The sequence below is a fragment of the Bacillus rossius genome, chromosome 3 (assembly GCF_032445375.1).
Source record: "Bacillus rossius redtenbacheri isolate Brsri chromosome 3, Brsri_v3, whole genome shotgun sequence".
Classification (NCBI taxonomy): domain Eukaryota; kingdom Metazoa; phylum Arthropoda; class Insecta; order Phasmatodea; family Bacillidae; genus Bacillus; species Bacillus rossius.
This window is the reverse complement of record NC_086332.1, coordinates 68262135-68550492: the sequence shown is the minus strand read 5'-3', so window position 1 is coordinate 68550492 and position 288358 is coordinate 68262135. Positions and strand designations below refer to the sequence as shown.

Sequence of the window (288358 nt, the reverse complement as noted above, 5' to 3'; positions counted from 1 at the left end):
ATCAATCTCCCCTCGGCTCTGAAATATAATGTGGATAAAGATCGAATGGACTTTTGGGAGAAAATTTACAAGGAATACAACAAAACAAACTCCACTTTACTGGCAAATTGAAGACAACAAACCAGGTTAAAAAAATTATGCGTAAATAAAAAAATTGAATAGAGCATCTATTACACTCATTTACAAACAAATATCAAAATTCTGTTTACTTGTGGGGAAGAAACTTTTATGTTTGAAATTATAGAGCACTGTTTCTGCAAATAGATGTGTTTGATTAAAATTTAACTGTAGTTATATTTAGATTATTGAAATAATTAATGAAACCATGTATTTTTACACATATTATTATTTTATGTAACAATATTATTTAACGAATAAATTATTTTAATTTAGCATTCGCCTTCAATAATTTCTAGATTCTAGAACAATTCCTGTATTGTAAATTATTCACTAACCAAAAAAAAAAAAAAAAAAACACGCGATCCTTGTAGCCTATATGTTGGCAAATCCTGCTTAGTGCACACTCCGTCTATTTCCCGCGATATGTTTGAGAGAATCTTCACTCGTTCGACGGACGCACATCTCCCTTCTGGGCTCCACGATGTAATGCGACACCACGTCTTCTAACACTTCTTTACGACGCATTCTTTACGGCGAAGCACCCGCCCAACCGCCTCGCCACAGCCCCGACCTTGCGACGGCCCGCTTACTGGCGCCCGCGACGACCCTGCCGCGTTTTTACCTTAGGCCCAGTTAACAAACCACTCAAAAACACATGATCACTAGACGCAAAATGTTCAGCAACCACAGTTTAGAATACTTCTTTACAAAGTACTCAAGGTGCAATAACGTAACGCAAGTAACATTTGACTGTAGTGCGTTTTGGCTTGCGTTTCCTACGGCCGAAAACTGTTAGTGTGTAGAAGCCTACCATGTTCTTTTTGCTACTTAAATCTATTTTAATATTGTTAAAATTTCACACAGTGAAGAGAATAACACTTTAAAAAAATTTGACAGGAAACATTCTGTCTTAAATTTACAAATATCAGAGGCATGACTCATGTTCGCCTAACGGTACCTGAGTTTTGGTGCTACAGTACTGACGAACTACTTCGGCGGCCATGTCTCTCCCCAGTCGCTTCGCATCGCCACCCGAGGTAGGACGCATCTAGCACTCCGAGGATTTCACCCGAACTAAGTAATTCCGTCTGCCATTAACTAATTTCAATCACTTGCGTTTATCCTCGGAGCCTACCTCGGGTGCGCAGCTGTTTAATTTAAGAACGTTCAAATCCGCTGACGGACTTTGTCAAAAACGTGATTATCTTGTTCAACCACGAGGTAGTTGGAACCATCCATAAGTCGGTCATGCCGCAAGGCTTTTTACTTCAGTTTTCTCATTGTAATAATTGTATGAGTGATGTGTACCGAGCACCGTCCAACAAATCTCAGTTTGCATACCCCGTGTTCACCTCATTCAACTAACTAGGCCTAAATGTGTGTGTAGTGGATAACCATCGGCGTGTGGGACTCCATAAGATCCCACAAGAGCAATCAGCACAGCATGCCTGATGCTTAGAGCAGGCCAGGTCCTAGTAGTCATGTAAAGGTGCAAGGGGGAAATGCAGTGTTCATCGGAATGTTCCTCTGCTGACAGGTTGGGATGTACCTTCATTCAGTAAATGCAGCAATTCCTGTCGGGTTTGGAAGCGAATTTGATTCACAAGCCGTTAAATGCATATCCGGTCCCTCTCAGTCAGGATCTTTTTCCGACCACAATTCTGATGTGTTTCGTGGCCAAGTGTAGCACACCACTGCTTGTAGACACATCAGTCCACTACAAAATACAAACAAATCCAGAAATTTAATGCATTGCATGGCCATGGGCACGACCAAACAAAATTGCTCTTTTTTGCCACTCTGTCACATACTTACATCTACCCATGTTAACGTACACTGTCCGCTTGAAACATTAATGTCTCACTGATCGCTACTGCCTTTTGTGCACATGCGGTTGAGAAGGGGACTCGTTCGCTGCGTCATCTGTACAGGCGTAATGATCCATCTGTGCGTGTGCACTAGGGTGATTGTTTTTTAGTCCAGTGAGATTTATGCCTTTACAAAGACAAATTTAAAAAAAAAATTAAGTTCATAAATTACTATGGAGCATAAAAAAAGTTGAACCAAAATGACATTTTTTTGTTGTCTCCCTCCTGACTCCTGCAGAGGATGTGGCCATAGGCTTAGGGGATAAGATTCTCACCTGTTTCCCTGTGCCCCGAGAGAGAGAGAGAGAGATAGAGATAGAGAGAGAGAGAGAGAGAGCTGTCAGTAGGCAGCTCTCTTGTGATGGTGTCCTGCAACAGGGCAGCTCGGCTGGTCGTCTCCATAGTGTGTGGATGGGCCTCACGATGAGCTTTGCATGGGCACAGCTGGTGTGCTCGATCAGGAGGTAACAGGCAATGCTGCTGGGTACTGCTTGGCGGTGCCTCCCTCTGCTATGATTCCCCCCTCCCTTGGTTGTGGTAGTGCATAAGGCCATGCGGGGAAGAAGCAAGGAATCGGGGTTGAAAGTAGTTGATGTTGTCGACGCATGGCCGACCTAGGCTCTCAGGGGTGTAGTGCTGTCGGAGCATTACTGATCGGCCACCCCATGTTTAGTCAAGATTGTTTTTTTACCAACCAATTTAGTTCCAAACTCTCGTACACATTCGGGACTTAAGAGATATAGATGGAGTTCTCAGTGGACTGATTCCCGGCAAACATTTTTGTGGATTACTCCAAACACAAATACACCAACCCATTGCTGTTTCACCATCGGTAGAGAAGGCAGCAAAGTGCAAGGGACTAACTCAGGACATCAAACCCCTTCCCACAGGGTTGGCAGGATGCTGGCGAAGGGTCATGGCGAGTGATAAGGCCATTACAGTAAGAGAGAGCTAGAGGTATAGTCCCTACTAAAAAGAGAAGGCGTAAATATGTGGAGGGGTATTTACTGTCATTATGTGCCGCCAATTAGTACTTTCGGCACAATTTTAAATTTGAATTTTTGAAAATTTCTGTCGCCAACCATTTTATTTTCCTGCTGCAAGAACTTAAACTTGTTCCTCCTCCTGTACACTCCAGTTTATCTTTGTCAGACCTGTCTCCCCAATTTTTCCCAACATATAATTTTGCCTACCATTTAATGACCCAGCATGACGATCGTTTTATCCCTGCCATTGTGCACGTACGTCGCCTAAAATTCGCCTCAGAGCCATGACAAGAACTGCTATGACCTGCAAGCTATCAGGGCAGGCTGTTTCTAAGACTTCGCCTGACGTGAGCACTCCATGGTATGATCTCGAGTCATTTTGACCAACGTCCAGTCACGCCTCCGGGCTCAGCAGAGTCTCGTTCCCACTGTCACCGCACTTTCCACCCCCTCCCCTTTTCCAAGTTTTACTGGGAACACTGGCCAGAGCACTGACCGGCCACTAACCCCGGCCAGAGTCAGCCTGCCTCATGGTCGTGACAATAGTCTTGGAAAGTACATGCATATGCCCCCTAGTGGCAGTGTTGCAAATTCATTTCCCCTGGGTGTTTGAAAGCCCGCTAAACGCCCGCCCCCTGGCATCTCCCGCAGCAACCAGTACCCCGTAGTTCCTTCCCAGGCCACGAGAGCGCGGGCCTAGTCCCGTCCATAAGCACAATGCTTTAGCAGTCGCCTCGTGTGAGTCGACCTCTACTTGGTTCAGACACACCTCCATAGGTCGCGCTGACATCGGCCAGTACCACCAACTCCGAGATATCGAAATCAGTATTTCTCGACAAGCCCCTCGGTAATCTTCGGAACCTCTCGGTCCGGAAGCCGAAGCCTCCCCCCTTTCTTTTGACTTTGCCTTTTAATTACGAGTCGCTGCCGCCCCAACTTTACTGCGCGCCGCGACTTTGGACTGACCACTCCGTATCTCCGGCATCAGGATGTCACTCCCTTTTTTTAAGGATGTAATCAGCTAGGTAAGGGATATGATTCCCACAACTTTAGTGATTAGCATTTAGTCAGTCCGTGTAGGTCAACCTCGTAGGAGTAGTCATGTTTTGTTAATCATAATTCTTTTTTTTTTTAAATCATGGAAACGTCCGCGACAACCGTGGGTTCGCGAGCTCCACACCCGGGCTTATCCTGGAAGCCATCTCCCTGTATGGTGAGTTTTGATTCCTTTATTCCCCGACCAACATCGTGGTTAGAAGGCATTTGTTGCCTATTTTGCCAACTGTCTGTGAACCAGTCCTGAACATGTGTTTCAGACAGAGGCGCACCCAGGAATTTTTTTCGGGGGGTGTTTTAAGTTTGTTTTTTTATGAAGGAACACCGGTTTCAAAAATAAAGAGGGGGGTCCGGGGGTCCTCTCCCGGAAAAATTTGGATTTCTAGGTGAAATTTTGTGCTATTTAAGAAGTTTTGTGTATCTAATTATTGAATATACTGCTGGTAGAAAAAAGAGTTTTTAGTACGGTACCTACTAAATTTTGTTTTAGACAAGAATCAAACAAAGATACCTTTATCAAACCCAGGGTCTCGTCCGCTCAAAATCAGTATTATTTTAATACCATGAGAATCATAGCATGCATTAAAATCCACATTCCGTGCAACTTAAATCACTGACAATGGTTTGCTTTTTACTGCATTCACACACACAAATTAAGTTCACTCTACGAGTAAAAACAAAGGGTATAAAATTCACACATATAATGTCTAGGTAAAACTGCAGAAATACAGTCCAAAATTATGCAAAAATTGAGATAAACGTAGCGCACAAACAATTGTTAGTTTTTATATAACACAAACTAATTTGTAAAAAAATTTAAGTAATTCACGGTAGCAGACTACAAATGTAATACTACAATAACATTGATCAGCGATCACCAATCTTTACTACTGAAGGCCCGAAGCCAAAGGAAAGGAAAAAAAAATATATCGAAATGAAGTAGGTAACTATAATTTTTTACACTATGTGTTAAAGTTCGCACATTATACACTTTAAAGGTAATATATTATAAATCTTTTACTGTTTATAGTAATTTTGGAAGTCTCTAATTTTCAGGAATACTCTTTTTTTGTCTAAATCTAATCTAGTATGATACATAGCAAAGTAAATAATTAATACACAGCATCAGTAAAAGGATTGTGTCACTGCATTTGAAGGAATTATGAAAATAGACTTGTTCTAATGTTCCGTCTGTCCTTCCAGGAAACGAAAGCCTCACATTTAACAATGCTGCATCAGTTCTGTCAAATAGGTACAGTTGATGATACATATTGCAGACATGCTAAATGAAATGTTCGTGGTGTTCGTGGTACACTATTAAAAAACACTACTAAGAAACTATTATTCACGACAAGGCAATATGATTGGTTTGAACGATCGAGCAAGTCTCGTACGTCGAAACTCGAATGATTTCAATTATTCCATTCCAAGTATTCCGTCTGCGCTGCTATAATCTACTGTTAAAGCATGGCTCCATATATCAACTTGCCCCCCCCCCTCCCCCCCCCCCCACACAAAGGTTATCGGCTGGCGACGCTCTTGGACACGGGTGAGTTGGGGACTGGGTTCTGTACTGACAGACCATTTCCTGGAAAATGTGCGCAGGGCAACAGTTGTTTACTCATCACGAGATAATTGTGAAGACATGCACGCAATCATTGGGTCGTGCACTGTGGTAGGAATTATTCGTCTAGTAATGCGAATTAATGTTTTTGTATTGCACAGTAACGTGATATCACAAGTGCCTCTGTCCAACATGCATTTCTGCCACGGATCTACCCATCATCATGAACTGCAGGTTTACTGTGTTTCATGTAAGTTGTCCGTGTTTTGACGATTCTCTTCCGAGAAAGACGTCCGCCCTCTCCATTGCAGTGGTAGTGGTGCTTAATCCTAATACTTCCCGGCTTCTTGAAAAAAAAAAAAAAAAAAAACAGGGTCTGTGCTCTCCTGATTGTGTTAACAGGCAATTTTCTCGGAAGAGCAACATAAAAAAATGGACAATTACTTGAAATACAGTATAGTAGCTGACATACAAATGAGAAATCTATCAATTCCCTGCAAGCCGCTTACCTTCATGTTCAGCATCTTAACTAGTTCCTGGCTTTGGTCGTTTGGAGAAGTAGTTCAGTAAATTAAAACCATGCTTACGTTTAGACATTCTGATACAGCACTCACTATCAACATCAGTTCTAAAACTCGCGAAGAACACTGCCCAGTCCCCACAATCTTCGGTAATGTTACACGGTAGCCGAAAACAGACTGAGTAAGAGAAAATGAAAACGCATCGACTAACAGAGCAAGGGATAACGATTAGGGGAGGGGGTGCCGGATAGAGATTGCTAAGCGCTGCAGGGGTAAGCATAGTAGTCTGGCGACACTATAATGTATACGCTGACGTGAAAACATCTCACAAAGTTTGGTAGATTGAGCTCTACCCATAGACCATCGTACCTATTTTGCTGGGACTGGGAATGATTTTACATTTTCTATTCTAGATTTTTTCCTCACATTTTCGGAGGGGGTTTAAAACCCCAAACCACCCCCCCCCCCCCCTGGGTGCGCCACTGGTTTCAGATCTGTTCACAGACAGGGTTCCAAGGACCGGACAGGTTCCAAGGGCCGGATGACTAGGGCCTTCTAACGTCCAGTTAGCAGTTCCACTTGGTCCAGCAATCGTCACACCGCCAATCCTTCTGTTTTTATGTCTTCGGAATAGTATTGAATCACGACGTTGAATATATCAGACAACTAGAAATGTTTCTTTCGGGACTTTAACGTGTACTGGGATTGCCCCCGAATCATCCTGTTTATTGTGGCAGATTATATTTTAAGTGTATAATTAAGGGCAATTTTCTAACGAGGGCCGGCCCATTCTTGTAATAATGTAATGTCAATGTTATATCATTATATACATGTCAATCAATTTATCTAATTTTATCTTATTATAAAGTAATCAAATGTTAAATTAAAAAAAAGGTACCTATACCTGGATGAAATCATTATTTTGCCTTTTGAAACTAAAAGATCCACTAGTTACCCCAGTCATCAAGAATGAGTGAAGTGTAACAAAATAATGACATAACTTAGGTTTACCCTGTTATGACTGAGGAGTGTAACAATTAAACAAACAACACACCTAGCCCCTGGCTTGCCTATAGTGCAACTGACCTTACTCTCCAACCGTAGCAGTAGCGAGCATGCAGAAGTGGTGTCGGATGTCTGGAGCTGGTGTCTGCCCTGCACAAGGTGTCTGGGTGAAGGCAGCGAGAGCATGGGAAACTTAGTAGGACTCACTACCTTAGGAAATTTTTTTTCCTAACATAACTTAAAACTAAGTGTAATGGGTTGGGAGAGGTCTTGGTTACGAAAGACTCTAAGTGTGTCTCAGACAGAAGCTCATACCTGTGCCTAATCATGCTGGGTTTCAGCCATGCAGAAAGGGTAGCATGCATCACGTATTCATGTGCTTTAATTGGGGATTGGCCAGCCATGGCCATTAAGGAGGGATACAGGTCGAGCATAAGCAAAGAAGGGAGGGCTCTGGTGGTGGGTGGCAAACATCAGGGAGGCTCGGTCCACCCTGCCTCTTAGGGAACATGCTTGTTGTCTGCCTCAAAGACCATTTGGCGAGGGAACTAACGTTGGTGTCCACTGACTAGCTCGCAGGCACACAAGTACCCTATTTCATTCCCTTCGATAAAATAAATATGATTTTCACACTGCTGTATCTTAAAACAAACTTTCACGCTTAATATCAATAGGAAAAAAATGAAAGCATGTGCATTGAAATTTGCAACAGAATATCCAACATCAGTCAATTTAAAGCACTACTATTGGTATCCGCATTACGGCAAAGAGACTACATGTCTGTTTACAGTCTTGCACTTAGAACAACTGGGCACTTGATGTACATGCCAGGTAGAGATCCTAGGATTCTGCCAATACTTTTTTTTTTTCATTGAATTTCACATTATTCACTAATAGAGAATATTTTTTCAAATATAATTTTAACTTACAGTGAAATTTTTTTCCCCACTTCACAGGAATACAAGAAAAACTTATCAAAAGTACATTAACATGAAAATACAGTAACATGGAACCAAAATAGATACAGTTAAGTCCCACTTATCGGGATTAGATGGGACTGGACCTTGTCCAGATCACAGAATATCCTGATTAAATAGAATTGGCCTTAAAATACAAGTCAAAGTATTTGAGTAAAAATATAAAATGAAATTTTTTTTTCATACATAGAACCTTTCCAACAGCTTAATTTTAGTTTAACTACTACTGTGCAAATAGACCTATGTTTTTAACCCACAAACTAATGTAGGATTAACAAAACAGAACCACTTTGTGATTAAATATTTAAAAAAATATTGTATACAGTAAAAATATAAACACATTACATTTTTAATCCTGTTCGGATTAAACCAAGTTCATAGGAGCGGAGTCCCAGATTAGCGGGACTGTACTGTAGGTATAAAAACTAAAATTAAAGGAAACTAAAAAAAAACTGGCAATGTATTTTCTAACCCTCCAAAATTTAAGTTTAAAAATTGTTTTGTTGATCCAACTGACCATGTAAATAAAAAAAAAGTATTAATAACAATTGTAAATTATAATCACAGATTATTTGTCAGATATAAATCAATGTAAGTATAACGAAAACAAATCCAAATTTTCAAAAACCATCTTAGCTTCATACATGTATTTATTTCAGTTAAATTTTTTTATGAATGAGTCCAATTTGATGTATCTATTGGTAACGAATAAATGACAAAATCATTCAATTTGAAATGTTAATCTGAGTGTCAAATTATTCACAGGTATTAAAAATTTTTTTAAACTCAATGCAGACCCTTACAAAATTTCTTCAATAATCTATAATAATAAATGAGTTTGTCTATCTGTCTATCATTCACACAATGCGGAGACGGGGTCTGCATGCACTTCAAAGTAAGTTTTTTAACCGATTTAGTTTTTTTTTTTTTTAATTTATTTATTTTTAGCAATTTTTGACTACATTTACCAAACCATATTGAATTCTAATCATTTTCAAATAGGCAACAATCTCAATGTCATTATGCAAACCTTGATGACATGAGTAAAATTAAGTTCTTTCAGAATTTCTAACTTAATTTTATGATTTTGAGGAATTTTTTTAATATATTTTTTTAAAACCCTTCTTCGCCACTTTATTTTATATTAAAAAGCATGTGAAAATATTATAACCAGAATGTACTAAAAATTTTACAGGATATGAAAGTCACATCTGGCTTTTGCTTGAAAAAGGAATTTCCAAAAAATATTGTTACGGGGGGGATTTGATTTCAACAACCCTGCAAAATTTTGAACCGTGACAATATTAACAAGACATTATTCTACAAATATTTAAATGAAAATATTTAATTATGTCAATGCAGTGTACGTACAATAATCACGTGTGTATTTTCTCCCTGTACACTTCCAAAGCGAAGCATGGTTACATCAGCTAGTTTTACATATATAATTAATTATTAATTATAACTCCAGGTAGACAGATCCCTTAAGTGAGAGTATTGCATGTGTTTTTTAAAGTGACTATCTTCTGTCCACTTTTCATGGTCTAGCAATATGTCACCATACATGTATAATACATTAAGGTGGTTTGTTAACTTGCAGTTTCTTAGTTTGTGATTTAGTATAATATTAGCAACCCAGGTAGCCATTCATATCTAATTCATACAAAGTTTGCTCAAGGTCTGGATGCATTAGATCAATTAAAATAAAAGACCATTTGAAGATATCTAAATTTAATTTAAAAAAAAAAATGTATTCAAAAATTCATAACAATAAAAAATAACAAATATTAATTTTTAAAAGTAGACAAAAAATTGGCATCATCACTGTAACACCAATGTACGAGATCCAAAAATAGTAGGAAAATCTCTTGTTTAAATAATATTTAGCCAACTCTATCTACTCAATTGTAACAAAGCAAAACACTAGAATATTCTTTAATTTGTATCTTAAAACAGTACACTCTGTTCCAGAGGTCTTTTAAACATGATCAGTAATAATTTTCATATTAATTCATAAAAATTAATTTGAAAACTTTTATACATACAAACACAAAAATAATAAATTTATATCTAGCTTTCAAAAACAGTTACACAAAAGCACTGTAAAAAATATTTACACTCGCAATCAATATCAGTCTTGTAAAGTTCAAGATGATTCTGACGAATTTGTCCCCGAACAGGGAGCACAAGCACAGCTTGCAGATATGAACTGATGTAAGGGGATGACTAGTGTGGACACCTGTGGGCCAATCAGAGCCTGACGCTGCCAGCAGGGAGGCTGGCGTTGCATAACCGGTAGCACCTCAAGTCATTCATCAGCCGGAGGATATTTTGTGTGAATGACGGCAGGTCCTGAAAACAGCACAACAGAAATATCCATGAAGCAGGGGCAATGCCTTAGCCTTTAAGATAAACTGGCTGGTGCACCGTTTCTCACGGATGAGATAAAGGAATTATTTCTTTAATGGGTATGTTAATGTGGTACTGGTGATGTCAGTGGGTTTTGGCGGAGGAAGTTCGTACAATAGTTTCCGAGATTGTTGAAATCCGCAACTTCTAAAGCAGCAACCACCTTGCAGAGCCATAAATAATCAATTTTGCATGATAGTGAAAATGAAAAGACCAAGTTTTATTGCATAATTAATGCACTGTTATTTTAGAGGGTAAAAATTTGGGCAAAAATATTCTCTCATTAAAATTGCATGATGTTTTTGGTACCGCTGTTAGATTCAGAGGGCTTTGTAATGGTAGTAAACACAAATTTGGCAAAGATCACAGGACAAAGCACCGTACAAAAGCAATCAATTTTCAAGTTGCTGTCATGCAGTGTGGTAATAAGAATGGAAAAATACAATAATTAAAATTACAGTAAAACTTATTAAAGATGTATCCTCACAACATGATTTCTCATCCTATATGATCAAATGTTTCGGTCTGGCCATTTTCTCCTCCTTAAGATGTACATTATAATTTCCCATTTAAGATGTTGCCCATAAAATTCTTTCCATGAATAAAACAATGTATTTTAATTTCAAACTCCTTTATTCATTATGATGTTACCACTTAAATACTTATTTAACAGAAATACGGAGTTGTCCGATACCGTATTTGCTCGCATAAAGGCCCCGCCCGCGTATACCCCCCCCCCCTCCTTGTTTTGTAAACATTTTTGAGAAAAAATTTAAAAACGTGTTTTTACTGGGTTTATCTGAGGGCAGGGCAGCTTGGCATGCATCAAACAGCAAGCCATGTATTGTGAGCGGCGGGAGGTGATTTTGTAAGCGGCAGTGATACAGAGACTGGTATTATAGTTTGTCCGCTCTCAGTAGGACTGTCGTGAGGCGTGACAGACGTACACAGTTAATCGTATCTCAAACTACATAAAGATAAAGAAAGCTGGACTCGCGCGCTTGTGTTGATGTGCAGTGTTGTCGGAGAAGAAGAGGGGAAGAAGAGGGGAAGTGAAGGAGGAAGGGAAGTGGGTGGAGCAGGTACCTACGTAGTCAGCAAGCGCTGCTGGCCGACAGTGTTGCCACGCTTTACGCGCTCCGGCTGTTTCACGCTACACATTACCAGTCACATTGTTTTAGCGTGTGTGTCGTTACCGTAAACCTGAAAATGGGCGGAAAAAGGGGTAGCTACATGGTCGAGTATAAGTTAAAGGTCATTGCTTACACGACCGAACACAGTAAACGTGCTGCCGCGAGGAAATTCGACGTGGATGCAAAATGTGTCAGGTGTTGGGTTAGTGAACATGAAAAACTGGAAAAGGCCCCAAAAAATAAACGTGCCTTCCGTGGAGGAAAATGCAAGTACCCCCAAGTTGAAGATGAAGTTTATACATATATAACGGACACAAAGAAATCGGGATATGCTGTGACAACGGAAATGATACAAGTCGAGGCAAATCAAATTGCAAGACGATTGAACATTTCACACAACGAATTCCGTGCCAGCTATGGCTGGATTCGCAGATTTATGCGCAGGAAAGATCTATCAATACGTAGGCGAACTATGGTTTCACAGAAACTGCCAGAGCAGTTTGAAGAGAAAATGCTGTCCTTCCAGCGCTATGTGATATCGCTACGAAAGCAGCACCAATACATGCTTTCCCAGATCGGGAATGCTGACCAAACTCCAAATTTATTTCGACATGCCTGAGACCCCAACGATAAACCCAGTGGGCGAGAGATCAGTTTCCATTAGGACGATCGGTGCAGAGAAACAGCGCGCCACTGTCATGCTCGCGATAACGGCTGACGGCCGCAAACTCCCGCCGTACGTGATCTTTGCTAGAAAGACTATGCCGAAGGAAAAAATGCAGAATGGTATTATTGTCCATGCACAGATAAAGGGGTGGATGACTGAAGACTTGGTTGTTGACTGGTTGAACAAAGTTTGGAATTCGCGGCCAGGTGGTCTTCTACGTCAACACTCCATGCTAGTGTTGGATAGTTTCAGAGGCCACCTGACGGAGAAGGTGAAAACGAGGGTTAGAGAAGAGAGGTGCGATCCTGTCATAAAACCCGGAGGTTTAACTAAGATTTTGCAACCTCTGGACGTTGTTGTGAACCGACCCTTCGAAACCCACTTCAGAAAACAGTACAGCGAGTGGATGAGATCTGCTGAACACATGTTGACTCCGACAGGAAGAATGAAGAGGGCATCCTTGTCTACTGTGTGCGAGTGGATACTTGCGGCATGACGTGCCATTCCTGTGGAAACTGTGGCTAAAAGTTTCAAAGTGACTGGCCTATCCAACGCTCTATACGGCACGGAAGATGATGGAAGTGTGGAAGAACCGCGGGGAAAGCAGCGCAAGCGAGAACGACACCGAAGATTCTGACGCCAACAACCCTTACGATGTCGACGAGGAGGGGGAGTAGACGCAGATAATGATATGCATGTGAATAGAACATAGTGTATGTAAATATTCTCTACCTCTATGGTACCTACTGTGCCTTTAGTGAAATGTGTTTGCATGAAAGTGTTAAAAACGGTACGCTACCATAAACTTTTCAACTGGCGCACACGTAAATAACTCACGAGATAGTAAATGCCAGGTTGATTGTCGAGGAAGAGAGTAAATGTAGGGGAAACTGTGGGGAGAGCTAGTCAGCATTGTCTGAAGACAGCTTGAAAATTCTGGTACTCATATACTGAGAAAAATGGCACTTCAGTCAAAACAGTGGTATGCTGTGCATGGTTTACTTGATAACTATTGCGAGGTATTTTTATAAACCAAATTTTTTTTATGTAACATGGTCATAATATTTTTAAAACTAACCTAATGTCTAAAACTAGTTTTCGTTTTTTTTATACCCCTTATTCGCATCACGCGAAATAATTGACTGTACAAACAACGATTGCAACGGATTGCGTTACGAGACGAAAAACAATGGTGAGCGGGCCCGATAGCCACACTTACCATCACGAAAACACACGATGAACTGACTTCCTGACGGAAGTCCGACGCGCTGTCAACCTTGGCAGCGTTGCCAAATCTGGAACCATGGTGGCCAACTGTGAAGGGGTGGTGCTGCTACTTGTGCAGCGCGGGAATTCAAATGTTCGAATGTTCAGTCTCAAATTTGTTGCACACGTAACGTCAGCAAAAATACTTAAATACCTATGTACACTATACACACTCCAAACATTCCGCCCACCTTGAAATGACCCATTTCAACACTACTCAAGAGGCAATGGGCACAACTTCACTACAGGGCGTTTTAGACTCCCAGAGGTGGTACGCACTGTAGCGACCCTAGGCACACCATCAGATCCAGGATGAAGATGCAGGACGCGTCCCAACTTCCATTGCAGGGGAGGTACTCTATCTTCCTTTATCAACACCAATTGGTTTGGTGTGATAGCTATCGTTTGATCTTGCCACTTCGAACGCTGCTGCAGTGTGTGCAGATATTCGCGGTGCCACCGGTGCCAAAAGTCTTGATGCAACCGCGATACTAGTTGCCAACGCTGCAGTCTGTTAAGTTGTACCTGTTCCAATTCGGGTTCAGGATGCGACACCAGCGGCTCCATGGTCAAGAAGTGTCCTGGGGTGAGAGCACGCAGATCATTGGGATCGGAACTTAATGGACAGAGTGGCCTAGAATTCAGTATGGCCTCCACTTGGACCACGACCGTGTAGAGCTCCTCAAAGCTGAGAATCTGTTCACCAATGACCCGATTTAAATGTGACTTGAACGCCTTAACTGCAGCCTCCCACAAGCCTCCGAAATGAGGAGCGGCTGGAGGGTTGAAGTGCCACCTCACTCCAAAAGGAGCTAAACAATCCACTATGGTCTGCTGATGCGATGAGGATGACAACATGCGTTGCAGTTCTGTCAGCTGGTTGTGGGCTCCAACAAAGTTTGTCCCGCAATCGCTATAGAGGTCAGAGGATCTCCCTCTGCGGGCGATGAAACGTTTGTATGCAGCAAGGAACACCTCAGTCGACAGGTCAGACGCCAACTCCACATGAACCGCCTTAGTGGTACAACATACAAATATACACAGATAGGCCTTCAACAGAGTGACTTTGCGCACACGAGCCAGTTTTATGAAAAAGGGGCCAGCGTAATCCACGCCGGCCTTCGAAAATGGTTTCACTTGCTGAACTCTCATGGCCGGGAGACTTCCCATGAGGGGTGTAAAAGTGGGTGGCTGTGCCTTGAAACACTTCAAGCAGCGGTGAACACAGCTGGTGATTGCCTGCTTATCTGAGAGAATCCAAAATTTCTCTCTAAGAATACTTTGAAGTGCTTGTATCCCGGGATGTTGATTGACGTTGTGATAGTGTTGTATAATCCTGCTCGTCAAGGGGTTTGATTTAGGAAGCAAGGCCGGGTGTTTGTGTTGAAACGGGAGCTTCGACTGGTCAAGCCTGCCACCCACCCTAAGAAACCCATCAGAGTCGAGGAAAGGATGAAGCTTCCGTATCTGTGGTGAGGTTCGCTTATTCTTTCTCAAAGAGGCCAGGTCATCTTTGAACACCATCGACTGAACTCGAAGTATCCAGAAATTTAAGGCAGTCTCCAACTCACGAGGACACGGGGTCCCTGATTCACGAGCACTTTGTGAGTGACGACAATTAGCAACAAAACGCAGAATATAGGCAGTCACTCTCAGTAACTTCATTAGACTGCTGAAACGTTCGACCAGTGAATCAATGTCTTCAGTATACAGAATAGTTGCCAATGCCAACGACTTCTTCTCCTGTTGGACCAAATCGGAAATGTCACTACACGAAGCACTTGCAGGCCATTCATCTGCAGGTAACGTCAACCATGCAGGGCCTGTCCACCAAAGGTGGTGGTCAAGTATCTGGGCAGGTAACAATCCACGTGAGCCACAGTCAGCAGGGTTGTGTTCTGAACGCACGTGCCTCCACCAACTTGAAGGGGTCAGGTCCTGAATCTCACTAACCCTATTTGCCACAAATGTTTTTAACTCATGAGATGAAGAGTGGATCCACGCTAGGGCTACTTGTGAATCAGTCCAGGCAACAATGGAGGTGAATTCAAGTTCCATTCCATGCACATTTATCATGTGACGAAGCAACCGAGACAAGAGAAGAGCTCCACACAACTCCAACCGAGGTAGAGACTGGGCCTTGACAGGGGCTACTTTAGATTTGCCAGCGAGCAGGTGTACCGTGATTGTCCCATCAACATCAACCACACGAAGGTAGACACTTGCTGCATAACCCAATTCTGAACTGTCTGAAAATCCATGAAGTTGATAGGAACAGCCCTGTTTTCCCCTGACAAGGCGAGAGATGTTGAGTGCAGACAGAAGAGGGAGCTGGCTGTTGAACTTGTTCCAGCTGTCTAATATGTTTGGTGGTGGTTTTGCATCCCAGTCGAGATTTTGAACCCAAAGGACTTGAATGAGACATTTTGCAAACATGCTGATAGGTGTCAACCAACCGAGAGGATCGAAAATCCTTGCCACGTTCGATAAAATTGTCCTTTTTGTCGCAGGGCAGGCGCTGGCTCGGACCTTGTATGAATGTGTCGGAGGTGGGGTTCCACTGTAGTCCCAGTACCTTGATTACAGTGCAGCTGTCCTGATCCAAGGCTAACGGTTGGAGGGTTTCAATATCCTCAGCAGGAAGCCAATTCAGGAGTGTCGGATGGTTGCTCATGAATTTTCGGAGTTGAAATCCCCCTTTCGCTAAAAGCTTGATGAGCTCTTGCTGCATGGCCACTGCAGAGTCCACAGACGGCGCACCCGTAACAACATCGTCCACATAAACATCCGACAACAACACTCGAGAGGCAGTGGGAAATTGTTCTCTCTCATCTTCAGCCAGCTGCTTAAGAGTGCGGAGTGCCAAGAATGGGGCTGAAGACACTCCATAGGTCACAGTTTTCAGCCTGTAGTCCTGGACTGGAGCTGCGTCACTAGAGCGCCACACAATACGTTGATAATCCTGATGATGACGATGGACATGGATCTGGCGATACATTTGTTTTACGTCTGCCGTGAAAACTACAACATGTAAACGAAAGCTCAATAGTAGATTAAAAATATCTTGCTGCAATTTTGGCCCTGTTAACAAAGTATCATTAAGCGACACACCTGTGGAACTCTTGGCTGATGCATCAAAAACAACGCGCACCTTTGTAGTGGAGCTGTCTGGTTTCACGACAGCGTGGTGAGGTATATAGAAGGCATGGGCACAGTCCATTTCTGTCTCAGCGACTCTTTCCATGTGGCCCATCGCGAGATAATCCTCCATAAACTCGGAATACTTCTGCTTGAGGGCAGGGTCCCCTTTGAGACGTCTTTCCAGGCGAAGCAAACGATTAATGGCTTGAGGTCTAGAGGACCCTAACTCTGGCTCAGGTTGACAAAACGGTAACGCAACGCTGTACCGGCCGGTCTCATGCCTTGTGTAAGACTTCACAAACAGCTCTTCACAGTGTACATCCTCGGGAGACTGATGCTTCACAAGGGGAAATTCTTCAATCTCCCAAAACCTTCTCATGACATCAGGTAATGGGGGATGAGAGGTCACCAGCGAAACACAAAGGGATGTCATGTTGGTTGAAGTCTGTTCAATTTCCACCTTCCCCATCAGGATCCAACCTAGTACAGAGTCTAGAGCCACTGGAGACCCATCAATCTTTCCACCTTTCATTAAATACGGAACCAGGTCAGCACCAATAAGTAGGTCGACTGGACCAGGAGTGTCAAAGGCAGGATCAGCAAGGTGCAAGTGTGCCACAGATTTACGAACCCTATCAGACAACTTTGTACCTGGCACGCTACTGGTTATACGAGGAAGCACAAAAACATCCAGCGCAAACTGAGACGCTAAGATGCCAACTGGTGTGATAACAACTGAAACATAGGATTTGGCCACATTGACAGGGGTGTTGGATAAGCCCTGTATGGGTATGGTTCTGAACACACTTCTCTGAAATGAAGCTAGCATGGCTAGCAGTGTCAAGCAGTGCCCGAACAACAAATGGTGTACCAGTGCGGTCGAGGATGTTTACCTGAGCAGTTGACAACAGGACAGTCTTAGAACAGCTCGGGGCTGCGGCGGTAACGGCAACTGTCGCAGAATTAGCTTCTGTTGACAAAGCATTGAAGCCTTCTGGAGATGCACAGCTGCCTTCGGGTGGTTGCTGCTTAAAATGTAACAAAGTATGGTGGCGAGCTCCACAATGACGACATGCTGACGATGGACAACCTTTGGCTCGATGTGCAGGCGAAAGACAATTCAAGCACAGATCCTGTCTTTTCACAATGGTATACCTATCTTTAGGGTCACTTTGATTAAACTTACTGCATTTTACAAGAGCATGTGGGCCACCACACAGACCGCAGGTCTGTGAGGAGCTGACTAAACTATTCAGCGCTTGACCACGAGATTGCTTCCAGCCAGCGAATGGTGGAGAAGATTTTCTCATGGGCGGCTGCAGTCCTGACGACTTGCCACGTGACTGAGCAACAGCCTCCTGAGCGCGACAGTGCTTTTCCAAAAACTTTACGAAATCACTCACTGTAGGGAACTCATTAGTAAGCGACATTTCCCACTGTGTCTGAAGACAAGAATCTAAGCGCTTGCATAGGATAGGAAGCAGGATCAAGTCCCACTGAGTCACTGGCACATCCAGTGCCGTCAGGGCAGAAATGCTCTCAGTGATGTTTGTCAACAATTGGCGTAGCGCTTTAGGTGAGTCAGAGGTAACAGCTGGTGCGTGCAAGAGTGCATCTACGTGTATTGCCACGACAAGTCGCTTATTTTCATACCGCCCTGCGAGTAGCTTCCAGGCCACATCAAAGTTGGCATTGGACATAGTCAAGGAACTGATCATCCCTAAAGGCTCTCCACTGAGGGCAGATCTCAGATAGGCTAACTTTTCTACAGGGGAAAGCTCACTATTATTGGTGATAAGTGTACTGAACAAGTTCGAAAAGTTGGGCCATTGCTGTGGACTACCATCAAAACTTGGAAGTGATATCTTCGGCAGGGCCACCCGTGGTTTGCTCACCTGAGACTGTGGTTGGCTGGAGGGCTGTACCTTTGAGTCCTCTATGCCGGCTACAACGGCCCTGATTTGGAAGTATTTATCATCGAAAGCTTCCATGCGAGAAGCGTGCTCAGCTACGTCCACATCTGTTTCGCCGATGGCTGCTTCCACCGCGACGCAGTCAACTTCGAACTGCTCCTTTATGTTTTCCAAGTCGCGCACTGTTGCAAGAAATAAGTTTCTTTGCGAGGGGTCCTCACGCGCGCTTTGAGAAAGGTCAAATGCCCGCTTCAGGCGACTCTCTGCGATGCGCACGCGTATCAGCGCTGACCGTTTATCCGCCATAGTAAATAGTCACGTAGTACAATGACTCAACACATAACCTAAAACACCACCACGTGAGAAGTATGCCGGTAAATGTTACCTCGGTGACGCACGAGTAACTACAGCGGAGACAAACTCAACGTTCAACGAAGCACAAAAGGTTAGAGAAAATTACATACCCAAGAAATTTGCCCTACACACAAAAACGTTCACCACGCGGCACACGACACGCCGAAACAACGAAAGCGACGCCGGCACAAATAGATCCGGCCCGGAGGACCAAATATTTGCATCACGCGAAATAATTGACTGTACAAACAACGATTGCAACGGATTGCGTTACGAGACGAAAAACAATGGTGAGCGGGCCCGATAGCCACACTTACCATCACGAAAACACACGATGAACTGACTTCCTGACGGAAGTCCGACGCGCTGTCAACCTTGGCAGCGTTGCCAAATCTGGAACCATGGTGGCCAACTGTGAAGGGGTGGTGCTGCTACTTGTGCAGCGCGGGAATTCAAATGTTCGAATGTTCAGTCTCAAATTTGTTGCACACGTAACGTCAGCAAAAATACTTAAATACCTATGTACACTATACACACTCCAAACACCCCTACCTAATCGACAATAATTTAATCGTTGTATTTCTTAAACTAAGACAAAAGAAACTATACCGGTAATACGTCAAGGAATTACCTATGAAAACTGGTACACGTACCATGAAACTGGTATTTCTAACACTCCTTTGTCTGGTTGGCTGGCTAGCTGGCAGGAGGGAGGTTAGGCCACGCCTCTGCCTCTCCACCCTCCGGACTAGCTGCCTCTCTCCCTACTGCTGCGTCGTGCCTCCCCCACCCTTTCTCATTAGAACAAAGACGCAAGACTTGCCAGTCGTTCCGCCAACTGTTTCATTTAATCAAAATTTAATTGGTGTTTAAATAAGTTGTGGCGGTATTTCATTTTGCTTTTATTAAATGTTAGTTTTTCATACCTGAAAAAAAAGACAAATCTATTTTTTCTTCCAAATTCCCCTTTTTTGGAGTCAAAAATTTGAAAAAAAAAAAAAAAAGGGGGGGGGGGGGAGCCTTTACACGAGTAAATACAGTATTAAATTTTCTTTTAACGACATTTTCAAACATTGTGAACTCTATCTTGTTCTTAGTTGCAATGTAGAGAGTACAAAAATGTCCCAATGCAAGGAATGGGAAATGTTTAATGTCATGGTGACTTTGTCGCATGTAGCGGTCGCAACCGAGGCTGTAAGTCACAGGGCCAGGCCACAACCCACAACAGCAAAAATATCACATCAACGCGCTCTCCTAGAGCAGCGCCAGACATGTCGTGAGTTGCATCTCGCTAAGAGATGGCGACTTGGCACGGGTAAGTCGCCATCTATTGAGCAGCAACACAAGACTCGCCTAGCGCTGATTGCCAGCATCACACAATAACTTTCTCAGTGCAACACATACGTGGCCAGTTACTCTCTACGAAATGATATGTGACTTTAACCTAAATGTTACCGTTTACCATGAAATGACAAACTAAACAAGGAGCCACTCACTATTTTATTGCACCGAAATAGGGCAATGCCCAGTTCTTGCTTGTTCAACATTATTATGTAAATTTGCAGAATACATTTAAAACATTCCGGATACATATTTATTTTTAAAAATTTTTGAACTATCACAGAAGACATTTCGCTTACTTAGAGAAATGTATAATGGCAATGAAATATGAGTTAATTTGGTTTCTCTAAGTATACATCATTTAATTTTTTTTAAATTAATATGATCAATGTCACAAAGTAAATATTAATAATATGTACTTGGATAGCATTATAAAAACATAAGAAAACCAGACTGCCATTAAAAAAAAATTTCAATCTTAGTTCTTCCAGTTTCATGAACGAATAACAGAATTAAATAATTTTTACTAAAATCGCTCACATCCACATTCCACATAAATTACAAACAAGGTTTTATTGATGTCTCTCCATAATATGTCGTTCTTGAAGCTTCTGGATTACGATGTTGCTATATGCAATACAATCACAGCGGCTCTGCCCTTCTACTTTAATGTCACTGGTCGCTACTTGTCAAGGGACAAAATTTGTAGCTGCTCCCACCACTAACAACCATTAGTTGGCATCAAACATGTTATTTTACGTTGATGCCCGTAAAGAGTGCACACACGCAGTTGAATATCAATATCGATAGCTTGCAGATTGCATGCAACTAGTGATGGGTCAATTCCTGTTTTTTCCCGGTTCTCGGTTTGGTACCGGTTCTTAAAAATCACTTCTCGGTTCTTGGTCCTCGATTCTGACAAACAATAATATAAATATTATTCACACATTATTTATGAGGTGTTTTAAGTAATAAACTATTTATTGTTTTGGCTACAAAAAAAAAAGCACTAAAAAGCCTGTATCCAGACTTACATGTTCAACAATTTACTGTTTATAACACTGAAAATAATAATTTGTCTGTCCACAATGTTTTTTTATTGTATGCTTACAAAGAAATGCATTGGCATAATGTTTCAGTCTTTAAAGAGGCTATCAAAGCAAATTAAAAGTTTTAGTATAGTTTTCAAGCTACAGTAAACACACCAACCTATTACAAATGTAATATATATTAATAAAAAAATAAATTCGATATAATATAGAGAACACTTAATAAAACTAAAATGTACTATATTAATCTAGTAATTACCTCAAGAAATCTACATACACCCTCCTTTAAAACATAGAACTAAAAAGAAAATATTACAATAATTAAAATAAATACAATGATTGTGAACTTTCAAAGAATTAAAATAATAAATTGTCCATCTGAATTATTGCCTACATTGAATTCTTTTGTTTGCACAGTCAACAGTAAATTACTGCCACACTTCTGATGCCATTTCTTACACAATTTGCTTAATTTTGGCCAGAATAATTATACTTTACAAGTGTCAACAAGCATTTCGTATGACCAGTCAATAGTAAAATACATCTACAAATCCATACACCACTTTACTAATAAAATAATAAAAAAATTATATACGAGGTTTTTTTTTTCAACCTCTGATCGGCTGTAATAAAAAAACGGGATGGAATTGGGAAATTATTTTATTGTCAAAGGAAACGTACATCTTTACTCTATTTTTCCACATAATCACCGTGCAGATTGAGGCATTTGTCGTACCGATGCACCAGCTTTCCAATACCCTCTGCATAAAATGATGCCTCCTGCCTATTCAGCCACGTTTTAAAAGTGCTCTGCAGTTCATCATTGGTGTTGAAGCGTCGTCCTCCAAGCCACTTTTTCAACGTGGGGAAAAGGTGATAGTCACTCGGTGCCAAATCCGGACTGTAAGGAGGGTGATCAAACACTTCCCATCGAAATCTTGCAAGGAGTTGTTGTGTTACGGCGACACTATGCGGTTGGGCGTTATCATGAAGCAAGACAACACCAGATGTCAGCATTCCTCTCTGCGCGTTGCGTATCGACTGTCTTAGTCGTCGTAGTGTCGCGCAGTATGAAGCAGCATTGATTGCTGTCCCTGGCTCCATGAAATCAACCAGTAGCACACCTTGGTGATTCCAGAACACTGTAGCCATCTGTTTCTTGGTGCTGAATGTCCGTTTAAACTTTTGTTTTTTCATTATCGAAATGAATCCATGTTTCATTACCTGTCACAATTTGAGTCAAAAAGTGTTCACCATCGTCTGCGTAACGCAGCAAAAACGACAAGGCTGATGCCATTCGCCGCTCCTTGTTGATGTCAGTCAACATCTTGGGTACCCATCGGGCACAGATTTTCCTGTATCCGAGATTGTCTGTAACAATGGCGTATAGGGCTGACCTTGAAATGAGCGGAAATTGTTCAGACAGTTCTGAAATTGTGAATCGACGTCTCTCACGAACAACTGCATCAACTCTCTGAACTGTTTCATCTGTTGCTACCGACTTCCTTCCTTGGCCACCTTCATCATGAACATCAATACGGCCTTCGCGGAATTTCCGACACCACTCTCGCACAACGCCATCGCTCATAAAGTTTTCACCGTACACAACACTCATTCGGCGATGGATTTCTGCTGCAGTGTGCCCTTCTGCCTGTAAGAAACGGATGACTCCACGCAGCTCGCATTTCGCCGTACAGTTTATCGTTGCAGCCATGTTGACATTCCCATAACCAAGCTTCAACTGAGGTGTGAGTTGGCTGCTCCACATGGTTGGTGGAAGGGGGTAAACACTACGAGACGTGTCGATTCGTGTACGAGCGATTAGGGTATCGATTAATGGGCATGCCATGGAGAAATGAAACTGTAATCACACTGCAGGGCACTGTTAAAACGTGGCTGAATAGGCAGGAGGCATCATTTTATGCAGAGGGTATTGGAAAGCTGGTGCATCGGTACGAAAAATGCCTAAATCTGCACGGTGATTATGTGGAAAAATAGAGTAAAGATGTACGTTTCTTTTGACATTAAAATAATTTCCCAATTCATTCCCGTTTTTTTATTACAGCCGATCGGAGGTTGAAAAAAAATAACCCTCGTATATATTTTTATCATGTGTTCGCGAGATCTTCGTCAACGCTATTAACACTAAAAACAAAGACGTGCCACTTTCAAAGCAATCCCGTTTGCCTAAAAGAGAAAGTAACTAGCCATTCCGCTAGATGGCTGCAGATGCACTGAACTTACACTCCAAAGCACTGCACAAAAAGCATGAAATTTTAGAATGCCGAAAATTATTACGGAAAATTTATATCAATCATTCATTCTATTAAACAAATATTCTGTGGAATTTGCACTTTTAATTGTTCTTTATACACCAGTCACCCATACTTACGTGTCAACAACTCAATTAACTGCCTATTTTAAAAACAAATTGAAACAAACATGGCGTCTTCTATTCTCACATCTCTGCTGAGGCACGTTATAGAGTTGCATACATCTATGAACTACATCTATGGCACCTTCAACTGTTATGTTTTGTTTGTAAAACATACTTTGTTTACAGATGTGACGAGAATATTAAATATTTTCACGTGTAATTTATTTTATAGTTAGAGATGAATATTATTCCACAGAAGTTGTAATACTACGGTATTATCAGACTAACTGAAACTGTTTGTTATTGTTTTACGTTCGAGGTTAATACCGCTTCCCGGACTTTCGGCAGTGTTTTGTTTTGTTTCACGCATGGCGGCGCTCGCAGCTCGTGCTGCGTCGTCATGACAACTGCTGATATAAATAATCGCGCGGCGTTTGGAACAGCTTCAACGAGCCTATGCTTGTGTAGTATTGACATTTCATTGGCTTAGTTAAAAAGGACGCTAACGTGTCGCGGCCGTGATTGGCCCTTTTCAAGTAACAATTTAATTTTCGGCAAGAGAGAAGAAAAAGAGTGGAAAATGACGCCATTTAGTGCGTGTTGAAGTGTATTCCCTCGGGGAATATTTATTTGTGGCGAGGCTAATTTTGGCGTTTTTGGTCTGAAAATTACGTCAAAATACAGGGCAATCGTCAGCGACGCCCTGTGATTGAATGCAGAAGAATTGCATTCAATTCACGTGAGTGACGACGTATTTTCCGAACGACCTTAATCGTCCAGAGTTAAGGTATGGTCTGCATCATCGTTATATTGGAACGCTGACGTAAATTTTACCGTCAACGTATGCGAACTGTATTAGTATAAACTTTGGATAATCATCAAATTAATTGAATATTGACTTTCGGCAATTATCGGCAAAAATACTTAAAATTGCACAATTTACTCACACAAGTTCAGTGGTCCAAAGGTCAGGAGTTTCATGCTCGAGCAAGCCGGAGCAAACCCCAAAACTTTTTACTTTGTGAACACTTTCAGGAACTTAATTTATTTTATTTTATTTTATTCAAGAGTCAGGTTATCTACGACATCCCATAGACTGTATTTAATATTTGTTTGTTTGTTATCAGCCATGACTCGAGGTTTCTCATACTATGGTTAAAGCAATAAAAATAATTATTGATAGTGTTATTTTGTTGTTACCTATTGATTACCTCTGGCACCCTATTGTTAATTCCTGAGATAGCGTTCACGAGTAATTTAAAAAGAAAATCTTAATTTCTTCAAGTACACGTTTGTGTACAAAGTCCAAAAAAAAATAATTCATATATGAATTGGACGTGAGTTGAGCCATTTCATGCTGCAGTTAAGTTGTAGTGATGGACTATTTTCGTAAAGGGTTTTGCTATACTGCCGGTACCGGTACCGGCACCGACATTTTAGCTGTGGTTCTCGGTGCCGGTTAAAATGCTGAGAACCGTAGGAACCGAGAACCGAGAACCGGTACAGACCCATCCCTACATGCAACACACGTGCTCTGTCTCGTGCCGAAGTAAACTGCATTTGATAGCCGGCACTCTTTTGTGGTTAGTGTGTACTACGATAGTCATCATGGGTACACTACGTTCGTTCCGGCTCACGTTTGCATCACTTTTGTTGTTGTTTTAAGTTGAACAAATATGTTTTTGTTACATGAGTACCTAATAAATTAATGACTAATATACAAAAATTCCTTTTCTTATACAAAAGTCACACCCTTACTTTTCAAACTTGATTTTAGCATAAAATGTGCAACGATTATACAATAAAACACTGTATACACATTTACTTTCTATTTACTCTGTAATTTATTTTATATTATGAGATAAGTAAAGCAATTATGATTATGACTAAGGAGCCCGCTGATTGGCCAGCAGTGAACTTCCACAAAATCCAACACTATTCTGTTTCTTTCCTTACAGTGCCTTTGTAAGTTCAAACTATCACCAGTTATATCATAACAAAATCACAGCACAACTTTACATCTCATAGAGACACATTATTGAAGCAAAGACTGAACAGTTCAGTGCCTATTGCATGGAGGCGATGACGCACGTGATGTGCTGGCCGGCCTGTCACTCTACTCTGCCTCCACACTCACTCACAGTGCTTGTGCGCCTAGCCAGGTCACATGCATAGACAAAACAGAAGAGTATTTGACAGGAAGCTGCCAGCAGCAGGAAGTGGAAACCCACCGAGTCACGCTTGAAGTTTCGCTGGAGAATGGAGCGCTGGGCCTCGTCCAAGCCGCCCGCCGTCTGCAGGAAGTGCGGCACGAAGGCGCCATGGAAGGCAGCAAAGTCCACGGTGGCCATGTTGTGGATGGCGACCGCTATGTCATCCCCCAGCAGAGCATGGGATTTGTCCAGGAGCGCGTGCAGTAGGACGCTGAGAAACTGAGACAGCAGCTCCTCCTTGAATAATGGCTGAAAACAAACACAATTCTTGCAGGTACTGCTGTCGATTTCTGATGGCGAATTATTACATTTTATTCCTCTATCTTGCATTTTTCAAGAAATCAACAATCAACAGTAGAACTCCAGGTTTTATTCCATGCAATTTTAAATGGTTCAAAAATTCAACACTCCACCAACAAGTTTAGCACAATCTCTGGTTTCGTCTTGTATGTATGTGTGTTCTGATCCTGAAAGTTGGTTTGATCCTAATCAGCGTTCACATAACATGACAGTCGAATCACAGCCTCCACTAGCACCCTAACATGACATCAACTCTTGAAAAGCCCGCTACAAAGAACTGACAAGGAAATGAAAACATGGGGCAAACTGACAAGTTCTTTTCTTCCTCCATTAACAGTGCTACAACATTAATAAATAAATCCTTATCATCCTGGATTCCCCCCCCCCCCCCCCATTTTTTTCCCATATTAATCAAATTCAGAGCTTGTAATTACTCAAATTTATACCTAAGATTTTTTGGTGTTATAAAAATCAAATTTTATCATTACAAACTACTAATAGTGAATTGTGTCTTTATTAAAGCAAAGGTAATAATAAGTAATCTATCAATAACAATTACTTTGATCAATGGCTTCAAAAATTTGTTCACTTAAATGTGTACATAAAACAATAATACATATATGGATGAGAGTAAGTTAGTAAAAATAAAAAAAATAAACTGAAAATTAAAAATTCAGTATTCCTGTAATGTTCCTTAGTTCATGAGAAGTTATAAATATGAATATAAAAAGTAGAGCATAATTATTTTAGTGCAATTGCCTAACTCAAAGATTTTATGTACAGTATTTATATTTTGACAAGTTTCTTTATCACTTATTGTTATTGGGTATCATTTTTATTTTTGAAGTATCATGCATTGATACCTATATAAAATTAATCAAATATCTCAACAATAAATAGTTTTATTGGAATTACTAAACCTATATAATGTTTTAGGCAGTGGATAAATATATTTCATTGTGTTTTTTAAGTTTATTTCTGCTGCCAAAATATTTTCAAATTTAAATTTTACTCTTTGTCACTATCTTATTTTTTCAATACTATAAATATAATCAAAAATTCAATATACAATGTTAAAACTTAAAAGCCTAAAATCATTGTACTTATACATATCCTTGTAATGTTTCTCTGTAGATCTTAAGGTGGGGTCTCACATGTCACAATTTTTTCTTCTTTTTCTCATAATTATTTTTAGTTAAAGGTTATTTCTGTAAACTTAAAACTATACCTCTTTTGCATTCTTTGTTTGTCTTACATATTTTCAAGAGATATTTACTTAGTGTTGTTATACAATAATCAATAATGTAAACAGTTGATATAAATTGCATGAGTTTTTACAGAAATTATATTACACTTTTGAAGTATCCGTTGAAAATATTTGAGACAGAACAACAAATGCAAGGGAGGTATAGTTTTAATTTACAGAAATAGCCCTTAATTAACAGTAAAGACAAAAAAAAAATCAACATAGCATGTCTGTATGGTATCACTAGAGACCCGGAAAATTCTTGGGTTGCAGTAACTAAAATTCTTGGGTTACAAAAGGGAAAATTCTTGAGTAGAAATAGTATAATTCTTGAGTTCAGATAAACATTATGGTTTTGAAAAATTACGGGATATTGGAAATTTCTGTTTATTATTTATTATATATGTGATACAATTACTGACACTTATTAAAAAACCAAGTTAAAAAAATTGTAATGCAATGTATGATTAAAAAGCAACAGTTAACTTAAAACAATCGAAAAGCAATTCAGTTGTTTGCTTCATAAGCATAGGATGACAACAGTTCCAAGTTGGTTAAGCTCAAATTTGTTCTGCGGTTTATGAGTACACACAAAAATTTTGAGAAGAATCTCTCACAGTCAACATTTGAGACTGGAACCCACAAAGCTTTTAATGCACTGTCCACAAAATACTTATGTTCGCTGTGCGTTGATTTAAGTACTTCAAGCACACTCAAATCACTATTCTATTGCAGCTGCTCCTTGAGATCCATGTATGCATGTACACTTTCATTTAGTGGCACCTTCTTCAAAGATGGCACTTGTGAAGATAACCTGTCCCCTGAAACTTCTTGGGTCAGTACACTTTGCCTGTTGAACAAGTCTGCGACAGACTAAAAAAATTTATGAGCTGGATCCTCTGTGATCAGTTTGTCCAATTTCAAAGAAATATGACTTGAAGTGTTCTTCATTACATCAATTGCTTTGGCTTTGTGCACACACTTCAACTTTTTCAGTCCGTCGTTGACATTGTCACTGAAAACCCCACTGCCATTAACGTGCAATCTTCTTTTCAGATGCTGCAGCTTCGGATACAGGTCAGCTGCCAATGGTACAGAGTTGGTTTCCAGTGTCATCAATAGAGGTTTAAACACAGCACTCAGAGACTTGAAAAATTCACACTCAACATGTAGTACACTAGCTTCGTCTTCCTTCAAATTATGAAGGAATTTAGAGCCACTGTTGCTTTCATTCTCTTTTTGTGACTGCAGAAACAAGAAAAGAACTTCCCAGTTATCTGCCAACCACTCAACAGATTTTAGCCAGGAGTTCCAGCGAGTTTGCACAGGAATTGGGAAGAGAGAAATAGTTAACCCCCTTGTCTTTTAAAAATTGTTTGAAAGCACTGCGTTTCTTCCTTGCAGTCAAAAAAATATGCTTGACTGCAATCACAGTTTGGTTGAGCTGTGCAAGGTTTCCCTTTAACAATTCACCAAGTACATAGATGAATTTTGTGTGCCCAGCATTGAACACGGATTACTTCGTCTGACAAGAGGATAGAAAGGCCATCAAAACATGTCTTCATGTATCTGGCACCATCACTAACGAAAGCGACCACTTGAGAATACTCAACTTTCATATCCTGAAGGGCATCTGAAATTGCTCTAGCACATGAACGGCCATTGACCTCTTCCAAAGATGTCACTGAAGCAACATACTGTTCTTGAATATCTTTGGGTTCTACAGTGGTAAGGATCACTACAAAAATTGCCTTACCTTTATTGTCGGTCGTTTCATCTGACATTACAGCAACTGTCTTATCCTTCAAAGCATCAATTACTTTCTCCTTGCGAGAGCTTGCCAATAAAGGTAGGTACTCTCTTCTCAATGTATCACAGCCAGGGAGTTCTCCACCACGGACAACATTCTGGCGCATACAGCTCCTGAAAGCTGGGTGATCTGCTTTTTCAATCGGTATGTTAGCAGACACCATCATCTCCAGCGTTGTGGTCACAAAATCCAATTTAGCAGCCTGCAAAAATAATAAAAGTGTTGAAAATATATGGTAATTTAAATTGAAGAGTTAGAAATGTTCTAATTGACCTACATGAAAATATGATTTTCTTAAATAGGCATTCTCAAAATTAAAGCAATTAGGCCTTTTTAACAATAAAAAATATTCCAGAGGCTTATGGACATCACACTGAAGAAAGTTTGAGCTACATGGATTTAAACAATTGTGTGGCTTTAAAATAATTTCACAAAGGAAAACCTGTTAAGATCCTACTACATCACAGATACTATTTACCTATTAAATCTCTAAAATAAATTAAATAGATAATAATTTTCCCAACTGCAAAGTATGTTAAACTTACCTTGGCATCTTTAGCATCACTGACTGCTTCAAAAATAGTTTTTTGCCTTTTTCCATTGCTTGTAGCTTCAATGTGGCATCTACTTGCAAAATGCTTTTTAACAGCGTCTGATGACTACCAAGCAACCCTTTTATTACAAAACCGGCATAGCAATACATCGCCAGATTTTACTATTCCATCATTTGAAAATTGTTTAGCTCTCTCACTGAGCGATAATTTAGGTGGCATTGTTTACAAGCACAGGATGGTACATGCAAACTTCGAGATACTATCGCCGTGCCCGTGAATTTAAAGCCTAGTTGACATGGACGGTGTCTGACTGTTACAACAGGAAAAAGAAAAGGAAAATTTAGAGTGTGAAATTTCCATTCAAATCGGTGGATATTTGATTGTAGTTTAAAAACATTGACACAATACCGTTTTCTTATTTAAATAACTCTTAAACTGCCAACGCTTAGCCTGTACAGAGTGCACGCATGTCGTAGTCTACTATCGGTTTCGATAGCTCGCCGCGTGAGCGCTGATTGTCATGTTTGGTTACGTTGATGCTCGTATAGAGTGCGCGCCCGTCCCATTTATTGACATCGGTAACTCGGCGAATTCTATAGCACATTGCGCTCAGAAACGTATTTTTTGGCCGATTTCCTTCCAGTTTGAAATTTAAAAAATAAAAAATTCTTGGTTTCTCAAAACAAGGTCATTATAGACAGGTAGTCATCAAAACGGTTTTACTGTACATGTATCTGTTTCTTGCCATGTGACTGTAGCTGTTGGCTATGCCATTCCAGTGACTTTAAAATGGCGACAATTGTTGTGGAAAACAAAGAGACATTTAATGTTTTGTTACGTTCTGAGAACAGTAAGAACGTGGTGGTGGTACTACTAATTGTTAGAGCTTGTACAATTGAAATAAAATATGTGTTTTAATGACCAAAAAAAATATAGATAATTTTTAGTGTAAATTCGAAGTGTGACAACATTGTGGTGTTAGGGCCGAGTGTTCAACTAACAGCGAAAAGTAAATAAAGGTGAACAATGTGCCCGAAAATTCATTAGTACTTGTAAGATTTTGTGGGTTCTTTTAAAAAAAAATCGTGAATAGGAGAAATTGTTAAAAAATTCGCGAGTGCATCGTGAATAAAAATAGCTGAAAATGAGTACCAGCATTTTCCCAGCCACTGTGCACATATTTGTAGAATTTTGCGAATTCGCGAGTCGCGAAATTTCTGGGTATCTAGGTATCACCAAAAGATTGATTTTATTTACTTTACTTCTAAAATTCCATATACATATACTAAATTTTGTTTTAATTAGTACATAATATTTAAGTTTAAAAAAAAAATCTTTGACTTAAGATTTATTAAATGAATGCTATATTTTAATACACAAAATAAGGTAATTGGGCCATTCCATAACAAAGTGAGCCTGGAGCAAAAAATTTTAAAAATGTGAATAATTTTTATTATTCAGGGAAATGAGAAGTAAATATATGCTATATTAATTTGCCAAAACAAAAAAGTTGACAATATATTTAAATGTATGAAAGTAATTGGTTGTGTTTTAAGTGTTGAAAGTTGTCAGCTTGTGACACAATTTTTGTTGTCTAGTTTGGCAACATTGTAGATACTTCATTACTTACTTTCAGTGTTCTCAGTTTATTCATAGTGATGTTAATACGTACCTTGTTCTTCAAGCTTCATATAAAGTTTGTTTTGTAAGGTAAGCCATTTTTGTGATATTATTGAAACAAGAAAAGCATGTGCTTAGTTGTCCCACCAGTGACAAAAAACTTAAATAAGTGTATCTTGTGTAACACCCAGTTTAAGGTTAGGGTTATAATGTTGTGAAAGTAAGGATTTAGTTGAGTGAATCATGTTGCAAAAAATTTGGACAGATGAAGATACATAGTCCAATTATATAAATTTAAACATTTTGACCTGTCCCACCCGTGACAAGATCAGTGGCGCTGGTGATACATTAACTAACTGTCAGCTAAATTCATAGATTATACCTATTATTTTAAAAGAGGACAATGCCCTCCTTTTTGACATTTTTTTTCCTAATTGTAATTATGCTAATAGTACAGTAACTCATTTTGCAGTTTTAATTTCAAGTTAAATATTGTAGGTAATAATTGATCTCGTTACTTGGTTTAAATTTGTCTTTAGTCCAGCAATTTTATGAACGTGATGATATCAGTCGCCTGTCACCTGGTATTAGGGATGTCAAATCAGTTAAGGATCCGAAAACTGGTAAAAGACAGCAGCTACAAAAACGTCACATGAATATGACGGTAAGGGAAGCGTATCAGTTATTTAATAATGAAAACCTTGGTGCAGTAAAACTGTCCACATTTTATGCATTGCGTCCCCAGCATGTTATTCTGACAAGTGAAATTCCACACAATGTATGTGTGTGCAAATACCATTCAAATTTCACTTTTCTTCTTGAGGCTGTCGCTAAAAAAGTTCCAAACTTTCCCTCAAATAGTTCCACACTTCTTGAAATAATCTGTTGTGATTAAACAAATAAGAACTGCATGACTGGAAACTGTACTAAATCCATTCATAATCTAAACACTTTAATTGATGAGCAGACAGATACATCCTGCCTTAGAACCAACTGGAAACAGTGGAAATATATAGAAGGTTGCCCCAAACTCATTGAAACTAATGGGACAGTTGATGAAGCACTAAAATAACTTCAATTAAAAGTATTTAAAAAGCATGTGTATATAAAAAGAGCTCAATCACAAGCATTTAAGGATATGAGAGAAATGTTAGATGATGATGATGTTATTTTACAAGTTGATTTTGCAGAAAATTATTCTGCTATGCCCCAAGATGAAATCCAGTCTGCTCACTGGAACCACAAACAAATTACTGTCTTCTCAGCTTGTGCATGGGTAAAAGGAGCTACACGTTCTTTTGCTATTGTAAGCAATGATTTAAGCCATGACAAGTTTTTTTTTATACATGTATAAAAAAATCACAAATTTACTGGCACAAGAATTTGAAAGTTTGAAATACATAAAAATCTTTTCAGATGGCTGTTGAAAAAGATGTCTCCTATGTGAAATTTGAACAGGTTCTTTCTCTGTTGCCAACACCTGAAGTAAAAAACATAAGAAATAGTGTTTTTTATGACTTTCCTTGCCAGTTGGATGTCTATGAACAAACACGAACTTAGTTAAAAAAAAAAAACTTTTTCCAACAACATATTATTTTGGGCATTTTGTTTTTGTTACTACTATATTACTTTGATTATATTATTTTTAATTTCTCACAAGTGTAGAATTTGTAGAATTTGTTCACTGTTTAACACGCAGTTTTTAGTTGGTCTAAAATTGAATTTACTTGATTAATTCTCGTGTCCCACCCGTGACACGGAGTGGTCCCACCCGTGACAGAACAAAGTTGTATATTATTTTCAATATTGGTGTTTTAGCTCCTCCTCTCATGTGGTAATGTTTAGATCAATGCCTCCCATATCAGATTATTATGAGTTCAATTGTGTTACACTCATAAATTCACAGATTTTTTTCCGAGAAACTTGTTGTGTCTAAGGCTATGTCTTTTTTCTGTCCCACCCGTGACAAATGTTTAGGCACTAGTATTTAATTATCAGAAGAAAATTTAAAAGTAAACCATTAACCAATAAATAGCATTGTGATTGTAGTTCACACACTGCAAAAATAATATACAATAAATATTTTTTAAAGCTTATTTTAAATCCCTGAATTAATTAAATGCTGCACAAGTGTCCCACCCGTGACAATGGAATGACCCAATTGAGGTGAATTTTGCTGGATATATGTTTTGCTTACATTTCAATGCTATGCAATGTATTGACTAGTGATGGTTCAAATTCCATTTTTCTCGAATCTGAATCTCGAATCCGAATCCCAAACGGTACCTCGAATCCACCCCTCGAATCCGAATCCAGTTCTCAAGGGTTAATTATAAAATAATTTATAAGTTAAGAGAAAAAATTAATCATTATGCAGAATTATTTAACCTTTTAAATTTTTATTTAAAAAAACAAGGATTTTGACACGGTCTGGATCAAGACAATTCCGTTTTTGGTCACAACATATGTTTCCTGCAGTGCTGAACAAACGTTCAGAGAACACTGTCGCAGGTGGTGAACACAAATATTTTTTGGACAGTTTATGTAGCCTGGGTGAACACGCAGACTGAGTTTTCCAGTATTCGAGAATGTTTATTTCTGGGTTAACTGTAGGATCACGTAAGAATCTGGTCACTTCATCAATTGCTGTAGAATCCGACTTGGTGGATTTAAGGCATTCAGGCATTATCTGTGAGTACAGTGATTCATGTATCCACGGAAATCGGAAAACAAAATTCAACATCCGACGGAACAATATTTTGTAGTTACCAACTTGATATTTGTTTAAAGTCCCAAATGAAGGTAAACACTTTCCTGAAATATTTAATGGAAACTGAAAGGCGCCATCTTGTCTTCAATAGTTTTAGGCCATAAGAAATATTGTTGTGCGTCTTTTAAAATTAAGCCTCACTAAAGCATAGTGATTAATATGCCCTAAGTTAAAAGTGACGGGGTGTTTTCTCTAGTTTACCCATTAAAATTTTTTATATTAATATTAGATATTTTTTATGTTGCTCAAAATGATTGGCTAACAAATTCATTGGTTGGCCATCATGGAATTCTCAGATAATACATATTTTAATGTTGGTAGTCTACACAAACCAAACTTGGTCCTAAAAAAATTCATAAATAGAACGTGTATCAGAATATTTAAAATTGAATTGCGATTAAAATACATGTGTACAAATACAAGTGCATCCATGTTCATGAATATAAAGTAAGTTTCCCAAATCAGTACATGCTTCATAATTTTTTTTATATAATAACGAATTAAAAGTACAATACAGCAGAACCTCGTTAATCCGTGATGCGCTAATTCGGGAATCGGATAATCCGGGACGATTTAAAAGAGAAGTAAAAATTGTCAGCGCTTAAAATTAACGTCACGCGGGGCCGGCGGCCGGCAAACACTACAAGCCATCGCATGGGCCGCCAAACTCTACAACGCTGTTTGTACCGACCCTTTGTGTCGCCCCCCTTTCGTCAAATTTGTCACTCTTTAAACTTGAGGGGGATGTCCTGACTTCTGCTTCCCGTCTCCCTTTGTTTGTTTCCACCCGCCAACGCACGGCAGGCGCCTGGCGAGTGACGTGTCTGGCTGGCATTCGGCTGTACGAGGGAGAGGGGGGGGAGGGTGCAAGGTCAGCACGATATTATCTTTCTCTCTTCGGCTGTTGTAAATGACCGTGAACTAATGGCTAGGCAGTGCTGTATTTCTTTAAGCCGAGACACTAATTCGAAGACGGCGGGCCCTTACCGTGAACGGCCTTTACCCAGCTGCACGCCGGTGTCTGAGAAGCTTGACAAGACCTTCCGGGCTTTTAATCGCTAGTCCGTGAAATTTGGTAATCCGTGATTATCTCGGTCCTGACCATCACGTATTAACGTGGTTCTACTGTACCTCAATAGGATGTGTTCCAAGGAAAACGTAAACAGGCCAAGTAAATTGTAAGCATTTAAGTTTTTAAAGTACTACATTTACATCAATATTTTTTCTCGAATCCCGAATCTTTTCCCTCGAATTTTGAATCTTTCGAATACTAGAGATTCGGTGGGATTCGAGGATTCGAGGATTCGACCAGCCCATCCCTAGTATTGACTTTAGAGGTGGGACGATACCACATTTTCGATACTCGATTCTGTATTGTTTTTTCAGTTCGATACTTTCGATACTTTCGATACTCCAGGGAAAAATATTTTCCCATTAAGTAACAATTCTTACAAATAACATAAATTAGTTTTAAACTATATAAATTCCCTCTTTATTACAAAAATACAAACTGCAAACAACTTTAAAGACTTGAGTATAAAAATCAATATAAAAAATAGAAGTGAAATACAAAATGAGAAACAGTGGCCTTACAAAATGTTATGAAGTCACCAAGCCAAAATTAGAAATAAAAAAATTAGGCTATTGTAAAAAGAAAATCAGATATGTTTGCTGGTTTGTTTTATTTTACAAACAACTTTATGCAACAGAACAATTTTCAATAAAATTTTAACTTAAGAAATGTAAATTACAAAACAATCCGATCGTAAGAAAACAATAACAAACGGGTATATTCAGTTCTAAGATTAATGAATGCACAAAATAAGAGATCCGTGCCTTGGTAAAGCACGTGCACCATTTTCATAATCATTGCTAGTTTGCGCCACTAGTCTCGCTTGGGATGGTGCTGGCCATAGATGCTACTAGCGAAGTGCACAGTCTTCCTGATACTATCCATATCTATGGTGTAATAAAGTTATTTTCTTACGTTTGAAAAGGTAAACAATGAACGTTTTTCAAAATAAAAGCATTAAAACGTAGTTTATCAGGAGGAATATAACAAAAAAATTTGTGCATTTCAGGACTTTTCCGCTTCGTAAAAACGTATGAAACGGGATATTAATGATTTTATAAGTGCATGGTCCGGGAAAGTAAACCATTCTAAATATAGTACTTCCGGCGGGACCAAAATCAATCGGCGTATGACACGGGAAAATGTATAAAACGGGAACGTATCATCGAGGTTCTACTGTAGTTGTATCTTGTTCGATGGTGACTCAACACTTAATTCAATATAAATGAACAAGCATTCCAGTATCGAAAAAATGTATCGAACTTACAGTTTCGATACTCGATACTTTACGATACCGTCAAGTATCGAAGGTATCGAGGTATCGAAGTATCGAAAATCCCATCACTAATTGACTTCCATTTTGGTGTTTAGCTGTGTATTGACTCTTATTTTGGTTTGAATTGCTATTCACCATACAATATTGCCTCTAATCATATCTTACCAAGCATTATTTCTTTTTAAAATCTAATATTTGCTAACAGGCTCCAGTGTGTGACCATGGTAGGGGAGAATTGATTGATTGTTTTTGTTTTACGGGCGGCTACATTGTCATAACTACCCCGAGTCAGAAACGTTGACTTAAACAAGTGCCCAAAGCTAAGACCTATGCCATGTTGCCCCCATGAAATTTAAAAAACAGGAGCTGTATAGGCCAAGTTATAAAAACCAGGATGTGTACCTTGTGGTAGAGCCGCCACTTGGCGTTGACCTGCTCCAGGCTGCGCAGGTTGTGGGCGAACACGTTGATGTCGGGCTGCAGCAGGGACCGGCCGTATGCCTGCAGGATGGCCAGCAGCTGGTCGCGGTGCTGGGGGGAGTCCGCCCCGGGGCCCGGCTGCTCCAGCACTGAGCTGCGGTAGAAGTGCTGCCAGCGGAACACCAGCACCGCGTGCAACACCGCGAACAGCTGCAGCTTCACGTCGGGAAGCTCGCTCTCCCGCACCTGCGGGCACCACTCGTCTGTCCCCTCTGTCCCCCAGTTGCAACACTGCCCTTTACTAACCAATCAGTTAACTACTTTCTCCCTACCGGTGTACACGTAGATTGGGTTGAGTGCAAATTTTTTAGTAATAAAACCAAAAATCAGTGATGGGCCGGTCAAATCCTCGAATACCATCAAATCCTCAGTATTCCAAGGATTTTACATACGAGAAAAAATGATTCTATGAAAAATACTATAGGAAATGAAGATAATTAAAAAATTCAGTAATAATGATCTCTGAAGTTTACCAATTCCATTTTTTTCTTCATAACCATCCTCTTAACTATCCTCTTTTGTACTTTTACCATGTAATTATTAAAAAAAAATTACAACATGTATTGATTATGGAAACATGGTTTGTGAAACAAACCATTTTAAAGTGTAGAATGTTTCAACAACATAGTTAATATTTTTCATTTATTGTAATTATTTTAGTTTTGACTCTTGACACCTAGAGTCGGATCTGAAGGATATATTCAAGGTACTCTCTGGAATCCGAATTCGATATTTGGATTTGAAATAATTGGATCAGACCTAACAATACCAAACATTTTGATAACCCATTGGATAGAGATTTCTACGTTATTTGTAAAATAAGGCACGAATAAAGGAAAAAAATGTTTAAGGAAGAACTTGGTTGCTACAAACATATAGTTCTGAGATTCTCTCTGCCTTTGACATATTTCACAGACTTAAAATGGCAAGTAGGCAGACAGCAAACCACTTAGGTACTTTTTTTTTGGGGTAACAAGAAGAAAAAAGTATGTGTATTTTAAGGTATAATTATTTTTAAAATAAATCATTTGGTTTCCTAGATACATGCCAATATAAATGGACACTGTGAACATCTTGCTTAGTGTTACGGATCTTTTTCATGACAATGAGATAGGGAGAGATAGATGCATTAGAAAGGCATAAGGCATAACATGTCTCCTTCCGATTTTCTTGCAGGAATCTACAAATAAAATAAGTGAATATGAAGACGTAAGACAAAAAAGATGACATTATTAGTAGTTGAAAGTATTAAATATCAAGCTTTTTATTAAAAAAAAAACCTTTTTGCCAGAAAACAAAATGTGCAAGTTGACTGAAGGTTGGGAGCGCACCAGGGGGTATATGTGGTCGAGGCAGAGTGCGACGGTGCCCGGCACGAAGCTCTTGAAGGCGGCTCCGGGCTCAGCCATGACCAGCTGCAGGAGCTGCAGGAACTTCTCTATCACTCTGGTCCCCGCGCCACCTTCCTGCCCCAGCGACGTGCGCACCTGGTCCCTGCAAGCCACCAGCCCCTGGCTTCACAGCACCAGCCTGGCCAAGGCAACCTCCGCACCTGCCCAACTGTTTCCATTAAATCTTATTGGCTTCATACATGTTCTACGGTTTTCATTTAAATTTTGTGAATGAGTTACACATGCTGGGTCTATTAGTAATGAATAATCAAAAAGATGATTCAATTTGAAATGTCAAAGGACTAGAAGACCCCAAAAAAAATCATTTTAAATTCAGTTCGTTTTTGCCATTTTGGATTTTAATATCAAACCACAGCTTGCAAAACAGTGGCTGTATTTAAGCCCATGCGAATATTCAAATTTTCAAATACCAATCAAATAGTTTTAGATTTTACCTCGAAAACTTACACTTCGAAATAGGTAACAAATATTTGTTTGCTTGTTTGCTTGACATAGCCTCGTGAGTTTGTCGTATACCAACATTCACTGTTGAGGTTAAGCCATTTGTGCGATATAAATTCTTTACTTGATATTTTAATGGTACTTCATTATTAAAAACATGAAAAATAAATGAAATTTGAAACATGCAACAAGCATTCAAAGTATTCAAAGATTTTTTCACTACTATCTCGCTAAACATAAACGGAAAGATCGTGAGAACTATTCAAAACACTGCATATTAGTGACATGTCAAAAAAATACTATCTGGATTCGTTTTGTCACTATGTACCAGAAGAGGGAAAAAAATAAATAAACAACAGCAATTAATTATGAACTTCAACACCACAAAACACAGACACGCCTTTGTTTCAACGGCATATAAAATGATAACCACAATCAATCTAACACCATACAACACAGCAGCAGCTTAAGTGCTGAATGTATCTATGACAAAACAGATGTTAATATATAAAAAAAAACAGATTCTGAAAAATAAGTCAAATAGGAACTGAAATGAAATGTTGATTCGTTGGTTAAGTTAGGTTGACTGCATGATTAAAAACACAAAATTTTTCTGTCAAATTAAAGTTTTTTTAACAAAATTTTACCAATTATTATTAATTCTCATTCTTAATATTCATATTATAAATTCATATTCGAGAATCATTTGATATGTGTATTCAATTCAAACTAAAAAACTGATACTCACACAGTCCTAGTTATAATACATTCTTATAGCTCAACATGGCATATAGTTTAGCTGAGGACACTTGAAGTCAATGTTCATAGCCTATTTCATGTTGGCAAACCTTTTGTTTAAATAGTTACAAAAATTACAAAAAAAAAATTAATATCTAATAGGTTAATTTATATATTTTATGCTCCTTCTAAGTCTTAACAACTAGGTATAATCTCCACACCTTTTACTGTGATTTTATGGTTTTCTGATTTTTGATCGAACTCAAGTACATATAAACAATGGAGAGTATCACACATTTTATTTACAGCAATTGAAAAGTATACTTAACAAATTTAAGTTTCGCAAGATTGTATAATCTTTTTAGAAACTGATTTATTCAGCAGTTGGACATTTCAAGCTTTTGTGGACAGCCACTGCCTAAGCCTTGGCAGTCTACAAATGTCCAAAAGGCCATGGGTTGGCCACTACTGCTCTAGTGTAAAAATTATGACACTTGTCACTTGTGTGAAATAATCAACTGATTCCTCAGACTAGAGCCTGTTAGTACTAACCAAACAGTAACAATATAACAATAATAAAATGTTTTGTAAACTATTATTCACATGTCAAAATTTTGGATGAATATATCAAAACTCAATCACAAAAAATAAAAAATAAAAAAATTCGTGGAGTAGTAACACTTAAAACATGTTACAAGGAAAAAAAAATAAAAATAGGGAAATATTAATTTACTTTAACTTGTGTATACTGAACCCTAAACTCTAAACATTCCAATTAACAAGTTTCCTAAGTTTTTCATAGAAAGCATGATTTTATATTGTAAGAAATGCAATCGGAATGCGAGCAAAAAGAACGGCGTAACAAAGCTGCTTAAAAACAATCTTTTACTTTTTTCTGCACACAATCAAACTAAGTGTACAAATTTCAGGTCTTGATAAAAAAAATTGTAAATTATGTTATGTAAATCACTGTCATTTTTTATAATAAACAAAATTAAATAGACCAGCACGAAACTATCTAGTACTATTCGCAGACACTTGCCAATTTTTATGATAGAAAGCTCAAACTTTTTCAGAGACAATTTCCAGACGATTCATGTGTACAATTTCCAACTATTTATATTTAAGGTGTGATGATAAACTGAAAATAGGTATCAAAAAACAGACTGCAAGTGAGAAAAATGCTGCTGGAAATTAAACATTGACTTTCAACACAGTTACTGTTTTTTTTTAGGGTCTTTTTCATGTTACGTGACTAGTCCTTCCATTCCGTGACCGGCAGACACCCTGTGGGCCACCGTGCTGCGTGAGACAGGAGATGCGAGATGTGGTACCTGGTGAAAACAACGAGGCAGGTATGCACAGCGTGCTCGGTGAAGGACGCCCCCAGCTGCTGGGTCAGGCCGGAGAAGGCAGCCAGGAAGAAGTTGAGGATGGCCTCGCAGATTTCTGGCGAGTGCACGTACTGAGGGAACAGCTCTAGAGTTTGCTGGATGTTCCCCTGAAACAAGATGACAGCCAGCTTGCTCACCTACCTGCTCTACCCCGATTACACTTATGGTCATATTTTTACATCTACTTTAGGGACATGCTCGATGCATCAGTGAATTGTCATTGAATCTAGAATTTATGAAACCAGGAAATTTAACCTATTTATTTTGATTAAAATGTTTGTAATTATTTGTCATTGCATTTGAGCCTACAGTTATATTTCGCAAGTTATCTCTCAACAACTGCAAGTGATATGAAATTATTTAAAATTCTGATTTTGACCTTAATCATCCAGAAATTTGATTTCAACACAATATGTATGTACAGTGGAACCTCGATGCATGGATCCCGCATCTAACATTTTTCCGTATCAATTGTTTGTTTATTCTGGTCCCTTCAATAAGCCCACATAAACAACGTTAAATAATCCCGTTTGTGTCGTTTTTGAAAGTTTGTTTTTCCTGTATTGATTGCTCAAAATTTTGGAGCGCGCCCTTTGTTTTTCTTGTATCGATCGTTGAACAACTCAAGATGGCGGCTAATGTACTTCTACAATTGATAGTTGCGCTTTTACCTCATCGCTCGGGCGGTATTTTTGTCTTGTTGGCAACACTACGCACGTTTTTTTTATGTATCTCGTCATCTTTGGTCTAATTCATTTCTGTTTTGTTTTATGTATGTACCTGTAAACATTTTTTGGCACGTGGTCACGTGAAAATACAGTGCATTTGAAAGTATTCAGCAGCTACATGAAATATATTTTAACGTTTTTATTGTGACCCTGGTGATGGCCCGACCGAAAAAAGTAAGAAAACTAGACGAGAGGTTAAAGATCGTCGAAGAAGTGGAGAATAATCCTGGCGAGAAGAGAGTAGATGTTGCTAAACGTCTCGGAATTCCACCTTCTACACTAAATTCGGTCTTCAACAAATGTAAAGAAATACGTGCGCAAGTCAGCAAATACGGCCTATCAAGTAAAAAAAGAAAGACTGGTAGGGAATCTAATTTCCGTGAAGTTGAAGATGCACTGTTTAAGTGGTACCAGCAAGCAAGGGCTTCGCATATTCCCGTTGATGGAACAATAATAAAAGAGAAAGCGATGCAAATCGCACTGCGATTAGGCATAAAATTTTTCAGCGTCAAATGGATGGTCTACAAGGTTTAAGGAACGTCATGGCTTAGTCTCCAAGAAGGTCTGCGGGGAAAGTGCATCAGTAGATGAACAGGTCACTGGTCGTTGGTTTGACAATCTTCCGAAGATCCTTGAAGGTTATGAACCTCGCGATATATATAACGCTGACGAAACAGGCCTGTTCTATAACTGTTTGCCAGAGAGAACACTTGCAGTGAAAGGAGAAAATTGTTATGGGGGTAAGCATTCTAAAGACAGACTAACAGTGGTGTTGTGTACCAACAGTGACGGTTCCGATAAGTTACAGCCAGTTGTAATTGGGAAATCGAAAAATCCTAGGTGTTTAAAGAATGCAAAAATGCTTCCAGCTAAGTATAAATCAAATAAAAGTGCAGGATGACTGCAGATACATTCACTTCATTTTTGAGGGCGTTGGATTGCAAAATGGGTTCTCGTTGCAGGAATATTCTGCTCTTTATTGATAACTGTGCTGCACATCCACTAGACGTTAGTTTTTTGAGAAATGTGAAAGTTGTCTTCTACCCTCCAAATTGCACTAGTATTTGCCAGCCATTGGACATGGGTGTTATAAAATGTTTTAAACACCATTATAGGAGAATGCTAGTCCAGAAAGTTGTGTGCCTGCTGGACATGGCCACTGAAGGCAGCACTGTGGGACTCAAGTTGAATGTGCTGCAAGCTATCCACTATATTGCTGCAGCATGGAAGAAGGTGACCCCCACAACTTCACAAACTGCTTTGCCAAGTGTGGTGTTGCAGGTGGTGCTCTAGCTTCTTCAAGTGATGTTCAGGAAGAAAATGGTGAAGATTTTCATGGTGATTTCGAGAAACTGGACACACAGAATGTTGGCTATGACACATATGCAAGAATTGATGAAGAAGTTGCTACATGTGGTCCTATTCAAAGTGTAGAGGCCTTGTGTGACACAGCTCAAGCTCTCCAGGACAGCAGTAGTGAGGACTCTGACACTGAACCAACACAGACTGAGGTGGTCCCGTCATTTGCTCAAGCACATGCTGCTTTCGAAACAGTGCATTCTGCTATTCTTGCAAAGTTAGTGACACAGATCAGGACACTATTTTGCAAATGGAATCAGTGATGTTCCATTTGAAAAAAAATACCAACACCAAACAAACCTCAATAAAGGATTTTTTAAAGAAACATTAATACATACATATCATTTGCAGTGCATAACATTTTTCTGTGAATGTGCATTTTTTAGGTGGTGACTTTCTGGGCTTGGATTAGTACTATGTAATATTTTTGTGCTTTAATATATGTACATAGCTAAATACATACATTTGAGGTATGCAAAGTAAACTGTAATATATATTATGGAACTTGCAAGACGTATACATAATGTGAAATTTCAGAAATTCTTAATTTATTAAAATCTGTTTGTTGTTACTATTTTGTTTTGTTCAATTTGTGAATTGTGTTAATTGATATACATATGTATTTTGAAATTAGTGATCTGCTTAATTTAAAATAAAACTGATTTAACAAATGATTACTATTATTTAAAATTTTTATAATGATTTTATGTATAACAAGCTTGGAAACCATTGCTTATGCATACATTTACCGAGGTCTGTAAACAAATCCCACATCTATTGTTTTCCTGCATGCATTGTTTTTTATTGCTGGTCCTATGAAAAATGATGGATAGAGGTTTCACTGTACCTACTGCATATTATAATAGAAATGTCACCGACATTACAGGAAAATGAATTAAGGCTTTCCTATCTTTTGCTATGTAATTGTTTGTTGATCTTCTATGTGTTGTAACCATATATATTGCAAAATTGTATTAACAAAAATTAAAATCGAAAATTTTTGGATAGACTGTATTTTTATTACCACAACAAATCATAATCAGAACAAATATCTGGATTAACTGTTCAAAAGTGGATCTGTACATCCCCAACATACACATAAAATAAAAAAAATTAAATATTTACACATAGCTACTGTTAGGGATAGACACGTTGAGCTTACACCCAGAAATACTGCTTTATTTCCATCTGGAATAATCGTCTCCTCTGTGGTGTGCAGAGACTTCTTTGCCAAAGAGAGAGAAGTTTTTCATGGTTTGAAAGAAATCAAAAATGTGCTGTGCATGTTAAGAAAACATTATACAGTGAAAGATCATTAATCCAGCATTCTCTGGCTCAGCACATTCTGCAGTCCAGCACCAATCAAGCAGAACATTCAGATATTTTAAGGTGGATTCCGGCTTTTGTTCTTGACCGCAAAGTTGCGTTACTGTACTGCCTGCACTTTTAGTTCATCAAGCGTTCATTGTTACTGTCTATTTTCATTTCAATACAGAGTTTCCTGTTTTCTCATGAAATCATTTCTCATTTCACAATTTTTGGTCCATTAAATTATTGTTAACGTTCAATAATTTTCCGCGGTCCCAAAGGTTCCAGATAAAAAACATATCACTGTACTAGTGTTCCAATTTCACGTTATTTTTAATATAACGGCATTAAGCCCAGAACGAGGAAGATTGTTGTTCCAAATAAAACTGGAATAATTTCCAACAGTCCTGTGCACGCAAAAAATGAGTGGGCTGCTTCATTGAAGCTAAATATCATTCAGCATGCAGTTCAAGTTCTTTAAGTTTAAGATTTTTGAAATTTCCCACTAAGCAAATTACAGTAGAACCCTGTTATAACATTATTCACGAGGTAATATGGAAAAATCATTATAAGCAGGAAATATAAATTTAGCACTTGTTAGTGTTTCACTTTTTACCCATGGACTAATCAAGCTGTGTAAACAAATTTAATGTTAAAACCACTGATCGGTACACTCAATGCTTGATTTTATTTGTCTTTAAAGACACACTGCCACATTTCTATAAAACTGTCTTCACGATTCATGACAATGTTTAAGAATAGGAATGCCTATTTCCAATTCCTTCACTACTACAAAATGTGTAATTTTGGGATTCCTACCTACAAATTAAATAAATTATAATTTTAATCACCAATTGGTTTTTTTTGCCATCGTGGAATAGTTGGCAAGCTAAAATATTGTCAAATTACGTACGTACATGTGAAAACACACTAGAATGGAAAGGAATGGAAGGATTTGTTATCTTTTTTCAAGATACGGGTGCCAACAAACACATAACTGGGAGCATTATATACCTTCAATACATAGAATACACAACGTTAGCCAGCACTAACATGTAGCACCAGTGTTCTGGTACTCTTACATATTGTTTTTGTTTACAATTATATTTGAACAATCTACATCTATGGTATGACAGTGATTGTATACCAAAATGTACGTAAAGTGTAAAGTAAACCTTTTAAAGGTTTTTATGTTTTTAAAACTTTTTTTTTGTATTATTGAATTTTAGAAAGCAAACGTTATAAGCAGAAAATGCACCATTTTGGAAACTTTATATGCAGGAAATAAATACATTGTCCTTATGGGGAAAATGGCAGGACTTAAATATGACAAAAGCACACTCATTATAAAAGGGTTCTACGGTAGCTGAAAGTTACACATGATCGTAATGTATATCAGATTCCATATTTGTTATTTTATTTTATTTTAATTAAATTTTTATCATGGTAATTCTTTCTAGTACTTCAATTATTGTTTCAACTAATGAAATGAGTCTACAGCAACAAGACTTCCTGTACACGGCTGAGCATGCAAAGACTACAAATAAATAGGAAGGTCCTCAGAAATATCTGCTGGTGTATTAATTGAAGGACAGTATGACTAACTCCTGAGAAACCTGAAAGGCAGGCAAGAAGTGCAAAAATCGTGAAACCAGCACCCTCCTCTCCCCATCCCCTCCCCTTCTATCCCTACTCAGCAACCTTCACCCCTCGTCACCTTTTAGTCCAGTTTAACACTGGTGGCGTTAGAACTTTTGTCAAGTTACACTGAATAAACGAACATCTCAGCACCATACAGTGGGTGTCAGGAACAGTTACATTTCATTGATTAAGGAAGCGATGCTTACATGGATGGCGGAGTAGAGCATCTTCCTAGAGGCGGAGCAGCCCTCCTCACGAGCGATCTCCACCATGTCACCCAGTAGGTGCAGCGTGGAGGTGATGGCGGGGCCGGCCTGGGGCTCCGGGACACGCGCGAGCCGACCCAAGTCCGCCCCACTGGCCTCCAGCAGCCCTAGCAGCAGCTTGTGGCGCTGGTCCCATTCCTGGGTTGCCACCCCTGGCCACGGCAGCAGGACCATAGCACATAGTGCCCGCTGCACCAGGCGGTGCGTCTGCACAGACCATTACCCACCCTCATCACAGCCTGCTCCTGTTTCTCTGTAAGCCCCGCTAGACACTTCTCCATCGACACATTACCACACACCTTCCAGAGTCTAAGAATTTGTATCTATGCAGCATGAATGTGTAAATGCTACTTAACGTCTAGTCTTCCCACACAATTTTAAATCAATGAACTACCTTTTCTGATTTACAGACTGATAGTTTGAGTAAGCATGAGGAAACACTATTTAATAGACCTGGCAAATGGTCCAAGCTCACAGAAAAATAAGCAAGACCCACTGCAGATGCAAGAGGCAGTATGAGCTAGGAAGACCAAAACATAGTGGAACACAAAATTCACAAAAAAATGAACAAATAAGATCATTTTTAAATTTTTTTTTTGAAAAATTTCAATTTTTGAGCAAATTTTTTTTTTGGTACTTAATACAACTATTTTCACGAGTTCGCCGATGCCATTTCTGAAATTATCACATGGTACATCATTGATTTGTAACATAGGAAACAAGTTTAGATATCTCGAACATAGTGTTTTTTATATTAAAGCAAAAATCAATAGTAACAGCGCAAATGTGATACATATGTTGCTCTTTGTGTTGTGATTACAACACTAAGTTACACATCTTAGGTTATTTGATGAAAAAGTAGGATGGCATTGATAACAAGATAAGATACTACATATTTACTAATGATACCTGGTTTCATAGTACTTTCCTTTTATTACGTGATCTGACACTAAAAAATCTGTCTTTATAAAGTAGAGAAAGAACTTTGTTTCCTCAAAAACATTGGAAAAAATGTGAGAAATAATATGATATTAACTTATATTCTCTTTTTGTTTGCAATTTGAGACTGAGTATTTTTATAGTTTAGACCAAGAAATGATTGTTAATAGTATGAGAAGACATTTTACAAGCTGTTTTTAGTACGTTCAGCCTGTGTGTCTGCTTGATAAAATTTTGTTGATTTTACAACATTTAGAAACATAAACAAAGTGAATATACTGGCCTTTTTTTGCCAGATGACAGAAGTTGGCGGGCTGCTTTATTTAGTATTTACCTCATGTCTGCATGATTCAACAGTAAGTTATCTTAGCTTGGCGTTTGAATTCTAAGAAGGTTATAGATAGGATCATGTATAGATGAAGATCTTATTTTTTAAAGGACTGTTTGGTGGAATAGTTTCAGGAACTTAAACTTGCCAATTCATAACAAAAAAAATATTCCTTCAGTTTAATCCACGGGCTATAGAAAAACAATTTTACGGAGAGAAAAAAAAGGGGGCAATAATGAATATTTTACCAAATATTTGAAAACAAATAAACTTTTTACACATATTTTTCACACCGTTTTGCACTGCTGTTGCTTTATTTTAACAGCACTTTTGGTCAAGCTTATTTAAAGTTTGTTGGGGTGGTTAGTGAGAGCTAAGAGAGCTAATGACGCTCACCTGTGGCGGCAGATGCGTGAGGGAGTGAACGGAGTGGTAGAGGTCGCGCATCGCCTCCAGCTCCCAGAGGCGCGGGGGGCGCACCGTGGAGGTGAGTGTGGCCAGCAAGTGTGCGGCCGAGTGGCACAGCTTGGTCGGCTCTCCTGGGGTCGTGAGCACATCGACCACTGCGCTCACCACCACCTGGTTCACGCCCTGCCGCACCCAGTGGCACCACGACTTGAGGGCGGCCAGCACTTGGGCGTACCTGCGCTGGGCACCACGCTACCTTACCACATGTTTCGAAAACCAGGGTGAACCAGTTTTTAATAGCAAGTAAAAAACCTAACTTAACTGCAGCCATGAAGTGACTCCTACTGCAATGATGCCCTAAAAACCAAAATCCAAAAGGGCATTAATGAACCCTTAAAGAAATGAAATGATCTCAAACCCATAATAAAAGAGAAATGGTGTGCTATGTTGGAAAGAGTAGGAGAATCTTGATACAATAAAGCTCGTCATATGGAATCACGAATCAGATATACCCTGAATGAGATAACAATCATGAAGGGGACAGGTAAGTTTCCCAAACATGCAACCAAAATATTCTAAGAAAGCCTGCTAACTTGATTTGGTTCAATTGATGGTGAATGCATTCTGAAGATTATTGTTTACAATACATCACACAGTAACCTACTAAGGTAGCAAGAACAAGAACCCTTCTGCACTGTATCACCTAAGCTGGTGGGCCAGGTAGGGTTGGGTAGCTAGGCCTAGTTCAATCTGCTCCAAGACTTGCAGTGTGCATTCCTCTTGTGTCGGCTGGGCTACACAGCTAAGAGGGTGAGTATTGCTGACACATTTTGTGGGTTGCCTGGTGAAAGGCAGTGGCAGTATTCTGCTAAGGTAGTACGTAAATATTTTTCTTATGAATTTCTTCATTATGCATCTACCGGGAAACCTACAAATGTATGTTGAGATTAACTGTTAGCACTCTTACAGAATTCCGCCACAAAACTCATCAATACATAAATAATAAATACATAAACAGAATAACTGTTGAACTTACACTTCAACAAAGTCTGACTTGAGCACAGGCGAAATGGCAGTGATGTGGTGAAGCCGATGGCAAGCGGAAAACGTGACGAGCTCAATGAACATTGGAACTACTATCTGTGCATGAGAAACGGACCCATCACCTGCAAAAAGCATTCACAAACATCTGCATAAAGAAACAGACCATACAAGTTCCTTGGCTACCTCAAAGGTGACCAAACATGAATTTTCTAAAAATGATTAGTATACCAGCAATTTAAACTTCCGACTTGAAAATGCACATCATAGACTAAATAGATAATAATAATAATAATAATATTGATACAAACAAGTAAAATATAATTTTTCAGCTCAACTGATTAAATAATGAGGAAAAAAATTCATCACTATATGAAAAAAATATTTAGTTTTTTTAACTCAGTTTTTTTATGTGTATTTGCCACTACTAGTTGAATTAATGCTTAAATCAATTTACAATTCAAATACAATAACAGTGTCAAAGAAATTTAGCTGTGCTCAATGCTAAAGGACAATACACACAGAAATTTTAGTGCTGTATTGCTAAACTTACTCAAAATAAATTTATTGAAGTAATAGCAAAAATACTTATTTTATTTTAATATCAATATGATGTGAATTTTCTCACTGAGGATTATAAGATTAAAGCAAACAATACACCAACTTTGAATGAGGATGACTTGAAGTTAGCTAATCACAGACAAACGTGCAAAAGTAAATAGGGAACACCTACTGCAACACGTCATCACTCCTGTGCTCCCCCCATGCCACATCACCACACCGGCCTCGGGCCATCGGACTAGCCGACGGGCTGTTGGACTCGCAGCTCCTCGCAGCTGACTACAAGACAGCCACGTCTGCGAAGGGAGCAGGGAAAGGGATGAGTGTAAGTCGAAGCTACAATAAAGTGCAGGTTCCCTTTCTTCTTTCACACGCTTGACACTTGACTATAATGAGCCACATTCAAGTCTTTCTCATTCAATATTGGCGCACTTTACATCCTATGTTGATTAATATTTTCTGTGTGAAAATACGAAAGTAAATTTATTCTTTTCTAAGTACGGTTTTGAGTCTGGAAAACACGTCATCAGAGACAGAACTACAACACAGATCAAAGAACTTGATCATGGATTCTTATACATAGCCATTCCATCATTAGCCTGGGGTGGTTTTGGGAAATCACGGAAAAATAAATCAAGATGGCTTGGATGGGATTTGAGACTATGATTTCTGGAATCCTCTATCATTTCCTTCTTTTCATTCTAGTTTGACTAGTATATATTTTTTAACTTTTACTATTAAAATTCTTCTTTGTTTTTAATGAAAGGATAAGATATATATTTAAATACAGTTAAAGAATTTATCTGGCCTTCAGTTATCCAAAATTCCATATTACCAGACATCCCACCTCAAAAAACACATCATTGGCAACAAGAACTCCAAATTGCGAGCATGAGCATAGTCTATTTTATGTTGTTCTCAACTCTAATGCAACTAATTAGTAACCCCAATTGTTTTTCCCAGTTAAATATTTCTGTTGTTTTGTTGTAAAACATGTGTAAAGTTATAACATATTTTGATGTTTATCAGACTTTTTCTCTTATCCAACGTTTTACTGGCCAAGTAAAACTCTGTTGTACTACAAGACGCTGCCAATGAAACTAACTTACACTTACCGAAGGTTTGTGCAGAAAGCTGCCCCATGATCTGTGTGAGGGACGACAGGTCACGCAAGACGCAGTGGATACGACAGATGTCGTGCTCGGCCGAGAGACACAGCTTGCGTGGCTCCCCCTGCCCCTTGCTCGAGATCATCGTGTCCAGCGAAGTGTAAGTGTTACACATGTCCTGCCACGTTTCATACTGCCGAAACACCAAACCCATCAGTAACAGGTTACAACCAACCAGACATCCCTACTAGTGAAACTTAGCACATTACAAAGCACCTCACTTTAAAAAAATATTTTATTCTACATAGTATATTGAGAATCATAACAAACAAATGACCATATTTATCCAAAAATAATGTGACCTCTAACTTTTTGATTATGAGTTTATGAAAAAGACTTTATGGTTTGGAAATCATTATTATTCAAATTATTAAATTTATTCCATATTTACTAGAGGTTCAGGAAGCTTCAGACTAAAGTGGCATACATGACGCAGTTTATAGGTAGAGCATGTAGTTTTTCAACTAAGTGGAAGTTCAGGAGGTGGTGATAAAACAATGATCTAAAGTGGCATATGTGACATATTTAAGAGGCAGAGCCTGTAGTTTTCCAACTAAGCTGTTCCCATATAAAATTAAAGCATAGTATATAATTCATTGAAGCATAGTACATACTTCATTAAAGCACAGTATATAATACATTAAAGCACAGTAAATAATTCATTAAAGCATAGTATATAATTCCGGGCAATGCCTGAAGTTAATGTGAATGGCTTTTACAAATAGTTTTGCCTGTAAAATCATTGGGATTAATTATTTAATTCAGTTTAGGGAATAACTACAATTGTAATTATATACTGTCAATAGACCCTGTGGGAAAGGTGATTGCTCTTTCGAGGTGTCGGAGCTGTTGCCAGCTATAGTTATCCGAGACATGACCCAACAAGCCCACGAAATGGGTGCAATGGGTGCACTGCATGGCAATCCTCTGCCTCCTTGTGACACCGCTGATGGGGGGTGTTAGTGGTGGCTAAGCTGGGATGAGTATCCTCAGCCTCTGGTCATAGCCGCGTCCTTAACTAAAGAGGCCTCTGCCATGAACACCCTTGCCTCAGGCGTCATCAGATTGTCTGGCGGTGTACCAGAAACTGTGGAAGGGCTGAATCTGCAGGCAACAGCAGATGCGACTGAAAACATTCTAGTGGGTTTGACTACTGAACCCCGGGTGGAGAATCCCAACGGCCTGGTTCACTGTCATGAACCAAGGTGAATGGAATGGAGTCTTTGTGCACTGCTGGCAGTGCCAAGGACACCCAGACCCAAGTCAGCTGTAAACCCCTGGGCATCGGTATAGGTGGTTGGGGAAGAGTCCGAAATAACTTCAAGGACCTCCAGCTAGCTCTGGTGACGGCACCAGTAGTTAGCTCTAGACGTTAACCTAGTTGGTAGTAATATGAGATGATCCTTATGTGAATGGACATCCCCACTGAGGTTCCCTCTGACGGCCCAGGATCACAATGGGTAGGTCTCGCACTTGCTGGTGGTGCTCCGATCACTTGGAGCAGACCATAAGGGTTCCCTAGTCCAATGATGAGTCGACACGGTGAGCGGCGACACAGCTCCGATACTAGCCTGGACAGCCAGGAGAGGTTGGGTAGGCCTCCATTGGGTCACGGGTTCCCTGGGTGACTGAGGGGTCCCAGTGTGATGTGGGAGATCGAGGTAGGCACCAACAGTGCTGATAAGATCTAAGCGCTAAGGACACAGCCAACTGTCTGGTTAGATGAGTGAGGCGGGGGGCAGAGGATGAGTAGCCTCAGCCTCTAGTCATAGCGAGAGTCTAACACTTTTCCCGATTGCGTAAAAGGCATATCCATATCCGTGCCCATGGGGGCCCCATGGTTGCAGTGCTCGGTTAACAAAAAAAAGGGGGAGCAATCCCTAAGATAGGCTTTGAAAACCTTTTAATGTGTGATCTTGCCTGAATAAAAACAAATTTTTAATATTAAATGTAAAAATATATATGATATTAATACTATTGAAACCAATATGGCATTTTGGTTCCAATCAGTCCCACTGAAGAGCTTCATAAAAGTTCATGTTTATAAATTTTTAAGAAAATACAGGGTTGTAGCTGTGAATCAAGAATATTATTTTTCAACACATTCCATGGGCTTGTAACACTTCAGACCTCCTGGCTAAGTAAATGGTCTAACATTTACACACATATAAACACTTAATAATATTTCTTGGGTACAAAAAATACAGTAAGTTCTATGAAATTATAAGTTCAACGATATTGAATAAAATAAAGTTTCTTATAAAAATTTTATAGATTTTGAATTTATTAATTATCCCTTATCACACGGTTTCAGATTAACACAAATCATTACAAAACAAAGTTCACTGCTTCCAAAATAATTCACTTTTCAATGGTACTGAAAGTCAGACAAAGCAAAGATTATTTATTACCAAAATTATATCCCAAGGTGTATTGCCATGTATGGTACAACCAAAGGACTCCGTCCTTGGAACGACGATGTTCTGGATTTCGACCGAAGACTGTGGTCAACAAATTCTAATTACAAAGTTCTAAAAAGGTGTCAATCTTGGAGTAACTAAACCACAGCTGTGAAATTTACTTCTACAGTACATAATTGGATTTAATTTGTGAACTGCCACCTGACATGATGAGCGAACAATTGAAAAATGGCCGACTGAATCTCCACCAAGACGCAATCACATAAGTGACGCAGTGACATAATCAACAAGCAATCACACACAAGCTTCAAACATTAAGCTTTTTTTAAAAAAAAAGAAGTTACAATACATGAACAAACTTTTACATACATATATGGTAATCAGGGACTTCACCTTCTCTGTCTCTTTATAATTATTTATCATGCCTATCCTTGAGTTCACACACTGAACACTTGTTATAAACTCTCGCTGTCTCACTCTAACACTTATTAATTTACCATCAGATTGTGTTGTCATGCTTTTAAACAAAGAATAATAACAAAATAAGAAAATAAAATACATCATAACACTTAAAACTCAACCTTAACAGCAAAAGAAGGAACTTTTGTAATTAACCATGGTAAAAATATTGTTACGAGGCTGCTAGAGATAAGGACTGACCAGCTAGATGGTGCACCAGCTTGGTAGAAACGCCTCCCCTCCCTAGGTGAGGTACGGATGTGATGCCCACTCTTTCCCCCACCACAACACAGACCTTCAATTAGCAGGCCCGTTTCTGTCAAAAAAAACCCTCCCCCTTTTCCGCCATTTCGCAGAAGTCAGGTGCCTTGTGTCTGGATCATTCTGCAGGTTACTGTGGACACTTGCTTGTAGTGGCGTAACTAGGATGCCATTGTTCTCGCAGCTTAGAGTGGTAAGTCTGAGGACTTTGATGATGCGTCATTTTGGGAGGGCTGCAAGACCTTTCCATGGGGCAAACCAAAAGGTATAAAAGATGTGACCTGCGATCTGGAGGGTGAGCGATAGTGGGTGACGAACAAGAGCAACGGGCTTCGTGTGCGAAGACTGGAGCATCCGGGACAATGTTGCTGCACAGTGGATGAGTAGTGTGAAGCAGTGTGTTGGGACCAAGGTGCGTGGTAAGAGACAAACAGTAGCAAGAGCCACTGTCGAGCCCAGCTCCAGTGGGAAGAGTAAAACGTGCACTTATTAAACTGTGATTAATTTGTTTACATTCAGATTGTTATAATTTAGGAAGCAGTGTAAATATGTATTAGTTAAAAATGAACTCTAAATAATTAATTGGGCATTCCTTTTGAACCTGTATACATACAAGAAACAATATGATCATAAAAACACATTCTTACAACATGAAAACCACTACCATTCGGACAAACTGCTGTCATCTACATTATTCCCAGAATCCAAGTATCACCTCTGATCATAAAACATAATAAATATCTAACATATTTTTTTTTTATAAATTGGAAGGGAAAGAGCCTGCAATACAGTAGAACCCCGATTTAACGAAGTGCTACGGTTACCGAAAATGTTTACTCTAAATCGATGTTTCGTTAAATCCGATTTACCGATTTTCAATGACCCCCGCACTCATAATCGCGTACCTACGTTTCCATATCGTAGACAGGGTCGACGCTGATATCTTGTGCTGCCGTGCTATCTCAGACTTCGTCAACATTCCATCTTCAAAGTTTTTGATCTCGCTCGTACGGCCCCCGGTTCGTACGTACACCTCGGTCGTACATACAGATTTTTAGAAACCGTGAAAAATGAGGCATAAAAAAAAGTTTAAAAATATGTAAAGTGTAAGAAATACGTTAAAGTTTATTAAAATACAGTCGCAACCTGCAGCGTTTATAACAAAAACAAGCTACATACACATTGCGTCACAGTAAAAAATTAAAAAAAAAAAGGCCGCAAATTGATGGAAATTTACCGTCCATAGCGCGCCGTACGCGGAGAAAGGTCATTGTACTCGGTCAGCTGCTATTACGGCGCGGCGTAGCCGCCGGCTGACACTCTTTGTTCGCTGAGCTGCGCAGCACTTATAAAAAACGTATTCCAAAAACTAAACACCGCGCACAAAGCTCTTACTGAGAATAATAGAGCTGTAGCAAACCGTATGTATTCGGTACTGAGTAACGGGTAAGCCATCTAGTAACGAGTAACGAAGCGTTACACACGGCTCCATCTCGTTACTCGCATTTTTCGTATGTTTTACGCATGCGCGCGCATATTCGATGAATTTGCGTTACAAAGAACGATGTTTGTTTATTAAGTAAAGTATAATTTGGAAATTCGTCGTCAAAGTTTTTTACTGTTTATTAACCCTGCAGGACTCAGGTGCCAAGGTTTTACGCCAAGACTCAGGTGGGGTCTGAGAGACCCCAAAAACATTTTTGTATATATATTTTATGAAATGACATAATTTAAAACCGACCATTAATATTTGTTATCTGACGTTCGGTAATCACTTTTATAGCAAAATATTAAGATTTAATGTGAATACACAGAATTTAACATAAATCAATACAAAACACTATTTTTATGAATGAAAATCATATCATTTCACAATACTTTGACAAAAAATATTCAAAACGAAAAGCAAGCTGTATTAAATAAAATAAATTAATAAACATTATTGTAGACTGTCATTTCTGATATTTAAATCTCTGGATTCAGTTGCTGTCCTCTGTAGTTTCAGGTGCACAATTCCTGCAAAATGGAACAATGTGGTCAGTACAAATGTGACTTTTGCAGTGCACACACTGCACGTTTGTCTTCCTGTCTTTTGACCGTGGACACACAGTGCACCGTGAGCGTCTAGATAGTTTTGTAGGAGGCTGAGTATCCTTATCATCATGTTTTACAGGTTTTAATTTTGCCTGCAGCTCTCTTCTAAGACAACGGACTTGGTGTCTTTCGGTACTGCATTTCTTGACGAGTTCAAGTCCTAGTGTTTTCAAATAAGTTCTCCTGTTCATCTCGCTCTTTGAATTGCTCTGAAAAATGATTTGGGAATTTATTCCAGCAACATTCATTAGAGCAAAAAATACTGTCAGTGGCCACCGCCTGCTGTTGCGAGACACATCATATAGAGATGATAGTTGATCTACCATGTCTACTCCTCCCTTTGTGAGATTGTAGTCAGTTATTATTTCTGGTTTTTTTTTCTGGCCAGTGCTCTCATCAATTTTTGCATCGTGATGCATTGTAGATAATAAAATTACAACTTTTCCTTTCTTAGGAACATGAGATACTAAGGTGACATCTTTGCAGAAACCAAAAAGACTCGAACCAATGGGTTTTCCTTTCGTTTCTGAAAATTCAGGAGGTATTTCCCTCTTGTTCTTGCGTATCGTTCCTAGGAGTGTAAGTTTATGATCCTGCAGCAAACTTATTGCTAGAGGATAGCTAGTAAACCAATTGTCTGTTGTTACATTTCGTCCTGACCCGGAAATTGGGGCTACCATTCTAATAACAACATCATGAGGTGAGTTACTCAACTTGTATGGGCCTTCTGGTTGATTTCCCACATAAATTTCTAGGTTATTTGTGTAATACATCCTTGCATCTACAAGGGCATATATTTTGATGCCATATTTAGACGGTTTACTTGGAATGTATTGTCTAAAACTAGCACGTCCCCTGAATGCTTCCAGTTTTTCGTCGATTGTCACATAAGCACCAAGCGAGTAATTATTTATGCAGTTTTTTACAAACGCTTCAAAGAAGTCTCTAATAGCTGCAATCTTATCAGTTTTTGCCCTTTCTTCACGTGTACCTGCATCATCGAACCGAAGGCACTGTAGGAGAAACTTGAATCGAAAGAGTGACATCGTAAGTCTGAAAATCTGTATGCCAGTGCCATCTTCTGCCCACAAATCCCTTAGATTTTGCCTTCCAGATTTGAAAACTCCAGCTAAATAGAGTAAACCCATGACGGCTAGTAATTCTGTTATCTCAGTTTCCCTTACCCGCTGCTTATCAGAATATGAAGCACTTACTTTTCGTATACGCTCGTTAGTGTTTTCAACAATGTTCTCCAACATGTCCGATGTGAAAAACAAAAATAGTGCATCCATTACTGTCAAAGCATTTCGAGCTGATCCACGCACTCCTGGTAATTTGCTTACTATATTATGGCTCCTAGTACGGCATGTAGCTGATGATGCATTCTGTCTCCATTTTGTTATCTTATCTCGTCCTACGTAATACTTATTATTAGCATTACCTGAATCCACTTCTGAGCTCTCATCTGACGTGTCAGCGTCCTCTTCTGTTCCAGTCTCATGTTCACTTTCACTTACATTGTCTTCTTCTTGATCCTCATCTTCAGGAAATGCCGCATTATCTTGTCCTCCAGGGCTACCTGATGATCCGTCTTCTGCTTCCAATTCCTCTTCCACTTCACGCAGGAGTTTATGTAATCGCTCCTGTTCAGCTTTCCATGGGCATGTCATCTAAAGATAAAAAATATCACAATAAAATTTGACACACATAAAAAAACGTCTTACATTTTACAGAATTACATGGCTGTTGCAGGGTAAATTTGTTTATTTACTTACCTTGTTGACATGAGAAAATACCGTGAGAACTCAGGTGGGGTCTGTAGGACCCCAGGCGACTTTCGTAGGTCCTCACAGGCAAACGACTAAACGGAAACTGTCAATCGTGGTGGCAGCATTATCTACCCTCCCAATCTTGAAGGTACCTGGAGCCACAAGGCAGACGCGCGCGCAACATAGTGGTAGCTTCAGAAAACATTTAGCCTGGGGTCTGCCAGACCCCACCTGAGTCCTGCAGGGTTAAAGGTATTGTGTGTGTAGACAAAGTTTGAGATTGGAACAGAAACAACGTAAGAAAGTATTGTTTACAAATTAGAAATATGTATGTTTATGTTTTTTATTATCGCGTATTTTCACGTTTTTTTGTTATTATCTTAAAAGAGATAATATAAAAAAGCCGCATTAATGAGATTTAATTGTTTCTTGGTTAACAAAAACTGTTAATTATCAAATATTGTTAATTGTTTATATTCTATTTATTATTATTTACGCGACGTCATAATGTACGCGTACGCAATACGACTCGATTCGTTGGTGCAACATAACATAGCTTTTTAATGCGGTTTCAGAAGTAACGAGTAACGTAACGATACGATAGTAACGAGTACTAATTGTTATAGTAACGAATACATACGGGTACGCTTTTTTTCGTTACTTTTACACATCTAGAGAATAATGATAATGGCGTATTGGTGTGACGTGGTCACAAGTTGAAAAAACCTGGAGGATGGGAAAGGGAATATTTGGAAACGTGTGATTATTGGCTAGCACTGTTACTATGCGGGCGTGTTTGGAAGATAACGTGGTGAGTCAAGCCAGTCATTGGAGGGGGAGGGGGATGCGGACAAAGAAACCCTTCATGACGTCATGTGTCGCGGACAGTCTATCTATCCAGGCGCGCGCAATGGCACGCCCGCAGCTTTTAAGCAATTTGAACAATTTTTTTTTAATTTTTTCGTATTTGGACAGATGATGCAAAGGCACATATTAATATATAGTACCTCCATTCTATTACTGACACCACAGAGTGTATTTTTTAATAAGATTCCATTACTATTTACTTGAATTTTTTGGAAATCTATATTATTATTTTAATAAATTGGTGATTTTTGTTGGTTCCTGAAAACCTTTACGTTAAATCGCTGTTTTCGTTAAATCCGTGTTCGCAAAATCGGGGTTCTACTGTACTTCATATTTTCTTGAACAGCACACTTATAATTACTGAAATTACTGAGTGATAACCAAAATTATCTTCACTGAAAAAAAAAGAAGAAAAAAAGAATTAAAACAGATTTCTTTGGTATAAAAATAAATCATACCAAGCAATAAGGCCATTTGAAAATTAATTATGTATAATTTCATGACTTTAGGACTAACTAAATACTCACACTACTGAGTCATTCCGTGTGAAATCATCGAATTTTAAAATTAATAGTTCCTCGATCATTTTATTTAAAATTTTTAAAATTTTTACCCAAGAAAGTCTTATCAGTAAATAACTCAAAACTATTTTTATTAATTTTTATCTGCCACCATTTTGAATCAGGGCTCGATTATCTTCACTACTGCGTGCAAAAATAAGGCCACCTAGAGGTTTTGTTAAAAGTTAATTGTTGGCCTTGACTAAAAGATATAAGTTTCTTGTCTTTACTGATAAAAAGAGATTACAGTAGAACCCTGTTATAATGTTCCTGCATATAATGTTTTCCTGCTTATAGTGTCATATTTTTAAAGTCCCAATATTTCCCCCGTAAGGACAATGTTTATTTCCTGCATATAACGTTCATAAATAGTGTAATTTCCTGCTTATAATGTTTGCTTTCTAACATTCAATAAATGGGGAAAAAATGTTTTAAAACCAAATTATTCCAACACTTATGATAAAAAGTTTCCTTTAGGTATGTTTATGTTTACAATCACTGCCATACAATACATGAAGTTTGTAAAAATACAATTTTATGCAATATACTGAAGGTACACAACGTTCATAGTTACGTGTCAGTTGGCACCCTTAGTCAACTCTTCTCTTCCTTGCCATTCCAGTGGGTATTCAGATGCATGTACATAGTCCTACGATATTTAAGTTGCCAACCATTGAGCGAGAGCATAACTAAAAGTGTTTTCTATTGCTTACAAATAATTTTTTTTTTTCATTCATACATAGGAATCCCAAAATTAATTTTTTTCAGGTGGCGAAGGAGTAGACGTTCTCACTATTAATGTTGTCATCATGAATCGTAAGACAATTTTACAAAAAATGTGGCAGTGTATCTTTAAAGACAAACAAAATTTAACCAGGGAACAAGACGAAGTTGAAAAATTGTTGGCTTGTTTCAGAAAATTCATGTATCAAGTATACTATCTTTGGTTTTAACATTAAAGTTGTTTACATAGCTTGTTGAGCCCATTGGTACAAAGCTCGAACATTGTTAAGTGCTAAATTGAGATTTCCTGCTTATAACGTTTTCCTATGTTTTTTTTGTGCTCCCTTGAAAAACATTATAACAGGGTTCTACTGTATAGGCTTACATAAAATGTATAACAATATATTAAATACATTTGGAAAACATATGAAAAATTACCTTGAAATATGCCAAAATATTGAACATTTTCAGCAATTTTCATGACCTTTTAAGGTGACTTGGGGTTGGAACCAAAAGACCAAATTTTGTGTAATAACTACGGCTAGAGAACTTTCCAGCTGTATGGAGTTAAAGTAAAGGTTTTAAGCCCTTCCTGCTTTTTTTTAGCATCAAAATTTCAAAATTTTCAAATTTTGCTAATTTCAAGGTCAAATATCTTAAAAGGGGGACCGGACAAAAAAATTTCTGTTCATGCCAAAAAATACATCTATTAGTGATTATCAAAATGTGCAAGTTTCATTTTGTGGTTCAAACTGGTTTAAAAGTTAGAGTTATTTGAAACATGTGTTAAATTGCTATACACGTAAGTACTTATAATTCAACAGTTGTTCATGTTTTCATATTATTTTTAAAAATATCTTTGTCATTAAAATTAAATTACACTTATACATTATATGTACAAAAAGGTTTAGTAAAGAAACTCACAATAACATTCTTTACACAGTTTGATATTCACTTGTACACTTTAGATACCCACATCTGTGTAAGGAGACATGGATGTGCATGTTCTAACAAGCAAGGCTAGTTTAATCATCCGCCTGGCAAGTTGTAACATGTCTACAGACAGTGCCAACCAGTTCAGTCTTGTGTGTGTACTCAAAGAATGAAGATGTGTTTATGTTTTTTTTATCCTAAGCAGCTACGTATGTTTTATTGTTTGTTATTTGCAGTCGTGTGAAGTTCTGCAGTGAAGTAGCTTTCTTGAATGTCAACTAGGTTTTCTTACTGGTTTCTAAATACATACTTTTAAAATGAATATATAGCAACAATATTACAAGAAACATGAAGTGCTCTGTGGGAAAGGTTACAAATGAATGCTGTGAAAATCAGTCATATGGAAAGTCAGAATTAAAGACTGCATCACAATTAAATGAATCACAATGTTACCTTCTCAGAAAAAGAGTTAAAATAGATTGTTTAGCTAGTGTGTGTACTTAACACGAAAAGAAATATTTGGAGAAATACCATCATTTGTTTGGAAATTCGTGTTGTGATCCATTTTCATGCCATAAAAAAGTTATTAAAAAACAGTCGAGGGAAATAACTCTAGTGTTGTCTGAAAGATGGCCCACACTGATTCCTGGTAAATCTGTTTGTTGCTCTTGCCATAAAAACCTCTCAACACCTTCAAGTAGTGATTATGAGAACTTTGATGTTGGAAAAAGTGTTGATGAAGAACCATTCCTTTCACCTGAAATTGTCGTGGAATCTATCAATGACGCAGGCTCTGTTTTAGGAGTTTCACCTACTGAAATAATGAAACTTAGTGCTGAAAAGAAACACCTAGAAGTAAAGCGAACTGTAAGCAAATTTTCTGGTGCGATTCAGAAAAAATTAAGTGACACTTTTAACATCAGCTGTGAATTTCAAGATAAGGAAGAAGAATTAAAACTGAAGATTGTTGATACTGCCACAAAAGACTTACAACATCTTGTTGAAGATCTAAAGCGAAGAATAATGACCAGCACATCCAACAATGAGAAGATACAAGTTATAAGTGTAGTACCAAAGAGCTGGTCAATAAAAAAAACTACACAAGAGTTAGGTGTGAGTGAATACCTAGTTAGAAAAACCCACAAAATAGTTCAGGAACATGGTGTCATTCCACAGCTTATATCAAGAAATCAGGGAAAAAATTGTCCTAAGAAACTAGAGAGTTGGCTGTTGAATTTTATTTTATGAAAGTGATGAAGTTAGCAGAATGTGTCCTGGAATGAAGGATACTAAATCAGTTCGTCTTGAAAATGGAAAGAAAGAACTAAAGCAAAAACATTTAATCCTATGCAATTTAAAACAACTACAGTAGAACCCCGATTTAACGGAGTGCTATGGTTACCGAAAATGTTTACTCTAAATCGATGTTTCGTTAAATCCGATTTACCGATTTTCAATGACCCCCGCACTCATAATCGCGTCCCTACGTTTCCATATCCTAGACAGGGTCGACGCTGATATCTTGTGCTGCCATGCTATCTCAGACTTCGTCAACTTTACATCTTCAACGTCTTTTAATCTCGCTCGTACGGCCCCCGGTTCGTAAGTATACCTCGGTCGTACATACAGATTTTCAGAAACCGTGAAAAATGAGGCATAAAATAAAAAAAAAGTTTAAAAATATGTAAAGTGTAAGAAATACGTTAAAGTTTATTAAAATATAGTCGCAACCTGCAGCGTTTATAACAAATACGAGCTACATACACATTGCGTCACAGTAAAAAATAAAAAATAAGAAAATTTCCGTCAATAGCGCGCCGTACGCGGAGAAAGGTCATTGTACCCGGTCAGCTGCTATTACGGCGCGGCGTAGCCGCCGGCTGACTCTCTTTGTTCGCTGAGCTGCGCAGCACTTATAAAAAACATATTCCAAAAACTAAACACCGCGCACAAAGCTCTTACTGAGAATAATAAAGCTGTAGCAAACCGTATGTATTCGGTACCGAGTAACAGGTGCGCCATCTAGTGACGAGTAACGAAACGTTACACACGGCTGCATCTCGTTACTCGCATTTTTCGTATGTTTTACGCATGCGCGCGCATATTCGATGAATTTACATTACAAAGAACTATGTTTGTTTATTAAGTAAAGTATAATTTGGAAATTCGTCGTCAAAGTTTTTTACTGTTTATTAAAGGTATTGTGTGTAGACAAAGTTTGAGATTGGAACAGAAACAACGTAAAGTATTGTTTACAAATTAGAAATATGTTTTTATTATCGCGTATTTTCACGTTTTTTTTTGTTCTTATCTTAAAAGAGATAGTATAAAAAAGCCGCTCTAATGAGATTTAATTGTTTCTTGGTTAACAAAATCTGTTAATTATCAAATATTGTTAATTGTTTATATTATATTTATTATTATTTACGCGACGTCATACTGTACGCGTACGCAATACGACTCGATTCGTTGCTGCAACATAACATAGCATGTTATGCGGTTTCAGAAGTAACGAGTAATGTAACGTGATACGATAGTAACGAGTACTAATTGTTATAGTAACGAATATATACGGGGACGCTTTTTTTCGTTACTTTTACACCTCTAGAGAATAATGATAATGGCGTATTGGTGTGACGTGGTCACAAGTTGAAAAAACCTGGAGGATGGAAAAGGGAATATTTGGAAACGTGTGATTATTGGCTAGCACTGTTACTATGCGGGCGTGTTTGGAAGAAAACGTGGTGAGTCAAGCCAGGCATAGAAGAGGGGGAGGGGGATGCGGACAAAGAAACCCTTCATGACGTCATGTGTCGCGGACAGTCTATCTATCCAGCCGCGCGCGCAATGGCACACACCTACGCAATTCAGTTACAGCGCCCGCAGTTTTTAAGCAATTTGAACAACTTTTTTAATTTTTTCATATTTGGACAGATGATGCAAAGGCACATATTAATACAGCAAAACCCCTTATTTGCACTTTTCATGGGGACAAAGTAAAAAAGTGTAAAAAGCGGGAAAGTGTAAATAAAGGGAAAAGTATAAAAAGGAGTACAGTTTACCTTATTTAGAATTTTTTTCCTTTTGTTTAATAGCACATACTACAATGCAGGTACAAACACACTAACAACAAATTTTACTTTAGTATTTAATCAATTATTAATTTACCACATTTGACAAAAATAAAAAAAGAATGAAAGCCAAAATGTTTTTCTGATTACTTCCTAAAAAATAAATTTGAAATTTTCTTCTGCTTGCTTTTTTGGCTGTTCAAGGAGATTATTTGCCTCTCCAAATTATAAATACAGTTGCAACCGGCAGGGTTTATAACAAATACGGGCTACATACACATTGCTCACAGTAAAAAAATTTTTAAGAAAAGGCCGCAAATTGATGAATGTTTACCGTCAATAGCGCGCCAAACGCGGAGAAAGGTCATTGTACTCGGTCAGCTGCTGTAACGACGCGGCGGCGCATGCGCACTCTATGCTCCGCCCAGACTCATGACGCCATTAGCCGCCAACCAATAGATGCGAGCTTAGCGGAAAAAAATATAAGCTCCACCTCCCGTGTACCAATTTTATCCAGTTCTAATACCAGTTTATTGGTATACGCACCAGTTTTCTCGCTGCCGTGACATGTTCAAGTTTATGTTTATATTATCATGATGTCTTGGTACCAATAATTAATTATTTACGATCCCCAGAAATAAATGGTTAGTTTAAAAAATATGGCGTCAACTGTACAATACTTCCCAAATTATAAAAGACGTATAAAACAGTTACCAAGACACCGCTCATTTTATCTTGTGAAGTTTATGTCTCGTACCAGTATTTCGGCTAAGTTGTGACATAAATACAGTATCAGAACTTACAAGCAGCCATGTTTGTACATTCATGAGTTTACGTTTTTCCCTCGTGCATTTTAGATTGTCTCCTGCTATAATTACTCGTACTTTTACACGCCTAGGCTTAAATTATTACATGTTTAGAAATAAAAGCAACTTTTCATGTTATAAAATATGTATATTTTGCTATTTAAAATGTTCATTGCCTACTAGCTCCACGGTATTTTCTGGTTGTTTATGGTTGTTACGTGACGTAAATAGCGGGATTGATTCGATTTTTGAGACGTAATTCGCGGGAAAGTATTGTATTGGACTATATGGGAACCAAACGGGACCTGAAGAATATAGTGCAAATAACGGGAAAACGTAAATAACGGTAACGTAAATAAGGGGTTTCGCTGTATATAGTACCTCCATTCTATTACTGACACCACAAAGTGTAATTTTTAATAAGATTCCATTACTATTTACTTTCATTTTTTGGAAATCTATATTATTATTTTAATAAATTGGTGTTTTTTTAATGGTTCCTGAAAACCTTTACGTTAAATCGCTGTTTTCGTTAAATCCGTGTTCGCAAAATCGGGGTTCTACTGTATACAGAAAGTTTAAAGAAGAACATCCATCAGTAAAGATGGGATTTTCAACATTCTGTTCTCTACACCCCAAGTGGTGCATCCTGGCTGGAGCAAGTGGCAGTCATTCTGTTTGTGTGTGTTCAATTCACAAAAATTTCAAACTAATGACAAGAGCAGCTAAAATAGATGACTGGAAGATCCTTCTTGAAAAAATTGTGTGTGATCTGAACAGTGAAAACTATGTTTGGGGAATGTGCAAAGTGTCCCGGAATAGCATCCTTGAATTTAGATGAAACATTGAACTGTTACTGTGATGATGATGATGATGATGATGATGATGATATAACATATCAGCAGTGGATGATGAGTGACCATTGCAGTCTTGTTACTATTATTGAAACATATGCTGAATTCAAAGAAACATTAGCTAGTAAACTAATGGTGTTGAAAAAACATAATTTTATCTCACATAGTCAATCACAGTTTTTGAAAACACAGAAAGAAAATCTTAAAAGTGATGAATGTGCAGTGATTGGTGATTTCTCTGAAAACTTCATATTTATCATACAAGATGAGATCCAGAGTTATCACTGGATCAATTCTCAGGCCACACTTCATCCCTTCTGTGTGTACTACAGAGATGAGACCAGGAATTTATGTATTCGACACCTTTGTGTTATAAGTGACTGTATGAATCATAATACATCGGCTGTGTACTAATTCCAAACAAAGTTGATACCATTCATTAAGTCCTTTGTTCACAATTTGAATAAAGTTGTTTATTTCTCAGATGGAGCAGGAGGTCAGTACAAGAACAGGTTCAATTTTACTAACCTGTGCAAACATAAAGAAGACTTTGGAGTTGATGCTGAGTGGCATTTTTTTGCAAAAAGTCATGGCAAGGGACCTTGTGATGGGGTAGGTGGGACCAAAACGTCTGCAACGACCGGTAGAAGGCCACATTACAACACCAATCAGCATGTTCAATTTTTGCGTGGAAAACATTAAAGGAATCGACTTTGTCGTTGTAGAGGGTTGTGAAGTTCGAAAGGTAGAGCTGAGTTTAAAAAGTCGGTTTGATGAAGCTAAAAGAATTGTAAGTACTAGAAACCATCATTGTTATGTACCAAAGGAAATGTCAACAATACAAGTCAGCACCATTTCAGCATCATTCGTCAGAATTCAGAAACCATCAAGAATATACTATTGATGGAACTCCTGTAGTTTTTCATGTCAGTGACATATCAGTGAAGGACAATATTGTGTGTGTTTATGACAACAGATGGTACATTGGTAAAGTTTGTGAGGTTTCAAAGGAAAAAAATGATATCAAGGTGGTATTCTACAAACCAGGTGGTCCATCAACAAGCTTCAGTTTAACAAGCGATGAAGTCTGATGGGTGAAGATGAAAAATGTTTTGGATGTCCTCCGACCTACAGAGTTCACAACTATGACAGGAAGAACATTTAATATTACAGAAGAGAAAAATACTGATCTCTCACTGAAACTAGAAGCCCACTTTCACAAATAAAACTTCGGCACCACAACTGTACCAAGTGAATTTCAAACTGTGTAAGAGGGACAAAAAAAAAGCTGTATTTTTCTAAATGGTGATGAAGGGGCAAAGGGGAGGGAAGCTGTTGACTAGCTGCAATTATCCAAAGACTTATGAACGTTTTTTTTTCACAAGTCACAAGGGGTTTAAATGGACGTTAGAAACATGCGTGCGTGGGTTGTCTGAAATATACAATCCCCTAAAACAGTGCTTTACACTGAAAGTCAATTGTATTTTCACTGCTGAAAAGTTTGGCTGTTAAGTTTTGTTTGGTACCGGGATTATATTAATGGTTCTCCACACCGGTTAATTTGCTGAGAACCGGCGGAACCGAGAACTGGGACCGACCCATCACTAATTGTCATGTTAGTCATTACTTAGGGCATCTTGCATCTGCAAGAGTAGATGTGTTGGGTGGTGTCTTGTAGTGTAGCGGAGAGAAGAATTTCAAGCCCGTGGTCCAGACCGTGCTGTTAAAAATTTTTTCGGATATTGTTTTGGTAATTTTAATCTTGTGACCATAGGCGGCAGCGAAGGCCTAGAGTGGAGCCTTTTTAGTAAATTGGTGGCCATGCCAAGTAGACAATAGTCTATCTGCTATTTTTACCATGTGTTGCAAGCAACCACGGGATATAATTGATGAACAGGTTTTAATACTGTGCCTTAGTGATGAACCGACCTGTATGCACAGTGGAGTTGTTTTTCTGAGAGTTTATGTTTTTTTCTTCTTTTTCTTTATTTTGACGGCTATTGCGACTTGTGAACTTTTTGTGAAGGATGATAAAAAGCAGTTAAAATCATTAACGATTGTTTGAGAGACTTTATTTAATTCAGGGACCATAGATAACCAGATTTCATGAAACCTACATTATATTCAATGCCCATTAAATTATTCAAGTGTTTATGTACGTATGTAACAGCCAGACCAATCTGAGTAAGCCGGAGGTTTGGTTTGTTACACATTGTCATCTGTGGAAGTAGTGAATAAAAAGAGTGTTTTACTTTATTTTAAGTGAAACTTTTAATGGTTAATAATATGTAAGGTTTTCTAAAGTTGTTAGGTCAAAGTAAAAGATTATGTTAGTTGTGAATTAGATCCTGTGCCAAATGAGAATAAATTTTACATAACAGATATCATGAACAAAAAAAATCCCCCCCTCCCCACATTTTTATTTAATTTTACAACATTTACTAAGTTATATGACCCATTTTATCACTGCTTTTACAGATTTTTTTCACAGTTAACCAATGGAATAAAATTACAGTTTCCACCAACTTAACGAGTGGGGATGTACGATCATAAACCAAAATAGTAGTCTATATATAGATTAGCTTCAAAATATTGCCGCATGAGTTATTTAAGTGATGTATACTCACATCGCTTAGAAAATATTGTCATACAGTAAAACCTTTTTGTTGCGACCCCATTTTTTATTGCGACCACCTCTCTATTACAACCCGATTTCGGACAGAAAATAAGTTTATTGTGGTGAGTAGCGTGTTACTGCGTTTCTCTTGCCGAGTACTGTACTGCCGTAGGCAGCGCATGTCTAAAAATAGATACCACTTCCTGTCGACCGCTGTCAGCGCTTGACAACCCCCATTCCACGTCCCTTTGCCGGCAGGGTGCAGATAAAGGTTTTTGTGGCAACGTGTTTACGTTTAGCTTTTTGCAAGTGTCTAGTGTGGTACGCAGTTAAGGCAAAGCTACCTGCTGGATTTCTCATGATTTTGATTACTATCTGTTGACAATACACAGCGACCGACTGGATGCACGCCTGCCTCGACTTGTTTTAACTGCCGCAGCGATGTTTATTTTGACAGCTCAAGCAATTATCTTTTCCCATGGGTTGATAGAAAAAGGTTGCTTCACCCAGCATAAAAAAAAAAGACTACGCCACTTATTCCCCACGCAGGAAACGCACTGGCTGCCGTCTGTCACCCCCGCATTTATCTTTCTTCTAACATTCCATGTCTCGCCTCTCGCGCGAGCAATAACGAAGCGACCACGCATTGGGCCGTTTTATGCTTTGTTTGGTGACAGCAGCTTGATTTTATTCGGTATATTCCTTTTCATAGGACCCTTGCTATTAAAATACATTTATATTTAAGTTTGAAAGCTTGTAAATTCCTTGCCAGAGATGACTGAACTCGAACTTGGTGTGAAAAGTGACATATTTAACCCCTCCCTCACCGCTTTAGTACAACATTCATAATAGCCCAATTTTTCGGGAGAAGGGAGGGTGAAATTAGCATTTTCTCACTGAAGGGTTTTCAAAGGAAGCGAAGTTGGGGTATTATAAGGGAGGACACTAGATGGTTTGTGTGTCATTGGAAGTATTAAAGCAGACACAAAAATACGCTGTGTGTTAAAATTAACAGATTTTAATGATCTTTCATTTCATTTTTTTTCTTTTCTGATTTTCACATTTTGGTCAAAATGTCCAATTTTTTGACGGTTCCCGAGAATGTATTCGTAAAATCATTGCTTCGTTAAATCCGGTGTTCGTGACATCGGGGTTCTAGTGAATTTAACTACGGCAAGCAGAAAACGTACACGTATACTAACCAGTAAAGATAAACTGTCTTTTGACATATTTTCTTTAGAGGTGGCCTGTAGGGCGACGGACTTGTCATGAAGGTTGAAGTGGGTTTAAAGCAAAGCCGTCTAGCATTGTGAGTGACAGCATCCTGCCATTGTACGGCTGGTTTCTTAGCGAGTAGCGGTTTTGGAAGGAGGGGGGGGGGGGGGTGGGGGGGTTGAAATCAACTGAAAATTTCGGAAAACATCTATTACGACCCCCCCTCTATTACGACCCTATTCCTGGAACCGTGAGGGATCATTTCAGAGAGGTTTGACTGTATTTGTTTAAAAAAACTTGTAAATAGCAGAGAAATTTCCAATGTACAAGAACCATTGTATATAATAATTTTAAGAACCAAGTAATTTTGAAACGTACTCACCACTATCTTGTATGTGCTGGCTGGGATAAGTGAGATTATCTTGTCAATTATGTCAACACAAGTGCACAGGAACTGCTGCCATTCTGTCTGGTTCTGCACACATGAAATCGCATGATCCTAATGGCATAGACTCAGATTACTGAAATAGACATCTTTTAAAAACAGTGAAACACCTACAATTTTGCAGTTTCAAAGATACAATTATCCCTTCCCTAGCTATTGTACAATACAGTTTTATAATTACAAGTACCACAACTAAAATCCTGACTTGAAAATTAACAACAAAAAAAAAAGGTAGAAAAGAAACAATGTCTAAATAAGAATCCATATATTATGGGAAAACTTTATACAGTAGACTAGTCCTGTAAAAGGGCTATGGCAGTAAAATAGATTCTCATAAAATCAAGATAATTTAAACCAAATACATAGTAAAGTATAGTCTGTGGTAGTATAGAGGTGATTTACTATTTAAATATAATTATATTTATGGAGAAATTTCTGTAATTGAAGTTTTTTTCCCTGATATATTAAATTAAATACCTACTAATGCTGTTGATTCTTAATATCAACCCATGGGAAATACTTATGTGAAAATAAATTTTTACAAGCAACATGGTCATGGAACACACAAATTCACTCCTTTGTAATCAAATATAAAATACCACTAGGGCTGGACTGATAAATCCCTGAACCTTCAAATACCATAGAATCTCAGGAACTTGAAAGATCTGAGATTGAAGAATAAATATTTGAATAAAAATAGTAGCTATTAGAACAAATGTAGTTATTTCAAAAAAGTAAACTCTGACAACTCTGGAGTTTAATAACTAGGTCTACCTATTTTTCTTTTCCTTCGTACATACCTATCCTATTACCATGCCTCAAAATATTTTACTTTAAATAGGAAATTGTTTACATAAAATTAAAGTATATAATGTTTAAGACAATATTCAAAGGATTACTTGTTTTGTCACCATAGCTAATTTATTTTTTATTTATTGTACTTTATTTTATTTTTAACTCTTGAGACCAACATTCAGACTGAAGGTACTTTGTGGTCCAAATTTAAGATGCTTATTCAAAATAAGGTTTTCAATTTTTATTCTCACCTGGTTTATCACAAATCTTTTTTTGGAAGACCTTCATTTTCATAATGTGATCCAAGATAAATTACTTTTTCACTTAGAAACTGCAGTCACAATTTGAAATAATACACATATTTTTTCGAGGTTAATATTTTACCACTCCATTTTGTAATTAATCTCAACGTCACATTCATCTCATTTCATTATTAATGATGATAGCTCATCTTCACTGTCCATCACTTCACAGGCAGCAGACAGACTGTTGGGAGTCACACTGACCATGAGTGCTTCTCCCACGTAATATCCATGTTAACATAGTTTTATAAGTTATGACTCGTGAGACAGACAGCCCACAAGACTACAACATTGCTCGCGAAGGATTACACGTGTCAACCACTCACGTCATCGTTGACGTCCTCGTCGTCCAGCTCCTCCAGCTGGGCCTGGTTGCTGCAGAACAGACACTTGTTCAGGACCTGCCTCAGCAGACTCACCAGCACGTCCGAGTACCTGCGGCAACAACCAGCACGCTAGCATTCCTCACACTGTCAAAACTCATTTACTAAACGCAGGCCAATTCTAAACACTGTTAAGCACAGGATATCACATCCCAGGCACCGAAAGAATAACAATCAGCTATATACATTATTTACTTGTTATAAGCAGCAGTCTAACCAAATTTATGAAGATGTGGAATGTAGTGTAAAAACAAATTTTGTGATGTATCCCTACTTTACACACAAATACAGTAGAACTCCAATTATCCGAATCAATTGGGACCGTACGCAATTCGGATAATCAAAAATTCAGATACTTGGATTTTTTTTTTCGAAAAAAAAAAAGGGTAATATTATTAATTATTGTTGTATGTATTTTGTACTATGGTAAAACGGGAGAAAAAACTATTTTTTAAAGAAAAAGAGATTTTAATTAATTAGATTCAAATGAAATACATTTACGTGTTAAGCATACTATGTACATACATACATATGTACCTACTTACAAGTGCTGTACATTACATTGTATGTAAGTATGTATGTATGTATGTACATACTGTTACGATTTACTGCGGGTTCGTAAGGGATAGCCCAATTAAAGACTTTTATCACACAGTTTTATTTATTGCCACTATTTACGTTACTAGCTAATAATCTAAAAATGCCAATTAATCAATTGTACTTAAAAATGTTGCTTCCTCCAGTCACTCGTTTCTCACAATCCACGCGCCTCGCTGGGCCGCACCTCTGGCGCAACTCTCGCCGCAGCACCCCTCGTGGTCCTCCATCGCAGGACTCCATTGCCGCACTCCGCCGCCGCCGTCGCACTTCCCCTTCGCCGAGATCCCACTTGACGCCTCGCTCGAAACTTCGCTTGGAACTCCCCCGCGCCCGCGACACTATCGCCCGGAACTGAACTCTTCGCCCTGGAACCTTCGTTCAGGGACTTCGCCACTCTATCGCCCGGAAACTCCGCCGCGGGAAAACTCGCAACTTCACTGAACTCACTCACTCCCTGCCCTGGAACCTTCGTCCAAGGACTTCGCCACTCTGCCGCACCCGCGGCACTCTCGCCCCGGAAGCTCCGCCGCGGGAAGGCTCCCGCCTGAACTCTCTCTCTCTGAACTCCACTCACTCCCTGCCCTGACGTCCTCGGGCATATACATAGGCCCCGGCGCAGTTCCAGAACTCACGAGAGCGGCCGGGGCTAGTCGCGTCATTCCAAGCCGTCCCGACGGCAGAAATCTCTCGAAAACACGTGTCGGCGACTCGCGTAACTCCGCAGCTGGCAGGTTTCGGATGTCAAATTAACAGTGCCGCGCAGCGGGAGCAGAGGGCTGGAGGGAGATAAAGCGGCGACCCAGGTGCGCATGGCACATCTCATGTTACGGCGGCATGTGATGCAGCCTAGCTAGCTCTGCACCTGCGCGTGACGTGGCCTTGCTAAAGTTCGTAACAATACATACAATATGCATACGTACCGTACCGTAAAATAGACATTGCTTGTTGAACAGCTCAGTCAAAGTAAGCTGTTTGAGTGTCTTCATCTGTTTTCAGGCAGCCAAGTCGCACATCCGCTTGACAGTGAGAAGTTGCATGTGGACACACTCGGGCTGACGCTCCATCCACTGCAACGCAGTTTCAAGGCCGGCAAATGCTTCACTAGCTGATGGTACCGTGTCTGCTTCAACTTCGACGTTAAGGTCATCTTCTTCGACACTTTCAACAAGTTCATCATCATTTAGAATTTGAAACCCAGGGTCTGACGAATCACACACCATCCACTCTCCTGTATCTTCAGCACTAACGTCTTAACATCCAGGAATTTTCAAAAGAAATTTTCTGAATTCCTCAAGTGACATGTCATCCTCATCTTCTCCTGTCTCTTCCCTTCCCTTTTCTTGAGCTTCTATGCCTTTAAACTTGTTCCACGCACGTCTTAATGTGACTTGCTTAACCAAGCTCCAAGCTTCCGCCACCATGTAAGCGCAATCTTTCAAATTTATTTTTTTGTGGTTTTCACACACACCCTCTTCGTCTTCGCCCTCTAACAAAAGTTTCCTTAAAAGTTGCCTTCTGTAATGGCGTTTCATGGTTTCGATAACAGGCTGGTCCATTGGTTGCAACAAGCTTGTGACGTTTGGCGGTAAAAAAATAGCTTTAAACTGGCCATTCCCTCTTTCCAACCATTCTGTGGTGGGATGAGTTGGTGCATTATCAACATCAAAAGCACTTTACTACCTTCTTTTCCAAGAGATTTTTGGTGTTTTTTCACTTCAGGTATGAAAATTTCGTCATACCACTCGGTAAACAATGTTGCAGTCATCGAAGCCTTGGGTTGGTTTTTATAACAGAGGGGAAGCTTTTTCACATTTTTAAATGCTCTTGGGCTTTTTGACTTCCCTATCAACAGAAGGGGTATTTTATGGCTTCCTGTAGAGTTTGCACAGTTAAGCACCGTAACACGGTCTTTACTAACTTTATGTCCTGGAGCACTACACTCCCTTTTAGATGCTAAAGTGGTTTTAGGCAGAGCTTTCCAAACAAGACCTGTTTCATTGTACAAAAACTCAGGACTGTAGGAGTCTGCTACAACTTTAAATTTTTCAATAAAATCTTCTGCAGCTTTGGAGTTTGCTGATAACTTCTCGCCACTTAAATCTAATTCACGGATACTGTGCCTGGACTTGAAATTTCTTAGCCAGCCGTTACTTGCTTTAAAGGATGAACAACCAAGCTTCTCAGCTAAGATCTAAGCTTTTTCACAAAGAATTGGGCCTGAAATTGGGTTTCCCACAGAACGATGCTGCAAAAACCACTTGAAAACCGCATTTTCTAAATCTTTGTTGGTTGCTGCCTTCATTGATTTTCTTGAAGAACTTCCATCTTCGTTTTCAAGCACTGACACGAAGTTTAAAAGTGTAGGTTTACTCCTTTTAATGTCTGAAATCGTTGATTGTCCAACACCGTACATCTCAGCCAACTGTTTACCCATAACTCCTTTACCTGATTGCACTATAATTTTTAGTTTATCCGCTAATGATAACACAACACGTTTTCTTTTAGAAGCCATGGTGAACGACGAAACACATTCATAAACAAAACAACGCACCGGCACGAAAGAGTACCGTCACAGTAGCAGGTAAATGACATACTGACTGACTCATCAAAAGAACAGTGAAAGGTGGGCCAGGCCGGCCACCTGGCGACGTACGACAGCGAATAATAGAACTATGAGATGGTGACTCATCATCCCAATAAAGTTCCTACGTTCCCATCTTATCTGGAATCCTGAAAGTGATTCGGAATATCAGCGATTCGGATAGACGGAGTTCGGATACGTAATTGGAGTTCTACTGTACTTCCAAATGGAAGTGAATAACCTAGATGTTACTGGAACTGTGTAAAGTTTTGTTTTGTTTGACAGAGTTTACCATCACACTGTTTTGTACAGAGGCTCAAAGTATTGGGAACTCGAAGATCATGGTGTACTCAGACCCTTAGGTAATAACTCAAGTGTTCAAAATTTGAGTCATGCCGAAGTGCTGTGATCAAACACACGACCCTCATCACATGAACGTGGTCATGACCACAGAGGTAATTAGCACTGTGTCAATTTCTTTGTGTTTTCCAGGTTTTGAAGACAAATTTTTAATTCTGAGAGTTCTCCCAGTCCGCGGGAACTCTGCCAGACAGCTCCGAGGGGCCGCAGTGGCAGGCACAAAAAAGTAGGGACCCGTGGGGCTGTGAGAGGTGGAGCTCACCGGGACGTGATGGAGGGCTTGTCCTGGAGGTGGTGCAGGAAGGTCTCCCACACCTCGAGGCAGGACAGCAGCCGCTCCAAGCTGTCCCCGTGGAAGGTGAAGCGCAGCAGCAGTTCTGCAAACGTGGCCACCGGGAACTGGGGCTTCTCTTCCAAGCGATGCAGGTGGAGGTTCACAAACAGCTGCAGGAACTCTATCAGCTTGCTCTCGTACCTGCAAACCACCACACCGGCCTGATCGCACAGCGCCAGGAGAGGTCACTGTGAGGAACACAGCAGTGTCACTGCACACCGTGACAGAGATCGCAAGCCAACAACAGTTACACCTATCATGTTCTAGACATTTAATACAGCTTTACTTAAAAACTTAACACAATTAGAAAAAGTGGTTTTGTATTAGCATATAAGCATGATCAAATGTGACAGAAGCTCCTAGCGATAAAATAAAAAAATTATACAAGGCATTGTATAGTAATTAGGGATGGGCTAATCAAATCTTAAAATACCATCAAATCCTTAGTATTTGAAGGATTCAGTATCCAAGGAATAATTTTACAGGAAATAAATTAAATGAAAAATTCCACAACACTCATACAAAGCCTCGGAAATCTGGATCAACTTTTTCTTCATACCTATCCTGTTACCATTCCACAAGATATAGTACTTTTAACATGTAATTATATGAATAAAGTGACAATATACAGTGTAAACTCTTTATAACGTCACTCGATTTAACGACAAACTCTTTAAAACATCGTAATTGCTTGACTTTGGTTGGTTTACCTTGTTTTCTATACAATAATACACTCTATATAGCGTCACGCTCACTCTATTTAACGACAACAATACGACATTATAAATCATTAAGCAGTACTTTCTAAGTTGCCGAAGTTGATAAGAACTGCAGCTGTGTACGTTCTTTTGTTTGCTGTTTTGTTGTTGTATTATCTAGCACGTTTTTACTTCGACTGACGTACCGGAGATTCTAAGAAATTCTGTCTTTTGTTTTTGTATGATGAACTTGCATATGTTTACCTTGGTCACTAGATTTTTGTCAATTTGTTACACGTTATCATTATCGCAGTTGCTTACAGACTTTCGAACTGTGAACATGGCAAGTAAACGAAAATCTTTGTGTATTGACAAAAAAGGTTTATTAATACGCTCAATAGAGGCGGGAGAAAAGATCAGTGATGTTGGAAGACGCTTTGGATTTAGCCGCTCTACCATGTCTACAATATGGAAAAACAAAGAAAAAATAACAGACTATACCCAATAAGTGTTGTTATTTGTATGAATATTAATGTTTGTGTGTAAAATGTGTACTATATTATATTAGTAAATACATATTATTATAGAATAGTAAAATGATATCTTTTATTTCTCTCCATTTAACGACCACTCTCTATAACATCGAAAAATGCACAGTCCGTTAAGTGTCGTTATATAGAGTTTACACTGTATATTGATTCTGGAAACTTAGTTCATAACTAAAACATTTAAAGGGTTAAATGTTTCAACACTATAGTTAATATTTTTCATTTCTTGTACATTATTTTATTTTGGACCCTTGAGTCTTCTTAAATTCAAATTTTATGGGTATATGCAAAGTACTTTTTGGGATTCAAATTTCAGATTCCAATTCGAGAAAATTGGGCAATTACTGAAAGACTGGAGTAAAAAAAAATTACCAGTTGTTAATCAATTAGACTCTACCCACTCCCTCATAAGAAACAAGTATTCTGTCAACAATCTCTCTTCAATCTTTCCACTTCTAACCTATTGGCTTCAAAAATTTACAGAAATTTGTGAAAATAAAAAAAAGGAAAAGGAAAAGGAATACATAATTGCAACATTTTTCAGTGCAGTTTATTTTGTGCATACATTGGTCCTAGATTTCTATCCAGCAGATGAGTTTGTTACGTGACATAGCACAAATTTTACAAGGACGAAAAATAACTAAGCTCATGCATAGTTGCTACAAGCTTGTAATTCCAAAATTCCCTGTCTTTTCCAAGTTTTCCAGACCTGAACTGACAAATTTCTCTGACCTTTCACACACAAACCATCCTGCGATGCCACTTGATGTTGATGCTTTTTCTGCAGGAAAAGAAGGTTGTATGTGCCGTTCAAATGTGCCATTTTAATCTTAAAAGATATGGATAACAAACTAAATTAATAATTACATGATAAAACCTCTTTTCTTGAAAGAAAACACTAGCAAAGGTCTTTTACAGCAACTATGTGTTTTAACGCTGTAGAATTCACCCTATTATAAAAAATTATTGGTAATTCTGAAGGCAAGCCTCTTTTCTAAAAATAGTTCTAGGTTACATTTTTACCCCTGACACTATGTATATCCAATCATTTAAGTTGTTTACCAATAGTTTTTACCACTGTTGAGTGGTTGGGTTAGCTTTAATACATTACAATTACTGTGATATAATAATCAGTTGGCATAGGTTAGCTACATTAAAAATACTTTAATTGCATTTAAAAGTTTTGTTATGAATTACCTATTATAACTAACCTAACCTAACTGCAAAATTTTATGTCAAAATGAAAAATCAACAGTACTAAAGTAGGAACTACTTAATAGAATAACAAGTACATTACCAAATTTTCATGTAATTTCAATTACAAATAATGTAAACTATAATTATTTATTTTGGGTATACCTGAGGTTGCCCGTTTCACAAGTTGAGGTTATCTGATCTTGAAAGCTAGTTTTACAAATCAGTTACTCCATACCTACACCCCTACAGATTTGTAGTGTCTTGCCACACTTCATAGCATATAGTGTATTTTTTCTAATATGTTTTAGTTTTGAATTTCTAAATGATTCCCAATGCCATTTTGATTCCTCACCAGCATCAAAACATGTGCGGTTTGTGTCATATATTTTAATATTAACACTATAGATGGATAGGAAAGGCATTTTTACTTTGAGACGGGATTCGGTTATGAAATATTGGATTTTCGGGATCAGGATTGGGAGCAAAAGCATTGTAAATATGTCAATGGTAACTTCGTATGCAGAAAAAAAAATAGCTACTATTAAAATGTCATTCATAAACCAACTCATCCATCCTATAAACCATGATTTCAAGTTTATAATAAAAATATTGATACATAAGGACAAATAGTAAGTAACACATAATGGAAATAAAAACGAACATCCTATTCCCTATTCTGCTGCAAATTTTCATGAAGAAATACTAATTCTTCAACATGTTCACTCATTTTGTTATTAACCATATGAATATTGCACCAGCACTAGAGAAAACACGTTCACTGGCAACCTCTGTTGCTAGTTTTTATCTTAAAGTTTTAACTTAAAGATGTTATATTGCATGTCTGTGCATTCCTGTTGAATGATACTCAGTTTTAAGGACTGAAGGGCTATAGTGCACTCATTGCATCCTGTTATCAGATAATTTCTTGAAGAATTTCTAAATAGGTGCTGAAGTCACTCTTAGATCACCTTTGCAACTACTGACCGGAATGCAAAATTTCAAAACCACAAGTTTTTTATTTTATAAAATTTACCGTAAACTATTATCACATCAACTTTTAAATCACATTCTCATTTCCTGTAGTTTACTTATGATCATTCATGATGATCAACTGCAAAAACTTAAACCACTCTGATATTTCTGAAAATCTAACAGAAAATTATGGCTTAAATATCTGAAACCAAGATGGCATATTTTGGTTCCTTTGTTAAAAAAAGGACGTTTGAGTCATTTCGAACGTCACATGTTTGGCAACATTGTTCATTGCTGCTCTCGTGAATTTCATTTTCTAACATAATCTAACGATACGGTAAAGATGTTTACGTTCCTTAAAAGTAATAAATTAATTTAAAATATTTTTGATCACATTGAATACTTTATTTAGTAGATGTGTTTATGAACAAGTGTTGAAATGACGTTTCACATATAGGGCTTATGTGTGTTTTTTGTGATCTCTTTGTGCATTGTCTGGTAATACATGTACAAAGTTTCTGATTGTTATGTGACATAGATTGTGACAAAAACGTAAGCATATAATGTTTTTATAATATTTAAAAAAGTTTCCCGGAGGTTTTCACTATTTCTTTTCCCAAAGTATTATCCCGATGAGAAAATTGTTTTCCCGAAGTTCGGGAATGGTCTCTTTCCTAACTTCTATCCCAAGTTTTGGGATCTCATCCACCTCTAACACATGCCTTACCTACGCATCCAGTCTCTACTAACATAGCAGAAATCATAAATATATTTTCCTTGAAAACATTTCGGTAGTGATCACCTTACCATGACAAAAATTTTTATCGCAAATGATATACAGTAGAATCCCACTAATCCAAACTAATTGGGACTGAACCCTGTTCGGATTAGCAAAAATTCGGATTAGGCGGAATTTTGTCATATAATGCCATATATTGTCTTTTTGAGGTGTATTTAGTGTCTGATATGTCAAATATGCATGAAAGGTTAGATGAAAAACACACCTTTATTATTTAGCATACATATTTAGTAACATATAATATTTTTAATTACTCACATAGCCTAAACTGCAATTTCAAATATTCCGAGTTTAACAAATCCAACAGCCTACATTACGTGAAAACATTATGTCGAAATGAAGGGTGGTTCGTGAGTGTGTATTAGCGGAAGGGCAGTGACCTTCAACCAGAGTAAACAAAGCCCCCCATCCTCCATCCCTTCTCCTTACACCTTTCTCTCCTCTTCCATTCACAACTATGATGATCAGAGAGTCAGTGCGTCACATGCTACTGCTGTGTCACCTGCTACTGCGCACTTGCCCTGTGTTTTGTGAGCCCTTGTAGCGGTGTGTAGTGTGGTTTTTTACATTCTGTGCTTGTCCCTGCTGTTGGTCATCATGACAAGCAAGCGTAAACATAACACCTGTACATTAAAAGAAAAACTAGAAGTGCTGAAAAGACTTGACAAAGGTGAAAGTGACACTCTGTTATCGAAAGAATTCTGTGTCGGCAAAGCAACCATTTCCGTTTGGAAAAAGAACAGAGGTAAAATTTAGCACTTTTGTACTACCACAAGTAAAAAAATTATTGAAAAACGTAGCAAAACGACAGTGTCTTCATACGAAAAATTGGACGAAGCACTTTTTTTATGGTTTACCCAAGAAAGACAAAAAGGAATCCCTATCACTGGCCCTCTGATTCAAGAAAAAGCACTTCAATTGAACAAGCTCATAGATGGTGACGCATCAATTACGTCTAGTTGCGGTTTCTTAGACCGATGGAAGAAACAACATGGAATCAGGCAGCTTACAATAACTGGGGAGAAACTGTCAGCGAACAAAAAAGCAGCTATTGAATACCTTGAGGAGTTCAAAGATATCATTTATTCCTACTTGCCACAGAAAGTGTATAATGCGGATGAAACGGGACTTGACTTTAAAGCATTGCCTACCAAAAGTCTTGCATCACAAGAGGAACAATCTGCACCAGGGTTTAAAATGGATAAACAACGCCTAACTGTGTTAGCCTGCTGCAACGCTTCTGCCACAAATAAGCTTCCACTGATGGTTATCGGCAAATCGGCAAAACCACGCTGTTTTAAAAACATGAACATGAACAATCTCCCTGTATTTTACAAAAACCAAAAGAAAGCTTGGATGGATCGTGTCTTGTTCCAAAACTGGTTTGAAAAACAATTTGTACCAAAAGTAAAGGCTTTTAACAAAGAAAATAGATTGCCTCCTAGTGCTTAGACAATGCTCCGTCACATCCTGAAGAAATGCAACTTGTTTGCGGTGATATCAAAGCCATTATTCTCCCACCAAATGTCACTTCAATTTTGCAGCCAATGGACCAAGGAGTTTTGCAGGCTTTGAAACAGAATTACAGAAAAATGCTTCTTCGTAGCCTGCTTGAAGAGAATGAAGAACTGACAATCTTGCATAAACTCAAGAAAATCACCATCAAAGATATCATTTACTGGGTAGCAGAAGCTTGGGAGAAAACACAAAAGGAATCTTCACAGAAATCATGGAAAAATCTCTGGCCTGATTTAGAGTTTGTCCAAACGGTCTTCCCCCCAGCAAAAAAAAAGTTTGAACTTCTTCAACTAATGGAAAAAATTGTACCAGGTTGCGAACATGCAGATGAGTGCGTTGACAACTGTGGCCCCGAGGAATACACAGATGAAGATATTGTAACAGCTGTGCAGGGAACGTCAACTGATCTTGATGTAGATGACAGTGAGGAGGAAGGGAACGTGCCGACTGATGTTGTTTCTCATACTGCTGCAGCCAAAGCCCTTGATCTGGCTTTGCGCTACGTCGAACAACATGCCGATGCAACCCCAACAGATGTTATTTTTATGCTGCGTTGGCGAAACATTGCATCTTCAAGCCGATTTAGTGCATTGCATCAAAGGAAGATGACTAACTTTGCCTCTTAGATAATGGTTTGCTTTTTTACATTTTGTTTTGTGTCAATCCTGTACAGAACATGAATTCTAAATATAGTATGTAAGTAAATTCAAAAACGTTCAATACGTACATATGTATTTAAGTACTATGTACGTAATCCTATTATTAGAGAGGGTGAAAAATAGCATTTATTCTGGTCATTTATAGCATTTAAATATTTACTTGTAGCATTTTTATAGCATTTATTACCAATATTATAGAATTTTATAAGCGCTTCACCAACCACAGGGACATAATTTTTTCTCAGTGTAGATGCTTGGGGTATGTCCCCAGAACCAGGAATGTACTTGTTGATGTATTCCCTTACAGCTGGATCATCGATTTTTCTAAGAGGGATATTAGCCTTGAGAAACATTTTCAGTCTCTTCAATAAATTCCTATTTCTCAATTTTTGCTTTTTTTTGGTTATGCAGTGTGGTTGTTAATGTTGCCTGTCATTTCCTGTTATCTTGCTCAGAAAATTGCTCGAGTCTGTCAATGTGACCCGATGTTTTAATATGTTTTTCCGACGTATACTTTTTCTCCCAGTTTATGCGAAGGTTGCACGGCTTGCACATCAAAATATTCGTATCGATAACATAAAAATGATGGCCCTTATATTCCGATGCGCGCGAATGTACGGAAACGGACTTGGTCCGCCCCATATCATCATAAAGACGTAAAAACAATTACTGTATGGTAAAATGTGAGCACTTTATCAAAAATCCGCACAAACTACACTTTGTTGACAAACAGCGTAAAAACCAACGGTAAAAACAAAGCAAAGATTTACTGCACCGCATAGATAAGCTGCACCGTATGTGTACTGTAGCAAATGGCGCTATGGAAATACATCGAGAATCGTCAATCGATATATCGAACGACGTAGTACCGTTGCCTACGAGATTCAACGACACTACTCGTTCGCAGTAACTTCGATAATTTCATAGAGAGAATATACCGCGGCCATATTTTATTTCTCTCGTATTGTTTGTAAAGTTGTTGACAATGCCGAAAAAAGTGTTGGCAGCAATTCTTTGGCAACATGGTGGCGTGGTTTGTTTCTAGAGTAAATATTAGGGTTTGATTACATGTACGTGAAAAAGTAACATTTAAAATGTCAAATTTTCCATGAAAAATTATTGAAAATTTTTTTTTTATGTTAGTTTTGCCCGGCAAAGTGTTTACGAGACGCTTTTAGTGTCAATTCGCAGGAATAGGGGATTTTCGCATTTAATCGCAAGTAATTAACGAATCGCATTAATTCGCGGCTATATCGTTTTTACGATTTTTCACCCTCTCTACCTATTATTTCTCTTTTAAGTTAGACAGTGAAATAGATAAATTATAAGTTTCTTATGTACATATTAATAAACGTACAACATTACTTGAAAAAACAAAATGTTCTTTACTTTTCCTAGTTCTTACATGTTATAAAAATTAATATTTTTTTGTCCTAGCCCTGTTTGGATTAGGCAGATTTTCGGATTAGTGGGGTTCAGATTAGCAGGACTCTATTGTAATTAATTATTCTGCTATTTTTTAATAAATCTTTGTAACTTTATGTCTATTAATACTGAATATTTTTAATTAATTGCAAGCTGGATTATTGATGTTACAGGCTCATCAAAATAAACGGACCCGTAAATTAACGCAGTTTGAGATCAAAATACGGGTTTGCAAACGATTACTATTGATTTATCTGAAAATAATGAGCTAATGCTATTGAACTTGTATGTCAACACACGTAAATGCTTTTTTTCCTTGTTTAACTATGTATGTGTTTACAGTAAAGAGCCTGAGAATTCATGAAACAAAGGAAAATCAACCAAATTTTGTGTAATTAAACGTTTTCAAATTTTTTGAGGTGCCTAAATGTCAACGAAAGTTATATTTTCCATTTCACTTTTGTTAGAATACAAAGAAATTCCAGAAATATGTTGTGATTTCCATGACTTTTCACGGCATTCCTTGACTATTTTAATTTCCCTGACTTTTTCCAGTTTTCTAGACCTGTGGCAACACTGGCATGTTTCAACAAGCAGGGCTACGCACGTGCAGGAAGCCTCGCTGGTGGGCGGAGCCTGCAGCCAGTGATGTAGCAGCAGCATGGCCTGCTGAAGCAGGCTGAGCACGAAGTCCGCGCACGACGACGGCACGCAGTTCTTGTACAGCAGCTCATTAATGGCCGCCATCGCCAGCGTGCGCACGTTGTGGTTCTCCTCCCGCCCATAGTCCTGTGGCACGCATGCGCAGTTAGTCATGATTCCTCTTCTGCAAATTCAGCTACTGTCATAAAGGCGCCTACCTGGACCTACCAGAAGCGATAATCCGGCCAAAATTATTAATCCTTTCATGGCCATCGTACCGAAAATACCGGATTACAGACCTTTCGCTGTATGAAGAAGCAGGAAGGGGGGAGAGGAAGTTATATCCACCCCCCAGAATCCAAAAATACAGTAAAACCTTTATGTTGCGACCCCATTTATTGCGACCACCTCTCTATTACAACCCGATTTCGAGGAACCGTGAAAAAATTTCCGAAAATCGGACAGAAAATAAGTTTCTTGTGGTGAGTAGCGTGTTACTGCATTTCTCTTGCAGAGTGCTGTACTGCTGAAGACAGCGCATATCTAAAAATAGATACCACTTCCTATCGACCGCTGTCAGCACTTGACAACCCCCATTCCACGTTCCTTTGCTGGCAGGGTGCAGATAAAGTTTTCGTGGCAAACTGTTTACGTTTAGCTTTTTGCGCCCTTGCTCACCCTCTCCCCGTACCGTGCGCTGCGGCCGATCTCGGATGCTGCTTGTAGTTGTTAACAATCACGTTATCTGCTTCATTTTAACAAGAGTAAAAATTTATTAAAACTGTCAGCAAATTGATAAAAGCTTTATGTGTCCGCAAAACAGGGCACAACACAGGCCCGCCAGTTGTTTTCATTCAAAACGTGGCTAAAGAACTTGCATGGATCAGGCTGAAAACATCCGGCAATAAGTGTAGGTTATAAGGAATCTTGTTATGAATTGAGATGTTATGTTTTTCGAGTAGATATACACAGCGACCGACTGGATGCACACCTGCCTCGACTTGTTTTAACTGCCCCAGCAATGTTTATTTGACAGCTCAAGCAATTATCTTTTCCCGTGGGTTGACAGAAAAAGAGTCGCTTCACCCAGCATAAAAAAAAGGCTACGCCACTTATTCCCCACGCAGGAAACACTGGTTGCCGTATGTCTCCCCTGCATTTATCTTTCTTCTAACATTCCACGTCTCGCCTCTCGCGCGAGCAATAACGAAGCGGCCACGCATTGGGCCGTTTTATGCTTTGTTTGGTGACAGCAGCTGGATTTTATTTGGTATATTCCTTTTCATAAGACCCTTGCTAATAAAATACATTTATATTTAAGTTTGAAAGCTTGTAAATTCCTTGCCAGAGATGACTGAACTCGAACTTGGTGTGAAAAGTGACATATTTTGACATACAGTAGAACCCTGTTATAATGTTTTTCAAGGGAGCACAAGAAAAAAACATTATAATCAGGAAAACGTTATAAGCAGGAAATCTCAATTTAGCACTTAAAAATGTTCGAGCTTTGTACCAATGGACTCACCAAGCTATGTAAACAACTTTAATGTTAAAACCAAAGATAGTATACTTGATACATGAATTTTCTGAAACAAGCCAACTATTTTTCAACTTCGTCTTGTTCCCTGGTTAAATTTTTTTTGTCTTTAAAGATACACCACCACATTTTTTGTAAAATTTTCTCACGATTCATGATGACAACATTAAGAGTGAGAACGTCTACTCCTTCGCCACCTGAAAATGTTTAATTTTGGTATTCCTACGTATGAATGAAAAAATATATATTTGTAAGCAATAGAAAACACTTTTAGTTATGCCCTCGCTCAATGGTTGGCGACTTAAATATCGTAAGACTATGTACGTGCATCTGAATACCCACTGGAATGGCAAGGAAGAGAAGAGTTGACTAAGGGTGCCAACTGACACGTAACTATGAACATTGTGTACCTTCAGCAGTATATTGCATAAAATTGTATTTTAACAAACTTCATGTATTGTATGGTAGTGATTGTAAACATAAAAATACATAAAGGAAACTTTTTATCGTAACTGTTGGAATAATTTGGTTTTAAAACATTTTTTCCCCATTTATTGAATGTTAGAAAGCAAACATTATAAGCAGGAAAATACACTATTTATGAACATTATATGCAGGAAATAAATACATTGTCCTTATGGGGGAAATATTGGGACTTTAAAAATATGACATTATAAGCAGGAAAACATTATATGCAGGAACATTATAACAGGGTTCTACTGTACTTTTTTTTGGACGTGTTTGGTGGGGAGGGAGGGGTCCGAAAATATTTTCAACGATCTTACCCCTTCCTCACCGCTTTAGTACCCCATTCATAATAGCCCAATTTTATGGGAGAAGGGAGGGTGAAATGAGCATTTTATCACTGAAAGTTTTTCAAAGGAGAGCAAAGTTGGGGTGTTATAAGGGAGGACACTTCTACATGGTTTGTGTGTCTGGGAGGGATGAGCTAGCCTTGAAGAATGTTAACGAGGGGAGGGAGGGGTGAGCTTATGCGTCATGAAGCCGCTGCTGCCAGCCAGCGGGGCGAGCTTAGTGTGCGCCCACTCGCGTTGCAGAACCTACCGCTGCCATAATTTTAAAGGAAATTTCCCATTATTTTTTTTGTTATTCTTACATGAACATTATTGGAAATATTAAAGCCGACACAAAAATACGCTGTGTGTTAAAATAAACAGATTTTAATGATCTTTCGTTTAATTTTTTTTTTTTAATTTTTTTTTCTGATTTTCACATTTTGGTCAAAATGTCCAATTTTTTGACGGTTCCCGAGAATGTATTCGTAAAATCACTGCTTCGTTAAATCCGGGGTTCGTGACATCGGGGTTCTAGTGTATTTAACTACAGCAAACAGAAAACCTACATGTAAACTAACCAGTAAAAATAAACTGTCTTATGATGACATATTTTCTTTAGATGTGGCCTGTAGGGCGACGGACTTGTCATGAAGGTTGAAGTGGGTTTAAAGCAAAGCCGTCTAGCATTGTGAGTGACAGCATCCTGCCATTGTACGGCTGGTTTCTTAGCGAGTAGCGGTTTAGGAGTGGGTGGAGAAGGGGTGGGGGGGTGGGGGGGTTGAAATCAACTGAAAATTTCGGAAAACATCTATTACGACCCCCCCTCTATTACGACCCTATTCCTCGGAACCATGAGGGGTCGTTTCAGAGAGGTTTGACTGTAACTATAAAAATCTACTACGTATTCCTACCAATAAAAGGAAATAATTTGAAGTAAACAGCATGCAAATTGGTTCTTCCACTTCCCCCCTCCCCCAAACCAAAATTCTACATCACTTTTGATTGTATGATGTGCTGTTGCATGGAAAAACCGGTGACAAGGCAAAACTTCTAAAACACAAATAAAGCCCAATCTCAATATTAAGTACTATTATTGACTTTTTACTAATTTTACACTTAATTATCAAGGTACTATATTCTGATACCTATTAGCTATTACATTTAAAACTCTGAGAAGGGAATTTTCAACTAAGTCATATTTAAAAACCTACTGTTAAAAGTACTCTGGAATAAATATTCATTATAAAACTAGTGGACTGAATCAAAAACTAAGCCATAAGAGTGGATGCAGAACATCAATTTAAATCATAATGAATGATTAGAAGATAAAGTCACTTTAGGAATATGGAAGACACTCACAGACTAATTGGGAGATGACTACAGTAATTAAACAGGGCAACTGCAGTTATGAAAGCTACTTTATCTAATATATATTGACGTCCCTCGGCTTGAGGCCCCCGGTTCCCTGCTTGCGTGAATGTTCAGTTATGCCCGTACTGCTCTGCGGAGAGTGGGTCCAGGCCAACGTGGCCGGGACCGGGAACTGCGGGACCTGGAGGGAGGAGTTAGGTGGAGAGGAATATTGGTAAATTGTTCCAATAACGATTCGGTGTTGACGGTTTTCACGAGCCCCTTTTATTAACGGTTTATGACCCTGCCGCAGCCTGGCGAAATCACCGCGGAACCAGCTCCCCTCCCACGGCGACCCAGACTCACGTAACACCGTAAGGTCCGCTATGACGTCCCGGCACTGATGCTGCTTACACGTAATATTAGTCCCGTTAAGTTACACCACGAAGAAGCGCTGTGCGCGTGCGCCCTGTTACGTAACGTATGATCCGGAATTCTCTGTGATTAACGTCTCTCAGAGACTCGTAAACTCAGTAACGCGGCGAATGACTCGCAGAGGCAGCTTGACTGCCGTACTCGGCTGGTAACGTCAGTAGACGACTCGTAAACTCCGTAACGCGGCGATTGACTCACGGAGGCAGCTTGACTGCCGTACTCAGCTGGTAATGTCACTAGACGACTCGTAAACTCCGTAACGCGGCGAATGACTCGCGGAGGCAGCTTGACTGCCGTACTCGTGAACTGCAAAACGAAAAGTGGCTACGAGCTCCGGGTACGCGCCTCGCAAGCAGCGCGGAGCGGCGTACTCGACCGTCCTAGTTCGAGCCCTGAACACGACTGACTCTCCCCGCTAGCCCGCGGGCCGGCGCCCGCGGGTTGCGGGGAGGGGAAATCGGCCGGCGTGGGAGAGAGCTCCATCTCGCGGCGCGCCAGGCTGCAATTACATACTACATCCTTGCAGAAACACAGAATAATCACAGTTAACGAACACGAAACATTAATTACAACAAGTTTACAGAGTTAATAAATTATACACAATAAATATATACAAAAACACAAAATCAACTCTTGCACAATTTGCTCATTAGCCCGCTAGGGCGCACGCGGGTGCGTCCCTGGCCGTCGCACTCCACTGGGGACACAATGGAGGACGTTGACAAGGCATAACGGCCTGAAGGAGCCGAGGAGACACTTGGGTCGACGTCAAAATATCTTAAATAAAATAAAGCAAAGAATTCCGACATTCATAAAACCCAGTAGTCTCTGTCAGACTGAGTTTGTACACAAATATTTTTTAAGTTATTAAAATTTTAAGAGAATAGTAAAATAATTGGTTGATTAAGCAAAAATGTACACAAGTCCCCACAGAATTAATATTTGACTCCATAATGGGAATTAAAAATATGGAAAGCTTAGGTGGTACAAGCAAAATATTTTTAACAGTAATTTTTTACAAATTTCACAGCATAGTATGAGTGAACTATTTATTACCTACTATTTTTTACTTGTACCCGCAACAAAGGTATGAAACTGGTAGTATGTGATTGGAATAATGAACTGTGATTTTTTTATTTCAATTTCAGGCATGTTAGTACCTATGTGCCAAAACCAGCTAAATATATAAAATATGAACAATCCTCGAAAACACCACAAACTATTTTAAGGAAAACTTAATAATCACAGTTTTTGGGCTAGAAATAATACTGCTTCACCTAGTGCCTAAAAACGAAAAGCTAATTTATTGTCCTTTTTTTAAATGAATAAATGTAGAATTTTATAATACTCAATAACCAATAAGCAAGAAATCAATACAAGAATTGTGTACCATTCCCGATCATAAACCATAAAAAATAAGAGGTATTTTTCACAGGTAGGTATACGAAACTGTAACAATAAGAGGTTGCTACTTGAACTTCACAGTTTCGGCCATCTGTAGTTGAAAACAAAGGTGAGAGAGGTGAACCTGGCATGTACCGGAGAGACGGTTGCCAGCCGGAAGATGGCCGCCACGAGGGCTGGCGTGATGATGCCGCTGTTGATGGGCACCCACATGAAGAGGTGCGTGAGGGCACGCAGCGCCAGGCAGCACATGGCTTCGCTGTCTACGTCCAGCACTCCACCCACGCTGACCCCGCTCTTGGGAGCCTCCAGCATGGAGCTGAGCAGCGAGCCTAGGAACCACATACTACTCTGTAACCGTAGCCGTCTCAACACAAACAGGCTTCTCACAGTTAAAAGAAATCAACTACAGTTTTTTACTACATGTAAGCTGCGCCATTTATAAATACCAATAAGAGTCCAAATTTATTTATTTATAACATTGTAACATGCCCACCAACATGTGGAAAACCTTTGTGGTGGGAATTACAAAAAACAGACAAAAAACTACAAAATAATTACACAAAGAAGACAGTACATTCACTATATGACAAGATATAGGAATGATAAGATATAAACACATAAAAGGAATACATATGTCAAAAAGCAAATAATATGGTAATATATAAAAGAAAAATATACAAACAAAAAAACATGTCACTAGACAAACAGGTTAAACAACACAGCCCATGTTTCAATAATAGGTTATTATAGTTTTTACCTAGCAGTTAGAGACAACATTTTACTTAGGTTTGTAATGAGTTGAGAAATATTTTTTTAATGTTTTTTTTTTTTTAATTATCCAATAGAAAAAGAAAAAAAAAAAGACTGTCATACTTATTAAAGTAACTGATGATTCTACATACACTATCATGAGTATTACTGAAAAGACATAGTAAAGGATTCTGATGATTGTTGAAAGAAGGAACTTTAATGCTAGTGGTTTCAATAAAATAATAAAAACAATTCAGGTTATTATTATAGCTGTCACATACAAATATTGCATCTTATATTTCTCTTATTGCTGACAATGAACATCTCATTCAACATCTAACAGTATTTACACGCCCTGAAAACTGATGTGAGTTTTTTGAATTGTAAATACATGAGCCTGTAGCACACGCTGGGAAGTTCAAAATGTTTTCAGAACAGGCAATACATAGCTATCAGCTGCAAGTTCTTAGTCTTATAAGCCACTGTTAACTTTCTGCCATTTTGGGTAATCCATTTGTTGTTTATTTTCAGTCTGCGCTGTTCTTACACCAGCGAGTCACACAATGGTTTATTTTGCTGGGTTTAAGCTGAAGGTAACTCGATTTACTGAGCAGCATCGAAACTGGGCAGTGGGCCGTTACAATGCTGTAAGGAAAGCTTTTAGCATTCCTAAACATAGAGAATAAACCAGTTAGTGATACCAGCATACACTAATTTGTACAAGAGCTAAAGAATAATGGATATGATATACACCCGCTCCTTGAAGTAGCTCTGTTTTGACGTAACAACACCAATAAATTACGGCATGATTTGAAGTAACGTGGTTATAGATTTCAAAAAAGCACTTTATTCTTTTATGTAGATTTTATTTTCTGTACTCGCACAAAGGCTACAGCACTTGTGTAGCATTAAATAAAATGCAACAAAGTAATGTGACAAATCAACAAGCAATATTTTGCTTTTCCCTTAACAGTATTCACTTCCTTTATTACGTATTTATCTCCAACGATAGCCAGTGTGTTCAGCACTTGTGTGTACTACGCCATCTTGTATGTCAGCAGCAGCTCTGGAGAGAAATGCCAGAAGCTTTCAGGGCTATTTACCTTGTGCCTACTGGAATGCACTAGTGGCAAATCATGACAGATACACATTTAGTAAACAGTCTGGAATTACTAGAATTTAAATATATCTCCTCTATTAATAAAATTACTATTTCATAACTCAGAAATGTTGTTAGAGCATCTTAGGAATGTTATGCCCACGCCCTATTATGTAAACAATGTGGCCCATGATTTTTTTAAATTTAATTTTAGGTTGTTTGATCTCAAAATATTACTCAACGTTTATTTAAAAGTACTTCTCATGTATTTAGACATACATTAGCACTGTAAACTGATTTTAATGGGAGTGGTGTCGATTAAGATGTTTTTCAGCAAGTACACTTACCTAAATGGAAAACAAATTAGAAATTATTTTGATTAACACACACTCTTGTGGAAAAACCACATTTGATTAGCACTACTTTGATTAGTGCTCTGTTTTCTCCTTCAGCATGGAAACAAATGGTGGGTAATTCTGTAAATTATTAGTGTTTGGGTGTTTGCTAGATTATTTTAAGCTGTATGTATTATTATTAAATTTAAAATGCAAATTATTATTTTTTTAAATTTTTTTTTTTTAAATTCATAACCCTACTTTACAAAACTTATTATAAAGAAAAAGTTGACATTTATGTTATAACTTGTAACGTTGCAAGACCCCTGCCCTCCTAGCTAAATATTTTTCTTTTAAACGATTTTCATGCATGTAAACATTTCTTAAAAAGTCTTGCTAAGAATGTTTTTACCGTTTTTATGTATTTTAGGGTTGATATATTTGCACTTGCTGTGTGTTTTAAGAGGGTACTTTGTATTTTAACAGACATTTTAAATCATTACTATTTTTTATGTAATTGTTCACAAATAAGTCGTCGTAATGGTTTTTTGCCTGTTTTGGCCTACTTTTTCAGGTTTTTCTAAATAAGTTTAATTTTGTCAAGTAATTTGTATTATGATTGTGATTACTTAATGTTCTAGAACAATGGATTTGGTATGGGATGTATTAGAAAGAGGCAGATATATGAGACCTATGAATGCGAGTGAGATAGAAACGGTGATTCCCCACCGAGAGAGGGACAGAAACGATATCTCGTCACTGCGTGGGAACTGGAGGAGAACTACTCTCCCACAGTGTTGGAGAGAGAAGGAGAAAGTGAATCCCCTGTTTCTATGTGTGGAAATGGTTTTCAGTGTATATGTTCTGTGTTCTGATTGTCTTGTAATTGTTAGTGTGAATGAAGAGTGTATGTGATTGGTCGGTGAGGTCATGTGACTGCCCTTCCTGCATGGGAACCAGTGCCATGATTTCACCAGTCGTCTGTCGATCGCTGCACCAGGAGGGCGCGTTCGGTGGCTTCTCACAAAATATGTAGTAATTGAGGAGGATAAATTTAACGTCGGTAGCTAGAGCCATTCCAAAGATAGTAATTTAATCATTTGTTGTTTTTGGACATTTTTAATTAGAAATTGTGGCTACCGACGTTGGCGTTTGGCTCATGGCGAAATGTTTGAGGCCGCACTGATTTCGTGTACGTACAGTTAGATGTTACTGAAGGACTTAACCTAAGTTATTTTTCGTTAATTCTCATCGCCCGAGCTGCGAGCAATTCTCGACAGGCGGATGTACGAGTTGAATGAGTGAGAAAAATTTGGAAAGTGATTGGATTCCGTCTGTGCTGTGCAACATTCTATTTTAAAAATTAAAACAAAAACTACAATTGGCACTTAACATCTTTTTATTTTTGTATATAACGAACCGTTATAAATTAGAGCCAAGATTTTATGGTTTTATAAAAATGCAAATTTCTTCATTATAAATAAAGGGTTTAGTCTTTGTCATTAAAAATTAAAACACATGTACTAATAAGTACATTTCAAGCACAACTACATTGATAAACTGCTTTGTGAAGTGCCTACCGCTAAAGCCTAGGCTGTTGGTGGGCATGTGACTAATTAAAATAAAATAAAATAAAACAAATAAACAAATGGTAGTAAGACACATCATAGAAGTACACTAGCAGACCCGGCCAAGCGTTGCTGTGGCTGAGTGATTTAGAAAGGATTTAAAAGACAAAATTTAACACAGATTAACATAACATTTTCAATTCTATTTTATTATTAAAATACTCTGATTAGCTTTACTTATAATAAATCACAGTTCATTTTATTAATAAATACTCTGATTAGTTCTAACTATAATAAATCACAGTTAAAGTTTAATGAAGCGCCAATCGGTGTACAATATTTTTGGTCCGGGCATTGTTGAGATTAGATTTTATTGGTGGCATTTTACTGAAAATAATAATAAGTTAGTAAAAATTCAATCAAAATGAGAAAATAAAATGCAAGCACTTAATACATAGATATTTTTGTAATTTTTATAAACTTAGATCATAAAATTTGCAGGAAAGGTATAATTAATTAATACTTACAAATTTGATGAACTCTGATTCTCTATCTAATATTATTTCTTTTATTATTATATCTGTAGATTGACAGCTGAAGATAGATATAAATAATTGTAAACACGTGAGAATAAAATCAATAATAATACAAAAAAAGCGAGGTTACGTAGTACATACATTGATCAACGAAAATGTGCACAACATGGAGAAAAATAAAATTTGAATTGAAACGTAGCGCCATCTATGAGATATTTATGTCAGACAGTACAACAGTTGTCTGTAAAAAACTGATTTAAGGCACCATCTGTTTGAGACTTATGAAACTTACGATTAATAACACCAATCAACATTGATAATCAGTTTATTATTAATTATAAATTATTAAGACCATTAATCGAAATAAAAACTATCCTATCTCTCAAGTTGGAAAAAATTACACATAAATACCAAACAAACATCAGGACACTGGATTTAAATATATTAAGATAAGATTAAACAATACTACAACATAATATATTGATGAAAGTAAGATAAACAAAATTCTGCAACTAAAACATTTTATTATAAAATTGCAATTTTAAAAGCCCAAAATCTTTATAGATGTACATTTTCTTGCGATATTTCTCTATTGGCCTTTACCCATGACTGTATATAATCAGCTATAGACTGCTTTTATTTATTTTACTTTGAAAAAACTAATAGCAATTATTTTTTTTACTTTGTACATAAAATTTTATGTTTTAAATAAAAACCTAAAAGATTTATGAAATGAGTTGTATAGTTTAATAGCTATAATGAGGTAATTGAGGTGAATATAGCTACATTTTGGTGTTATTGACTTCATTTCAGTGTTTGGCGGTGTACTGACTTCCATTTTGGTGTTTGGCATTGAATTGACTTAATTTTGCTGTTATTTTGGTTGTATTTCTATTCACCATATATTGTTGCCTCTAGTTATAACACTGCAATTTTTTTTTTGTTCACAAGACAGATGAATGAATTTCAAAAGGGTGTAGAGTGGGAAATTATACCTGTGTGTACAGGAGACGAAGCATTGGGTTGCCCATGCGTAGGGGAAGGAGGTGGTGTGGCTGTCACATGGTGCCTCTGTTTCTGCAGCATACTTTCTAGCAGTCCTGCCAACATCGAGAACAACCACAGGTCAGGCAAATGGCAACACCATAATGTATAGAAGTATTTTGATATCTATAAAAATGTTTTACATTTAAATAACAGTTCAACTTAGTACATTCATAACATTGATATATTTTAGATACAATTTAGTGAGATTGAACTGTAAGGTATTACACATAAAATAATGTATTCCTAATTTTTTAAGCCAATTTTTAAGTATTATATTTTTGTAATAATAAAACATAGGAATGAACTGTGTAAACATTTACTTAAATGCATTTGACCAAATTACAACAGACAGTAAAAATACCAATAACATTTTTTTAGGCACCACCACAAGAAAATGATATGCCATGAAAACTCTTCCAAATTATCAAACAAATACCATCTATACATAGTATTAAAAAAAGTCACTATCCACATTTGTCTGTTTATTCCCTTTCTTATTCTAAACTAAACAATGAATTCAGTGAATTTTGAGGCTGTTTTCACCATCAAGTAGAGAATTTCTTGAGAAAGATTTATGTGCATAATACACTCATATTAAATTTAAATATAGTAGAGAATCTCAATGTTATGTAATCAAGTTGTAAAAACAATGCTTTTAGGGCACTCAAATTGCTTATGCTGAATAAAACATGACTGATACATTCAATTAATTATTATTAATAATGTACAACAGAATTGTAGGTCTTAAAAAGGCCTACAGAAAATTCCACGATAGCATATGTCTATCTTCTAAGGATGACTCACAAAACCTTTTATGTGTTTCAAAATTTGTTTAAAAACATGAGTTATTTGTAATTGCAAAGTTATTTTGATCGACAGCATTAATCCTTAACCAATTAAATATTTTAGTTACCTTAGGTGAGTGATTTGTCAGTTCTATTTTTTTTCCCCAGTTCTCTGTACGGTTCTGGTTCTTAAAAATTGGTTCTCAGTTCTCAGTTTTAAGTTAACCTCCACACATTTTAAAGTCACAACAAAGACACAGTATGCCCAAATAAATGGTGTGTTTGTTTAACATGATTCATCAGCATAATTTTACCTCAAACAAGCCATCTAGCCCCAAGTAGCACATTTGTTTCTCATCACTAGTTGCAAAAATATTTTTTTTTAATTAATCCCACTCATACCCTACTTACAACAAAATATTTGCAAAGAAGCTAACTTCAATACTTATTTAATACATATATTTAATAAAAATGAGTAGATATTTATATCCATGGAATAATGAAAGGATCCATGGTCTTGCAAAACCTAACCCCTCAGAATACTGGAATTATTATTGTCACTGAGTTGTTTGGCTTTAAAATCTGTGGCTGGGAAAAATTCGGTTGACTGGCATGGAAGTGCTGAGGCTGTCAGAAGGACATTTGAAGAAAAATATATATATTGGAGAAGAGAGTGGGAGTGATGAAAAAATTTCGGCCAGTCAGTGCTGGAGGAAGGAGAGAGACATTGTAAAGGTCCAGGCTTGTGGCCTTGAAGGCTTTTGGGGCGAGGACAAATGGACAGAACAAAGGAAGTTTTTGTTTTGAGACCTGAATCAGCATTGGGCCAACCAAGATATTTGTTTATCTTTTTTCTTCCTGTTTGAAGGCAGTTTCTGCCATACAAAAGCCACAGTGCTTTAAAAATGTCTTTTTGAAAATCTAACAGTTGTAATAATAAAACTGTTACTAAGTAAAAGATATAATTTTTCAAATGCTGAAAATGAAATAAATATATCATCTCTGCATTCCACTGCCGCTCCAGCCCCACTGTAAAAATCTGCCAACCAGTACTATAATTTTGGGTATAGCATACAATAAAATATGCAACACTGAATCATGCAGTGTACCATATTATCTTACATGATGAACTCTCTCTCTCTCTCTCTATATATATATATACACACACACACAAACACACACACGCACGCACCCACGCGCACGCACACGCACGCACGCACGCACACACTAACCATTTTTTTTACTGTGCAATGTAAACAAAACGGACAGTCCCCACCCCACTTATCATGTAAACGACCACGGCCACGGCGGAGGGCAATCGGAAGTACGGTAATGTGTTACAGTGAATAATACTACTAACTTATGTACTATTATGTGCCAGTATACATACGTACAGTATTAGTATATCGTTATATGAAATTGTACATTCTAATTTATGCAATTGTTCAATATCTTTGTACTAGTTATGTAAGAAAAAAATATAACAGATGCAATAAAACAAACGAACAAACTGTGTGGGGTAGATACATAATGCACTTTCACATCTCATTACTGTCAAATAATCATTACATAGACTTTAATTTTACTTACGTTTGGTGCACACACGGCAATTTTTTGTTGACTTTCCGGCCGTTTAGAATAAGAAATGAGGTACAGTCGAGTGCATTTGAGTAAAATGCTTCAGGCGAAAAAATCTCGGCCTATTAGCCCACATGTTTGTATTGAGTATGTTTAAATAAATTTGTATGGTCGTATACGTATGTCGGTATGTGCATATGAATATGTAATGTAAACAAGAATTGAGGAAAGATAGAATGTTAATTTATAGACATTTTAAAGCATTAAAAAACACGCAAAAATACTCACACATCTTAAACACGCAAAAATTCTTTAGGCCTACACAAATACAATTGGCAAATATGTAAACATAAATGCATGTACATAGGTGTAGTAGGGGTACATTCTACTGTACAGCTGTTATGTACGCTAAACAATACAGGCTACTTTGATTGAAAAAAATGTGTAATAGACTTTTGTTTTTGCGATGTACTTTCTTTTCTTCTAATAGCGCTACGAATTTTTCTTAAGGTAAGTTTGTCTGAAAATAGTGTATCATCTTCCTGCTCTAAATTAAATTAATTTAATTATATTATCAGCCCATTCCAGAGTTGCTGAGTGTGTAATACGCTTATAAGGAATCCAGAGATTAGAGAACTTGTAGCCTGGCAGAGTACAGTCCACTTCAAACCATTCAGTGATGCAATCACTAGGGGTAGTCAAATTTCGTTAATGACGAAATCGCGAAATTTTAAAAAAATCACTTGCACATGATGTGTAATACAAATAACCTTACATGGTAGTTATAATACGTTAATATACTGCATTTCGTTTTAACGAAATTTGCTGTGATGCGCGAAATCCGTAGTTTTTCACGAAATATGACGAAATCGCGATATTCGCGCGAAATTAACCTTTTTTATCGCGAAAAATCACGTTGAATCATTCTGGAACTTGCACAAAACGTTTATTATTCCAAGAGGTTTTATGTGAGACGCCATCTTTGCTTTTGTTTTTCTCTAGCACCCATAGAGTAGAGCGTGGCAATAAACATTATCACTTTAGCTACTGGTGGACAAATCACAGATGGCGTTGGTAGTTACGAGTGTCGAAATGTTCTATGATTTTGTTTTCACGAGTGCGTGTCTGTCGAGTTTAAGTTCTTTATTTCCGAGTGGATGCAATATGTCTCTCTTCCGCATCTATGATCGTTTTCCGTTGAAAGTTTTTGTGTCATTTTGGTCATATTACCGTGGTCACTGGATAAACGTATAAAATGCCGAAAGTTGTGTTTTCGAAAGAGCTGAAGGATTTTACGTAATCAGTAAAGAAAAAGGCATCATGATGTGCTAGTTCTGTAATGTGCAAGTCGACTGGAAAATAAAATACACGTGTGAAAACACTGTAAATTTCGAGCATCGCACAAGGTGAACAAAGCATCGGGTTCTGGAACTAAGCGTCAAGTTACTCTAGAACCATATATTTCACGAATGAAAATTATTACATCCAGACGTACGCCTACTCAGTCTCCGTCGTCGCACACGTTCCTACGAGACGTAGAAGGCCATAAAACGGCAAAAATGACATTATTTTGCCGACCGCAAATGAGTCTGGTGACGCAATCGTCGATAGGCCTTAACTCAATCTTTGTTCCTTTCTCTGAATCGGCCAAAAGCAGTCCAGAAAAATAGCGTCACTTCCATATTAGCCAATCAAATCATAACTTTCAAAATGTTAATTGTATTTGGGCGTCCTAGCCGAGGCGACTATTTATTTTCGTAGTTGTCACGGCAATGCACGAAAATAAATGCCGGCCAAGAGTGCCAGCATATACATGAACAAATACCGCACACGCAGTTGAGGCGGTGAAAAAGTAAACAAAAAAAAACAATACTCTGTACTGTTGAATAAGTACAGTGTTTTGGTGGGGACTAGTTTGCAGGAAACGTATAATAGCTGATTTTCAGAGATAGGTAGTCAAAATGGACTTGAGCCACTAACGTTTATGATCAATTTCCGATTTTTTTGTATGTAATCTTGAGAATTTTAATTACAAATGCAGCGTGCTAAATTTTAGATGTGAATGTACTTCAAAACATTGTTTTTGATAAATTTCGACCAAATAAAACAATTATTCCATCAAACATATACATGTGTATAAAATTATAATGACGAAATAGTTATTTTTTCTAACTAAACAATTTTTTTTTCACCGAAATTTGGCACCGAAATAACTCTTTTTATTCACCGAAATGGGCCTTTTTTATTTACCATTTTTCATTGGCCCTAGCAATCACTGTCAACATTCCAGTTTATTTAACACCTGCAATTTTTGTTTAATTGTTAAAACAACTCGTTTACATTTGGAAGTAGACATCTTGCGCGCACGACTGATGAAACTCAATATTGACTGTGACTGTACAGCCGACAAGACACCGCTGCGCCAGCCAGAAAACTCACGGGAAAGGGGTAGGAACCGGAACGAGTAAACAAAACAGGTGCAGACCAGATTGGTAGGTACTTTTTAAACAACAATTGTTTGTTCTTATTACAGTAGAACCCTGTTATAATGTTTTTCAAGGGAGCACACGAAAAAAACATTATAAGCAGGACAACGTTATAAGCAGGAAATCTCAATTTAGCACTTAACAATGTTCGAGCTTTGTACCAATGGACTCACCAAGCTATGTAAACAACTTTAATTATAAAACCAAAGATAGTATACTTGATACATGAATTTTCTGAAACAAGCCAACAATTTTTCAACTTCGTCTTGTTCCCTGGTTAAATTTTGTTTGTCTTTAAAGATACACTGCCACATTTTTTTGTCAAATTGTCTCACGATTCATGATGACAACATTAATAGTGAGAACATCTACTCCTTCGCCACCTGAAAATGGGATTCCTACGTATGAATGAAAAAAAAAAAATTATTTGTAAGCAATAGAAAACACTTTTAGTTATGATCTCGCTCAATGGTTGGCAACTTAAATATCGTAGGACTATGTACGTACATCTAAATACCCACTGGAATGGCAAGGAAGAGAAGAGTTGACTAAGGGTGCCAACTGTCACGTAACTATGAACATTGTGTACCTTCAGTACATTGCATAAAATTGTATTTTAACTAACTTCATGTATTGTATGGCAGTGATTGTAAACATAAACATACATAAAGGAAACTTTTTATTGTAAGTGTTGGAATAATTTGGTTTTAAAAATTTTTTTCCCCATTTATTGACTGTTAGAAAGCAAACATTATAAGCAGGAAATTACACTATTTATGAACGTTATGTGCAGGAAATAAATACATTGTCCTTATGGGGTAAATAAAGGTAATTATATATATGACATTATAAGCAGGAAAACATTGTATGCAGGAAAATTATAACAGGGTTCTACTGTAGTTGATAGAGAGTATCATGGGTTCTACCTAACCCTCAAATGTTAAGTGGGGCATTAGGTGGTAGATAAAAACAACATGTATGTTTTATTTGCTCCCGTTTGTATAAAAAGTTGATAAAATGTATTTGTGTGTTTCTGGGAAAGTATAACTCGGAAAGTTTTATGGTTTTGCAGAAAATTTCCAAAAATTACAGGAAAGTTTTTCCAAAAAACTAACACCTCTAGGTTACAGAAAACTCTGTGGCAATGGTGAGAGTCGGAAAGGTGGGAATGACTAGCCGGCGCTGACCTGTGAGGACGGTGAAGACCTGGGGCATGTGCGCGAGCAGCAGTCTCCGGAGCTCCTCCTTGCGGGCCACGCTGAGGTTCTCCCAGGGGAACACCAGCTCCTCCGACGCAGTCAGCAGGAACAGCAGCCCCAGTGCAGTGCTGTCCCCGCTCTGGATCAGCTGCAACCACGACCACACACCTGTCCCCATAGCACTCCCTCGGGCTGTGGCCGCCTTTCCCCCTACCACCAGCTGGTAAATAATTCCAGTTGGCATGGTGAGGGTCTTTACCGGTGATGGTCAAAACTCATCTTCTTCCATCTCAATCTCCAATTTTATTTTAAAGAGTGTCTCAAATCTACCTTTGAATTTAATTCAAAATCTCAAGAATCAGAATTGAAATAACATAGGAGGGAAAACAAAAACCTTCAGATTCCCAATGAAGGAAAAAAAATAGCACATTTACACATTTATAATCTAAATGATTTTTTTATTCGTCACAAATGTCCTTAAAGTGCTAAAAACATTCTGTAAGTACTGTACTGGTGGCAAACACCAAATTTTCTTTGATAGTTTCTGCATAGTAAAATAATATAGCTCTATTCAACTACTGCTGAATTTCTGCATTTTCTTCTACAACTCTTCTATCTCTTTTGAGTGTTTTTCCTTGAATATCTCATTATTTGAATGTAAATACCATATATTTGATAGTATATTTTTAAGTTTTAAGATTTCACAATCTATCTCAAGTTTTAAGATCTCATCGACATCAAAGGTCAGCAAAGACAGATAAAGGAATAAACTGCGGGATGGAGCAGCAACAAAATACACTTGATGGGGGAAATAGGAGTATCCTGAGAAGCCCACTGGCACATTACCAACTCGCAAACAATCCAAGTTTGAATGTGCCGGGGATAGAATAGAAGTCTAATAGCACTGGTGGGACGCGAGTTCCCCGAAATTTTGGCCAACATGGCCCCGTTTTCAACTGTGACAGATTATTTTTACAGCACTGACAAATGAAAAGTAACACGTCTATGCTGAGGGTCTAATGAATGATACTCTAGAACCATCTTAACACGTTTCCCTGCCTAATACACACAAATGATTTTGCACATTATGTAATCATACAATTAGACTATAAAACACACATTATTTTATCTTTTTAAGAAGTTTTCCTTGTCTATAGGTATCAATATTAATGTTTTTTTGTGTTTTCACAATGCTTAACATGATTTCCTCTTTATACTAAGACCACATACCTTTCATCACATTTTTTGTATATTATATTGGTATGATTTCTATTATATAACAAAATATTTCAATAAAATTACCTTCACACTGTCACTACACTGCAGCAGCTACTGCAATCACAGCTCTAGAGATACCTCATGATTATATCCGAGTATGTATCAAAATATTAGAAGTGATGCCTAGGCTGGGGCATTAATCTTCGGCAATTCAGCACACACTCTACACAACCTTCTCCACGCAACACTCATCGAGAACCCCTCATTTAAGAACCCTATCAAACAACTATATTCTTATAACAACATACACTTATTGCCTACATGGGTTTGGCACTTGCATGCCTGTAGGGACTACAATGTCCTTTGTACCTTTTTGTATGTCATGCCCATATCAAAAGTTTCCAAACTGTTGGTAGGCATGTTACAAATTTAAATAAATAAATAAGTAAGTTAAAAAAATCTGCTTATAATAATATTGCAGTGTAATAAGCTACCCTAGTTTATCTACAAATAATAAATAATTTCAATAATATTATACTTTTTAATGAAGGTTTCACATTAATTAATTAATTTGAAATAATTAAGTCCCTTCGACAGGATTTCATTATAGCCTTCCTATATTTAAAAAACTGTTTTAAGACATCTTCCAAAACTTTTTTTCCACTGTCCTCGAAAATGTATAGCAAAATTTGCAACAATTTTTTTCATTTTTATTTGATATACTGTGCACGATGGTGATGGTAACCTGCAGGATATTGGTGAAGAAGTCGGGGTAGAAGTGGGGCCAGTCGAGGCGAGCGATGTCCACCACCAGCTTGACCAGTTTGTTCCTGATGAAGGCCGGCACGGACTGCTGCTGGCTCTCCAGGGACAGCTGGTACAGGGCGGCCTTCAGCTGGGCCCGCTCCTCCCACATCAGCCCCAGCCACTGTTTCGTTATCAGGTTCTGCAGCACCAGCAACCACCACTCCACAACTCTACACAACTACACCGCTTAGTGTCATTAGTGTCGATGTAGGGTGATCAAAGGAGAATACAGCATGAAAGAAATTAATGCCCCTCTAGATATATTAGTTTTCCAGAAAATGATTTTTAGAGAAATTTTCTGTAGGACCGTAAAATTTCACAAGTTGTATTTTTATCAGAAACACACACATAAATTTTATCAAATTTTTCATACAAACAGATCTAAATTTAAAATACATTTTGTGTTTCTTTATCCCCCCCAATAGCTCACATGACATTGGAGAGCTGGTACGACCCATGCTACCCTCTACCAACTGAAAAGAACAAAAAAAAAATTTGTTTGAACAATATCTACCAGTCTGCAGAAAATAAATTATCGTATAATGTATATCAAACTATCTTCAACTTCAATTATGTAAACCTATACCCCGAGAAAACTCACTGGTTCACTGCAATATTTGTCTCTTTTTCCACTTGATAAAATCCTAGTCTGAACCCTACCGGAAATTGAATCCAGATTGCCTTCGTGGAAGGTGAGTGATCTGACAACACAACCTGGTCGTAACAATATATTTGTGTACAGTTATACAGTAGCATACCTTCTGGGAATGTGAAAACAGAATTTCCACCCCCAAAACTCATATATGGACAGTCAATAGGTTATATCTCATATGGCTTGCAAAGGCACAATAACAGGTGTAATCAAAAAATACAGTGAATGAATTTTTATAGCAAATGCTAATGCTACATCTATTTAAAGTAATAAGTCTGATAGCCTGATCCATTGAGATAGTCCGTGTCAAGCTTGAAAAAGTCGTGACTTGTCAATCTGCTTCCAGAGCTAGCAGAGTGAGGTCATGTTTACCATGTCTGTTCCACATCATTGACTTTGAAAATGCTATCATTTATTATTAATTTTAGTTGCAAAAAAGTTTACAAGAAGCTCATGAAATGTTAAAATCAGTGTATGGTGATAATGTGAGACTCAGAAGACTGTTTTCAAGTGGTATAAGCAATTTAAAAGTAGACATAGTCGGTTGAAGATGAGCAACATTCAGAATATCCTTCAATCACAAAAACCGAGGTGAATGTGCAAAAAGTGGCATAAATGGTTCGTTCAAACACACGATCTCATACAGGCCTGTGCAAAGCATTTCAACTGATAATTTGAGATGAGTGCAAAATTTGTTCCCAGACTTTTGACTGACCAACATTTGGAAAATCATGTGTCAGTTTACACAGAATTGAAGGATCGTCTTGATGCAGATCCACACTTTATGCCTAAATTATACCTTGAGATGAAAGTTGATCCTGAGACAAAAATTTAGAGTTCCCAATGGAAAATGAGCAGCTCTCCTCGCTCGTCTGTCAAAGTTGAATGTCAAATTCATGCTTATTGTTTTCTTTCAATAATGAGGGAATGTGATCAGAGTTCGTTCCAAGGGAAACAACTATCAACTCTGAACATTACAAGTGCATACTGCAACGTTTGCGAAATGATGTATGGAGAAAGCCACCAGAAAATTAGGCAATTGCTACCTCTTATCACGACAACACGCCGTGTCACACCTCACTTCTAATCCACAGGTCTTTTTGAGAACAAAATGTTCCTGTCTGTCTACATCCACCTCACTCTCCAGATTTAGCAACATTCGACTTCTGGCTCTTCACAAAAATACAAACCATTTCCGACACTGATAGGGCTATGAAGAAGCAGCTGAAAGCCCAACTGAACGAAGCCTTCCAGAAATGCTTTCAATCATGGAATTAACAGGATAAGTGCATTGCAAGCCAAGGAGAATAATTTGAAGGTGATTAGTTCAAGTTTGATATAAGCTTTTACTTTGTTTGTAATATAATTATTCACTGTATTTTATAACACCTCGTATGTATAAATGATCAAAGTTATTTTATTTTCTCCTTTTTATATACTGTTTTATTTTTCCATCATCTACAAAACTCTTGGGTCGAAGAAAAGATATCAAAATGCAACATGTGCTGGCACGTTACAAAATTTCTCCTGAGCAAACAATAAAGGCATCGTATGTTCTTAGTTCTGCCTAAGAATTTTTTTTTAGTTCCTAGATTGAAGGTATGAATTAAAACATCTTAAAAAATCCCACTTGTGTCACATGGTCACCAGCGAAGTCTGTTCACCTCGATGGTGGTGAGGCTGTACATGGACACGTGCTCACTGGAAGAGTGCGAGAGGAAGAAGAGGCAGTGCTTCCACGCGCCCTGCTGGCAGCTGAAGTTGCCCAAGACTCCCTCTATCTCCCGCTTGCGCGCGTTGCTCGTTCCCGGGGCAAAGAACTCCCCCAGCAATGCTTCCAGCCCCGCCAACGACTCCATGTCACTCGCCTGCAAAACCAACAATCCGCACACTCCTTCTGTCAAAGCTCTTGCTATGAACCCGCTGTTTTAGATATGTGGTCTCTGTTTGCAAGGTAACTAACTACACCTGCATAACCATGTTCACATGGACGTATATAAGGGAGGCACTGGTCCCACTGGAATTAACAAGCCCCTAATTGTGGAGGTAATTGCAACTGTGAAACGTAAAAATAATGCCAAAACTACTTTTTACAAAAAAAAATTTTTGAATATAATAAAGTTTTCCATTGTGCATGAAATATTTTCATTATAGATAAAATACCACACTTGACACAAGTAGCAGCAAACACAAACACACACACACATAGGTTAACATAGCGCTGTAGTGTTACAGTGATGTGGATCACCACATCATGTACAAATGCTTTACAAATCAATTAAATACAACAAACTTGGACTCCTGTCTTAAATAACCCACAAAGGTTATGAAAACTAAAAAAATTACCACTCAAAGACAAACACTAAAAATGAATTTATTCAGTACCTTATTTAATTTCTAATTATAATATTGTTGCACATTCAAACATTTTCATGAACTTCACAAGTAGTTAACCATCTTAAATTTGCCTGTGCGATGACTCGGGTTGCCGCCATGCTAGAGTCCAGGTAAACATTTTATGGTATTTTCAGGTTACAAGACGGTGAAAAATTATTGTAAATATTACCTGGCAAATACAGTGCTGTAAATTTGTTATATGCTTTAATAGCAAATTCAAGACTGTTTTCAACTAGAGATATCCCTGATCCTGTTGTCACCGCCATACTGTTTACTTGATACTGACTGCAACATGATCCTGTAGTTTTCCAAAGAACCTTAGGAATGCAGCATAGCAGACGCTATTTACTAAAACACAGGGATGTTTTATGTTAATACGTTACAGCTAGGGCCAAGACTGTTATCAGCCCTATATCATTAAAGTTAAGCATTTAATAAATCATTCAATTCAATTTGTTTCACTCTGATATTTATTAAAATATTTTCAGTTGTTAAAAATATGTTCAAATATAAGTTAACAACATTTAATGGAAATAGCTAAACAAATAAATATAGGCCTACTTAAAAACCTTTTAAGATAGTAAAGTTGGCAGCAATAGATATCTTACTAAAATTTTGGAGGTTATTTCATCAGTCCATCTGTCGAAAGTTAAGGCTTGGTAATGTTTTCACAGATGAACAAATGGAAATTTCCGAGCCATTTTATTGGCTGCAGGTCAAGTGATTGATAGTCAGACAGGTGATGGACACATGAGACGGATGATTGTGAGTCTACTTTAATATTTACAATAATTTAACACCATCCTTTAAACAGAAAATTAAGTTTTTCACATGTGGCTGGAAAATTAGTATTCTATGTTTACTGGAACTAACCGCAATACCACACCGGCGAACGTAAAATTGTTAGTTACATGTGAAGTTCTCTAAAATATCTTAATGCTATATATTATTGTAAATAAAATGAGAGAATGAATAAATCATTTTCCGGGTGTTTGCCTTTTTACACAGAAGTACTCCTAAAGTAGACTACAGTGGCATCAGCCGCAAAACTAGAAATTTGCCCCTATAACTCAGATGTCAAGCACAGGGAAAGGAATACTTCCAATATATCCCCAAAAACCACCCTAACTATTATTTTGTAACCCTTAGACCATATAATTTGTGAAATACATTTGCTAACAGATGTAAAACTTTTTATTTTTTTAGTTTTCAAGCTTGTCTTTAAAAATACAGAGACAAATGATATACAAGTTATGCAAAAATTTCTTAACATAAAACACTGAATCACCTTATAATTAAAACAGCCGTAGACAATACCTAAAATGCTTACCATTATGTCATTAAAATAAGTTATTTATATTAACTATAGGAAAACATAACCCCATTTACTATTACATCTTCAGATGGTTACCCAAATTATCTCATGCTAAACAAAATAATATACAATTTTATTTTTATGGCCTTCGGTATCAAACAAAAATATAAGGTTTCTCAATTGAATAAATAATTTAAAAACACCTACAAAACACTAAAAGGGGAAAAATTTAATCCCAAAAATTTAATATAATATAAGGTAAAATGAGACAATTTGCATTAAGAATTCAAATATCTTGCAAGTTTGAAATTTAATTTCGAACATTTTCATATAGTAGCGGAAAACGTCTACAAATACCTGGGTTTTCCACAAACAAACTAGACTTACTCAAAGACTGAAACATGTCTTCTGCGAAAACCACCCTCTGGAACAAACTACTCTACATAATCAACCCAAGGATTCAGTTCACTTGGACATGTGCCACATCACAGTTTCATTCCATGCAACTGACTTTAACACTCCATCAATAGCATTGTCGTCACCTGGCCGACTAGTCCCTGAATGATAGTATTTTGCCGGCTACTCAGTGTTCGGTAGAGAGGGGTTCGGGCCGCGTGGCCAAGGGACTTAGTCACCAGGATAGCAATTGATACACTCAAAGACAATTTCCAGGTTCTTTATATACGGAAAATCAAACCCTTTACAAGGGCTGCCGCGTTCCCGCCTGTGACCGATCCTGTAGGGCGGAGCCCGGTTCCGCGCACTGTTGCTGTATGGGAAAATACGTGATGTCCCGTTCGAGAGGAGCAAGACCCGAAAATTACCGTGCAAACGAAGGCGAAAATCCAGTCCGCAAAAGAACTCCGCGACTCGTAAACTACCGGAGAAAACACGCACGCGAGAGAAGTGACTGACTGCACGCCGCGACTGAATGACACGATGCCACACCTAAATGACCACACGACTGTGACAGAGGAATCACTTCCTCTCGGCAATGCATGAACTGCAGCGAGACACCGCGCCCGTTCTCACCGTCTCGGAGAGCTCTCGTAGACACGTCTGTCGCCTCCTGAGTCCAGCTGCCGACTGCCTCCCTCCCCACCACGCGTGAGCCCGCGGAACGCGCTGATTGGTCACAGGCGGAAGCCACGGCCTTGGCGCCCGGTGAACACGTGAGAACTTATTCTACATGACATTTCATACAATATAATAAACTATTTACAATAAAGAAAACACGACCCTTCAAATAATAATATAAACAATTTACAAATAAGAATGTTTCTTATGTATTTTACTTTAAACTTCCCCTAGCGTGCGAATCTACCCCCTGCCACAGCCGCACTGCACATCGGCGCACACGCAACACAGGGCAGGAGAAGGCGTTGGCGCGGCATAACGGGCTGTGAGAGCTGGGTCGACACCTGGGTCGACGTCAGCATAAATGCATCAAACCTTTGTTCCATTGACCTCACATGTAACCCACATGGCCTTTATCAGATACAGGAAGCATCATAAATATCAAATTTGCAATTACACCATTTTAAATTGTATGATTGTACCTCCTTGGCTGCCAATAAAATCCTGTATCCCAGCTCTGTAAGTATCAACTAAAGTTGTAGGAACAAAATATTTGACATCGCTGCTAGGCGCTGCCTGTGCTATGTTTAATGAAAATTATTTTAAAAAAATTCATTCAGCAATATAAACATCATATGCATTCAAATAATATTTATGTGAGGTTTTTCAGCTATGCTGATACAGACTGACAGCATTCAAATTTGAATTAATATTAATATTGACGTGACTTCTGCTCCAAGGGAGTGAAAGTATAGTCACTATGATCCCTGCTTCAATCCAACATTACATACAGAGAAAGGTAGACACTGACTGACAGTGCTCCACTACAACTGTTTGCTGTAACTGCTTTTTTAACATCTTGGCCATTTAAATTACTTTCATTTGATGTCAAACCTCCTATAACAGTTTCGTCCGATCTCCAACCTCCCAGTAGCAGCTCCTGCTGGTGGAAGGCACCCACCTGCAAGGCAATACGAATCAACTGCAATATCGTATGTGTACATTCAAATAGCACTCATCTATGTTTTGTGCGAACTCCCTGTTTAGTCAGTTATAAAATATTTCTGTGAACACCCAGTGATTTTTTACCTCCACAGTTGTATCTACAAGAGTAACGTCGTACCTCCTGTGGCAGTTAAGCCCGGTCCCCACCGCACAAGTACCATCCCCTCTGGTGGAACGCACCTACACAGTCAGTTCGCACGAAACATAGACGAAACTATGTAATGATGACAAAAGCATATAAGTGCCTTAGTTGTGTTCCCTACAGAGGATGGTAATATATAAATATAAATTATGATTTCAGTAGTATTAATCACAACCAAGTGTTACCATAAGAGAGAGTGCCACTTTAAGCATGTGTTTTTGCTCCTCAGGGCACTCTGACATACATTCTTTATTCTCTTTTCGGCCTAGGGCTTAAATTAATTAATATTGACAACTGAGCTATTAAACCTTGGGCTATTTGTTTTTCAACTAGGTAGGTATATTGTGTAATAATATTGTTATGCATTTCGTCTGTAAGTATTAAGTAAAACAGTTTGCCACATATCTGTTATGTTTTGGCATGAAAGACACTCACACCTAAGTACTGACTTGTCCCAGGCAGAGGGGAGGAGCGGGGGCGGTCCCCGAACAGGGGTCGCTGCCCAAGTGCAGGGGAAGGTCGGGCAGAGGGGAGGAGCGGGAGCGGTCCCCAAGCAGGGGTCGCTGCCCAAGAGCAGGGAGAGATCGGGCAGAGGGGGGGAGAGAGCGGGAGCAGTCCCCAAGATAGGGTCGCTGCCCAAGAGCAGGGGGGGAGGAGAGAATGGGAGCGGTCCCCGAGTAGGGGTCGCTGCCCAAGAGCAGGGAGAGGTAGGAAGGAGGAGCGGTCCTCCAGAGAGGTTCGCTGACTTTCCTCCCCATAGATTATGTAGGATGGGTGGCGCACTTGGGGCTTGTGCTATCATACCAGCCGAGGCCAAACTGGTGGACATGACAGTACATTTAAATCCCATTACCTACCGACAGTCTTCAGCTCATGGATTGAAGCGGGAGTGTCAATCAGTACAGAGTCTGCAACACTGATTTCAATTGAGAACGTTAATTCCGGTAATTATATTGATCGCATCTAAAAATTTCTTTTTTAACTCTCCGTGTGTCCCCGGGTCAGTTATGTGGCGCAGGGCTTTTTCCGACCATTTTCAACTTTATCTCATCGTGTGACCCATCTGTCGCGGGTTTAAACACAACATAAGATTGGCCAATAGTTTGTAATACTACAAGAAAGAAATTGTAAATTTGTACTGACGTCGTCCAACCGAAGGCTACCCTAAAGTTCGACCTGCAACCGCCAGTATCCGACCCCGCTAACGGAACGCGCCCCTAGCCTTGGCCCACCCGAGTCAGATGAGCACCGTGGAAATTAGGTATTATCAACGCCCTTAACTTAATCGGCAAGACAAACCGAGTCACGTACACAGTAAATTAAATACACATTAAAATATACGCCACTTTCAATTAACAACACCGAGCAACACAAGTGCGACGTAGGATTGCCCGGGTCACTCACGTGTAGTTTTTTAATAAAACAGATGTGAGTGCTCCCCTTACGGCCTTAAGCCTGATTTCAATAGTGTAATATGTGACTTAACTAAAACCGCCCCAAATTAGCATTTATCATTCGCCACTGGAGCAATCATCAAGCGACGAACAGTCTCCATTGTGACTCTGATAATTTAAACTTATTTTATACAAACTTGTAACATGTCATTTCTAGAGTTAATTATTAAGTTTTATTGTGTGAATTTAGAGCCACTTACATTGTGTTATTAATATAATTTTTTTTAGAATAACAGAACTTTAGAAACTCTGGAGCGAAAGGGAGCTCACCCCTCCTCTCGCGCCGGGGCCAAACGCCAGTACAGCGTGCCATCAGCCGGGGTTTCAGGTCCGATTCCCGCGGTGAGTCTAAGTAGCTCTACGTAAAAATTAGGGTGTTTTCCGGGAGGGCGCCAGGCTAGCTCTGTCGTGTAACCGTGAGTGGGTCGATCGGCCCCAGCGTGTCCCCTAGACTTGGTGGCTTGACTTGGAAAGTAGCGACGGCCGGGTTAATCCCTGCACCGAAGAAAAAAAAACGACCCGGAGTCAAGTGGGGAGTAGCATTGTAAAAGGTATTTGGTGATGACTATAGTTACCAGTCGTGAGGAATCAGAGACAAAACTTGAAGGCTCTCCACGGTACGCGCACGTCCGCACCAGGCCGCGAGCTGTTCAGAACTGCCTCGGGGGTTGGCTTGCGAAGGGGGGGGGACACTCCCTCCATGCGCCAAGGTTACGCTGCTCGTCTCATTTGGGTGGATACTTGGTGATGGGTGCGTTCCGCCAGCAGGTGCCAGTACTGCGGGCTGAGGCCGGGCTAATGGCCTTCGGTCGTTACGACATCAAGCGTGACTCGCGGACCGGGATGCACGCACATCCCACGGGGAGACATCATCCTTTGTCTTCACTGAACTATAGTCAAACCCCGAAATCTTTATTAACAACTCCCCGTGTGCGCCTGGTCCTTTTCCGGTGTAGGGCGTATCCCAGCCGCGTTAACTTAACACGCCCCGCACAGTGCATTATGCGGGCCCCTGCAATATACGGCACGAGCCGACTCCCGCCATAACAGACTTTTAATTAAATGCAGAGTGCACAGGCACTGGCTACATCTAATCGAAGACTTTACTTAATTTAATAGCGAGCCGCGGTCCACACAGGTGGGCCCGCGCATCGCCGTTCACAATTTACGGGATCGGCCGACTCCAATCAAACACTATCCTTCAACCTCGATTGGCGTGAGAATGAAAATTTAGTGACGGCGCATCAGAGCGCCCAGTGTATAATGACAGTGTACTTTATGTAGGGAAATCATGTGACTGTATTTACAAGTGTAATTTGCCAGCGTAATTAAATGTCCACTCCGCATACTCTGTGTGCGACGTGTAAACGACAGTGCAAAACCGTGTACGTTATTTCTGAACCTCACCAATCCAGTAAGGGATCAGCGTCCTATGCTGTGTAGGGCCAGTGAAACAACAGGTTTTAGGGACCCCTAACATCATGACCTTCGCCGCCGTTCCTAGTGGACCATGCAGGGGCCTTCGGACCTATCAACCCACCTCATGGCTAACCACCGCGTTAGCCTGGCTCCCTCCCGGACATGTTTCCCTGCAAGAAAACAGCTGTGTGGGGCAAAAACAGAAAATTCAATACTTCCTTCATGTGAATTACAGAAGAAAACTATACCGAAATTTTTTTTTATTTTTTTAGCCATTATCTGTCCATTTTTTCTTTCCGGCCACAACGCGGACACAGGATGGCCATTTTGCGCAGAAAAGGGGATTAGGGTCAGACAGGCCGGCCCGACGCAGCAAGGAGACAAAGGGGCTACAACAACCCCCCTCCTCCAGCGAACATTCCGGCCCAGCTCGTGACGCAGACCACCGACGTCACTACAAGCACCCCCCCTCCCCCCTCCGCTCAGCCATCGCGCCCGTTTCCGTCCTCCGCTTTGTGCGATTGTCCGGGCGCTCTCGCCCGTCGCTTTGCACGCCTATCCGCACTTCCTCTTCCGACGCGGACATTTTCGACCTCCGCTTTGTGCTGCGGTCCAGGCGCTCTCGGCCGTCGCTGCGCATGGCTATCCGCACTACCCCCCTCCAGTTCACCCGTTTCCGCCCTCCGCTTTGTACGGCTGTCCGGGCGCTCGCGGCCATCGCCTCGTTCGCCCATCCGCACCTCCGCCCGCGACGCGGTCATTCTCGGCTTCCGCTTTGTGCAGCTATCCGGGCACCTGCCCAGCCAGCGAGCGCGACCCCGCGCGCAGACTTACCCCGCGCACACAGAGCCACGAGTGTTTCAACCCACTGACACAGCGGGATACGCACCATAATCAGAGCACCATGCAAACCCTGACTACCGAAATCGTGTGCGCCCACTGCCTGTTGCCTAGGGAAGCGGATCTACTGACGGGATCGAGACCATTGTACATGACCTGCCAATGCACCGCCCGCAGTAACGACCATCACGACCACTCATGTGTAAAACCGTGGGACGAACAGCTACCGAAAGCGAAACTGCGGACAACCGGTCTAGCAATAGCTACCCGGAAAAAACGACACAAAACCCATAAAGACAGAAACAGTTACCAGCACCACCTTGGTGGACACTCGACCGATCACATGCACCGCGTGCACAAACACCGTGCAGGGGAAACTCCACGTGCGGATACCAACATCACTCGCTAACCTGAAACTCGGGATGAACAACCAACCCTATAGCTACCAGGGGAAACTCGTACTACCCGAATTCGGTGGCCTCGCACACGAGGACCCGCAGAGCTTCGTGGAGAGCTGCAAGGTGCGACTAACCCGTTCAGGGATGCCAATAGACGAGTGGTCAGGGCGAGCCAGCGAACAACTACGGGGCACAGCTCACCAATGGTGGGGCCTGTGGTGCAAGTTTGGCATGCCGTGGGGCGAGTTCTCTACCGCGCTCACCCGCCGCTTCGACACCGACCAGGCGTTAGTCCACTGCATGTCGCAATTCTACAGCGAGTGACAACGCGAGTGCGAAGCAGTTGAACACTTCATCACGCAAAAGATACAACTTTTCAAGCGCGTAGCACCACACGCACGGTCCACGACTGCATTACCCACAGTGACAGCCTTGCTACATACTGGACTCGAGCCGTTCATGCGTAGCTGTCGCACCGATTCAGTCGAAGAGTACGTACAGCAGGCCATCGCGATCGAACAAAACCTGCGGGACCTCTGGCACAGAGGCACGCCGAATACAAGTCGGGGGCGTAGCAGCCTAACACAGAACTGGGGAACTACCACAACCAACACGCCAGAGGCAACTGATGCCCAGCCACCGACACGACGGCGAGCCATCGAAAGTGCACCACCCACCTACACACCACCTAGACAGGGACGATCCAGCAAAACGACTCAACGGGACGACGTGAGACTACCATTGTGTCGGCAGGGTTGCCCCAACGGCACACGCCACTGGCACAAGGACTGCCCCCTGTCACGTCACCAACAGCCACCACTGAATAACCCGCCGGGAAACGCGAACCCGGGGGCGTGGCGCTAGGACCGCGACCTCCGGTTACCCCAAGACACACGTTCACCGCGGAAGGAGAGACACCACCCCGGCTGAACCAACTGACCCACCCCCGGGACAGCCTCCTGCGCATCCCAGTGGAGATCAACGGGAAACCCGCCGCCGCCCTAGTGGACACTGGGGCGAGCCACCACCCGGGATACTCCAACCACACCAGCCGGAGTTGCGGCTTGTGACCAACACACAGGCAGGCATGACCATGGGGCAGGCGATATTCCAGGTAAGCCTACGAAACTACACCACCACAGTGCTCGCCCTTGTTGTCAAGGATCTCCACGAGGTGATAATCTTAGGCCAACCCTGGCTATCCGAGCAGGATGCGGTAGTCGAGATGAAATCCACCAGGGTACACATCGGCACCCAGGAGCGACTAGTTGTCTATGCAATAGGGGCAATACCCGAGGGGACTAAAGATGCTGTAACACTGCACCATGTACGTCACGGTGTCCCACCTGAGTATTTGCACAGCAGTAGACCTAGCGTTGACAGAGAGGCAGGAGGTATTCACGATGTCCGACCCGCTCAGGCAAACCACAGTCACAGAGCACCACATCCCGACCACCCATAACAAACCGGTGTACGAGTCCCCTAGAGGTTACGACTTCCCCGAACAGCGCACCATCAGGGAGGAGGTCGCGGAGATGCTCCGGGACGGTGTCATCGAACCCTCGAACAGTCACTACAACATTTGTGTCGTGCTAGCGCCGAAGAAGGACAGGTCCTTACGCTTCTGCGTTTCCGGCCACTGAATGCGATCACAGTCAGCTCCTCCCCACCCCAGATCAGCGTAAAGAACGCCGTGGCTGGCTTCGGACGGGCCAGAGTTTTCAGCACCCTCGACCTCAAATCAGGTTATTGGCAGTGTAACGTGCCGCTGCGCTCAATATGAAATTTCGTCTAAAGAACAAATATAGATTGGCAGTGGAAGCGCCAGGCAGAAACAGTACTAAACACATTACCCATAGGGGCACAGCGCACGCACAACAAAATTTATGATTAATCTCCTTAAAACTTGGTAAGGTTATGTGGATCGTGATCAAGGATAAGAAAATAATAAGATCTGGTTTGGTTTACATTGGCATTTACTTAATGATTTTGTTGCTGTTATTTCTACTTTACAAACCTTATTCCACTGAAGATAACCCATGGCATTACAGCCGAAACAAAATACCAAGAAAATTGTTGACCTTATTTGCTATACTTAATACATTAAATATTGTTAAACAATAAACCAAATGGGAGGCTCCGGGGCGAGATATTATAATAAGTAACAATGGTTATATTTGACTGAATTTAAGGTCATTTGGTTTCTTAACTTTACAGGCCATTGAATATTGAGCGCGCAGGCTCTTCATAAGACAAATTATAAAAAAAATTACATTTACTCGTTAAATGAATCTAAGTGTCCTGAAACTGGTTGTTCATAATTATAAATTATTTTAGTGTTTTTTCCACTCAGGGAAAAATATGTTGAAAGCTGGAACTCTTGAGAAATTCTCCGATTGCAGGAGGCGATGAATTTCGGTGAACTAACTCATGAACTGCATGGGAGTTGAATTTGGAGCGGAATCTCTCATCCTAGTTCTTGATCCCCGCCTGCAACCAGTATTCCCATCAAATTAGGTTGGTTAACAGGCGGCTGATGTTGGGCGAAGTTAAGCCCACGAGAACCGGAAAAGAAAAGGTGTGTGTGGGGCGACGAAATAACTTACCTAAGCTGCGGTGTGGAGTAGATCAGGTCGGTCCCTGGAGATGGCCAGGTGATGCGCGACGCGGAAGATTGATGTCGCCATGAAGAATAATAAGTAAAGACAAAAAAACTATTTCAAAAAATAAACTATTTCGGGCAGCAAAAAAAAATATAAATTGAGTGCTAAGGCACATGGCCTTGTCGATAACCAACTACATGCTTTAGAGAAAGCCGTTTACGACTTTTCAGAAGCGCGTTGTCTCGGGCTGCGAAGAGAGATCCGCCCTTACTGCGTGCTGCCTGCCGAATCGTCAAAAATGGCGCCGGCTCGCCTAATTAAAGCTGTCTTTGGTCGCCTGTCCAGGGGAGGGGCTTCGGAAAACCCGAAGGGAACCCGAATGGTTCCGAAAGAAAAAAAAGGGCTCCGGCGACCTATCGACTGAGTGTGAGGTCGCCTGTTTCTCCTGGTGGGGATAGGGTGGTCAGTAGTGCGCTCTCGCTCTCAGCTGGTTCGTCCTTTCGCCGCTAGATAGCGTAAGCATGCAGATCGGAGTCTCGCAGAGACCATCGCGGCACTTGGTAGCCGCCATTTTGCAAGTGGGGGGTATTTTGGCCTTGAGGTTGGCCATTGCCGCGGCTGGCCGATGACCGCTGTGAACTAGGACAGGGTGGGGGATATGTCCGGTGAATGACCTGCCCTGGGAGACTTCGTCGGCCAGGCGTCGGGACGTGCGGCGGAGCTTGAAAAAAGGACACCAAAACGTGTTAGAGACCGCAAACTTCAGCACACCTCCGAGAAGGGGTGGAGGTGAGCATGGGAAGCTTAGGGCGGCTACTTTCGTCACGCGTAGCGCTAAACTCGTGACGAGACGCGACGGCCAGTGGATACCGTTGCTGATGATAGCCCTGTAGTCGGCTAGACCCAGCAAATTTGGTGGGAAACGGCGGTGAGAGCACTATACTGCTCAACAAGCTAACCTGCCGGTACACTCGACCGAACAAGTTTGGATGGGGGTGAAAGCAGCGGGCGAAGGAGGAAAATTGAAGTTATAAAAAAATTTAAAATTTTGTAAAACTAAGAAAATAAAAAAAATCGTGCCTAAAGTAGCACTGATTCGGCACAGCAGGTCCCCATACGGGCTGATGACCGAGCGAAAACCGCATTAACCATCCCCGATGGTCGAAAATTTTAATTTCGGGCAATGTCATTCTGGTTGAAATATGCCCCAGCTACGTTCCAGGGGATGACGACGCGAGTACTAGAGGGCTATGTCGACCACTTCGCGATGGCTTACCTCGATGACATCAATATATTCTCGGAGACCAGGGAAAACCACATCCGCCACCTGACTCTAGTCCTAGAGCGCCTGGCCACCCACCACTTGACAGTAGCGCACCACAAGTGCCACCTGGGTACGCAGGAGGTCGAATTCTTGGCCCACATAGTGAGCGCCACGGGCAACCGACCCTAAACGAGCCACCTAAAAGAGATCGCGAAAGCCAATGTCCCACAGACACGTAAACAGCTCCAGCGCTTTATCGACCTGATAAATTGGCTCCAGTGTTACGTCCCAGACTTCTCACAGACGATAGCCCCACTGACAGACTTCCTGTCACCCCAATCGCGGTACAAGTGGAACAGTCAAGCCCAATGCGCATTCATGAAGGTCAAGACCACCTTCACCCAGTGACACACACTCGCACGGGTAGATCCAGAGCGCCGCCTCTACCTACAAACTGATGAAAGTGCCCTCGGGGTGGGCGCGGTGCTGTTTCACGTAAGCCCGAACTGCGATCGTGAGGTCATAGACTACGCTAGTGCGAAACTTGGGTCGGCCGAACGCCGATACCACAGTAACGAGCAGGAGTGCCTAGCTGTGGTCTGGGCCATGAAAAAGTACAGGCCCCACCTAGAAGGGAGGAACTTCACCTTGAGGACGGACAACCGGTTCCTCACGTGGCTGCATACGATGCAGGGCAGAAAAGGTAAACTGATCTGGTGGGCATTGTTCTTGCAATCGTTCGATTTCGAGGTGGAACACATCCCCGGTGCCGACAATCAGCTGCCCGACCTGCTGTCGCGAAAGCCTGACCCAAACACAGAACTACTGGACGAGGACGACAGGGACGAGATGCTACCTCCCGACATGCCAAACACACAAGGGCACGGTGACTCAACGTGCGCCCACATCACGGCCGGTGCGAACGACGACGAGGGGGCGCCCAACATCACCGCCGACTTGTATCGACGCATGTGACAACCACAGGAGGCATCGCCCGACGCCGACCTATGCCACCGACAGATCCCCGTAGCCGATCACGGGATGTGGCACATGCAGGACGGCGTAGTGATGACGCGGACGCAGGGCTAGCACAACGACTGGCGGACCTACGTCCCCACAGAGGTGCGGACAGCGACACTGAGGTTTATCCACGATCACGACCTCGCCGGACACCCCGGAACGGACCAGACATGCCGCGAAGTAGGCTGCCACTACCATTGGCCCGGCATCACCCACGTTGTCTGGGAGTATGTGCGGGAGTGCGGAGTCTGCCAGAGACGGAAGGCACATAGACGAGACGGCGAGGAGCAACAGCGGCCTAGGGAGCCCACCACCGCCTTCCAGACGATAGCGCTGGATGTGATGGGTCCCTACCCCCGCACACCACGAGGGAAGCGCTTCCTACTCGTCGTGACTGACTTGTTCACTCGGTGGACCGAAGTGTACCCGTGCAGTAACATCAGGACCTCCACCCTCATCAGCATCCTGATGAAGGAATTCCTGCCGCGTTGGGGCTACCCCCAGTCCCTTGAGAACACGAGAACCCGGGCGACGGCATTACAACACATTGCTATGGTTATTTTTGATGTGACAACGTCTAATAAATCGATGAACGCCGGCTGCACGCATTAAAAAGTGTCCCATTACGCACATTGTCCCGTTATGCTCATTGTACGCTTGCGCCGCATTTATCTCTCTTCCACTCGATTGGAACAACCATCGATTTAACTTTTTCGAGCGAGGCACATTAAACTTTAAACACTCCCATTCATTTCCTACTTTTCTAATCATCGCCCTATCAACAGAATAACACAGATTGGAAGAAGTTATATAGCAAACATGTATATAAGTTATAGTTAAAATAATCTCTTCGTTAAAGTAATAAACATGTTTGAATTAATGATTGCAAATAAAAGTAAGTTTATCAATTAAACTGTATATTTCATTTCACTCCTTCTTTGTATCCATACAAAATAGTGATAATTCAATAAAAATAATTCAATTTTATTCAAAAAAGTATGCAATCATTTCATCAATGTTTGTTATGACGTCACGTTAAACTATCGTCCGTAAACCGACTTTACAGACAACCAATTTTTTTAGATAGTACAAAGTACTACAGAATCTCTGTTAATAAACCATGGATTGGATACATCTGCTGGTTTCAAAGTAATAATTTGTGCAAACAAATATTCATCATGGCTCGTTCTGCAGACCCCAAAGAGTTGTTTCAGCCTTAAAGATTTGCGGGATTGGCCGTCTCCAATCAAATACCCCCTAGTAGACTGCCGCTAGAACAACAGCTTAACATAATGTAAAAGGCAATATGTTCAAGTATTTCGTGTAATTTTGTAGGCGCAAGCACCTGTTTTGTAACCGTAACTGCATTTCATAATAAATATGAGCTACAAATTTCTTTGAAACCATCTGTCGGTGCTCCTCTAGTCCGCACAGCCAATATGGCGTATCGGCGCCTCGCCAGTGCATGTGCGACCCAAACACGCACCATTCCAGTGCGGGGCCAGCAAGTGTAATGGTACGAGCGCCAGCCGCCACTGACATATCGATTGTCGTGCAAGCGGTAATCGGCTAGTGTTGTTACTGTTACTTTTCTCCTCATTAATACTGTTCAAAATTAAACTAGGCAATTATTAAACAATATTTCCATTCAAATAATTATGTAATAAATAATGACCACTATCTCCTTCAGCATGATTAGTCTGAAAGCATGGCCTGTATTACACTTTTGCACACAACACATTTTCGTGGGTACGGAGATGGGAAGCTGCGCATAATATACAGCTTCGGCAATTGACCATCACCATTGAAATAGACCAGACGAGTATCCCCCCTCCTCACCCCTCCAAGAAGTGTGGCATATCAACCTTTATTCTCTGAATTATCCACTGATATAGTGTAAGTTTCGAACCCTTTGCATCTGGCCCTGCGGGCAGTCTACATGGCCGGTTAGAACTCACTAGCCATGTAACTTAAATGTGTGTGTCAACATGTGGGACGTTTTATATATATATATATATTTTTGCATTTGGTGAAGGTGTGCGTCGTGACCAAGACTTCAACGATTAGCACTCAATCATCGCGTTGTTCTCATTTTTGTCCGCGGAGGTTCATGTGTTAAGCGAAATGCAGCATCGACTCTTTTCAATTAATACGGCCCGAGGACTTTCGGGGCCCACATTTAGTTCCGCCCACATGCGGTAGTTATTAACTTACGGGGTTATACTGTCGTCGTCCGACCGAAGGCCACCCTATAGCCCGACCTGCAACCACCAGTATCTGATCCCGCTAACGGAACGCACCCCTAGCCATGGACCATCCGAGTCAGGCGAGCCTCCGATGCCAAGGTAGAACCAAGGGCCGTGTCTAATTAATTAAACACCTCGACCCCAGTTCATTAACAATCCAACATAATTTAATAGTAATTCCAATATTAATTAAAACCCCCGCCCAAGGAAAATGTGACGCAGGAGTGCCCGAGTCACTCATGTGTGAACTTACAATAATAAGTTTGTGAGTGCTTCCTTTGCGGCCTTCAGCCTTAATTATAGTGTTGTGTTAACGTAAGTATTACCTACCCGTTTTTTAAGTTTAACTAGCCACTGGAGCAATCAGCAAGCGACGAACAGTCTCTGGTGTGACTCTTAATATTTAAACTTAATTTGCGTAAATTAATTAACCATAATTATTAAAGAGCATCTGCCAATCAGATTAGTTATGAATAATTAATGTATGAATTTAGAGCTGCTCTCAGCTTATTATTAAAATAATTTCCGAATAACGGAACTTTAGCAACTTTGGCGCGAGAGAATGCTGAGACCTTCCCTCGCGCCAAGGGCAAAAGCCAGTACCTACTACCTAGCGACTCGCGGACCGGGGCGGACTTGCGTTCCACGGGGTAGCTATCACCCTTTGTCCACACTGAACAGTACTTCTGGTAATTATAGTCATACAAACCAAACCTTTTTTCTTCGTTTACGTTAACTCCCCGTGCATCCCCGGTCCTCTGCTTTTACGGTGTAGGGCCTAACCCAGCCACTTAACTTTAAACTCTCCGCACGAGACATTACGAGGGGTAGTTCACCTCACGGCACGGGCCGAATCCCGCTACCAATGAACTTTTATTCAATGTCGAGTGCACAGGCGCAGACGACAACTACTTGGGTAAATATGTAGTTGAGCGGTATTTGCGAAAAAAATGTTAAAAATCCGAAAATACCTTAATTAGACGCTCCTCAACTTCCTCTTTTCATTAAAAGCGGCGGAGGTAAGAAATTCCAAATACTTTAGGAGATATCGAATTTTTAAATTTCATCATATGTAGTTGAGTGGTATTTGCAAATAAAATGTTAAAAGTCCGAAAATACCTTTATTAGATGCTCTTCAACTTCCTCTTTTCATTAAAAGCGGCGGAGATAAGAAATTCCAAATACTTTAGGAGATATCGCCGTTCTTATTTTGCATACAAGACCTGTGTTTATCATTCGACCGTCGCCTTTTTTTTATTTTGCCGTGTGTTTGTGAATGCCTAATTAATGAAAATGGTCGATTAGGTCAGGTCAGTTACATTATAAATACTTTGAAACTAAGCGTACATTAGAAATAATATGAAATTATTTAAATGGTTCTTAATTTTTAAAGTATTAATAATGGAACTGACCTGACCTAACAAACCGGAACAAAGGATGAACAGAAACAACTCACGTAAATTTTTTTTGTTACTTATTACTTGCGCAACAATAAAAAATATGACTTTAAAATTAGAAACGTTAAAAACTCGCCTAAGTTGGAGGCGGTAATTAAACATCGTTTTAAACAATAAATGAAGTAAATAATCACGTATTGTTTAATTTGAATTCTGGCCTATCACGAACAATCACGTGACATCATTATCCAATAAAAAAAAAAATAGATGCTCGTAAACAAGAAACAATGGTGAAAGCCACATGAACGCACTGCTATAATTGTGATGAAATTTAAAAATTCGATATCTCCTAAAGTATTTAGAATTTCTTATCTCCGCCGCTTTTAATGAAAAGAGGAAGTTGAAGAGCATCTAATAAAGGTATTTTTGGATTTTTAACATTTTTTTTCGTAAATACCGCTCAACTACATATGATGAAATTTAAAAATTCGATATCTCCTAAAGTATTTGGAATGTATTACCTCCGCCGCTTTTTATTGAAAAGAGGAAGTTAAAGAGCATAGAATAAAAGTATTTTCGGATTTTTAACATTTTTTTCCACAAATACCGCCCTACTACATATTTACCGCAATTTTCGGGATTGGCCGCCTCCAATCAAATTCCTCTTTAACCTCGGCTGGCGTGAGGGCTTAACTAGTGACAGTGCGTCAGAGCCCTTATATTTGAATCAAGTGTAATTTTGTACGGTAATTCCTTGTACGCAGTGCAAGTGTAATGTAAGTGTAATTTGCGACTGTAATCGTTCACCTGATTAAACGACTACTCCGTAACCTCCGTGCGCGACAGTATAAATCTCAGTTCGTGTTTGTTATTGTATTGAGCTTCCCTACCCCAGCTAGGAATCAGTGTGTTATGCTGCACAGGGCCTGTGATGTGAGACCAGCTAAGGACCCCTCCAACCTCGAACTTCGCTGACAGTCCTAGCAGACCACGCAGGGGCAACGCACCCACAAAAACCCCAATTTGGTTAGACGCTGAGCTAACCTGGCGCCCTCCAAGAACACAATTTCAATAAGAGCTAGTTTCCCGCTGGGATACACGCCTGGCCTCGAACACGAGAACCCGGACGACGACAATACATTGTTGTTTAAATAAATTACTTGTCCTTAAATGGTTTTATTTCCATTTGTGCGAAGACATTTAATTATATACTAAGCTTACTAATTTTTACTGCTTCTCAATTTGTATTTATTATGCAATTTTAAAATGTAAATTTGGCATGCAGCAATTACAGTTTCTAAAACGTGAGTATAAAATACTATAAAACTACGTCAATGACTTATATTTATTGTACTAGTATTCCTCGCTCCTAATCACTTAGACTCTGTTTGAAGTTCAGTTAAGTACTTATACCTTTTATTTCCATATATAACATCAGTGGTCGTAATTTATGCACACATTTTTTCCTACTTAAATGACCCAGGTCCAGATCTGAAGCAGTATTTTCCATGTGGTGACGTGTCGATTGTTTTTTAGATCTTGGCGGTTTGGGGGGGAAGAGAAATTACTGCTCTTCGCGTATCTAGGCACCTCTGAAATATTCTTGTGTTACTTATGACAATTAGCCTACTACCTACATATTTTCATTCCGACACTTCTTACTGGATAGCGAAGGCGGTTCGTGGTAAAGTTCTGTGACCTTTTCAGATTTAAATTTAAATTATAGATATATTAAATATTTATTACAACATAATTATGTTTTTTTTGCCTGTCAGAACTGCAGTACAAAAATACCTACAAGGAGAACTACCAGTGATGGTTGACGTCACCTGTAGGGATAGCATGAAGGCGCTCTCCATTTCGTCAGACGCAACAGCCAATATTTACGTTTTAATAATAAATTACTACACAATAGCATATTTTGTAAATTTTAATTACTTATTTTTAAAAGAACAAATTTTGACGAATGCCAGGGACATTGAGCAACTAATGACATAGATTTCAAACATCATTCATGATAAATAAAAATGAAGGGGTCATCGAAAGCCACAAGCTGCAGGTTGGCTAAAAGCAAACCAAAAAATGCTTGAGCTCTATCCTCATGTATACATACTTACACGCATAATACATTCAAAAAACTAAACTTAGTGCAATAAGCTGCAATATTTTGTGGACATATATTCAGCTACAAACATAAATTGATTGTATAAGAAGGTCATCTTTTATATTGGCCTACAGAAAAGTTTAATCATATATCAAAAAATACCATTTTACAACAGAAAGTCGTGTAATTAGATGGTTCAATCATATATCTGTGACAAAATGTTTAAAGCAAGAAAACCTGTAAAAGTGCAAAACCTTTATCGTACAGTATATAACAAAACATTTTCTTTACGGGAAGGAATAAAACTGCATTACTGGCAAACCTCCCTAATTGTAGTGGTCAGCTGTGCACGAGAGTTCTTGTGTCATCTAATGGATTAGCATATTTAGTATAAGCATGCCAAACTAGTCGAATAAATAAATAAAAACTTGATCTTGCGTAACTTGCAGAAGAGACCAAATCTGAGAGTTTCGCCACAAATCCACCGCGGTAAAACGTACAATATGTTTATTGTATATGTGAAGTGTTCTTTATATTTTTTTACGTATGTACGCACAAAATTAATGTTTATTATAATTCTGCTGGTTTGCATACGGTTACTTACGGGTTTATAACTGAAATGTATCAAAAATAGTAACCTTTATTCTTTGACGCGCTTTGAGGGTCGAGCGGTCGAAGAAGACTTGGGAGAATTGACAGAGAAGACCGAGTGGAAATCTTACTGCTCTCCGAGGCAGGCAGTTGGTTGTCTTCCCCCATCCCTCTTTTCAGGCCCGTCGAAGAACATGACACTCCACTGGGCGATAAGGAATTCTAAGAAAAGCTCTTTCTTTCCTCCTACTCCACCACCTCCACCCTCCTCACCCTTCCATAGCTCATCCATACAGCTAGTGCTCTCTATCGAGGATTTTGGAACTATGTATGTTGTGTTCTTTTACTGCTCGCTCGGGAGAAACTCAGGATCTTAGCCTTAAAGGTTTTCCTGGTTGGTCCTCTGGTTCAGGGGTTTTGGTCCTTGGCCTCGGACCGGGCAGTCTGCATTCAGGTGCCTCCCAGGACAGAACCAGCACTTCGGACTCTCCTTTAGAGCGACAGTCTTCTCCTTCTCCCGGGCAGGCGGGACATTGGTCTTGTTGGCACTCGTGTTTCGAGTCTCCTGGTAGTTTCGTTGTACCGCCATGGCTTGGCAGCGTAGTTCCGACCAGTCTTGTAGTAGTGGATGCCTTAGGAATGGCCATAGATTGGGCCTCATTACTTCTAGGACAGTCGGGAGGAACTCCTTGGCATCCCGGTTGGGGTGCAACCGCTTGAAGAGTCTCTTCTTCTGTGTGATGAAGCTCTCCACATCTTCACCTTCCCTCTGTTTGTTACCAAACAATTGTGAAGTGAGTTCAGCTATCTGGGTCTGACTGCCGAAATTGTCTATGTAGCTGGAGGTGAAGTCTTCCCAGTCATTGTATAATCCTTCGTGGTTCTTCCACCACCAGGCCGCTTCCCCCAGTAGTAATTCCCCTATATGGTCGATCCATTCGGTGTAGGGAATTCCTTGTAATTGCAGTGCCTTTTCCCATTGTCTGATTTGTTGACTCGGATCTTCGTGGTCTTGTCCCCTAAAAGGTCTGGGGGTAACCTTTGTCTCCATTCCCTTCGGCACTCCGGGACTCTGAGGGTTCCTGCACTCTTCACACTTGAATGATAGTTCTGCCAGGTCTAGTGGGATTCCTTCCCAGCCTAGACAGGAGAGATGGTACTCCCGAAAACAGCTCTGGCATGTCGTCACGAGAATAGCAGTCTGTGGACACCCAGGGGCGAAGCATCGCTGGGGTACTACTGGTGTTGGCTTCTGATCTCGTAATTGCTCTCGACAGGAGCGGCATACGTAGATAGTCTTGGGTGTTGTCGAGCTCGGCCTCCCTTAAGCAGGTTTGATGGGGAGCGGCTCCGCAGCATACGCAGCTGATGTTGACTCTTTCTTGGGTGCTGCCGTCTGATGCGGTGACCTGTGATGATGCCATTATAGTAGTGGGTGGGCGCCACCTGTTTTCTTTTCACTCCTAGAAGTGGGTGTGGTTCCGGTTGTGATGAGAAGCTCTAGCGGTGGTTGTGGTCCTCAGCCTATCTAGACTGACACAGGCCCCACATTGGGTGCCAAATTGACGTGTCCCGGCAACAGTGTCCGGTGCTGGAGTGGCTTGAGGTGGGGGGGTGTGGTTGATGGTACTTCATTTCTTACAACAACATAAATGAGCTTTAACCAATTATCACAGTTAAGTGTGTTCCTTGTAATGAAACATGTTGATACATTCGTGAGTATTTATTCAGAGTCTTCCTATATTAATAAAATCTTAGAATCAGCGGTTTTCACTGATTAGGGAGTTGAAAGGTTGTATAGCTAATTCTGGTAAATAACTTCAGCCACTGGACTAAGTAGACCACACTTGGGCTAACGATCATACACGGAAATATTTATGATTCCAGGTTGGGGAAGGGGGATTGTTATCATTCCTATTTCACTGTTACCAATTTGCAACCACAAGTGGGCCTCTCAGAGAGGGGTACCTCCTGAGATATACGCCCATGCTGACGACCCATAATTAAAAATCAGTGGTTATACACCTAGAGCTAGTATTACGCACCCCCGCTCTTCTTGGTGACATTGTCACATCTTGAGTAAGATAGCGTACATTAGACCAACCCCACGATTTAAAACTTTTTCATTGACAGGTTAAGGAATTTGGGGCTCCGGCATATAGTTAAATTTGGCAAAATTCGAACAACATTCAAAACATCTACAATGAAGAGGGCTGTGTACACGAAACTGCCATTTTGTGCGGGAAAATAAATTTGCACCAGATTGACAGTCAAAAACCACGATAGCAAACAATGATCCCCATCACTCCATTCCAGAAAGCCAAGTAGTCAATCTCATATTTCCACCCACATCACACCAGCTTTCTCTTTTTGCACGCATCGCCAATTTCCTCACCCCCATTCTCAATGACGTACAACCCACATGCGACCATGGCTCAGAAATGTTCGGCAGATTTCGGCTTGCAGCATCGGAACAACTCTCGCGCATTCCTGACATAAAAGATTGGCAGCACATGGCCCCCACCCACCGCACATGCGACCTATGGAAATGTATCATCACACTTTTCTACTGAGGAACGTGGATATTTTTATGTGAAAATTATAATGGAGTAACATTAGTTTGTGTGCACCCATACCTAAAACCAAACAGTGCAAACTAAACAACACGAAACAATATGGGAAATAAACTGGGACGAAGTGTGAAAGAGAAGTTTGCTGCGGGATTGGTATTGCCTCTGAAATCTACTGTAACCACATCGCATAAGCCAAACAACACACTACTTATGGTGTGCACAAATTGCGCGAACATCCGCGTTGCAGACTAACTACGCATTTGAAAGCTGAACATGCTCGCCTAGCATACCACGCTGAGATCAAAACATTTGACATTACCTGTGTTTCGTGGAATGACACACGAGGATCCGGATCTGCACTTACAACAGTACGAGAAACACCTGGCTGGCTTAAGAGTACTGACAAACGAGTGGGCTGAACAGACGAGTGAACACTTGCGAGGTAATCCCCGACATTGATGGAACCTCTGGGGACGTTTCGAGGTACTATGACCAGTGTTTGTGACGACCTTGTAACAACCCAGATTACAGCCTTCCTCATGCAATACAGTAATAATCTTTTGTTATAAATTTTTTTGTCAAATTTCTGGATAGATGTAAAGTTTTTTCCTTTTAAAAGTTATTATAAACGTAATTCTCCGGGTTTGTTGTTTTTATTTTTAAAATTCATAAGTTTATTTTTTGAAGTATTTTTTGCTGGCTTCTTTGTGTGGGAAGGCATGCTGACGTGATTCTCCTTCGTTTTTCCACGACCAAGGCTTTGTTTCACACGCTAGGCGTGTGAGTCACGGTCACGGGAGTGTGAGAAAGAGACAAAATCGCTGCGTCATGGGAACAGAAGTAAGCATTTCGTGGAAGCCTCTGTTACCATGCGCCGTGATTGGCTGAAAATTACGTCAGCGAGCCCAGGACACTGCCCGCACGAAGGAAAGGAAGGCTGTAAGATCAGTCATTGTCTGAGCATCGTGCCGTGAGGTCGTGGTCGGGCGATGGCTTGCATCATTTAGCAATGTTATTTTGAAGTACAACTTTGCGGCTACGGTCCGGGCGACACCTAAGATTTTTTTTCTTCCGGACATTTTTATTAATTTGAATTTTTCTGACCATAGTCGTAGGCAAAGCCCACAGCGGTACTTATTCGGGCAATATAATGTAATTTGTAATAAGTATACGTGTTTTTCTCCTTTATGGAGGTACCGTTTAATTTTTTGTTGAGCGCTCTATCGTACGGAATATAGTGTGATTTTTACATAAATAAATAAAACAGGTAGTACATCAAACATTGTTTATAAATTTCTTCTTTCTTCGTGACCTGCAACCTGTATGTTCCACTCATCACCTAATTTGAACTAGCCGGAGGTGGTGAGTGGTAACAACCTTCATGCAAATTTCCACTTTGGATAGTCCATGGTCCAGTGTATCGTTTAGTTCTATGGAACAACATAATGGAACAGTGAGTCAGTCAAGTATTTCATAGCTCACCAGGTACAACTGTTCCGAAGCATGTCAACTGGAACAAAATTGAAAAGTGCACTGCCCATGATCACCAGTTAAGAGACGAGTTGACGCAATTCCTATGGTTGTGATAACTGGAAACCATTGAGGAGTATGTGCAGCAGGTCATGGAAAAGGAGTGAAACCAACAGAATGTGTGGCAGTGTAAACCATTAGTCATGGGCAGGAGCGGCAACAGTCCACCGACCTGCCAAACCAACACAATGAATCCTGGAACCACCTAGATGACAAGTCTCTCACACATAGAAACAACCATGCATCCGAGTAATGTGATGGGATCCAGCTAGCAAGGGTGCTTAAAAAGGGCTCACCACTGGCACAGCAACTGCCAGTGCCCACCACCGGCACAAAAACCGCCACCTCCATTAGTGCTGGGAAACGTATTACAGGAGAGACACAACTAACTGCCTCGCCCTGTGCCAACTGACCAAACTGCACGGGCTTAAGGCAAACCCTGAGACAAATAGCCTAGCCCCTCCACATCCTGGTGGAAGCGATTGGTAAACTGGTCACCATTTTGGAAGACACAGGGGCAAGCCATGTCTTTATCAACCTGACCCTCGTGACACCTAGGGTGCTCTGCCCATATCACAGCGATTACAACTCAGTGGTTAGACACCTATAGATAGCACCCCTCCACACCCCATTTTCACGTTTTAATTATGCCAGGCTCCAATAGGCCCACACAGGGATTCAAAACCCAATCGGCAGCTGATGGCACAACTGTATTTTTCGTCTTAAGCTTTGTGCGTCTCTCGTGTTATTTTGAGAGAGGCCCTAAGCCACCCTCCTTCGGTTTATCAGCCTCGTATCATTATGACACGCAGGCATCTATTAAGTCTTACAAGACCAGCTGGCTCCAGCATTTTTTTATTCAATGTTCGAGTCTCCGACGCATGCTGGAAAACCCAGGTTTCAGACTGAAGCTATTTTTAAGGTCAACTTGTGAATTGACCTCTGAATGACATAGTGTGTGTGAGACGTTTGTTGTAGCTGTACTCATCAGTACATGTGGGTGGGCAATACAATAAATTGGAAACCTATGGACACTGGATTTGTGAGTACTAACTTAACTTCAGTCACATCCTTTCCTGGTAGTATCTACAACAGGAAGCCTATGCTAGTCTATGCAGGGGTGTGTCCACGGACTCACGACACGTGGGCCAACTAGCTCTCCTGCTACTTTAGTTCTCCCATGCAGAAATGTCCTTTGGAAGCCACATTAGGCCAAACTGGTCCACTCCCACCTCGGAGTGTGATGCTGCTCTCCTGGGAGATTGTGCTGGACAAACATCATCAATGCTCCCGAGTGACATCCGCCATGTCTCCACACACACTGTGGAAACTGGTATGAAATTGGGTTGCAACAGTTATGGTTCCATATAATTTCATAGTAATACTTATTTTCTTTACATCACACATCAATGAAAATAATCATACACATTCAAAATTCTTTTAAAAAGTTTTATAATGTTAATTTAGAACATAAGATTCAAATTCTAAAAGATTAAATTATTAAAAGACCCTTTCTAGTTTTCTGCCTAAAATAAAATAATATGGTACTGTTCAGCAAAGAGTCAATAAAAAATATACTATGTATAAAGCTATTGTAAATGTATTAATAAAAACACACGTTTTTTCTGTAAAGCTTTTTTTCTTTTAAAACTTGAAATAATAACAACATTGCACAACTAAAAAAATATCACAAGAAACAACATAAAAGCTATAGTCACATAGTAGTTAACAAAAACACATTGGTCTAAATTAATATGTTATTGTCAAGAGAATAATGACAACTAGGAATTAGGAAGTATAAATATTTGACTTGTTACAAATTTTCTCTCCCTCAAGCAATCTAACAAGCTGAGTGTATACAATGTTATTTTATTATTTTTCTCGAGGTAAAAACTCAAACCCTGCACATACACCCTCTTACAATTACATGCATGTACAATACGTCCTTTATGTATTATTAATAATCACAAAATACCAGACGTATCTTCACATTTGAACTTTGGTTACAGTTGGTTACTGGATAACAAGAAACACAACCAAGAGGTTTATAAAACATTGTTTAGTGTGTAATAATAGTCAATATAATAAACTTTCATCTCAGGGTTGTGAGATTCAGAATGGATTACACACATCCAGTACTCCAAGCCATGACAAAAAAAAATTACTACTTCTGGGCCAGGAAGCCTGTATCATCATGCTACAATTACCCTGTTCTCTACACGTCAGTCATGCCTAAAACTTGGTGTTGCAGTCCTTTCAAACCTGTGAGCTACATAAATGTGTATACTTAACTCTGTATGTACACAAGCAAATGTGAATTCTAATCCACCATTTTTAGTGCACAGAGTAAATAGGAAAGAGCCTGCACAGTATAATTCAACTAAATGAAAATTACAGACAAAATGTCAATCCCAAGCACTGTCTTACATCCGTAATTTCTCGTTAAATTACCAACACCTACAACAAAATTCAACTAAACACTAACAATTACCAAGCTGGAAATAATTATCAGAATTAAAAACAGTAGGTACTAACTTTCTGGAATGATTTTGGCAAGATACTTAACAGAAAACTATAAGCATGTGGCCACAATAATTTCTCAAGAACACTGTCATGCAATTGGTTTGGAACTATTTACATGATGATGATGATGTAGAACAAAAAGTATAGCTGTACAGTTCTAGTTTTCATTGGTCAGTTTGGTTCAGATTCGGTTTTACATTAAGAAGCTCGGTTATCAGATCAGGTTTTGGCTCTTTAAAAAGATCTGGGTGTGATTTTTTATATATATATATATATATATATATATATATATATATATATATATATATATATATATATATATATATATATATATATATATATATATATATATATATATATATATATATATATATATATATATATAGAGAGAGAGAGAGAGAGAGAGAGAGAGTTAAAAACCATTCATAAATTATTCCATCGCATCCTGCAAATATTCAATAGAATTCCTCAAATAGTCATCATCACTATCAACAACTAACCTCGCCCGATACATTGCCATTTTATTTTCTGTCGCTTAGCCTCCGGTTAAGCAGCTAGCGGCCGGTTCATCCACCCGCTAGTTTAGCCGGGACTTTTAACTGGAAGGTAAACGTTAACTGGGAGTCATAAAACTGAAATAAGAGCTAGCCTGCGGTTAAATTTTAGCCGGAGGTTTAGCCTGGGGTCATAAAACCGGCCCTAAACCAAATTCATTCTGACAGTTAAACTATGCGCTATGTATGACACGGATGACGAACCAATGGCACGCGACAAAATAATTCGGGCAAGCCAATAATTAAAAAATTCATGTATTTGATTGCTAAGAGTAACATAGTACGAGCCTAATATAATATATTTAGCATGTACTTTGCAACAGCTGAATCCACATTTTGGTGTGTCATAGACACATTTTTCATTCATTAAAAATAGCATATTCACCAATAAATGACTACATTATTACATTACAAGATGTAATTGACATTGAAATAATGCATTTGTTTACCTTTTCAGCACGAGAAACGTTCATTAATATTACAGATTGCGAAGTAAGCAAGTTAGAGGTGGGTCGAAAAGTATCAACCTGATACTTTGTCACTGATACACGCCTGTATCAGGAACGGCAAACGAGTACACTTGAAAAGTATCAAGTACTTTAGTATCAGTTCAGAATTCGCCTGGAACAACACCACGGCCAATGTGCGCGTGCGCAGAACCCGATCGCAGATCGCCGCCTGAGTATTGGAGTGTTCTATGTCCACTTTTTAGGTTTTTTATGCTATGGACACAAAATTAATATTAGTATTCATTTGTACTATATCCACACACGTCTACGCACGTAAAAATGTTTGTTCTTAGTTTAAGACCAATATTATTTTGCTCTATGTCATGCTATTCATAGTAATTTGAACTTTCAAATGCTTATATCTCAGTTCCTACTTCAATGGACATAGAACACTCCAATTCTCAGGCGGCGATATGACGGTCACTTGGGTGGAGCTTGTGAAAGGGGAGGGAGCAGGAACGACGAATAAGAGATAAAGAAGGGAAATAATGTAGGAGAGGAAGCGCAGGGGAAGGCGTTGAAGGAGAGGCGCAAAGCGAAATTGTTACGAGTCGTTTGGTTATTGTCCCACACAGTGACGTCGGAACAGGGGAGGGGGGGGGGGGCAACAGGGACGAGTCGCCCCCGTGCTGTTATGCATGGGGGGGGGGGGGGCGAGAGTAGCATTTTGCCCCCCTCCTTTTCCCACAATAAATGTTTGGTCCTAGTAGTATTTTTCTTAACCAGTAGTTACAAACATTCCATTATTGATTAGAAGATCAAATTTATGATTGTCAATATACTGTAAAATGATTGCAAATTCCTAGATGGTATTTTATTTAAATTGTACTACATCTACTGTCAGAGTAGTATTTAATACATACTACGTCATAAAATTCTTGGAATAGTATATTTAATATTTTGGTTCGGAAATTCATTAAATAGCACAATTTTGCATCTAAAATTCAAAATTTTTCCGGGGGAGGGCCTCCGGGCCCCCCCGCTCTAGAACTGAGGTAAGTGTGATACATCTTTTCGCCCCCCCACTCATGAAAACGTTCCGACGTCCATGGTCCCACATCAAAGTACGCTCAGTGCGCAGTGCGTGCACAGTCTCGTTCAATAATAAAACTAATGAAATTTTAATATTAAAAAGTACATTAATACAAGATATAATATTTATATTTGTGCACCTAACAGCTATGAAAATGCAAATAAATTCTCAGTTGACACTAATAACAGACGTAATCAACAGATGGACTTTTTTTTCCGAAAACAATTAGTAACTAGTGTTTTGATACATTAAAAGATTACGATTTTATCAAAAATAAAAAAAAACAGATAGGTACATGAGTGAGCATACTATATCAATGTTTACGTTTCAAATGTTTCTTCAGATTAGTCGATGATGATTTATAACTCAGTTTTTGTTTACACAAATTACAATTAGCAAACTCATTATTTTCCGTAAAAAAATTCCACACAAATGAAGTCTTTTTCCTGCACTTATCCATTCCTTATTTCACTATAAAGATACTAACTACAAAGCATGACAGCCCGCAACAATGTACATGGTGGTAATTAATACACGGCCAGGACGAACTGCAGTGAATGTTGAACTGATTGATACTGGCTGTATCAGGCGGGCATGAGAGTATCAGAAGTAGAGAATTACCGGGCGTGATAAATAATGTATCAGAGACACTGATACCTTTTTACGCTGGTGATGACGGCACGGAGGATGTGTACCCTGTAACGAGAATGCTGATACCTTGTTGCTTCCTGGGACCGCTACTGCTCTGATACAAAAGTATCAGAGACTTGTAACTAGGTCCATTACTGTATCAGTATCAGGTTGAAACAGATACCGAAAATTGCTGTAACAACCCACCTCTAAAGCAAGTTACAGAAACATAAATGACATACCCAGAACCAAAAACGATGGTTTCAGAAGTTGGTTTCGGGTCGGTTATTTTAATGGAACCAAAACCAGTACTGAAAAATCTGGGAACCGCACAGCCTTACACAAAAGGTGACCGCTTTAAGTGAAAATGATTCCAAACTGCCGAATGAGTCATCACAGCAATTCTTAAAATGCAACAAAACAATCTAACGAGTCCACCTACCTCGAGTTATTATAGCATTTCTCGCTGACAACTGTGCACTACATAGTTTTTTTTTTGGATATGTTCTACCTTTCTAAGCATTTATTACAAATATTGGAGAATATGTCGAATTCAAATATGGTGAAATTAAAAAAATTGGTAAGTGTGAGATCCTAGTAAAAGCCTAATACATAGAGACATGCAAATTTCGCATTTACGATAAAACGAATTTTTACGCGAAATTTGTAAGTTTAACACGAATAACCTCACTTTTACATAATTTCTGATACCGCGAATTTTTTGTGCGAAATACGTCTGTTTACCACGAATAACCACACTTTCCCGCCGTTTGGTAACTTAAAAAAGGTAAATAAACAGCCGTTGTCACCACTGATAACACCATCAACGTAAAGACTACACTTGCCAATGTTTACGTTTTATTATTTATTTGATACGACGCGTTCTTGGCGAACTGCACTCGTGCACTAATACGCTCATGTTCTCTCGAAGGCACGTTTACAGAGTCAAAGATTAATGTACTGCCATTTTGTTGGATATTTTGTGCATTACAGCGCTTGTGTCGCGAAGCAAATTATAAATTACGCTCAACTGTTCATCTTGCATCTATCCACTATGGACTATGCAAACTGTTTTAATTTGTTCTCTTATAATACTGTAAACAGACTTAACAATTACGTTTTATTTTAAGAATGATAATTTTCGTTTTAAAATGTTGTATACAGTGCAACTATTTTATAAAAACTGTAGGTTGTGATAGAAAACGTCTCCATATTTCTCAGCAGAAGTTCGAAAGTGTAAAATATGCCGAAACCTCAAGCAATCACCAAACTTCGTGAGCACGAATTTCGTGATCGTGGGTTATATGCGAGGGTAAATATGTAGTTGGGCGATATGTGTTAAAAAAACTTTTTTTAAATCCGACAATACTTTAATAACGAGGCTAGAAGGCTGGAAATACCCAAATGCTAATATTTTGCATGGCGAGCTCACCAAGATGCAATGCAACTTTGAAAACATGAAGCAGTGCATTTTTTTGACAAAACAAAACCAGTTTTGGACCACATGAACACCACGAAATCAGCTGCTGTGAAAATAAGTGTAGTGCAAGTGTCTACAAAATCTCTGGTGAAGCTTACCAGCTTGATGGCTACATATCCAAGCAGACTTGACTTTGTAACTGCCTTTGATCCAAAAAAATATTTTGATTACAGACATGATCCCTATTTTGCTTGCTAAGTTGTGTAACGTTTCTACTCTGAAAGAAATGGACCGCCAGGAGCTGATCACCGGTTTTGGAGAGTTGAAACAGATAGTTGAGAAACAAATGAAGGAAAGTAGTGTGGATGTAGTGAAGGCACTTCAAGTTGTAAAACTTTCACAACCTGAATTTTCTGACAGGTGCCTGAAAGCAGTGTAGATGTTGTGTGCAAATGTTTATTTGGAACGCTTCTTGTTACAATACAATAATGTTCTCACTGACAAGAGAACTAATTTGAAATAAGAAAATTTAGCTACAATGGCTATTATTTCATTTGAAAGTTAAACGTTGTGTCAAAGTACTTTGCTTCTGAAATTATTGGGTTGATTTAATTTAGAAACTGAGTTCTTAAACTTGTGTCTTTTTAACCTATATTTGTGTAATTTTAATTTATAATGTTTCAACTGATGGTGCAATTATATTACAATGTTCTCTTCATATTTCTTACACTTGAAATCGCAAAAATTTAAAAAAAAAAAGAAATAAACCCACTTTTAGGTAAAAATAACACCGATTTTAAGGGAAAATAACACCACTTTTCATCACAAAATAAACACACCTTTTGCATGTCTCTACTAATACATGAAGCAGCAAGATCCCACTGTAGTTTAGAAGGATGAACAGGGTAGGGGGGAACAAAGTGGTTTCTGCTACCACATACTGAAATTTCTTGACTCAACACCTCAAAAACACTACAGCAGCTAGTTACCATTTACCATTTAAAGAAGTATGTATGAGTATACATATAATGGCAATAAACTCAATGATGAAAGCAAGTATTTGCTGTGCCATTGTTAAAGATATAAAATAAACAATTACCTAAATAAGAAATACCAGGAGACAGCCCACAGTTTTCCACACATCATAGAAAAATAGGTACCCAAGTTCCACTTCATAAAACATGACGGTGTACATAAAAAGTCACAAAAATCATCCGATTCTCTATTGCACTATTATGTAAGTTGCCAAATGTCAGTCTTATGGCCAATAAAGCCAGGTTGCTTTGGCCATTACAATGTATGTATAAGCAACCTTTAGCAAAGAAATGCCTGTCAAATTTAATATCACTGGACACAATAATTTTTTTTTGTTTTATCACATAAGCTTGAGTGAATTACAAGTACTTCAAATGACATCACTACCATAGATCAGTGAAATCTGGCATCCATAACAAACAAATGATTGCACGGTAAAACTGAGAACCATAAAAATTAATGAGACTAGTGTCTAGTATTTCAATTAAAATTATGACTACACTGTTAAGAAATGAACATTGTAGCCTTACCTACAACACTTGCAAATGGGCATAAAATCTGATTCACATTAAACATGACTGTTCCACTAGTTCCACCAATACCAATAGGCAAAAGCACATGAGCCATTGTGATACAGTTAGTTACACACCAAAATCTATGTTTCCAGCCAATGTAACTTAATAAAAAGGTACCTTAGATTAACTTAGTAGCTTACATGTTCATCCTGTACTGTTACCAATTTATTACTTTATTACATATTTACAATTATTGAAAATAATATATTTGAAAAATTAATTTAAAATTAAAAATAATTTTAACACAGAGAAAACCACAATTTTGCATGTCATCTGCTCAAAAGAGAAACCTGTATGAAACACATAAAATGTTTTAATGCTCTAAGAGTTTGTTGAAACTTTTCGTAGGTAGTACAAATGTACTAAGTGTTCACAACAACATGAAGAACCATTTATCCATCACTGGCACTTTACTGCGATTTGCAACATTTTAATGGTCACTTTGAAAAAATTAGAACTTTTTTCAAAGCAAAACCATAATAAAAAAAAGTTAGTACTTTAACATGGTTGTTAGCCTAAATGATAAATAAAACAATGTAAAGATCATGAGTATTCAAATAATATTTTTTTATAAATTATTTGAAGCCTCCACCTGGTGAACAATACATCATAAAATTAAAAATAACATCATGGTGTGGAAGTGCCTTCCATGCCAAATAGTACAGGCCTTACCTATAACCCCTAAAACACAATGATTGTTTATTTTACACTGCTAAAACATTTCCTCTGTGACCATTTTTGTAAGCAAACACATCTAAACAACTGTATTGGTTTATAAATCTGAACTTACCATTATTTCATTTTCTCAAAAATACATTTCCTATAAAGTAGGTAAATAAGATGAAACGAATGTGCAACATGATAAATGAAAACTTTAAATAAACTGAATGAACCACTAACTATCTTATTCTCTACATATTTAGATGCAGTAACAGCTCAAAAAAAAAATTTGGATTTGCATAACCAATTCAAAAACTTACACGGAAGGAAAATATTGTGTCCTAGTTCATTAACAGTTGTCCATACTCCTCAACAATTTCATACCCAATATTACTCACAGAACAAACCTTGATTCTACTTGAGTCACAAAAATGCAATTCTAAAAAATGTTCACCAAACTTAGCAAGACCCGAAAGTAAAGTTCATATCTAAAAGGTGAATGGTTGCAGACGAAAATAAATTTCAATCCATTCCCCATTTTCCCCCAAGGCTGCAATCGGCTGCCACACCCCGCAGCGAGGCTCACCGGCCCATCTACACAGTACGCTAGTGACGCTAACACAGAAGGTCTACGGGAAAGACAAGTGACGCGAGGAGATGCCGCAGTGATATGTGGAGCAGCGTGGGGCACGGCTCAGGAGAGACGGCTGGAGGACTTGCCTGGAGACCAGCTGAGGGCAGGTCAAGTGGAGTAGATGTGCCCCTTCTCTTCCAGCACGAACAAGCGCTTCTCCACGGCGTCTTTGTCTGCAACCAGTCAGGCTAGCTACAGACACCTTCACCATCTGCTGAGACTTGACGTTAGGTGGGTGCAATAAGGAGCCAAAAGCCTATCACAGATAAAACATTAGTTTCTGCCAGTCTTAAGCGTCAAACAGAGATGGATCACGTAATGATAAGAAAATTTCACAAAAATAATAAACAAATATCACTCTCTGGTCTGGTCAATGCTTGCATTGCAATAAGAGTTTATTTAGTCATCTCAAGATGGTTGAACGATGTCCACATCACAATAAGTGCCAACTTATTTTCCTCCAGCATAGCTGTTTATAGCTGTGGTAAAAGTTTTGTATTGCATATACAAGTCTATCCTTTAATCCTATTGGAACGATCCTGAATACATTGATCTTGTAGTACATGATGATTTTTGTTTTAATTTAGTACATCGAAAGATCCTAGATACATCAAAAATTGTGATGTAACAATAAATAATGATTGAATTATCGAATCCAATAAAAGTAAAAAAAAAAAATGCTTTGCCATAATTTGTATTGTAATATGTTTGTTACGTTCAGGATCTTTCGACATACAAAATTAAAACAGCAAGCATCATGTACCACAGGCTCAATCATACAAGATCATGCCATCAGGATCAAAGAATAAACTTGGATACGTGATACGGAACAATTAAAATAGCTGCTACGTAGCTTTCATGAGTGCACCATGGAATGTAATATATGCCATGTTGGTCATGTACCGGCTAAAGAAATGTTTAAACTGCAGAATACAATTAGACAATCTCAGCATTGTATGTATTGTCCTTACCGCAAATGTAAACAATTTGGTGTGCAACACATGAAAAAAAAAAAAAGGAAGGGTAGTGGAGGAGTCAAATGGTCATAAAATTCTATTATAGATATTGTCCAGACTTATTAAATTGTTGTTAAGATAAATATTTAAGCTAGGTATATTTTCAAAACATAATTCAGTGAAAGGTTTTCAACAACTAGCTCCCCAATTCAGCAAGTTGTCTCATTCTCCTTCTTATAATTTAAGATAAGGTACTGCCTGACACAAATTTTTTTAAATTTTTACTTCAACAATTAATCTTTTGGTAATACATGTTTGCAGGTATAGGGTGCTTACCAATATCTACGGACAGCAAACATGGATAACCGCAAAATTCTTGAAAAAATGCATAAATTCGCCAGTTTTTTAAGTTTTTAACGAATTAAACATTTATGTGGAAACATAAAGTTTGGCTCAAAATACAACTGTTTTCATGCATGATCGACAACATTTCTGAAAACGTCATGCAGTAACAGATTTGTAACACAAAAAACAAATTTCAATAATATTCAATATCGTGAACATATTTTGTTTCTACAGAGCCAATCGTTATATTCTAATTATGAACACTTCAAATGTGATACGTGTTGTGCATATAACCCAAAGATAAAAATCTTGTGTCTTCTTATCTTTGCTATTTAGTATGCCTGTGTGAATATCAATTTTTTTTTAGTTTGAATTGAATACGAATACAAATATCAAATTATTCGCTAATATGAACATAGAATTTAAATAATAATAATTAGAGTTAAAGTCCCACTTAAAATTTTTTTTCCATGTCATGTAACAACTTTTGGAAAATTAGACAAAAAATACTAAAGTAAAATGTTTGTTATGTTAAATCAAATAAAATAATTATAAGAATTTTTTTTTTTTAAATGTTTGAATTATGACATAATTTTTTTTAAATTATGCAGCTAACCTAATTTAACCTTACCAACCAACCTACCTTTCATTTCAGTTCCTATTCGCCTTTTTTCCACAACCTGCTACTCTACATATTGATCCAGAAAATTTTCGTAAACAAAACAGCGCGAAATCTACTGCAATCTATTTTACGAAAAACTTTAATCTTTTTTTAGATGCTGTATTCACAAATTAGTGATTAAATGAGCTAATATTAACATTTTTAAATCCTAGTTATTCATGAGTTTTCATTGTCAACAGCAGCCAGGTAAATTGTATTTTAGTTCAGCAATATTACAAACACAACTTTTGCTAATTTTATCTGAAATTTTAAACCATTATTTACAATTTTAAAAATATATTTTGTTATTTTCGTGTTGCAACGTCTATTTTGTCATAGATACAAGCAGCAAGTAAGCTGCTACTGTATATCACATGGTGTAAAATCAATTGTTAATATTGATTTACACATTTCATATTTATATCTGGTTTTAGTGGTTTTACATAACTTTTCGTTAAATATGTAACGAGACTAAAAAAAAAAGAGCTGTCTTTTTCAAGTTGAAAAAAGCTTTGTTTCCCGGGAAATTTCCAAACAATATGATAAATAATAAAAAATAATACAGAAATAAATTATCTTCTTGTATGTTTTCACTTACGTTTTCATATTTTTATAGTTTAGGCCAAGAAATAATTGTTACAATTTGTTTTTACAGACATCTTGCCCCGTCCCTTTGCTTATATTTAGTTGTTATTACAAGATCTAGAAATGTACCTTTCATGTAGAGTCTTCCCTGCTTATGCCAAATGATAGGAGTTTGTTTACTGTGTTATTTAGTACCTACCATGTTGACTTAATGATACAAACAATAAGTTATTTTAGTTTTTTGGTTGGTTTTATCCGTGATTTTGGTTTTTAACATTTTTTAATTTCCTGACATGTTTTCCAAACATTTTCTAAAAGAATGTTTTGATACCTAAAGTAGTTACAAATACTGTAATATCGTAAAAATGTTCAGTTGGGTTTGATTATCAATATTGAAAATATGTATTAAAAAATAGTGTGGACTGTTAGTTAGGTTTGGTTAGCTGCCTTAAAAATACAGTAAAATCATTACGAATTACCAATTTAAAATGTACCTAAGTAACTTAACTAACAAACCACCCTTACACTTTTATAGTATTTTTTAACGTAGCTAAGCTAACCTAAAGTTCACACCATTTCAAGTATTTTATTTGTAGCAACCTTACAAACCCATGGTTAATACACTCTTCAGCAATAAAAATTTAAGGAGTTTTTACGGACCCCTTAAATTTATTGCCTTCACCACTATCGAGGGGTAGAAAACAATTTTTAGTATCACCAAATCTCTTAAGGAAATAAAGTATTATAGTTAATGCACAAAAAAATTTTTTTTTTTTAGTTTTTAGTTCAATCCTTGCAGATTAAACCAAACTCCCCCCCCCCCCCCCCCCCCCCCCCAACCATTTTACACGGGAATTATCTTTTGAACACACATCCAACCCAACCCCAATCATTTAATTTTACTATAAACTTACATTTACTTCATAAGTTTAGAGTAAGACTGAAGGGAAAAAAAAATTTAGTTTTAGATAGCATACAAAAAAAAATCAATTTCTTGATTATAAAATATAATCACATGGCCTGAAATTGGCTAAATGCAATGGGCATATGCAAAGCGTTGTTTGTTGCAAAGTCAGAGAATAAAAAAAACCATTTAAATACCTGAATTTATTCATCACTTTCATACTATCAGTCTTTATTAAAGAGTTTTTAAGGATTCTTAGTGTAATTTATGGACTTTTAAAGGCCCTTATTTAATTAAAGACAAATTAAAGACATTTTAAGGACATTAAAGAGGTATATGAACCCTACAACCGTTCACAATATTTTACAGTATTTTTAATATGTGTAACCTAAGAACTCATTAATGATAAACTTATTCAAGTATCCATAAGCCCTCCTAGAGAATGATTGTGAAAAAAATCGAGGAAGTGAAAAAAAAATTATTATTTTAAATTTTTTAAGGGAGTAAAAGGAAAAATTAAAATTTTTACACTAATTTTTTTGCACAGCTTTAAAGTTTAAGTACAAATTTTTCACACTGCTTTTGCCTATTTTAACACTACTTTTGGTCAATTTTATTTACTGTTTTCTGGGATCGCTACCAATACCTGGTGAACCAATTTCAGGACTTTCTCAATAAAACCATTTCATAAAATTGTGTACAATTTTTTATATCACCAGGTAATTTATAAACCATAAGCAAAATTAAAGATAATACAAAAGAGCGTGATTTATCGCATAATCGTCGCACATTTTATACTAAAATCAAGTTTGAAAAGTAGGGGTGCGACATTTATGTGAAAAATATTTGTTTGGTTAGGTGAAGTTATTCATAAAAACAAAACCCATTCATGGAAAGTACGCTTATTTAAAAAAAGTGGAGTATACAAGAGCACGCTAAACAATTTATATTAATAATTAATTCAACAAAATCCTTTCTTCAAATTTAAATAGAAAAACAAAATCTGTAACCCAAATGCGAACCACTTGAATCTGTAACGTGTAACTATCGTCGTAGTACACACTTACTACGAAAGAGTGCGGGCTATTAAATGTAGGTAACTTGGCACTCGACAGAGAGCGCACGTTGCATGAATAGGCAAGATATCGATATTCGACTACGTGTGCGCGCTCTGTACAGGAAGCAACATAACCAAACATGAATGATGCCAAATAACGCTGGCTACATTTAAAAACGTCTTTAAAAGAAAATTTACACATCAGACAAATTCATATTTCCATTAATTAAAAAAGTGGTAATGTCAAAATAAATATTAGATTTCTACTTTAAAATACATCGTTTTATACGGAAAAGATACCTACACAAAGCGCTTGGAATCTAATAGCCGGACCAAAAACATCACGCTGCGTTTATGTGAGAGGTTTTTTTTAATCCAAATTATGACACCCTAAAATATGGGTGCGACGATTATGCGATAAAACAAGGTAGATAAAATTACAAACTACAACTATTAAACATAATACGAAATTCAAAGGAATACACCAATTTACATTTTAAAAAGTTAAAACCTTTTCAAAGATTACAATTTAAGTGGACAGTCTTTAACTATATTTAATTTGTGACTATAAAATGAAGTGAGGTGTCAAAAAAAAAAACAAAATGCAAGCGAGCCAATGGCCAGCACAGACTCTTTAATGACTTTGAAGAGTTTGGTAACACGAAGGGACTCTCCGAGGTAACTGGCAAGGTCACACATGCAGAGGAGCTGATGGGTGGGGCACTCACACTTGATGAGCAGGTCGCGGTCCTGGGGATGGTGCACGGTCTGCGCGAGGCTGTGCAGGATCAGCTGTGCCATGGAGTACCTCTGGAAGCAGTCCTTGGGCTTGTCGAACAGCTCGTCCAGGGCCGCAGTCTGGCACTGCGCACAGCCACACACATGTCCCCTCACCAACCCCTGCGCTTGCCTACACGTCCCACTGACCACCACTCTACATTAAACACACTGCTTGCTTATTCTAGGCCTCACGAAAATAAAGTATTTACTTAAGTTAACATGCAAGTATAATATTCAAAAGCAATTTTCTACAAATGTGCAAAACTCATTTATATAAGAAAGTATAAAAATTTGCCATCAAAATTATTTTAATTTGCTTGTTTTGTAATGAACGAAAGGTGGTTTTTAGCCCATCAATCTTTGAATCAATGTATAGGAAGTAGACGAGAAAAGATCCAGTCCACTTCTGAGGGCAACGCCAGCACCGTAGTCCAGTTCGTGAGAAGGAGAACTAGCATATCCAGTCCGGAGTTCGCAAGTCCAGAGTTCGAGAACACATGTTTGTGACTACGAGAATTGAGATCATCAGAAATTCTTCCCACAAGAAATTCCCAGGATGAATCGTTGAGGTCGGCCAAACACTGTCTAGTCTACCAGGATAAATAGAAATCTACTAGATTTTTGCTCCGAGGATGGTTGTCCTAAAGTGACTATTTGTACGCAGATATCCCTTTATTGTAGCATAAAGTAAACATCGTACTAATTTAAAATGTTAGTATATTTAAAGACCAACCACTAGCTTCAACTCACCAATACCAACAGAAAACATTTAGTTTGTTTCAAGTTTTCATAACACCATAAATTGTAACTAGTATCCTAATTCGGAAAAACTTGTGTGTATTTGGTAAATGCCAATTTCAATTTAATGATTAAATATCGATCTATGAGTTGCTTAGTTATTCTATCCCTAAAGCAACTAGTAGTAGGTTCCAAAAGCTCAGCTTAACCTGCAGAGTAAGCAATAATTTAACTGAGGCAAAAACCATCTGTTGTTTTGTCTTGTTAACGTATTTACCAGTGTATCGGTAGCATATTTTATGCAGATTTTTAGAGTAAAAAATATACTGAGACCCATACTCTACAAGTAAATGTAAATTGTTTAATAAAAATATCTCAGCAGTTGGGTGAAGTTCTGTAAACATTGCAGTTATTGTACGTGTGCTGTGTCTGCCGCCGGACCTGTCGCAGCGCCGGTGATGTATCTGCTGTGCTTCAAGGAGAGGAGAGGAGAATCTACAAATAAAACAGCCAGAGGGGCAGAAAGAGTGTTGTGTGCATGTGTGTGAGGCCATATGGCAGTGTTGACTGTAACCCCCCCCCCCCCCCCCCCCACACTTCTTTGTACATGTTCCGTGAACTGGTATCCACACAATTAATATGGCCATGTTGGCAGGTGTTCATGATGCAACTGTGCCCAATCTCATTATTGTTTTTTAATGAGATTTCCCATGCTTTCAACAACTGAACATACCGTGACAAAAAACTGCAGCCATTGTTGGTGCTTAAAAGAGCACATTTTATATTCCTCCAGCCACCTGGTAAACTGTGTGCTACTGGCAAAGAGTAGCTTGATGCCTCTTCTCTCTCCAAGGCAAAGGGATAAGTAAAGAAAGTAAAATTTAATGAAGGAAAAGGAAACAAAGGTACAAAAAAATAACAGTCTTCTCCTTTGCCTTGTTGGGTTGTAAATAGAGAGGAGGGGGAGGGGGGATAACTGGTGGGCCGCCTCACACCCTCCCGTAGTAAATAGACAAAGAAGAGCCAGGATAATGTTTCTTACATGCCAATGAGATGAGAAAAGGAACACTTCAATTGTATCCACGGAACTCTAGTGAAGACAGATATATGATGCTGTGACCTATATGCAGGGGCAACACTTCTGCAGGTAAATACGGTAATATCGAATGATATATATATATTTGTTAAAGAATGCCTTGAGGCACTCATGTTTGGAATGGTTTAAACAAGCGAATATTACACCACTAGAGTAATAGTCTGTAAAACCCAATCCATGCAAGGAATCTAGTTTCGTAATATATGCCAGAGTGTTTTGTATTAATGCTTTGTGACAAAATTCAAACTGTTCATCACAATAATTATAGAGTTGTACAATGTTAGTAGTTTTCGACTTTAAGAAATATAATAATTATAATAAATTTGAAAAGATCACATGAGATCTTGTTATTAATGCAATCTTATTCATGGGTTTGTATTTCTTATTCATGGGTTTCATGTATTGTTTCTTTCTTTGTGTACAATGATATTTTGTATATATCATTTAACACAGTTTATGTTTGAATCAGATATTTTAGAGTCAACACATACTTCAATTAGTTTGGTAATTCCTAACTCAAAAATACATTACAGTCTGAATTTAGATATTTTCGGAAACTTACCAAACAAAATACTTTACAACATTTTAAATTTGGACACTGATAAAAAATTTCACAGAAATTGTACGTTTGTTTACAAAGAGCAAGAATTTCCATATATATATAACCCAGACCCTTCGTTTTGTCACCACTGTACATCAGTTACATCAGTTTCAATGGAATTCTATAGCTTATTTAGCAATAAATGTACTCTTCCTCCTTGCAAACACCATTCGATGAATGTTATTTTTGATGCGCTTTTAACACTTTGCATTCCCCATCATAAATTTAACTTCAGGAAATGCGATGAAAAGGACGTGTTTGGACTTGTAAATATTGTGTGTAATTTAGTGTATAGTGTTTGAAACATTTGAATTTTGAACTTCCCGCACTGCTTGCTAGCAGACCCAAGTTTTTCAAGTTGGCTGCCTGCCAAGGTGGGTAGCCCTGCAGCTTCCGGCAACGAAGCAACAGTTGTTGTTCAACCATCATGGCGGTAAGTTGTGCTATTGTGCACGCTTGCTGCCAATCGAGTTGTTTGCAAGTACATCATCATTAATTGTGTCGTTTTATCTGGATTTTACAGTTTCGTACGTCTCTAGACAAAACATTTGGTCCTCCGGGCCGGATAGTTCCGGTTTTTTCTGGTGTTGTTTGAAACGTGTTTCGTGTGCACCTGTTAAACAATCACACTTCGTTCATGTTATTTCGTGCGCTATACTTTCGTTATTTAGATTATTTTCATGGTCAAGATATCTTCGGCAACGTGTTTTAGAAGAAATTTGCAGAGATTTATTGATCTAAGAAACTGTTATATATTCTTTGTTTCCGTGGAATATATTTCGTGTTGGGGTTATTTTGTATTATTTCTTGGCATCTGCTCATGTTTTTCGTTGCGTTAGGTGTTTTTGCTGGTTATAAATTTTGATTTGCTGTGTCTAACCTTGGTTATATTGATCTTCGTTGTGTTTAATTCTTTGTTGACGTGCCTTTTTGGTTATTTCGTCTTTTGCTTCTGTGTGTGACCATGGCAGATATAGGCTCGGCACTCGTGCGTATCCGCCTAGCAGAGGCTTGGCTCAAACGTGCCGTCGACCTGTCTCAAAGTGTTGTTGACAATGCTTCTAAGCAAGGCTTGTTTCAGGGCCACAGTTCGTGATCTACCCCAAGTCCGTGATAAGTTCGAGGCGGATTTTGTAGTTCTTGGGGCAACACAAAATTCTGACATAGATCTCTCAGAACTGACGACACGTATGGACAATTTCGAAGAGAAATATTTTGAAGTCATGGCGACGGTAAGTGCCCTGGAGGGGTGTTCGGTGGAGAGCTCAACATCGTCAAGGCCCAAGGTGAGCAATTCTAGAGTGGCTTTACCAAAAATTACGCTTCCAAGTAGGGCTGGGCCGATAACTAAATTTACCGATCATTCCGATACCGATCATTGCCGATCAGACAAATTAAGAATTACGATAGCTTGTTTGATGGCTCAAGGCAAGCAATCCAATTGGTAAACCCTGTAACAATAAAGATAGTACCTTAAGAAACTGTTATGTAGTTAATGGATGACAATAAATCCAACTTTATTCTCCAAAAATGTTTCATGCATAGGCCTGACCACGTGTTTTAGCATAAAAATACATTAATTGTACCCTTATCTCGTATTCAAGTTTAGCCCTTAATCCTGATGGCATTATACTGTAAATATTGATCCTGTGGTAAATGATGCTTGCTGTTTTAATTTAGTGTAACAAAACATTGTGCACATAACAATAAGTTTGATATAACAATAATTACCTTATGTCAATTAAAACATAATCTTTGTTAATTGTTCAACATACGATCATAATTCATTTTTACATAAAGGAATTTTTTGTATATCCAGGATCTTTCGCTGTACTAAATTAAAACAGCACGCATTATGTACCACAGGGTCGACATATGCAGGGTCATGCCAGAATAGACTCATTTAATAATATACACATACAGTTCAGTGAGGCATATACACAAAACTTAACTAACTTTTTTTTTAACAAACTGGTTTTATTGCAATTTATTTAATTTAAATATCTATCTTCCAAAATGCTGAATGGTTGGATGTCTAGACACATCATTTCTGCAATACGACTGGTTATTTTAATATGTCTAGGGTGTGACATTTCAAGCATTGATTTTTTATGGAACATGGAATTGATGGTTTCTTGCTTCGCGGTTACAGTTGGAGTGCATGTACATAGTAGACTCGGAAATTACTTCTGTTGAGCTACTTTTGCAGGGTGGAGGTAATGCGGGACATGGTGAAAATTCACTTAGCGAAATTTTATTGTAATGGAATGAACGGAGATGCCTTGATAAATTTATGGTTGTAAATCCTCTGCTGTTTGTACCACCACGCAATATACCCGCACCGCAAAACAAACACGTTGCTTTTACACTGTCTTTATGTGGCAGTTTAAAATATTTCCACACAAAACTACTTTCATGTGCCATTGTAACCAACAAACTTTTAAAGAATCACTAAAATAAACGTCATCGGACTATGACCATAGATAAACACACTACAGCATATATAAATACCAGCAGTGATCCAAACTGTGTTCCAATATTGAACTATCACTGGCATGTTATCACAGTTTTTCTGCTTGTTCCCCCACGTACTGATATGCAATGGAACACACCCTAGAGGATACGAAAGTTGGTTAACCTGCAGGCGAATGTTTTGTTTTGTATTTTCTATTTTGTGGTCAACACACAATATTCTATGGCTGTGGTTTAGTAAGTGCAATAGACTTAAGTTAAAATTAGTATTATTTCATAAAAATCGAAGTTTTTATTGTGAATTATTAAAAACTCCGTAAAATAATGGTTTGGCATGTTTTAAAAATATCCATATGCAAATTAATACTGTAAATTCGTGTTTTTGTTGATACGTGATTGTAGGCCTACCTTATTTAGTTACTAGCTTACCCGGCGAACTTCGTACCGCCTAACAGACAATGAATGTCGTGTTAACTTTTAGCTAAACCTAATTTAGGATTTTATTAACATAATAAAATGAATACTCAAAATTCAATAAAAGTACAAGTCAAGTATTTCAATGGCGTGTCAGCAAGACATTTGCTTTATTGGAGCTATGTATTTTGCTGCATAGGTTGCACTCGGGTTGATTCTCTTCAGTGAAGCACCTTGTTATATACGACATTTCTTCGTTTTGTTATCAGGCGCAAGAACAAATAAGCTGATGGTTTGCCGACAGGTGAACATGCCATGTAAAATAGACCATGAGAAAAACACGAATTTTCTAGATTCAGACCACAAACACTTCAGGATTGGCCTTGTGATTTGTTAATCGTCATGGCGAATGCAAGACGAATCGGAAATTGAAATCGTTTAAACTCAAAGGGCATATCGGTTGGAATCATCGGAATCTTCGGAATGAGAACTTCCTCACCTTTTGAATTTTTTCTTTGAGTATCATGGCGTGAATCAGATTGATCATCAGTTTTCTTCTCACTAAACACGTTCCATTGCATAGTTTTGGTTGATTTATATTTCGAAGCATAATGACTACTGAGCCAACCTTCAGTTATAAATTGTGCGGTGGTAAGTCAGGCACTTCCAAGCAGTTTAAAAATTCAGTTGGATATTTGATGGCTTTGTTTTCGTTAGTTGCACAATCAATAGATTTGAATGAATTCAGAGTACTAACGATTTGATTCTGAATTACGAAGTTTAAGTCATCCACATATTTGTTCTTAGCCACCAAAATTGCTAGCTCACTCAACCATTTGTTATTTTTGTGTTTAGCAATAATGTTCGAGAACACTTTGTTGATGAGCTCGTCTTTCGATGAGACGAAAACGCAAAAATTCGGAGGAAATAAAATCAAACCGCGTGATTCGTCGACAGGAACACGGTCATTACCGATAGTCAGCAATTTCTTGGAGAAATCTTCAGCAGATGGATGTTCAGAAATGCAACTCTCATGTTTATTGCCAGCTTAAGTTTCTTCACAAAGTGCCAGTGATTTGAGGCAAGCGTTTATTTCATCGGCAGCAGTCGATCTTGGAATGACTGGCAGTATTGGCGGAAATCACCAGACAGTAAAATCATTGCGTCTCAAAAACATCTCGAGTCATTGCGCAGATCATTCAATGATCAGTCAAGTGCTTTCCAATGCGCGTTTGTGTGCCATCGTGCATTCGTCCCAGGTGTTGTCAATCTGTTTTTTTTATGTGGTAGTGCTATAGTGTTAATGCGATTGGGTGATTCATTTTAATTAATTTTAATGATAAAAGTAAACAATAAATCACAAAATGGGTAAAAACAATTGTCCTAAACATGGCGATGACAAAAGGTTTAAAAATTATTTTTTCTCTCAGAATTTTATCAACATTTTAATAGTTAGTTATTCTGCTATTCGGGGCGGAGACGAATCCAACAAATCAGAGATCATTAAAATCGGTCAAGCCGTTCTTGAGTTATAAATGGTGTAACTAACCCAACTGTGTTTTATATATATAGATTAAATTTGTAAAATAAGATTTTCGTCAATTTATATAATTTCACAATATTTAGTAGGCTTTGTTTATATTGTGCCCAAGACAAACTGAAAGAAAAGAGTTCGCACATTGTAAAGAAAACCATTTCGCTCATGTGCGAAATCTTTTCTTTCATTTTGTCTTTAACGCGATATAAACAAAGTCTACTAAATATTGTGACATTTAATTAAATGAATAGTGAGAGTGGGTTATGATTAATGTGAACAATATACTTTTTTGATTTTCTATTTTTTAGTTTGGTTTTCTAAATAAAGCGTGTTTTTTAGTTTTTTTTAAACTATTATTTATTTTTTCCCCGGGAACAGGATAAAAAGTATCCTATGTCCGTCTCCTGGTTCTAAGCTACCTCCCTACCAATTTTCAGCCAAATTGGTTCAGCCGTTCTTGAGTTATAAATAGTGTAACTAACACGACTTTCTTTTTTATATATGTATAGATTTTGTAAGTAAATTTGAAATGTACAACTTTGCATTTTTAAGCTTAATTCAATATTTATTAATTTTGATTTAGTATGTAATGATCGGCGTTTGGTGATCGGTAAATAATTTGCAGATCGGTACCGATGCCGATGTGTTAAAATCTGCCGATTATTGTGATCGGTGATTGGCATCGGCCCAACCCTACTTCCAAGTTTTGAGGGTAGCATTAAACATTGGCCTAACTTCTCCAAGCTATTTTGCACTCTCGTTGCTAACAATAGTGACCTTTCATCTGTTGAGAAACTGGCTTATCTGAAGACTGCTCTCAGTGGTGAACCCCTCAGCATGATTCAGGCCTTGCCCATTTCTGAAGTAAACTTTGATGTGGCTTGGAAACTACTTGTTGGTAGGTACGAGAACAAGAGGCTCATTGTGCCTGTGCATGTGGAGGCTTTACTTCAAGCACCCTCTGCATCAGCTGACTCTCCCAAGGCATTGCGCCAACTGTTGAACACTGTTACAGAGAATGTGTCTGCTCTTAAGGCCTTGTCTGTCCCTGTAGACCAGTGGGATATGATGCTGCTGCCCATTCTATGCAAATGTTTGGATACTGCCTTACAAACACAATGGGAAATGACATTAACAGACGAGTTTCCCACTCTTAGTAGTTTCACTTCTTTCTTGAAAAACATTGTCGTGCTCATGAGGCTGTGATAGCTTCCCGTTCTAGGAGTTCGGGAAATCAGGTTCCCAAACAGACGGCTCAAGGGTACCAAAACAGCTGGAGGCAGTCTCAAGGTCAGTCTGTACACACATTAGTAAGTTCTCCACAGTCACAAAGTTGTCTCTTGTGTAGTGACCTTCATGTGGTTAGGTCATGCCCTATCTTCTCGCAGGGTAGCCCCAAGGAATGATATGCAATAGTAAAGGAGCATAAGTTGTGTCTGAATTGTCTTTCTCCATCACATTGATCAAATTGGTGCCCATCTAAGTCATCATGTCATCATTGTAAGGCACGTCACCATTCCATGCTGCATTTTGGGGTCAGGGATCAGATGAAGACTCCATCCCATCCAACTCAGACAAGGAATCACCATCATCTGACTCTAATCCTGCCACTGTTGCAGTAACTGCTGCTAAACCTACCTCAACAACAACAATATTGTTGTCAACTGCTCAAGTACAGATTTTTGATCGTTTTGGTGTGCCTTGTGTTGTACGTGCTTTGCTAGACACTGCCAGTCAAGCCAGCTTTATCACCGAACAGTGCCTACAAAAGCTCCGGCTGGTTCGCAGACAGGCCCATCTTCCAATACATGGTTTGTCCAGTACACCTGTGAATGTGGCTAAATCCTTCACATCAGTTGTCATCTCCCCAGTGGGCAATCCAGATAATCAATTTGCCCTGGATGTATTTGCGTTACCACGCATTACCAATAACTTGCCGAATGCCAAACTCTCATCGGATGTGCGTCGATCAGTGGCTCATCTGAAGCTTGCTGATCCTTCTTTTGACACCCCTGGTCCTGTTGACCTGCTTATTGGTGCTGACCTAGTACCTCTTCTCGTAACTGGAGGCAAGATTGAAGAGTCTTCAGTGGCTCTCCACTATGTTTTGGGATGGATTCTCATGGGAAATGTGGACGCCAAACTTCCACCATCCCACCTGGCATCGTATTGTGTCACATTGTTTACTTCTTACCCTCCATTAGATGATATTGTACCAAAGTTCTGGGAAGTTAAAGAATTCCCATGTATAGAGCACAAGTATCCTGAGGATGTTTGTTGTGAAACCATGTTTGCTGAAACTCACGTCCGTAATGAAGAAGGCTGATATAGTGTGTCCCTGCCATTTCGCCACTGGAGACCTGAGTTGGGCACCTCTAGACCCCAAGCTAGGTAGATAGGTTGATGCGCTTAGAGAGACGCTTGAATGGTGACTCAAAGCTCAAACTGATGTACTCAGAGTTCATTCTTCTTGCCAAAGGGGGCTTCAAGTTGAGGAAGTTCATGAGCAACCATTCAGCGCTCATAGACTGGCTTCCACCTGAAGATGTTGATATGCCCCAATCATTTGGAGAGTCAAGTTGTAGTCAAGGTCTTAGGACTTCAATGGAACCCAGTCTCGGACACCTTCTCCTATGTAATCCGAGGCCACTCGAGTCTTGTTACGAAGAGGAGCATCCTTTGCGCCATTGTATTGTTTTGTGGCACTTGCTCAACTTTACTTACCTTATAATTTTGTTTTGTTTTAATGGCGAACTGGTTTCCACACATTTTTTTTCATTCAATCTGGAAATTATTAATTTAATATGTCATACTTAAATATTTAAAGTTTACTACTGGACAAAGTTGGAATTGTTCACAATAATTGTAATTAAGTGTAACTTAAAAATTTTTTAACACAGCAATTTTGTTATTGTGTTAACATAACTTCAAGTTTATAATGAATAATGATTTTTCTAATTTAATTATTTTAGTAAATATGTAAAGGAATAATGTCATAATCTATAAGTTAATTCATTGTTTTGTGGTAAATATATTGTCAAGTAATAATCAATATATATTGTATTTCTAAAAGGTATTCTCTACTAGTACTATTATTTATGTTCTTCTTCGTCTTGTCGTGAGCAAGAAAGGACTTTATTTTTCAACACCTTGACGCCATGATTAAGTAGTGAGGATTCGTGTCTGAAGAAGTTTGGGAATTTAAATATGCTTTGAGCATTGTTTTACCACTCCAAGTGGTGAGTTTTTCTGATCTGTTAATGAAGAACATCTGGTAATGTTTGTTTTACCGGACATGGTCAAATACCTTTGTTATTTTGTCAATAGCGGTCAACGAGTACCGGCCATGCGGTTTACTTGAGTCAACCTAGTGCTGTGGAGTATGAGGCCTGTCCTCATCGGCCTTGAAGCCATGCAGTGACCGCATCTGCCAGGAAAGCCGTCATCTATATATATATTTTTTGGCATGATTTACTAACCTCAAAAAGCATGTGTTAATTTTTTTTTTTTTTTAACTGAATCACGTCGGACATTTCCTTCTAAATTCTGCAACGCAGCAAGCTAAATTCTTTTGGAACAACATAACCACAACGTTAAAATAAAAATGATAATAATTAGAGAAAGAGAAATTTTGAAAAATTTTAATATATGTATATGATTTTTTTTTTGTTATAAAAGGCATGTATCAAAATGTTTCTTTAAATACCTTGTGTGATAGCGGGGCCCTTGCTAAAAACATAAAAAATATAAATATATAAATAATAATTTAAAATGATTATGTAAAATATGATACTCAAGAGATATTATGTAATTGATATGGCAAAGGTGTATAGGTAAAAATATAAAAAAAAGAAACAATTAATTTATTCATGAAATAAATTATTTACATGAAATTATATTTTATTAATTAACTACCCTAATTGTGTAAGTGTGCATGACCAGTCAGCCAATGTTCTTGTCTCAACTAACCTCACATCAAAGCACTTCATTGAGCCTTGGTTCACGGGTTTTCAGTGTTGTCCTACCTTTCACTCCTAACCTAACTAGGTTATTGAGAGAGGTAGTTGGCACATCTTGTCAACGTAGCCAGAATATTTGATCCTCTAGGATGACTTACTCCACTGTTAATGTTTGCAAAGCATCTATTGCAACTGTTGTGGGTGCGGTCCATTGACTGGGATGATCACCTCCCCCCTGATCTTGTTTCTCAGTGGGATCATTTTAGCCGGGAGCTCCCTTGGTTGTCCTCCATTGCTGTCGCTCGGTTCATTAAGGGTCTAGAAGGCTCTACCTATCAAGTGCATGGGTTCTGTGATAGTTCTGAGATTGGTTATGCGGCCGTGGTGTACCTGCGCATAGTGTGCCTGGATGATCGAACCATCATTGGTCTGCTGATAAGTAAATCCAAGGTTGCACCAGTCAAAAGCCAAACCTTACCTTGTCTGGAGCTTTGTGGAGCACTACTTTTGGCTCGTGTGCTCAACCATGTGGTTGAGACTTACCAAGAAGTTTTACCCGAATCTTCCATCACAGCCTGGACAGACTGACAAGTGGTTTTAGCATGGATTAACTCAACTTCTCATCAGTTGAAGTCTTTTGTAGCTAACCAGGTAAGCGAACTCCAAGAGCTTACCCATCCCAGTTGGTGGAAACACGTACCGTCTGAGTTCAATCCTGCTGACTGTGCCTCTCGTGGTCTCTTCCCTCTTCAACTATTGGATCATCACTTGTGGTGAACTGGTCCACCGTGGTTAATAGAGTCACCCGGACAGTGGCCTTCCCAGTCACCAGATGCAGTGGATGTGGATCCCGCCGTGATGAAGAAGACTGACCTTGACCACTGTAACATCCTCTCATGATTTTGGCCAGTTGGCAATGCGATTCAGTTGACTAACCAGGCTTCTGCGTGTCATGTGCTGTTTATTGCGCTTTGCCCACAATTGTCACGTGTCACTGAAAGAGCGCAATACAGACAATATGTCTCCTGATGAGCTGAATAAAGCTTTACATTTTTGTCTCCTGGGTACAATCACATCATTTCAAAGAGGATATAAGTGCTCTGAAGAAGGGACGGTGCATTTCCCCTCAGATTCGCAAACTAGTACCCTTCCTTGATGATAGTGGCCTGATAAGGGTAGGTGGTCGTTTAGCTCACTCCAGTGTTCCTTTTGAGCAGAAGCACCCGGTCTTGTTCCAAAATCTCACCATTTGACTGATCTCATTATTAACCACTATCATGAAAAGAATCATCATCCTGGAGTTCAGACTCATAGAGGAATTCTTAGAGAACATTTCTGGATTCTTGCAGATAAGGATGCCATCTCTCGCTGCTTGCGTCACTGTGTTCCATGTTTCAAGAAAAGACCAGTAGCAAGCACACCTCTCATGGGCAATCTTCCCGCTATGAGAGTGCAACAGGTTAAAACATTTGCCAAAGTAGGAGTTGACTATGCTGGTCCTTTTATGGTTAAACTTGGTTAGGTCCGTGGGGCAAAGGTTTTGAAGGCTCACCTTTGTATTTTCGTCTGCTGCGCGACAAAGGCTGTTCATGCAGAACTATATTCAGACCTGTCCACTGATACCTTTATTGGAGCCTACAAACGTTTTCTTGCCAGGCATGGGAGAATATCTGATATCTAGAGTGATTGTGGGACCAACTTTGTCGGAACTCACAATCGTCTTAAGGAACTTCAGCAACTTCTGTCGTCAGCACCACACCAGCAGGCGGTCACTGATGCGTTGTCCCAGCTCGGTGTCATGTGGCACTTCAACCCTCCTGCTGCTCCCCATTTTGGTGGTTTGTGGGACGCCGGGGTAAAGTCATTCAAGACTCACTTAAGTAAAGTTATTGGTGAACAATTCACATTTTAAGAGCTTTACACCCTTCTAGTGCAGGTGGAAGCTAAGTTGAACTTGAGACCCCTGAGCCCTTTGAGCTCTGATCCCAATGACATCAGTGCTCTAACCCCTGCCCATTTCTTAACCCTGGAGCCACTGATCACATTACCAGAGCCTAACTTGAGGAATGTACGGCTAAACCGCCTTCAACGTTGGCAACTTGTGGAATGCCTCCAACAGGACTTTTGGCATCGTTGGCACAGGGATTACTTACACACGCTCCAGCAGCGGCAGAAATGGAATGAGCAAGGAGTTAGTCCCACTGCCAACCAACTTGTGCTCCTGAAAGAAGACAGACTCCCACCTCTACAGTGGCACTTGGGCGCATTGTGGTGCTCTATCCTGGGAAAGATGGTGTTGCCAGAGTGGCTACTATCTAGACTTCTAGTGGAACTTTGAAGCATCCTGTGGTGAAGCTCTGCCCGCTACCGTACGATTGTTGAAATGGGACATTTCAAGGCGGGCGGTAATGTTTGGACTTGTGAATATTGTGTGTAATTTAGTGTATAGTGTTTGAAACATTTGAATTTTGAACTTCCCATGCTGCTTGCTAGCAGACCCAAGTTTTTCAAGTTGGCTGCCTGCCAAGGTGGGTAGCCCTGCAGCTTCCGGCAACGAAGCAACAGTTGTTGTTCAACCATCATGGCGGTAAGTTGTGCTATCGTGCACGCTTGCTGCCAATCGAGTTGTTTGCAAGTGCATCATCATTAATTGTGTCGTTTTATCTGGATTTTACAGTCTCGTACGTCTCTAGACAAAACAGGACGGGAGGGTTTAGGCTAGGCACATTCATATTAATTTTACGCTACTAAAATGTCAGATGACACCTTTCTGAGAAAAGTCATTGGTCAATTCATGACTATATACTGACTGGCCACACCATATACATTTCTCTTTTAAAGTACTTTTCTCAAACATCTGTTTTCTTGTTATTCACCAGTGAGTTTATAACTATAATAAAAACTGAACCAAAGATGTGAGGTAGCACCAAAAAGCATTGATAACACTGGTAGCATTACATATTTTGTACATGTGTAACCAAAAAGCTTACAAACATTTAAGGTTAAGTTCTGGATGATGACGGAGAGAAGTAACAAAAGATTGTCACAGCACAAATGAATTCCAAAAATGATGTGTGCTCAAATGTGCTCTAAAATGCTACTTTTTAGAATCAAAATGGTACAAAATGTTAAATTTTGGAAGCACTCTGCTAAAATCAAAAAACCTGTTTAAACTTACCTCTAGCTATCATAGCCAGAGCATCCATGAGTAGTAAGAGGAGGTACTCACAATATGGATGGCATGGTTGTAGAGCAGCCGGTCTGCTGTGATGTTAGTGGTACTGGGATCAACCCCTGCCTTCTGCAGCAGCCCAGGGGTGTTGAGCTGCTTGCACTCGGCCAGGCACTGCCGGAACTTGCTGTTCAGCTGCGCCACCACTGTGCAGGGGTAACACAAACATTATCATCTACTAGGACTGGCATGTCTGCATGAATACACAGTAAAAGGATGAAACCTAATTTTTACACCTCGTGGTCTGCGCTATGTGTACTAGTCGCCCAAAACATTGGCTTAAGTGTAGTGTTTCCATTGTATACACAATTTTAAATGAATTTTATGGAAGTGATTCCATTTAAGGGCCCCACCTACCTGGGGACACATATGGTGTGCAGAGCTTCAGAAAAAAAATCACAAGATTTGAAAACTGCACAAAATATTAGACTGGTTTCTGTTTTAAGCAAAATCGTTGAACAATGCGCTGAAGATGAATGTGTGGTTTTGTTTCTGTATTTTGTTTTGAATTGTATTTTCAGAAGAATGAAAATGTCTAAAACACATGTTTTGAAAATAATATTTGCACCTGAAACATCCTTCCTATATATATGTGTGTTAAAGCCCTCAAGGGACTTTCATTACAATTCATCTTCTTTTCTACACAAAAAAAAAAAAAATGGTTGTACTATGCACAACGAGAAGACTGTGCGCCAGTCCACATTCTTACACTTCAGGCAAAACCGGACTAGAAGCATAAGTTAGAGTTACAATAACCATCCCAGCTCCTTAACAGATATATCCCTGACTAGGCGAGTCCCTTAAAGAATGGAGTCTATATCAGGGATTTTTCTGATTGGCGAAATTGGCAACTACTCAACAATTGTTAAAGTTCCATGGCTTAAACTGCCAAATGGCAACAAGGTCACATCCCAAATAGGGTGTGCGAGTGACCTTTTCTGTAGGGGCATATGGATTTGACAATTAGCGTAACCTATGAACACAGGCAGTAGATAAAACCAAGATTAAAGTCAATGGTAAACAAAAATTAGAAAAAGTCATGGGAAAAGAAAAAAATACAGTGCATATGCACAGAGGCTCTACATAACTACGTAGTTTATTTTAATCTGATAACTGAATCTTGTTTTTTATGCAAAAAGCCAAGTGAGTGAACCATGAATTTGGTAATCCCTGGAAGTTGCATTAATGATTGGGGGCTGTCATCTGCAATTTGGAATTTAGTTGGCTTGAAGTAAAAATTATTAAAAGCTGCAGGGCAGAGGAAATTTTATTGGGACAGTAAATGCTTGCACACTAGACTGATATAATACTTTTATTTCATAGAAAGTAGTGATGGGTTGGTCCCGGTTCTCGGTTCTCAGTTCTGCTGGTTCTCAGAAAATTAACTGGCAATGAGAACGGTAAATATAATGTTGGTACCGGTACCAGTGCCACGGAAAGCATAATAGTAAAAATACAATAGACTCCCGATAAAATGCCGCAGTATATCACCAGCGACCAACATGCACATGTCTTTTTTACTTAATTTTAAACCCTAATGTGACAAGAGAATGGTTGGTAAATCTTTGAAAACTGCAGGCGACACAGACAAAGGGCAGTCTCCCCTCCCTCCCTTCACTGCCTTGCGCTCGCAGCTAGCCCGCTCAGACGGAACGATAATGCTGGTAGGAAGTGACATAAACAGAGTTCTTTATGCTGAGATCCCAAACCTTTTTTGTCCCTCTTTTCACTAACAGACAGAGATGATCATTTCAACTAAAAATTGATTTATAAAAAAATAGCACATGCTAAATATAATTTTAATCATAAAAAAACTACGATGAATTAAAGTTGTCTAATACTAATGAACTGTAGTTATTACTTACAACGTTTGCAGTTTTACATCACTTATAACTAGAGACCCAGAAATATTGTGACTCTAAATTTGCGAAAAATCACCAAACACTACTGAACACTTGAAAATGTTGTTTAATGAAAGTTAAATATGATTTAAAATGTACTTTGACTTCGGATTAATTCGCAAACTTATTTGTGAAGAAAAAGATATCCAAGTATCTTGAAGGTTTGTACTTATTCAGGATTCAAAACAAAAACTTCCTTTGTTCCGTCTAATTCCCCTCGATTCAAAAGCCTTCAAGGCCACAAGACCGGTACTTTACATCATTGTCTCTCCCATTCCCCCTGAACTAACTGACCAAATTTTTTCATCACTCCCACCCCCTTCTCCAATAGAATGTTTTTCCCTTCATATGCCCTTCTGACACACCTGACAGCCTCAGCACTTCCACCCACAGTCAACCAAATTTTTCCCAGCCACAGATTTTCAGGCAAAATGAAATAACCCAATGACAATAATTCCAAGGGATCCTTCCATTAATTCATTGATATAAATATCTACTTGCTTTTATTATATTTATTAAATAAGTATAACAATTAGCATCCCTAAAAATATTTTGTTTTAAGTAGGGTATGAGTGCGATTAATTTTTAAAAATATATTTGCAACTAGTGACACGAGAAACAAATATGCTACAGTGACACCTCGTTTATTCGTTCCCGCATTGTAGAATTTCCCGGTTTTATTGTTCAATGTCCGTGGTCCCGAAAAAATCCCGCAAGAACAATGTTAAAAAAATCCTGTTTCCATCGTTTATGAATATTTTTTAACCCGGTTTAACAGGTTGAACTTTACAGGCTTTTTACCGATTTCACATTCAAATTCCCGAGAAATATTCCAGTTTACGCGTGTCTACACGACACGCAATACCAATATTTACATATGGCGGCCATTACTAAAAGAAAACGAATAAAGTGAGCATGACGCTGTTGCTAACAGGTTCACCAACTTCGATAAAACAACAGACGAAAGCTAACGCTCGCACGATAGTTCTTGCTTTGTGCGATAATCGACACAACAATATAACCGTGGTCGATATACTGTACATACTAGCCCAACGTAAACACGTTTCTATTTAGCGGCAGTGAAATCCTGCGAGAAACATAGACGAAATTGTTTATCCTAGCGTTTCCGTGGCCGGCCGTATATGCGCGAGATTTTCTTTGTTTACCGTAAATTAGCTTTACGCATTTAACTCTAATGAACGTGTGAAATTTGTAAAGGTTCATTGATATGTATCGGCCTACAAAAGAGGTTAAAACCATTAAAGAGCGTTTAGAAATTATAAATGCTGTTGAAAAAAATCCAGGCGAAAAACGGGTTGATTTGGCAAAGCGCTATGGTATTCCTCCATCGACTCTTAATTCTATCTTCGCTAGAAGAAATGAGATTCGGAAGCAAGCAAGTCAGTTCGGCCAGTCTTCAAAAAAAACGGAAAATGGCAAGACAGTCGAAATACAGTGAGCTTGAGAAAGTTTTGTTTTCTTGGTTCCAGCAAGTTGGGGCATCAAACATCCCAGTGGATGGCACATTTTGTTCATTTAAAAAAATTAAGGAAGTAGTGAAACCCCTTATTTACGTTACCGTTATTTACGTTTTCCCGTTATTTGCACTATATTCTTCAGGTCCCGTTTGATTCCCATTTAATCCAATACAATACTTTCACGCGAATTACGTCTCAAAAATCTAATCCATCCCGCTATTTACATCACGTAACAACGATAGTAGGCCTAAAAACATTGTGAAAAACGTAACTTTTATAGTCGGCAGTGAACATTTTAAATCGCAAAATAAACATATTTTATAACATGAAAAGTTGCTTTTATTTCTAAACATATAATAATTTAAGCCTAGGCGTGTAAAAGTCTGAGTAATTATAGCAGGAGGCAATCTAAAATGTACTCGGGAAAAACATAAACTCACGAATGTATAAACGTTGTTACTATATTTATGTCACAACTTAGCCGAAATACTGGTACGAGACATAAACCTCACTAGATAAAATGAGTGGAGTCTTGGTAACTGTTTTAAACGTATTTTATAATTTCGGAAGTATTGTACAGTTGACGCATATTTTTTAAACTAACCATTTATATCTGGGGATCGTAAATAATTAATTATTGGTATCAAGAAATCAAGGTTAACGTAAACTTGAACACGTCACGGCAGCGAGAAAACTGGTTTATATTTTTTTCCGCTAAGCTCGCATCTATTGGCTGGCTGCTGATGGAACGTCACGAGTCTGGGCGGAGCGTTGAGTGAGTTATACTGCGCATGCGCAGCTCAGACAACAGAGAGAGCCAGCCGGCGGGTACGTCGTGCCATAACAGCTGATTGAGTACGATGACCTTTCTCCGCGCACGGTGCGCTATTGACAGTAAATGTCCAATTTGCGGCCCTTTTATTTAAAATTTTTTTACTGTGGTGCAATGCGTATGTGTAATGTAGCCCGCATTTGTTATGAACGCTGCAGGATGCGACTGTATTTTAACTAACTTTAACGTATTTCTTACTATTCCCTTTATTTACACTTTCCCGCTTTTTACACTTTTTTACTTTGTCCCCATGAAAAGTGTATATACAGTAAAACACCGTTTTAACGAACTTCATTAGAGCGAACAATTCATTACTACGAACTATCCCTTTGGTCCCGTCAGACGTCCATATAACATAACGTAAAAAAATTTCACTAATACGAATTTTCTCACTCAAATTTTTGTAATATTCTATAAATATTCATATGAACGAACACTTTTCTGCCCGGCACGGTAAACGACAAACAGATAAAATCGTCGCCATTCTCCCACAAACTGCCATTTTATTTATTTTGATACGCGCCATAGATGACTGCAATGGACTAGTGTTGAAATTAATGCACAAAACTGGTGTAGCGACTAAAGCGCTGCAATGTGGTGTTCGCTGACGTTACTCTTTGTTCTATGCTCGCACGACATGTTTAACCTATGCGAAGTTCTACATCATAAAGTATTGCTACACACACATCTCTGGTCGTTTCCATGTTTATTGTTTGAGAAACGGGAAAGCCTACAACTCACATAGTTTCGGTTCCCTGCAAGAATTTCCGAAGATTTCCCAAGTTTTGCGTTTTGGTATTAACGCCACTTCAGCCGCTAAATCAGAAGTTTCCAATGAAAACAAGCATGTTGTGACTAACCTAACCCTTCGATTTTTTTAATTTCAATTTTTGAGAGAAATCCGTTGCATGAACGTGGTAGGGAACCGAAACTACGTGAGTTGTAGGCTTCCCGGCTATACTACGAGTATAACTTATTTTTACATGTGTAGGATCCATTTGTTTTTATAGTTTAAAAAACCGTACTTCTGAACATGTCTTATAGGAAACGAAAGGCGATTGATGTGAAACTTGAAATATTAAAAGCAGTAGATAAAGGAAATAAAAAGACTGATGTGGCTAAAAAGTTTGATATCTCCAAATCAACATTATCCACAATTTTCACCCAGCGATCCAGTTTGGAAGACAATAAAATGTAAAAAAATTTTTCCTAACTTTTAAATTTTATATTTTTGATTTATTACAGCATATTTGCAAACAGCTTGTCTTGATTCCAAAGGTAGGCTTACTGTTTTGGCAAACAACTTGCCTACGTAGTATTTCTGTATTGTACATATACATACTAGTATGTATGTATGTAATATGTATGTATCTTGATCCCAAAGTATAGCTGTTAAAGTAATTGATGCTTGTACCACTCATATTGGTATTAGATTTTCTACTTTGTTTTTTAAGAAGATCGAGCTATGTTAAAAACCCCAAATCAGGAATCATTGTGATTTCGGTATAAAGAACTTCATTATAACAAACTGCCATGATTTTGGTCCCTTCATGTTCTTTATAATGAAGCTCTACTGTACAATGTGCCGCTGGTGTCAGTTTACGGAAATACAGTAGAACCCCGATTATCCGCGACTCGATCATCCGATTCAAGGATTAACCGCGATTTATGTCCATCAAGTCCAATTTTTAAGTTACATATAACCAATGATTCAATATGTATGTAAATGTTAAAATACTTTGCAAAATGTATGTTGGGCAAAGTACTTTGACTCAGTCATGTTTATTTACACATAAAGTTTAAAAAATACTAGTACATACATACGTATGTACATACTATTTTTGTGTTCCATGTTACGTGAATAGATTATACACTGGTGCGCGATTCCATGACCGGACTGTACACTCCCGCGCGCAGTACGGCGCCGTGCCACAGAGATTACCCGGCTCATGGAGACAGTCCATTCCATTAGTGTACGTTGTTGAAGCGTGAAGGTGGTGATAATTTTATGTATTGTAACAGTGATCTGCATTCCGACGGATTATACCGTAGTTTTGTGCGGAAATGTTGAGCATAACATTTCATCATGTCATCAAATGAACATTAAAGAAAGCGAGTGGTACTGTCAATCGACAGCAAAACAAAAATTATAGAAAGATTTCTGAGTGGAGAAACGATTGCAAAACTTGCGACTGAGTTTGATGTCGGTAACACAACAGTGCGCGACATCATAAAAAATCGTGAAAAAAATCCTTCATTTTGCTTCACAGGCTGACACTGAAGTGTGTGTGTTACAACTAGTGCTTGGCACGCAAGATAAATTCAGTCTATCACTTGCTAACGCGGTGCAGTGATACGATGGTGTTCGTTTATTTCAAAACTCAGATAAGAGTGAACGGAGAATAGATAGGTATAACGACCCCTCACGGTTACCGAGATTAGGGTCGTTATAGAGAGGTGGTCGTTATAAGATTTCCGACCCATCTGCAACCCTCTCAAAATAGGCCGTTTTTGCACTAGGTCCACGTTCAGCAAGCTAAAAATAAAAATAAAATCTAACATTTAAAATTCATATAAATAAAGGGGGATAAAAACACCGTGAATTATACGAGACAGAGACACCGTTTCAAAACCATGAAATCAAGTCTCAATGCACTGGCATGAAAAATCTTATCTCGAAAAGAATTTTAAAGGCAGTCGTTCTGTAAAACAATATCCATACCGATGGTGTTACTGACAACAGAGCAATGAGCGAAGTGTAGCAGCGTCGCTTACGAGCGATGAAAAGAATGCGTGACCTTGGCAGCTATCAGCTGTCTTGGGCCCTCGGACTGGCCGCGCGGCTAGCCACACACCTCGGTGCAAAAACGACTCGCATGCCCACGTCTCCACACACGCAAGACTTAAAAACCACTGCTGGCCAGCACTAAGCAGCCCGCTTCTATGTCAACAACGCACACGCACACAAAGCATGTGTATATTTATATGTAATCTCCGAATGTTCACAGATGGCTGTCTGTGAGCTATTGACTTTTGAGGCAAGCATGACTCGTTTAACCGCGATTTTCGATTATCCGACTCACTCGTCCCCTTCATTAACACGGATAATCGGGGTTCTACTGTACCTAACTGATTGACTGAAAGTTTTTGCAATAGTACATACATTGTGCATTTGGTAACTTTAGAGTGTGTTCCCACATTGTAGGATTTCCTGGATTATCCATTTTTTACTCATGGTCCATTGGAAAACGGATAATCAGGGTTTACTGTACTTGGGCTACGTGGGTTAGCACACATAAATATATTTATCTAATTTATGGTTAAGTGGGGTGCTGATGAGTCATGTCAAACCAACATACCATTTACAGTAGAACCTCGATGATACGTTCCCGTTTCATACATTTTCCCGTGTCATACGCCGATTAATTTTGGTCCCGCCGAAAGTACTATATTTACAATGGTTTACTTTCCCGGAACATACACTTATAAAATCACGAATTTCCCGTTTCATACGTTTTTACAAAGCGGAAAAGTCTTAAAATTCACAATTTTTTTTATTATATTCCTCCTGAAAAAATACGTTTTAATGCTTTTATTTTGAAAAACGTTCATTGTTTACCCTTGCAAACGTAAGAAAATAACTTTATCGCACCATAGATATGGATGGTATCAGGAAGACTGTGCACCTCGCTACTAGCATCTATGGCCAGCCCCAAGCGAGACTAGTGGCGCAAACTAGCAATGATTATGAAAATGGTGCACGTGCTTTACCAAGGCATGGATATCATATTTTGTGCATTCATTAATCTTTGAACTGAATATAGCCGTTTGTTATTGTTTTCTTACGATCAGATTGTTTTGTATTGTACGTTTCTCAAGTTAACATTTTATTGAAAATTGTTCTCGTTGCATAAAGTTGTTTGTAAAATGAAACAAACAAGCAAAAATTTCTGATTTTCTTTTTACAATAGCCTAATTTTTTTAATATCTATTTTAGGCTTGGTGACCTTTCCCCCCCTCCAAGAAAGGACTGCTTTACTTGGTTATGGACTGTATTTTACATTTCTGGTGGTTTTATTATATGTATATATAATGATGAACTCATAGCTTTCATTAATATAATGCAATTATTTACACATTATGTATTTAAGTTTAATCAGATATTGTGCTGGTATGCTAGATTGAAAAAAAATGTTATTATTGCCATTCCCTTTTCATACACTTTCCCGCATCATACACCATTTTTGTGCCCTCCGTTGAAAAGTGTATGATAGGGGTTCTACTGTATTTGGGCATTCTGTATCTTTGGTGTGACTTGAAATTGTGTGGAGGTTAACCTAAAACTGAGAACCGATTTTTAAGACATGGAACCAAACCGAGATCAAAGTAGAACCAACACATCACTAATGGAAAGGCAGACTTATATTTTCCATATCCTGCTCGGCTCCTTTTATTCTTACTTTAAACAGATTTTTATCTCATAATGTAGAGATAACCAGTTCTGATGCTATAGACATGGGGTAAGGAGTGTAGCTGCCGATGCAACACACTATCATTTCCAAACTCCCACTCTAATCCATTATGGTTGTCAATCACTTCCATTCTTATTTCAAAGAGCAAACATGGGGCTCCAAGTGACAGCTGCTGCCTAGCCACCCATTAGCCTGGCTTACCAACTCTGGCAGCTATAAAACTCAACACTTAGGTATTTTTTTTTATAAAACCTTTATAATAAATTCCCTAGTTAGAAAATTTTCTGGATTATATATTTAATAATTTAGCACTTGACCTATAAGCCTTTTAAAAAAATTTCCCTATTATTTTCCCGGGAGTTCAAAGAACCTTGAGAGACTGGGAAGGGATGAATGGACTACCGGACTTGACGGAGGCGGACGGCCGCAGCTTGGCGGCCCGCAGCTGCTGCGAGGCGAGCCCCAGGGCGGAGCTGAGGAGCTGCAGGGCCCGCACCAGCAGCACCAGCTGCTCTGCGCGCCGGCCACCCTCTGACTGGCGCCCCGCGATCCCGGCCGTGCTGTCGGTGAGCGCAGCCAGGGGGGCTGCCCGGGCGTCCGCCGCATCCAGCACGCAGTCCGCCAGCGCCAGGGCAAAGTTCAGTTTCGCCAGCGTCTCGTTGTGCTCCCGCTGCGACAAGGGGCCACCAAGTTACCATACCAGTACATACTACCAAACATCCGCATTTCACAATCTCTTCAATGTATTCAATATTTTTTTAATGTTTAATGAAGTGAAACTTCTATGTGGAGAGGGCTACAATTTTCGAGCATTACAAAAATTCAGATCGCATGAGGGAAATACATAATAAGGTACATGATGGAGGAACCGGTAGAGGAGGAGAGTGCATCAGCGGTGATGCCACTCCAACGCGTGCGCTAGCAGTTGATTAGGATGGCAAGGGGAGGGGGAATAGGTACGCGGCATAGCATGCTATATTCTAGTTGATTCAGGTAAAACTTCGGAAGGGGTGTTACGGTTACAAACTACTATTTTGCTAAAATTCATAATTATTATTTCTGCAAAGTAAAATGTACTGTATTTATCAGCAGAAGGGTCGACCCTGCATATGGGTTGCACATTTAATTTTGGGCAAAAAAAAACAACATATTTTCATCACTGTGGTCGCACTACATATCTATCTTCACTACAAGTACTTGTGTTCCATGTCTCAGCGAATTGGTGCCTAAGAACTACAGCACTGGTTTTCACCCTCAGTTATTTTTTGACTATTTACTATGGGATGGTGTGAGGCGGCCTATTTTTCTCTCTCCTCTCAATTCTCCATTATACCTAACAAAAGGACAAAGGAAAAGATTGCTATTTTTAATACCCTCATTTCCCTTCAGTCCATTGTGTTTTATTTTTACATGCTTTATATTAGCTTCACCTGTATGTTTGTTTGTCTGTCCGTCTGTAACTCTTTCGACTAAGAGTGAGTGGCTCATCACTGTAAAATGTCCCACCAATTTCATTACGTTCGTTAGCCGAGCGGTCTAAGGCGCGCGACTTTTGTGACGTCAGCTTTCGGATTCAGCGATCGTGGGTTCTACTACCGGTAAATTCTAAGATTATATCCATACATCTAACTGTAAATGATTCGGAGAGACTTTACCATTTCTTTGTGAGGAGAGAAGAGGGTCCAAGCTACTCTTTGTGAGTTCCTTCTATAAAAACCAGCACTCATATTACAGACAAACTTGTGCGAGGCTGGAAGAATATAAAAGGCGCACTTATAAACAGTAACGATAGCTTCAGATTTGTCACAAAATATTTAATTGAAAGTGTGGGAAATCTCACCTAAAACAATCATGTTTGGGCACAATTGATAATAAACACCTGTCAAGATAGACAGACATTAAAACGACCAGAGGAAGGGAGAACAGTGAACACTGCCACATACCTCACCTCCTCCTCGCCTTGTCAGCTCTGTGAGCAGCGTAGCAGACACGCAGTACACCCAGTCGGAACTGGAAAGTGACGTGTCTGCTACTGCTGAGATATTTTAATTAAACAAAGTATACTTACTCGTGGAGTTATATTTATTAAAAACCAACGTATGTTAGTTATTTACGCACATGTTCAATCACACGGTGCAATATTTTTTTTTTTCATAACCCAAAGTCAAAAACCCGCGTAAGGGTAGCACTACAGTTTTTTAAACAAAAAATCAGCATAAAATGTGCGACCCATATACAGGTAAATACGGCAAATAAAAACTGATAGGTTAAGACATATATGGATTAAAACATTAAAACTTAAAAGCTATGTTACTTTCATTTTTATTGTTACAAACATAGTTCATTGTAAAAAAATAAATAAAAATACTGTTATTTGAACATTTTAGTGAGAGTGTAGATGTAATATGTAACACAGTTGATATGGTGTGAAGAATTTAAAGTAGGTTAGACCTGGCCAGATAATCTGTAACTTTTTATTTAGTATTTCTTTATCCAGAAATTATATTCTGACCACACTCATCCTTTTCATTTCCTAAAAAATACAAAAATGTGTGCACAAGTGTGATATTTAATTTTTTTTTAAACGCTATTTGTCTGAAATTAAGTTAATTATATAATCTCTGCCTCTTGTGCTGCCACTTGAATCAGACTGACGCGTAACGTAATAGACTTATGTCGTCGCACTTCATACGGCCTATGTTTTTAAAATTTAAAAAAAAAAAAAAAAAAAATTGTGGATATTTGTGAATTGATACAAAATTTGTTAATACAATCATGTCAATCATTAACCAAGAAAATTTTAAAATTATTTGTGAGTCAAAAATACCTGAATATCATTTTAACTTACACTAAAAGTCAATCCAATTGTGTTGCAATGTTCAGTATTTTTTGCAAATTCGTGGGTCATATTTTTTTTAATGTCCCTACTAATATGCAAGGAAATCTGAACTGTAAATGTGTTTGGTTGTCATAATCCAGGCCAATCTGACTTATAACAAATTAAGGATGGAATCAAGAATGTAGTTTGGTTTAGACATGACACTTTTAAGAAATGACATTTAACTCTGTGTATAAGCTAAGATAATTAGAACTTGGCAGAATAGAGAAAATTTTGGGCAAGAAAAAGAGTTCGCCTCAGGAAATGGGAGAGAATCAGGAATTTTCTGAGGTGAAAAATTTCAAAAATTTCCAAACTACTTCAAAGGAAAAATGCTGGTATTTTTTTGTGTAGCCCCAAATCTAGATTTATACAATGATATAAGCAGGTAATTTTCAAGGACCACAAAATAATTCAAAATATGTTTAACTTTATTGAATTTTATGATACCCGCAAAAGTAAAACAAAAAGCCTAATTGGTGACATATTGACAAAATAAGTTCATATTTACACTTTCAACTAAAATAATTCACTCATTATAGTTATTTCTGATGGCTACATACCTATTTTGCAACACTAAAAACGTATTTGCAACGAAATTCCAATACTAAATATGTAGGCATTTTATTTAAATTTGTTTATGTTGCTTTCAAGGCGCAAGTCGCAACGTCTATAGTGTCATACATAAATGCAGCAAGTATTCTACTACTGTGTGAACGTGGTGACAGAATGATTATTTTATAACTATTGATATATATACATTGTTTTAAGTACCATGTTCATATTTTGTGCACAGCACAATTGCCATGTTTTTGTTGATGTAATCCATGGTCAAAGCCAATATATTTTTTTTCCCCTCGATACTGGTACATGATACGAAACAAACAAATAACTCACAACATATGTCTAAAACTTTTTTTTTGATACATTCACCCCCTACAGTAGTGAAATAACTTTGATTGTTTGGTGTAATGCTGAATAAAGTGCTTGTTTACGATCGTGCCTGTGAATATTTTTTACACCACCATTAATAGTTTGAGTCTGAATTACTAAAAACTGCACGTTTCTGACTGTGCGAATGTATTGTATCAGGTTAGAGAGCAGTGATTTTTTTTTGAAAATAGTTTGTTAACAAGTTTGTCACATGGACATGTACACAACAGGAATAAAATTGAGAAAACAGGAAAAAAAAAAGGAATTTTACGCCAGATGTTTTGGGAAAGATACCGTCCCACCCAGCTCTAAAGATAACCTAAACCTAGGATCGACTGTATATTGTCATGCAGAACAGCGAGCAAAGCTCTATCCATACAAAGTGCTCAGCAACAGTAGGGATATTCCCATACATCTGGCACCACAGGAGCGGTAAACGCAAGCACTGGAGACAAGGACAAGTACAAGACAAGACCTCTTGTTATCACCTCGAGTAACGTCTCCTCCGGCAGCTCTGGAGGTAGGAACATGATCGGCTCGTCCATGGGCTGGGTGGGTGGGTCACTGAACAACCGTTGAAACCCGCAGCCCACTGCAACACACCACCATAACCTCACCATCAGGGAAGAAAGAGCTTTTTTTACTATCCCAGACAAGCAGTTAAGTAACTAATAAAACAATTTATCATTATCATACATTGATTGCATTGGGCTGGTACTTATTAACAATAAGTCAATAACCAATGCTGGTTATAATAATTTTCAACAAACTAAACCTTATCACACCTCATACTAGTCATGCAAAAAATATTTAACATTAAGACTTATATTATAACTGAAATTTATTGATAAAATAATAAAATAGACATTGTGAAAAAAAAGTATATGTGTAGTGGGAAATTAGCCGAATACTAAAGTGAAAGGTTAGTTAGGTTAAGTCAGGTGCGATCATTATACATAAAATGTTTGTTAAAATAGTAAAATTTCATAAGAAAATATTGTGTTTTTAATTATGCAGCTAACTTAACATAACATATTTTAAACAACCAACCTTTTAATCTACTTCGTATTCGCCTTATTTTACAGAACCTGCTACTCTACATATTGAGCCAGAAAATTTTTGTGAATAGAAAAATACTGTAAATTCCAATCCATTTTCACAAAAAAAAAAAAAAAGTATTATTATATATATTTTATTAATGCTGTATTCCAAATTAGTGATTAATTGAGCTCATATTTACATATTTAAAACCTAGTTATTCATGCATTTTTGTTGTTAACAGTAGCCAAGCAAACTGTATTTTAGTTCAGCAATATTATAAACACAATTTATGCTAATTGCATCTGGAATCCGAAACCATTATTTACATTTTTTTTTATTATTTTGTTTATGGGTTGCAACTTCTGTTTCATTTCAGATAAATACAGCAAGTACATTGCTACTGTGACGATCGATTTATACACCATGGCGTTCCTTTATTTTAATGGCCATCACAAAGAAATGTTTGTATTTTTTGTTGCAGTCCATGGTTGGTGACTTTTATTTATTATTTATTACTATTGGTACTGCGACGAAACAAATACAAATAATAGTTTTTTTTTTAATTTCGAAATGTTACAAATATGCAGTGTTTTGAATCGTTCACACAAATTCTCCAATACTGTTTAGCGAGACAGTAGTGAAAAAATCTTTGAATATTTGTTGCATGTTTAAAAGTTGATGTTTTTCATATTCTTTATTATGAAGTACTGTTAAAACATTAAAAAATAAATATATATTTTTTTTATTGCACAAATGACTTACTTAACTTCAACAAATATAACATACTCATGAGGTATGCTATGTAAAATATGCGTACGCAAACAAATAGTTGTTATTTTGAAGTGTTAGTATTTGAATTGAATACGAATCAAAAAATATTCAGATTCAAACATTTGGACAGGCTTAAAAAATAGCCTAGACTAAGCACGGGATAGTTGGCTGGAAACTTTTTACAATAGTACTCTAAAATACAGTGAGGCCTAGGTCGGCCAGGCACTTATTACCCAGATAATCAGTAATGCCCTATCCTTCCATCTCCAAAGGTGAGTCAGGCTGAGGGAGGTCCTACAAGCCTTGTTATCCCAGGAATGAAGCCCTGTCCACCTTCGGACACAGAATTGGGTGGCTGCACAGGTGCAAGCGGTGCCCCCACCGCCACCAAGGCCCTTGTTCACGCCTCTGAACCACCCTGCCAGAGAGAGGACCCCTTCTCCCGTCTGAAAGGAGCTCACACGAAACTCAGACTTTGTGTCCCAACTGCCGCCGACACCACCCAAAAGGTACCCGGAGATCCGGCCCGGATACCGCAACCCTGCTGGAGAGGGCTCAAGCAGCTCTGACGCCAGTGTCTCCGCTGCTACTGGAACCACTCGGGACACCTCAGCTGGCATGGCCCACCACCTCCAGAGCCGGCGCACCATGTGTACCTCTAGCTGTGGCCCAAGCACTCTCATCAGGCCAGCTGCCAGGCCCCCGACCAGAGTTGCCTCTTCTGATGCAGCTGGCCGAGCCACCCACCACCCAGCTGCTCTGTGGCAAGGCAACACCAAAGGCTGCCTACCCGCCACCCTCTCCCAGCCCATACGTACAAGGGGAGAGCTTCATTCTCTGAGACTACAGCCGCCGCAACCGCGGAGGGAGTCGAGAGGGCGACAAGCTGTTGGGGTTGCTTTGTCACCACCTTTAATTTCAGCGCCCCAGTAGGTTTGGAAAATCTGACTAAAAATTAATCAATTTAAAACCTGCAATCATGGTGGTTTAGAACGACTCGTGACAACACCCACATTGAAAGCATATCCTCACCTGAAATTGCAACACAATAGCTTATTTGTACTACACTTGTCCCTTTGTTCCCCTTGCTAGTATAGATAACCGGTTGGCACTCAAAAGCTTATCTCCGACACGACTGTGTTTATGCTTCCTTTGGCAATGAGACACAGTGAATGTGTATGTTCTTCCAAAGTATTGATTTACTTGGAAGAAGTAGTGCATTTAAAAGAATTAATCAGGGTGTCTACCAGATCTAGTAAATGAAATTCCCTGATTTTTCCAGGTTTTCCAGGTATAAAACGAAATTTTTCCAGGTTTTTTGTAACACAATTACGACATTCCACGAAAGTGAAAAAAACTGCATAGCAATACATTCACGGGTTTCAAAGTATTTCAACTCACCTTATAAATAAGTAAAAAAAATTATCTTCTTCCAGACGAGGCCAAAGTGACTCATTTGATGACAAATAAAACATGCTGCTACAAATATTTCACACACTTTTGCAAAAACATTAGTAAAAGGAAGCTCCCATCAATTTTGCAGTGTATCAACTTTTGCGTCTATTGCACTTGCTTCAGACCGAGCCAAATCCAACACTCCAGCCTTCTTCAACTGCAGTGCCTTGATCTCCTCTTCAACTCTTCTTTTTTCTGCCTTCTTCTTGTCTATAGCTTCCTTTTCTTTTTGTTTTGTTTGCAGGGCTTCCTTACGCCTACAACAAGTATTTCTTACATACTGTAACATGGACTTGGTGATATCAACATGCTTTACACCTCCAGAACGTTGAAGAAAGTCATACACTGGTCTTTGTGCAATCAGTGTTTCTTCCTGCAAGTTTTCAGTTAGCAGATTAGAATTCACTGAAAATCCTCTATCCAATTATGCATTTCCATGGGAAAGTACCAACATCATCCTCACAAACTTTAGTAGGCCTGTTTTGGCAGCTACTGCATGTGCCTTAAGAATGAGCATCCACAAGTGATCAAGGCGCCCGTCTTCTCGAGAAAAAGACTAGAACAGTGCTTCAGAATCTTGCGAGGAACATACCATTTCATGATTGCTCAATGTTATCAGCTTCTTGTCCTGATAGCCACCTGTTTTGAAGACAACATTCTAAACTGTACTTCAAACGCTGTTTCCTCACACCCAAATTTAAAGCCACAGATGGACATAAGCAGGAAATTCCCTTGGTAAGTTTGTACTAAAGGGGACTTTTGTCTTGAAATTTTTTTACCATAACCTTTGGACAAGTCCTAACATCATTTTTCAGTAACAGGACAGATGGTATGGCATACTGCATAACCCAACTTGATATTGTTAGCAGTCAATAGATTTTCCTGGTTATCTACATCCAGTTGAGATACATTGCGTTTCTCCTTAAAGCAATTCAGTACCTCTGCTTTCACAAACTTTCCTGCCAAAGCTAATAAAATGTCTACCAGTGAATCATAGAGAAAAGGTGCAATGGGTGCTTCACTTTGGAACATTGTAAGAAACAATTCCAGCTCTGATGCCAAATAGTGGAAGAATGTCAATTTTACTTCTAGAAGATTATCTTCAAGAGCACTTTTCATTACACTGAAAGAGACAGATGAAATAGAAACTTCACTAACAAATTTCTTCAGGTGGGGTAACTTTTTCATGGCATGCTCAGCAACTGCAGTATTCATCTGATTGCACAAAATTTCTTGGGAAAATCTCTGATCCAGTTATTGTAATGTAATCTGCCCTCCTTGCAGGTACGTGCTTAAACAAATAGTAACTGTGCCTCAAAAAACTATGTCCCATTGTGTAGCAGAAATTCCAGTTTTGAAAGCATCATGGACCGTATGAAGCCCACAGCTACCAATTTCTAGCAATGATTGCGAATCTTCACCAAAAGTGTCTAATACGTATTTTCAAGGCTAACAAAAATGTCCAGTTTACGTTGAGGGCATCCATAAATACTTAAAATGAAATGCACCTGTCGGTATAATCTGAACGTGGGAAGCACATGCTGCAGTACGTACGTCAGCAGGATAACAGACCAGCTTGAACCAGTTTGTATCACGTGATTTGACGCCACTTCCGAATCAGATGGTAAATAAAAGAAAATGGACGTGGGAACTGTTCGATATTTGCCATTCAAAAATAAAAATGGGAGGGGATACACTTGATGCTACGTCAATGCAAGCTGATCAATAAACAAAAAAATGTATTGCCAACTACAACCTCCCAAACAAAAATTCCCTGATTTTTAAAAAAAATCCCAGATTTTTCCCTGATTACAATATTCCCTGATTTTTCCAGGTTTTCCAGGTTTTCCAGGGTCGGTAGACACCCTGATTAATGTTTCACTAACAAATCAATCAATATTTCCATAAGAAGCCACTAAACAATCATAACAAATAATTCAATTCTGTAAGATTTTATGTTTCATCATGCTTATGAATTATATTTACATTAACCTTGCAGATCTTTTGCTATTTTGGATTATTGGCAGTATTTCAAATAAAACTATTCTGACATTTGAAAATCTGGCAAAATTGCTAGTCTAACGCAGCCATAGTCTCAAATGTGCCAGATTTAAGAGCTTTAAAAGTATTTCTGTAGACACCACTGGAGTACCTGAGATCTCTGGTAGGGTCATAGCACGAGTCCCGAATGCCAGAACCGGTGAACACTGCAGGTTGTTGTTCTCTGCAGATGCCCGCGTTGGGGAGCCGAGTATCGGCGGCAACATGGCTAGTGGCCCCGAGAGCAGTGGTGAGCTGGTGCCTAAGCACAAAGCAAGCCCTGTCTTTACTGTTGCTGGCTGAGATACCGGTTTTACCCAGTACAAAACACAATTTATATACACAAGATTTTACTGTTTGTTTTATTCTGTATGCTTGGTTTTTAAAACAAGAAATGGTGGCATTATAGTTTTATTTTTATGCATTGCATTTACATAAAAAGATAAGTATATTATTCAACTAATATCACATACAAAATGTTTAGCAGTAGGTTATTATTTTCTTAAATAGTGTCAATCTGACCGATATGCAGGCTGCATATTTAGAAAACATGTGTGTTTGAAAATCTAACATCTAAACCAGAAAAAAAGTATTTAATAAGAGATACACAATCACACCAGAGTAAAATGAATGTTTCAAAACTATTTGGCTACAATATTATGGTACAAACTTTATGCTAGAATAATGACATTATTTGAATTGTGTAAATGAAAAACATTTAGTGCACATTTTTGGGCTATATGATGTTTTAGCTAGTATTTTGTTGTTATATGGTGTATCGACACAAATTTTAGTGAAATTTATATAAAATCAATCTTATACCTAGAAATGTTATACCTAGAGATTAAAACCAGAGCCAATTACACTTAGCCAGCTCACCTGAGTGTCGTAAAGGGGAAGGGGAGGGGGTTATCTTGCCAGCGGACACGGGGGACACCTGCCAGGTGGTGACTGGGGGCGGAGTCTCGCAGGAACTGCCCGAGGCAGAACGCCTGCGCTGGCCAATGCTGGGGGGCGTTGTTCCCAGCATGAACTGCACCTGAAAACACCTTTCACTCAATCCCTCTACAGCACCAACAAACATTGTTTTTATCATAATGCAGTCCAGTACAGTAACAGCAAATTCTATTTATATACTCTAGTCCATCTCAAGACATAAGAACATAATTATGTGTAAAACAGAAAAGGTTATTTTTATGTAACTAAGGAATTGCATCAAAAATTATTCAGTTGAAAAGTCAAAATGCACACAGCTGGTGTTCACAGATATAAATTTATTTTAAATAAACATGTTTTCTTTAACAGGCTACACAAGCTGTTTAGAAATGCTAGAGTGTGCTTGTGTTGGATTTGTAAATAGTGCTTACCCTAGATTTATATTAACAAATCCAAAGTGTTGGACGCTTCAAAATTCAAATATGGCGCCATTTTGCTGCCATTAACTCAAGTGATCCTGGTGGCCACCAGGAAAGACTCAGTGGTTCATCTGGTACTGGCGTCATCGGACGTCCGGCTACCGGTTTTGACTTTCATGTTATCTGGTAACAGTTTCAGTACGAAACATTTGGTCCTCCGGGTCGTATCCATCCGCTAACCGCGATTACTGAACTATCGGGCTCAGTTCTAGTTACGTGGAGAGATTCAGTGTGTTTGTTTGCGTCGTTCGGTGTACCGAGTCTCCTTTGTCTGTCGTTGCGCCGCCATTTGAACGTGAACCGGTTATCACCTTAATGTGCTATCACCGTCTTTGTGGAAGGGAAGATAACAACTGAGTGCGTAAGGGAAGATAAGAACTGCCTTTATCACATGGATGGTGCTGGTGCTAACGAAGCCCTTTGTGTAGTGCCGCACTATTAATTCTTATCATCTTTCCACGGTAACCAGATACTGATAATGACCGGTCTGCTATAAGATTGCGTGTTTTCTAAGACTGGCGGTGAAATATGACTATGAATTATTAAGTAGACCGTTAACATAGATTTTGCCAAGTCTTTGTTCGGCATTACTACTCATATAGATACAAAATCGATTCAGAAAGTCAATTTACAGGACATGGAAAATCGATTATATAAACACCACTCGGTTTAGAATCAATTTTCAGCTGAAAATATTGATTACATTTAACTTTTACAATTTGTGCTCCCATTCTTGATTGATTTAGTGTACTTCAGTAGAATAAACACAACTATGACTGACAGTGTTTCAGCTCTGGAGCGATGTCTGGAGCGTGCCGAAAACCGATTTCAGCGTGCCGCAGATCTGGCCAAAAGGGTTACTACAGACACTTCCAAGCAATCATTATTCTTTGCAACCTGTCGAGACTTATCTCAGCTTCGTAATGGGTTTGAAGATGACCATTTGGCTTATGAATTGGCATGCAAGGAGCGAAGTTGATTTTGATGACACAATGCAAACAAGTAGGCTAAATCACTTCGACTATCTATATTATGAAGTTAATGCAATCTGGGACACAGTGCAGGATTCTAAGACCGGAACAAAGAAACACGTAATCAATGTGCAGCTGCGTCGTCACCCCGTCTGCCAGCTATTGATTTACCCCACTTTCAGGGTAATCCAACAGAATGGCTTCCAACAGAATTAGCTTCTCTAATCTGTTTGAGGCTCTGGTTGTAGACAACCGAAGTCTCACCAATGTAGAGACTATCTTACCTAAAGTCATCTTTGTCTGGTGACACGTTGGCAGTAATTCAGGCATTACCCTTGACTGATTCGAACTACAGTATTGCTTGGGAACTACTGTCTAAGAGGTACAGTAACAAGCGCTGTTTCATTGCACATTGAAGCAATTATGCAAATACCATCTGTGTCATTAGAGGCCCCAGCATCAGTGAATAAGATGATGTCTATTCTGGCAGAGTACATTGCGGCATTGAGAGTGCTGGATGTCAATGTTGAAAAATGGGACCCGCTGTTGCTACATATCATTGAAGCTAAGCTGGATAAGGTTTTGCGTAACCAGTGGGAGCTGTTTATTAATGACAAGGGAGCAGAGTTACCCAAGTCTAAGCCAGCTTCTAGATATGTGCAACATCAGTCATTCGCAGGAAACACTGTTTCCAAGTCAGTGAAGTGTGTCATATGCAGTGGACCTCACGAAATCTACCAGTGACCCAAGTTCCTTGAGTCATACCCAAAGGAAAGGTATCAGATGGTGAGGTCAGAAAACCTCTGTTTGAACTGCTTGCGAACCTCTCATCATGCAAGCGCATGCCTTTCGTCTTCCCATTGTCGGTCTTGTGACTCTCGACATCACACACTACTTCATTTTAGTGACATGCAACCACAGTCACCAGAACATGATGATGGTGTGAATGAGTTGTGTGCTTCATCTCCTGGACAATATTTGGCTGCATCTGAACTGCATAATCAAGATAGTCCATCTTTGATTTTGCTGTCCAGTGTCCACTGCACTCGTAGAAATTCCAGTCAGTTCTGGCAGGACTCGCACAGTTTGAGCACTCTTGGACTCTGCCAGCCAATCCAGCTTCATGACAGATGGTTGTGTGAAGAGGCTAGGCTTAATACGTCGAAAGGCAGCTCTGCCAGTCTACTGTGTTTCCCAGGTACCAGTGCATGTCGCTAGGGGAGTAATTGATTGTTTAGTGAAACCAGTTGGTCAGGAGGGTCCGCGATTGTCACTTACTGCCTTCATTTTACCTAAGATCACCGGCTCACTGCCTACAACACAACTGAACCCTCATTCATAGGATCATCTTTCCCATTTGCAACTAGCTGACCCTCACTATGCACAGCCTAGGGCTATTGAAGTGCTAATTGGGGCAGATCTGTTTCCCTATGTGCTGAGCGGGCGCACACTAAGTCTCAGTACCCAGGTTCCTGTAGCGATTGACACTGTCTTTGGATGGGTAGTGATGGGGAGAGTACCCACATCTGCAGTATCGCTCAGTTGTGTATCACTTCATTCTATTACACCAACACTTGACGACACAGTTCGACAGTTTTGGGAGGTGGAAGAGGTTATTGTACCCCCAAAGCCTTTCTCTGAGGATAATCGATGTGAACAGATCTTTCTTGAGACTTGCAGAAGAGATGAGAATGGTAGGTATAGTGTGGCCTTACCTTTCAAGGAGCCTTTACCTCATTTTGATGAATCACGTGTTCAAGCACTCAAGCGTTTTCACTACCTTGAACGCAAGATGAACAAAATCCCTTAGTTTAACGCATCCTATGTAGAATTTATGTCGGATTATGTTGACCAGGGTCATATGTCAATGGTTCAAGAACCCCAGTTGACTACACCATAGTTTTATATTCCTCATCACAGAGTTTTGAAACCAGAGAGTAGTACAACAAAGTTACGTGTGGTCTTAGATGCATCGGCCAAGGACAGCAAAGGAACTTCTCTGAATGATCAATTACTTACGGGACCCAAACTGCAGAGAGACATAGCTGACGTTCTTCTCTCATTTCGAGATCATGCAGTTGCATTTACTGCTGGCATACAACAGATGTACCGTCATATTCTAGTTCAAGAGGAATTCCGCGATTGTCAACTAATTCTGTGGCAACCGTCTGATGATGATCCAAATTGTGAGTACAGGCTCAACACTGTGACCTATGGCGTGTCACCCTACCTTGCTATCCACACACTCCATCAACTGGCTGCAGATGAGAAAGATAGATTCCCTCAGGCATCATCAGTCCTCCTAAAAGACACGTATGTTGATGATGTTGTAACTGGAGCACCCAATGCACCTGAGGCTATCTCATTGCAAAGAAAGTTAATTGACCTCCTCAAGGCTGGTGGTTTTCAGTTGCGAAAATTTGCCAGTAATGATTTATCTCTGCTCTCTTGGCTTTCCGAAGACTTGTGCAGGGCAGCAAGGCTCTCCCCTTGGACAACACTTGTGGACTTCTTACCGTCACAATATTGGGTCTGTAATGGCAATCTGAAGTGGATGCATTCGCTTACAATGTTCAACCTACTTCCTCGACAGCTACGAACCAGAGCATACTGTCTGACTTGGCGCGAATATTTGACCCTCTAGGTTGGCTGTCACCTGTGGTCCTGCTTGCAAAATGCCCATTCAGCACTTGTGGATTCAATGTATAGATTGGGGCCGACATCCTTGCAACGTGGCAGCGGTTCCAGCGAAAGCTTCCTATTCTGGCTAGCATCACCATTTCAAGATTTATCCCAGTGACCCAAAGAGTACTCTTACTAGAGATCCATAGATTCTCTGATAGTTCGGAGCAAGGTTATGCGGCAGTTGTTTATCTCAGAGCCACTTCACCTGATGCCTCAGTATCTGTATACATTCTGGTTGGAAGGTCAAAGGTAGCCCCAATTAAAAGAGTGTCATTGCATCGCCTGGAATTCTGTGGTGCTTTGCTGCTTGCTCGCACAATGCATAGAATCTTGCAAAATTATGGACCTCATGTGAACCTAGACCAAATATTTGCCTGGACAGACTCTACAGTTGTCATCCACTGGATCTGTGGATCACCCCATAAATGGAAATCTTTTGTTGCAAATCGTGTCGGCCAAATCCATGACCATGTCCCAGCAAAGCAATGGAATCATGTGTGTCATAGACAGCAACCCGGTTGATTGTGCCTCTAGGGGCTTGTTTCCAAGTGAGATAGCTGACCACTCCGGATGGACTGGTCCATCATGACTATATAAGACACCAGAGGAATGGCCACAACTCACCGGCTTGATGGACAGCATGGACGAAACAGTGATGGAACAACGGATCTTTACCTTGCATAGTGTCAACCCTCTGGCAGACACTACGCTGCTGGAAAGGTTCTCATCTTTAAGCAAGGTCAAACGCATTACTGCCTACTGTCTCCGCTTTGTGCAACGTTTGCGCTTCAGGAAACTTTCCCTCCGTAGTCCACCAGATGCTAATGAGCTTAAAGATGCCATGATGGTATGGGTTTGTTTAGCCCAGGCTTCAGCATTCGCATCTGATATCAAAGCTCTGCAAGCTAACCAACCATAACAGGGTCCACTCTTCAAGCTGTCTCCCCTCTTGGATCCTGCTGGCATCCTCAGGGTGGGCGGACATTTGGAACTATCAGACTTGGCTTACAACCAACGACATACAATTCTAATGCCCAAACATCACAGATTGACAGACCTTGTAATTGACCACCTACACATCCATCTGATGCACTGTGGTCCCACCATACTACAGTCTGCTGTGCAACGTGACTTCTGGATTGTAGGTGCTCGGGGCCTCATTCGTCAACGGCTGAAGAAGTGTACTTTATGCTTTCGAGTTCACCCTGTGCCTCTAAACCCACCTATGGGTAATCTTCCAGTCGATCGTGTCACACAAGCCAAGCCATTTCTCAAGACAGGAGTCGACTATGCTGGACCCTTTAAAATCACCATGTCCTGACTGCGGAAGGCCCGGATACAGGATGCCTACTTGTGCCTGATTGTATGCTTTGCCACCAAGGCAATCCACTTGGAGCTGGCCTCTGATCTGACGACAGATGCTTTCATAGCTGCCTTTCGCCATTTCTTGTATCGTCGGGGGCGATGCTCTGACCTTCACCGCGATTGCGGGACTAACTTTGTCAGTGCCAGTCGCTTGTTGACTGGACTAAGAGCCTTCATGTCAAGCAAGGATACACATGACTCCTTTTGCTCAGTCGCTGGTTGAACACCAAGTTACTTGGCATTTCAAACCCCCATCAGCACCACACTTTGGAGGCCTGTGGGAGGCAAGTGTAAAGTCTGTAAAGTCTCTCCTCATAAAGAGTGTAGGTGCTCAGGTACTCACTTATGAGGAGTTATACACTCTCATGACACAAGTGGAGGCCATTCTCAACTCACAGCCTCTGTGTGCTCTCTCAAATAATCCAAACGACATGGCTGCTCTGACACCCAGTCATTTTCTAGTCTTGGGGCCTCCTGCACTAGTGCCTGAACCAGATTTGTCCTACCGCAAGCTAAATCGTTTGTCTCGATGGCAACTCATCCAGCAGGCGCATCAGTCATTCTGGAAGCGCTGGTACCAGGATTATCAACAACAGCTGCAGCAACGACCCAAGAGCCTAACCAACCAAGACATCCTCAGTGTTGGCACCTTGGTTCTCATCAAAGATCCGAATTTATCACCACTGTGCTGGAAGATAGACCGTATTATGAAGACTTTTCCTGGCTCAGATAGTGTAGTGAGAGTGGCTGAGGTGAAGACCCAACAAGGCACCTTTCTGCGGCTTGTGGTGAAGCTGTGCCCGTTGCCCACCCAATAAATGTTTAAAATATGCATTTTGGTGGGCGGTATGTTGGATTTGTAAATAGTGCTTACCCTAGATTTATATTAACTAATCCAAAGTGTTGGACACTTCAAAATTCAAATATGGCACCATTTTGATGCCATTCCACACTGTCATACTATAGAGGTGATGCAGTAGACTGGTCAAAACATGCAATGGACATGTAGAGTAATGGCACTGATACCAATACTAGGCCTGTGTAAATATTCAATTTTTCGATTATGAATAATGAACTGACAATATTAAGTATCGAATTAAACATATAGCACTTTGCCTGGTAATCGCTGCTCCCTGGCTTTATCCATTCTAGTTGGTTTTCCCATTCTCATTTATACTTCTGCTCAAACGGAGTATAAACGCTCAATTCGTTTATAGATAATTAAATTGATTTTAATTAATGTAACAAATTATGAACACGAGTTATATTTCTGGAATACGTGTGAGTGAAGCCTAAATTTTATTTATTTTATGATTTAAATATCAGTAGGAAAAGTACTGATTGGTTATTAATGTTTTCTAGAGTTTATAAGTTTGATATTTCAAAATTAGTGCTGTCGTCTTCCTTTCTCCTACTAGGTTTTTTTTTATAAATTGCTTTGTCGTTGGTTGTCAAAATAATTTTTTTTGTTAGAATGTTTGAAGGATTCTAGGCTTTTTAAAAAAGATCTCCGAAGAGAGTAGATATTCGGGTTGAACAGTTATTTTCTCCCGAAATACTCTAAATTGATCTGGGACAACCGCGGAGTGCATTCTATAGCTGATGACGAGTTGATAGTAACTTCTGCACTTTTAGTGACGGAATTAGGCAAATTTCCGAACTTCAAGAGAATATTCAACCGCGTCGGTCGTTACGGTTGTTGGTGATTAAATACGAGAAAGACATTAAAAATCTTCGGAACGACTCCGGAAGGAAGACATCAGACGCTTCTAGCATTTGTCAGTGCCAACCTCGACACCCGGAGGACGAGTCCTTGCCGTGACTAAATCCTACTGTCGTCGGACGTGGCCATGTCTTCTTCTGCGAGCAGACCGTTTGGTGAGGTTCATCTGTTCTGATATTACCACTTTCCAGAGCCAGAGGGACATCAAGTCGCTGTGGAACGAGAAGTCGAATTCGCCGTAGCTGTAGACATTCTTTTCAGTTTGAATCCATTGCCTACCCGAATCCAGGAAGATTCCCAGCAGTCCTGAACCATCGCTCGTGTTCTCCGAAATACTAGTTTAGTCGGTAGACTGTTGACGGTGAGTAAGACAATTCTATACACGCAAAACATATGTTGAAATACAACTAGTTAGGAAAGGCTTTACTCTTACATACTAAAAGAAGGTATAACTCTCACAGTAACATTAAATTATAATTGTAATTTATAGGGTTGATTATAAATATACTGTGACTCTGGTTACTGTGTGAAGTAAACTAAATTAAATTCTCATTGTGCAAAAGATCCTTTATCATTTGTCTAAAGGCGCCCTTAACATATAAATTTATACACCGACTAAGGTTCGCTGTAAATAGTACTGGCAGTCAATGGCAGTGAGGTATTCCTTAAGAGAATCTGGATACTAATGCATCAAGTTATTGAGGAAAGTATTAGGTACCAGACGAGTAGCGTAGCTTATTCGACAGTCTTAGTAATTTCAATACTGCCAGCTAGGGTTGTGCGATTCCATGATTTTCAGTTCGATTCGATTCCGATTCGATTCTCACCACAAGAGTTGAAATTCTATTCCGATTTCGATTCTTTGGGTAACTTTATCTACATAGTCATTAGTCTGGTAGGACTAACTAAAAAAAAATTGCATTTATTTTGAACCATATGTATTTAACTTAAATGAATAAGAAATACAATTCTGGAAGATGACTGCGGCCCTTAAACTTGCCACAATTTTCATCCATTACTTATTTAATCACTTCACCACTGTTTAAAGATGTCAAATGTTACCAACGGTAAAGTCAGCTGCCTCACTGGAGTCACCGAGATAGTGCGATGCGTGCTGCGCTAAGAAGTATAATTTATTAATTAACCTACATTTGCACATATGATGTATGCAGCATGGCCTAGCCAATAGGTTTATTTAAATTAAAACTAGTGTTGTGCGAGATCTCGAACCTTGAGAAAAATTTCGAGAAATATTGCATTCTCGAACAGCGAGCGAGAAAAATAATTACTCGAAAAAAACGAGAATTTTTTTTTGGTACCGGTAACTCAATTTGGTATGGAAACTAAATTTGATACATATTGATAGTTATATTTTTATATGTTGAACATTACACACACACTGCCATTATTTTAGTTTAAATGTTTTAAAAATACCAAACGCGTCTGCCTGTTTGGACGAAAAATGATTTGGCAGAACACAAAGCAAACATGATGCAATCATTAAGAGATATTAGACTAGCCGATAGTCAACCATCCAAAACCTTTATCAATAACCGTAACTGTGAATAAAATCTGTCTTGTGAAATTCCAATTTATCCTGAAAGAAAAACTGCCGTATTTCATTTTTAAATTACGTAAGCGTAATACATAATAAAATACGTTCGAACCTAACCTACAAAATTGGTTTTGTTTACATACACATTATTACGGTAAAGTTATTAAAAGCAGTACCTTTAATTTAGTCATAATATTTTGTTCGGTAATGTTTAATAGCATACTGAAATGTTTAATAATAGCATACTGAAATTTTGATTATTACGTCAAAATACAAAATTTACTTTTTAACGAACAAAAGGAAATGGTGGTCATGCTGCCAGACCGAGTCGTCTTCACTGTTCGCTGTTCCGTTTCTTATTTCATTTCAATAAAAGACTGCGCAAGTCATGTGATTATTAAATGGACTGGAATGTAAAGGAATGGATTGAACACGCAGAACAATTCACTCCCTTGTATTACGTAAAATTACGTGAATGTGTGTGTTCAAACCCGTTGAAAAGGCAGAATAAATAGTATGTTCATCCCATTTCCTTTTCCACCTTTGTTTCACTCAGTTGTAAGACGTCACGAGTAATGAATCCCGCCAAAGCCTCCCTAGCATAAATTTCTTTGTTTTCATTACAGTACCAGAGTTTCCCGTTTACGTGAGCTACTCTGCCGGCATGAATAAATAATGTGACACCTGTAAAATGTTATTAGGAATATGAGAATAATTTCCTAATACTGCTGTATCTCTAACTGCGGCGTAACCAAGTGGAAAAAAAAGTGTTGCAGGAATATAACAGTTTAACAGAAGTAAACTTTGTTGTCAAATTAAACTTTGATTTTACGGTAAAATGGAAGATGTGGACATATCAGTGTGGCAGTATTACACAAAAAGTGGCGATAAGTCAACGGGAACCACAATTAACATGTTAGCTACTAGACTTTTACCTAAGTGAGTGAATGTTTATTTATAATTTAGTGTAGGCTTACATAACGTGTGGTGCATGTCAGTTGTGCACAGGCAACTAAATTGACATTCTATATGATAAACAACAGTTTTATCTACAGAACAATATATTTTGAAAGTGATATCTACAGTAAATCTTGATTATTTAAAAATTTCTCATTCTCGTCTCGTTTCTCGCGAGAAAAATATTTTCTTTCTCGAAAATTTCTCGAGGCCTAAATCTCATTCTCGCACAACCCTAATTAAAACCAATAAGTAACATATATTTCTTTGTTTTTTTCAACAAGATCTGTTCCCCTAAAAACGGAAAAAATACGTAAATATTATTAATTTATTAACTTCACGAAGTTAAACCACACAACAATGATCAGCTTTAATTAAGTTTTGTAAAACGCAAAAGCATAAACAGTAAACAGTACTTCGATACTGACAATGTTACGATTCAGTGATTCGATTCCTTTGTGTCTCGGCACGCGCGATCTATGATAAATGGTGGCCTGTCACGGTAGCCTACAACTCACGTAGTTTCGGTTCCCTACCACGTTCGTGCAACTTCGGATTTCTCTCAAAAATTGAAATTAAAAAAAATCGAAGGGTTGGGTTAGGTCAGGTCAGTCACAACATGCTTTTTTTCATTGGAAACTTCTGATTTAGCGGCTGAAGCGTTAAACCCAAAATGCAAAACTTCGGAAATCTTCGGAAATTCTTGCAGGGAACCGAAACTACGTGAGTTGTAGGCTTCCCGGCGTGTCAACTGGTCTATACGTCCGGCACCGCTAAAATATTTTTATGTCGTGAATGTTTTAATGTTGGTTATTCTGTTAACAGAAGACTGTCACAGAATGGCGATCTTTGTAAATGTATGGTTGAACAAGGAACTATTTTAACTGTTAACAGAAAATTGTGCGTTGATGGTTGTAAAATTCATTTTTAATATGTGTTATTTATTTTTCAAAACAAATCTACCAACAATATTTTTTTCCCGTGCAACGTGAGAAATGGTCATGAGTAATATGCCGTAAGTAGGCAGAAATAAAAATGTTTGAGCAGATTGTTAAACTATTTCATAAACAAGCAGTTTTCGTAAGGTATTTATCTTTGCAAGCCTAAACAGTTAGTGGTTCTGAACGTGTAAATTATATCATACACGATCTTTGAAAAGAATTTAATGTTCGGCCTAACCTATATTTCATAACGTTATTAAATTTGCTTGAGTGAAAGTGCGCGGCAATTTTACGAGTTACATTAATGATAATTGATGAATAAATTTATTTCTAGCAATCAGTTGAACGGTAACTGTCAATTTCTTCGATTTTTTTACTTTTGAAAAAATTGCCAGAATTTTTCGATTCCAAATTTTAGTTTCGGTTCCGGGTTCAAATAGTTGAGGAATCGAATCGAAGTTGAAATTATCGAGTACCCGCACATCCCTACTGCCAGCATATCTGTTGGCCCACCAGATTTGTCTAGCCAGAAGCTGAGGCATTTCAAAATTGGCTACAGCAGTTCGAGGCGGGTAGCGTACACAGGAGCTATATCTGGATGCCTTATGTTTTTTGTTTATTGTAACAAGGGCTGAGAGTATTTAATACTACCTAGTTGATATCACCAAGTCCTAGAAATTATATACGAAATCAACACAAAAAAAATTAGTAAGAAAATTACGAAACAAAAGCAATAATTATAGATAAAGTAATAATTGAATACTTTACCACGTGTGTATTTCAAATTACTTTCGACTACAATCAATCACAGCACCGCTCAGCAGAAATTGTATGCAATCAACCATAGTTACATACTTCACCGCTAGAGTTCTGCACCTTATTCTAAGTAAATGCCATCTTATGTCTATGTCTATAGTAGCTTTTCTTAGAAACACACATAAACAAAAGAAAAACTATGTTGTGTTTCTTTGCCATTTCCAATATTAGTTTTACGAACAACAAAGCATGTGCAGGTAAAAACGTGGTATATAGTACATCCGGATATCCATTTGAAAGCCTGAAATCAGTGAAAATTGACAAATCAGTGGTATTGGTAGACCTGCTCTAGCAGGGGTGGAAAACTAATTTTTTCTGATGTGGTAGGTAAATGCCCCTTTGAACACTCAGCAATTAGCTGGCTGCACACATTAAGGGGGTTGCATACCTGGACACACATACAGTCCGCAGAGCTTCCGAAGAAACTACACGATTTGAAAACCACTCAAGATATCAGAGTGGTGTCTGTTTACAAAAAGCATTCCAGAATACGTTGAGGGCGGATGGGCTGTTCTGATTCCATATTTTGTTTTTGAACTATAATTATATGAGAGTGAAAAGGACTAAAACACATGTTTTCAGAGTTATTTTTAGACGTGTAATGTGTGATACAGATTCTTGAAAGCACCCAAGGGCCTCCTCGCATTCACGTTTAACTTCATTTCTCTACCATCTAATGTTATGGTTACCATTCAAATGTCATAGTTGTCTCATGCACGAAGACTGCACGCCAGTTCAGAGGTCTGTGCTTAAAAGAGATAACACCCTAGGGAGTCAGGTTCATATTTCCGGTGCTACACAACTGACTCAATCGGCTCAATGGTAGGTAGTAAATTATTCTCTCATCTCCAAGCAAATACTGGCATTGTTCCTTACTACAGACTATTGGTGATTCCTTACCCAATTACCCTGCATTGTTGTTTATGCATATGACTGTGATATCAACGTTGATGCAAAGCATAATTAAAATAATATATTTCTAGTCAAATTCATTATGAAAATATTATCAACAGCACCTCTAAATGAATAATGCAAATAGACAAAACATAATTTTTAGCATGTTCTTAATATACACTGAAAAAATATAAGTTAATTTTTCTTAAGAGAAAAGTGTTGTTTTTTCTACAAAAATTTGCAATAAAAGTGTTGTTATTTTATGTGCTCTTTTTTACCCGACATATAAAGTTATAAAAAAAGCCATAACCTACATAATAACTTCACAAAAATTCAAGTTTGCAAATGTCTTAACTTACTGAATTTAATACTAAAAGTGCAGAAAAATAGATGTTTGAGTTAGGTAGTCATCAAAAGACAGCAGAGAACACTTCCAACACTGGCTTCTTTCTGGTTTTCTGGTATTTACAAGAGCTCATCTGGGGCCACTTTCTTGAGTATGGGTAGGGAATGTGATTTTTCGTTTTTGCGAATTAGATGCGAAAATATGCTAAATTATATTTTTTTCTCTATAAAATGCGAAATCTAGACTATTCCGAGATAAATGCGAAATCAAGGTAAAAAACGTAGATTCGTCTTCACTCTACACAATTTATTTACCGATTGTATTTCGTTTCAGTTCAGTATCAAAAGAAACCATCATTTTATGGCGCATTCAGCACAAGTATCTTATTGTCACGTCATTCACAACTATTGTTCGTAAATATTGAATGAAGAATGGCAATCCGTGCCTCGCGATTGTAAACAAAGCAAAGAACAACTAGCTGGAAGATTGTCCGTCATCTTGCAGAGTACAAGTTTTTAGGCCACCATATTGCAACATCTATGCTTCGCCGCGCTAACAATTGTAAGTCCCATTTTCTGACTGTGTTTCACGTGAAAGCTGCATTCTTGTGTAGTCTGTGGAAGGTGGTATGTTTACAAATACGTGCATTGCATACTCGTGAATGTGTTGCATACTGTTATTTCTCGTTGTAAAAATAGGATGAAACATCATTTCCATTCGTGATCGCATAAATGAATACAAAAGTGAACAGTTCTACGAAAGTGATACGAATATTTTAATGAGCAATTTATGTAATCGCCATCTGGAGTGGGAATAAAGATGTACTTGAAAAGCACATTAAATCTGAGGGACATCAGACTGCAAAAAAAAAAAAGATTAACAGAGAAGTTGGCTGAAGAAAAAAAGTGGGTAAAACGGCAAGCAAAGGAATTTTTTTGTAAAAATATACTTTTCTTCAGTAATGTAAAATGAGATAATTGGCTAAATTGTGTTTTTAAAAATGCTACAAAATGCTAAATTTCAAATTCAAAATGCTAAATGTCATTATTTTAAATGTTATAAATCATCATTTCTAAGTATGGGTGATTTATATGGCCACTTTCAAAACAATAAACGGCATATACAAAAACTTTATCAAGTTTTGCTGCTAAAGTACAAAAGACGTCATTCAGAAAGCAAGTTAAAAAAAAATAAAGAATGCAGCCATAGGCAGGGGTGCCAAGGAGGGTGGAAATAGGAATATGATAACTGCACCTTCATTAGCAGTCAGAGTAAAGACCTGCAACAAACTTTATTACACTCTCTCACTCTCTCTCTCCCTCTCTCAATCTCTCTCGCTCTCTCTCTCTCTCTCTCTCTCTCTCTCATTCTCTCCTACGGTAATAAAACAGCACAGAAAGCAGACAAAAAAAAAAGAGGACCGAGGGTTAACCAAATTTCTTATGCACCAATAAATTGAGACAAGGAACAAAGACTTCACTTGCATCCATGAAACTCTACTGATGAGATAGATATGGTGCAATCCATATTCGAGGGCAATCCTTACGATGAAAATGTTGGATTTTTATGACCCAAACGCAGGAGCAACCCTTATGCGGGTAAATAGGGTAAGATGTTCCCATTGATGAACGTGGATACAAGTAAGTGTCCGACGGACTGGAAGTTGGAGCAGAGAAGCGCAACAGCAGCAAGGTGGATTGTGTGAAAATTTACCAGTAAAATGAAAATGGTTGGGGATATAAACCATAAGAAGAAGCATTCTACTCAGTAAATTAATTTTCATTTTTCAACATTTTTTGTTCTATGCAATTTTTCTATACAATACAGTTTTTGAGCTATGATGTGAAATTGAACATTTTTAGAAAGTGTGGGAATCTAACTTTGGGCTTAGAATTTGATCATTATTTGGATGTTATGAGTACACGTTGTTTCAAGAAAATCTTCTGCCGTTGTCAGTTATCAAGGTTACACTGTAGATACCCACACCACTGGATGGTACGTAGTCTGACTCAGGCCTGACTCCCAGTCTTGGCCTGCTAGAAGAAACTGACGACACTCACTGAAGGTGGAGACAATGAGCTGATGTCTGGCGGGGCTGTCCTATCGCTGATCCGTTTCATGTTTATTGGCTGGGAGCGAGGTATTGCCATCTGCACACATTTACACACAAACAACATCAAAATTTGATAATTAATTATAACTGCTAAGAAAAGATGCAACTGCCAGAGAACATGCCTGGTTTAGGCTGACATATTATTATGAAAATATACTTTCAGGGCTGCCTGAACAAGGAGGAGAATGTCCACAAAGAGTATCATTTTGTGATGGGTCAAATCCCAATTTTTCTCAAATCCAAAACTCAAATTCGAATCCCAGCATACATAGAATATACTTCTCAAATCCGAATCTTGGTGTCCAGGGACAAAAATAAAATAATGCACAAGAAATGAAAAATATTAACTACGGTGTTGAAACATTCTAAGCTTTAAATGGATGTTTCACAAACTAAATTTCAGAATCAATACATATCGTAATTTGATTTATATAATAACTTGTTAAAAGTACAATATTTTGGAGAATGGTAACAGGATTGGCACGAAGAAAAAAAACTGACCTGGTAAACTTCAGAGGTTATCAGTGTTGAATTTTTTAAATTACGTACTTTATTTCCTCTAATATTTTTTTTCTTTGAATCTTTTTCCTTGAATATCTAATCCTTCTAATAATAAGGATTTTATGGTATTTGAGGATTTGATTGGCCCATCCATATTATCAACGCATGTTTAATAGCAAACCTTCATGCATCAAGTCATACAAAACAGTAATACATTATTTGAGCCACTGCATATGGCCAAAAAATTAATCTCTGAATTCATAATTCTACAACTCTACTACCTCAAGTATGTTAGTTTACGACAGCTTTTCCTAGAAATAAGTCGTGAAAAAAGTATAAAGTATGTGAACTGCACCTTACAGTAGGACAACACTGGCCATAAATACTGAGGTTCCCAAATTTCTGTTGATACAAAAATAAACTGAGAAATACTTAATTCAATATAGTGGTCTTATCCTTATCAAAACCATCACTACATAAAACCTGTTATTAGTGAAAAATACAGTTTGAGTAACTGTAGTTGTTTTTACTGAGTTTGGCTCAGCTCGAATCAGTTAAAAATTTGCAGACTCATCCATCCAATTAAAAGATTTTTCATGCAAATTTAGAAAAAACAAATAATAAACAGTGAAACAGTGAAACTTTTCAAAAAGAACTGTTTTTGTAAATCTCTGCATTAATTACTCGCACAATTAAATTTTATATCAAAGTTAGCAATAGAATAAATGAGCTTGGAAGTGTATTGGATGTTCATGTTTTTACCAGTTTAAATTTTCCATTGTAAATCAAACTTGTTATAATACAGAGAAATGCATGGAAGGGTATAAGTTAGGTGCTGTCAATCTTTTGGACACTAACAAGCGATGAGGCGACAATACCTTCCAGATGAATCATTTCCAGATAACTGACTACTGCATACTGAAAGGCCATACTATACAAGATAAACCTTACACATTAGTACTATATTACATTTTGATAAACACCCACCCCTCAAATAAACACTGTTCAGTTTTTGCGATTTTGAAGTAATGAAGACAATAAATTATGGCATTATGTGAAATAGTGTGGTCAAATATTCGAAGCAGCACTCACTTTCATACAAGGTAATTTTTATTTCTGTGCATGCACAATGGCAACGTTAGTTGTCTAACATTAAACACAGTGCGACAAATTAATAACATGAAGAATTAACAAATGATAAGCTACCTCAATAGCTATTTACTTTAGCCCAATCACCAAAGCACAGTAATTTAACCTACTCAGAAACATTTCCAACACTGAGTGTTGAGCCAATGTTTACATGACGAAGGGGTGCTAGAGTAGTACGTAGCTAAGTGTGCACTCACCCTGGTGGGAGACGGGGAGGGCACCAGCTGCTGGTACGCCTCCTTCTGCGTGGGCACGGGTATTGGCTCCGAGATGGGCAGGGAACTGGGGCGAGGGGGGCTGGCCAGCGCCACATGGGCTCTGCTCACCCTGCTGCAACACAGCACATCAGACACCATGATACCAGTCTTCCATTTGCTGCTCCCAACAGACAAATGTCTGAAACTACTCATTTCAACAGAGCCATTACGACTTAAAGCAGCTCACCAGATCAAACACCAATTATGACAGCTGCAATGAGATTTTGCTGACAATTATATCAAAATCTGGATTACTTTCAAGTCATGGAGGAACATGAACATAAACACCCTTTTAAGTCTGTAACTGAAAAGAAAACATCTACGCCACGCTCTAAAACACTTAATAAGTGCATTATATCTTTAACCCAATAAGCATTAATAAAAAATCTAGGACCAAAACTTTTCGGTACAGCTTAGTAAATATTTTTTACAACGCTGAAAAGTGTTATTGTCCAAAGTATTTATACACAACCAAACAAACTACAATAAGGACTGATATTATACAAACATAGGGTAAACTGAAACTGTATATTTACAGTGAATTAACACTATAAAAGTATTAACAGATATGGATTATCCAGGACTCAAACCACATCTTTACTCAACGGTGAACACTACATTTCCTCTTGACCAAGGCCACCTCATCCAAGTGACAAGTCGGGCTCCAACTCATTACCCACTACTCGACAGTGGGGCTCCACGGAGCCCACGACTGACACTCACTGCCTGTTGTCTGCGTGTCCGCTGTCACTGGAGTGGTCGGAGGGGATGTTGGCAGGCACTAGCACAAAGTCGTCCGTCTCCTCTGGGCTGGAGCTGCTGTCTGCCTCTCCGCGGCACGACACCGGAGACCCTGGCACATCACAATCCAGCTTGTAAGTTGCAGAACCCTGCCCTCCTAATTAAATAATTTTTCTTTTAAACTTTTTTTATGCATGTAAATATTTCTTAAAAAGTCTTTCTAATGATATTTTACCGTTTGTTATATATTTTAGGGTTGATATTTTTCACTTGCTATGTTTTTAAGAAGGTATTTATTATTTTATTAGACATTTTCTATCATTAGTAATTTTTATGTAATTTTTCACAAATGAGCCGCTGTTCTAGATTTTTACCTTTTTAGGCCTACTTTTTCAGGTTTTTCTCAATAAGTTTAATTTTGCAAAGTAATTCGTATTATAATTATTATTCTTAATTTTTATTAACGTGTTGTAATATAATTATAAATCACGGGACTGTGTCTGGGCTGGTGTGATGGTTAGAAAGAGAGGCATGAGAGGCCTGTAAGTGTAAGTGAGAAAGGAACAGTGCTTCCCCGCCAACCGAGATAAAGACAGTAATTCCCCCCCTGCATGGGAACCGGGTGATAACTGCTCTCTCACGGTGTGGGAGAGAGAACGAGAATGGAATTCCCCGATTTCGATGTGAAATTGAAAAGAGACTGATCAGGGGAAGCCCAGAGTTCTGTGTGTAAAAGGTTTTTTCATGTATTGTAACTTGTTCTCTGATTGGCTTGTATCTGTAAGAGTGAATGAAGAGTGCGTGTGATTGGTCGGTGAGGTCATGTGACGTCTACTCCCTGCGTGGAGGAGACGAGTGCATGAGATCACCAGTCGTCTGTCGATCGCTGCCACAGTAGGTCGCGTTCGGTGGCTTCTCGCCAATTTATAATGTAATTTATTAATGGATAATTTCACGTTGGTGGTCGGAGCCAGGCCGAATTTTAAATCAACCTAATTTGTTTTATTTTCTTTCGGACAATAACTTAATTAGAAATTGCGGCCACCTTCGTCGGCAGTTGGCTCGGGGCGGAATTCGTTTTCGCTGGGTGCGGTCCTCTTCCAGGCCGCACCATCTTCGTGTACTTGCAGTAAAACATTACTGAAGGACTTCATCTACGTTATTATTTTTCGGTAATTTCTCATCATGCGAGCTACCAGCAGATTTTCGACAGTCAGATATACATGTGGAACGAGTGAATGAACAATTGTAAGTGTTTGGATTCGTCGGAGCATTCTGTTTGGAAAAAAAATAAAAAAAACAACAAAAATTACAATCGGCGTTGAACTGTTTATTTTGTATATAACGAACCGTTATATTTGGCGCCCGGCCGCGAGGCTTGAATTTGGACACGACCCTGTGAGCAAGACGGACATTTTCGGCGCGAGTGAAGAGTTCCAGAGACGGCGGAAAGCTGTACATCGCGGGACAGAGCGACCCAAGGCACCATGGTAATTCAGGCCTATCTCAACGCGGGACTTCAGGACCTCATTGCCAGACATCGAGATCGTTACTTCGCGGGACATGGCGGGATGAATCGCCGAAAATAGCAAGTCGAAAATTGGAACAAAATACTTGTATGCATTGTTTTTCCTCTTTTTTGAACATTTAAATATTTGTGTTAAAATTTTTGTAATTGGTATAATTCATTATGACGATTAGTAGCCCAGTTGAGGTTATGGGGGGGTCAGACCAAATCATGCAGTTACTATTGGTAATGCAACAGGAAATGAAACGGGGATATCGGGAACTTATTAAGGGACAACAAGAGTTAATACAGAAAATTGAACAGGGTTTTACATGTCAACAGGAATTAAAACAGGACCTTACTAATAAAATTGAACAGGGACAACAGGATCTTACTCTAAAACTAGAACAGGGTCTAGCACAAAACACGCAGGAAATAAAACGGGAATTGTCACTGATGAAGGATGAAGTTATTGAACAGATAGCTACATGTACAAACAAAGTAGATGAGTGTGCAAATAATGTGGCAGAAATGCAAGTGGAAAGGGAACAAACTGGTTTAGGAACTAGTGAAATGAAAGTGATAGTGTCAAAAGAAAATATTGAATTTATTGTGCATGATGTACATGAGCATGTAAACATTGAGAATGAATGTGAAAAATTCCTAGATGAGGGAAACAGCGAATGTTTGGACAATGTGGTTGAAAAAATTAGTAAATGTAGAGTTAATGGACATGTGAACAGGTTTTTGTGTAAACAGATGAGAACAGTAGAAATTGAAATGAAAATGTTCTCAGATAAACTTAAAGATGAGTTTACTAAGGAAGTGAGCAGTGAAGTGAGTTTTGCAAACTGCGGAGAAATCATAAAGGGGAGATTTTGTCAAAATGTAAGCAGTAATGTACGAAGATGTCGGTTGTGTGTACCGAATAGGTTACAAACTAAAAATTTTGCCCTGATCCATGTGAGAAAAACTGTGCAACATGATCAGAGATTTTGGGTGTGGAAGCATGTGTACAGAACTATCGCCGAGATAGTAAACAGTTTTTTGTTCTGTTCAAAGGCAAAAGAAAGTAATAGTAAATGGACAGGGGTGATGCAACCTCTGGAAACAGTGTGTGTTGGCGTGTTTGGCCCACGGCCTAGATGGAGGGGTGTAGTCAAATCCAGTTTTGTGGTGTTTGATGTTTTTTAAATTTGTTGCCATGTTTGCCATTTTTTTTTGTAAAGTTTTTCAGAATTTTTTGGTATTTTTTTGAATTGTGTACTTTTTAATAATGTTTTGTATTTTGTAGAGTTTTTGTATTTTTTGAAGAATAATGATAATAGAAATGCACGAATAAGATTATGACAGCAAATTTTTACCAGATTCTTAGAGAGAAGGAAGATAAATACATCAAAGTTAATGTGAATATTTCCTGCTGTAATAATAATAATGGTATAAATTCTTTTTGAGTAGACAGTTATTAAATATTATGTGAAAAAATGCTTTACATTATGAGAATTTCATTGCACTTGGCTAATGTTTTTTTTAATGTTATGTCATGGGAAGATGTTAACTGAAATTTATTATGAGTTTTTTTTTTTTTGAAAATGATATACATAGTTTTGAAATGGTTAAAGACTTTAAATGAAAATACCACATATTGGTAATACTAAATGTTTGTTTTGGATTGATGACAGGGTGACAACATCCTATATTAAAGGTATGAAGTGTAATACTAAACGTTAATGAATAACAGTCGTCGAGTTTTGAAGCTACAGAAGCAGTTGTGTGTTCATGATGGCCAGAGTTTAGGTGAATTTTTGTATTGCCTTAAATAATGCAGCAAAGGTATTTTTCTTGGTGTAATGTGTTTTGTGAGGCAGCTGGGGGGCCAGGAGGTTAATTTTAAATGTGTTTCCGGCATGGAGTCCGATGTTTTTTTTTTTTTTGCAAGGGTGCATCCCTTCTCCTTGGTCGCTCCCACCCCTCATCAAGGTTAATTTTATGTGCTGTTGTTGCTGAGAAGGGAGATATTGTTTGAAACCTAAGGAAGAGCATTGGTTCATGTAATTTGTTTTTGAAGACTAGAAGCATACGTCTGTATCTTAATGAAGTATTTGTCATGCCATGACTGTAGAATTGTCAACTGGTTGTTTTGTGGAAATTTAAGTATGGTATGTAAAGCATGAAATTTGATGTGTAATGACAAGTGCAGTGTATATTTGTGTATAGCTTTGTATAATTTTTTGTTTTAAATTTTGTCAAAAGGTTAGCCGAGCTGACTAGCAGCTAAAAGGGTTGTAAATGAGTAGAGGTGTAAAAGTAACGAAAAAATGTGTACCCGTATGTATTCGTTACTATAAAAATTAGTACTCGTTACTTTCGTATCGTTACTCGTTACTTCTGATACCGCATGACATGGCACATGCTATGTTATGTAACAGCATCGAATCGAGTCGTATTTCGTACGCGTACAGTATGACGCCGCGTAAATAAAAATAAATCGAATATAAACAATTAAAAATATTTGATAATTAACAGCTTTTGTTAACCAAGAAACAATTAACTCTCATTAGAGCGGCTTTATTATAATATATCTTTTAAGATAAGAACATAAAACGTGAAAATACACGATTATAAAAAACAAAAATATTTATAATTTGTAAAAAATACTTTCTTACGTTGTTTCTGTTCGAATCTAAAACTTTGTCTACACACACAATACCTTTAATAAACAGTAAAAAACTTGGACGACGAATTTCCAAATCATACTTTTATTAATAAACAAACATCGTTCTTTGTAACGAATACGCGCGCGCATGCGTGAAACATACGAAAGATGCGAGTAACGAAATGCATTCGTGTGTAACGTTTCGTTACTCGTTACTAGATGCCGCACCCGTTACTCAGTAACGAATACATACGGTTTGCTACAGCTCTATAAATGAGCGCCCCTTACCTTTCGGCTAGCTCAGGAGTTAGGAATGATAGAAGGAGAAGAGAGTTGGAAGGACTGTATGTATTTGTTATATGTAATAGGTTAGCCGAGCTGACTAGCAGCTAAAAGGGTTGTAATTTAGCGCCCCTTACCTTTCGGTGAGCTCAGGAGCTAGGAATGATGAAGGAGGAAGTTGAAGGAAATGTGGATAATTTTTATGTCTGAGGATAATGATGTTTTTGTGTATTTTTTATACTATGGTTAGTGATACTAAAAATTGTAAGTGAATAATGTAAACAAATGAAAATGCAGTGTGGATAAAGAATTAAGTTTGGATGTATTTTGGTGTAAATATTATGAGGTTGTGTAACTTTTTAATAAGAAATTTTGAATATGATGAGTGATAAGATAGTGTGTTATAAAAAAGTTTTTGAAGTTTCAAATAACTAGTTTAATGTTTTTTGGAGTTGTATTTGTTGTGGAAAGTTTACTATGGGAATTTCTGTTTTGTAGGAAGTTGATACATCGGTTTAGAAGTTATAGTTCATGGGTTATCAATGTTGAGCAGACTAGTCCTAATTTGGAAATAAGTGTTGTCCAGTGGTTGAAGTTATGATAGAGGTATTGTGAAGAGTCTTAAAGTTTTAGAAGTTGTTTTTTTATTTTGATGGAGTTTAGGAAAATTTTGTGTCAACAGTTTTAAAGCGATAGTGTTGTCAAGTTTTTATTAGTGCAGATATGAAGAATGGAGATTTTGGTTAATTTGTGAGTTAAAGTGGTTATTTCAGGGGATTTGAGGAGTTTGTCATAAGCAGCAGAGAATAAGAGTAACAGCGGTTTTTAAGGGATTTTAAAGGAAATAATGTGTTTTGAGGTTTTTTATTGTCATTGTCGAGGTTTCTGCCGAGGTGTAAGTGTTTGAGAAGTTGAAGTTTTTGTGTTTATTCGTCGTCGTTGTTAAGGTGGTCATGGAGACGTAATTCCTGGAGCTTAAGATTTTCGTTGTCGTTGAGGTAGTTATGGAGTTTATTGCAGCTGGTGTTGAGGTTTCCACAGTTGTACAAGTAAGTTGTTCAGAGTTTTTTGTTGTTATTGAGGATTCTTCGTTGACCAGGGGGGTGTCTGCTTGAAGCTTGTAGAGAAACCAGTTTCAAAGTTATTTGTATTTTGCACTGATGAGAGGGAGATAACCATTTGTTAAGAATTGTTGACACTTTGTAGAAATAGACACGTTTTCAAATTTTTGGGTGCTTATCAAAGAATTGAGATTGCAGTTTTTAAGTAACAGTTTTTTGAATTTCTATATAAACAAGTGTTTTAATTACTGGATGCATTTATTTCTCAGGATGTTTTGTATTTATTTTGTACAGATTAGTTTTCACTTTTGTAACTTTTCAATTAAATGTAGTGTTAATTTAATTGAAAAGTTGGGGGGGGTAATGTAATGTTGCAAGACCCTGCCCTCCTAATTAAATATTTTTTCTTTTAAACTATTTTTATGCATGTAAATATTTCTTAAAAAGTCTTTCTAATGATATTTTACCATTTGTTATATATTTTAGGGTTGATATTTTTCACTTGCTATGTTTTTAAGAAGGTATTTATTATTTTACTAGACATTTTTTATCATTGGTAATTTTTATGTAATTTTTCACAAATGAGCCGCTGTTGTAGATTTTTACCTTTTTAGGCCTACTTTTTCAGGTTTTTCTCAATAAGTTTAATTTTGCAAAGTAATTTGTATTATAATTATTATTCTTAATTTTTATTAACGTGTTGTAATATAATTATAAATCACGGGACTGTGTCTGGGCTGGTGTGATGGTTAGAAAGAGAGGCATGAGAGGCCTGTAAGTGTAAGTGAGAAAGGAACAGTGCTTCCCCGCCAACCGAGATAAAGACGGTAATTCCCCCCTGCATGGGAACCGGGTGATAACTGCTCTCTCACGGTGTGGGAGAGAGAACGAGAATGGAATTCCCCGATTTCGATGTGAAATTGAAAAGAGACTGATCAGGGGAAGCCCAGAGTTCTGTGTGTAAAAGGTTTTTTCATGTATTGTAACTTGTTCTCTGATTGGCTTGTATCTGTAAGAGTGAATGAAGAGTGCGTGTGATTGGTCGGTGAGGTCATGTGACGTCTACTCCCTGCGTGGAGGAGACGAGTGCATGAGATCACCAGTCGTCTGTCGATCGCTGCCACAGTAGGTCGCGTTCGGTGGCTTCTCGCCAATTTATAATGTAATTTATTAATGGATAATTTCACGTTGGTGGTCGGAGCCAGGCCGAATTTTAAATCAACCTAATTTGTTTTATTTTCTTTCGGACAATAACTTAATTAGAAATTGCGGCCACCTTCGTCGGCAGTTGGCTCGGGGCGGAATTCGTTTTCGCTGGGTGCGGTCCTCTTCCAGGCCGCACCATCTTCGTGTACTTGCAGTAAAACATTACTGAAGGACTTCATCTACGTTATTATTTTTCGGTAATTTCTCATCATGCGAGCTACCAGCAGATTTTCGACAGTCAGATATACATATGGAACGAGTGAATGAACAATTGTAAGTGTTTGGATTCGTCGGAGCATTCTGTTTGGAAAAAAAATTAAAAAAAACAACAAAAATTACAATCGGCGTTGAACTGTTTATTTTGTATATAACGAACCGTTATAAGCTGGCGTTTGGAAACAACACAGCATGCCTGCAGTCATTTCTCAACACTGACTGTAACCTGCTACAATACTTCTTAATTACATTAACAACAATAAAGCTAATCACAGATTCATGATATCATGGAACGCAAAATACTATATAATTTTTCTTTCCATTTCTTAGTATCTAAGACAAAGAAATTTGAATTTTTTTTTTTAATTTTCATGATTACAGCCACGACAGACTTTGTAAAACAAATTTTCTCTCTAAACAGATAAAAGGTACATATGTCAGAGTGGAGAAATGTTCAGAGTTTTGTTTCATTTTGCATTCATAATTCATTTTGGAGACAACAGTCTTTGTGAGTCATTTGTGTACTGTCTCCACCTAGACTTTCGGTGGAAAATAAGGTAAAGAGAAAATATAAACTTCTCCTAAGCATCTGTGCTTTTCATAGACAAACCTTGGAGAAGCGTCACCTAATATAGCTAAGCGATGGGCAGGGTGCCAGAGTGTGGAAATAACACATCAAGAAGAGAGTTTCAGTGGACAGCTTTCTGATAGACCAGCAAACTGCTGAAGAAAAACCAAACCGGAAATTTGATGCAACCCATTTTAAGGCTTGGTCTCATAAGCCATGTTGATTTTTTTTTTTCATAATTACTTTTATTTAAGAGCTATTTCTAGAATTTTTAATTGATACCTCCGTTGCATCTGTTGTTCTACAACAAATATTTTCAAAAGATATTTACTTAGTGTAATATTATGAGTGTAAAAAGACATACAGTGGAATCTCAGTACTAAGTACTTACAGGGACCTCAAGTTTTTGTACTTAGTACTGAAAGTACTTAGTACTGAAACATACATACATATCATCTTTACAAAGAGAAAAAAAAAAAATTAAAAAATACAAAAATAGCGATATTGTAAGATACATTATTTTTTAGCCAACATCTGACTTCAGTTTAAACATTGGTGTGTATGTATAATTTAAGTTTAGTTACTTTTAAAAAATGTGTTATTTCAGTTTGTTTTTGAGCTTGAATGATGCTCTGTTGAACTAAATGTTCTATCTCATATTATGTCTTCGCAACTGCGACTTGCTTTTTTCCTTTGTCTAGTTCTCTGAGTATTTCCACTTTTTCCTTAAGCGTGAATTGCTTTCGTTTCTTTTTATCTCCATTTATCTCATTTTGCAGCACAAATACAATGCGGTGTCTAAATAACGTAACCTGAAAATAAACTCAACAATAACAATAAAATATCCCGGCACAGACGTCAAACAGTATATTAGCGTAGCATAACACTATTGTCTAAATAATTAATACTACTCTCAAAATTCCATGTTTCGATGTATCGAATGGTGTTGTGTTGCTCACGTCGCATACTACGTATGGTATAATCTATGGTAGTGCGCGCAACTGTTTGTAACTTTGTTTTCAGGGTTTAGAGGTTAGATAATACGTTGTGGTGGTATTTGTGTATGTTTGTTCTACAACATTAATCATTTAGCTGGAAATTTATTTACCAGTTTAAGTAAATTTTGGTGTAGTAATGCCACGCTACGAGTAGAATTTATACGTTATAGTGAAAATATGATACTTTAAACTGAAACCATTTTGCATGGTGAAGATACGATTTTTGGCGGGGACTTAAAAAAAATACGTTAAAGTGAAATATACTTTATAATGAGGTACGTTGTACCGGTATTCTACTGTATAAGTGATGATTATAATGAAGAATTGCATGCATAAATGCAAGGGAGGTATCAAATTAAAATTATAAGGTTTAAAATCAATAATAGATTAGCTAGTGTACATGGTACAAAAATTTTATTTAATTATTTATTCCAACCCCTTGTAATAATGGTTTGTCAGATCAAAAATTGTTTCGGACTGAAGTTTTACAGTTATTAGAAGATTTACAATTAATTGTTATATATTTTATCGGTTACCTAATAAAGGAGTTAGTATTTTTTTCCTTTCCCCTGTTTATTTCACCATTAGCAGCAATGGTTGGTTGTATCAAAAATTGTTTCAGCCAAAGTTTTAAATAATATTTGTAAGGTTTACAAACAGTTTGAATGGATCTGATAGTGTGCTTACTAAGGGAGTTATTAATTTCTTTGTCTTTCAACCTCTATTATTTTCCACCCCTAGCAGTAATGGTTGGTCGTATAAAACATTATTTCAGACGAAAATTTTAGATAGTATTTTTAAGTTTTACAATAAATAATAACGGATTTAACAGTGTACAAGGTACAAATTTTATTAATTTTTTTAAAATTCTAACCTTCTGTTTTTCAACCCCTTGCAGCAATCGTTTGTTGTCTTATCAAAAATAATTTCTGACAAGTTTTAGATAAAAATTATAATATTTACAAACAATCTGAACGGATTTTATTGTGTCCCTACTAAGGCAGCTATGAATTTTTTTGTCATCCAACCATTGTTTTGCCCACCCCTTGCAGTTATGGTTGGTTATTATTAAATATGTATTTAGACAAAAGTTTTTGATATTACTACTATGTGTTATAATACATTCAAACAGAAGTGATATTCCTCATATTATGAGAGAGATAACAATTTTTCTGTTTTTTTCAAAAAAAACCTTTCCCATTTCTACCCCTTTGGTTGGATTTTGCACATTAACAAACTCGACCGTGATTTTTCATTATTAGATTTTATGTATAAGATTGAAAATGATTGGTGGAAATTTACGGATATTATCATGTCCATAATAATGTGATAGCTAATAAAACTTTAGAGTTACTTTGGTTTTGGGGTCAATTGACCATGAAACAAAAAACTATATTAAATTTTTCAGAAAACTATACCATGGTAACGGCCACAATAAGTATATTTTCTTTGACTCTACCTAATAATGTTATAGCTGGAGTTGCAGTTCAAATTAATTAAATTATTTCTCCTTCTAATAGGTTTTGATTATAATATAAGATTCAGTACAGTTATTATTAAAATTGATATATTAATTAGAAAATTATAATTCTTTTTGCATCATTCTAGTTAGTGAATTTTTAAAACACATGACGTTTGAAAATTCCTGTATTGTCATTTTTAAAGTGGGGAAAATTGTTCTTAACCAGAACATGACAGAAGAAAATAGAAATGACATAAGGTAAAAGCACCGGTAGTGGACACCCTTAAGAAATTATTTTTTAAAAAATCTGCTAAAAAAATTCCTGAAAGCACAAAAGTGGTTAAATGTTATTAATGTATGCATTGGCCAATTATCCAATCCTTCTTTGTCATCTAGAAACGTGGATTAACAATGAACATAGCATAGTTATTAATATAATAATTTTTAAAAATAATAGTGTTCTCATACCAGTAGTGGACATGGCAAAATTATACGTTTTCCTAGTAGTGGACACAACATTTAACCAGTGGTGGACACACATTGAAATGTGCAGAAACATTTGCAAAACTAATTTTATATTTACATAAATAAAGAAATAGAGACTAATACAGTAATTTAACTTATTGGGATTAAATTTAATTATTAAATTTTTGAGCATAAAATTAACTTAACTTAATTGTATAAGACAAAACTTGAACTTAAGCAACATTCTACACAAAAATCAAAAGATAAAAATGCAAACTGTCTTCAAAGTTTAGGTAATGTTACCTGGGGTATGAGATTTACAAGACGAACAGCAAGACAATAAAAAAAACCACAAACACTGCAGCTTTTAAATTACATTTCAAACACATCTACAGGTCCACTGAAGGCGTATTTCATCCTGCCTCCATGAAGTTCAAAGTTTGGGTTTGGCAAAATGCCCACAATTTGAGTAACGTGAACATATGAAATGTCATTGTCCTTAGGTGCAAAAATTTTCTTGGATGGACCAACTGCTCTCATCCCCATTACTTGGATATTGGCACCTTCTAATGTTTGTATTATGCATACATATCTGTACTTTGTAGCCAACCGTTTTCCTCCCATAAAAGTTACAAGCACAAAGGCTCCTGGTTGTACATTTCTCTCATTTGGCTCTTGCAATATGAGTTCTTCTTCAGACACTTCACTCATAGCGTCCGACGAATCTAGCAGAACGAGATCCCGATCATCTTCGGAAGATGATGTATAGTCTTCATTGCTGATAGTTTTGCCAGTAGGCATTAGTGGCTTCTTTTCCAATTTCTTCCTATTCCTTTCTGCAATTCTCTCTTCCTTTTTCTGCTGAAGTTTAACAGATCATCCTTCGTTACAGGAAAGCCTGCTTTAGCAGCAGAAACAATCCACTCAACAAGAATGTCCTCTTCCTCTGGTGTAAGTCAGGAATCTGGACCCATTCTCCTTGCAACTGGGCTTTTCCCCGAGATTTTGCTATGTAGAGTAATTCGTGGTACTCCATGGTTCGTAGCTGCTCTCTTGATGCTCAGACCATTCTGCACATCTTTTATAGCAGCTTCCATTGCTGCATGTTCATATCGCAGGATGGACCGTTTTGACATTGTGGCCTAAAGCAAAGAAACAAGTAGAATTTTTAATATCTGCATTTTATTATTCAATACAAATTTGACATTGTTGTATAAAATAGATCTACACGCCAAGCAGTATGTGTTAGATGTATGTATACTCTGCCCTAATTATGGGAGACCTTTAGAAAAATAGATACGTAAATTTTTATGTTGTCAAAATACAATTATATAAATATTAACCAAAGGTGGACACACAAAAAAACCAGTGGTGGACATCTGTGTCATCTATTGGTAATGTTACGAATTTTAAACTGGAAGTCATAGCAATTTGTCAATGTTATATAAACATAACTTTTAAGTGAAGTTGCACATGTTTTAAATTTAAAATTAAATTCACCAGTAGTGGACATGTGTGTCCACTATATGGAAATGAGAGGTTACGCATGCCAGTAGTTGACACCCCTCATAACAGGGCCATTTTTAAAAATATTTTATCATACGAACATATATTATGTGCCACAGAATATCTATATTACTATAAACACAAGACATCTTACCTACCTAATCTAATACTTAGTAAAAACGTGTCTAACAGCACTTACCTCCTTATCACTTTTGACAACAAATGGCAAGATTTCTGGACTTCCTCTACCGCCACTCAGATTTGGCGCGATTAAAAAGTAAACATGGGGTGCTTTCCGAAAACAATCATATCGGTTGTGTCACAAAAGTCGACTTGTAATTATCAATTTTTTAGGTACGCGATATATAGACCCAACCTCTTATTTTTTTATTCAAAGTCAAAAGTGTCCATTACTGGGTGGGGTGTCCATCACCGGTGTGTTTACCTTACTGAAGTTAACAATTCTCCTGGTCATGTGAATATTTTTGATTGGTAATTTCATAGTTTATGCATTTATTACACATTATGTTAACAAGAAATGTATATTCGGTTATTTGAATAGTGAAAATTACAAACGTTAAAATGAAAACATGCAACAAATGCTTTTCTAAGGAAGCAAAAGACAGAGGTAAGGTTTAGCGGAGATGAACTCACCAGGCTCGGATGGGTTGCACTCCAAGTGGGGCGGCACGGGGCTGGCCGCCGGGGGCAGAAACAAGGTGCCAGGCGAAGACGCCAGCTCAACTACACACACACACAAAGACTTCACCATCACAACCGACCAAAAATACATCATATAGAAAGTAAAAATAGCTACTACCTTCATGACAGTTATGTATACGGTAAATGATATTTTTCAGGTAATCTGACACATGCCGCAGCACCCCTGCTCAATATTCACAGCCGCAGCCCCAACTGCCAACTCTATTAGTGCCCGGGTGCATGCAGAGTGCTGCTGCATGACCTTGGAAAACTCAGTCTCATCTGCTGAGAGAGGGAGGGAGGCAGTGCCTCTTCCGCTCTGTACACCGTCTAATCAACATGCACCACGATCAGCCCCGTGCTTGTTACCACTTCTACCGGCCAGATATGTGATAAAAGAGGGTGTAATAGCTGTGATTGCCAGTTGCTGCATGGTTGCTGAACTGCCTTATCACCTCAAAACTCAATGCCTCAACTTGTTTATCTTATACCTACCAGAATTTCCTGTACTTAAAGACTTTCAATTCACAACTACAATGCCGATTCAAACATAAATTTAAAGAAACTTCATGCTTACTAGAAGACAACAAGATCATTGCAGGCAAAATCTTTTAAGCATACATTGAGGGCGGATGGGTAGTTCTGCTTCCGTATTTTGTTTTTAAATGGTATTTTTATGAGAGTGAAAAGGGCGATCGCATGTTTTTAGACCTATTTTTAGTACAGATTCTTGAAAGCATCTAAGGGCCTTGCATTACACCTTTATTTTCATTTCTCTGCCATTTAATAATGTTATGGTTACCACTCAAACTTCATAGTTGCCCTATGCACGTCAAGAAGACTACGCATCAGTTCACAGCCTTGAGCTTAGAGGCGACACTGTATTAGAAACACCACCTCACTAACACAGATACATCCCTGACTAGGCAGGCTCCTTAAAGACCTTTCACTATAATAGTTCCAGTCTGGCACTAGAAACAAGGAAACAAATCTACATGCAGGTGTTAGCCTAATCCTGCCAAACATAATTAATTCCTTTTAAGAGGTTGAATAATAGCTTTCTTAATATTATGGGTATGACAACAAAAGAAAATATAAGCCACCAGGCAACTTCTTTAAAACATAGTTGGCATGATGACAAGGACAAGTATAGAATTTGTAGACAAAAACAAGTATAAAATTTTTTTTTGCATGAACGAGCAGGAAGAAAACATGAGTGATCACTAGAGACCCCAAAAAATGGTGAAAGAATTATGCCATTGGCGGTGTAAAAAAAACCTCATAGCTGTACATATAAATGAGGAAAGCGGTGTTTACGAATATTTTATATTGTAGATAAAAATACAATTATAAATAGCTGTTAAATTTTGTATGTGAAAAACTGCTTTACATAAACAGAAAAAGTAAAAACTTCGTTAAATAATTAATTTGATTAAACATTATTAATCTTTTTGATTACAATACTTCACATATGATACCTAGGTACTACTCATCTCAAGAAAATACATATTCTCAAATGGTACTTTGGTACAGTTTTAAAACCTGTTTTGTATGTCAGTTTTTTCTATACAGTATCAAAGTGATGTATTATTTTGCAAAAAAAAAATTGTTGTAAACTAAAGAACACAGGCTTTACAAAGACTAAACACGTCTTAACAAAGTAAAAAAATTCGAGATATTCCATTAAAAATCCTAAGTTACAATACACACTATTTCAATATCCAAATTCAATTATAGTCTATCTCACTGTACATACTAGAAATTCTCCTCTGCAGGCATGTTTGGTTGGTACACAAATGTGTAACACAACAGTTACCATAGTTCTTTCATAGGCACTAGAAAGTAGCAGACTCTGCCTTACATCGGCCCACTTTGTCTGTCATTTCATCACACAAGAATACAATCTGTTTGTCTTCTACAGCGTACCTTACTGCTTCCTTATTTGCCTGACCAATTTTTGGGACATACGTTTCTCTAAGCATGTTGGCTGATGGCAAATCCCCTGCACCTAAAATGTATACATAACTTATAAATATATAGAATTTATCAGGTTATCGCTGAAATATTAATGGGCTAATTTACTCAAAACAATTCTTAGCCAACCCTAACCTAAACTTTTCAAGATTACTGCTGGATTACAGAGTCAAACCATCAATCAGTCAAAAATATCTTGTGGTGTGCTCAACATTTCACAATGCAATCCATCCTATTTATGTGTTTGTTAATCTGAGGTACTTGCATATTTTATTTGAAGTAAAGGTAAGTTGGCCCTAAAGGTAAGTTAATCGATAATATTGTATGCCTACATATGCTTATTTACTTTTATTAGAGGGGGAAAACATTTCTAAATAAATAAGGCTAACCTTCAACATGGGTGTTAAACCATTCCCTCATAGCTGGATGATCAGCTTTTTCCAAAGGAATGTTAACTTACAGCATCAAATTAACAAAATTAAAAACAAATTCTTGTTTCTGCACTTTCAGGCTTGTTTGCTTTATTCACGCTGTCACCTATCAAGATTTGTTTAGACTAGTGATGGGTCAATTCCTGTTTTTTCCCAGTTCTCGGTTCGGTACTAGTTCTTAAAAATCGGTTCTCGGGATCTCGGTTCTGACTTAAACAATAAAATAAATATTATTCACACATTATTTATGAGGTGTTTTAAGTAATAAACTATTTATTGTTTTGGCTACAAAAAAAGCACTAAAAAGCCTGTATCCAGACTTATATCTTCAACAATTTACTGTTTCAAGTTACAGTAAACACACCAATCTATTAAAAATGTAATATGTATTAATAAAAAAATTAATTCAAAATAATATAGAGAACACTTAATAAAACTAAAATTTACTATATTAATCTACTAATTACCTCAAGAAATCTACATACACCCTCCTTTAAAACATAGGAATAAAAAGAAAATGTTACAATAATGGAAATAAATACAATGATGGTGAACTTTCAAAGAATTAAAATATTAATTTGTTCATCAAACTTATTGCCTATATTGAATTCAGTTTGTTTGCACAGTCAACAGTAAATTACTGCCACACTTCTGATGCCATTTCTTACACAATTTGCTCTATTTGGCCAGAATAATTAGAAGTGTTGTCAGTGTCAACAAGCATTTCGTTTGACCAGCCAATAGTAAAATACATCTACACATCCATACACCACTTTACTACTAATACTAATAATAATAATAATAATAATAATAATAATAATAATAATAACAACAACAACAAAAAAACTTCCCCTTTCAAAACAATCCCGTTTACCTAAAAGAGAAAGCTACTATCCATTACGTTAGATGGCTGCAGATGCAGTGAACTTACAGTCCAAAGCACTGCACAAAAAGCATTAAATTTTAGAATGCCGAAAATTATTACGGAAAATTTTAAATCAATCATTAATTCTATTAAACAAATATTCTGTGGAATTTGCACTTTTAATTGTTCTTTATACACCAGTCATCCTTACGTGTCAACGACTCAATTAACTGCCTATTTTTAAAAAAAAATTCAAACAAACATGGCGTCTTTCTGTTCTCACATCTCAGCTGAGGCACGTTATAGAGTTGCACACATCTATGAACTACATCTATGGCACCTTCAACTGTTATGTTTTGATTGTAAAACGTACTTTGTTTACAGATGTGACGAGAACATTAAATATTTTCACGTGTAATTTATTTTATAGTTAGAGACGAATATTATTCCACAGAAGTCCAAAAAAATAATTCATATGTGAATCGGACGTGAGTTGAGCCATTTCATGCTGCAGTTAAATTGTAGTGAAGGACTATTTTCGTATAGGGTTTTGCTATACTGCCGGTACCGGTACCGGCACCGACATTTTAGCTGCGGTTCTCGGTGCCGGTTAAAATGCTGAGAACCGTAGGAACCGAGAACCGAGAGTTTAGACACTGTAGAATTTGCCTGACAAAATAATTCTTTTTTTTTTGTGTGTGTCATTTGCCACCCACACGTTGCAGAACTTGCACATCTAATTTTGTCCCGCTGATTAAAAATATAAAATCCATCCGATTTCATCTCTCTTTCGCGATCAAACATTGTCGAAGTTTTCGGCATCTTAGCCATAAATTCAATTGTATCACAAAACTTAAAAAATGTGGAGACTGTATTTGTAAACACTCATAGATATGTGCACGCAAAAATGACTGCCATCTTAGCTCCATGCGATTAAAGTAGGTTAGAAAAATCGACACCAGTGCGCCTTGCTGCAGAAATGACCATTATTCAAAACACAAAAACTGTGGACAGTCAATTTTGTTATGTTGGTAGTGCGCACATATTGATTGTTGACATTTGTTACATTTTGTTTTCATTTGTGATGGCAATATTTACTGCTTGTATACAGAGTAATAAAAATACGTGGACTTCAGTAACGTGTAAAAACGAAGATAATATTATGGCACTAGTCTTTCAGATCTGCGTTTATTTCACGCCTATGTTTATGATGGTGTAAATAAATAGAACTTGCGACATAAGGACATCATTTTGTGTGTAAAAGCGTGAATTTCATGCAGAAAACTGAGAATTTCGCGACTATGTCCAAATCAAAGGAAAGTCGCAAAATTTGTTTAAAGTATCAAATTTTCGTGTTATTTCGTGAATTTCGTGCTTTGCCATTTTTCGGGGTCTCCAGTGATCACTCAAGAGACTGAATCAATTAGGCTAGTGTCCTCAATGGAAGGATGAGCCTCACCTGAAGTGGGATGGGGCGGTGGCGAGGGTGCCACCTCCTGACGACGCTGCAGGAATGGGTGGTTGAAGAAGCTGTCGAAGGGCAGGCGGTCTCGAGCGTTGCGCCTCAACAGGCCGTTCAGCAAGTCCGTCAGCTCCGGCGACGTCCCGGCTGGGATCCTGCAAATACACGGCTAGTCGTAGCATAGGTTGCCACGTACCTTCCCTCTCCCTGCTCACCCGCATAAAAACTAAATATAACTAAATGCAATTGAGGATACATCATTAACTGCAGTATATAAAAATATTGTATCATTCTTTTATTTAATTTATGGATCAAAGTGTATTTAAAACTTTATTAATGGGCATGCTGCACTAAGTTATTAACACCAAACCCTTTCAGCAAAAGTAATCACATCATGGGAAACTCTTACTGCTACTAGTTGCTCAAGTATTCAAATCATTTGGCGCTATGTAGAGGGTCCAAAAACTATTAAGTTTTAAGCTAAAGGATTTAATAAGTTAGGAATATACTAAAGTCATTTACTTTGGTAGTCTTAAAATGCTCCCAAAAAAACCTTTAGTCAAGATAATTACAATTTTTTTAAACTTTTCTTTAAAAACAAAGGAAAATGAATTTCGATGAAAAATGCAGTACTGTGTCAACTAGTCCACACTGCACAAAAATACGATGTTTTGAACAAATAAATACAGCAGAATGGTTCTAACGTAATCTGTTTTTCAATCAATATCCAACCAAATAAAAAAACAAACAATAATAATAACAATCAACATTGTTTGTGGTTTTCAGGAAAGCAAATGAAAAAGTCCAGCAAACTCCAATGCAAAATTGCTTATACTGATTTGGAAAAACCAAATTCTAAAGATTCATTTGCAGAGCAATGGCAAGATATACTGAAAGCACCTGGTTCCATTCTAAGTTCTTATTTAAAATTACCACTTAGTTATTTTTGTTTCAAATATCCCACAAAGAGCAGACGACATCACTCACTTGGGGGCAAGGTTGGAGTTCTTCTCGTAGAACTGCTTGAGGGCCTGTGGGGTCTGGGCCTGGAAGGGGGCCTTGCCGGTCAGGCACTGGAACACGATGGTGCCCAGGCTCCACAGGTCTGCCTTTGCGTCGTACTGCAGCGACATTATCACCTCGGGGGCCTGCATGAGCACCAACACAGTGCATAAGTATTGCACCTTCTGAACCAATCAGTTATGCATTTGCATCACATACTATTACAAAATTCATTGCCATAAATCGAGGACATGCCAATTATTGCAATATCCTCGCTACCACAAAACATAACCAATTTTTTTTTTTTTAATCTCTACATTCCAATGGTTTTTGTATTGCTCACCAAAGATAAACTACACGCAATATAAATACAGAGAAAACATAGGTTTGTATCTTGATGTGAACAGAGAAAATTTTTACCAACGTTCAAATCTACTGTTTACCGTGTTGTTGTTTTTAATGAAATAATTGATTAATCTGCAGAAATAATTATAAAAAGAAGTATGAAAGTCTTTGATCTAACTGAGCAAACAAGGGAGTGGTTGTACAATGGCAGTTTGAAGGAGAACGGAATGAATTTCAGTGCAAGAAAGTGTTGAGCATAGACCCATGCGAAGCTTCAATTAAGCGAATCAATCGAAGCTATTTTTAATATTCGATTTGACTTCACCATAAAATTTGCTATTTGTTTTATTTGAAGCTTAGCATTTGTTGCAAAGCTTTAAAACAATGGAAGCCTAAGATTTTCTCATGAAAAAATATTTTAATTTTTTTTTTGTGTTGTAGATGTCGATGTGCTACTTGAACAAAATTGCACACTTAAAAAAATCAAAAGCAGTCACTCCATTTGCTTTTATGAATGCTCAATATTAATATTATGCATGGTTATTTTATGATTTTTATTGAATATTTTTATATATATGCCCCAATTGATTAATCACTTAAATCAGTGTAAGCATTAATAAAGATAAAGATTATATTTTTTATTATTAAAATAAGTGTAATACAACTTTGCAGAGAACAATATTAACAATTTGATTCAACTTTGTGAATATTTTAAACATTCGATTTATATTCGCTTCGTATCAAAAAACTAGTATTTGCACGGGCCCAGTTGAGCATGCAGAAACATCAGGATAAAGAACAAGTAACTGTCTATAGCCTGATATCAGGAGGAGAGAACCTGCAGAAGTATTGTACAGTACTCCAAATACCTTGGAAGTGTTGTCAACGGTCACAGGGAAAACCAAAAGAAAATAAGTGGAAGAGAAAGACAAGATGACGTTCTGTACTAAAGGGTAAGAAACTTTATTTGAAACCAAGAAGAGCCAGATAAATTCAAATGTGTAAGACAAAGAGATACTATGTTACAACTTCAGAGAAATACTAACGGCAGGGCTGAGAATCTATGTGTAGAAAACATACATGTACGATACAGCATTGTAAGGAAGGAGTCTTCACCTAATATAGTAAATTACAGTTTTATCAACGAAGGTTTATATTTTTTATTAAAATTAAAGTAAAGAAAAAGCAACAAATATCTCTATAATTAAACAAACTTAACTTTAATTCAAAACTGTAACATTTTTACATGACTTTTGTCTATGGTTTGATGATACACCTAGTAATCAACAGGAAGTCAGTTTTCAAAGTATTGAAATTATTTTTATTGAAATATTTGTAATTAACTAATTTATAAAAGTTGTTTATGTGTGAGAAAATATTTATTTATATATAATGCAGGACCTTCACATAACAATCTCACAAATTATTAATTGACAAACCCCATGTGTGGCCTGATAGATTCCCACTAAATTCTGAGTATTAATTGCTGCAAAAAAGTAGAGCTGACTTTGTGGTAATACACAGCAGAAAATCATGTATAAAATGTAGAATATGAACACTACAAAAAAAACCTGTAAATCCCAAGTGCACCAATTTGTTTCTCACTTATTTACTCAAACTGCCTATTAAATAGACACATATGGTGGTTCATAATTGTTACAAAATATTTAGATGACTAAAATAATCATAACCATGATTTGAGAACCAATTAGAGAAATAAAATTTTTAAATTTATCAAATCATTATTATTGTAAAACCCAAGTCTCTGAAAAGGAGATTACAGAGATTTCTGAATGGAGTTGGTATTACTAACACAAAACATAAAAATGTTAATTTTTTTATAAAATTAAATTACAAAAATAATACAACCTAATACATACGTAGCATCAAAACCATGAAGTTGAAGGGGAAAATAACCTAGAAATTTCATACTTATTGTTTTACGTAAACAAACACACTTTTTCTGATCAAACATGTTACAACACACATTAAAATGCACATTAAAAAAATTATTTACGTGTAAATGCCACACAAAACTAACAAAAAATTAATGAAAAGTCAAAAATGAATTTAACTGACTAAACCAACAGAGACTGAAATTAAGTATCCAACTATCCAAAGACAATAAAAAGGATACACTACTGCAAACAACTCACCATGTACATAGGAGAGCCACAAAGCGTAGCTGCCATCACCCCATCCTGCAGAAACCTTGCGAACCCAAAATCCGCTGCCACACACAGAGAAAATAATTGCATACACAACACACCCTATTTAAACTACTTTACTTTTAAGTTTAATCTGAAACAATTTTACTTCTTAATTTATTTATTGTGTTCTGTGGATCCCACATAGAGTCAAACACTCAGAGATATAGAACATGTAAACAGTCACACAACACAATATAAAAACGTCCATTTATAACTCCATATATTAAAATATAATACAAGCAAATAATATTACATAAAAAATAACTGTAAAGTGTGTATATAATACTGATATGAATTATGTCTTACACTTTCATAAAGTAAATTTACTTTGATTTAAAAAAAAATTATGTACCACCCAGTTCAGTTTCAATTTATTTTTTTTATCACATTTAGATATTACGAAGTCAAAATAGTGGTGCAAGTGGCGAATGAACTCACCAATCTTGAGGCGTATCTCATGGGGCTGCGGGCACGCCTTGCCCCCACTGTGGCTCAGCAGGATGTTCTGTGGCTTCAGGTCACGGTGCACGATGCCCTTGGCATGCAGCGCTCTCATGGCCCCCGCTGTGCAGTGCAAGCCACGCCTCAGCTAATTGCCCAACGCATTCATTCTCTACCGCTCTTCCCCCACCCCTTTGACTTCCTTCCTCACTCCCTCACTCATTGTCAAACTGCAAAAAAATTTTATCTTATGCTTGACTTATTTTGAGACAATCACACAGCATGCAGTTCAATTTTTTACTAACCCCCCCCCCCTCCCCCCGGACACATGGGTGATAGAAGTTGCAGGAAACGGATAGGTACAGCACACTCTCCACTGGACTGAACTGGAGCGTCCATGCTCGAATCTGTACAATACAATTAGAAACTAAAAAAACTAGCCTCTGTTGCACCAGATTTCCCTTCAATCTCAGGTTTTCAGTCATCAAAAATCCACGTGTCCTTGGCTCGGTGAATGTGCCTACACTAAGTTGCTTAAAAGTAAAGGGAACAAATAAACAAAAGTAGCGGAATTCATACAATTTAACAAGTCTTGTATCAAAAACTATGTGTTCATTATGACAATTTTTTAAGTTACTTGCAAATAAGTATTTCTGCTGAAGAAGTGCAATGTTAAGCGATCTTGTATTCCATCAACACCACTCAAATAAAACATTGTGGAAATTTAACGAGAGAAAAATCTCCAAAATACAGACTACGTTTAACACAGGTAAAAAGAAATATATTTGATAGTGGGGCTAAACTTCCCTAAATATAAAGCCCAAGGCAAGGCTATGTTTTGGTAACCTATTTTACGTAATCTCTGAATAGTTTTTTTGACAAATTACTATTTTTTACTTGGTGGCATAAAAACTTTAATTTTACGAAAAATGTAGGAGAAACTACGTAAAATAATTACAAAAAAAAGTTCTTGGTGTGACTACAAAAGCAAAGCTTAAACTCTATTTCGTGGAAATTTTTGGGGATATAACCAATATTATTTCCCCCAGCCCAAGGACTTTGGTATTTTAATGGAGGAAACCCAAAAATTGTTTTAAATAATCAGACTAGCTTGGAATCAAAACCACATTGCAACCACAATCATAATTACACACAGTTAAAAAATACTCAACTTTAAGAATTAATTAAAACTAAGTGTCTGTAAATTTTGGTATACTGATACTGAAAGTTTTTTTTCCTGTCCAGAAATTGTTTTATGAAAACGAAATAAAATCCAAGCATGGCCACAAGTTATAAAGACGTTTTGCAAAAACTGTTTTCTTAAGTAATCACATTACACAGCGTGTTTATCAAAATTGTTAAGAATCCTTCAATTTATTTGGCAGATTTGTTTTATTGAAACAAAAGTTAAATGTATGCCAAAACTAAAGGAATGTGAGGAAATTACTGCTAACAAGTTACTTCATCACTGATCCCATAATGTCAATAACAAATGCAAATTTTGGATTTACAATCTTCCATAACACTCCAGCTAAACAAAATTTGCGTCCTTAAAAAAACTCTTTGCAGTACTACTTGGAATTGATCTTGACTGAACTTCAGACATCACTGTCAAACCATTTCCTAGAAATATTTATTTTATCTATATTGAGCAAATAATTCACTAGAAGACATTTGAATGCAACTGATGCTAAAATATTAAGTGGCAGTGAAATAATTTATTGTTTGAAGATGTATGAGTGGCAAAAGACTAATCCACTGCTCAGAGATAACCTAGCTTCTTCCAGTGTATCCTATATAAACATAAAGCTTTCTGAAAAATTGCTTTTGAACTAATCATAAAAAAACAATGTTTTCTTTCTTTTAACTGCAGCCTGGTGTTTCAAAAGAGGCCATGTAAATAACTCTAGTGACAAAAGCGACACCAGAAAAGTTTAAGTAAATAGAGAATAAATTACCAGTTTAAAATTTTTTTACGTCCTATGTACTTGAAAAGAATTGTAATTTTCACTTCATAAAGTCTTTTTAAAAAACTCATTACCAAAAAGTTTGGGATCGCTATATATTCAGAGCAGCACTATTTTAGGGGAAATACAGTAATTAGTTAGAGGTGAGATTTTGTCAGCAATAAAGTCATTAAATGAGAGGCCAAAAAATAAAATGGAACAGCAATGGAATGAAATTGGTGGGGGAAATGGAAGAACCCTGAGAAAACCTACCAAGTAACAGCAACATCAGCAACTTCCAAAAATCTAGACCAGAAAAAGAACCCGAATCACCGTAACGGGAGGCGAGTGAGCTGATTACTCAACCACAGTGACCCTGTCCTCATTCCCACCCCTCATTTCCTTGCGAGGCAGAGCCAAGCACTGGACAGGTGTGGGTAGAAATGCTCACCCAGCTGCACCAGGAACAGACGGATGGTGTCCTCGCTGAGCGTCCCCTTCACTGCAACACACAACACACCGCCGTCACTGCAACGCATCCACGCGGGCACACACACTGCCAACAGCACGCATGAGGAGCAGCACTTACCTCCCAGGTAGTCCGCCAGGTCACCTCCATTGCAAAACTGCAACAAACACGCACTTGTAGAGCACACATCCCTGCCTCCCTGCCCGTCACCAGAACCACTACCACACCACTGGCTGGCATTAACAAGTCAACTGCATGATGATTATTTCTCACGTATCACTTGCTTCCCACCAACATTGCTAGCATACAAACAAATCCTTTGCCATACAAATAAAAGTGATAATTATTATTCTTCTACTACTAAAACCACTTAAATTAAAAATGTATGCACTCAATGATAATTTCAGAAACACTTGGCAATGATAAGTTATATTATTTCCTGTACAGACTTAATTATTTTTAAATCTCCTTTTGGTAAATGCAACTAGGCATAGTTTTTAGCACAAGTTGAAACAGAACTCACCTCCATGACCAAGAAGACATTGTGAGATGTTTCCTGTGGGGAGGGGGGGAAAAAAAGCAAAAATTAGTTACAGAAGCAGACAAAATAATAGTCATGCAAGAGGCAGGGTACTGAAGAATTTCTTACCTTGCAGTCCAGAAGGGCCACCACATTCTCATGATGCAGTTCTGTGAGCTCCTGGACAAGAGAAATCCATGTTATATGATGCACCACTGCAGATATGTCTTAGGAAATAACCAGCCACATAAGAGACACCAGTCACAGAAAAGTAGTGATATTGACTACGGAAGTAGTGGAAGGGGCATGGCGAAAGTTACTGATATGATTTTGCATTAGTAAGAATTACATATTAAATCTTTATTTGTTTGTATACATATTTGAGGATACCTGTTACTGTACAATGTGTGCAGACAATCACTTAACAGGATGTCTGCAGATACCTTGTAAATCAATTTCAGGACCTTTTAATAGTATTGTTACGAATGTGAGCAAGGCCGGGACATGTGCAGGTGCAGAGCTGGCTGGCGGCTGCCGCAACATGAGATGCACTGCGCACGCCTGGAAGATAACAAGGATTGTCACTTTCCCCCCCTCCTTCCCACCAACTCCCCGCACGGTGCCCTGCCTTTGACACGTAAATGACACCGGACAGCTGGGAGTTACGCGAGCCGCCGACACGTGTTTCGAGAGATTTCTATCGTCATGTCGGTGCGGAATGATGCGACTGGCCTCGGCCGCTCTCGTGAGTTCTGGAATTGCACCGGGGCCTATATATATGCCCGAGGATGCCGGCCGGAGTGAGTCAGTGGAGTTCAGAGTGAAGTCGGGAGTTTTCCCGCGGCGGAGTTTCCGGGCGATAGAGTGGCGAAGTCCCTGAATGAAGGTTCCAGGGCGAAGAGTTCGGTTCCGGGCGATAGTGTCTCGGGCGCGGCGGAGTTCCAAGCGAAGTTTCGAGCGAGGCGTCAAGTGGGATCTCGGCGAAGGGGAAGTGCGACAGCGGCGGCGGAGTGCGGCAACAGAGTCCTGCGATGGAGGACCACGAGGGGTGCTGCGGCGAGTTGCGCCAGAGGTGCGGCCCAGCGAGGTGTGTGGATTGTGAGAAACGAGTGACTGGAGGAAGCAACATTTTTTTTAAGTACAATTGATTAATTGGCATTTTTAGATTATTAGCTAGTAATGTAAATAGTGGCAATAAATAAAACTGTGTGTGATAAAAATCTTTAATTGGGCTATCCTTTACATACCCGCAGTAAATCGTAACAGTATTTTCTTAGAACTATTTAAATCACAGAATAGTTTATATAAATAAAGCATATTTTAAACATATTATGAAATTTATCTGCTATTTGCAGGAACATACAGATTTTTAGGTTAGAAAGATAAAACCTTTTCAGAGATAATTTTCACATGATTTACGTGGTCAGACTCCAGCTATTTATATTTAATGTGCAACTATAAAATGAAGTGAGGCATCAAAAAACAAAATGCAAGTTAGCAAAAGGTTGATGGATAATAATGTTTAGTGACTTTTAGCACCGTTACTGTTTATTTCAGGACTTATATGTGACTTTCGTGACCAGCCATTCAGTTTTTTTTTTACTTTTCATTTTTTATGACCTGTAAATACACTGAGTTAAAGGCATGGACAAACACAAATAGACTGTTGATTTCCTCCAAGATGATTCCTTTTTACATTAAGTGAGCAGAATATATGAGTGCCTTCTGATAAACTTATTTTACAACTCTATACCCGGAAGGTATAGGATACCATGTTCATTTTTTTATGAAATATAGTTGGCACCATGTCCATGGTGTACATTCATTGCTCTATGTATTGGTATTAGAGCACTGATACCATAATGTTTGAAGTGAAATTTTTATATGTAAACATTATTTTGAAAATATTAATTTTTTTCTTAAAAAAATATGTCCATGAATAATGTGTTTCAGTATCTGAAGCTATTTTTATTACTTACAAAAAACTTGAAAAAAAATAAAAAATAAAGTCAAAAACTTACAGTTTCATGACATGGTGTCCTATACCTCTGAAGTACAGAACTATTTAAGGTCCTCTACGGCTGAGATTGCTAACGCATCTCGCTCATGTGACGAAAGTATAGGATCCAAAACCCAACACCAAGAAACGACTCAAATTTACATGGACTCAAGTGGTTTGGAGCCAACTTAAATCCCAGAGTTCCCATCACCATAAGCCTCTGTGCGTAACAGTGTGACGTAAAACCCTATCAAACAAAACAGCACTTTTGTAGCATCAATCTGACACTGGAACTGTAACCGTCTAAGTTTTCTGTATGCCACATTAAAAAATACTTGGTTCTGCTATATGAATTTTCTCCGTTCTTTTATCTGCTAGTCGACAGAGAGTTAGAGCTTAACAATCCTGTATTTGTCACTGTGGCCTCCGACTTGGAAATTTTTTTGATTACTTTTTCACAGATTGTACATCTTAAGAAAGAAGCAATTTGAGTTAAATATCTTCAGGTTATAAGAGACAGAAGAGCTGAAACTGTGAAGTGGAGCAGCCACAATGCACTGATTGGGAATGAGAACAAATTTTAGAACCCACTGGTTTCCTGTAGAGGTCTGCGAGTATTCAAAAAATATTTGATATTCAACGTTTTAAATCAAATATTTTTATTATTTTTTTTATTTTTCACTATTTATTACCAATAGATACAGCTAGTGGGGAAACTTTTCATTAGAAGAGTGTAACTTGAATAAAGCCAAGAAGGCTTATTGAGAAATTTGTATTGTTTTTGCAACATAGTACATACATGCTTTTTAAATAAAACAATACAAAATTATGATTACAAATTTTTAAAAATACTCTTTTCTATTTTTATGTATAATCAGTTTCATCAACAAAACACTTTTCAATCTTAAAATTAATATGGTTGTAAAAAAATGCATTAGGTTCACTATTTTTCATTTAACTGTATTTTTCAATAATTTTCTTGGATTCCTGTTAAATGTGAAAAAAAAAAAAAAAATGTTTTACTGTAATCACTCGTAAAATAATCAAGACAATCGTACAGATGTGAATATGATTAGGTTGGTGACACATCCAATAGATGATCGAACAGAGGACTTAAGTAGAGACTGCAAGTTTAGCCATTAAGTTCTATTTAATTTTGTAGACTTTTGTCGAATGTACACTCTTATAAAAAAGGTTTTGCAATACTTTAAAAAATACTTCAATAAAATACATGATTTCATGACACAGGGGTTTCCCCCCTCTTTTCTTTTATTACCCGGCGCTCTTAGCCTAATGGCCCTGCCGCCCCGGGGCCCCCACGGGCGTGGATGCGGATCACGCCGCATACGCAAACCGGAAAGGTGTCAGAGGTGCAGCTATGTCCAGGGGCTGAGGCTACCCATCCCAGCATAGACACCACCGCAGCCCCCCTGCCTCACTCAGCTAACCAGACAAGTGGCTGCATCCCTAAGCTCAAAAATGCAGCATTGCTGGCGCCTACCCAGTTCTCCCACATCTCACTGGCACCCCTCAATCACCCAGTGAACCCGTGGTCCGGTGGAGGCCTACCCAAACTCTGCCAGCTGTCCAGGCTAGTACCGGAGCTGTGTCGTCGCTCACCACGTCGACTCCGCATTGGGCTTGAGAACGGATAATTTGTGATTTTGAATTAATAGTAGTTTTTAATTAGCTGGAATATTTTTTTTTATCATTCACAGTACCTCACTTTGATTAATGCGGATTGTAGGGAGTTACTATGTATATGGAATGAATTGATTAATGTTAAATTTCTCGTAGACATCAAGGTCATTAAGCAGGCTCCCACTCCTCCAAATAGTTTTTTTCTACACTTGCCATTTCCATCAACATTTTTCAGTCACTATGAGTAGGAAACAAGAAGAAGCCAAGGATGAATGGAGCAGCGACAAAATGCGAGAACAGGAGATTCAAGAGAAACCCACCGGATCTTTTCCACTTGGGTCGACCCCTACTATGTACATACTTGTATTTAAAAAACAGGCCATCTGTAGAGCCTAATATGCCTGCTACCAGTATTTGGAAAGAGGAAACCAACTTCTTACATAAAAAGTAATAACTGTAATAAACTGATAAAATATAAATTATTTCCCACTAATAAAGTTGAAGCCTAAAAAGTAAATTTTACTCCACCTGCCCAAAATTGCATCCATTAAGTTTATTATAAAATTTTTAGTTCAAAGTCACAAACAGTAACTTCCTATATTCATTTATTGCGATAAACAGGCGTGATACTTCCTTGATGTCTACCTTATTAAGTCCTCATTTACATATATAAGCACTTGAGTGCATTGAAGTTTATTCTCCGTACTTATGAATTTCTTGATGTATTATTTATATCAGTGGTTTTATTGAAGAAACTTCACAAGGTATATTATTATTTTATGTACACGTACACTTTTAGATGTTTATTCATGTTTTATCTGCGGGAGGCATGATAGTGGGTAATTAGAATACTCGCCTCCAACCAATGCAATCGTCATTTGATGCCCGGCAGGACTGAACACGGATTATCGCAATGTGGGAAATGCATCGGACGGATGCTGCCGTGGTCTGTGGGTTTGCTCAAGGCACTTCCTTTTCACCCACCAATTCATTCCATCACTGGTCCAAACTCCATCTTATCTCACATATTCTTCAGGCTGGCTAGAACAACAGGTCTGTCCCTCGGGTAGGGCAGTTGGCTCATATATATATGAGTATCAGCCCCATTCCATCCATGTAGACCCTGCCTCAGGCAAGCAACTAGATTGTGATTTTCCTTTTTCATTTATATTTTATTGACGTAGTTCAACATGAATATTTGCACAAAAATTAAATTATAATTTCACAATCAGTTTAATAAATTGTGTTAATGATTATTTTCAACTATCTGTAACACAACTATTTTCGCAAAAGTCAGCATTTTAACAGACTTTGGTACTATGCCTACATAAACCTGAAAGAGGGTTTAGTATGCAATGGGTTCTTAGTGGCAGTAATTGCTGAGGCTGCACACTTATGTGAAGGGGGTAGTGGGTTCTAGACCACTTTCCGACATGACACACTTATGAGCACCGTGTCTGTATGTAGCCAAGTTTGCAATCCACTGCGATCATGGAGATATCATCTATGCCTAACTGTGACGCAAAACATCATTTTATTTTATGGCTCTGTAAGAAGGTATGTATTTTAGTCACTTGATGTGGATGGCCAACGTCTCGGTGGTAATGTCTGTTTACACCAACCTTTACTAAAATACCATCCTAACCCTTAGCTTACTTTATCGACCTAAAGGTTTACTAGTAGTACAACCACATAATATTGTGTATAATCATTTATACCACACAATTATTGGCTGGTGGGGGAAGACATTTAATTATTAGTGCGGAAGGTGCATGACTCCCCCCCTCCCCTCCGTGAAACAACCCACCGTGGTTGTGGCATCAGCCGTGGATATTAACTAAACAGATGCTGGTGATGTAATTCCTAATATTGCTTCCATGAATACTCTCTTAAAATCTTATTCCTCAATTGCATAATACTATAGCTTTGATTGGCCCATCCCTACCCATAATGCAACATGCATAAACCCATTAGGTACATTGTTACCGGCAAAACATTAAATTCTGTTCAGAGATACAATACATGCAGTAACTATTAGGGCCAAAATTTATTTAAAAAATAATAATAATCTTACCTTCAGGATTTTGATCTCTTTTCCAAGCAAATTTTGTGACTTTGCTAAATTTTTCTTTGTGATGCTTTTTATTGCTACCACGTAACTTGGGTTCTGAAAACAAAAGACAAACAGTTAAATCACACACAACAATAAAAGTGAAAAAATATGGAGAAGAAGAATTTTTCTTCTTTTTATGGAAGAGAGGACTCTTAACAAAACATTGCATCAAATATAAAACACATTTTCCTCGTAACATTCTGTCAGAGCAGTGGTTACACTGCGCGGTAAATATGCTGAAGGGCCGTGGTTCAAAATAGGTAGGTATATATATATATATATTTTTTTTGAAGTTATACTTCTTTAGGCACGTTATGAAAAAATAATAGTGAAATTTAAAGATGCGCATGCATCACTGTACACAAAATTAACAGGTTGAAGCTGCCCGCTAAACCGCTCATTAAGTCTCGAAAAAAAGCTACCAACAAAATAGAAATAGAACTTCTATTAGTCGCGCATGTTGGCACGCTCGTCGCCTCTGAACACTGTTTTCATATTTATAATATTTATCCACATGTTTCTAGTTTCTACATTCACAACACGTGTTTTAGTTTTATATAAGTGCAAATTATATATGTGCTAGTAAATTATATTCAGTAGTGATTTAAAATGAATATTATGATTAATATTACTTACTATTCGTAAATATTAGTAAAAAAAATTGTGCTTACCTATATACTTTTTCAAGTGCTCCAATATAATTGAGGTTAACTATCAGTATGTATTATTTGTTGATATAAATTAAAATATTATTATTTAAAATAATTAATACTAAATATTATTGATTATTAATGTTAAATATTTATTATTGGTTATTTAATATTTACAAAATAAAGAAATGAATTTAATAAAACATCTAATAAAAAATTTGTGATAAAATTAAAATCAAACATCAAATTAAAATATTAATTTTTAATATTTATTATTAAAGTGAATAAATAATAAATATTAAAAAAACTAATGAACAAATTTAATTAAAACATTTTGATAAAAATGAAAATTAATATTCATTTTCATTTTTATCAAAAAGTTTTCATTAAATTAAATAATTAATATTTAAAAAATGAATAAACTTAAATTAATTTTAATATTTATTATTAAATTTATTTATTTTCTTTTAAAATATTAAATAATCAAAAATAAATATTTAAAATTAAGAATATTATAATATTTAGTACATATTATGTCATAGGCCTATATATTTATTATTCTCTAAATTTTATTTATTTAATTTTTCAAATTTAAACAACTTTATTGACTGTTTGTCACTATCTTTTTCCAGCCCTTTTATTATTTTATTGTAATTAATTATTTGCATGCAATTAAAAACTATTTTTTAATGATGCCAAAGAAGTATAACTTCTTACGCACGTACAGGCACCCATATTTTTTTAATTCTTATATCTAACTTTTGAATTCTTCTGACACACAAAGAAAGGAATAAAAGTCTATCAACACAAAACAATTATGAAATAGCTATGTACTGTAAGAGTATTTCATATAATTAAATTATCAGCGTTACATTGATTACAAAACCATGCCGAGGGCAAAACAAAATTTACCCTAAATAAATTTCTTTAAATAGGTTTTTGCTCCATTATTTCTGATTTAAAAAAAAATCACAGTTGCACGTGGTTCGTGAGATTCTGCCATTTTTTCATGCCATGAGTGCACTAAAGACACACACAGAACTGACAGAGAAACCACACTCATTTTCAGGTGATGCCACTTGACAGACTGACTCAGGAGAGGTCCTACAACAGCTCCATAACGGTAAAAACTGGTGCTACATGTACATGATATACAACATTACGATTCCTGTTATTTTTGAGTCCCCCCTCGTATGTTGTCATCAGCAAATAAACTTCTAAAAAGTTAATCTAAAATGTCACCTGGACTGTTGTTTGCAGTATAGCACAGTTACCAACAGTCATAGAGAGCACTTCAGTACTACTTTCTTTATGGGCAAATATTAAATAAAATAGAACAAATTATTCCAGTTATAAGGAAATATGTCTGAGAACAGTAATAAAGGATTAAGAACAGAAACAATATTGGCATATAAAATTAAATAAGTAATGCAGATTGCAGGTAAGGGCACATTTTTCAAATTTTAATAAATAGCCTATTCATAGTAATTCTTATACATAATTTAAAACAGAATACTATTTATTCTAAAATTGTATTATTTGTGGCATAATTTTGGGGTTAAAAGAGCTCATGTAGTAAAATTATTTTGTTTGTCATATAATATTCACCAAAATATTAAATTATAGAAAATATTTAGTAAAAAAATTAATGCAAAATTTTCTTTAAATTCATTACTAATAGAATTAAGTTGAAATTTTGACTTGAATTCAAACAAACATTTTAAATCCTCGTTAAATGTCGAATTCTGCACCACATGCCCCTCCTAAATGAGTGTCGAGAGTGAAGAACTCCTAACAGTTTTTTTATTTTGTACATTTTGCAAAAATTAACCTTTAATGGAACAGAAATAAGTTTAAATTTTTGTGATGATACTTTGGTTCTAAAATTTGTCAGCAAGTAATTTGAAGAATTTAGTAGGAACTGAAAGTGTAATAAATTCATAAAATGTTTTCTATACAAACACACACTCTTGTTAGATTAATAATAATAGGTAATCTTTTATTTAAATGTTATATTAATACTGGGATGCATCATTAAATTCACTTTAAGTGGAAGTTTGGTGTAGATAGTATGCAATACTAGACATGTGTATTGACAAATACAATTAGAATCACATCTATTATAAATGTTTAACCTTGGTCTACAATGAGTTCATAGATTGTAAAAAGCATGAAAGTTTTAGTGATATTCACACTACATTCCATATTTCATAAATATTTCTAAGTACCAATCACAAACTAGCAATAATAAGAGTTATTTTTGAACAGGAAAATGGAACTTTTCACAGGTATATCTGTAAACGTATGTAGCTACTTCATGAATTAAAACACAAACTAAGTTTTATTGAGTTATTTAAAACAAACAATCTCTTGTTAGCACTGTTGGTCTAGTAATGGAAGTTGTAGTCGTAAGACTTGGATTATATCCTAATTATCAGATTAGCATTCTACGACTTAGAACAATAATACTCCTATTACTATCTTATGACTTTGCCTGTGACTTTCAATGTAGGTCAGACTTTACAATCCTGTAACATGTTAACTATATCTTCTATAAGGCAATAACTGTGCTACTATTTTGATAAACCATCTATATTCTCAAAGTATATTTTAAAAACTTTTAAATGTATAAATATAGAATCCAAACAATTAAATCGTAACTCTTTATGTTTATAAGGATTTTTCCATTGATGAAAAGGTCATTTTAAGGTGTATGTGTGAGCTTTCTAATCTGACTGGCAACAATGTCTGTCACTCTTCTTTTGTAGCAGGTCACACCCAATTTAGCCAATGCATTTTTTCGCATGTTTCCTTGCGTCACTTTCTGATATTCTTATAAGTTATCCAGCTAAAAATGTTTCTAATATCAAAGGTGTGTTGTGTTTACTGTAGGTAATGTTTTTACCATGTTTACCTACACACACACTGAGATCATCAGGTGAACAATTAACTAACATATCAGTGGCATGTTACCATGATATCACAATTTACATGAAACAATAAAAATCTGCATCATTAGCTCTGAAATCCACAGTTGTGGCAGAGTTGAGGGCATTTCAAGTATGTAATTTAGTACATAGTGCTGGAAAATAAACATCAATACCAGATCAAATTAATGTTCAGCTGTAAATAAATGTTTCATGATCAAAACAATTAAGTCACTAATACAAAAAAGAAATATTACTAAAATGAGTAAATATATAAAAAAAAAAACCGAACCTTCCTATGTCTTCCTTTAAAAACCACTGCAAATGCTCCATGCCCAATCAAATCTTTGTTACTGTACTCATAGTCACCTACAATTTCCATTTTACTTAATTATACACAACAATATATTCATAAAAATAAATAAATTTTTCATAAAAAGATGATAAACAAAGAAAAACACTGTTGATGGTGATAAATCAATGGCGATCAATAAACTAAAACAATTTATTAATTCTTCGGAGTGGTAATAACGAGAGAATTAATAGTTCCACACGGTTTCACATTGTTATGCCTTTTACAACACCACATCACTACGAAAATATCAACACATCGTCATTGTAAAATCCACCGCTGCGACAATCCAGCATCTTTAGCACAATATCTGTCCTTGCTTGCGATGTAAGGCTGACAAACAATAACAAAAGCAAAACAAAATAAACAAATCAGCTTTTTTAGACAAAAATAGTTTAATCAAATAAATGTTTGCCAATTTTCACACAAATAGTGGTTTAAATAATATGGAATGACAATTATTTTTCTTTTAAATGGAAACTAACTATAATAATTTGAGTACCAAATGAGTAGTGACAATTTTCGCAACTTTTACGTTTGGGGCACCAGTTATTGCAAACTCTGAATATTAAAGAACCAAAGGGGGGATCATAATCATTGTGTAACACCAAATGTTTAATGAACAGTGAAATTTTAATAAAGAACTACACAAATTGAATTGGAGCGAATAACATATAAAAACCGTGAGTTTTGTGATTTAGCAAGCAAATTAGCAATAATGTAGTTTTCACCAAAGATAAGTAAATGGACCAAATGGAACTTAAGCGATACTTCTTGAAGCTGGCATTCACTAAGCAATATGACGCCTGTGTAGCTGAGAAATTGTTTACTTGAACAGCTGTTTTAATCAACAAACACACGTGTTATACCTAAAAAACCAATATTTTGGACGGTTAATTAAGTTAGTATAGCTACATTAAAAAAAATTGCGATATTGTGTAAATGGTTTGTTGGGTCAGGATAGCTACATATTAAATTAGAAATTCCTAAACAACCATTAAAATTATTTGACCATATTTTTAATGTACCTATATAAACCTAATATAACCAACCATCCGAAATTTTGTAAAGTAGGTATTCATAATGTAGCTAACCTAACCTAATCGACCATTAGTTATCATGAGTTGATCAAAACAAACATACACGGACACACGGCATAAAATAAATGGCGGCGTCTGCACCAATATACAGGAATGTTAATAATTAATCATAAACATCGATTTCTCCTAACGAGTTGGAATTTCTAATCTCCACAAAATGTGTTAAATAGAAGAAATTTTGTAGTACGAAATAAAAGTATTGCCCTTTTTTTTTATTTTTTTTTTTCAAGGAAGAGGGACTAGTCGTGATAATTACCCCTTCAACATCAATAATCAGTTCCATCATTATCTACCTAACCCAGATGTAGTTTAAACAAAAAAAGGTAACTGCATGATTTCTATTCGTTTACGTATCCATAAATTCAAACTATGCCTTCAACCTTGAATCCTCCTCTCCAGCCAACAATTCAGGGTAGCCATCGCCCACACTATTATCTCGTTATTAAACAATGAATCCATCCAACAGTTATTAACATTTGATGCATAACACTGCTTTTTCAATACCGTCTGATTACATTTGGTCCTACGGAATTGCGACATTGTCTAGTGCATCTTAAATATCATATAGATAGCAACTAATAGAGCCGATAAAAATAGTATTTCACTAAAATAATCAAACACAATTTACCTGTAAAAGGTTATCTTCTTTTGCTTTTCCTTCAGTAACTGGCTCCCAGTTTTCCTAGAACTTCTGTTCACATAACCATATGCAACACACGATGCCATAATATATAAATATATCATGCTTTATAGATTGTCACACGTGTTCAAAATCACACATTCTACTTCTAAAACAACCAAACTTTTGAGAAATTACAACAGATTCACCTACAACACTTAAAATCCAAATTAACTATATATAATGACACCACCTGTCAGAGTTCCCTCTGGTCGCACAGGCCATTATGTGTCCTCAACACCTGATAAGGACGAGTGTAACAAACACACCCACACGGGCCGTGGAGAGTGAGTTAGGGCATTGCACCGAAAAATGTGACGGTAGTCACTGCCGGCTGTGTTGTGCACAGCCGGGTGTGGCAATCTGACATCGAAACATAGTGCACATTTAATTGTAATTCAGAGAAAAACTAAAACTTTTTATGTCTTTAAAATTCCTAAATAATTAATTCATGTTGATCCAGGTGCTTTTGTGTTATAACGCTGGCCGTCACCATCTTCCCGCACTCCGTAACTTTCCGCGGGAAATCGAGCCCTCTCTGGCCGGGTTGCCAGCGAGCGGAGTCAGTCGCCGTCAAGCACTCATCAGGGATGGCAGTCCCACGCATGTGGAGCCTTCACTTTCGCAACAAAACCAACATGTAGTGATGCCGTCGTCGGTGCTACCTCTGAGAGCACAGGTCATTGTGTGTCCTCAACACCTGAATTAGAGCCAGTGCTACGAACACGCCCGCGTGTGCAACATAGAGTAGGGGGGAGCAGTGCCTCGAACGGCGTGACGTAAGTAACGGCCGGCTGTGTGTACGATGCGGCCGGCCGGGTGTGGCAATGCGTAACAGTACACAGAGCATATACAATATAAATTACAAACATTAACTAAAACTTTTGATGTATCTAATATTCCTTAATATTTAATTAATTGACGTCGTACCGACCGAAGGCCATTAGTCATTGTAAATGCTATTGGTTCACAAAACTTGCCGGCATCATCTTCCCGCGCTCCCTAATTTTCCGTGGGAGATCGAGCCCTCCCTGACCCCGTTGCCAGGGAGGAAAGGTAGTAGCCTTCCAGCACTCACCAGAGCCGGCAGCTCCGCGCACGTGGAGCCTTCACTTCTCGCGCCAAAATCAGCATGTAGCTTCAATAGGTAATATTTCCGAATCCGTTTTCATCTGCTCCACGGCCGGCCATAAATCGACCGTATGACGTGTCATGCAGTTCTTCAGTAAATATGTGCGACTCGACTACGAGTCGTTTTAGTGTAATACGTATTTTTTTGTGTTTTGGGCAGGCCGCCGAGGTGCCTGCGCTTCACGCCTTAATCGCTCCGACAGTTGAATTGAACTTTGCCCACGCGGGGTGGCATTGCACCTAAAGCGAACATTGCCTCTCTAACGCATCAGTACCTGGGGCATGCCGCGGTCGCGGGTGAGTTACCACATCAGGTACCACCGCGCCCGTACCCAGCTTAACGTGGCTCCACGCCACCACGAGGACGAACTCTCTTTTATCATTTAATTCCCTTGAACAGGACCGCAGCGACAGTATCATCTCGAGCTCCGGGACATTTCCATCGTAAGCTTTATCACCGGGTTTAAATGTTAGTGATAGTTTTCGCCATCAGCCATGTGTAGTGTTTAATTTCAGTGTTTTGTCTAAGCCATTTAATAAGTGACTAGTGAACTATCCTTGTATCTCACTGTCCGGAATACCACTTCTTAACAACTTAATTCGCCACGCGCCTACATCGTCGTCACTGTCACTCTCAGGATAGCCTGCGTCCCTCAGTGTGGTAGTCCTCCGGATTCCGCCAGACATGAATCAGTACCGCCAATCGAGGGCTTTGTGTGCGGAGATGAAAAGGTAGACGATGATAGGGCCAGTTACGTGAAGATGTACTGTACAAGGTGAAGTACTGTTGACGTCGTACCGACGCTACCTTCAGCCGGTTCTCACCCGATCAGTGACCCTCCCGTTCGGAGTGCGCCCCAGCCACATCCGGAACGAGTCAAGTGAGGGATTCGCTACCTGACCTACGTAACAATTAAAACATAAGATGCTAATTACCAGGATATTTGTCAGTGCCATTAAATGAAATCCAGGATCTCATCAGTGTTAATGCTTATAAACAACAGTCTTCCATGTGACTATATTTTCAAACAGTTAATTATTAGTGATAGAAATATTAAGCCCTCAGCAAACAGTTTCCGGGTACTAATTTTTAATTAAGTACCTGGAAGGATGTATTATATAAAATTATAACTTTAAGATAAAATAAAGGTCTTGGCGCGCGGCACGGATGGGGGGGGGGGGGGGGGACGAGTCCTCCCACCCCCGCGTGGCGGCCATCTTCGGCAGTCTCCGAACACTCGCGGCCGGGGCGGACGTGTGTCCCGTGAGTAGCTTACACTTTAAGTGCACCGATAAGTCTTTATGTTCATTAAGTAAATATATGACAACCTCGCTTTACCGCTGCTCACGTGTCCCCGGAACATTTTCGGCAGAGCCGGGCCTATCCCGACCGCTTTAACAAACACCCTGCGCAACCGCGTCACGGGTTAACTCACGGTACTGGCCACCTCCAGTAACCATACCGATTCGCGAGACTGCCGCAGAGATTAGGGTAGTTGAGTAACGGAATCATGTAGTGCTATGTAGTGATATGTCGTAAACGTGTACCAGTGCTGTGTGTCAAGCGTGCATAACGGCGCATTATTACAATAATTCAGTCCAACTCGTGTGTAATTTCAGTGTCACATGTATAGGTATGCAGTCTCCTACACTGCTTAAGGCGCATACTGTATCCACTCAGTAAGCCAATCACCACCGTAAGTCGACGTACCTAGCAGGGCACGCTGGGGCAGCGAATCCACGAACCTCCTCACGGTCTAGTTCTTCCAAGCTAGCCTGGTGCCCACCGAACAACGAATCTAAAGCTACGCCCTTAGCCCGCTAGGCATTACCCGTAACTATTCCATAGGGATGGGTGGCGGCAAAGTATTGTGTGACACATCAATACAACCAGTTACGTTTACGTGTGCTTTTAATAGTTGCGGCATCCTGGGTGGCCAAAACAGCCCAAGGGGCCCTTTGTCGACGCATCCCTGCCTGCAGCCACGAGGCAAAGATCTCCGCCCTCGTGACAAAATTCTTGTTCACGTAATTTGAATATAGTAATTTTAAGACAGGCAGCGGGGACGGCGTCAGTAGTTTTCAATAGTTCATTCTTTTAATCCATTTTCATCCGATTCACGGCCGGCCCAAAACCAACCGTGCGAGCTTTCGCGCGGTCCTTTACTTATTGTTTGTGGCTCAAGTATGAGCAGTTTTTATTATAATTCGGAAGTACTTTTATTAAGGGTATCATGCCAATGTGCCCGCGTTTCACCCTGTAATACCTCTGCCAGTAGTTTGGACTTTGTCCACGCGGGGTTGCTAAATAGCTAAATTCATTCAGTGACATTTACTAATCACTCAGTTTCTGGGATGTGCCGCGGTCGCATGTGAGTTCGCTGTGCCCCGATACTGCCGCGCCCGCACCCAGCATTCGTGTCCGCTACGCCACAGCGAGGACGGACCTTTGGTAACAATGTTAATCTAACCTGAACTGTGTTTATGTAACTAATTCACTTCGCTCTGCAGAACAATTCCATATCAGATTTTAGCCTACGGTAATAATCGTAGTATTAGTTTCAGCTATCAGCCACATGTGTTATCTACCTATGCCAAGGGCGTGACATGTGTTGAGGTAGCCGCCCCGTGTAATTTCGCAACTAAATAGTCATGGACATTCACTTGCTTCGCTATCTGGCGTATTCTTAATCGCAGCCTCACGATGCGTCACGCGCCATCATCTGTCCTATCGCTAGTTTCAGGATAGCATGCAACCCCCGGTTGGTTATTTCCGTGACATTCCGCAAGCCATGAATCAGTGCCGCCATTCGAAGGCTGCGTGTGCGGAGATTAAAAGGTAGACGATGATACGGCCAGTTATGTGACTGCGCCATGTACCATGTTATATATTGTACTATGTGACGTGTGAATAAATTAAGTTATATTCACGTGTATTTCCCTTAATCGTCACGGCATCCTGGGTGGCCTAAATAGCCCGGGGAGTCCTTTGTCAACGTGTCCCTGCCTGCCACGAGGCAAAGAACCCCGCCCTTGAGTTAAAATTCTAAATTGCCACAGCTTAAATTCACTAATTCTAAAACAGGCAGCGGGGACGGCGTCAAATTGGCGCCCAATTTGGGGCTGAGACTAGCGGTAGGGAAGATGATGGCGCGTGACGCGTCGGGAGCCTGCGATTAAAGATGCGCCGGACGGTGAAACAAGTGAATGCCTATGACTAACTAATTAAAATACCTATAAATTAACCTAGATGAATAATGGAGTTACAAAAGTACGCAGGGCGGTTTCTTCCACACTTAGCACACTCTTTGAATAGGTAGATAACACACGTGGCTGATAGCTGAAGCTAAGACTAGAATTATTACCGTAGGCTAAAATCTGACATGGAATTCTTCTGCAGCGCGAAGTGAATTTGATACAGAAATACAGTTTAGGTTAGATAGACATAGTTACCAGAGTTCTGTTCTCGCTGTGTCTTAGCGGACACAAATGCTAAGCGTGGGAGCGGCTGTACCAGGGCACGGAGCTATTGAACACTACATGCTGGTTTAGGCACGAAGGTGAAGGCTCGGCATGCTGAGTGCTTGACTGTGACTGACTTCGCTCCATGTCAACCTAGCTAGGGAGGGCTCGATTTCCCGTGGAAAGTTACGGAGCACGGGAAGATGGTGACTGTCAGCGTTGTAACACAAAAGCACCTGGAATAACCTGAATTAATTATTAAGGGATTTTAAAGACATAAAAAGTTTTAGTTTTTTATCTGATTTACAATTAAATGTGCACTATGTTTCGATGTCGCATTGCCACACCCGGCCGGGCGCGTCGCAAAACACAGACGGCTGTGACTAGCGTCACGTCGTTTGTTGCACTGCCCTAACTCACTCTCCCCGGGCTGTGTGTGAGTGCTCGTTAGACTAGTCCTAATCAGGTGTTGAGGACACATAACGGCCTGTGCGACCAGAGGGAGCACTGACAGGCGGTTTCAATAAATTAACAAACTTTCAACTACTCGTAATGTAATCAAATGGCAAAATCAACGATGTTATTCACTAAGCAGTATGGCGGACCTTCCCCCTTGTCCTCACTCTTTTTACTTATACCCCTCATCAAGACAATGTGTTTATGTTCCATCAGGTCAATTTACTTTTCTCTGGTTTTCACATTTTTAACGTTATCTATGGGCTACCTTCGATGGAAACAAAGAGATATCTACTCTTCTAGTACTTTATTTACTCTATGGAGATATCAAAATTAAATTGATTTGACGTAAATATTTGGTTTTATCGCGAAGGCATAAAAGGCCCTGTCACACTGTCAAATATATTCTATCCAATAAATTGGACAACAAAATTTGAAGGGTGATTTTGGATGAAATACGTCTTCAAATATATTGTATTCAATATTATTTGACGAGCAATGTAAAATATATTTGAAGTCATTTCACACTATCAATTTTCTTTGAGTGAGCTCGTTTTACCAAACATTCTGTAGAGAACTGTAAATGACAGTATTTAGAATCACAAACAAATTTTGGGTCAAGGAACGCGGGCTTTTTTAAGTAGGTTATATTCCAATTTAGGTATATTGTGATCATACACAGTTTAAAATTTACGTTTTCCAGGTGTTTGCAATGCCTGCATTAAGAGCATCAAAGTGTTTCAAAAGCTGTAGCTGTAATTGAAATTGTAGCAAGTCTCAGTAAACTAGAAGAGAAATTTAAGAAAAGGAAACGCAGATGGTGGACGAGACAGTGGATACTTTCCCGGCAAACAAATGGTGTTTTACCCCTTTTTGTTATGAACTTCGATACGAAGATGCCGATTCATTTCCGAACTATGTAATAATGGATTCTGAAAGTTTTGATCTTCTTCTTTCAATTGTGGAATCTCGCATTGCAAAGAAGGATACTCATTTGTGCCAGTCTATACCAGCAAAGCAGAGGCTGGCAGTTACATTAAGATTTTTGGCGACAGGGGAATCATTTAAGTCCCTTATGTTCTCTACAAGTATTCCACACACCATCTCAAAATTTTTACCTCAAATTTGTAGTGCAATTTATAGTGCTCTTCAAAAACAATATTTAAAGGTATGTTTAGTAAGAATAAAACATATAATTAAATGTAAATCTGCAAGTAGGCACATCCCTTCTCATTCCCGCTTATTTTCTCACCCAACTAGCTGCTGTTGTATGGACACTTTCACTTGTATTTCATCAAAATTGTTCCTATACTTTAAAGTGAATGTGTTAATTTTTGCTGTGTTTAGAAATTGGCAATTTTGTTTTGTTTTGAATTAAGTGTATTTACTGTTACAAACCTCAACCTGAGCCTTTAAGCTAACTTCACCTCAGTCACATTATCTCTTTAAAATAATTTTTTAACGAGATATTAGACCAGGTATGCTTGTTTCGTACAGCCTGGGAAGTACGTATAGGCTTACTGACAAGGATCTGCTACACAAATTTTTACATTCACGAAAAATGGTATTACTTTCAAAACTTAAATAATAATAATTGAACACGTAGGCAGAATTTTAATATTTCTAGGCCTTTCTTGCAAATCACCAGAGCTACTTGCTTACTCAGAGATGCTGCTTTAACATAAGTCAAGTACCATCTATTGTCAGGAAATTATGAGTCTATATTCCAGAAAATTCCAGACAATACTTACAGAGTAGCAGCTATTGTGAAATAAGGAGAACAATGACTTATAAGAAAGATTGATTGGGTAAGCCAAAATAATTTTAGTTACATTAAGTCTCTGAATTGAAATATTTTAAAATTTATTTTAGGTGTTATTAATTTGGATTTGAAGGTAAAAGTTCCGAAATGCATATCCTAGTTTTGATACCTCATTCCTGATGGCACATTTTGTACGCAATGCTTGCTGTTTTAATTTAGTGTATCAACAATACCTGAACATAAGCAAAACTGGTATAGCAATCAAATAATGATCGTAAGTTGAATAGATGTTTTCTGGTTTAAGGACCATAATATTCCAAAACTACAGTAACTTCTTTTAGTCAAATATATTAACCTGCACTTCCGTACATACAGATTCAATTGGAGGAAAATATACAATAACCATTATTCCAGCAGGAAATAAAATAGTATTAATTCAATTACTGCATTTAATTCCCATTCGCCATTGCTGATATTTAAACTATTACACTTCGGAAACGGAAACAAAAGCGGCCGTTTTATTTTAGATAACTCTGATTGGCTGATCCCATCCAACATCCAACATATTTTAGAACCAGTCCTATACGTAAAATATTTGAAGGAAACTCAATCTCTCAAATAAACATGGCTGCGATAGTGACGTTTAACGTGACGTCACAACCCTCAAAGATATTGGATCCAACATATTGGAAGGTGTTGGAAGCTAAAATTTGACAGTGTGACAGGGCCTTAATATGTCAAAAGAATAGAGGTGTAAAAGTAACGAAAAAATGTGTACCCGTATGTATTCGTTACTATAACAATTAGTACTCGTTACTTTCGTATCGTTACTCGTTACTTCTGATACCGCATGACATGGCACATGCTATGTTATGTAACAGCATCGTATCGAGTCGTATTTCGTACGCGTACAGTATGACGTCGCGTAAATAAAAATAAATCGAATATAAACAATTAAAAATATTTGATAATTAACAGCTTTTGTTAACCAAGAAACAATTAACTCTCATTAGAGCGGCTTTATTATAATATATATTTTAAGATAAGAACATAAAACGTGAAAATACGCGATTATAAAAAACAAAAACATACATAGTTATAATTTGTAAAAAATACTTTCTTACGTTGTTTCTGTTCGAATCTAAAACTTGTCTACACACACAATACCTTTAATAAACAGTAAAAAACTTGGACGACGAATTTCCAAATTATACTTTTATTAATAAACAAACATCGTTCTTTGTAACGAATACGCGCGTGCATGCGTGAAACATACGAAAGATGCGAGTAACGAAATGCATTCGTGTGTAACGTTTCGTTACTCGTTACTAGATGCCGCACCCGTTACTCAGTAACGAATACATACGGTTTGCTACAGCTCTACAAAAGAATTGAAAGACGTGCCAGGAAGATAGAAATGGAAATGTAAGTAACTTATAATTTTCTATTTTCATAAAACCATAATTGATGAATTAATATATTTTTGTGCAAATCACTTTCTAAGGGTAATATGAATTTAAGATAATTATTCTGGAGAGCCACTTTTCTGAGAAAAAAATTCTATAATTTTGAGTTGTGTGAACGATAGGTTAGTTTTTCTGCATTATATATATATATAAATTTGCACGGTTGGTTAGCTACATTAAAAACATTGTTGAATAGTAACGATTTGTAAGTAATTGTTTAACATAATATCCATTATTAGAAATTTGTAATATAACTTTTATGCTAGCTAAATATTATACATATATTACATAAATTTTGTAACCATGTTGACTAGCCGTATATTCAGAGAGCCACTGCTCATCAACTGAGTCTATTGGGTGCTAAGAAAATAAAATAAAATAAAATGGGGTAAATATGTATTGTACGGATTAGCGCCAAAAAAAATCGTACAAATATGAAATAACTTTCATTACATGCTCTTTTACGTCCTCTTTTCAAAACCGACTGCGGAGATTAAAAATTCCAATTACTTTTGGAGATATCGCCGTTCTTATTTTGCAATACAAGCCCTATGTAATCATTCAACAGACGCAATTTTATTTTTTGCCGTGTGTGCGTTTATGCCTAAATAACAGAAATTTTCCATTATGTAAGGTTAGTTACATGATAAATACTTCAAAATAAACGGAAATTAAAAATAATATCAATTAATTTTACTCGTATAGTTTTAAGTATTTATAATGTAACTGACCTGACATAACAAAACGGGACAAAGGTAGATTAGGTCAGGTCAGCTACATTATAAATACTTTAAAACTAAACAACCATTAAAATTAATTTTTATTATTTTTAATGTCCGTTCAGTTTCAAAGTATTTATACTGTAGCTGACCTGACCTAACAAACCGGGAAAAAGGATGAACAGTAGGAACTCACGTAATTTTCTTTTTACGTGATGTAGTCGTTCAACTACGTCGCGAAAAAAAAAAAAAAATCATACTTGTAAACAAGCAACAATGGTGAAACGCGGGAAGCCTACGATTCACTCAACTTTCTGGACATACCCGAATACTCACGTTGGCAAACCTTCTTTCAACAGACGAGAGGCAAACGCCCAATCGTGCATCTTCGGTTTTTTTTTGTTTATTGTAAATAAATATGCAACTCATGAAAACTAATGGTCAATTAGGTTATGTTAGCTACATTATAAATACTTCAAAACATTGTGGATGGTTGATTTGGTTAGGATAGCTACATTAAAAATACTGTGAAATCATGTAAACGGTTTCCTAGCGCTGGATAGCTACATATTAAAAAGTTATTTGCTAAGCAACCATAAAATGATTTTACAGTTTTTTTAATGCAGCTATACTTACCTAATATAACCAACCATCCACAGTGTTTTAAAGTATTTTTAATTACTTCTTGCTAATTTTAAGAAAAAAAAGGCTTGCCAACGTGAGTATTCGGGTATGTCCAGAAGGATGTGTGAATCGTAGGCTTCCCGCTGAACTCCGCATCAGTGCACAGCATGAAAATTAAAAAAAATTCCATATCTCCTAAAGTATTTGGAATTTCTGATCTCCGCCGGGTTTAATGAAAAGAGGAAGTTAAAGAGCACAGAATAAAGGTATTTTCGGATTTTTAATTTTTTTTTTGAAAAAAATTGCCAAAAAATGAATATTAAAAAATTCGATATCTCCAAAAGTAATTGGAATTTTTTATCTCCGAAGGCGGTTTGAAAAGAGGACGTAAAATAGCATATAATGAAAGTTAATTTATATTTGTACGATTTTTTTTGGCGCTAATCCGTACAATACATATTTACCTAAAATGGTTGTTTAGGTTAAGTTGCTACATTTCATTTTGTTAATGCAAACCAGTTGTACAGACAGTTTCATAGTATATTTAATGTAGCTAACCTGACATATCCAACCTTTTACACTATTTAAAGTATTTTAAATCTTACTAACATAGCCAAACCAACTGTCCATAAGTTACTATTATAAAGTATTTTTGTAGCTAATGAAACATTACGATCATCCTGCATTACAGTATTTGTAATATGAAACCCTACCTAACCAGCTATTACAATGTGTAACTACTCAAAGTATCCCTACCCCCTCTTAGGGAATAATTCATAAACATATTAGGAAATAAAAAAAAAGGAATTTAGAATTTTAATTTTTAATTATCAATTTTTAATTTTTAATTTTAGAAAAGTGGCTCTCCTTTAGAATTACCTAATTTAATTTCTCTGTAACTGCAGACCTTGTACCGCTGATATTATACAAAAAATGAATAATTAAATACTTGAATTTACAATTAATTTCTTACGTTGCCATGTTTTGATGTAATTGTGCAGCTGAGACTGTTTTCAATGGGATATTGACCTGATTCTGTTGTCACTGCCCTAGTGTTTACGTGATACTAGCTCTAACATGATCCTGTGGTTCTTCGGAGATCATTAGGAATACAGCATAGCCGAGATCATTTTCTAAAAGACAGGGATATTAAATGTCAGTATGTTAAGGTAGGGGCCAAGACTGTTTTCAGCCCTAATCTATTTTTCTCCCGGATTGTGCCTAATTATGGTGAAAACAATCTTGGTCACAGTAATAAAGTAATGACATTAAACATCCCGGTTTTTTTTAGAAAACATGTCTCGGCTATGCTATATTCGTAAGTGACCTCTCGAGAACCACAGGATAATGTTGCAACTAGTATCAAATAAACAGTATTGCAGCGACAACAGGATCAGACCAATCTTTAATTTAAAACTGTCTCTGCTACTCTAATAAAGCACATCAAAAATTGACGTCACTATAGCTAGCACAGGTGAACAGTAAAACCGTTAATTCTGTGCAAACCAAACATGAAGAAAGAAATAACACATGCCTGTGTAGGAGGTGGGTACATTTTCTTGGCTGTGAGCAGAAAATTATGTAGTGTTGGTGTTGAGGAAACATGAATTTGGCGAGATATCCAACATAATGAGAAATGCATCAACCAAATTGAAGTACGTTCTGCCTCACATCACGCCAAACTCTTCTATTCTCAGGTAGTTCACCCCTGTATCAGGATCAACAAAATTCATTCTATGATTCACCTGGTGGTCAACAAAGTTAACTTACGCTCTGAAAAACAAATGAGCACACCAACAGTTGCTAATAATTATGGTTCCAGGTAAAATGAATTCTTCAATCATACGCAGGAGAGTTCTACTAAAGTCTTTGACAGGAACAAGACAAATGTTTGGTATTTCTCTCAATTCTGCTGAAAATCCACTGCCCCTGGACAACTTGACCCTTATTATGTTTACATTTAAGTACCTATTTTTGCTTCATCTATCTTTACAACTGTACTCTAACTACCCAATTTACCTTCAGACTGATCCATACTCAATTCGATCATCACCTCTTGACAGTAGGAAATCAATCTGGCGGTTGAAGGTTTACATAACATTATCTGTGAATATAACTTGTCTGGGGAAATTTCAGTTAAAAACAAATATAAATATTTGATCTTAATTATAGTCTTTATTGAAAGATTACTTTGCAAAAACCACATGCTATGTTGTTATTATCACATGAATATTTTAGTCACCTGTTGACAACGTAACCATTCACTGTCCTCAACCAAATTAATAACTGCACTTCACCTATACGATCAGCTCTTTTCAAAAATTAGTGGATAGAAACATCAAAAACATGCTGAGCAAAGAGATGATATCATAGTAAGCAAGTATAGATGTTTATGGAGTTAATGGAGCTTTTCTTAAGGAAGGGAAATGAATGCATACAATTATTTTTTTATTATTTAGCATCTATAATAAGTGTTCGAGCACATACATCAACATTCAAACCGACGCCATGATGATGCGTAACTGTCCGTTTAGTCCGAAGATCGCAGCACTGTCCCAAGGTCCAACAAGTGGTGCAAGAAGGCACCAAGTCGCACAATTAAAAAAGTACACAGCAACCCTCAACATTCCGCCCATCGAAAATAAGTATTTTCATAATCACCAGGTAAACATCTAAGCAAAAAAAACTACTCCACTCTACGGCATCCCTAACAAGAATGTGAACTAGCCAAGAACTAGTAAGGTTAGTTCATGGGCAATGGGCAAACTTTAGCCACTGGTCTCACAAATGTCCCATGAGGAGTCTTCAGTGTGACAACACGCGCTATCCCATCTTGGCCTGGATGGAGACCTGTGACTCTCGCAGTCTTCCATCTAAGTGGAGGAAAATTGGGTTCTTGGACCAAAACCAGCTGGTCTAGTTGTACGTTATGTGTTGGGGTGGTCCATTTAGCACATTGTTGAAGTGTGTGGAGGTACTCCACACTCCACCGTTTCCACATTGTCTGTTGCAAGCGGGTAACAAGTTGTCATCTGTCCAACTTATTTAGGGAAAGATTCATCAAATCGTGGTCTGGCACAGCAGTCATTGGCTCGCCAACCAGAAAATGACCTGGAGTGAGTACATCATAATCTTCAGGATCTGTTGACAGCGCACACAGTGGCAGAGAGTTCATCACCGCTGATATTTGTGCTATATTTGTCCTCTAGGGTAAGAAGCAGGTTCCCCACTACTCGCTTCATGTGTTTTGCTATTTTAACAGCCGCCTCCCAGAGGCCCCCAAAGTGAGGGCTTGCGGGGGGGTTGAAGTGCCATTTGATACCTCGTTGAGCTGCTTCACACAGGATGTACTGTCGAGGCTCGCCTGACCACAGAGTCTTGTATAGTTCCTTCAAGTGGTTACTGACACCCACAAAGTTAGTACCATTGTCAGAGTAGATTTCCGTGGGAGTTCCTCGGAGTGAGACAAACCGTTTCAAGGCTGCTAAGAATCCGTCTGCAGAAAGATCAGTCACCATTTCAAGATGTACCGCCTTAGTGGCCATACAGACAAACAAACACATGTAGGTCTTATATGTCACTCTTCTTCGTGTTCTGACTGGGGTAGTGAGAAATGGTCCTGCAAAATCAACTCCTACAGAGCGAAAAGCTCTGACTTGAGTAAGTCTTGCGACTGGTAGTGCGCCCATGAGTGGTTTCAATGCCGTAGCTCTCACCTTGAAACAATTCATACACTTGTAAAGCAGCTTGCGAACTAGACTTCTTCCAGAGACTATCCAGTAGTGACGGCGTGTGAGACACAAAGTCATCTGTGGGCCCGCATGGAGGTGGCCAACATGAAAGTGAATCACAATTAACTCTGAAAGTTTGCTTTGCGCCGGTAACAGAATAGGATGCTTCGTCCTCTCAGGAATAGAGGCATGTTGTAACCTGCCACCCACCCTGATGACTCCCTGTAAGTCAATGAAGGGTGCCAATGCCTGAATATTCTTGCTACATGTTTCCCCTTTCTTGATGGCAGTGATGGCATCCTTAAAGAAATATAATTGGGTAATTTTGATCAGGTAATTTAAAGCAGCCTCCCTTTTCTTGAAGGTTAAAATGGTGTCCTGTAAGTACTGTTGTTTCTGGAATCCTGCTTTCGCACGCAGGACCCATGCTGTCACAGCCTGAAGTTTACTCAATGAAGATGCATTCTGGATAAGACCTAGAGGGTCCTCTGACCTCTTCTCTTCATGCTGAGCAACTAATATCATAACTGAGGGTGGTTTCAGTTGGGGGAATGCTCCCGTGGTGTTTCATTGCAACAGCCATCCAGGACCGCCGAACCAGCAAGACTGGTCCAGCAGTTGAACTGGCAAGCATCCACGAGAAGCTGCATCAGCTGGGTTGCATTCCGAGGGAACATGCTTCCAGGCACTTGGCGGCACCGCAATCTGAATTTCGGCCACTCTATTGGCTACAAATGTCTGCAGCGTGTGTGGAGACATTCTTAACCAAGCTAGGACAACAGTTGAGTCTGTCCAAGCATGCAACCCTGGAGTCTTGACCTTGGGCTGGAAAAGTGCCAAAACATGTAAGCATATCTTACTCAACAAGTGTGCAGCACAGAGCTCAAGTTTTGGAATGGACAATGTCTTTAGGGGAGTGACCCTTGACTTTGCCATTAGCAGGCGCACAGTAAATTCACTGCTCCTTGTCACACACCTAACATACATGACTGCAGCGTAGGCCTTCTCACTCGCGTCACAGAACCCGTGAAACTGAACGTCCAATTCTTGCAATGGAATAAATCGGGGTATTCATACCCGAGACAACAATGGTAACGCTGCTGTAAAGCGCTCCCATTCAGACAAAACTTCTTCATCAACTTGGTCATCCCAACCAAGACCCTTAGTCCACAACACTTGCAGCAGAATTTTACTGGCTGTAATCACTGGGGCCAACCAGCCACATGGGTCGTACAATCGAGCTATGAAGGACAGAATACCACGTTTGGTATTCGGTACAGTGGGTACCTTAACCTTGTAGCAAAACTCATCCTTTGATGGAGTCCAATGTATTCCTAACACCTTCACCGACTCCGTACTGTCGAATTTCATATCAGCCTGGGCAGTGTCATGGGTGCCGACTACATTTCCATTATTGGAGCACCATTTGTGAAGTTGGAAGCCACCTGCTCCGAGTAGCGCCACTAGCTGAGTCTTCAATTCCTGTGCATCACCTACAGTATCGGCTCCGGTCACAATATCATCAACAAACACATCATGTAACAGAGTGTGAGCAGCTAAAGGATAGTTAGCGCCTTCGTCTGTTGCCAACTGCTGCATGGTTCGGAGCGCTTGGAAGGGTGAAGATGATAGTCCATACGTTTCTGTGTTCAGCTCAAATACATGTATTGGGTCACTAACCGAATTTCGCCACAAAATACACTGGAACTTCCTATCCTCAGGATCAATTACAATTTGACGATACATCTTGCATACATCAGCTGTTATCGCAATTGCTGATGTTCGGAAGTTCAGCACTATGTCAGCAACCTCCTCGTGCAATTTAGGACCAGACAACAGCAACTTGTTCAAGGAGGGTCCATTGGTCGTCTCCGACGATGCATCAAATACTACGCGTACCTTAGTCTTTAAACTATCTTCTTTGACCACAGCATGATGTGGTATAATGTACAGTGGTTGGTTATGCGCATCTGCCCTTAACGATACAGACACCTTGCTGTCGGCATCCTGTGTCAATGTCCCAATCTTTGACTGTTAAATTGATGACACTAACGCCGCACATTGCAGCATTCATGGTACTCGTATTGCACCTCGTTGTTCACACACAACACACAACCTGCCGCGCCCGTCGTAGCCGCGTCCCGCCATAATCACCTTTTTTTACCACATGTCCCACTGCTGCCAACTTACGAAAGGACACAACACCTCCTCCTTACTAAAGTTTCCTATAACAGTACAGTAAAACAAAATATCTTACTACGCTATGCTACACTAGTGGTACAGTACATAGTCCTCCCACTTCTTGGGTCGGTGGCTGATTCTCTGTGGGTACCGTCGTGCTCCAGCCGCCTGGTCGCTCTCTGATGGTTCTGGATCCTGGGCGAGCCGTGCACTGTCGCTCCCAGAGTCACTGGCGCCGTTGTGCTCCCATTCCGCGATGGGCTCTCCCAACGCTGGTCCTCCCCTGATGCAGACGCTGGCTGGATCCCTCTCGATGGATTTCTGGATGAGCTGCTCCGTGTAGCTGGTACCGCTGCCAACGGTTTCAATCGTCTTGAATCCCCGAAAGGGGTTTGTGTCGTCCTCGCAGCTTGCGGTGTCTTCTACTGCTGCCTGTTGCCGCCTGTCATGGGTGCTGCAAGTGTCGTGCTCACCCTTGGGCTGCTCTCCCCTAGGTGTAACCTGGACCGCGGCACATTTCTCGATTGCTTCATTGGGCCCTCCCCTCGCAGGCAGGTGCCCATCTGCCTCAGCCGATCCGCTGGGCACTCTGTGCCTGATCTGATCCTTGTGGCGCCTATGCTCTCCTCCTATGTCGTCCTTGACTATAAATATCTGGTGACCCTGTGCGCTTAGTACTGTCCCAGGCAACCACTTGGCGTTCTTGTAGTAAGCCCTGTACCACACTTTGTCCCCTGCGTTGAAGTGTCTGCTATGGCGTTCAGCTTGTACTGCAACATGTTTGTTTTGACAGTTTAATTATTTATTATTATTTACGATTTATTTTATTTTTGTTTGCTCTATGTATAATATCATTTATTTTCAGAAACGGCAATATTTGGTTATGTATGTCTATGGAAAAGTGATTCTTTGGATTTTTACCGGACTATTTGAACGAGGTATTGTTGATACCCCTCTAAGGACTAATGGACTTGAAAACTGTAAACGGTAAAATTAACGCCGTAATTTTATTATGTAAATTATTAATTTTAATATCTATGTATTTGAATTTTAAGTGAAATTTTGTTATCCGCGCAATTGTTGCGTTCGGAGTTTACGTTTTCGGTAAGAAATTAGGTAACTGAAACGGTCCTTTTGGCCAATCACGGGCCACCATTTAAAAGTGAGTCTTACTGGTTATTTTGAGGAAACTAGTAAGAAAGAGAGTTCTACAATGGCCAGCTGAATGAGCGGCAACTTCGTGACGTCGGCGAATTTAAATCCTGAAAATTAGCTATCTAGCATCAGGCATCCCGGATAGTGGATGATAATTATGAACCATTAGGGAGTTCAGAACATTTAAATAGGATTTATCTAAAAAGATAAATATCATAGGAGTGATTAACGTGAGTAATAAAAGTGCCCAGATTTTTTGTGCCCTAATCTTATGCACGAATCACGAAACTCCCGTTTTTACGTCACATCGTCGCCGAAACTTATTATTAACATTGATTTCATGAATTAAATTGACTTTATAGAGGATTTAAATAATACTTGGACATAAATTTTACGAATTTACACATTAATTAACAGACTCAGTGGTCCTATAGATGAGAGGCTCTGAGCTCTGCCGATGATTTTGAACCTATCTAGCCGAGGTAAATTGATTTAAGTTCCCTAAAAAAAAAAAACATTAATTAAAAACTGTGTAGTGTCAACGAACCCGAATTAAGACTTTTGAAAATATTTAAATGTGCGCAACATAACTCCTGGTAATTGAACTTTTATTGAATTACTATGATGTCACCGTTAAGTTAGGTTGTTGTTTTGGATATGAATAATAATTAAATATATTAATAAGATTGAAATCTTTTAAATCGTTTTTACATTGGAAATAAAATAATTCTATATTTAATATTCACAGTGTTGTGTTGTGTTATTTGTAATTCCACCTACTCCAGTGTGTATTTATGTATGTTCCATATCAATCAAATAACACCTAACTGTGACTTACCTTATGTCAACATTACCAGTGAAGAGTCACACAATTTAAGAAATCTAATTTATTACACAGTTTTATTCAGCCCAACGTTTAAGTGTGTGTGTGGAGCCTACTAAGCAGCACGAAAGTAGCTCTACATATTTAATTGGCTACCCTAGCGGGGCCTAAACAACTAAGAAGGTTCCCGCACATATTTATTTGGAGCCCATACGGTGGGGCCGATTTTGAGGTTAAGGGACACCTCAACAATTTTTTTGTGTAAATTCTGTACCATCCGAGTACTGTGTGCAAGTGCACTATTTGTGTAACGCATTATTTTTTTCAATTACTTCCTTGCACACCACTATGGCCGACGAACAAAACAAATACTTTCTTAGAGAAAGATCACGAAGTGTAGGGGAGGAGTATGCTACTGCACAAACCTCAAGCAGTGAGTCGAATCCTTCATCATCTGCAGGGAATTCGCCTGTAGTCACCTGTGAGGAAAGGTTAGGGCGGCTCACATCTCCCCTAATCATGGAGCAGGAAAACATAAATGACACTGTCCTACACACAATTGCACCCCAGGATAGCACTCCTACTCCACCACCAGTGACACTAGAGTCACTGATGCAGATCTTGCTGCAGACAAATGCTCAGATGAAGCAGAACGACTCTAAATTGGAAAAAAACAACACCGTTCTCACTGAAAAACTAGAGCAAAACAACACTGCTCTCACTGAAAAACTAGAGCAAAATAACATCAATCTCACGGCTGAGTTGAGGGCTGGATTGGAACAGACCAATGCTGCCATGGAACAGAACAATGCCAGCCTAAGGAATCTCGAGCACAGCATCGAGGTTAGACTCTTGCAACAACATGAGGAGATTCAGCAGATAGCCGAACAGGTCTCCCAATACAACAGCAGGGTAGATGGGTTGGAATCCCACGTCACGTCCCTGAGGAACATGATGGCCAACGAGCATCGAGGACAGGCCAACGCCAGGGAAGAGGTGCGTGAGCACATCCAGCACCTGGAGAGTAGGCTTGGTGACATCGAGGTGGCCACAGCTACGCTGAGGGACAGGTTTGAAAATCTATCTGTCCAACCGAGCCCTACAGCTGCATCAGCTGGTAGTATAGGCCAGGCCCAGGCAAGCGAGTGCCATGGACCTACTGTTCCAACACTGCCCACCACAAGCAAGCAACAGGGCGGCACCGAGTGCTACACTGAGCACCTGCCCCAGGAACCGTCACGTGTCACCCCCATCACTCATCGGCCAAGTAGCAGGACGTTTGTAAACACGTCGAGTATGGACCCTGCTACTCTGATCCACCACCCGGCCAAGCATTGGGCAGAGGCCATGCCCACGTTTTCAGGAAGGGTTACCGAGAACCCTATACGGTTCTTGAAGCGCTTTGAGGAATATGCGGCCACGTTCAATCTCAGCGAGGCTGAGGTACTAAAATGCCTCAACAGTGCGTTGAAAGGGCAAGCTTTCTACTGGTGGGAAATGCTGAGTGCAACCACCAGTAGCTACAATCACTTCCAGGCCATGTTCCGCCAGCAGTATTGGAGTCTGCGCATTCAGAGCAATCTGCGTGCCCAGCTCCATACTGAGAGGTATGACCCCAGGAAGGGCACAACGCTGGAAGCCCACCTCTCAACAATGTTTGAGAAAACTAGATACCTCGACTTGCCCATGACGGACGAGGAGTTCGTAGCGGCAATACTCACTCAGTTGCCGCTGCGCTACCAAAAGCAGTTGTCCGGCCTGACGTACCGAGACGTCACAGAGTTCAGAGAGAGGCTCCTGAACTACGACAAGCTGGAGAAAATGGACAGGACGCCAGCACCCAAGGAGGACCACGAGAGGGTACCCCAGCAGAACCGCCAGCCACCCCTGAATAACTATTGGCAAAACAGGGACAACAAGCCAAGGGACAACCGTCAGGCAGCTGTCCACACTATGACGTGGCAACCCAAGGGCAGAGAGCAAAGCTCATATGGCCGGTACGCTATGAGCCAACGCAAAGGCCCCTACAACAAGAGGAAGACCTGGTGGTCAAATACGAGGAACTATCATAGCGACGAAGAGATGTACCAGCGCAAGAGGAAGGACGACCGCAACGACAACCGCCGCCGCTCCTACTCGCCTGAAGTACGGCCTCCCAGGGAGTCCCGTGACCGACGCCCAAGATCCTCGTCTGAAGACGAGAGAGAGTACGCGAGGAAGTACCGCAAGACGGAGGAACCTCGATACCAGGGCCGGCACGAAGAAACCCGAATGCCACCCCACCATTATTCCCCCCAGACGACAGAGAATCATGGCGGCCATGCCCATAATAGCCAGTTCTCTGGAAACAAACGCTACCAGAACGCAACGTTTCCGCCACCATTCCAGGCGCAGCATCCAGGACATCAAGCTGCATACTACCAGAGAGGGGAAGTGAACCCGGTAGCAGCCGAGTTCAAGGCTGCAGTGTCCAGCGTCGCAGGACCCAGTAATTGGAACCACAACGAACAACAACAACGTGTTCCAGGTGGACGTGCCAACCAGGGCACGTTAAACTAGAACGGGTTTCAGTTGGATCGCCCCGAACAGAAACCCACTATTCAGGCTCAGGGGTACATAACGACAAAACTCCAATTTACAGCTGCATCAGCTACGATAAATTTATATGCACTGTTATGCTAAGAGAAAGTGAAAGGGACTTTCTCTATAATGAAAATGATGAAAATAGGGTTCATCAAGTTTGTACAGTTTGTCCACATGTGACATTAAAAATTGAAGAATGCAACGTGGATGCATTAATTGACAGTGGCGCTGAAGTCACGTGTATCAGTGAGGAGTTGGTGAACTACCTCGAGCATCAGGGCATCATACTACCCAAGATACCAGTACCAGCACTCAAGATAATTGGAGTGACATCAAGGGCAAGCCCTATTGTAAACAGACAGGTACTGATAACAGTACACGGCCTAGGCAGACCGAAAGACATGACTGCACTAGTTGTGAAAGGCCTAGCAAAACCGCTAATAATAGGTACTGACTTTCTATCACAATTTGGAGTGGTGATAGATTTTAAACTATGTGAAATTCATTCAAATGACTGTGAAACCCCAGTCACACTCACAGGCAAGTGGCATGTGAGGGAAAATTTTGTAGGAATATTGTACAGTGAACCTATGCTCAGGCACATATACAATGCACAGGCAAGTGTATTGGCCTAACATGTCACGCTATGTAAGTAAGGTCACAAGCGCCTGTGACCTATGTCAGAAGGTGAAACCACCTGGACAACACCTGCATGGAGAATTGCAGCCAATCATTCCAACAGCACCATTGGAATTATTATCAGTTGATTTATTTGGCCCCCTACCACAGTCAAAGGGAGGTGTTAAGTATGTTTTTGTGATGCAAGATGTTTTCACAAAATTCACCAAATTATATGCAATTGTGAACCCAACTGCAAAAGCAGTTATGCAAAAATTAAAAACTTTCGTTGAAGAAATTGGTTTACCTAAAGTGGTATTGTCAGACAGAGGTACCCAGTTTACCAGTGATTTGTGGCAAACAGGAGTCAGGAAATTAGGTGCAATACCTACAACCATCAGTGTACGGCATCCACAAAGTAACCCTGTGGAAAGACTCATGAAGTCAATAGGGAGTCTTTTACGTACGCTATGCCATAACTCGCAGCAATCATGGCGAGATAAGTTGCCATATGTAGAGTGCGTTATTAACCATACTGTACATGGTTCTATTGGAGTTACCCCTGGAGAAGCCATGAGCCTGAATAGATCGGTGGCGATCAACCCGAAATATTTACCCCGATGTGAACACACCCCTAATGAAGAGGAAAAACTACCTACAGGAGAAGAGGTAGAAGCTCTAGTGAAGAGGAAGTTGACAGCAGAAGCTGACATCAGACGCAAGAGGAAACCAGCATCAAAATTAGCAAAATTTAAAATTGGAGACCAGGTACTGAAGAAAACAACTCCGGTAAGCAAGGCCTGGGAACATGTAACCAAGAAATTGTTTTTGTTATTTGAAGGTCCTTATGTCATCACGGACATAGTACAAGAGAATTGCTATGCACTAGCAGAGCCAGCAACAGGCCGACCAGTAGGCCGTTATAATATAACGCAGTTAAGGGAATACAAGAGCCCTACTACTATGTAAGCAGTACCGACCTAAGCTGCGAATGCCTCGTGATGGTACAAGGTGTAGTACCATAAACAGCTGAGAGCAGTCTAAGTGTAAGTTTCAGACCAAGGATCTGAACTGTACAGAGGAGTAAGTGTATGTCACTGTGATTATGTGATCTAGTACGCCATGTGAGGCGTAGTGCAGCCACTGTAATTTGTAATGTTAAGCGGAGGTGTAATTCCCGCTTGTTTCTGTGTAAAGGTGAAGTAAAATGCCACCTATGCAGATATTTACCCTGTGGTTATGCGGAAGTGTAATTCCCGCTATATTGCTGTATTTGAGGTGAAGTGAAATGCCACCCATACAGATGTTATTGTAGCCTATGAAGCTACCTGTGTACAATGTGTATTGTATTTATGTATCAGTTGGCTTGCACAATTCCTCGTATGAGTATGAACTCAAATGTCACTAAGACATATATATACAACATTAGACTAGCCTATACCTATGTGAAGCTGTATGTACTGTGTACTAACAAACGAGAAGAAATTAAGCTTATTTAGTGTCGATGTAACTAGGTGGTATGATACCCCATCCTGCTGTGTAGACATATATAAACACTGGCATGCAAAGCATCTCTAAAAGCACATAACCCTTTGCAACTACAAGCAGAGTAATATTATGCAGGTTACCTTGATTTAATGATGATGCTGAGTAATCCAATAGGCGTCGTTATGTTGATGATGAAAAATAGAAAATCACTAAATTTTCTAATATTTATAGAAGAACTCACTAAGATTTTAAAACTTCACTATTTTATTACCATTTCTGGGATGAATTTAGGGAAAAGAATGATCTTTAGGATTGCATTCTACCCAGAATGCAGGTTAGAAAAGTATGCACTCATTTCGCATACAAATCCAATCAGATTTAGCTGAAATATTTAGTTTATTAAACTTTGGATGTCAAGGCATTGATATTTTATGAAATGAAAACACTGAAATTTGAAATCGATGATTTTTAAGAATTTATTGGGAGAAGCCCCTATACGAGAAAATTACGTCGTCTCAACACTATTCACTCGCATCACTGTCATAGTTGCTTGAATAGTATTCTTCGAATGATGTGAAGAATAGCGAAGAATGTGGATCTGAAAAACTCAGGATCTAAGCCCTTTGTCACGAGAAGTGAAGATACTCCGGCAAACAAGTGTCCACAAGCAACTTCGCCTAACAGAAGTTATAAAATTGAAGAAGCAAGAAAATTTTCTTAAAAAGAAATGAAAAAGATATTGAACATGTGATACCCTATGTTGAAAGCTATCCTGATACAGCATGTTTGTGAAACAGCTGATTTGTAAAAGGAACCTTAGCTACACTGAAGCCAGGAGCCTCAGTAGATTACAAGACTCATGTGTTACTGATAGTAACCAAGATGAGATGAAATGTGAACATTATTCAACCCAGCGAGACCGCTACGGGATGAAAACACAGTAATGGAAGATGAGAGGAGGAAGATAAAGCCTCTACAGCTGTTGAGCTGAGCACAGCAGACTGAAATTGAAAAAGTTACTAAGTTGGTAATTGTGTAAACCAACGACTTCTCTGTATAGGAGAAGATAATGTAAACAATGTGTAAAAACGCTATGAAATTTTGATTGTATAACTTGTAAACATAATGAAAGGTTAATGGTATGTTATGTAAATGTTATTATATATATATAGTTATATATAAATGTTATATTATATGATCAATTGCTAGTATGTACTATGTAAACATAACAATGAACTATTAATTGTCAGTATGTACATGATATGATATATATTCTTGGATGAAATGTTAACAAGTGTGATGAAATGCAAATGTAAATTGCAAGCTAAATATGCTATAGTTAAATGCAAATATTTTTAATAATGAAATGTAAACATGTAAGTTACAAACATTGAGTAATGAATATAAATTATGTTAGCTATCAATATGTTATAATGAAAAGCAAAACATGTGATGTTTGATATTCAATAATGATACGCTATAATGAAATGTTGTGGTGAAATGTATGAAATCTCATGAAATGAGAACACAAACAAGCAAATGCACTGTGATGCATACTAATCAAGTACGAACTAACAATGTGATATGTTAGTAGCAAGCAAAGTACTAATATTGAATTTAATGGATATTGATAACCAGGCATTGTTATGCAAGAATTGAGATTTAATAATTAATAGTATTTATTTTTTTTTTTTTCTAACAATGATGTTAATAATGAGAATGTTATATGTTAAGCTAGGAATTTTAAGGTTAATTTAAGATATTTTTGTTTTAACGGTGACGTCATAGTGTTCCGCGGCAAGTACACAAGTTGTATTGCCTGCAGACACTTGTATTTGCAAGAGTACAAGTACGCACATAGTGATTAAGGTATCGATTAAGACCCGGACACCTATACTTAAGTCAGGTGCGAAGGTTACACCAGAGTGAGCTAGACGTAGTGCGGTTCGCAACGATTGTGTACCTAACAGTGATGGGAATAGACGAGTGCTTCCTTGTGGGAAGTGGTGACCTCGCCCCACGCAATCAGCACCGCAGACGCCACGACGCCGTCTCGCGCGTAGTCGTGAGGCAGGGCGGCTGGACGCCGCCACATCAGCAGTTGATGACGTCAGCTGCAGTGCCAGATGCCGTGCTGTCTGGTACAGCATCATCGCCCCACGCCAGACCCCGTCGACGCGTGGTGAACCAGGCCAGGTTTGTTGGTCGTTTTGAGGACAGGCGCCGTCTCGACGCCGCTGTCCGCTGCAGGAAGGAGGAGTCGCAGCAAGGATGCAGTCATCACCGCAGATGGACGTTGACCCATTGCCGTGACGTGACCTGGAGAACGTCCTATTGTTGACCCACGTGTACATTGCACCCCTTCGAATCCCTTTAGTGAATCATACTCACAGTAAGTAAGTCCTCCCGAGTCCTTCTCAACAGGAGCGGCTCAAGGCAGAAGCTGTCGGAGAGCAGCAGCAGTTCCAGCCTTCGAAGATTTTGCACTGCAAAATCCGTGAACTTCTTCGCGCAGGTCTGTTAGCAGCGACGACCCGATAAAAAGTGTTTAAAAAGGCGCGATTTTCAGGCGCGCAACGGTAAAAAACGAATCGAGGAGGAGAGGTAGTCTCTCTCAAGTTGTTTTTTTTGTTTGTCGTTTGGTGCGCGCGTTGCTAGGCAACGAAGAGTGTTGTGTATTGTGCGACGGAGAAAGAGAAGTGCCAATCACATTGCACCGTTTTGAACAGGTCAAAGAGCACTGTTCAATGTAATTGACAAGGGCGGCAAAATCTGTACTGCAACATGTTTGTTTTGACAGTTTAATTATTTATTATTATTTACGATTTATTTTATTTTTGTTTGCTCTATGTATAATATCATTTATTTTCAGAAACGGCAATATTTGGTTATGTATGTCTATGGAAAAGTGATTCTTTGGATTTTTACCGGACTATTTGAACGAGGTATTGTTGATACCCCTCTAAGGACTAATGGACTTGAAAACTGTAAACGGTAAAATTAACGCCGTAATTTTATTATGTAAATTATTAATTTTAATATCTATGTATTTGAATTTTAAGTGAAATTTTGTTATCCGCGCAATTGTTGCGTTCGGAGTTTACGTTTTCGGTAAGAAATTAGGTAACTGAAACGGTCCTTTTGGCCAATCACGGGCCACCATTTAAAAGTGAGTCTTACTGGTTATTTTGAGGAAACTAGTAAGAAAGAGAGTTCTACAATGGCCAGCTGAATGAGCGGCAACTTCGTGACGTCGGCGAATTTAAATCCTGAAAATTAGCTATCTAGCATCAGGCATCCCGGATAGTGGATGATAATTATGAACCATTAGGGAGTTCAGAACATTTAAATAGGATTTATCTAAAAAGATAAATATCATAGGAGTGATTAACGTGAGTAATAAAAGTGCCCAGATTTTTTGTGCCCTAATCTTATGCACGAATCACGAAACTCCCGTTTTTACGTCACATCGTCGCCGAAACTTATTATTAACATTGATTTCATGAATTAAATTGACTTTATAGAGGATTTAAATAATACTTGGACATAAATTTTACGAATTTACACATTAATTAACAGACTCAGTGGTCCTATAGATGAGAGGCTCTGAGCTCTGCCGATGATTTTGAACCTATCTAGCCGAGGTAAATTGATTTAAGTTCCCTAAAAAAAAAAAAACATTAATTAAAAACTGTGTAGTGTCAACGAACCCGAATTAAGACTTTTGAAAATATTTAAATGTGCGCAACATAACTCCTGGTAATTGAACTTTTATTGAATTACTATGATGTCACCGTTAAGTTAGGTTGTTGTTTTGGATATGAATAATAATTAAATATATTAATAAGATTGAAATCTTTTAAATCGTTTTTACATTGGAAATAAAATAATTCTATATTTAATATTCACAGTGTTGTGTTGTGTTATTTGTAATTCCACCTACTCCAGTGTGTATTTATGTATGTTCCATATCAATCAAATAACACCTAACTGTGACTTACCTTATGTCAACATTACCAGTGAAGAGTCACACAATTTAAGAAATCTAATTTATTACACAGTTTTATTCAGCCCAACGTTTAAGTGTGTGTGTGGAGCCTACTAAGCAGCACGAAAGTAGCTCTACATATTTAATTGGCTACCCTAGCGGGGCCTAAACAACTAAGAAGGTTCCCGCACAAGCTGGTGGCTGTACTGAGGGCGACTTGCTGTGGTTCGGTTGAATCAGGTCCAAAGCTGTCCTAAGGGCACGACCCATGAGCAGATCAGCTGGTGTCTTGTGACTTCCAGTGACTGGGGTGGTACGCAGTGCGAACAATGTTCGTGCTAGCCGGGTCTGCCAGTCACCAGTGCCCCCCTTTTTAAGTTTCCCTTTGACCGTCTGGACCATGCGCTCTACCTGTCCATTACTAGAGGGGTGAAAGGGTGTTGTGTGCACTAATCGGATACAATTTTTCCGTGCGAACACTCCCAACTCACTTGACACAAATGCGGATCCATTGTCAGAGACCAAACATTCTGGAATCCCGTGAATGCTGAAAATGTCCCGCAGTTCGCCCACCACACATGCTGATGATGCGGACCTTACTATTCTGACTTCCGGCCACTTGGAGTAGGCATCAACAGCGAGAAGGAAAACCTTGCCCTGGAACGGCCCAAAAATGTCTATGTGTACTCTGGCCCATGGTTTGGTTTCTGGTTCCCAACTAGCGGGTACATGTTGGGGTGGATTGGCTCGTGACTGTTGGCATTGCTGGCACAGCCCTATCATTCTCTCAATGTTGTCGTCCATCTTCGGCCACCACATGTAGCTGCGTGCTATTGCCTTTGATTTCACCACGCCATTGTGAGCTGCGTGGAGCACTACTAACAGGTCCTGCCTTAGCGCCGAGGGGATAAGTACTCTGCTGCCCCAAAGGATGCACCCCTTGTACAGGGACAACTCGTCCCGTCGTGTCCAGTACGGGCGGAGATCATCAGCCACTGCGCCACTCTGTGGCCAGCCGCCACCGCAATACTTCTTGACCGCACCCAATACTGGATCTGCCTCTGTCAGTGCAGCAATCCTGGCTGCATCAATTGGGGGATCTGGCAATGCCTCCAACATCACACGTCTCCCGCAGCGGGCACTTGGACTTCCGTAACCTTCAACGGCAACCTGCTTAAAGCATCCGCATGCGCAATGCTCGGTCCTGGCCGATATGTGATCCTGTAATCGAACATGGACAGTAACTGGCTCCAACGTAGCAACCTCGGCGATAGAAAATCTGGCGTTTGCCTGGTGGGGTCCAGCAACCGCAACAGGGGTTGATGGTCTGTGATAATTGTGAAGGGTCTCGCTGTCACATATTGCCTGAACTTTACCACCCCGAACATTACTGCGAGCGCTTCCTTATCTATTTGTGCGTAGTTACGCTCATGTTTGTGCAATGTACGCGACCCAAAAGCTATGGCTTTCTCACTCCCATCCTATTCCACATGAGCCAGAACTGCCCCCACGCCGCAATCTGAAGCATCACATGTCAATGACACCGGCCTCGTTGCATCGTAATGTACTAAGACTGCGTCTGACTGAAGAAGCTCTTTTACAGTGTGAAAAGCTTCTTCATGAACCTCAGTCCACTCCCATTTATGCCCAGCATCCAGGAGACGGTGAAGTGGTTCGGCTATGCTGGCCTTACCCTGTAGGAAACGGTCGTAGAAGTTGAGTAGCCCTAAAAAAGCCTGTAGTTCCCTTTTGCAGGTGGGTGCCGGTGCAAGGTGTATAGCATCCACTTTGGCTGTTTTTGGGTGTATGCCAGCACTGTCTACGCTGAACCCCAAAAATTGAACGGATGGTGCGGCAAACACGCATTTATTCTCCTTCAATCGTAACCCAGCTGCCTCTACCCGACCCAGGACCTGGTTGACCCGCTGCCAGTGTTGCTCAGTGGTCGCTCCCATGATGAGGATGTCGTCTAACAGCACCGCGACCCCTTCTATCCCTGCTAGTAAGGTTTCCATCAGTCTCTGGAACACCGCCATGGCACACTTGATGCCGAAGGGCAACCGCCTGACCCGATACAGACCTTTCATGGTGTTTACCGTCAGTAGGTCGGCAGTGTACTCATCCACGGACACCTGCAAGTATGCATCAGCCAAGTCTAATTTAGTAAACATCTTACCACCGGCCAATTTGGAAAAAGCCTCATTTGTAGTTGGTAAAGGGTAAGTCTCGCTTTGGCACACCCGATTCACAGTACACTTGTAATCGCTGCACAATCTGACAGAACCATTTGCTTTGCATACAGCAACAATGGGTGTTGCCCACTTAGAATACGCTACTGGCTCGAACACTCCCTGTTCCACGAGTCTGTCTATCTCTTTGCTTACGGCATCGCGCAGTGCAAATGCCACAGGCCGACACTTACGAAAAATTGGTCTGGCATCTGGCTCAATGTCTATGCTCACTGGGGGCCCTACATAGTGCCCCACGTCTGCGCTGGCAAACACGTTGGGGTGCTGTGCGGCCATGCTTGCTGCTAACGAGTGCATGGTGTGCACCCCTTCCACTGAAATTCCGAGGGGCTCTAGCCAGCTCCGCCCCAGTAGACTCGGTCCACGCCCATCTGCCACTAAGAGTGGTAACTGTACGTCTGCACACGCACTTCCAGTGCCCCTAGTACCCGCAGCTTCTCCTGGGACCAAGTGTGGACCACGCGTCACCGATAGGTCCTTATACCGTTTCCCGTGCAAAATATTTTGAAAATCGTTCCCTAGATGTCACCATCCGCTAATCTTGATTTGCGTTATAATCCTGGCCCGGAGGACCAAAAATGTTTGAGCACATACATCAACATTCGAACCGACGCCATGATGATGCGTAACTGTCCGTTTAGTCCGAAGATCGCAGCACTGTCCCAAGGTCCAACGTGTTGTGCAAGAAGGCACCCAGTCGCACAATTAAAAAAGTACACAGCAACCCTCAACAATAAGTAATTTTTTTTTGTTATTTTCTTTCAGTATGTTGCAGTATTATTAGTATATAGTTTTTTTACCTGTTAGGTATATATTTAAAAATCACATCACAATGATCTTAACTTTTCAACCATGGTCAGTACATAACTGTGCTGCTCAGCTTCCCAGAGTGTAAGCCATTTGCAAACCCCCCAGTATTTTCTTCATTTCCACTGTTGGTTGGTAAATTATTCAAAACAAGGATCAAATGCTTATATAGGTGGTTATGCCATCCATGCTCACATTGCTCACTTTCAGTCCATAAACCTTTACAACCATCATTTTCAATAGTTGTTATGCTAGGTCAAAGAGAAATTGCACATGGCAGCTTGGTTGGTTTTGTTTTTCAGTAATGTAATTTCTGTAATTACTAATTTTACATTTACATTTGTTTGAATGAGTTAAAAGTTACTAATCAACTGAATTTGTTCCTGAATATTTTGCATTTTAATAATTTTTGTTAATAAAATTGATAATTATGCATCTTTGATTACCTAAGGTTTTTGTGCATGTGTATGTTAACTGTGTGTTCATTTTTTTTAGTGCACATACATGTGAATCACTGGCACTTTATATCACTTCCGATAAATTTTCATTTGGTTTGATTGCTACACAATGTCCAACGTAAGATCCACAACAAACATCCATCATCCCATTCATTCTAATCATACATTCAGAAAATCATCTTTCCCGACTGTGAGGCAGTATCTGCTACAGAATTTGACACACCATTTTGAGACATTCTACCTCTGCAATATTTAATTTTGTTTGTTGCAGAATTAATGCTGATGCTGCCAACTTGAGTAATTATGAGGTGAGTTCATACATAAATGAATGTGCTGAGAAGACTTTTTAAATTAAGTATTTAGCAACTTCTAATGCATGGAAAGCTGTAGGAAATAGCTTATCTACTATTGTGCAATTTTGTCGAGTAACTTGCTCCAATCAGGAGTAGGACTTTCATCACCTGACCTTTGCCGGTCTATCATCTCTGAAAGCAAGGCTTGCTTTTGCCTGTCCCAAAGTTTATCAGTTGTTCAGGTTTCACCAGAGTATAGGTGTTTGTACTTTATAGTAAACCGGTGGTCCAAAAACAGTTACATTTCCATTGGAAACAGGAACATCATATTGTTCAACTTAAATAATATATGAAGAATTTTGAGAGGGAGGGTTTTGATTGGGATATTGCTGTATATGTTGTTGCGTGTGTTAAGATACATAACACATTTGACAACCAGAATTGCACCTTTATTTTCAACATAATCATGGACATCGTAAGGTCTTGCTGTTTGCGTTAAGACATTAGCAAGTTTGGAAGTGTTGGTCCTGTACCATAATAGTGAGTTGTTAGGATGAAGTGTGAGTATTATGGTGACTTTTGAAAATATTTATTTGCAGGTGTTGGTACTACTGCAGCAAGTAAAAGGGAAACACAAACAAGGCAGTGCGCTGAACCAGTTGGCAACCATTACGTATGAGGTGATTTTTATGTGTTTAACATGCACTATTGTTTCATCATCCTGCTGATTGTTCTCATTCGAGTTCAATACCTTGTTTGTTTTTTGCAATGTAATTTAATTAATTTTTTAATAAATCAAGTTTTAATTTAACATTATTTTGAGTAAACTTGTGTAAGGCTCTAGAGATAGGATTATCATAATGTTTTCTTTTGTACTCAACATGCTCATCCTCTTTCTTCGGAACATGTCCTGTTTTTATAGCCTTTTTAAATATCCGGGCTTTGTTTATAAGTCTAAGAAATATTTTTTTATTATTATTTTCTTGTAGAAATTAAAGAAAATTTATTCTCTTTTATTTTCTTGGTATGTATTTTAAAACTCTTATACAAAAAAACAAAATTTAATTGTCTTTGTTAATACTTCTCTTCTCTAGAAATATTACTGTTCACTGACTCGAATTTAGAATAATCCATATTCATGCACCTTCAGATTTTTTTTCTGTTGAAAAAGTGTATATGTTAGTTCAGTGACATAACTAACACGTTAAATCGTTAAATAATACAATTCTAGCAAAGATTCTATTTTTCCCCTGGGTCGCATAGTGCATTTTTAACGATTTATAGGCCTGTTAATATCTTAGCTGAGAAAATTTTTTAAATGGTACCAAAAACAAGTGTGTGGTATGGGTCCTCTTTTTTGCTGTAATTTAGTTCTGCATGTATGTTGGGTTTGTGTTAGTCATGTGGTCACCCTATCTAGGAATGGGTTTTGTTTGGACCCTTTACTATCCAAACTTCAAACGAAATACTTCAATGTACTCACTAAATTGGTAAATCCTATAAACTCAGACACAAGACACAGTTTGTACACAAATTCTTGTATATAACTAAGGACTGTCTTAAAATATGACTTACTGCTTTGAGATTTCATTGCTATGCGTAAAGGCACAGTTGCTATTTAAAATCTTTTCCCCCACTCAAAATTGGCTATAACAATTTTTACTGCTATGAATTTCAACTTTTGTGATGTAATATCGGAGTTTAACAGATTTTAAGTTTTTTTAATAACACCAATAAATTTTTTAATTATGTATTTATTTAGTTTTACATAATCCACTGGATGACTTCAAAGCATAGACATTCTCTTCCATTAAACAATAATATACTAATGATAATATCTATTATGGTTTAAAGGACCTATAACAGTTTACAAATGACATATAGATTAGGTAGTAGACAAAAGGGTGAGTTTGCATGAATTATAGCTAAACATTTCTAGAGGTAAGCCCAGTATTCTGGCACAATGTCTGTAGCCACGTACAGTGCAGTAGTGAACACAGAGGCTCGGACGTGCTCCCTGCAGGCGACGCGCTACCTGCAGGAGACGCCATGCAGTCAGCAGAACCCCAAGATGATACGGGACTTCATGAAGGCTCTGGGGCCCTACAAGCTCACCAAGGCCGAGAAGCTCATGATGCTCAACAATCCACCCACGTCTCAGATTGACATACAAGTGGTGAGTTTATGCAGCCTCAACAGCATTCCACACCATCAAGTTTTGTTTAAATTACGTTCAGTTTTTATTGAATTCAATCCCTTTGAAAGACACATGACATCACTTTAATGCCATAACCTCGACCATCGTATCGTTCAAGGAATGAATTGCCTCCAACTCCTTCAAATATTTCTTGTTTCAGACATGTACTAATGTTTATGAAAGAAATTTTAGTCTTCATTTTTTATGTGGGCTTTGACACACAACAAACTTTAAGAACTCTGCTGCAGAACAGAAAACCAGAAACAGTGTTATCACAAAATAAACTAGACTGGTAAATGGCTGTAAAATACTACAGTAAGGTTTTGAGAACAGCAGTTCATGACTCGAGTGGGAGGCTTGAAAGTGATTGTTGACTTAATTTACAGAAGCGACAGAGGGAGTCATAAAAAAAAACGGTTGTAGAAGAGGAGGTTAGATGTTTGACGTCACCCCCATGTCTGCCAACGCCCATTTTTTTGTCTTTACTTTCGTGCTCCCACTTCACTCTATCAGAGATTGTTTATTTACTTCAATACAATGCCGAGAGCACGTGGAATTTTACCACCAGTAACGTCTTCTGTTTTGTTAATTTGTGCTCATATAGCTTATACTAATTTCCATAATCTGTAATATGATTCATTTAAATTCACAAATATTTTTGTGTGTTGTGTTGTCATTGGAAAATATCAAGTTTAAATTTTTAAAATAAAATAGTCCTATCTTCTGGATTAATTCATTTTTGGGACTTTTTGATGTATAAACATCTTATCTCTTGTTATGTGGCATTTGGTCGAAGTAATTTCGTGAAAATGGAACAGAAGTTGATGAACGGAAATGTGTCACAAAGATGGCGGGGCGGACCCACATGTAGCAACGTAAACCCGTGTATAGTCACTTTTGTAAAAATTAGGTTACATACCAAATGTATTTGTGTGCCAAATGAAACTTTATGACAGTGAAACTACCCTGGAATATATTTATAATTATTGCATGTTGAAGTTCTATATAGCTCATGTTTCGTTACCAACGATGCTGTTTTGTGTGTATACCAAGCTTGACAACATAGACCTAACTAGCATTCAAATATATCCTTCCTTTATTCTATTTTTGTGTCACCAGTCAATTTTATATATTCTTTTCGACTCCCGACAGAAAAATTGTAGGAAATAAATAAAAATGAGCCTAAACTACCTGGGTTTGATTCAGTTCGGTTAGATTATTATCATCTTGTTAAACAGAATTATAATTAGGTTTTAAAAAGGGGAACATTTTTACCATTTTCCCTAAAATGTTAACATTATTAAAAAAAAAATTCTACATTAAATTTTGAGTCTGAGTTTCGTATTATTGTTTTATTTGTAACATGAGAACACACAAATCTTCTCGTTACCTTTTTTAGATGTTCACACAACACTGGCGATTACTAAAAGACTCGCTCACTTTTTTTTGGGGCATGCATGTTTGTGTCAAAGGTGTTTATGTACTGCTAGTCGACTTATTCAGGGAAATAGTTGTCAAGTTAAATAAGTTTCCTTAGGGTTGCATACCTGCCAACTTTTACGGATTGTCCGTAAAATTTACGGATAGAGACGTTGTTTTACGGCTTTACGGAGCCTAGATTTTTTTATGGAATTCAAACTTTTTTAATAAATTTAGAAATTCGCTGAACGGGTAATTTTCAGTTTGTAACGATGAGGTCTGTATCAGAGAGACAAGCATGGACGTGGATGCCAAACAAAGAAGCATATTTGTTCTTGACATCTTCGTTCTCATTGGATCTTTCCGACGAATCAAAAAGTAAGTTACTTATCCATTTAGAAAACAAACTCCACTCAGCTCTAGTTTCCAAATTTGGTGGAACGTAGCAAGCGGTAAATAATTGCATATAAGTATTCCGAAAAGTTTTAATTGTTCTGTTCTTTTATATTTCCTATATAGCTTACACCACACCAATATGAAAATGGACAAGTAATTAAATAAATTTTACTAGTTTCGTGGTGTTTTCCATCTATTTATTTTATTTATTTATTTTCTTCCATCTGACCATACAGACATTTGCTCAAATGATAAGATATAGGACACGTCAAGAGATATAAAAACAACAAAAATAAGTAGGAAGTCACACAACAATTTTTATAAATGTGCTCGAAAGCAAAGAGAAACTTTTTTTCTACAGCTCAGTAAGGAAATATTTCATTACTGCATGTGATTACATGATTAATAAGTTCCCTTTTAAGAGTGAAGTTTTAAAACATGCAGAAGTGGCACGATTGAAGGGAATTGAAAATGCACAATTTTCCTCTGTGCGTTACTTTGTGAAATTGTTCCCCATTATCTTGCCTGTGAAAAATGAGGAAACTATTGATTTGGCAATAGATGACCTCCATAAACAATTTACAAATGTGCAGATTGATGACATTTCAGCTGTTGTGGATAAAGATGTGTCGATTTATGTGAAATGGGCTGAGTTATCACATACACAAGGAGTTGAAAGGGTTCATAAATATGACAGAATATCAAGGGTAATGATTTCCATTTTAAGTATACCACACAGTAATGCAGAATGCAAATGTATCTTTAGCTTGGCAAAAAAAAAATGTTAAGAGAAACACTCCAGTCAATCTCTGTTCTCAAATGCAAGAGTTCTGGACCATGTCATCAACAAAACTTCAGCAGTGTTTTCCTGCAAGCAGCAAAGAAGGCCACTTTATCATCATTACAAATGAAAACACTACAGATTAATTTTTTTCACATAAAATTCGTGAATCATTCATCCATCAGTCCAACATTTTTTTTTAAGGTAAGACCACCTTCATGTTTGGTTTATTGTTCTCAGTGTAAGTTTTTTGTGTAGTTGTTAACATTGTTGTGCTAATTTTTTTTAAATATTATTACAGCAGCTCTAGAAAATATAGTTTTAGAGTAGTTTTACATAAGATTTTGTTGGTCCAATATAAGGTTATGGGAAAGTCGAGAACTTGATATTGGTTACCAGTATTTAGTAATTGCAGCACATGATTTACAACAAATTTTATAAATTCTAAAAGTTTTACGAATGGGAGTTTCAAAAAGTCGGCAGGTATGCGGTTGTTATTATTATGTATTTTTATTCATGACTGATATTTCTTGTTTATGATTCTAGTAATCAATTTTTTATTTCCTATCTTTCTCCCATTACTTGTTTTTATCGAACGTACACACTAGCTCTAACACTACTCTCAAACAATATGTTTGTTTAATAAATTCAACTCCACGTACATTAGGCAAAATAAAGTTGCAGTCCAATGAATGTTGAGTTCATATCCATGTGTGTACATAGTAATATATACATTTTGTTGCAGTTGTTTGTGATTGCAAGAGTTTTCATAAGTAGGATTGTGGTGAACGTTGCAGTGATCTGGTGGTTTTCTTAAGGTTGTCACTTTCCCCCTACCATTGCGGTCCGTCACTGTTCTACACTATTCTTGATCCTCTTTGGACATACCTACAGCTCTCATCTGTCATTGACAATTTCTCTGTTTAATTTATTAGTAGGGACAAGAATATACTGTAAATTGCAATAAAACCAAAATAACACAGCATAATGCCAAACTGCAGGTTTATATACACCATATAGCACCAAAATTCAAGTTGTATCATGGAATAAAGTAGCACTTAAAACTTAATTCAAATCATAAAAAAATAAACGGTTTAATATTTGAAATCCAAGGAATGTCATTTCTGGGCAAACAATTGTACCAAACTGCATGGATCAGGAAAATTAATTTAATTTGTTTAATTATGCATCTCTTATTGATTCACTTTTAAACCACAAATCCTCACTTATTTATTTTTATTATTCTGAATGTATATATTTTAAACCAATTTATTTGAAATTATTTAATATTAAAACTGCAGCATATAAATTTTACCACTATTTGGGTGAAGTAAGAATTAAAAAACAGCTTTTATAAAAATAAAACCAATAACACCAAAACCTTCTGTTTTAAAAATGAAACTAAACTAATTATAAAACCATAAAATCCCATCATTAGTTGTAAGTGATCCGTACGTTGTGTAGTTTGATACTGTGACTCTGTGACCCACGGCCATGTCTGGGAGATGGTGCGTACAGAGGTCGGCGTGTTGCAGATGGTGGAGGAGAGCGAGGAGCGCCTGACTGACTCCCAGGTGGAGGAGCTGTTGCAGACAGCCGTGCAGTGCGGGCTCGTGCCGAGTGCCCAGTGACAGTTCCTCAACTTCCTCTCTGAACACTTGCTCACTGGTCAGCTTTACAAAAGAACTCATTTTCAAATATTCAGACCAGTGGCAAGATGTTCAGAAACTGATGTTATTATTAGTTTTTCCATAAAAATAAATTTTTATATATCCTGTGTGAGTTGAGATCAGGACTTCAACCCATCAAGAAAATCCGTGAGTCAGCCATTGGATGAGATGATCATTAGAGACAGGTGTTTTCGGTGAAAAAATTTGCACAATTTCGTTACTTTTTACGAGATGATTTCGGTCTGTTTTTCGCTATTTTATCAGTAGTTTCGTCAAAAATTTAGTTGATTTTAAAACTGCAATATGAGGTTTATAAATATATAAGTTCTACGTGAATGTGTTTAATATGTCATTTAAGAGTAGAACTACACAGTTTCATACATAACTTTACCAAATATTTGCACAGAACAAGTAACAATTCAACAACTATGCAGAGCAAACAAAACAACTCTATAGATAGCACACATCAAAAATGAAATGAAGGTAAAGTAGGCCAAGCAAAATATTTTGAAACAAAATACTACACATAAATAGGACAAAGACAGGCAGTATTCCTTCAAGTGACAAAATGAATTTGAACATACACTTAGTCGGACATTGCCAAAGTTAACATCAGTTCTATGTTATCCGCACGAAGGTTTGTCCTTCTGTCAGACATGATGTTTTTATACATTGAAAAGGACCTTTCTGAGTCAATATTGTTGGCAGGTATCCACAATGCCTTTACGGCAGCATCAACTAATTTACTATGCTCGGACTTTAACGATAAAAGATTTGCAACAGTATCAACATCTTTACCTGACTTGCACAAACTTGAAGCCTGTTCTCTGAATACAAAATATGGCACAGTTAGTTCTGTTGTTGCAAGATCCTTGAGCATATGGATATTTTTTACTAAAAGACAAACATCATTACTTTCTACACTACATTTAATAATGTTTCTATGGTCAAACAGCTGACCAAGAGATGAAAAGAAATCTTTTGCACTGTCAGAATCTATCAGCTGGTTTAGTTTGCATAAACTTTTTTTGCCTACAGATTTAAACAAACCTGTAAGTTGTGTCTGACTGTGTTTTGGAAGTTTGGAAAGTGCAGCAGATGTTTTTTCAAAGAAAAAGCCAACATTAAGCAAGACAAAACTCTTAGATAAGTCATTCAATTTTGAATTGAGTGTGTGTGCCATTGGAATTTTACTACTTTCTAGTGTTAACAGTAAGTTTCAGCACTGTGCACAGTGTTTAACAAGCATTACAGCTTGACAGTGTATTTTGTTGACTTCACACGAAGCCAAAGCCTTGAAATAATTGATTGCAACACTTTCTTCTTCCACACTTACAACAAAGCCAACAATGTCATGTAAAAATTCACACAAATACTCTACGCTCTTGAACCAAGAGTTCCATCTGGTTATAACCGGGATGGGGAAAGGTTTAGGTTTTGCAACTTTCATCGTTCACATACTTTTCAGTCAAAAATTACATGTATGCATGCTTTCTTTTCCGTGTGTTCAAAAACAAGTGTTTGGTTTGTATGACACAGTTGTTCAAATCACTTAACTGTATGGCCCAAATATTTCCTACCAAGTTCAGTTTGTGAGCCCAGCACTGCGTATGAACCAGATCTTCAGAAACCAAGATTCTGATGGCGTTGATGCACTTTCCCATATATCTGGCATAATCTGAAGTTATCGAAACAATGTTCCCGTAATGAATCCCTAACTTATGAACAACGCCTACAATTGCCTGAGAGCATTCAGTAGCATTTGCATTTGCTAGAACTTTTAACACCACCAACTAAAAGTTATTGAAAAGACACATCCCCACAGCCAAGCACTTTCATTAGGACTACGAGCACACACTGTCCCTTTCTATCTGACGTTTCATAGCAGAGAATGGAAACTCTCTGATCCTTAACAGCTTCTTTCAACCTCTATTCCTCCTCGCTAATAACCACTGGAACATAGCCTTTCCGTATTCTACTGGCAGATGGAGAGTCCCCAGCGCCTGAAAAAAAATGTTCTAAAATTTTTACTGTAACATAATTAAATGTAACTCTCTCTTATACAAACCACAAAAATAAATACTTTTCTAGACCTATGTATGCCTTTTAAACTCTGTAACCTGCAAGGCCTACCACAATTCCGAGTAGGATAATTCACAAGATATTATTGCACAATTTATACAAACTTTTTTGTCTGCATTGTTCAGGTTTTAAAAAATGCATATATTTACTATGCCTAAACATGTTACAAAGAACAGTACTGGAAACTGTTTTAAAAAATTTACTGACAAAAAAAAACCAAGTCCTAACATAAAAACAAATAAGTTACGTCTATTTTTACCTGTGGCTTGGTTATATAAACTTTTTACAATAAGTGCTGTAAAAAACACGACTCGCAGCTATATGAATATTTCAAGAGTAGGTAGGCCTAACAAAATTTATTATCTTAATGTTCTGTTTATCTGCTTAAGAATGCACAAAATTGTTCAAATATTGTACGCTTTAGCACCTACCTGCAATGTACTTGTGCATCCATTGACGAAGTTTCGGGTCATCCAATCGGTTTTTCAATCGGGATGTTTTTCTCTACGATAAAAGCTCGAGTTGTTGACATAATGAACTCATTCTTGTCAAATTTTGCTTTTTTTGCCATCAACAAGGCTGATTCCAGCAAAACTTGCCTTTTTGCACCAGATTGTTGACTTTCCTTGTTTTTGTTATGCGAGGCACTGTTTTTTATGTGTTTCAAGCACGTGTCTTTTTCGTTGCCACTATATTTTAACGTTGCAGTACAGTCAAACCTCTATCTATCGAACTCGCATGTATCGATTGTCCGTGTTTATCGTATAGTTTCTACGGTCCCAGCAAAATTGCCATACAACTAAGGTTAAAAAAGTCCGCTTGTACCGATGTTCGAATTATCATTTTGTCCGCATTGATCGTACAAAATATGTGGTCCCGTCACTATAAATTATAATAGATGATCGTTAACCATAAAGATTTTGCAGAAATAACCATTTCTTAGAAAGAAACCGTCATAAAAACAGTAACGATAGTATACAGTAGTAAAAATCAACTTAAATCTGCAGCCAAGTAATGGAGCACGTAAGTATGAAGAAAAGACAAATGAACAACAACTTACGAAGAAATATGGATGATGTACCATAACTACAGTACAAACCCAATTGTTATCCTAAGATAATTACCATAAAAAGAACTAAAGATTCTTTGTCGATACCATAATTACTACAGAAGCACGATAGCTACCACATTTGCACTACAGTTACCGTAACAACCGAGATGTATATTTACAGTGACGGTAATGTATTTATTTATGACATATTAAAAATAAAGAACATTATTGAAAAATAGGATGTTAAATTTTTATATGTACGTTTGGCACATGTTGCGAAGAAATAATGCGATCTGAAAAAATGCAGTACTACTGCGAAAAGGGTAATCATGGATTTTTAGGTTATGGCATTCTCTCTCGTTTTTCAGTAATATCGGCCGAAAATTAACAAGCGTATCGGAAGTCGGCAGAAATGCCGATTCAACTAAATATTGGCAAAATCGGCTTCTTCAGTACAGCTCTACATTTGATGACATGAGTAAACATATTTCAGACTTCAGGATATTGAAAAAGACTTTAATTTCCATGTAGATTTATTGTGTGTATGTTTTTTTTTTGCAAGTGTAAATTGAATTAAGTAAAATACTTCCATTTTTATTTATTTTTCAACTGATTTAACTTTAATGACAAGTAACTGATATATTTCTGACACTAATTTTGAGGTTGAAATATTTTTTAAAAATTCTTAGAGTGAAGTCCACATCTATTGAATGTCCGCATCTACTGAATTTTTTTGTTGGTCCCCTGAAAAACGATAGATAGAGGTTTGACTGTACTTGCACATGAGAATTTTTTGCACTTTGTCAAAGACATAGAATCCTTAGCTCGCAAACTCCGCCGCCCTGTCAAATACTGTCACAACCATTTTAAAATCAATGTTTTACAAAAAGAAACAGAGCAAAAACGTTTGATTATATCCACACCATTTTAACAAACTGTGGCGAGTGGCGACTCTGGCGAGGCGATAGCGCGACAAGAATACGACTTCCTAGACTATCGAAAGTCGTCAACAATCGATTATAATCAACTGCTGTTATCGAGTCATCAAAATATGGACGTTTAGTTATTTTCAGTGTGTTTTTTCTTAATTTTTTTCGTGATTTCTCTAAGTAATTGATAATTTCACATTTTCAAGTTTATGTATATTAATTTCGTTAATATTTCGCGATTTCACGCATCGCGAAAAACACCTGTCTCTAATGATCATCATAACCAAGCTGTCAAAGCAAATGAAAATAAAATGAACAATAACACAAGAAACTACCTACATGGCAATATCTTGTTAATTACAATTTTTTATACTCACTGTCATGATATGAAACATTCAGGTAGCAACAATGATTGCAAATTTTTATATAAAAACATTAAATTTAATATTTTGTATCAAAACCATGCAGATGGTTCAAGCACTCGATAAGTGTTTAGGTTATCTTTAAGAGGATCAAAAATCTTAACTTTTCTTTAGTACGTATGATCTAATCATAGTAGAATAGTCTTTTTGGTGTTCAGGGCCGGTGCAAGGTAAATTGGCGCCCTAGGCGAAAAACCTTAATGCCCCCCCCCCCCCCCCCCCCCCCCCCCCCCGGGTCGGACACCCCACAAAAAATTTTTCTTGCCTCAAAATGCATCACGTAAGCCTAAGATTTTGTCAACAATCAAATGTAAGTAGGTTTTTTTTTTACTTTTTTACTTATTACAAATCATAAACAGGTCACCGTGGACTTAAAATAATTACTTACTTCAATATAAACATTCCGAACTGTTACAAAACTCTTATTTTAATCTAGTTTCAATTATCGTTAAACATATTACATCAGCTGTTATGTGTCGTGCTGCGCCGCCCCCAGCTACTTGGCGCCCTAGGCGGTTGCCTAGTTCGCCTATATGGACGCGCCGGCCCTGTTGATGTTATTGCCTATTGGGGATTATGTAATTTGTGGCTTCGTTGAAGTGCTAAAATATGAAACTGTGAACTCTAAAATTCCCAATATGTTTTATAATTTACAGAATTGAAGAGACAAATCTTTCTGACTTAAATTGATTGAGATAAATTCTGTGTTTATGCTTTTCTGTCAGCTTAAGGAGGACATGTATGTCCTTCAAAGATACTTTTTTTTAAATTAACTACAAATATTTCACACATTCCATACCCAAAGTTTTACCTTCCCTTGAAATGAACTCCAAAACTGTATAGCATCTTCTTCAGAATATAACACATTGGTTTCTAATTTATTGATACTTCAGGAGAAGCCCCACAGCTTGATGCCACTTACTGTCTAGAGCTTGAAGGGTAAGGAATGGAAATAGTGTCAGTGTAGCTTAGAATATTCTATGCACATTCTTATACTTTTTATTGTTATACTACTTTAGGTATTATAAAAATATGTTAAGAATGAATTTTTTTCTATTTGTGCACAGCTAGCAACAAAAATTGACACTATGAAAAAAGACAACCTATAAATAAAATTATATATATATGTGCTTTTAAATCATACATATACTTTAGTGATTGATATTGAATACTGATTCCTAAAATTTATAAATAAACAAATTTATTTATTGTGAATATTAGTGATAGAAATTGTGTTTATAAACTTTTTCAAGTGCATTTGTAAGCTTCCATTATCACTGGTAGGGAGTGTCCATGGAAGGTTTACTAGTCTCCTGGCCGTTTTCATGGGATTGATTGTAAGTTTATGTTCCTTTATGTATAATTTAGTTGAATTATAAATTTTTAATTGTTTAATAAATAATTAAAATTAATAAATGAGAATAAATATTCAGCATATTTTTTGATTTTCATTATTAATTTAAATTTATTTCTGTTAATTCCCTAGATTAAATAATAATTTTTATACATGTATTTATGCTAATATTGAATACTGAGTATTTATTTAAATTTATTAATTTGATTGAATTTATACTTACACCAACCATATTTATAATATCACTCCAGTCCTTTTATTATTTCATTTCTAATAGTTATTTGCATGTAAAATCAAAGTTAGTTTTTTATTACACCAAGTAAGTATAACTTCTACATACATAAGTAAATGTGCCCTTTTTTTTTTGTCATTTTAATAACATTTTAATTAGGGATGGGTCGAATCCTATTTTTGGCCGAATCCAAATACTTAGTCAAATCTTTTAAGGATTTGTCGAATATCGAATCCGAATCCATGAAAAAAAAAATTATTTAAATTTTTTTTCATTCAAATTGTTGTTTTCTAGTACAAATGAACCTAAAACACTGAGATTATTCCATTAAAAAAGGCATAAAACAAATACAAAGAACTTACTTGATGAAATATGGGCATGCGATGCTAGTTAATATAACCTAAAAAATTTAAAAAAAAAAACCTAGTTTAACACTACTCATGAGTTAATTTAAGTAATATGAACGTCAGGTACTTAAGATAGTTACATTCAATGATAACAGAAGCCTAATTTAAAAACCATAATAATGGAACATGCCTGATGTACACTTAGTAGGCCTACTACACGATCAATTCCGCTATTTACGTTTTTCCCCCTCGTAACATAACCCCAAATCGCGACAATTAACAGTCACCACAAATCATATCGCAAACACGGGAAAAAGTTTTGGTCCTGTTATTTTTCTCATTAAGATATACGCTATTTTTCTCCAGGATGTCAAAGTTATTTTCCCATATCAAACGTTTTATGTATTTTACAAGTTGAAATTTACTATTAGTTTGAATACTACCACTTACTAATTTAATGTGGAAATTTTTTTAAAGATATTTTCAAACGTGTTGAATTATGTCGTTGCATCTTAGCTTCTTAGCATCATTCACGTTTGGTTACGTTTATTGCCGTATAGAGTGCGCACACGTAGTGGGCTATCGATAAATCGCCGATGATTGAATGCCCCGCTTGTACTCTATCAAGTACTGAGTAAACTACCTATTTTTTCGTTAGTATGTACTATGTACTACGAAGATAATTATGCGTTAATTCCGTCTTTCGTCCGAGTTCCGTTTTTCTGTTTTAATTTTAACTAAATGTGTTTTTGATGCACGGTTTGATTATAAAATGTGCGACTATCATCCCTTAAAACACATACTTCACATTTTTCCCGCATTGCTGGCACCGGCCCTGACCTTAACACAGTTGTCTCGCCGCGCCGCGTCATTTCAAAACATTCTTCGAGCGGCAAAGATGTAGGTTTGCGGTTATACTGCGATCCCCACTTTCAGTTTTGGATATTTTGATAAAAATCATCACATTATATTCAGGTAAATATGGTTATATCTACGGACATATTTCTCTTGTTCTTGGCTGAATGTTTACTAATGTGTGTGGTTTTCGCCAATAGGTTACTTGAATCCTCGCAGATTCGCCGAATCTTCGTAGATTCTTCGAATCCCTCGAATGCTTTGGATTCGAGGGATTCGGCGAATCCTGGATTCGACCGGCCCATCCCTAATTTTAATTAATCTATGCGCTTAGCCAATTTCATAATATGTATTAGAATCCACTACAACTGAATTGATTTGTTTTGAACCAAAACACACAGAAATTTGTTTTACCTTGTTGATGCTGGAAAGCTAAGGCATCATGTAGGTGTTATCTTCTATTATGATTTACAGGAATTCAAAGTAAACAACTCATAAAGTGAAATTAAAATCTAGGTGCCTCCAAGATTGTTCTGGTCGTGGACACCTCTGCCCCCCCCCCCCCCCCCCCCCCTCCAAATCACCATCCTTCCCCAATTCTTTCTTAACCCACATATAATCATGAATTAATATAGTGATACTCTGGCAGTATAGTAAAGAAGTTTCTCATAACAACCAATGACCTTGCCTCTAGTTCACAGCAATGTGGTCGAGGGAGTAGGTCTGGCCCCCACCTTTAATCTCTGATGGATAAAAAGTGCTAACGTAGATGTTCTTTTATGAATTAGGTTATTTATGGTATGTGTGTTAATATTCCTTCATATAATGTAGGAATATATGTGGATGTGTAACCCTTGTATGCTCAGTCAAGCCCTCCATGTACCACTGTTCGAAAAGTGAAGCAGCGCACAGACAAACATGTGTGGTGTGTAGTGTAACCAATCTCTAGTTGTCTGTGATTGTACGCATGCCACGGTTCTGTGAGCGCTTGGTAACAGAGAATTAAAAGGATTTTAGTAGACAGTTATTTATAACTTAAAAGTTTTTAGATCTCAATAAAATTAAATTAATAATTGGCACTGGTGAAATTTCAGTGTAAATTTATTGTAAAGTATTTATGTAATATTTTCTGCAACTGTAGGCACTGACTTTGCATTGCATGCTTTCGATTGTCAGTTATAGATTAAATCAAGAGACATGAGAATGTGAAGACATGGGTGTAGTCAAAAACCAGTGTACGGGAACTGTATCTTTTTGTTTTCACTGATCGTAATAATATGTACCTCGTTCTTGCTGTAGATGTAGATTTTTTTTTTTTTTTTAATCCTGTAACGGACAGAAAGAAGTGAAGTATTTTTTAAAAGGAATACATAGTATGATATCTCAGTACTTCAGTAGTTCAGGTGATTATGTAGCCTTCAAGGTCGTAATGACCTAGTTTTTCATACTTTGTTTTTATTTTTTGTAATATTCTTGTAATTAATTTTGATAGTTAATTATTTTATTTAGAAAAGCCTCTTTACTATAATTTTTATTGGCTTTCACTTTGCTGGCTGTGTAAGTGTGAGTTTTAGTATTTTATGGTGTTTAAATATTCTTTTTTAATAGTAATTTTGCATATGTGTTTTATAGTGGTTTTAAAACAGTAAGTATTGTAGGGTCGCAGAAATGATAGACGATAATTTATTGCATCCTATGTAAGAGAGAGACATTAGCACGGACTGTGGGAATATTTGACGGGAATGCCAGAATTATGCACTAAATTACCTAGAAAGTGACAGGTGTGAGAGGAGGACAGAGACATGTAACAGAACTGGGGGGAAGGCCTGCTGTGCAGAGAATCACTAATTAGTAATGTTAAGAATAAGTTTTGTAGCAATTGGCAAGAAAGCTTCTTGAGGAAGTCCCCACCTAAGTGAATTTGTCTGTAATCTGGGTAATGTGCTATGTTTTGCCAGTCGTTGTTCAAGTAGTGTACCGAAAGGACGTGTGGGGGCAGCAACTATATTTTGAGATTGTAAGTGCTGACAATTTCACGTTTGGGTGCAGCAGCTGTAACCAGTACAACTGTTTACAGTTATATAATTATTATTTTTTATTATTATTATAACATTAATTGTATACTTCATGAGCGAATATTATGTATTTAATTATTTTATTGTAAAGAGGACAACCAAGGTATAATATAAATAACACATCTTATTGCCATAGACAACACATTTTTAACTTCAGGGTCTTCTAAGAATTATTCTTTGGAAACTTTATTCATTTGATCTTAGTTCGATACTCTTACACTCTAACATCCAAGTTTTTATTTCACTATGCAGCTTATTCTGTTTGCTGATAGCTATAGCTCCTTGGTTGCTAGGGACTAAAAAAGTAAATAGTTATAAGGAGGAAGAAGGGAGACGCCATCGCCATCTTGCAGCGGGAAGACGTTTCTCAGGCTGGGGCGAACCAAAGCCTTGGTTGCCGCCCGAGAAATAGAAGATTCGCGTCATCCGCGATCGTGTACTACTTAGAATTCTCCGCTCTACGAGTTGAGAGAATTGTATCTGAACTAAATAAGTCCTAGATAGGGAGTATCGGCGACTTCGAGTGCCAACTTCCGCGTCGGTCCTGTTTTCGTCCCGTAGTGGTTCCAGACATCTGAGGGCAGCGCCAGCTGCGATCGGCCACGACGATTGGTGAGACCGATCCAGATTAAACCAGACTTTCTAGGACGAGAGGGAAGTCGAGTCTTCAGCCAGATACCCAGCTACCTCAGAGCTTCTGTAGTTAGCCAATTACAGCTTACAGCATCCAGTGTTCCAGTGTAGCAGCAGACCACCTGGAGGTCCTGTGAAGAGAGCCTCAAGCCTCCGACAACGTATAGCTAGACCCGGCATGATATTCAATGTGTTTCCAGTGACGTCATTTGCATCTAATTACCGACACCTAGGTTTGACACCTTGGTTGTTCTCGCTTAATCACATGTTAAACGTAACTTCACACCCATATCCAAGAACCTATTAAAATCATATGTTTTTCATTTATTATTATTTCATTCATATGCAAATATCCACTATTCACACAATACTACTAAATTTCCTTTTTATAATTACTCTCTGGACATTAACACAGGGCAGTGACGTGCTAGCTGGACTATCAGTCTGGGCAGACCATCCAGTAGCAGCGTTCCTGGTATTTACTGCGACGAGGGTAGGCGCCAAGAACCCCATGAGAACACATCAATAATTAGAGAGAGTTGAATACCATATATTATAGAGCAAGGAGATTTATTACAGTGGCTACCACAATTAGGGGCCACAAGCATAAAGTTACTTCACAGCCATGCTGCGATTATGTTTTCAAGTGGTTTCTTTTTCAATTTTAGAATGTTTAATTAGAATTAATAGGCACTAGACATGAGGCGTAAGCCCGGGGTGGTCTGTGGGTCCACCGGAAGTATTTTCTCGTGTATTTTCGTGCCTAGATGACAGTCGCTAGGGACATTATTTCGTGAAGGCACAGAACAGTCAGTAATGATCTGCGAAAGTGAGTGTTTTCTGCTGAACTATATTGTAAAGAATATATAAGTTTGTCATCATAAGAAGAATAAATTTACAGATTCAGTGAAACACTTTTTTTTAAAGGCCAAGAATAACAATCTTAAAATAATTACATAACTATTTACAGAACTTTACACCCCACTACCGGCAACAGTCGCTGAGAAATTCAAGTGATTTTGTTTGTGCAAGGAACAGTCATCTTAGACAGGCATGATTGTGACTTCTTACACAGTGAAGGAATTTTGTACAGTTTTTAGTAAATTTTTATTTTCACAAAGTTCTAAATGTTTACAATATTTTTACACTTTTCTTTAAAAGCACAATATACAGGGTGCTGTAGCTTTATAAAGATTGCTAAGATTTCTTGAATTGCCTTTTTCAAATTTTTCTAGCTACTCTACTGTATGCCACCCATACAAACATTATCAAACTAACTGTTTTCAACAGTATGTACTGCTTTTTTTATGTCCTTAATTATAGCAGAAAACTACAATACAGTTTTTCATAGTAATAATTTAATATACAGTAGAATCTCGTTATAGCGAGCACGGTAATAGCGAGAACACAGCTATAACGAGGTATTTTTGAGGAATTTACGGCGTGATGGCTTGAAGCGCGCTTTTGTTATTTGTCTTCTCTATCTCCACCCCTCTCGCTCGCCACTAGACATCTTGCCGTTGACGCCTGTCACATTCTTCAGCCGTGCAGTCGCCACCTAAGTGCGTGGCTTTAAAAATAGAATCCCGTCCTTTCTTTATTTTATCAAACTTCCGCTAGTTATCTGTGCAGTGCGTAGACAAAGTTTGATAGGTATTGGAACAGAAACAACGTAAAGAAAGTTTTTTTTTACAAATTAGAAATATGTATGTTTTTGTTTTTATAATCGCGTATATTTTCACATTTTTTTTTGTTATCTTAAAAGATATAATATTAAAAAGCCGCTCTAATGAGATTTAATTGTTTCTTGGTTAACAAAAACTATTAATTGTTTATATTCTATTTATTATTATTTACGCGACGTCATACGCGTACGCAATACGACTGGATTCGTTGCTGCAACATAACATAGCAAATTATGCAGTATCAGAAGTAACGAGTAACGTAACGATAGTAACGAGTACTAATTGTTATAGTAACGAATACATACGGGTACGCATTTTTTCGTTACTTTTACACCTCTAGTAGGCACTACCGTATTTATTTCCGAATCGCTAGGACAGTTTTCTTGTAACTTTTGTTTCGGTCAGTTGTTAGGGTATTTGTCCGGGAAAGGGGTGCTGATGTTTTGAGTTTAATCCCAAATTTATTTTCTAAAAAAAGTTGACAGGTTTCTTTAAATGAAAAAAGTATAGTTTTCCAGCGACTATTTAGTTTGAGGCGTACGTGCGTTGCCGCAGCCGCACTCCTGCTATTTTGTAAGGAAATAAATCGTCGCGCTACACTAGCACCACCTGTTTACTACATCCCGAACCAACATGGCCGCCAGCAAACAGCCCGCGTCGGCAATAGATAGCAGGACAATGCTGCGTTGGCCGCGGGCTGAGATGCTATACTTACGTGGCGTGGTAGGGTATTCTGGTTATTTTGACGCAATCGGTGATCGCATCCGTACTGATGGGGTATCGTTTTAAAGATAATTCACACATCTGCTCACATAAATTAAGATTTCGTTAATATGACCTGTTATTTTCCAATTATACAGGTTTAAACACGATTTTTATGCTTTTTTTCGGTTAATTTTTATTTTTTGGGGTTTAAAATTTGTCCAATTCGGTTATAGCGAGGATCAAACCCGGAACCGTGACACCTCGCTATAACGGGACTCTAGTGTAATAATTTTTAAATTAGATAATTTACTTTTAAAAACCTAACTTATTGTTAGAATTATGTTTATATATTTCAGACTTTTCACATTTTAATGTGCAGTCTTTATGTGTGATTCCAGTAATTTTTAAAGAATTTAGTTATATTGTATTTACTGTTTACTTTGTTAAGTAGCTTGCCTTTCAGGGAGCCAGCCATGTGTGTCTCCATTAAGTTGATGTTGACCCAAGCTACACACTTTCTTAAGTCCAATCTGGTTATTTTGACGCAATCGGTGATCGCATCCGTACTGATGGGGTATCGTTTTAAAGAGAATTCACACATCTGCTCACAGAAATTAAGATTTCGTTAATATGACCTGTTATTTTCCAATTATACAGGTTTAAACACGATTTTTATGCTATTTTCGGTTAATTTTTATTTTTTGGGGTTTAAAATTTGTCCAATTCGGTTATAGCAAGGACACGGTTATAGCGAGGATCAAACCCGGAACCGTGACACCTCGCTATAACGGGACTCTAGTGTAATAATTTTTAAATTAGATATTTTACTTTTAAAAACCTAACTTATTGTTAGAATTATGTTTATATATTTCAGACTTTTCACATTTTAATGTGCAGTCTTTATGTGTGATTCCAGTAATTTTTAAAGAATTTAGTTATATTGTATTTACTGTTTACTTTGTTAAGTAGCTTGCCTTTCAGGGAGCCAGCCATGTGTGTCTCCATTAAGTTGATGTTGACCCAAGCTACACACTTTCTTAAGTCCAATGTGCATCACGTCACTTTTTAAACCCTCTCCACCCATCAGCACCTTCTACGGCCTGCCACATATTTCAAACCTTCCGCCAGCACGCGCATGCACGTGGGTATGCGACTTTTCCCTGAGTAATTTGCAGCAGGTGTCAACAAATTTTACGTCATATCCGCAGAGCCATCCAAAACAAACAGAGGAATGCTCTTGTCAAGCGTGTTTTTTTTAACCATGACAATTACTGACCACACTGTGCCAATGTGACAAAAGACATTCTTAAACAGTTCAAGTGGGAAGTTTTCGACCATGTACCGTACTGTCCGGACCTAGCACCGACTGATTTTCATCTGTTCCAAGAATTAAAGGCATGGTTGGGCGGACAATGCTTCACCACCATGACGAACTTCAGGATGCTGTCAAGACATCTCTCTCCTCACTAGCATCTAACTTCTTGAACCATTTTGACAATTGTGTAGTAAAATAAGTAGGACCCTGCTCTATGTAAAATTATTATATATTATTTATTATATTTATATTATTTATTATTATAAAATAATTATGTTATGCCAATTTGTCTTTTTTTGTAGTCTGTCGGAGGTTTAAAAAACAGTCATTGTATTTTAACTTAAAAGCACAAACATTGCCAGTTTTTAAAAGGGAATGATGGAAAGAACTACATTTTATTTCTGTTAATCTTGAAGAATATGTCATAAGATCTATAAAAAAAATTAATAAAAAAAATTTCAGTTAAGCTTATTAACTTTTTTTACGAAGATGTAATATATTTTGAAAATATCTGGAATGATTACAGATAATGAGATTGGTTCATTATTTATAAAAACTACCTAAAATTTATGACAGCCTTAAAATATGCTGCATTGTAGAGTTTTTTTGTAATAAAAATTTGTAACAATTTATATTTTGAATTTATATGGATGCTTCAAATGGCAACTTTCTGTTCATTGTCAGGTTTTTTTAGGTAAGTATTTTTACATGTTATTACAGTTTATATAAAAAAATTACAACCAAAAAGTATCCTTCAGTGTTTCTAGATTATAAAACTCTTGACAAAGTCATAATTTATGATATGTCAAACAGGTGACTACATAGAAGCATTGGCGATAAACACTGCCAGGCATATGTAGAGATCTCCCTTTATATTTTAGGCTCCCTAAAACTAAAAAAGTAGCCTTAACTACCCTGCAAGAACCATCCTTCAACCTCCCTTCATTACGGTGTTCGTAATTTTTGTTAATCTTCTAAAATATGTCATGGGAGTTATACAAAAAAAAATTAATAAAATTGTTTAGGTAAACTTATTAACTTTTCAATATATTTTGCATATATCTGCAATGATTACAGAGAACGAGATTTTTCAGCTTTAAGGCCGCCAGATCCTAGCCTTAATGTGGCCTAAATCAAGCTGGCAGGCTATTTTTCAAACTTTATGGAGCAGATGCCCACCATCAATGACTGTGAGGTGATTTGACGGGAGCTCAAAATCAGTGGAGAGGGGTCTGAATGCACTATACAAAGCAGACTTTGTGCCCTTGCACATGCCATCTTCGTTGAACGACATAGGGAACGGTGCAAGCTCATAAGAGAGGTATTCCTTAAGGTCGTCCTGGGTTGTTTTTGCGATGCACATCCTGTGGGTCCACAGCTATCTTCTTCTCCCCAACCTTCAAGATGTTCTTGTCAGATGCTAGCGATACCACCTTGTGCTTCTTTTTGAAGGATACTTCACCAAAGGTTGTTTCCACTATTCTTGAAAGTCCAGCCATACAGACTTGCTGAGCCTTGTAGCAATTCACCTGCTCGCTTCCAACTATACCAGAGTTTATGCTCATAATTTCATCAGCTTCAGGGAAAGGGGGGTGTTTTGAAAACCATTCGAGCAGCTTTTGCACATCTTGGTCGCTGATCCTGCTGGGCCTCATCTCCACATGTTGTTCTGAAGACAATGCTGTAACTTCAGTGTATTGCTCCATTTGTTGAGCTATATCCTGAAGATAAGTCATTCCAAGAGTCCACTTCAACAATGTACTGTCTGTCATTCACCTTCCACTAGTCAAGCCACCTCCAACTTTCATATCTTTCATGAGTTTCTGTTCAATACACATGTCAGTCCAAATGCCTGACCAAAATTTGTTTGACTTTCGGATTGTGAAATAACCTTCCTTTGTGAATTTTTGGAACTCTGTCGGATTCATTCTTTCTTTCAAACATGACATTTCTTGAAGGTACAAATGCGCACTTCTTGCATAAGGCCAATGTCCAGCAGCATGGAAAAATGGCATCATCTTCTTGATAGTGTCTAAATGGAGTTGAAAGTCACCCATCCTCTCTGCTTGTATGAATTCCTTCACAAGCGTCACCATTCTATAGTATTGAACCCAGAGCTGAGCTGTTGGACCTCTGCTTTGCAAATTGTCGACAGCTGTCATATATCGCTGCTTCATGGATTTGATTTCTTCAAGATCATCTGATACCAGAACCCTGGACTGGTCCTCCTCTGTTAGTAGCCTGTTAACAACAGTCGTTTCATCGTTGGTTAATTCAATCGTATCCAGAATCAGTTTGGCCAATGCCTGATGCGTCAATAAATGAGCCCTCACAGCTCGAGAATAGGCATGGCCATGCATCATTTTAACAATGCTGTTTTCAGCATAGATGGTCGCAAATAGCTCGACGATTCCACTGCCACTCATGATAGTGCCAACAGCTCCCATGAATGACATGAGCAAGTGGAAGCCTCCAAGTCTTGCTATGACATCTAGCAATAGTGGCTGTGTGCTGTTGTGGAGAATTTCCTGTGCCTTCATATATAGTGGCTGGTCGAATGTGACAAAGCATTTTTTTTGTTTGATACTATCGCATTCTCGGCGAGCCTTTAGCAATGATGTGTACACAGTGTCATAGTTGCTTGGGGGGGCATTGATAAATGGCAGATATATGATTTTGGATCGATGGAGTTCTTTTTTTTCTGTGGCATTTTCCATGAAACCATTCCATCCTGGCAAATGTCTACCAGTTAACTTCCCATAAAGCCACATTATGTCTGCAGTGGACTGAGATATAACGTCAGTACGAGCCAACGACAGTCTACCAAGATCCTTGATTACAACTGTTTTCAAGCCACCTAGTGGGTTCTTCACAAATCTTTGAAGCTCAGTCGAACCAGCTTTTGCTACCAACTGGGGGGGCAGTAATCCTCACTGAACGTTTGATATTGTCTCTTTCCCCTGCTGCCTCAAATGGAGTCACACACATGATTCCACCCATGGCATGGAATGTTCCGTGGCCATCTATGGTATTGATATTAAAGTCAGCATTGTCAAAAACCAGCTGACAAAAACCTAGAGCATCAGGTTTGAGAAAGGGTGGTTGAGGTTGAGCAATAGCTGATGTCTCAAGCAGTTGTGCCTCATGGTGACTGGAAGCAAATCCAAGAGATGACATCATGTCAATTAGAAGTTTGGAACCAAATTTTCTGTACATGAATACACTCAATCCTGTAAGAAGGGAGGAGAGAAACGACCGAGGACGTCCAGCAGCTATGATTGCATGAGAAATGGCAATACTGACCCTCTTCCATTTATCCAAACTTCCTTTTTTTTTTTTTAATTTTTTGGACCAGTGTCAGTAAAGTTGGTGGAATGTCTGACTCGACAGTGTTCAAAAATTGATCAGGGGCTGGATAGTCAGTGGTATTGTACTGCCGTCGTCCGGGGTCTCGGGCTCGAGTCCCGGTGTGGCTCCTAGTGGGAAAAGGCGGTTCTTGATCTGTGTTGTCCAGGTGGGCGCCAGACTAGCTCGTTTCTAGTCGTGAATTTGGGGTCGTGGGTGTATGTGCCCCTGCGTGGCCCACTAAGGCCAGCGGCGGTGTTGCGTGCGATGATTTTAAATAAGAGATGTGGATTTGAGGTGGCGGTGTCGTACCTTTTATTCAGAGGAGCGAGTCGTACACAATACAACACTCTACAGAGGTCCCCGGGGGAGGGGTTTTACTCGTTATTCCGTGATGCCGTATTGTTTGTGTTCCGCGTTACGTGGGCCTCGGACGCTGTTACGTCTCAGACGTCTCACTGGGTACGCAGGTAACGTAATTTCGTAACACAAAGGCGGGACACAAAATACACTGAATTAAGGGGGCGCGCACAGGTTACGTGGCACTCGTTACTCGGGTAACGTAAGTTAGCAATACAAAATACGGGACACAAAAATACACTGAATTAAGGGGGTGCGCACAAGTTACATGGCACTCGTTACTCGGGTAACGTAAGTTAGCAATACAAAATACGGGACACAAAAATACACTGAATTAAGGGGGCGCGCACAAGTTACAATGCACTCGTTACTCGGGTAACGTAAGTTAGTAATACAAAATACGGGACACAAAAATACACTGAATTAAGGGGGCGGACGATTAGAGACGGCCAATCCCGTATGCGAATGTCTCTGCGCGGGTGTTGTGCCCACTGTGGTGAAACACGCACCGCAATTAAGTTTGTCCAAGTTCCCTTGCGGGTTTGTGGTCAGCGCCGTGCGCGTGACCTTAAATAAAGTTCTGTAAGTTGCGGGAGGCGGCCCGTGCCGTATACTGAAGATCAGCCCCGCTGACCAAGTGTGGTGCGGGGTGTCTTTAAATTGATGCGGTCGGATTAGGTCCTGGACCGAAAAAGGGACCGGGTACTCACGGAGAGGTTAAGTAATAAAAGGGGTTCTGTTAATTAGTGACTATATTTACCGGACGTTACTTTCGATGAAGACAAAGGATGTTGCCTCTCCGTGGGACGTAGGTCTGCCCCGGTCCGTGAGCTGCGCTGAACTGCCGAACTGGCATGGCGTCCGAGGGAGGCTCGGCCTCTCTCGCGCCAGGCGTGACCTCATTACGCTAGACTCCAAACGGGTGTGTCTGGAAGAGACTTTATTGTCGCTAAAATCCTAATTTAATGTTCCAGGAGGAATGGGTATGGTTCTTCTCTTGTCTACTCAGGTTTTCGCGGTTTTGCCTTTAATTGCTGTTCGGCTCGCCTGACTCGGGTGGGCCATGGCCAGGGGTGTGTTCCGTTAGCGGGAGCGTATACTGGCGGGTGCAGTTCGGGCTCTGGGGTGGTCGTCGGCCAGACGACGTCAGTACACACGGGAGCGAATGTCCTCAGTAATTATATCTGCAGCTGCTTCCACCACTCTCATTCTTTCTTCCTCGGGATTTGATTTTATGTTGGCATACCAAGTGTCATTCAATATTTTATATCCAGTATTTTTGAAACAGACTGTCGATTTACTGCCTGTTTCAACGAACATGATGTCATTCTCGTACTTTTTCAGCAAATGGGATTTTACTGTTCTCCTATCAATGTCACAACCTTCATTCATGGCCCCCATCAATTTGTCAAATGAGAATTGACATTCTTCTTTGTTCCCCTCCAGAAAAGCATAAACACACTCCATTGCTTCGTCTACTTTGGGGTCTGGTCTGTATCCTCTTGCATACCCACTGGATCTTGGTGGTTGGAATAACTGTTTCCTACAAGCATCGTGGTACTGACCGTCAGCAGCAATGAGATCCAACTCGGGGGGAACACGATTAATTATTTGTTGAGCCCACTCATTTCCGCGTGCCCGAGCGGCTTGCAACATGTTGTCCCTTACCTCCATCTTCTCTACCAAGCGAACTGGATTTCGCAAATTCATGGGAAGCTTTTTCTGTGTTTTCAAATAATCCTCAGGAACTTTTTTCCCACATAGAAAGCAATGACCCTTGAAAATAAACTTATTCACTGACCTGAGTTGCTTAGAAAATGGTCCAGGTGTAGGGGGTTCTGAACGTAGAGCTACGTTTATTCGTCTAGGATCGTTGTAATTTTTCGAACAGGCACTGTGAACTTGAATTTCATCTCTATTCTTCAAAATCTGGCTGTGGTCGTCTTGTCTCCTTTTAACACTTCCGTTTAATAGTCAGAACTCCTTTCTTCTTCACTGTAACCACAACTCTTTCATCCAAACTCTTCCTGCATATGAAGCAGTCACTGTCCGGTGTTAGGGATGAAGAAGCCATCCTTCACCATTACAACTCACTGCACAGGAACCCTCTTTCCAAGCGTAGGCGGAACCCGATGTAACCGACTGGAGATTCTAACACTAACTGAGGGCCAGGCAAGTAAAAAAAGGAGGTAGGCTATTCCAGGTTCGCGCACTTTTATTTCCCTCTCTCAGCCGCACGCCGTGACGTCACATGGTGGACACGAGGCCTGCCGTCTTTTTTATTTGCCTTGGCTCGCCACTTCAGCGACCAACAATCAAATATATTGACGTCAACCCAAGTGTCTCCCCGGCTCCTTCAGGCCGTTATGTCTCGCCAGCGCCATCTCTTGAGTGTGTGGTGCAACGCAAGTGACGGTGACGTGTGACCTTGTGTTTCTATACTGGATATGACTTTTTATTTTATTATAAATATATTTTTGCTTTACGTTTTTTGTATATTTTTATTATAATTAATTTTGTATTGAAGGGTTTTGTATTTTATAAGTTTTAATTGTTCACTGGGCGCCAAGGCCGCGGCTTCTGCCTGTGACCAATCAGCGCGTTCCGCGGGCTCGCGGAGAAGGGGGGAGACGCGGGCGCTCAGGCGCGGCAGGGGAGTAGCAGTCGTCGCCAGGACTCGGCAGACAGCGGTCACGCGAGTGTCATCGCTCCGTGCTAGCGGGAGCAAGTCGTGGACCCGGCACGAGAGGCGACGGACGTCTTGAGGACGTCGCTCCGGGACGGTGAGGCAAGCGGGCGCGGTATTTGCAGAGCCACTAGACTTTTGCCGTGCGGAGACGTTTTCATAAACTTTGCAGTCGAGCTTGTCGTTGAGCAGTTACGGTCGCGAGTTTTCGTTTTACTTTTCGCACACGCGTGGTCTGTTGTCAATTCGGACGAGTTGCGATTCTTTGTTTCATCCTGGTCATTCGCAGTCTTAGGTTCTGTGTTATTTTTCTTTTAATTTCTTTCTGGCCTGTGCAGAATACAGTCAGACAGACATCCTATCACGCGCAGGTCCTTAGGAGTATATTCTTTACCGTGGGAGTGATAGTTGTCACGGGCGGGACGTCCCGTAATTTTCTTAACTGGATCAGTGTGCTGAACCGGGTTTCGACCCACCTCGAATTAGTCACAGGCGGAAACGTGGCAGCCCCATGTAAAGTGTTCGGGGTCTTGTACATAAAGGACCATCAAACTTTATTAGAATTGTTTTCATTTAATCTCTGGAGACTAAGTTCCTCGGCCACGCGGCCTGAACCCCCTCTCTACCGAACCCTGAGTAGCCGGCAGTACAGCAGCATTGTTAGGAACTAGTCGACCAGACCACGACAATATAATATTTCACAGTAGTTTTAAGCTAGTTATAACTTCTGGTAGGAGGCATAGACATTATTAGGTTTAGAATGGTTTTCTTAAACAGTTTCCTAAACATTTAACAATATTTAATTTAATATCTTAATCTTTTTCTTGTGCTTATGTATTTATCCATGTATGTTTTACTCTTTCACATATTTCTCGAAAATGTTTGGCATAGTTTAATATAGTTTAGGAATTTTTGAGTAAATGTCATGTCCTAAGTATTTACAGTAGATATATACCTATTTTCGATAATAATTTTATTGACACGTTGTTGTTAACTTCACTTTTAACTAACTTACTATGTAAACAAATCTTGTACTTCTAATTGTTGCATTGAATTTGCCCCCACTCCCACCCATTGCTAGTAATTTTTTTTTGAAACATGGGTTTTAAAGGTAGGCATATCATCGTGTAGAGTGAGTCCGGTGAAGGAGAGAGCGCATAGAATTAGTAAACACTGCGATGATACCTGCAATTTTTATTAAAAAAAAAATTTGGGGAAAACAACTAGCATGAACTATAGCCCCGCCTGTGCTAATGAAGACCTGAAAAAATGAATTTATAATAATTTTAAATTAAATTCGTGAAACGATTAAATGTAAAGTTTCCCGTGAGTTGCTGCTTCGGGTCACACTCAGGAGAGGACATAGCTTCATGTCGCCTGTCGCCAGCAAAAGGCAGTCGGTCAGTTAGAGAAATTGCCCAATCCTTCATCACAAGTCCCTGGCCACAACTTATACGCTTAAGTTCTAACGGTGATGTACAGTTGACCGGGCTATACTGATAATAAATTTACACGGTAATATAGGGACCCGCTAGGCCGCATTTCGGGTGTGTATACTCGTTTCGGTGCAGTGAGAAATACCAGGAACTGGGGGCCCACCAATATATAATCCCAGTGATGTCACAGTAATCGGCAAAGGAGAGGAAGGAAGGGGAAGGTGGCGGCAGTGTGGGAGGGGGAAAGGAACGGAGGCTGTCGGCGGCGCGCGGTTTGAAGTGGCATCCACTTCAAAACAAAGAATTGCACAACAAAGTTTAGGCCTGTTTTTGATGCTTTGTGTAAAATTAAAAGATCTCTGTCACTTAATGTCCCAAATTTGTTAGAACTGTGTTAAAATTTTGAGAAAGATAGCTGACATCAAGAAAGCATTTTTGCAAATTTCTGTTTGTAAATGTGACCATGACTATTTGAGATTTTTGTTGTGGGCAGTCGGTGATGTTAATGTGCTGAAAGTTTTTAGACATTGTTTTGTTTTATTTGGAGTGAACTGTAGCCCATTATTCTTGGTGTAGGTATCAGCACTCATTTAGATAAATGTCTACCTGAGCTTAGGCGAACAGCAGAGTAGCTCAATAGATCATTATTTGCGGACAATTGTGTGACGACAGTTGATAATGTAGAGGAAATAAATGATTCTGTTAATACTGCTACTCTTTTGTTGTCTTCTGTCATGTTTGAATTTAGAGGATGAGAGCACACAGTGATACAAGAAGAAGTGGTTAATGAGATATCAAAAGTACT

The 288358-nt window shown here is 38.5% G+C and overlaps 4 protein-coding genes and 1 long non-coding RNA gene across 9 annotated transcripts in view; 2 read left to right on the top strand and 3 right to left on the bottom strand.

The window, feature by feature from the left end:
* LOC134531455 (carboxylic ester hydrolase-like) overlaps positions 1-214 on the top strand; it is a 3068-nt gene extending 2854 nt beyond the window's left edge. Inside the window, exon 3 of the mRNA XM_063367166.1 lies at positions 1-214. This exon is cut by the window's left edge and continues 851 nt beyond it. Coding sequence (XP_063223236.1) covers positions 1-111 — 111 coding nt within the window. The 3' untranslated portion in view covers positions 112-214.
* A 9597-nt stretch (positions 215-9811) lies between these two features.
* On the bottom strand, positions 9812-107167 carry LOC134530850 (exportin-6-B-like). 4 transcript variants are annotated; one of them, XM_063366107.1, is made up of 19 exons: positions 107042-107167; positions 104979-105182; positions 102601-102801; positions 100626-100785; positions 94538-94642; positions 89387-89583; positions 83694-83875; positions 75199-75411; positions 71339-71447; positions 69853-69945; positions 50768-50954; positions 49087-49216; positions 48039-48285; positions 46316-46582; positions 41014-41180; positions 38420-38582; positions 37011-37274; positions 25979-26209; positions 9812-10449 (listed from the first exon to the last, which is right to left on the bottom strand). In XM_063366107.1, the coding sequence occupies exons 1-19, from the start codon at positions 107042-107044 to the stop codon at positions 10348-10350; spliced, it is 3225 nt and encodes a 1074-aa protein (XP_063222177.1). In that variant the 5' UTR covers positions 107045-107167; the 3' UTR covers positions 9812-10347. The 4 variants fall into 4 exon arrangements, with proteins under 4 accessions (XP_063222177.1, XP_063222176.1, XP_063222175.1 ...); XM_063366106.1 differs by lacking the exon at positions 9812-10449 and having other exon boundaries at positions 25562-26209; positions 107042-107153; XM_063366105.1 differs by lacking the exons at positions 9812-10449; positions 25979-26209; positions 37011-37274; ... (4 more) ...; positions 49087-49216; positions 50768-50954 and adding an exon at positions 53124-57725 and having other exon boundaries at positions 107042-107143.
* A 30344-nt stretch (positions 107168-137511) lies between these two features.
* On the bottom strand, positions 137512-228252 carry LOC134530849 (serine/threonine-protein kinase ULK2). Of its 2 annotated transcripts, XM_063366103.1 has the most exons (21): positions 227746-228252; positions 223838-223930; positions 218253-218303; positions 218127-218159; positions 217724-217760; positions 217586-217636; positions 215186-215311; positions 214694-214767; positions 212178-212338; positions 211188-211345; positions 206411-206500; positions 193812-193941; positions 193029-193161; positions 191129-191218; positions 176280-176439; positions 175513-175662; positions 170582-170685; positions 166685-166952; positions 157597-157745; positions 143499-143634; positions 137512-138435 (listed from the first exon to the last, which is right to left on the bottom strand). In XM_063366103.1, exons 1-21 carry the CDS (start codon positions 227833-227835, stop codon positions 138371-138373), a joined length of 2349 nt encoding a protein of 782 aa, XP_063222173.1. In that variant the 5' UTR covers positions 227836-228252; the 3' UTR covers positions 137512-138370. The 2 variants fall into 2 exon arrangements, with proteins under 2 accessions (XP_063222173.1, XP_063222174.1); XM_063366104.1 differs by lacking the exon at positions 191129-191218.
* Positions 228253-237560: 9308 nt separating this feature from the next.
* On the top strand, positions 237561-271957 carry LOC134530847 (DNA-directed RNA polymerase III subunit RPC9). The gene is made up of 5 exons (XM_063366101.1): positions 237561-237820; positions 259557-259593; positions 260178-260258; positions 261602-261754; positions 265907-271957. Exons 1-5 carry the CDS (start codon positions 237813-237815, stop codon positions 266000-266002), a joined length of 375 nt encoding a protein of 124 aa, XP_063222171.1. The 5' UTR covers positions 237561-237812; the 3' UTR covers positions 266003-271957.
* Positions 253462-254816, bottom strand: LOC134530848 (uncharacterized). The gene is made up of 2 exons (XR_010074879.1): positions 254175-254816; positions 253462-254102 (listed from the first exon to the last, which is right to left on the bottom strand). It is a non-coding gene; the product is annotated as an uncharacterized LOC134530848 (long non-coding RNA).
* Positions 271958-288358: the final 16401 nt, after the last annotated feature.

Excerpts from the sequence above, each read along its gene's own strand:
- LOC134530850 (XM_063366105.1), bottom strand. Across the intron at positions 100,786-102,600 it reads TCTTCACCAATATCCTGCAG|CTGATCCAGAGCGGGGACAG; the intron begins GTTACCATCACC and ends TCGTGGTTGCAG. Across the intron at positions 83,876-89,386 it reads GGCTGGCAACCGTCTCTCCG|GACTATGGGCGGGAGGAGAA; the intron begins GTACATGCCAGG and ends TGCGTGCCACAG.
- LOC134530849 (XM_063366103.1), bottom strand. The coding sequence starts at position 227,835 with ATGGAAATTGTAGGTGACTATGAGTACAGTAACAAAGATTTGATTGGG. Across the intron at positions 214,768-215,185 it reads TGAGATACGCCTCAAGATTG|CGGATTTTGGGTTCGCAAGG; the intron begins GTGAGTTCATTC and ends TGTGTGTGGCAG. Across the intron at positions 191,219-193,028 it reads CCTCCCCGTCTCCCACCAGG|ATGGCAATACCTCGCTCCCA; the intron begins GTGAGTGCACAC and ends AAATGTGTGCAG.
- LOC134530847 (XM_063366101.1), top strand. Across the intron at positions 259,594-260,177 it reads CCAACTTGAGTAATTATGAG|GTGTTGGTACTACTGCAGCA; the intron begins GTGAGTTCATAC and ends ATTTATTTGCAG. Across the intron at positions 260,259-261,601 it reads TGGCAACCATTACGTATGAG|GCGACGCGCTACCTGCAGGA; the intron begins GTGATTTTTATG and ends TGCTCCCTGCAG.